This window comes from Larus michahellis, chromosome 2 (genome assembly GCF_964199755.1).
Source record: "Larus michahellis chromosome 2, bLarMic1.1, whole genome shotgun sequence".
In the NCBI taxonomy this organism is placed as follows: Eukaryota; Metazoa; Chordata; class Aves; order Charadriiformes; family Laridae; genus Larus; species Larus michahellis.
The window spans coordinates 19,230,205-19,480,154 of NC_133897.1; the positions used below are offsets into that span (position 1 = coordinate 19,230,205).

General features: G+C 42.1%; 2 protein-coding genes across 2 annotated transcripts; both read right to left on the minus strand.

Annotated features, from left to right (window-relative positions):
• Positions 1-4,704: 4,704 nt before the first annotated feature.
• On the minus strand, positions 4,705-46,389 carry GAD2 (glutamate decarboxylase 2). The gene is made up of 16 exons (XM_074574430.1): positions 45,664-46,389; positions 45,344-45,403; positions 45,046-45,195; positions 43,687-43,920; positions 38,666-38,756; positions 37,713-37,825; positions 33,769-33,884; positions 23,838-23,917; positions 20,309-20,363; positions 18,755-18,871; positions 17,601-17,665; positions 13,622-13,700; positions 11,800-11,949; positions 9,916-10,023; positions 8,089-8,178; positions 4,705-7,389 (listed from the first exon to the last, which is right to left on the minus strand). The coding sequence occupies exons 1-16, from the start codon at positions 45,737-45,739 to the stop codon at positions 7,216-7,218; spliced, it is 1,758 nt and encodes a 585-aa protein (XP_074430531.1). The 5' UTR covers positions 45,740-46,389; the 3' UTR covers positions 4,705-7,215.
• Positions 46,390-47,598: 1,209 nt separating this feature from the next.
• Positions 47,599-168,781, minus strand: MYO3A (myosin IIIA). Its single transcript, XM_074573422.1, has 35 exons — positions 168,680-168,781; positions 158,883-159,065; positions 155,109-155,243; positions 134,496-134,600; positions 132,333-132,432; positions 118,673-118,749; positions 117,252-117,397; positions 115,499-115,564; positions 114,922-115,077; positions 105,520-105,619; positions 103,526-103,642; positions 102,282-102,386; positions 102,114-102,197; positions 101,137-101,339; positions 98,733-98,831; positions 98,515-98,629; positions 95,092-95,218; positions 93,895-94,105; positions 92,308-92,455; positions 84,618-84,771; positions 83,454-83,542; positions 81,608-81,737; positions 79,110-79,189; positions 78,402-78,479; positions 76,157-76,362; positions 73,937-74,048; positions 72,254-72,416; positions 71,510-71,596; positions 68,285-68,408; positions 66,176-67,154; positions 65,214-65,352; positions 55,183-55,292; positions 52,666-52,706; positions 50,826-50,966; positions 47,599-49,013 (listed from the first exon to the last, which is right to left on the minus strand). Exons 2-35 carry the CDS (start codon positions 159,048-159,050, stop codon positions 48,899-48,901), a joined length of 5,010 nt encoding a protein of 1,669 aa, XP_074429523.1. The 5' UTR covers positions 159,051-159,065; positions 168,680-168,781; the 3' UTR covers positions 47,599-48,898.
• Between the last annotated feature and the right edge of the window lie 81,169 nt (positions 168,782-249,950).

Below are 249,950 nucleotides of genomic sequence, written 5' to 3' on the forward strand. Positions count from 1 at the left end.
CTCTGCAGGTACTGTGCAGAGGCAGCGTCCTGGTTTCTTGGAGCTTTCTGGTGGAAAAGTCATGCAGGTGGAAGTCATGCACCTGGAAACTGATGCAAGGAAATGGAGCAGCTCTGAATACCCTGCACCCCAAAGTCAAGTTTGTTGAAAGACGAATCCAAACAGACAATTGCCAGAAACCTTCATATTTTATTTCCACAGTCTCTCCTGATCAGAAGGAAAGATTGGCGAAGGAGAAAAATCATCACGTGTGACAAAGTCCTGAGACAAGCTCTGTGCACCAACTCTCTTCCCTGCTTTCAGGCCTTGAGCTGATAGTGTTACAGCTTTTCTTGCTACGAGGCCTGGGCTTCAGCTGGCTGCCAACGTAAGACAAACAGCAGTGGTTTCTCTGAATGGGGAAGTGAGCTGGATTATCTTTAGCAGAGTAAACTGTTTGTCAGGGACTGTCGTGGAGTCACTTCCCACGGTGGGCATTGCCTCTCAGCACAGGAGCACCTGGGGAGCTCTGCCAGGCAGCCTCAGCGTGTGCGCAGCCCTCAACCACACTGCCTCATCACCCTTTATAGGCTTTCTTTAAAAAGCTGCGGTCTACAGCTAACTATTTTAACACAAGCCATTTCCTTTTAGTTTCTCAGAGCAGCAAAAGCATGTTTACATCAAGTCCCAAGCATCTGTTCTTTCTTCCAGAACCACTTTCATTTCCAGGACAGAGGAGGATGGGTAGGAAAACAGAAGTCCATCATGCAGGCAGTGCAGAAGTCTGAGAAAACGGAAATTTACTGACACAGGATTATATAAAATAATAAAAGTTTCTAGGGTAACGGGGCAAATTATGTATAGCTATTATACTCCCTGTCCTGCATGTTAGTTTAATGCTTGTTGTGCAGAGCACATCTTTTGTCTGCTATATAAAGAAGATCTTGTATGATTGTAGTGCCCAGTGCAGGTCAGACGCCAGTAGTACACTAGACCCTGTTACACGTAATGGAAAACAAAGTGTTTTAGAAAGAAAGGCTGCCTGGTTGTGTGGTTTTCAAGCTGCTTTGGGTTGTGAGCCTCTAAAATCTTTCTGTGGAAGGTGAGGACCCCTTTATAAATTTCATACACTGCAGAGCAGTGCATGAACTTGTTCTGCCTAGTTATTGGTCACAGACCTCTGAGAAATAATCCACAGGGTTTTATGGGTCACAGGCTGAAAGTGAGTAGTCTAGAGGACTGGGATTAAACAACTGGGAGTCACATCATGGAAGTTAGGTACCTCAATGCCTTTGGAAGACTCGGCACCAGGCATCAGCTGGAGTGAGAACGTGCACAGGGGCAGCTGTTGCAGAGTAGTGGGAGAACCGGGGGTGTCCATACTTGCTTGACTTGTGACTTTTCTGTGCCCTAAGAAAATACCCTTTGCTCTGTTCATGCAACGTGAATTTATAGAACAGATTTTTTTCATCTTTGTAATGCAAGAATTTCAGCAGCAACATACATAGGCTTTTATGCCAACACAAAAAAGTACATATTCCTTTTCCTCTGACTCTAATCTCAGACCCAATTTTTTGCTCCAAAGTACAGTGTAAAATCTATACACCTGCATCCTACAGTGCTATGATGAACAGTGCCATGACCTGCAGCTCTTCTGTCTTCTCAGTGAGGAGCAAAGTCAGGTCTGTAATTCTTCCAGCAACAGCACTTGGCTTTCCCTTAATGGCTGAATTACTCCTTTAGTGAGGCTGGTCAGGTAGAAAGCGGATAGTTCAGACATTCTAAGTCTAAGACATTAGTACATTAAAGATAGTATCCTGTGGCTTTCTATGGGGCTCATTTTTCTACCTGGAATGATTTTCTACTTGGCAGTTAGCCTGACTAAGTCAGATAAAAGACATACATTTCCTTGAGCTCTGTCTTGCTTTGTTCCTTCCTTAACCATGCTGAAGTATGAGTTCAATACAACTAACTTGATTTTTAAACTTGCTTTTCGTGGAGTTGTGGGCTGTAGGGTAGGTGAGGGTTTCTCTCTGGGTCCCTTCTGGAGGCCATTTGCAGAAGAGCAAGCAGCATTCGTGAGCAGTCAGAATTGTTGAGACCCAACCACCTCATCAGCCATGTCTTTGGGTGGTCCATCTTGTGCTGTCAGGCCAGCTGGGCTGAGAACTTCTCCTGCATCTCATCTGCTCCTCAGCCACTCCCATGCTCTGACCAACATGGCCCTGGGGACAAGAATTTGCAAAAGCTGCGGGAGAGCCCACCTACTCTGCTGTTTCTGCGTTAACCCACCCAGTAGCTATTTACTATTGAGTATCAAGGCAAATACCATGTCAAGAAATTGCTTTTACATATCATCTTGCTGCTCTTTGTAACTATGGGCTTCAAAATCATGTGCCAGTGTTTGTGCACCCTCTTCCCCAGCCCCCCCCCCCCCCAATAATCAACAACAGAAAAACCCCCACAGGCTTTATGTAATCTGAGATGTGACTTGCTTTGGTGCAGACACAGTTCTTGGTCTGCAGTTCTGCTAGCTCTGGATGGTGCCTATAATAGCTGTTTCAATAGCTGAATTTGTTTCCTAGTTCCTCACAGCACATAGGCGTCACCAGTAAAATATTTTGCTGTATTTTATTGACGTGACACAGTTTTCCGCTCTGTCTGTTTCCCAATGCAGCACCCGTTTAGGCACGAATGGGTATCTTCAGTAGTGAGAAGAGTGTGTCTCTGGATGAAATTATGCACCACAGATTAAAATCCCAGAGGATACCACATACCAGTATGTCAAAGCTTCACAAGGTCCCGGCACCATTAGGTTTGTTCATTCAGACGGTCTGTGTTTCACAGAACCTGGTTTATCTAAGCCTTACTAAACCATATTTTATTAAACCCAGGTTTAAGACATGAACTACAAAACAATTTACCAAGACCACTAAACACAGTCAGTGGACTGTGGCTGTGAGTCAATTGGGATGGCTCCAGGCAGTTTTGAGGCCTCCGAGTCCTGCTGGGTTCTTCCTTGGTGCTCTGCCTCATTTCGCAGCAGACCAGCTCCAGGATGGGGTCACCCACTGACGCTGTGCTTCTCGTGGTGTTAGCTTGGACCAGGACCACCCCACGAGGAAGGAAAGAACAGCCACTGCTTGGATTGAGGACCCCAGCCTCCTTGTGGTGGGGTTTTAATTGTTTTTGTAGACTGCATTTCAAAGGAACTTTAATCTCTTTAGGCAAAAAAAAACGGTCCCATCAAGTTATGAAGGCAGTTAAGATGTTCACATACATACTTAAAAGGTCTTTTTCAACCAAAACAATTTTATGATTCTCTGTTGTGGGAAAGGGGCAAGAGGGAAGAAAGGCATGAAAAGGTGGAGCAGGGGACTGGTGCGGGGAGGCAGAAGCAGCACAGTGGGGCGATGGGGGGAAGGCAGTGTCCCACGGGGGCAACGGCTTCTGGGAGCTTTATGGGACTGTACAGCAGCACTGGAACCCACCAGTCACAGGCGTGAGAGCGCCATGCTGGTGTGCTGCTGCAACGAATTAGGTCATCTTCCTTTCTAGATCCACGATTCTCCCTGTACAGGCTGCTTTTTTTGGGGGGGGGTTGTGCTAAGGAGCAGAGAAACAGCAAACCAGAGCATTTGTTCTCCTAGGAGAATGCCGAAAGAACCAGCCTTTGTAAAAAGTAGGCACTCGTGCTGCCGTGCGAAATCCCTTTTGCTTGGCAATTTTGTTTTGCCTTCCTTGAGCACAGCCAGGACTCTGCGCAAGTCGGCTGGGCAAATCTATTCCAGCCCCCCCATCTCTCAGGGAGATTCCATGCAGCTCTGGGTACAACTGGTTTACAGCAAAGTCCAAGCTTCATGCACTCCCCTGGGGGTAGCACTCAAAAATACTAAACCAGTGCTCCCTCTCCCAATGCCAAACAGAGAGCTTCACTGCGGTAAGGATAATAATTTATCCCCACATCTTCTCCCTCTCTGTATTTCATAGAACCACAGAATTGTCTAGGTTGGAAGGGACCTTCCAGATCACGGAGTCGAACAATCAACCATTTCCTTGCAGAGCTCCTAGCTGGGCTCTGTGCAGGTACCCGGCGTAGGCATTCATCTCAAATTCTGCTGCAGACTTCAAGAAATGATACAAAAAAAAATATCTCATTTCAGGCATAAGCTTTCTGACTGCTGCTGTTTTCACGGCATCACTTTGTTTTCTTTCTCTGCTGCTGGTATCGCACTCAGCAGCACTTCAGAGGGTGGAAGGAAAATAGAGCAGACAGGTGGCAGATTTTGGAGGAATGAGACCCCAGGCCAGGGGAGACACAAGGATTAAAATCTTAATTTTCGTTATCCGTTGTTTTGTTTTTTTACTTCATAGCCCTTTTAAATTGTTGCCATGGCATAGTCTGTGTCGTCCTGGAGAGTGCCTGACAGCTTTCACTGCCGTGCTGGAGGCTGATTAGAGTCTATGGTTAATTTGGGGATAAGTACTGGTGGAATAAAAAGACAAAACAAAACATAAAGTTGTTGAGCCTGTCTGAGGAGAATAAAGCAACTAAATCCGTCTTGTAACGATAAGGTAACGGAATACCAGATGGCAGATTTACACTTGTATGCTGGTGCCGAGTATCGCCTCAAAAAGGGCCTGGTGATGGAATTTTTTTTTAATGCTACAGTAATTAACAGAATGCATTGTGTCATGAAAAAATCCAGCAGGAGACATCGAAAATTAGAATTAAACATTCTCTTTATTGGGGCCTTGCTCTGAAATGGCACAAGTGATACATGCTCACAGTGCCCATCAGTGCTGCTAATGAAAAGACCCAGAGTCACGTTTTACACTTTTATTTGGATTTAGATCAACACCACAGATAAGATACTTTGGTCAAACACAAGAACAGATTGCTATGCCGCTCTTTCCTGGCTGCGATAAGTACAGTAATGTGGAAAAAAAAATGCTGGTTCTCCTGGAACACTGAATGTAGATCTTGGGTTGGCACATACAGCTAATAAATACGTTGTTTGCACTTAGCACTTTAAACAGAATTGCACATGCAAGGTGTAACCAGGCTACTGACCACCACCACCACTGTCCCTGTACTATTTTCACTGCTCAAGCTCTTTGCTTGCCTTCTTCCCAGCGAGAAAAAAGAATACGATTTGCTGCCCTGCTCAGTATTTCAGTGATTAGCCTGCCGATTTTTGACACGTTCAGCAAAGGTCACATTGAAGTCCTTCCTGATAGAACTGGTAGCTCCTCTATAGCTTGACTTGCAACACTATGCATCGCAGGTAGCAATGGAAGTCCACTGATGTGAGGCCAGAGGTCTGCCCAAAAGCCAACGAGGAGAGGTTAATACCAAGCAAAGATATAGCAGAGGGACCGGCATGAACGCAGTTCTTACAATATCAAGAGTCAATACTACTACCGCACAAATAATGACATACCAATAATATATTGTACAAGCTTATACAGCAACACATGTTGATTTGCAACATTGTACAGTTTAAATCTAAAGTGCACAGCCTCAATCTGAGGTGACAGAACAGTACTATCAATATAATAAAGGCAACACAATTACAGACACAATTTATTTCCTCTTACTTCACGTCCTCATGATATTATGTTGGATCAATACTCCGTTTATCTAGTTTAGATGAAATTAAAACCACGTTGCACTTCTTTTTCTTCTCTTCAAGTATTTTAGAGACAGCAAAACAATATTGCTTTACAAACAAAAGTTGACCATTTAGGCGAAGTTAAAACCAAAACTTTAGTAGGGTTATAAGTAGACAGGCCCGAACCACAGAACTCTTACCAACACTTCCAGAGGTTGTGGACAAAGAGGATAAATTTCAGTTTCCATGCCAGACTCACCTCTAATGGTAAGGAATGATGCAGCACGTGAATTCTGCAAGAGCTGTGCCCATGGTTTCTGAAAAGGCTGTGAGGCTCCGCGTGGGCTGTTTTAGGCAGATGTAGCCTTATCTCAATTTTTTCTGCAATTTCAAAAGCCGTTGCAGACAAGGATGGAGTCCAGCACTGGGAGAAACCTTTCACCAAGCAGTTTGTTACTTAGACCCCATCCCTGTCGCTCAGATTACAGTCACACTTAATATAGGCCTTGTCTTGCAGACCTGTACATCTGTAAAAGTACCCTCTTAATGTAGCTGTGAGTTTTCATGCTATTTCTGTAGTAAGAATTTCAGTCAATTTTAATTTTTAATGTCGTTTTGGACTGCTCGTAGAAGAAAGGGTTAGGAGATAAGCATTTATTCAGACATGTGACTTTTTTTGGATAGGCTTTTTTACCACAGAACACAGAAACCATCCAAATACAACCTTATTTCAGTCTTGGTTAGCACTGTATATTGATTGTGCGTCTGCTTAGGTAGGCCAAGTGGGAAACATAATTAGGAATAATAGCATCCTATTGTTGTACTGTAATTGATGTTATTAAGTGGTTTTAAGAGCTGCAGTACTCTTGAGGTTTTTCAGTAATCAACCCTGGAGGTGTACAATCCATATGACATGGAGAAACGAGGTACTGGTACCTCTTAAAAACGTAGTATGTGGGCTTATATTTTAAAATAAGCGGTAATAAATATTTGAGGCACCTCCATCAAAAGAAGAAGAATCCTAGTTAATTTTCAGCTTCTGTCCTTGCAGTTTTATAACCCATATAAAGTAAAAATATATAGTTTACAAAATAGGATTTTTTTATATATATATATTTCCTTTTGTAAAACTATACGTATTTAAATACATTTGAAATGTTGCTATAGGTAAATTAGAAATTCTGTTCTAATACTACGAAAAAGGCAAAATACTTTCACTTTTAAACATACAGCTTGTATACTCTGCTTCTCACCGCCCCCTCCCACATCCCCCAATTTGATTTTGTCATCATTTTGGGCAAATTTGGCATCATTCAGTCTGATTGCTTTTAATTTAAAGTAGTTGCTGTGTTAAAACAGGGGATAAAATTTTAAGTATCTTCTGTTCTTCCTTATTTGTTTCAATGCAGCTTTTTGTGCAGCTAATTATTAAGGAGGTATTCTAAAACTTAGGAAAGGACTTTATAGGAGCCATGTTTCTTGATTTTAAACTGTACTCTACTCCAACGCCACAATATAGAAATAGATTTACTTTTGGAACAAACTACAAGTACATTCGCACAGTTTGTGACAACTTAATTGTCTCCTTAGAGGTCTAGGAACAGACTTTCACACCCGATTATTATAAATCTTGTCCCAGGCGTTCTATTTCATCAATCAGGAAATCAATGTCTTGGTGAGTTGCTGCAGGGTTTGAGATGACCATCCGGAAGAAGTTCACTTTGTCTCCCAGGGGCTGATAGCTCACCATGGTCGTTCCATACTCCATCATCCTGGCTTTTATCACTGGTGCCACCTGCAACGCAACAAAAAGCAGGGGGTGATGATCATGATTATTATCATCATTATTATAATTATTTTAATTATTTTCATTATTACCATCATCCTTATTTTTACAACAAAACACACAGTATGTTTTCTTTTTTAGAAAAGATGAAGAGCTACAAGAAGCAGTTCAAACGAAATCACATCCACTATTGATAAAAAAGTTAACCTCTGTTAAGAAATAAGTGGCTTATTGAAAAGACATTGAGTTTATCCTGTTTCTGTGTCCTGCTCTTAAAATCACTGGGGAATTTCCCACACCCAACTTTCTCAATATTGAATATTGCTGACAGCCACACAGTAGCTGTTTTTTTGTAGCACTCAAAGCACATTGTTATGATCGTTTTCCATCTTCTTATCATATGCCAGAGTGCCATGGTATTATCAAGCTATTGTTGCACTTGCTGGGTTTAGCAATTGCAGTCTACAGTAACTTCAGTAAATTATATATAGAGTTCATTTATGTACTCTAGCGACCAGGCAAACACCAAACTTGGAGACCAGAGTAAGGTGGTGCTAGCCTAACCTGCAGTAAAACGACCGGGGAGGTGTCATTTCACAGAATATGTTGAGGTGACCTTGCTCTGTGCCCTGGGAGACCATTTCAAGGACTGCCTGCCTGCAAGGATTTCACTGGTCACTACGTGACGTCCTGGAGGACGCTGCTTACCTTCATAAGGCGGCTCGTTCTTTCCTCATTGTCTTCCATACTGCGCAAGCTGGGAGGTATATACCAGAAGCAGACGTTTGTGTGCTGAGGCTAAACACAGAATAATAACGGTTTGCACTGAAAGAAATGCTCGTAATAGCTCAGTTGCAATTAAGTTCACGCCTTTCCCCCCCTCTCATACATCATATTGTGACAGCAGTCAATGGTTTTCATTATTCTGGTCCACTGAGAGTCATCATCATTATTAATGCGGAAAAGATAATTTTAGGCACTTTATTCCCAGGGTGTCAGATGCAGAAACACATCATCCAGCTGTGCAAGTGTATTTATCCCCTACTGAGAGGCTCCTAGATTTTGTAGGTGCTGTTCCCTCCAGAGGCTGAAGGGAGTATGTGGCTAAGGCAAGAGTCTACTGCAGATAATTTAGAGGTGAGGAACTCTGTCATTTACTTTTATTACATGACAGAATAATACAAAATCTGGTTCTGTAAACAAGAGTCACAGGTGGTACGTAAGAGAGTCTAAGATTTTCTTACTTTAATGAAATTTATTACTTCTCAGTTTGATTCAGCTAGCTGCCATATTAATATGCATCCACGACAGCATCTGTCTAGTTTAACTCATATGGGAGCACCAAGTAGAAAGGCATAAAGTAAGAAACAGTTGACATTTCGTATATTTTTGCAGCCTCCCAACAGTTGCCTGCCTTGCTACGTTCCTCTTTGCTGGATGCTCAAAGCGTGAGTTATAGCAACTCCTACTGCTGCCGGTTCCTTTACTCATCATCAGACCCAGTGGACCAAATCCAGTGATGATGTGTGAGATGCAGGAAATAAATCACAGAGTGGCATGTGGGTATGAGCCTGTGATCTCAGTTTGAAGGAACATGGTGACGTTTATCCTTGTGCTGCAGAGCACTTAGGCACGCACTAAGTGATTGCTACCAGGGAGCGACGTTCTGAGAGACAAAACCTTCCAAGGCAAGTACAGAGAGCAAAAACCACCACAAGTAGGAGGAAAAAGCTAGAACAGGATTTTTTTTTTTTACTCTATTACAGGCAAAACACCAGTTAACTTTGTACCAGAGGTCTCTACCAGGCCTGCCCCCAGGTAACACAGCCGGAGAGGGTTGCCATGAAGAGATGGCTGAACACGGGACAGTTCAGATGTACAGCCACACAACCCAGGCTGCACTGCCTTGCCCTGGGCACTGTGCTCCAGCTGAGCACCTGGCACCCAGGGGTCCTGTCTCAACCAGACTCCCTCAATGGAATCAAGAGGTATCTGCACCCCGCACGGTGGTGTAGCCTCTGTCACATGAGCCAGCTGGGCTCCTGAGCAACACCAGCCCATGCCCTGCTGTACTGCACCCCAGGGCAGCAGGGACTGCAGGGCAGATGGTCTCCCTTGGTCACCCCAGGTCCCCTGTGACTGCCCACCTGATAAAACCACTTTGCACAACAGTCCTTTCAGAGTTCCACGGGGCACTGTAACTGCCCACTCAAAACAGACCCTCCTATTAAGAAAGCCCAATTTGTTTTTATTACTTAATAGCTGGTTCTAATTGTGTGTGTGCTGGGTTAGCCCAAGATGCCAGTGTTTAGTTCCGGTGGGGTGAAACTGTGCAAACCGAAATCTTAAGCACAGCTGCCTCATCTCCCTTGTCCTTGGATCCCATGAGGAAGAGAGATATTGGCACAACAGGTTTTGTTACAAGGGGCACCGCTTTCTGTCATGTGCTGTTGGTTTGACCTGTTGATAGCATCCCAAAAGGTGACTAACACAAGTGCTGTTTACCAACTAGGAAAAAAAAGTTGTAACGCATACCTTTCCATCAAACACCATTTCATACCCTTCTCTGTTCTTTATTTTATTGTACAGGTATTCTGCAAGTTCCAAGCACTTATCAATCTGTGCTTCAAATCCTGTGGTTCCCTTTAGAGACAGAGGGAGAAAAAAAGTTTTGTGAGTGTCTGTTTTGTGAACCGAAACAGCAAAAGGACCACGCAGCACTTGCCAAAGCACCAGCACAAGTCACCTCTCAGAAGTCTCTGTGTGACAGATCAAGGATCTGGTTCTACGAGATGGAGGACGCTCTGCTCATTTGCCTCTAGCTCTTGCCACTGACTCCCCTATAGCCACCTCTGCAAAACAAGCCCCAGGTGCTAGTTTGGTTCTCAGCAAAATATCGTTAACTCCGATGCAGGGTGCCCTCGTCAGTAGCTTTTCCAGAGCACGATTTCGAACAGCCTGGGCAGGCACAGAGGAGGGTCGCTAGCAGGTTCCAGGCATGGGGAATCTCCTGCTATTTTCAGAACAAGGGATTTTAATCTTCCAGAGGTGATGTGCTGGGGGCTTTTCCAAGAATAATTTTTATTTTTCGGTTAAACACAGAATGGGCAGATACGCTTTTAGAGCCGGGCCTGAAGCCTGTGAAAATGCGCATTTTTGTTTAGATAGTGCCCTGCCTCTGTAGTGTTTTTCTCTCTTCTTTTCTAATTGACATCATATAAACCCAGAAGCTGTGTTTTTAAGAGTTGCAGCAAAACCTGCTTTTTCTTCTCTGGCAGAAGTCATAATCCTCTCTCTGTGACATCATAATTGTTCCTGCAGTCACCAGCTGTGATGCCACAAACAAAAGATCCAGCTTTATGAGGGAGGAAGGGGAATAAACAGCTGGAATAGATAAACTGTTTAAGAAACACACATCCTACTTTGTAATGTTAATATTACAAGTGGAGTGTGGGAAGAGAAAAAGCAGTACAAGGCATATTGAAAAAATGGGGTTTAGAAGAAGAAATGTCTCTGAGGAATGGACGTGTGTCCCTGCTAAATCTGTTCTGGCAGTGCAGAACTGACTTAAAAGCCTATGTCATTATCCCTCTGTGTACAGAGATTTCAAAACAGGGTAGGGCCAGCGCAGCCCCAGGAGAAAGGCTTGGAGTTAGAGAAAGACATGTGGCTCAAACTGCCTGCCACTCTGGAGACGCCAGTTAGCACAGCAGCTATTGCGACCACAGAAACTTCCATCCTCCTTTACAGCCTCCCACATCTCCAGCTACATTTGATGACTGTCTTGGAATTGTTTTCAGAGTTTTAATGAAGCACATGAGGATCTTTTAAGGCTTTCTGGAAATGAAAACAGCGATGTCATCTCCTCTGAAGAAACCTGAGGCAACTTGACAAAATAGACTGGATAAATATATGGAAGAACTTGTTTAGCAACATTCTACAAATACAGATGAATTAATCGTTAGAGTTGGTGTTTTCAGATTTCCCAGAGAACAGATTTTGATGAGTTTTCCTCTGCTCCTTCAAAAGATGACTTTGTATCTACTGCATGCAATGAAATGAGGTATTCTGGTCTTGATTTGCCACATTTAATTTCTGAATGTCATTAAAACATCTTTTTATTTCCAGAAATCTTCGTAACAACATTCTCAGGTATATGATTTACACTGTTAGACTCCTACAGTCACACAAAGAAAATGCTATGCAAAGCCACGGAGTTTAAGTTTCAAAATCATGTGTGCTGCTTTGAAGCTAAATTATTAAAAGTATAAAAACCCAGAAAATAATAATGTTCTTTCTTTCATGTTATATATGGGAAATTCAGGTCAGATATTCTCTAAGATGATGATTACAGAAAAAAACCCCTGTATCTGGTGTGCATTATTTTAATACAAGCAAACATATTGCAGGCAGTCCTACCTTTGCCCTCCACATCAGCCATAGCTTGAAGACATCAACGTGCCGTCCACATTGCAAAGCCTTGTCTCCCGTGTCGTAAGACAGGTCGTAGTGCTTGTCTTGTTGAAAGAGGTAGGAAGCATGCATTTGATTGCAGCTCTGCATCAATCCCTTATAGAAACAAAGACACAAACAAGTGATGTTGGCACAGATGTGACTACTGTTTTGAGGATTGCTTTGGGCGAGAAGTTACAAATGCCCAAATCCAGTGGAATATGTGTCCAAGTGGAAAAGGAAGATCAAAAAAAAGAGACAAAACCAGACTCAGTTGCTCAGTGGAATAAGTTTTTCCTATCCTGTTCAGTGCCCAGGACACCTTGGTACCTGACCCAGCAATGTGTAATCTACTCCCAGAGCCAAGGCATTTTTTTTAAAAAAACCTGGATGTTGTAGTTCCTAGCATCATTACGCCTACGTTCATTTTTGGATCTTGCTTTTTATTCCTTGTTCTGGTTCCTTTTCCTCCTTTCCTTGGAAGGCTTTTTTTTCTGGTTGAGTCAGACCAAGGCAATTTCGTGACTATTCTAAATAGTATCACACCACTTTTCTAATTGCTTTGGTGTCTAAAGTCCTGATTTTCATTGTTTTCTTTCTTTGTAGGCACAGTTTCTGCAAATCCCTCAGCTGCAGATCGGATGCTTAAGTGGTATAGAAAGCTTTGAACAGACAGAAGAGCATATGGCCTTTAAACAGCCAGCTAGAGCTATTTCTGGGTTGCAAGATACCATTTTGAGAGGCAGCTTTGTGGGAGGGCCAGAAGCCAACAAGGTGAAGAAACCTGGCTCATGAAAGCATGAAGTTTCCTTTTTAGCTTTTTAAGTGAAGTGCAGAGAGTCGTGTTCTGGCTCTAGTTAAGTCCTCAACCAAGTTTAAGGTATACCTTAGGGCTGTTGCCTAAAACTGCAATTTCCAGTCCAAGAAGAAACAAAACTTGGCTGTTTATCACAAAGTCTAATCTTTATGTGTAACTCAAAACTGAGATAGTAAAATGAGAGGGAAAAAAATTTGGCTTTCTCTTAATCTGAGCCATCTGTTCTCACTAGGGGTCAAGGATGGTACTGACTTCAACCAGGCAGGATTTGTCTCAGGGAACTGACCCAGAGGGCAAATAAAAGCCAGCTTCTTTCTTCCTAAGTGCAATCACTTTGCATACAATCTGTTGTACAGCTGTTAGCAAAACAGCAACCAGCTTTTTGATAGCTGGTCTAGTAAGTGGTGGTTGTACTGCAGCTGTCCCAGTAACTGATGGTTATATGAAAACTGCAGACTTGAAGGGCAATTCAAATTCTAGTGCTAAACGAAATGTCTACTTTTTATTCCGAGTGAACTTAACCTTCCCTTTTTATATCCATGTGCCCCAAAGTGGATATATGGATCAGAGCTGGGCTGAAATATCATGTAAGTCTAGAAAGTGTAACGAAGCTTAGATTCTGGACCAAATGTGATGCTGCACGTATACCATATCATTCATCCTCAGAGGACTAGAGCTGCCTACAGTAAACTAGTGGGGTTACGCAGTTACGCACCCACAACTTAACTAGAGACACAAAAGACTGTCGAGACAGTGCCATTAATTGGCTCTCTCATTTCTGCTAGACAGCTACTTAAACTCCTTTTGCAGTCACAGCCTGAGCACACGACTAGAGGTCTATTTCTCAGTTTCTTTTCTAATCCTTATCGCATTAGCAAATACTAGCTATGACACAGTTACGAAGAAAACACCCAGGATTTGCAGAAGCAAAATGTCAGAAAGGATCAGAGCAGTGAGGATGCTGGGACATACCTCTTCTCTTACCAGCAGGGCTGAACACTGCAGTGGGACGCCCATCATCTTGTGAGGGTTCCAGGTCACCGAATTGGCCCTGGGACAGCAAACCACACAAAACTCAGACATTGTACTGTGATGGTGAAACCGAGGAGACATTTAGTAATAATAATAATGATAATGAACATGTAGCAATGCACACCTTTTTCTGAGCAAGCAAAGCTGAAAATAATCATGGGTGATTATTTTGGGTGATATTTTGAAAGCAATGCCTTCATAAGGGACCTAATCCGCTCTAGTTGGGTTTTGGATGACAATTCTGGCAACTTACCTCAGGATAATTGCTCTATCCACTGAATTTAATCAGTATTAAACTTTCTGGGGAGTCATCCACACTTCATAAACGTAGGGCAAACTTCCTAAAAGCACCCACCTGAGTGATGAACTTTCTGAAGGCACACAGCTGATTGAAGCTGCAGACAGGAAGCTGGCAAACTAGCATTTTCCCTCCCATTGATTCCAGTTTCAGTACGATTTTGGTAAGCACCTCACATAAGCAGGTTTGAAAATTCCTTTAAATTCTTCTGGGTACCTCTAAGTCTCTGAGTAACTTGGAAAACCTGGCTCAAAGTAATTTTTCTCCTCGCTCTGCTGACGGCAAATTTTCACAGCTCCTGAATTGCAGCTTGGCTATGACAATTCACACAACTGGAGGACTGGGTCCAAAATTACCACAGGAATAAACAAAGAACTGATCCCCCCTTCCACAAAAGAGTCTGATCCTGCCTCCCTTCAGGACACATTCACTGTGAAAATAGCTGTCAGCCCAGATCTTGTGAAGGAACAGGGCGCTGTCACAATGCAGCTTAGAGATGAGACATTTGGGACTGTGGCAAGGGCTGAATGGAAGACTGTCCAGTTCTTTATTATTTTAATTTTGTGTTATGCTTGACTGGCTATTTGTTAATTACTATTATTACATATGATGATTAGCTGATAGATGTATACATTTGCATCCTATTTGGCAGGCTGTCGAGGATTCACAGGATTCCACATGCAGTGATTTGAGGTTTGACGGTATAAATCAGTCAACTGGGGCATGTAAAAAGCACCCAGGACACACTTGCAGGTAACATTTATTTGAACAGGGATGAGAATGCTGGAATCTGGCAGTACTTTCCTTTGTAGGATTTGGAGACAGCGCTACAGGTTTATGCATGTCCTTATCATTTCCTGCCAAATTGCTTCCACTCTTTCAAAGTAAGCAACTCCAAACTTCACATGGACACCGTGCAGCACTTCTGTGCTTTCCTTCTTTGCTATTTAAATGGGACTGCACAAGTGCCTGATGCAAAATCTGTAGGGTACAGTCTTACACAGGCAACATCTGGCCACTTGGCTTGGCTTTTTGAGTATTTGGCAGCTTTTAATCAGCTCAAAGTCAGTCATCTGATTACAACGCCAAAGCTAATGATTCTGAACATGCATTCAGGTCTATGAATCTCCTTTGATACGATACTTTTTAATTTTTATCTATGCTTATGCAGAATCAGGCAGAAATTCTTTAAGAGATTTCTAGGTAATAGCAGTGGTATGGGTCTTCTCAAGCAAAAGGATTATTTACTGACAACAGCCAGATGTTAATTATCTACCTAAAACGTTTAATTTACCCTAAGGTCATTTTATTTCCTCAGCTACATCCCAATTGCACACAGAATGAAGTTAATTATGTAAAAAAAAAATCCACCATTTTTCATTTGTTATCAGTTGTTCTGGGCTTCAGACATCAGTATGTGCTTGAAGAAATTGCTGACTGAGACAAACAGTGAAGGAAAAAAGCTACGTGGATCCACAGATGTTTTCTGAAAGCACCTCACATTTGCCCAAATAACTGAGCACCAAGCACCTATGTGATTTTTTGGCTGTGAATCACAGACAGGTAAAAAAAAAAAGGAGGAGAAGTTTTCCTTTAGAGATTTCAAATGTATGACAGGAGAGATTCAAGACTGGCAGAACCTGGTCCTCAGCCATCATTATAAACACACTGAAGTGCATTCACTGACCAGCAGCAGCTCCAGGAAGGATGCCCAGACCCTTTATGGGAGCCCTCATTCAGCTGCGAACACGCTTTCCTCACATAGCTGACACCCCCTGCCCAAGCCTCTGGGAGAGGGACACCAGACCGAAACTCCTGACAGTGACCAGACCTATCTGCTCCAGACAACAGGGGACATGCTCCCTTCAGGGTGCCTTGGAGCAGCTTGAAATCTGCCATGTGGGGACTGGAAGGCACAGTAAGGATGGTCCCGCAACTCCTCCTGCCTCTGACAGAACTGATTTTGCTGGACTGCCTGTTACCAGAAGGATGGAAGTACTCAGAGCACAGAGTGCTCCATTTAATGCTCTCTCCTTCTATCCTTCTCCCCTATCAACCATGAGTACCAGCTCCAGTTCTCTTCTACCCAGACCTGTGATGACTGCGTTGTACTCGAATATCTACCATAAAACAGGAACATCTGTAAAAGTTGGGTCTAGTAAGTCTGCTCTAAAGGTGCCATGTTTGAGATATGGACAAACTGTAATGAGCTGCTGTGTCCATCTATCAGTGGAACAGCACTGGAAATGAAAAATTTCATTACTTCGTTGCCAAACATATGGAGATGGTGCTTATCAAAGCACTAGATAAAATCCAGTGGAGTTTTGGATCTAAAGCACATTATTTGGAAAATTCTCCGATATCGATTCAACCTGAACTTCTCATTCCAGCTGAATTTGGACAGCAATTTGGGAGGCAAATTCTATTTTTCATAAGCCGTCCTCACAGCCAACTGTGTAGATTTTTCTAACTTCCTAGATATTTGGATGTTATGTCCTTTTAATGCACAACATGTAAGTTTGGAGTGCTGACGGCAGTCTTAACTAAATCGAATTCATAGAACTATTGGCTACTTTCCAAATTTTGCACGTGAGACGTATGAGAAAGGAACTGAATCATCAAGGTATCCTCCTAATCTTCAGGAACAGAATGAGGAAGTTGTTTGCAATTTTAATTGGCAAGGAACAGCAATTTGATTTAGAGATAAAAAAGGTGGACGGGAATAATAACTTACTCTCGAACAGCATGAGCTTCAGAAATATAGACAAATGTGAGAGTGACTCCATCGAGCCCAGTATACTGCCTCTAGCAAGTGGCCTAAACAGGTGCCTGGGAAGAATACAAAACAGGGCAAGCACATACGACCTTCCTCCAAATATTCTCTGAGCCCCCAGTCATTTGGGGCTCACAGAATCCCGAATGGGTTTTATCTGTCTTCCCTTGAGCACAGGTAAATCTTAACATCCCACGGCAAGGAGTTCCACAGCTTAACTGAAAGTTTCTGAATAAGCAGCTGTTTGTAAGTTTAAATTCAGTCTTTCCAGACTCTGGACTGGACTGGCATCACTTATGTTCATCTCTGTGTATGTGCAATGCTCACGAGCTCATGACTACAACTGTGTACACCCAGGCACAGATCCACTGAAAAGTCACTAACGCAGCCTGGAGGGGGATGTGACGGAGCAGTGGTCGGTGACCACCAGGACACCAGTCCAAACTGCAGGCGCATCCTTACTTAGACTTAGACTGCACGCAAGACCTCTGAGATTAATTTCTTAGAGAAATGTAATTGCTAATCCATGTTGGACACTGTATCAGAGCATGCTGCAGAAACCACTCTGGAGCGGTGAATGTATGCTGGAAGGAATGAAAATGCAGACAAGAAATGTCTGCTTTGTACCACAAAACAAAACGCCACGCTACTGCGGCATTGAACAAAGGCACTTAGCAATGCTATTTCAACTGGAAGGACAGTTCACATAATTTCCTCATACTGTATCTTGGGGATAATACGGATTTTTTATTTTTATTTATAATTTTATTTGTAATTTATTTATGGTAATCACAAGTGTGTTAAAGTGCATTTAATAAACGTGTTTAATTAGCATTAATAAATCATACCTTTCAACGCCATTTAACTTCCATTTGTGTTTTCTTGACATCAGGAGCCCACCACCCCATGCTCCCTAGAAGGCAAGACACATTATCTTAGTAAGAGAACTCTGCATTCCTCCGTGATGACATCTGTGCGTTCACATCAGTTTGGGGCCCCTTCTTTTTTCCTGCTGATGTGGCACGTTCCAAAATGACCAGGCAGATGGGGCCTGAGGCATTAGCTGTGCTAACAATTTTCTTCCAGTAGCCTGGAAGCAGCAGTTTATGGCCCGTGATCTGAGTGCCCACCCTTGCCGTCTGCTAACCCCTCCCTCGCCACCTCCTCTGACATTGACACATTGGGCTGCCTGTGCTGCAATTAACGACTTGCAGAGCTGCTCCTGGGAAAGCTGCCTTTTCTCTTCTAGTGACTAAGTGATGGTAACAAACCAGACTGGGATCTCAGCCGCTCTGGTGAGTTTTCATCATATTCCAGACCACTACGGCTTGCCCCCTACTCATTTGCTTTCGCTTACAGAGATCTGGGACAAGCAGGCATTTCATCTGACTGAGTCGTAGTTTAAGGTAAATACAAATTCTTCCTTTGAATTGGACTGATTTTGGCTGACACAGTAATCCAAAAGCAAGATACCCAGACCTACGGAAATTCAATTACTAAGGCTTTTGGGAGAAAGGATTTGCAAAAACGACACAAAAGCTATGCTAGGGCTGAAAGATGATCCTTCAGACAGATTTATTGGCAAGAGCCCAGATAAAGCTAAGTAGCCAATCTGATAAATTTCTCTAGCATTTGCATTAACCTGCTTAGCAATTTGCAGTACTTTATTCCAGACAAACGTAGCCTTTTCCTTATGTATTTGTTTTGCAGCTGCTGTAGAAGCTGAGCCAGTGCTCAGTACGGTTCTTATGTCTTTCTTGTACTAACGGCATTTAGAGATAAAGCTGAAGGCCAAAAAGCACTCAAACTAGGTCATCTGAAGTGTCCCAGTTGCTAAAAGTACTGTGCAGTCACAGCTCCTAAAATGTCCCCCTGATCTGAGCCTTTCAGAGGAGTGGGAAGGCAGTGCTTGGATGTTAGACTTAATTACAGGAAGCAAATACAATGGGTTTTAATGCTGACACACCTTGTAAGCCAGCCCATGGCATAAGATGATACTTACATCCACGTGCATCCAGATTTTGTATTTCTTGCAGATGTCTGCAATAGCTATGAGAGGATCAAACGCCCCGTACACTGTTGTCCCAGCCGTGGCACTCACCAGAAAAGGAACAAATCCCTGCAAGAAAGCAGAGAGGCATTTGGGGAGGTCAGAGTGCTGCAGCCTCCTCAGCCTGCAGCAGCCCCAACTCCTCTTGTGCTGCCTCCACAGTGAGCCCACAAGTGTCTCCTAGAGGACATCCCTGCTACATTACACCGGTTTTCTCGTAGTTCAGATGCTAGTGGTATTACAATTTCTACCTTAAGGTGGCAGCAAACTTCCAAACCAGCATCCTCCATTTATTAGGATGCATGAGACAGGTGAGGGCTCAAAAGAACAATTCTGCTCCACACCACCTGCCTGAAACAAAAAGATCTGCTCTTCATGATGTCGCGTAAAACAACCCTCACCAAAGCACCGCCCTGCAAGAAGTATCTCCGGTGGACTGTCCCCTGGGCTGTAGTACAATTATCCCAGCGAGTGTCTGAGCGTGTGGTGGCCCAGTCCTGTCAGTGGGAGCATCTTTCCTGGGGGGTGTCTCCTGGGGGCAGCGCAGAAGGGAGTCGTGGGGATCACCTCCAGCCCCATCCCTCCTGCAGAGCCGGGAGACAGCCATCTCCACGGGGGCTGGGGACCATCTCTCGGATTTCCTTTGCTAAATGCCGTGCCTCACAGAGGAGCACTCGTTGGCCACCACACGGCTTTTGCATTATGGGGTCTTGGCTCTGCCATAATTTATACCAGTGTTTCATTTTAAATTCATTTGTAGTTCTGTTGATTTCACAAGCAGTTCTCAGAGCAACAAAGGTAAAGAGCGGCTACCTTTTTTGCACAACTGGGGTTTAGACTATCATAAAGGTCTAAACTTCCTTCTGCAATGGTCAGTAGGTTTGAGTGGCACTCTGTTGCCATTTCGCCTTATTTTTTATCTATTGTATTGCTTTTCTTAGAAAAAGTGAGTTTTTAATGAAGATTTGTGTTCATTAGTGAGCTTTGAATGCTGTACGTCTAATGAATATTTACATAAATGTTGCTGAAGGGCTGAGTTCGTTGCATACTTTAAATCTGATGTTTTAATTCTAGCTTCTGCTAGAATTACAAAAGCAGTGCATTTTTAGAGATGCGTGAATTTTCGTTTATCTTCTTTATTCTATGAGGAATATTTTCAATGCATTAAAATATGTACAAATTCCCCAAATGATTACTCTGTTTTTGTCAATATTCAGCTGAGAAACTGCATCACAGTTTGATAACATAAAAAAGGAGGATGTTAAGCAGAACAACATATTTAAAAAAGCCAAATAGCTCATGGAGTTTATAAAGTAGCTCTAAACCTATTTTCGCAGCAACTCTTGCCTCACTAATTGCTGGGCTACATTTCTGAGAAATAAATCAAAAGTTAATGGGCAAGCCTGTGTTGTTTTACCAAGGAAAGCAAACCAACTAGCTGTATCATTGTTCTTGGTTTGTTTTTTTTTTTGTCTGTTTTGGAAGCAGAAAAGCTAGTAAACTTACTTTTTGTTTGGCTTCAAGAATTCTTCTTTCAAGGTCTGATGGGATCATTTTCCCTCTGGAGCAAGAGAGAGTTATATTAGAAATTTGATCTTGAAATCAGCTCTTGCTGTTACTTCTTCTCTTAATAGGAAACCCAAGTAAGGGACAAAGTTACGTTTTTTGCCCAAGGCTTATGCAGCATTGAGGAACACAGAAAGACTCTGACCATTAGTCTGAGTTATTACCCTAATTATTTTGTCAACCAGTTTGCATCAATATGGTGATGGTAACTGAGAGAAGTTATCTCGTGGCCACCCCCGTTAAAGTCTGACGCTGCTCCATGGAGCCTCCTGGTCCTGTTAGATGTTACAGCCCTAGGAATATGCACCAGACTCCCATGGGGAGACTCAGCCCAGGGTCTCAAGAAGCTCAATGGGTGTGAAACCCCATGGTCCCCTTTCAGCAGGCAAAGAAAATGCCAGCTGAGCTGCATGGCCCGGAGCAGCTCTGGTGTAAGCTGTTGTCTCTGTGTTTACATCTGAGGGATGAACTCATTTCAGGGCAACTGTTTCACGGTTTGGTGCATTACATGTTCGCATTTGCTTGAGGCAGGATATGAGAAGAAGTTACCAGCCTGGACTCATTAAATGCACTGTCAGGCCCTTTGTATTGTCTGTATATTTTATTTGCAACACCTTATGGTATGAACGTTCTACCTGAGTTTCAGACTCAGTGGTATAAGGCTTGAAGGCTAATTTATGAAATCCTGCAAATTAATGAGGCACAATTTAAAACAATGCTGATACTGAATATTGAGGTTAAAGTTTTCTTTGCTCTAGCCACAAGCAAGACTATCTAAGAAGAGACAGTACGCATAAGAGCAATACAAATACGACAGTTCCCTATGTTACAGGAATAAAATCTTCACTGGCTTTGAATGTTGTCTGCTTAGATTAATATTATTTTTTAAAGACTTTTTCAGTTCTCAATACAGCTGTACGTATTTTTTCTTTCACTAAGCACTGATTTCCCATTGCTATGAAAAAAGAACAACCTTTACTAAAGCTCAAAATACTAGTTTCAGGGAAACAAATAAAACCATTAGTTTTAGTTTTGATTTTGCATAAAAAACCCCATTTTCATGACATTTAGATGAATTTAAATAAAACAATGTATTATTAATTTCTTATAATAAGATACTGCTAGGTTTTTCAAGTTTTCATTCTTACATAGCTCATAACAAGGCAGTCATTTTTTCAGCAGAAATAGGTTTGTACTCTTGAGTTTTTTGCAAAATCTGCCTGGCATTTTACTTATTCAAAACAGTAAAAGACTAACTGAAAAGAAAAAGCTCTACCAAGTCTAAAAACTAGCCCTGATCTTTCTTGCAGAAGTTCAGGGTCTAAGGAGTATTCAACTCATAGTGAGTTGAGTCTTTTCTTCAACTCAGTGAGTTGTTTTTTCTTCAAAAACTGTTTCTGGGATCATTAGAGGAATAAAGAAAAAAAAAAAACACATGCCAAAGGAGGCAATGAGGTCTTTCTCCAAACATAGTTTATATATTGTGTTTTAATGATTTCTAATTTGTTGAGCTTGTGCATAGAAATGCACACAAAGCTGGGCAGACCCCTTCACTGCCAATGGTTTTTTACCAAGACAAGTGATTATCCAGCCCCTGGTCATGTTGAGTATGTGCAGGAATTCATGGCCAGGAGAGCGCAATGTCCAAGCAATGCCAAGGTTTACTAGGGAGCAAGCAGCAGGTTGGCTTTCAGTATAGTCCAAACTCATGCTGGAGCACTCCACAACAAGCAAACTAGCCAACAGCATTGCTTATTTGCACAGCTTTTTCATGTGTTATCATCTCAGATGACTTAGGACACTTAAAATGCATTGCAAAACAACAAGCTGCTTCTTAGACAAATCTCCCGCAGATAATGTGGCCGGGGGTTACACAAGATATGCTAGGCAGCATCAGAGGCAGGAGGGCTACAGGGGGAGGCAGAAGAGACTCCGCAGCAAAAGGACACTGAGGATGGAATGAGGGTTAGTGTCAAAGTCTTCTCGTATTACCCACATTTGTACACAGTCTTCGCTGCTGCCACACCAGACTGAAGTGTTACGACCCCAAACCTGCAGGTAATACACTACTACTACCAATATGTCTGTGTGGTAGTAAATGAGGCAATGGAAATATATGGTTGTCCAGTCTCAGGCATGACCAAGAATGTGATTTTCTACATGTTTTCCTGGCTTGAAATTCACCACACATTCATGGTCCCATGATACAGCAAACCCAGGCAAACTTGGGGGTGTGGGTCAGGATGGGGAAGAGAGGAGCCACCAACAAGTGTGTTTGGCCATGCTGGAAACATCAAAAAGATCGCATGGTGCCGCCTCACACTCCCATAGGTCTCCATCTTCACAGCGGTTCCTCTCCACCACACCAGCCCACCTCCCGCGCCAACAGCCCACTTTGTCCTGGTGGTGTCTGCTGGGATTTGGTGAGACATGCAGTAATCCTGCTGTTTACTCCAGGGTGGGTAGGGTAAGCATTGTGGTCTTCACAGAAAATCATCACGCTGAATTTGCCCAAGAAGAAAAAGAAGACACGACTTCATTGATCCACATCTGTCTTTAGTGAATAGAAACAATTGGAGGTTTATTTTGATGTGTGTTGGTTGTGTTGATGTTGTCATTAATTCCTCTTCACGGAGTGCTCAGTCTTTTGTTAATAAAGAGATAATAAGTCCATAAGTCAATATGCAGGCACTGTGATTAGCACTGTAAATTGCTTAGTTGGTGCTCTTCTTATAATGTAGGAGCAGAGTATTTTGATAGCAGTAAAACCTTCCCTTTATGCTACAACCATAAATAATTCAATACCTTATAACAATCTGATATTTGTGACTCATAGTAAGAGCATTTTCTGTTGAAAAGATTCTCCATAGAATGAATAAAGACTGTTCTATTAATTTTTGTCCCATAGAAAGCTTTTTTTTCCTGTAAAATTGAAAATCTTCATCAGAACATTTTGATTTTGTTAATATATCTTTGTTTTTCTCAAAATTGGTTTTCGTAGAGAATCAAACCAAGAAGTTATCTACCACTGGTTTTGGAGTGCCTATGGGACCTGTGGGTTAGGTGCCTGCTGTGCTGCCCCTTTCCACGGGCCATCTCCCTCCTTGGCCTGTGCTGCCTACAATGCTGCCAAGACCCTTCTCGGCACGTCCCATTGCAAGAGTGTCCCCATCAAAGGCACTGTGGGAACGTAGTCAACACGAGAAGGATGATGGGGGCACGAAGTAACAGAATTACTTGAAGTGAACTTCAAGACCTTTTATGAGCTCCAAAAACTGACTCGTAAAGAAGCTACTGACAGAGTCAGTTCCTCAAGTGGGATAAATTAGTGTAAGGTTGCTGGAGATGACAGCACTACGATGAATTACACCAACTGTTGACTGCATCCTATATGCGCTCTCTGAGCTGAGCACCTGACGATCCTCTTTATGTACCAATAAAAAGAGCTGCATTTGGCATCTTTACTTACCTTTCATCACATCTAATCAGAATCACACTATCTGTACCAATACCCAAGGCCGCAGCTCCTTTCTTCACAGAAAAGTGACTCTGAAAACGATACATTTATTATTATTTATGATTTTTATGATTATTTCTTATCCAATTTAATATAAAACACCACACTCTTGCAAGCCCTTCAGCAAGTAGTCCCACACAGGCAGTAATTCTATTCATAGACTTTTTGGAAACTGATGACTGTGATTTGAGGCTTCCTATCAGGTCACTACAGTCAGTTAGAGAAACAGCAATCACTCTAATCTGGATCTACTCCTGGAATATTAAATACACAACTGTGGCTGATGATGGACCCAAATTTTCACCTTGATGCATACCTGCGGCTTCTATTGCTTGTACGGATTCAGCTATGAGCTTAATTTACTGAAACAAAAAATTCTCCCCTAGAGAATTCATTTAGTTTGTGGCATCCAGAGTGATGTGCTTTTGCTGTGTAACTTCTGGCCAAATAATATACTGAGAGAAATTAAGATAGGAAGCCTAATTGTGATCTCATGCCAGTGAAAGCTAGTAATAACTCCCATTAATAAATAATACTGCAGTTTAAAATCAGAACTGGGCTATTAGTAAGACTATTAGTTAATCTGTATGTACAGAATAAAATGTGGACGTTATATACTGGAGTGCAAGTCAGCCTAATTTTCTCTAGCTCATAGGACTTAACTCCTGAGCCAGTGTTGGTTTATAATTCAAATACAAATCCTAGTGATTATGATAATGAAATAGTTTTCTATCAAATTATACCACCACGAATCTGATTTTGTATTAACTCAAACCCAGCTGTAACAATATTGTCCAGAGTAATTTTAACTACAGATTATTAAACTTTAAAGAAATGGAAAGTCTATGTATACTACAGTACCATTAGCTTAGGATGTAACACTATAAAAAACATCAAGGAGATTCAAATTTCACAGGGCTTTTTAGGTGTCTATGATGTTAAAGAAGAAAAGAAGACATATAGTCTGCAGAAGACCACAAAGCAGAGAAGTGATCACTATTGCTTTGTCAGAGGAGTGTTTCAACGGTAATGTGAGCAGCAGAGAGCTGTAGGGAAAGAGATGGACATGACAGTTACGCACATCTGCTTCACTTAAAGGCTGTGAAGTCAGTGGGATCTCACTGCATACTGAACGGCTCTGTACGTACAAACACTTTGAGAAATGCAAATCAATTGTAAACCAACTTCATCAAAGAGAGAGGAAGAAGAGCACGACTACAACATGTACGTTCAACTTAACAAGTAAAAAAACAAACCTTGTGTTTTAAAAATTGCTCAGGGGGTAGTTTTCATTGAGTCCCAACTGCTATGGTTAAGGTTGCATGAGAGTTTCCACTCCAAAATCCTTTTTTCATATGCGTCTAACTCACCATTTTGGCTGAAATGCTTCAAGTTTTCATGACGCCCATTGACTTTTTCAAGATTCAGACATTTTGAAGAAGTTCGGATTGCATTTGAGCCATGATTCATTGGTGACACATGGACAATTTGAAAACACTTCAGGTAAATGGCCTTTTTCATACTGCATTGATTTTTTTTTTTAACACAGTGGGTTGGTATAGCTTTCTCCCATGGGGCACGGCTGCAGCATAACAACAAGGTGTATTGAGCAGCCATTGACCGTGTTGCCTAGACTTAAAATCAGCTTTTAAGGCCCTAGTACAGCAAAACATCCTAAGCCCCTGAACAAAGCACGTTCCGAAATGTAAACATATGCATGTCAGACTGACTTTCGCACAGGCTGATGATCAAACGAAATGTATACCCATGTGTTTAGAGGAGCAACAAGGAATTTGTGCCTGTGCTTAAGTATTTTGCTAAATTAGACTGGGTTCATTGCAGCTAGTCTAATCAGGCTTAAGTCATCAAGTAAGCTCCCTCCGCGTTCTGGAGGAAACAGGCACCTCCAAGGAAGGATCCATCCAGCATGAGGGTTGCTGGTTTAGACTGGGTGCTGAATGACATCAGGTGAGGAGATTTCCACCCCCTCCCTGCAGACCAAACCCTGTGATATCTGCTGTCTGTGAGTGGAAAGTGTACAGCACCTGCAGGCATTGCCTCTCTGGAAACTGCTAGATGGTTGATTTTAACACACTGTTATTGTCTAGCTGATTAAAATCACAGGTTAGTGGTATACTCAGATTAGATAGGGATTTTGCCCGGCTGTTTTTCTAGTTGGGGTCACAAGGTGCTAGGAAGTATTTACACTGAACATCATGGGCCTGCTCAGCATCACACTGATATTTTTCATGGCACGTTCCTTATTTCGTGTAACTCAATTTTTGAACAAATACATTTCCATAAGCTTCACCAGCTTAGCCAGTGGACTCTTCCCAAGTACAAATGCACTGTAGATTAAGGCTTGGACTGTGACCCATCCACAAACCTCTAGGCATGGAAGATACTTCAGTCTCCTCCCAGCCTTGGGGTTTCCCTGAGCCCCATGGTGCAGCAATGCGACTTTAGAAGAGGCCATGAGGAGGCTACCACCATCAAGAGGCTTATAAAAATTCCCAAGTTCAGGAAGGTATCTTTGAACGCTGCAAAAATTGAAACAGACCTAGAATATTGCCAGCATAATGACAGTTGAGTGACATGCTATGTGAAGCTAGAATTGAATGTATAGACTTAAAAAAATGCGGGGTTTATTCATGTATTACACAAACCGATGTGCACATACTGGGTAGTGTAATACGTAAATACAGGTAGAGAGGCAGGAGTAAAGAGTCACAGATATATTTCACTGGTTTTGAGTCAATGACATTACATTGAGTAATTTTACTCCTTATTCTATACTAGTTAAAATAGATTTACTATTGCAATTTGTTTGTCTAATAGAAAATAGAACTATTCAAAGTGCCTTAAGAAAAGAAAATACAGCTTGAATGGTTTACCATGAGGAAGCAAATTAAGCCCATGTGCTCAAAGGCATCCACTGGAATATGGCCAAGCTCAGCTGCCTCATCGAGGAGTCTCGTGGCACTGCTAAAATGGCATTGGGGAAGAAAATGAATGTAGTGCTGATAGCTTGGTTGCCTGAAGGCTTTTTACAGACTGAAGTAAATTCGGCGGTCAGGAACCAAAACAGGTTTAGGGATAAATTGGGAAGGAACACTGAATTCTGCACACAGAAGGGCAAATGCAATTACAATTTCTAAACAAACTTTGAATATGAAATTGCTTGATCTGTGTATACAATCACAGATCTCTGACTGCTATTATGTCTTTGGGTCTCAGGGTAACATCAGAGGAATTACTCCAATTGCCTGAGAGGCTCTAAAAGAGACAGAATTAAAGTGAAAACGGAAAAAAATACAGTTTTAAGAGCAAAGAAAACTTCCCTAATGATGATGTATGTTAAACTTTACTTTAATGTTCCTGGGATGGTGCTGAAAATTTGGTTGCCTGTGTAATATAAAGGTAAACATAGAAAAATATAAAGGTCAAAGAGAAGGAATTGTAGAAATAAGCCTGTTTAGACAGAACTCCTGGCAGATTCAGCTGGGCTAATAGGGAAGGACATTAATTGTGGCCCCTTTGGGAATACGGGGGCTACAGACTGTTCGGCCACGCAGGGAAGTGAGCCTGAACACCAGCTTTCACGACACAGCCATGTAGGAGTTGCGCAGATCTCAAGTCTTAGGGTGGGAGAACCCGGGTCAAAAAGGGAGGACAGGGCAGCCTGCCTGATGCCAGTCCTGCAGGAAAAAACCAGGCTAGGAGAAGCTGGCAGGTCCAAAGCTTCACCACTGTCCTGTGCTTGCCAGAGACAGGAGGACACCCCGTTGGGAGCGGGCTGTCACTGCGGCTTTCTCCCTCCCTGCGGTGTTGCATTGCAAAAGGGTGCATGGAAGAGCACAAATACATCCGCAATAGAGATGAACCCCAATTTGTCTCTGAAAAGAAACGTGGTTAAAATGCAGTGGTGAAAGAGAAGGCATAGAGTATTAGTCAATATTAGTGACAAGAGCATATTATTGGTCAGGAAAAAAATTGGCGATTTTGAGCCAGGGGAATCTTCCCTTTCTCTAAAATTTCAAAAGCCGTTAGGAATAAGTTTGTTTGCCTGATAGCCACTTTTTCATAGTTAACTTTGTAAAGTAAAAATATACTGTAAATTTATTACGGGTGCAATAATGAATAGGTCTTTTGGAAAAAAGAAGAATTAGATAATTAAAAATGTTATGATGCTGAAAAATATGGCATTGTTATCTTAAATGAACAGCACTTCAATATGCAGATGCTTCTATTTTTATAGCTTGCTAAATTAATTGCTTATAATCCGGCATGGCTGAAGCTGTCAGGAAGAACCATCCTCCTGCCGTGAGCCCCGAAGGCCAGGGCTGTTTTTTCAGATTGCAGTGGCTCCCTGCTCACATAAATCCAGAGTGGCACAAGCTTTGTGAAGGGAGCTCATCAGGAGCGAGTTCCCAAACGCTGAGTGAGCTGAGCCATCCAGCAGCCGAAACCTCTCCGCGGTCTGCAGGTTTGGTCGCTGGCAGACCTGGACTCCAGCCTCACCCCATCAGCCACACGCCAGCAGAGGAGGTGGACACGCTTTCCCCTCCACCTCTCCTGGGCTTTAAACAATGTGGCATGCCTAGAGGTGTAGGCTGGGCTACTTCTTTCTTAATTTTAATCATCTAAAAATGTGTGGCTGGTCTAGGCTTGCTTTTTGGGCTCCCTCAATAGTAGGGAAGAAAGGGTACCTCCAGAAGGCACCTCATCCTTGAAGCTTTGGCACCCATTTTAGATAAGGACGAGCTGTCTTCTGCAGATCTTGCTCTTTTTATTGGCTATAAAAAGTGTGTAGACAAACTCAGATTAAGTGTTTATGCTTTAGGTGATTAAAGTTAATCGACATGAATCCTATCTTCAACATCTAATTGTAAGCTATAGCTTTTCCATCAACTATCTACAAAAAGAGTATACTGTGTCCCATCACATTTTTAAATACACTGTAATGATATATGTATTTGATATTGTTTCTCTTAGCTGCTGCTATTCAGTTTTTAAAGTCATTACTAAATGTTGTGAGACCAATGAATATATTAATGTTTCTGCACAACAGACTAATATTTCCATCTTTCGCATTTTTGAAAAATATAATTTCACACTGCTTCTCTAAACCAGCAAGACTCACTTGTTTTTTTCCAGTGTGGATAGTTTTACAGCATTATCTGCCGATAAGAAACGTTGCACGAGTTCAGGAGGATCGTCTGGCAGTGTAAAAGTCACAAGATACTGACCAGATGAAGGATTAGACCCAAATGACAAATGTCTCCTTTGGGATAGGCCACCCTAGAGCACTATTCTTCTGGAAAATGTTTTTACTTTGATTTGAATGGCGTTACTTGAATTACGTTGCTCCTCAAGTAAGACCAAATTTTTACCGTTTCCCCCTGGCTTCAAATACCACCCAATGCATTAGGGTAATGCAAAGAAAGAACGTGTGAATCCATTAGTTTGATTTTTAGTTTCCTTAGGTGGAAACAAAACTACTCCCTGCTTACTCTGTACACTCAGAAGTCTAACTTACAGCTTCGTAATTCATGCTACACGATGGAAAACACGATCTCCAGGCTCCTCAAATCTTTCCCTGGAAGCCCCACCAGAGAGGTCACCCCTTGGACTGCATCTTGCAGGTGGCACTCCTGAAAACTGTCTCCTAAATTGCCTAGCCAGAGGGCAACGCTACATACCATGGAAGTGGTGGGACTAGAGATCAGCTTTTCATTCTACACAGAAAACAACCCAAATCTTCCGTAGGCTGTGTGAAATGGAGGGCTATCAAGCTGTCTGCATTGAGACAGAAGTCACTTTTTAATTTCCTTCTGCACGAAGAACCTCCATATTAGGTTTCAGAAACTGTTCAGACAGAAACTTTGCCAAAGACACTCTCCTCCCACAGCTACGGGTGTAGTTTGTCGTATTCCCTGCAAATAATGGGGCTTGTCCACAAGGGGAAATCAGCATGCAAGAAGCTGAGGCACTGATTTATTGCAAACTGCCTCCCATCTAGTTGCTGTGTGGATGCTGCATGCACTATGGCTGAGAGGGTGCTCCCCTACCACTGCAGACAAGCCACCTCTCACAGGTGCTCTTGGTGATCCCCAGAGGATGAGGTCCCTCCGAGTATGTCTGGCTGTCTACAATGCTGACACCTTATACCCGAGCAGCCAACAGACCCTCCCTTCACAGTCAGCGCACGCTGGAGCTGCACTCCCAGTGAAGCCTCGGGCAGCAGCTAGTTCGCCCCAAAAGCAGGGCAAATGGGGGGATGCCGGGGGTAGAGAGAGCCTCTCTGTATCCTTTTGGGTCTCTAACTGGGTGAAGAGGTCCCTTACTGTCAGATCAGACTCAGTCACCTGCCAGTTCTTACTCTGCATTTTCTTTTCCAAAGCTATGACATCTCCTTGGTGAGCACCTGGCAAGACATTCCTCCTTAGGGGGATGCTAGAGGGATGGGAAATGAGGAAAGCTGATGAGGACTACCTGAGCACAGTCTTGCTGGGTTGGAGAACAGAGGAGATGAAGAAATCTCTATGTCTTTCCAATCATGACCAGCTTTTTTTTCCATTTTCTGAACTGTGTATTGAGTCTGTACAGCCCCTAATTAAACATCAAGTCCGTGGAAAAGCTGCAAGTCTCTTACGCTATTTTAGTACTACCAATAAAAAGGACAAAGACTGTTTTGTAACCTGAACCCAACTAGTTCTCCACGGCTAAACTCTTCCTTTCTACACCCCTTTCCTCCTCAGGGCAAGATGACTTTGTCCTTTTTGCCTGCTAGGGGTGATCTCTGCTCCATGCTATTCCCAGTTACTGTTGGATGCTGTTTCAGAGATTGCTGGTTGGCCAGGTCAAAATCACAACAGGGAATGGGTTAAAATTCAACAGGACTTGCCCTGTAGACAAATAGGTCAACTAAAATATTCTGAGAAGGCAGCTCTCCCTTTCGGCCCCTTTCTCCACACTGAAATAGAGATGTGCTCATCTGAACGCTCACAGCAGCCCAAAGCTGATGCACTGGGACATAGGAGGAGGCCTTCATCTTAGATTTTTCATTGTGTTTGAAACAATAGACTAAAATAGCTTTTTACAACTGGCATCCATCACTTTTACCCCTCTGAGTCAAAGTCTCTTGCGTCATGTGCAGTCCAGAACAGCTGCCCTGAAGGACATCACTCTGCTCCTGCACCGGCGCAGATGACAGACCCACTGATGATGCACTGGTGAATACACAGGATTGAATGAAGTCCTGAGTGCAAGTGCATCTCAGTAAAATTATACCTGGACCAAGATCGACTCAAGCAGTTATAGTGTACTTCACCATCACTGGTGAAACAGAAATAAGCAGAAGCAGAGTGAGAGGTAAGTCCTGGTCCTACTGAACAGCTTGGGGAAGATCTGCTTACTGGGAACATGCATGGTTAGAATAGTCCCATACCCTATTTTAAGCACCTAATGTAGGCTGTGTATGCCAGAAGGCTGATCTCTCTGTATGGTCAATGCACAGAAGTAGGTGAACCCCTCTCAAAGGTGATTTAGAACATCTAAATTAAGGAGTATTTAGGTTCCTAATTTGTATGCTCTGAGTTTGTCTCCAGAGGTGCCTCTCTTCACTGGTTGTGCAGAGAGTGAGGCTTCTAATTTAAGAACGTGATGCACTCCTAAATTAGGAAGGGAATTACTTTGGAGCTGCGAATTACTCCTCCCTTCCCTTCTCCCACACTGGCAGCTGAACCCATCACGGCATCAGACTGCGGCCAGATTCTGATTCCAGTAATATTGGCAGCAATTGTGGTGTAACTTCATTCATTTATAGCAATAGAAGCTCTAGACTGGTAGAAATGAAAATAGAGTCAGGTCTGTGATGATGAAATTCTTGTCTGAGAACTGCTGATATTGGAATCTTTGCTTCTGACTGAAAATTCCAAGACAAAAATCTCCAAGTTTCTAAAGACTTGCAATAACTTTAAGCTTTGTTTACCACCTTGCCATACATGCAGAGCATGTGGAAATGATAGTATTCCATTTGTACTTATGCTTGTTCCACAGCCATCATCTTACAAGAGCATCCAACTGTGGCAGAGAGAAACTAGAATCAGGCTGGGGAGTCTAAAAGTAAGTAGAAGATCAGAATGACAGGATAAATAAGACAAATGATGTTCTCATATCTTAGTCTCTGTTGAGGTTCTGCATGACATTTCCTATCTAAAAAAGGACTGTAGTTCTGGACCTCCGCAATTCCTGTAACAGCCTCTACCATTTTGGGGTTAAACCCTAATCCCATATCCTTTGGGCAATTAAGAGTTAAAGGTTCCTGTCTCCATGTAGCGTGGTTTCTCAACTTCCCTAGAAATGTGTCATTACATACTTTATTAAAAACTTCACTGAGGAAGGGACAAAACTGTAATTTCAAGATACTTTTAAAATGTAACGGATTTTAGATGCTGTTCTACGGATTCTCTAGTATATTTGACTTTGGAATGTTTAATTTGCTGAGGGAACTGCTTCTTCCCTGGCATGAAAACACAATTATTAAAGCTCATTTTATTATTTTGAGACTGATAGCACAATTTGGTTCATTGTTTAACATTCCATGACTATGAATACAATGAAATTCTCGAATGATTAATAGGATTTGTTATTTTAAATAATCATGCTGAATCTTATTTGCAAGACTTACTAGGTCTGTAACTTACATACGAATAATGCATCTCTAGCTGTACAACCAATTTTGGAGAGCTGCTACTCATTTGTAGAATATCTTTCGCTTTGACTGCTTTGGGCACAATTATTCTGCAACACGAAGCCCACAGTTGTGCATCGCATCTCATCCTGTTGCCATGAAATGCATCCTCAGAGGCATTTCCTCCCAGACATTTCTGGTCGGTTTTTAGGACGCTTTGCTCTTCACACTTGCACAGAATGGAAACACGTTCTCTGATAAGTCAAAAAAGGCAGCCAGGAGGATGTTGTTACCTAACATGGACAGTATCCTGCTGAGCCTCAGCCACAAAAGAGTCCCTTCTGGCTGAGCCCACACAGCTGGAGAGAAATTTAGAAGCCTGAAGAAGAAAGCTCACATCCCCTCCTGGATACAACCCTTCCTCTTCCCCTTCCTCCTGCACAAGCATTCTCCACTATAAGCTGCAAGGAGTTTTAAGTGTCCATAAAGCCGATACAGACAGAAATATGACTTCTGCATCGTTGTTCAAAGAACAAAAAATCTCTGTGTTTCTCCCATGAGGACCACTGATTTCTCCTGTGCCCACCTCCCCTCACCTCCTGCGCTGCCTGACCCCATCGGGGCCTGTGAGGGGCCCGGGTGTGCTGAAGCTTTTGCTCACAGAAACCCACAGCAAAGCCCCGTTCCCACCATATACCACAGCTGCTCTGCTGTACACACACACACGGCATTTCCATACTACTGTCTTCATGTATGTTATCACCCTCTCATTAAATAACAGCAGGAGGGCTTTCAGCTAGAAACATTTTGATTCCAAGTGATTTTCTGTTCCCCCAGAGTGACCCGCACAAAAGACATGCCTGGCAGAAAGCGCCAAAGCCCGACGATGAGTTCTCATCATTCGATGTGGTCCTTTCCATTCACATCGACATTTATACAGACACAAGTGAGAGAAAAAAAATGGCAGTGGTTTGTAGAGCCTGCTCTCTCTGGGTTTCAGCCACGGACAACTGCACGGCTAATCCCTCTATATATCAAAAAGCCAGTCCCTTCCCATTTTTTTTTTATTCCCAGTGAAGGAGTAACAGAAATGAAGACAGTTGGCTACAAATTCCCGTTCAGCTATTTTCTTCACCATAAATTCATACAAGCAGATGTAAACAGATAGGAAAAAACAGGAACACATACATGTTCTGATGTGAAGGCAACCAGTCTGGGAATAGCTGCCATTCCTTTTTCTTTAACTTCTGGGAACATCTTGAAACGTGCAATCAACATAGCATACATGTTAGATATGGCACCACCTGGAGTCCACAGTAATATACTGTTACTTTTTCTATGCATTGTAATAATATTGCAGAACAAACGACAAGTCTTGCTATAGTTTTTCTAACTCCCATGTTAATGCTTCTGCCTAACGGCACATTCTTCTTCCTGACGCTCCTCACAGCTGGGTTGTGTAATAACAGGATCTACTACACCCAAATAACAATATATGCAAAAAGTACTTCTGAAAAAAATGATGGGGGTTTCCTTTCATCCTCATTTTTGTTACCATTTCTCCTTTAGTCCCCAATCTTATCTTTCCATATGCCATCAACACATAAACCCCATTCTGTTCCACCTCCCAAGCAGATGCCACCACAAGGCAACTTCCTAAGCAGCTTCCAAGGGCAAGCCCTCCCAAACTGGGGTGGTGTTTCATGCCCCTGCTCTGAGGAAACCCACACAGTGAGTCCCAACAGACACTATCTTCTGCATAACTGGAGTGTGGGGAGGGAAGAGAAAGGAAAAGGGGCCATTCTGACAAATATTTTTGTTTTTATTTGTCCTCTGATGGGAGCAAGGGGAAAAGGTTAGCTGTCCCTAACACTAGCCTTAAAATCACTGGCATACACTGGCTTAAAATATCCACTTCGATATGGGTACCAGATGACAGCTGTACAGTATTCTGTTCCCATATTTCAATTGTCAATGCATAAATTAAAACTGAGCATTTTGCTTTTCCCTTTTGAGATTTTTACAAACTGAGCCTCTGTGTCTACAGTCAAACAATGTTTGGTTATACATTAACGCTGCATGAGCACTATGGGAATATAATGCAGAACCTGAGGCAGAGTCTGAGTACTTTTACATTTGTACACACATAAACACACACACACAGACATTTATACATAAAATCCATCAGTTTTATCCTGTATATATACACTATATATATATACAGATTGATTATATATTTATATATATTTATATAAAGCAAAGGTGTATATTGATCATGGGTTTAGGCTTTTAAATGAACAGGTCAGAGTGCAGCTGAGGTAGAGTTCCGCTAGCCCAACTTTCACACATCTAAAAATGGAGTGAAGAGCACAAGACAGGCACTTCCAGAAGATGGTTCAGCTCGCTTAAGGTAGCTGCTTGTGGCAGGTGGGATGACTTGCGCTGCAAACGCATCCTCCCCTCTCCCTTGAATATATGGGAGCTGCTGTAACTAGCCCAGGGTAGGCACCCAATGCTTGGACAGCCAAAGCGAGACAAGATAAAACCCACCCTTTAAGCAGATCAAGGTAGCTCTGCTGAAAGCAGCAACATCACACCATGTTACACCAGCCGGGTATATGCGCTGGCAAATTTAACATTGTTTTGACTTTGTTAAGATTTGTATTTATCCCGCTGGAGATATGTAGACTGTTCCACAGCCCACAGACACTGTGCCGTTCATGTCGAATCAGCGTCCTCGCTCTGCTCTTCCAGCGAGGCTGCCCCTGCTCTGGGCTTTCCCTGACCTCACTGGCCCTCCCGTCAATCCAAGGGAAAACGCCACAGAGGGATTGCATCGCTGGCAAGGGGGTCAGTACAGATCGGGCTTTTTCTTCCCCTTTCAACTATCTTGACAGGTACGAACGTATTTCTACAACTCTTTTCACAAAGGACAAAACAAGAAATGGAGAGACTAAGAGGAAATGTTTGGATACCTGTCCCTAAAAAATGCAGATGTCATATAACAGCTGATGATGATGATTTAGGTGACTGAACTAAGGTGTCCAAGTTGAAGCAATTTGGCCTATCTTGTCCAAAGTCATTGGCTCAGTGTCAAAAGAATTTCTTCAGTACCAGGCTTTCCTATTAGTATTTATTACCTAGCCATTTAGCCTTAAGCTTATTAATAAGCCCTCATTCTGCCTTTAATTTTGCAGCTGTGTTTACACCCATGGTTAATTGCAGGCAACAAAACACACCTACAGAATTTGGAAAACCTAATCAGGCCTTTATGCTTTGCATGTATTGATACTGTATATGTCATTCCAGAGAACGCAGAGAGTGAGAACCTTTTCTTCACAACACTAAAGCCTTCAGGTGAAGCCGTGACGGTTTGAAATGAGAAGACAGCACAGAGACGATTTTGACTATTGCCTAAAAAAGCAGAACCTGCACACCTGGGAATTGCTGCCTTAAGTGAGTGAATTAGAAAGATGCACTTTGCACAAACCAGAAACTGCAGAGAAAGCAAGGATGAGAGGGGGCAGCACGGGCACACACCTGCCAGGGAGCCCGTCCCCACACAGGGTTCCTCTAGATGAAGTGACCTCCGGCATCCAGCTCTTCCTCAGGCATTCATCTTTCCTGACTCACCCTACCTCAGGCACAGTTTGCCAGATTTGGGCAGATCTGGCGCTGGCACTGAGCCCTTCACCCCGGCCTGCCGCCTGCACCCAGCCTCTGCCCACCAGGACTAGCTGAGCTGTGTTGCTATTGCTCTTCTCTCCCCTCTCAGGTCCCTGACCAGCCTGGGGGGGCTATTGTGGCTCAAGCCTGCAAGGTGGGTAACCGAAGACCAGCCAGGCCAGGGACTGAACAGTAACCACCCACTGCCCAGTTTTCAAAAGCTTTGTCTTAAGTCCTGGGCTCGTGATACACATTAAGATGCTGCCCTGTGTGATGGAGGCCACGGTTTTGGTCAGGACCTCTTCAGAACTACAGTAAAAGCTGTCAGAGCTTTTGCTCTCAGTGCTTTTTAAATAAGGACTCAAGAAGAAGTAATGTAAATTCTTCTCGTCTTTTTCTCCACCTCTGTGGAAAGGTCCAGGATAAAACTCCTACACCACTTCCCACGTGTGTATTTGGATGTGAGAAGCTGAAGATGAGCCTTGCCTGATCTTCTGCACAGCATGAACTGCACCTTTCATGCCCTCGGAGAGACGAATATCCCAGGCTGTTATCAGCAAGGCCTGTCCTTTGCTTAATAGTCCAAGCGTTCTTTCCCTCTCCATTAGGTCAATGAACTTTCTTTCCAGAAGGGCTCCTTCCCCACCAGCTCTCAGTCTGTTCTCTTTTGACAAACCAAGGTGCTATGCCCAATGTCAAGTCTTTCAATTTTTTGCTATTTGGTGAGACAGATAGGCCAAAATTTTTAGCAATGAAATTCCAGAGTAAGATAGGAGGTGACAAAGAGTATATATGAAAAGACTAAGTGGAATGATTAAAAAAAAAAAAAAAAAAAGTCTTAACAATGTAGTGTTCATCAAAGTCAATGACTTCTCTACAGTTAATCACGCTCATTTTTTGCCTTACTGGCTTGCCCTGAAGGAAAGGCAAGGTTTCTGAGCCTTCAAGCACTTGGACTAACCAGCCACCCAGGTACCCCACTGAGCTCAACAGGCAGCTCACACACGGAAAGCTGACTGCACACTGGAATGTTGGCAGTATCTCACCGACTCCACTATAATTACTTAAAGGGATGCTACGTCTTTCCCTCTTTGCTCCAATTTCCCCTGCGGTGATGGAGAGCATTGTTGTGTTTCTTCTCCCCATTATTAATACAAAACTCTTTCTATTTCATGTAATCCATAAAAAGTGGGGACAAAAAGGAAATGCAAGGGAAATGTCTCTTCTGATTATGTTTCCCATGTGCCATTACAGCTGCTCGTAATGCAGTGCAATTTGCTCAAACAGACCCTCATAATCACATCCCTGAAATTCATAAACATGCAATACTTTATCTCAAAGAGGCCACTGGTGGTTATTAGCAAGTGTCCTCTCAAACATGCATATTTAATTATGTTTACTTTTTAACTACGGGGATGTCATATAGCATAGTCTGAAAAATAAAGAAAGCTTGAAATATCATGTACCAGGTGAAAATATCCCATCGCCACAGCCCCCTGGCCAGCCAACCATCTCTCTCATTTTCCTTAGTGTGACATATTCCAAAAGTACAAACACTGGAGCAATTTCATAGGTGAACCTGAAATGTAGTAATGTCCATATTTAATGCTTTCATCTACAACACTAACACATCTTTATCCAATATTACATTACATTACAGCTACAATATACTCTATCTTGCACTGGGTAGAGTTCTGTTTTACAATACTTTTGACAAACCTCCTTTTGATTTGATGTCAAATGTCCAGAAGGAGGAATGCTGAGAGCACTTGAGACTCCCATTTCCACCCATTTCAGTGAAACAAATCTTGCCCACCGCTTCCAGGCTCAAGGCTTTGCCCTGTACTCGAGAGCTGCTGGGCAGAGACAGACGTTCGCCTTGCAAAAACCTGTGTTTGTGCCTAGCTGCATACACATTAGCAGTCCGATTCATGATGACAAGACAGAGCACGAAGCCAAGCATGTGCACAAAAATGCTTCTTAGTCCCAAAGTGAAAAAACCCCACACATTAAAGTCTGCACCTCTTTCTTGCAGAAAGCAATGCCTCTAACTGCTCTGAGTATGGACTGTGCATAACCTCTCTACATGAATGCGACTGTTCACTTAGCACACCTTTCATTTCACATATTTGTGCATGCAAAATGCTAAAATATTTTTTTTTCTGTATATTTTTGGGGGGTTGGAAAACCGACATCATATATTAGTATGATGACATTTAATAGAAGACAGCCCACAGGACAATGTTGAAAGTCTTAATGAAAATAGCTATAACGACCATTTTAAAAGCAGACTATTGTTTTTCCAGCAACCTTAACATAAAAGTATTCTTTCTTTCATTTAGCTACAGCAGCTAGTATTTTACAGTATGACTGTAAAATTATATTAAATATTATTATGGAAAAAAAATCTGCTACTTACATATTAGTATTTGCTGCTGATGTCAGCCAGTCTGCTGCCAATCCAACCATGTCCAATCCAGTTGAAAGCTGATTAAAATATCTAGGGTGCCCTGCATAAGATGGAAAATGTTATCAAAAGGCTGATGACTCTGAACGAAACTATTCAGTCCTGAATGGTATATTTACCTCCAGATTTCTATAGAGAAGGAAGTGCTTTCAAGGTATGAAACAAAGCAAACAGCAATAAATACGTTTCTTGGAAAAGGCAGGATTTCTCTTCTTTCTCATTCCAAACACAGTAAAATCAGAGTAATTACACTGAACACAGAATAATGAATTCCAACATTCCCTATTATCCTCTCAATAGGCCTTGAAAATTAGCACGACGCTGCCTCACAAAAATAGCTGTTTGCTCCTGTTAGTGTGTCACATGTTGTCACTGGATGTGTTTTTGCCTGGCTAGGTTTGAAAGGCACGCACGAGACACCATCTGAAGAGCTTGCCAGTACACGTAACGTCAGTGATGAATGGCTAATGATTATAATAGACAGAGCGAAATGAGAAAATGGAACATTTTGGTGACCGCTTTGCACATGACTCAAAGGCTGATGATTGTACGAAGATGGCAGGGAAGGTGGCGGTCCTTGTCATTTCTTCCCTGTCAGAGTGCAATTACAAATAGCCTGGCTGCTCGTGATTGTGATTTTAAACAAATCCCATGAAAACCAGCACTACTGCCCCCGCAGAACAACGCACAAGAACATACTCAGTGGGCTGATAGTCCATTTACCTGGTTCATCTAATTGGCTCCTGATTTTTTCCTAAAATACTGTTACAGATTTCTCTTAAAAATGTGCCTAAAGCCATTAAATCCAGGAACCGTTAAAACTCAGGTTTTACTAGTTGCTCACTGCAAGCCCCTGTTAAGTGGCATAATTACCGGTACAAATTACAGACAGTTCACAATTACTTAAATGCTGTCCGACTCAAAGGAAGGCAGCCTCTGCTTGAAAAACACCTGTCCTGACACACAGACCACGTACTGTTCCTGCTGTCATGGGAAACAAAAGATAGAGCAAGATGATTGAGGAAATGCAGACCCAGCACCAAGAGAAAACTTATCTTTGGTCTCTGGTGACCTCTTATCAGGCGCGGACACATGGCGGGCAGAACAGCACAGGGAATTGCTCCCCGGCCCCCACCTTGCAGCACACAAAGGCAGGGTAATGGGGATGTGTGGACAGACGGGAGCAGGGGAAAAGGGGTTGGGGGGGGCACACATGCAAAATCCCGTGCCCTTAATCTGAGACGAGCCCCATGCCGCTGCCATCCAGCCTCTGTTTTGCACTGAGCCCTCCCCACCAGAGATAGGAACTGGCACTTTCCCCTGGTCCACGCTCCCCAGGACACGTGGCCAAGCCTCCTCAGGTGCCGAGGGATGCTGCTGAGTCCCAGCAGGACGAACAGTGTCCAGCCCCTGCCCTGCACGCTCTCAAACGGGGCAGGCAGACCTGGGGCACGTGTGCACCCTTGCCACCACTGCCAAAGCCACAGCGCTCCCACGCCAGGGGCCCTGCCTGCAGAGGACGGCATCTCCCCTGACAACGGGGTTTTGAGAGAGATTTCGGTATTTATAGCTCGGGTTCAATCCCACAGCCAGGCTCTGAGCGGGTTCCCAAATTCTGCTGGAAGGCAACTGAAAATCAGGAGCTGAAAGCCTTTGGTGAACGTGGAGCACAGGAAGGCTCAAAGAGGCCAGAAAAGCTCCTGCTTTGTAAATAAATCCACACTGAAAAGCTGGGGAATAGCAGAACTCGTATTTGCAGCTGCAGTGTCTCGGCGGCTCTCCGTCAGCGCCGTACCCAGCCCCAGGCGACAGCCCTGTTGTCACTGCTTGTTTCTTCAAGGAAACCCCACCGCACAGCTCCTGCTTTAGGAGCTGCCACAGGAGCAGGGCCGGCTGCAGGCAGGGGTCAGGCAGCCATAACCTGGAGGGAGCCAGGGGCGGGGGAGCCGCTACAGAGACGAGACGACAAGGAGAGCAGGGGCTGCTGCGTCGGCTGATGGCAGAGCCCCCAGCGCCCACACCTGTAACACGGCCCCCGCCAGTCAGTGCCCTTCCCTCCTGCAGCGTGGCTTTAACGTGCCACGGCAGAGAACGCAATGCCCCAATCCTACCCCAACCTCAGCAGCAAGGGTTTGTCTGTCCAGGTGACACCCTAATAGGTGAGCGAGCTCTCTTCCCTCCGCTAGATGATGGCCATGGAAAATTGTGGCTTTGCCTAAAACACAGGCCCAACCAGCTAGGTAAGAAGAGTTTGTGAGAGATGCTCAAAAATCACCCTGCCTGAAACACACATCCTTTGTGGTGGTTGTCACAAAACAAAGAGGTGACTGGAAAAGAGACTGACGGGGGCGGGTGGTGGCGGAGATGTGAAAATAGGAGATTACTGGTTGGTTTAGCAATACACAACATATTTACACATATCCCAGAGTAAATGGGGAGATGATGGGCAAGAACTGGGGCTGAGGCACTGGGACAGCCAGGGCTGGGCTTTCCCTGCCGAGGACGTGCCTTCGCCCCACGCACCCTCCTCTCCGACATGCTCCCGCCTGCGCGGGGTGTCAGGCACGGACGCCAACACGCAGCATCCGCAGCCTCGACAGGGAAGCGACGAGAAGGGCCAGAAGGGCCAGGCAAAGCCAGACAGCACGGATAAAGGCACGGCTGGTGGCCCTGGGCTTGGCCTTGCCCGCAGCCCCATGGCCTGCTGCCGGCATCAGGGCCTGCCAGGGAACAAGGCTGGGCCAGCGCCAGCTCCTTGCACCCTTCCTGGGGTTTCCAAGCCATTTGTAAATGCTCCCATTTCCCCCAGCGAGCATTGCACAGGAACTGAATTTCACATCCATCTCTCCCCGCACTTGCAGACGCTGCCTTTTAGATTCTCTCAGACAAAATTCTCACTGGGGGTGGATGCTGGTAGCTGGTCAGGGGGCAGAAAGCCGCGTGTGGCTCCCCCGGGCACCCCAGCAAGCCGTGGCACGCAGGCAACACCTGGGAGCATCCCACATCCGCCCCTCGGCCAAAAAATCAGCCAGCCGGCTCCTTGAATCCCAACCGGGCATCAGTGCTGGGACGTGGGGATCCAGCTGCGAGGCTAATCTAAGCTATACGATTTATTTTCCAATCAGCCTCCCAGGCCCCTGCAGCCAAACGCAGCCCAGGGTGGCCCCCCCTAGCCCAGGAGGGGTCGTGTCTGAAGGGCTCCCGCAGCCGGAGGGGAGGCAGACCCCCGCCGACAGAAACCTCACCGCACTGCCCATCCTCTGAGGGTAATTCAAGCGTTTTGCTCTGGAGCACAAGCCGAAGGGCTCCGGGTATAAATCCGGTGCGTTTCGTGACACCACCCCCCTCACAATGGGGCGGCCACCCCAGAAGGCGGCAGCCAACCGAGGTAGCTCCGCACCCCCCGGCCAAACACCACCACATCTCACACAACCCCCCAGCACCGGTCCTTGCACCTTGAAAACGCTAATTTCATCAAAACGAATAAAAAAATACCAAGAAGGGAAAGCCTCACATATTTACGGGGAGGAAGAAAAATGGTAACATTGTTTTACAGGGTCTTTTTTTGGATGCACAAAATGAACTAGGTCCATTATGTGAAACAGGCTACGACAATAAAAGCTTAACGAAAATCGCTTCAGAAACCCTATTCTTTGATTTTCCACGTTCACACATCCCGTGTTTCACAGCATTCCGTGAAAATATGTTTCCTACGCCCTACCCAGACACATCACATGGATCACTGGACTGATCGACTTTGTTCCTGTGGACATCATCTATCTAACTATTTACTCCAATATTTTACAGACGTTTTGGCAGCCCCCGGACTCATGCTTCAAAAACATTCAGCTGGACATTTCCACCTCTAAACGAGGATTATACAGATCCCCCACCATCTTTACTGGAATCAGTCTGTTCTGTTCCCAAAAGGTGACAAAACCTGGTTTTTTGTTTTCCGCTCAACCTCTATTCAGCCTTTTGTCTCTTTCCGCAATTGCTACGCGTTTATTTTTAAGCAATTTCTCAGTAATTCAAATTCCCCCGAAGAGCTCCCCGCACCCGCGTTATTTTGCAATCACAGCCGTTAATTGAAGCTACGCTTTTTGCCCGCTCCGCCGCCGTTTATTTAAGGTGGCCCCGGGTGCGGCGCCGGGGGCGTCCGTCCCCACGCCCGGGCAACCCCCGCGCTCCCCCCACCCCGCCACGAAGCCCACCCGGGGGCACGACTAACGGGGGGTGTGTGGGGGTGTGTGTGTGTGTCCCAGACAGGCAGGAGTCAACCCATCCCTGCCCTCCCTCGTGAAAAACAACGACGACAAAAGGCTATTAAAACAATCGGGGATTTGTTTTCATTGCTTGAGCCTAAAGTTGGGAAAAAAACAACCCACCCCTCAACACTCCTGTGCACAGTTCTGCCAAATTCTCCTATTTTTATGTCCCACAGGTAAGGGGAGAGACACGGCAAATGGCCGCTCAAAGCTCCCATTTACAGGATGTTTATTGCGATTTTGGCTGTTACGTGGGTTGGTCCCTCCTGCCCCCCTGCAGGGACGACATCCCCCTCCCTGCCCGGTGCCTCCGAGCTCCGCTCCCGACCCAGCCCCGGCGTGTGCGGAGCGAGGGGCGACCCCCGGGCCATCACTGGTAAAATGGATGAAAAGGATGAAAAGGAAAGGAGGGAAGTGGGGAAGGCGGTGAAAAGGCTGCTCAGCGGCACAGTCGGCAACTCCCGACGCACAGAAGCACTAATTCTAAACGGGAGAGGGTGCGCGACGCTGCGCTGCCAGCTACAGAGACGGGGCTGCTGGGGTATTTTATCATTTAGGAAAACGATTTCTGTCTCGTTTAGAAATTGCTTGGAACTGCCAAAATCCAGTCGCTGCTTCAAGCTTTAACGTTTCAAGATAAAATGAAATGACACCTTTAATCAATGGATGAGACCATATAGGGTAGAAAATGAGCAAGGCTATTACCTGTTTTAATTGCATACTTCAGAGTTGTTCTGCAGTTCAATAAAATTTCTTCCAAAGTCTGTGGCTGGTCTGCCAGTTCCCAGTTATATTCCTGGAGCAGCTCATTTGGGTAATGGAAATCAATAACTTTTGTTGATCTATCAAAACTTTTCACCACATACTGAAGTAAAATGTCCACAACATCTTGTAGGAAAGACATAGTTGTTATTTCTCCGTTGCATGCCGGCAGAAGATCTGGGAACGGAGAAATTGAAAGTTAACTTCGTTTTACGACTGTACACACAGATTTTGGACAAAGGCTTCCCGCATTCACGTTTAGGAATCTTTTCACTGCGTTCAATACAAATAGACTTTGTTTTCATTTACTAAGCAAATTGGTAAGATTGTATTTTAAGGAATGTTCTGAAATAGTTAGGTTTTAATAGCCTATCTAAAATAGCAAATTTCGGCCACAGTATATTTCAGACCAATTTTTAAGACAATGAGAGCAAGCAGGGAAACAAGAAAAAAGGCAAAACGAATCTCAGGAAAAATAAAGACTGGGAAAAAAACGCTACAAGAAGTGCTCTAAAAACTGTCATTTGCCTTGCAACAAAATACCTTCGTGGTGACTCTGCCAATGCGAGTAACTTGTTGATAATTTAATGCCTTTTCCGAGGCGATGCTGCGCGGTCTCTCAGTGCACGCACCGACATCTTTTGTTTAAGTGCGATGGCTCCGGCAGAGCCGAGCTGTAGCGGAACCCCCTAATTTGAGGTAATCCCGGAGCGGTCAGAGGGGCAGCAGCACAAGCCCCCACGGCGGGGGCAGGAGGGCAGAGCCTGCCCCGCTCCCCCGGGCAAACGGCAGCGTTTCCGTGCAGCGCGTTTCCGCGGGGAGCTGGCAGCGCTTTAGTAGCGGAGACGCCACCTCCAAGGTCAGAAAAGATGAAGCGCAAAAATATCTCGAATTAAAATAAATCGGTAAGAGAGCGCTCTTTCTCCCTCCTCCCCTCAAACCTTAGTTACATCGCAGGGACTTCAACAAGAAAGGTCGCTGCTGTCAGGGCTCCTTAGAAAGAGCAACAAATTTTATTCGGTTTTTTTTTTCCCGGGATTTTTTTTTTGGTTGGTTGGTTGGTTGGGGTTTTTTTGGCGGCTTTAAGAAATGCCGGCAGGTGCCGGGTGCGGGGGGGGGTGGGAGCGGGCCGGGGCTGGGGGCGCGGAGCTCCGCGGAGCCGCCGCGCACCGTCGGGACGCCCCCCCCCGCCCCGGCCTCCGCGCACCGCAGGCGGAGGCAATTTCCCGACCGAACCGCTGTGGGGTTTGGGGTTTTTTTGGTTAGTTTTAAAGCTGCAGCGTGGCCCGGGCGCACCGTTACCTGTTGAGTGCAGAAAGGCGTAATTCACCTCCGCTTTTTGGCAGCCGCAGGGTTTTTTGTCGCAGGTGCAGGCCGGCCGCGGCTCCGCTGCCCCCGGGGCTGCCCTGGCGCCGGTTTCCACGGGTTTCTCGGCATCTCCGTAGAGCAGGGCTTGACAGCGACACGGACACACGGCCTCAGCACCGCGGCATCACCCCCGGTCCCGTCCCCCCGCCCGCCCGCCCCGGGGCAGGGCCCGCGGCCGCCCGCCCGCGCTGCGCGGGCGCGGAGCTTTGCCTCCCTCGCGGGCTGCCCTTACCGCAGAGTTTGTTTCCGATCCCTCCCGTGAACTTCTGGGCAACCTGACACCAGGCTCTGGCTGCAAGAAAAAACGGAGCGGGGGGTCCGTGGGGACGGGCGTGGGCCGGGGGCGCCTCGTCGCACACCCGGCACCGCTCCCCAGGAACCTCCCGCCCAGCCCAGCCGCGCCGGGCAGGGCTAGAGCCACCGTCGGTCGCCGCCGCTCCGTCCCGCCGGTCCAGCTGCCACAAAGCGGTCTCCGGCGAGCGGGCAGCGCTGCCGCGGCGGCTCGGCGACTCCGTCGGGCCGGTCCCGCCCGGCTGCTCGGCTCCCCCTTACCTGTGCCGGGGCTCTCGGCGGCCGCCGAGCCCTCCTCGGCCCCGAAGGACCAGAAGCCGGAGCCGGGGCTTGCCATGGCGGAGGCGAACCGGCGGGGCGGGCGAGGAGCGGCGAGCTGCAGCCCAGGCGGCCCGAGCGAGTGTGCGTGAGTGTGAGTGTGCGGGTGTGTAAGTGCGTGCGGCTGCGCCAGGCGGCGGCAGGCGAAGGGGCGGGAGCGCCCCGGGCACGCGTGGGTGGGAGCGTCTCCCGTGGGCGCCCCCGGGGCGAGCTCCGCCGAGCTGCCGCGCTCGCTCCCCGCGGCCGCTGCCCCCGGCCTGGGACGGGGCGGGCGGCGCCGCGGGAGCCGGGGTAGGTGCCCCCGCCGAGGCGGGCGGCGGCGGCTGCCGTGAAGGGACCCCCGCACCCTGCACCGAAGGGGCGGGGGGGGGGGGGGTAGCTGGGGGCAGACCCGAGCCCTAGGTGAAGGCCAGCCAGGTGCCTTGTGCCGCCTCCGCCCCACCGACGGCCCCGCGGTCCCTGCGGCCGCGGCCCGGCAGGGCAGGAGCGCAGTACCGAGACCCCCCGGCGCCGCCGAGCGCTGAGCGGAGGGGAAGGGTGATTTTCCGGGCCGTGGATCGGACGGACGCGGCGGTGCAGCCCGGTGCCCCGAGGGGAGGGCTGGTACACCGGTCCCTGGGGCTACTGGGATGCAAAACACCGAGCTGGGTCTACTGGGAAGCGTCCACAATCCTGTGAGCACCAAAGTGACGAGAAATATCCCCCGCCCCTCACCCCCTGCATCGGGGCACCCCCGCGGCTGCGAGCAGGGGACTCCAGGGCGGCGGCGGCGAGGCCGGGACAGCCCCTGCCGCAGGCGGCGGGCAACGGGGGGAGTCCCGGGGCGGGGAAGGGACAGCCCTCCCGAGCCCGCCCCCCCCGGCCCAGCCCTGCCCGCAGCCACCGGCGGGGGCCCCGTCGGGCCGGGTCACCCGGAGAAGGCGCTGCTGGAGGGGCCCGTGCGGGGCTGGGGCGGGGGCGGCTCCTGCCCCCCCGTCCTGTCCCCGGGCTGGGCGGCGGGGTCCCGGCTGCGCTGCCGCGGAGGGGGCGGGAGGAGCCCTGCACCACGCCGCGGCTGCCGGGGGGCGGCCCCGGCCTCCTGCCCCCGCCTCTCTCCTGGCATCCCCGGGCCGCTCCCGGAGTCTCCCCGCAACCCGCCCCCTCCCCCGGGGATGGGGGTCCCGGCGGAGCCGCCCTCCCGGCTCCAGCCCTGTGGGAGGCGGCAGGCCTCGGAGGCGAGACTGGAAGAGAAGGAAAACGACCGCTCCCTGTCCCTCCCCGACGTCCTTTCTGAAGGCAACCAAAGCTCCCCCTTCCACCCAGCCGGTTCCCCGGGGGAGCACGGAGCACTTCCTTGCCGTGGCTGCCTCTCCTCCAGCACAGGAGGCATTTCCAGCCCTAACCCCAGGAGGGAGGCAGGCGAGGCCATGCCAGACCAGGGTTTGGCCCTGCCGAGAGCCCTGGTCATCCAGGACCCCCCTGCTCCTTGCCGCCAACTCCTGGGAGCTCCGAGGCCGTGTTTGGCCAAGGCCACCTCTCCCCGCTTTCTGCATGCACCCACACGGTTACTAGGGCTGTCCCCCCCACTGAAACGTCTTGATGTTTTAAAACATTGCCCTGGTGGTAAAGTAAAAGACAACCAGCCTAGGCATGGTTCCATGTGTAATTACAGAGCTCTTCCAGTTTCCAGATCACATCGGCTTTAAGGAAACGTAGAGGGTAACTCAGGCTCTCCACGGCGAGAGGCTGGTCGGAGCTCTTCCCCGCCTCGCTCGCTCATGCCCCAGTCTGCAGCGTTTCGTCAGTCCTGGGTGTAATTCAGACACAGCCAACCGTATCACTGCCTTGTGCTTTTTTTTTATTTACTTTATCAGTTTAATAATACATGAGAAAGCAACTTTAAAACAGATTTCAAAATTTAAACAATGTATCGCAAATTTTACATCGCAGCAAATTTTAATTTGGTGCACAGCCTTCTAACTACTTAAAGATCAGGAAGCAATGGTTACCTGTCTCTGGGGAAAGGGCCAAGCGTGGCGGGGGGGAACAGACAAAAAACCAACCCCCGTGGCTCGCTGCTGCTGCCAATCGTGGGATTTAGGAGATCTAAGCAAGGGAGCAGGATCAGGCCTTTATACTGGCATCATGAAATTTGCCTTCTCTTGCTTTGCAGCTGGGAACATGCAATTATGAATCCTGAAAGGAAGTGCAGCAATTATCTGTGTGGCTTCTGTGAAATAAGGTCTTTTGAATAAGGAATCAGGGGAAAATTTGAACACGGTGGCTATTGCTTTTATTTTCACTTAATTTCTAGTGGAACTGATTAAGAGTGATCATTACATTTAGACAGCAATCAACCAGAGAGCATATTTCTATTCCTTTCTTGGCACCCCAGAGATTAAGATTCCTAAAAATCTAATGCAAAGGAGAACAAAGCAAACACGATTTAAAAGTTCATCACTTAGTCACAAAGCTCAGAGGCAGAGGAGTGGTCTGGATATACTTCTCATAAATGGACATCTCCAACATAAAGATTATACACACAATATTGACCTTTAAAACTGGCTACTAGCTTTACAGTAAAGTCAATAATGAAATAAACTGCCATAGTATGCTATCCAATTAATCATTTATGCTTGTTTTCATTAGAGGGACACTTGCCACAAACAGTTCATCCCAAAATTTAAGCATTGTAAACCTAAAATGAGCAGAAATTCCCCTATGGTGTTCTTGTAATTTTTTTTTTTTCCTGTAAAACAATTTATTAGAAACAATAACTAAGGTTTTCTGAAGGTGCATATGGGAATTTGAAAGCTTAACTAGGGAACTATAAACTAAATGATCTATTTTAATTGGATGAGACTGATGAAATGTAAAAAAGAAAGAAATGTGCATTGAGGAGAGTAAACTAGATTTAAGCTGCTTAATGTCTAATAATTTTAAGATGTAGCAGTGGTATCCAAAAGAAAGCCGATTTTTATATTAGGTGTTTTTAAAGTATATGGTATGTGACTGACAGTGTCCCTTTGCAACGGTGTTGGGCTGTAAACCACAGTAATTCATATTCACATGAACACACACGTTGTAAACTTGAAACATTGGAGATTAAAAAAAAAAGAAAAAAGGAAGCACATGGTATAAAATGATAAAAAAGATTATGCTAATAAAAGCCAAATGGCAGCAGGAACAGCAGCAGCAGCTAGAACTGCTGGATAAGGCGCCGGCGCTGTGAGGTCTTCCGCAGCAGTCGTCTGTAGTCATAGGGATTATCTTCCGTTTTACTCTCTTCCAGGGGGCTTTCTGCAACCCTCGACCTAGGGATTAAGCGCAGAAGTGTTTTAGAAATTAAAGTCAAAACATTTACCTTGGCAAACACTCCTAATCAACTGCTTAACCTCCACCCCCGGGAGAAAAAATAAAAGGAGAAAGAAAAAAACCACCAACTGACTTTGCTAGGCCTCTTCCTGTGCTACATAACGCAGGCACCTTGGAACAAACACATTATATACTAAAAGCAGATGAACACAGAACAACATGTTCTTCTATGAACGGGACATAATAAAAGGATATAAAAACATTGAGAACATGGGGATGTTTTGCAGTAGCGTTTGCCTGATGGTTACTGAACCAGATTTTCAGTTGGCGGACATTTGTTTGCTCTGTTTTCAACCTGCCTGTGGAGCCCACTCTAAGCGTCCATCTCTTTTTTTATTTATTTTTTTTTTCAGATGGCAAGATGCATTTTGGAATCCACCTCTGACAGGCTGGAATGGTGACCTGGCACCAGGTGTTAGCACAGAGCAAGATTAAAAATAAAACTCAGTTACTTAAAAAGTGTATTCCTCTGAAATAATTACAAAAATTTGTAGTGTTCTACACCAGCCAAATAAAAAATATTCGATGCTTCACTTCTGTTGACTGAAATTACTGTATTGTCTTTAGATCCACATGACCCCATTCGAGAGATACTGAAGTGCTGAAATGTTTATTAATTGCATTCATCTGGCCTTGGAGGTAACAGTGGAAATTTAAAAGTTACACAGATTTTTTTTTCGCTATGTCTGATTTGGATGCAATCAGAGCAGCACACAGTAAAAGGTAAGAAATTCCTTTTACTAAACTCAGTGGCAAAATTCTCATTCATCTAAACCAGATCTCAGGGTTTAGATTTGGTGTAATTGACCACCCTAGAAATGCAACCTTTTCCAAGGAATGTAAACTATATGATAATTTCCTGATATTATTATATTTAATTCCATGCCTTCACAACACCTTCCTAAAGCTAATTTAGATCCTACCTGAATAAATGTCAAAAATAAAATACGTAAGGGGCAGAAAATGCTCTACGAATATTTTCTCTGTTTCTATGTATACATTTTCAAATTCTGCCATCATCCCAGGCTGAGTGTTTCCCTTACGCCTTTGACCTAGATATTTTACAATTTTTTGTTACACGTCTGAAGACACAAGAAGATAAAAATATATAAACATATATAAATCTGTGTTTGCACTGCAGTGTGTGCGGGGGGGCACTGGCAAGAATGAGAATATGAATTTCCTTAGCCCAGCAGAGGTCACCCTCTATGAAGCCTGCGTGGGAACAGAGGAGGTGGAGCAAACCCTCCCTTTAGGGTTTTTCTCCTGGCTGCCCACCTTGGTGAGGTCCAGCACAGGCTACAAACGCACATGCGGGCACAGGACAGCAGGAAAAGGAGGCGGTCAAGCTGGTGTCTTATCTGCAGAAAGCAGGCAGAAAGTTCGGCGCACATCCACCCTATTTAAAACCTAACTGCTCAGAAATACATTTTTTAGGTTCTGCTTTAGTTTAATTTGATTTTTTTGATCAGAGATTTACAGCAGGATGTCTGTCCATCTCATCTAGCACTTGGGAAGCCAAAAACTAGGAGGGAGGCTGAACACCAATCATGCTAGCATTTGTCCCTGCTGCATAAAGATGGGAAATTTTCAGATACGCATTTTTCAAGTTAATTTGGCAAGATTCCATGAATAAAAAAATACATTTATGTCTAATTTGAAAGTGTATCTTTCTTTTTATGAATCTTTTGGCTATCTCAACAAGGATATGCAACATTTATTTTTTCCTATTATTATTTTGTATGAATTACCGCTCAGTAGCTCTTAAAATTGAAGTCCTGCGCTCAGCTGGGTGTCTCTTCTTTCTTGTGGTAGAACTGCTGTCCTTTGAGGTGGAATCAGGAGATGAAATTTCTTGGTAGTAGATATCTAAATCTAGCACTTTGCTCAGACTGTCGATAAATAAGCACACCAAGTTAACAGTTTAACTTTTCAATATTATATTCAACATGCAAAAATAAGGCAACCGAATATCATTATTAGTTGTGTTTATGTGTTGAGGATCTAAGGAAAAATACATATAAGCACAAGAAATCAGTCTCTGAAATGTGACTGCTGTACCATGCAGATATTGAGACTTTTGAAATGCTAAATACTTTTAGGTGTCCGTAAAACAGACATATATGACTGAAATTGTTTGGGTTTGCAATTATGCTCAATGGAGAGGCATTTTTATGGTATAATTCATCTGACCTATTTTAGAGATCTCTTTGAGGAAGAAAGGAATCATTTTCCTAAAGATGACTATTTTTTTCTCTGAGTACAAGAAGGAAGTCTAAAGCAACTAGTTCAGGTATCGGTGTCAATAATGCAGATGTCTGTTGTTCTGTTAGATGAATGCTATCCAGGGTATCATAGGTACAGAAAAAACCAATCCCAACATCCAGTTTAGAATGGATAGGGAAAAAATAATATCCTAAAAGCAACCTCAAAAAAGAAGTTCAGAATTCAATTCTCACATTGGTAGAAACCAGAAATAACTCATCGATTGCAGTTGCTATGTTCTACTTAACACAGAGTCAGCACATGAAAGACGATGCAGTCATGGAACTAGTAAACTAGATTTAAGATGAGTGAAACCTAACTGAAGCCAAATGAGAGAAAACACTAGATTTGGATCTTTTTTTTTTGCGGGGGGGCTAAATAGGAGACAACAGTAGGTGTGAAATTTTTTTCAGGATCAAAATGACATCCGAAGAAGAGCAGTAACAGACAGGGACATTAAATGAATCCTTGAAGCAGTGGCATAATCAAGTGCAATTTAAACTGTGGTTGAATGAACCTAGATGCTGTGAGCACGTATTACGTGCATATAATGTCACGTAACTTCTTTTAAGTTTTTTAGATTTTTTTATTTTTTTTATTTTAGATACCGAGTTTGTATTCTGCAACTTCGTCTCGCATCTATGACCAGGCTCCCATAGAGCACATGCTATAGTACCAGAGCAACAACACTGGGGAGCAGCAAAAAACCTTAAGTATAGAAACACAAATAAAATAAAGCTATGATGTATGTCAGGAACTGTGAAGCAGGTCTACAGCACACGTAAGAATCTAAGCTATGGAAGGACAGAATGTATCTATTGCTTCCTTTCTTTCTACAGCGATCCATCAAAATAGTTACAATAGACTTCTGGTTGAAATGTCAATGGCTGCTCTTCTTTACCTGTTATTAATAATTATTGTTTTATTTGTTTATGATGTATTTCCAAACAGTCATATATTTTTAGGAGAGAATTTTAGCAGTTTTTGTATTTTTGCTAACAAAAAAGAACTGGTTGCTCATTTGCTTTGACTGGAATTTTAATTATTTTCTGTGTCAGAACTATCTTTGATGTGGACCTTATCTTAACTTATTATTGTGCTTGTGTTGCCATGGTAAAGGGCCATGCTGTACTAAACTGAATGACTGAATTCTATAATGGATTTTTGTCGCTGAAAATTGCATATTTTAACTTTGCATACGATGCCCTTCCTGTGAATCACCAAATTACCATGCTTTTTAAATGCTTTATTCTCCTGGTTGAAGTACAGCTAAGAACTATTTCTAGAGTACTAAAATGACAACAGTGAGATAATGAAAAAATTTACCTTTCTTTTCTTGGTTTCCGTTTTTCGTCTTGTATTGATTTCTAAGAAAATACAAAGTAAAATACTAAAAGGAAAGCTTATACAAAGATACAAGTCATCCATATGTTAGGCAGGAGAGGGTTGTTCATTTTTCCTTAAAAGAAAGTACAGAGAATCTAATTTCTGAGTAAGTGCCACAGAAAAATCTCTCTTCAGAATCTTTGAGACTGAGAATGGGATTAGCACTGTTGCTTCCAAATTTCAGTTGCCACACTGTGAAAAAAAGCTAAAGTAATCTCAATCAGAACAAAAAAGGTGATCTAAACTTTAAAATATCTATAGTTGTTTTAATGAAGTTGACAACACTCTCACTGAGGCAAATTTACTGTGATGCCATGAGAATTTCCATGAATACACAGTGGGAGCAGGCATAATTCTCGTCATGAATGTCAATGCAGTCTTGTCACAGGTTTTAGTAGAACAAAATGGACATTTAAAAAGCAGTATACTAGGTGGCAGAAGCGCCGTTAGGATACAAAACACCCAGAAAAGCAGAGGAGAGAAATTTATAGGGAATGTGAATAATTTCTTATCTCTAATGGATTTCTGTCTCTACAGCCAAAACAATGTTATGTTGCAGCATCTACAGCATCGCACTCCAAAAGCAGTATTTTTAAGTGCAGATGGTCTTAATTTTGGTCTTAATGGTGTTTCTTGCAAACAAGTGAAAACTTATTAGAATTAGTGAATTGTACCACTGCAAAGTCACTGAGAACCAGAAATCCTGATGGACAGACACTTCTTATGCAGGTAAATGTACAAGATGTGATTTCAAAATGCTAGGCTGATCTAAAGAAATAAAACCGAAAATAAACTTTTAGTGCCTTGTATGAGCAACGGGCTATTGTCAGACTTCAGTTACATCTGTGCACCACTTTAGCTCATTTGATATGTAAGGAGATGAGAGAGAATGGCAGATGTCTAATTAATATCTGTAACAGAGAAATGTTGTTTTTTGCAGAAGACAGAGGAAATGTTTCAAAAAATGCACTCATATGGTGTGTCTTTGCTTTCAGGTGGTCTGAGCTTGATAATCATCTGTGAATACCTGCAGGTCACAGAGATTTTTAATAAGGTAGAAGATTCATGATAGCTGGAAAAGCTGACTACCCTCAAGTTAGAGCTCAATGACTTGCCCAAGGTCTAAGAATTTAAGAACTAGCAGGTCTCCTTTCTAAGCTTCAGTGTACGGGTATTTATACCGAACCTTTCCCTTACCAGTGTTAGGAAGATAGGCTTCTCTTTTTCACGGCTCCTTGAAAAAATACAACTAATTAAAGGTAATATTGACTAATAACTTGAAAAAGCTGCTGATAAAAATTTGTTTTAAAATTCCCCGGGATTACTGCAGTTTTTGTTTGCACTGATGCAATGGTTGTTTTCTGATATGGAGCTCGCCATGTAACAAATTAGCTTTCAGAAAATACTATGTTCCTGACTGTATAGTCTCAGCTTTCAAAATCTGCATTTACTTCAGAATTACACTTCACCTCAGAAATCTCCTAATACAGAATTCAGTGTCACGCCTTTCATTTCAGTCCTGTATCTCACCAATCTTGCTTTCGCAAAACGAATCTTATTCTTACATGCCAATTTATTTTTAAGAATATAATTTCTTTTCGGAATATCACCGTTCCAAAGCTGTGTTATTTCAAAGCTTCATAATAAAACATAGCTGTGCCTTTTTTGGTATGCCAGACACAAGTCTCCCTAAAGGCCCTGGTGACACCTTCTGTTGAAAGGAGAAGCAATTGCTACGGTTAGTTTATTAGCTGGGCTCTCACCGGCTGTTAAAATAGGTCACTAAGATACAGGCACCTCGAGCAAATGAGTTTAATTGCTTTTTTGTTGGAACTGCTTTCTGAGCTGCTTTTACATTTTCTCTCTTTCCGCTTACTTTCTTGCCTTTTTTTCTATATTTAAGGGCGCTGAAGTCAAGAGTGAAAAGCAGCCCTTGGTAGCTGAACTTGGACCAAAGGCTATATATAGAGACACTCAAATCCATTAGTCTCCTGAGCTGTTGGTATTTGCCAATTCCTTCATAATCACAATCTGACACATTTGTAAAGGAAGTTACAGTGTGCATACTAATACAGCCTATTTTAATATTTGCTCTCTCTGCAAGATCAAGCACTAATTTAGGCACTCAAAATAGCTCTCCGAATGAACCTGTTTCTCTCCCATGACTTACAAAGAAACTACAGAGACCGGACACTTAATCTGGGTATTGAAAGTGCAAATGCTGCTTCTGCATATAATGTGTGTTTAGGTACAAAACTAAAAATTGGCCTGACCTAGGACCAAACTCTGAACCTTAAAAATTTCAAATCTAGTTTGAAATGTGAATTTTCCCTCCTTTCAGCAGGGCACAGCTTTTATGTTGTATTAGAAAGGAATACAGTGAATCGGGCAATTAGAAAGAAAGTTCAGGTGGGAATTATCTGACAGTCTTAGCCCACAAAAGCTTGCTAAACTCACATGTATTAGAGTGTAGTAGGTGGAGTCTTCTGGGTTATTTAATGTCTTAGGCTTCCGTGGCCTCCTTGGGGGTCTCTGCATCGGGCGAGAGTCTTCTACTTTGGCCGCAACTGTAAAAAAGCAGAAGATAGCAACGCTTATTTCTTCACAGAACAGAAGACTTTTACAAAATCGGGAAGGAATTTCACCAGAGAGAGCAAAAAAATCCATGTAACCCAAAAAAGCAACTGTTTGGAGCATTTCCATAACCAGACTGGAAAGGGGAATGGTTTTCTCCATTTAAGCCCTGACTACCACAAGGACAGATGCCATGTAACGAATGTCAGGCTGGAACCGCCCAGCCGTCTGCCTGGCACAGGCTTCTCCTTCTGAAAAGGGCTGATGCTCCACATTCAGAAAAGGACTCTGGACGGTAATGGCTACTGAAGTCTACCATCTCATAACAGGGACCTGGGTGGTCGGGATGATTTTTTTCAGACTCAAGTCAATCATTAAGGCGCCAAATGAGGGGACTAGCATTAGAACTCTGATTCAGGGGTTGTTCCTTTACATTATCATGGTGTAGTTTTTCGTCTCCTGCTGAGGCTGTTCGTTTCAAGCCATATCCTGTACCACTGGGCAACACAGTGGGACCACGTCCATCACATCCAGTGTAATCTAGCTTGGTGTACTCAACTTCTCGTCTCTATTTCTACAAAAACTTTCTGCAAACATGCAAAAAATGCTTTCATTCTAATGGAAACGAAATCCAGATTTTAACACAAAATGGAGTTGTGCCATTTGGAGGTATGCCAGACTCTGGCAATCTCCAAACTCAGAGTAAGACACTGACTTGTGGGTTACACTGGCTGGCACATGGGGAACTAGAAAAACACCTTGGATATTTGCTTGTTAAAAATCTATATGCAGTTCTGACAGTGCTAAGATATAGGGCTGCTAAGGGTTCACAGGCTTATAGGTTCTGAGACCACAGAACTGACTCTGAGGGGCTGAGGAACCAGAAATGTACAGCATGGTGAGCGTGATCACCTTACATTCAGCTTCAGCTATCGGAAAAGTTAATAGGGGGCTACAGCAATTCCTTCATGGTGGAAGCAGGGGTTGCAGGGCAGCAGAACACCTATGATAGAGATGGGTCACAGGGACACATACAGGGTGATGAATGAAGTCACAGCACAAGGTCTAAGCAAGGTGAACTGTTGGTCCAGGTATATTGCATTATGCAGTGAGGTTTCAGATTGCCCTTGTCCCATCACAGAAGTATTCAGAGGACAGTCCATGAGAAAGAACATCTCCTTACTCATAAATGAATATAGTGTGAGGGTGGCATGAGGATCTAGCTCCCAATGAATTACTGAAGTGTGTTCTGCTGATCTAATCTTCTTTCACATGAAGTGACTTTAGCTCCATAACCCCAATGTGCTAACTACACGTGATTGAGTCTTAGAAGGAAGAATGTATTTTGTTCCCTAATGACCATCAGAAACCCTTTTACATGATAAAAATAAAAACTCTCCCATGTACATCAGGCATCTTTTTAATTAAGGAGGTGGCACAATCATTTTAAATGAGAAACGATCAGTAATACATCAGTGTTGACTCCTGCAAAATTAGCTGTGTAAGTTTTCTGTTATGTGTGATAAATAAAGGCTTGTAAAGGTCATGGATATACAGAGGAGGCAGGATGAATAATGTTAATTTGAATTGTAGTTGGATAATGATTACATTTATTGTTTTAGTTTCTTATCTGAAATGCAGTCTGCTTCTCATGTAATGAATGAACAAGTATCTTTTAACATTTTGCACTTAAGAGAACAAGGGTGTTCTTCTAAGTCAGGGTACAGATAATTCATGTTAAACAATGAAATTTAGATGCAATAAATTCATTTCAGTAACCTGTATTAAATATAAATTACATTCTTTGATTTGAATAGGTATAGCAGGTCTGACTGTGATTTTATGTGGGCTGTTGTTACCCTGCTGCATTTCAAATGGGCCACCTGGAGTTATCTGAGTTTCCATTTGCGACAGTGTAGAGGCATATCTTCCCTATTTTATTTTTAAACACAACAGGAGCCTAAACTGGAAAAAATGCCTTAAAAAAAAGCCCTTGAAATTCAGTGTAGTTCAATAGAAACACCAAACCCCTTGTGTATAGGACGTTTTTGAAAATTCTGTCAAAGATCATGACTGCATGAGAAGTTTGAAAAAGAAAATGAAGCCAAATTGGGGGTTTTAGGAAAATCCCAAGGAAGAGGCTCTCAGAATACCTAAGAAGGTTTTATTGTCCCCTAAGAATTCATCGCTATGGATGCAGTTACGTTATTTAATTCATCACTGTCAAACACATAAAGTATTATCATATTCCAGATTACAGTAATTCCAACTGAAATTACATGTATACTTCTTGTGTATGTGCTCTGCAAAGAAGACTCTTACATTCAAAAAACATCATTTTGACAATGAGAAGGGTTTCGGTAAAAAATAGCTTTTCATCTCAGCACATGCGTTGTACATATGTATGAGTTATGCAAAAGAACTGAGGGGACAGAAATACCATGTTGGGGCAGACAGCCTGCTAAGCTTGGACCTCCATCGTTCCTTTTTAAAATTGCATTGAGGGCTGAAAATGCAGTTCTATCTCCAAATTACACAGTAAGTAAAAATAGTTTGATGGGTTTAGCTTTCTTTGTTTCACCAGAAAGTGAACCTGTGATTTCCTTCTGCGCTTAGATTTGTGTGTTTGTTGCTACTGAAATACAGCTGATGTGGTAGTTGCTTGTATTGGGTAACACACTGCACAAACTAAAATTTGCTTTCTCATTAGTTGCTGATAATTCCAGAAATCATTTACTTAGTAGAGTTACAGGTGGAAGGCAAATTAGATACCCAAGCCTGATAAATGGTGAGTTTGATGCGCTTGTTTTCCAGATGGCCTATACCTTTCTGCAGTAGGCAATGAAGCAGAAAGGAGGAGTAAAATCATTCACTTATTAATAGGCCAATTACGTTGCTTCTGGAGTCCATTACAAAGAAAAGGTTTTTATTGAAGCTCAGGCTCTCCATAGTAAAATATTTTATAGCCTATTTTTCCTTAAGACTTCAAGTATCTCTAGAAAGATCTGGCCGTGTGCTTCATATGTAAAAAGAGAACTGATGCTTTCTATCTAACAAACATTTTAATACATATGTCACAACGCTGATACAAAACCCATTCACAACAGTAGCCGTCAAAGCACTTTCCAAATACCAGGTTGGCACTATCATCCCTATCCTAATAGCAGGGTAAATGAGATGCTCTAAGCAAGACACACTGAGTCTCGCTTAAGGTTATGTCCCACTTAGCCATGCAGGCAGCCAAGGAGCTGGACCGAAGGACTGAGCCGAGACTCCCGGCTCTGCTGCCAGCCCATGCCCTATGGTTATACCCACCTGCACAGCTGCTGCTGGTGCTGTGACACATTCCCGTGCCTTAGAAGCAATATGTAGAAGAAATTGGAAACAAAACCATTTGATGCCCCACAGACATTCCTTTTTAAAGCTTTTACTAACAGGAAGACGAGTTGAACAAGTTGAAAGGGAGAAGGATTTTCCTCCAACTGCTTAAGCGCATGCAGTCAGTATGCAATTAGTCAAAAGAAGGAGGTTTTGCTCTCATGACATGGATGCCTTGCTTTTGAACCTTAACAGCAAATGTCAGCCACGCTGTAACCCATAACCAGGAAGTTCTATCTCTCTGCTGCCCAAACCTGAAGCAGACTGTCAGAACATACATTTGATCAAGTGATGATGGGAAGTTTAATAAAAGTTAAGGTCATTCTCCGTGAGAATGAATTACAGAGTTAAGGGTCAGCAACGGTGTGTGAAGAGTGTGGCTGCCAGGTAACATTAAAGAAGGTTTAGTAAATCTATGGAAAAGTCCTTATTCCTATCAGTATCTCAGCTAGCTCGTTTAACACTACCTCAAGGGTTCCCCCGTAAGTTTCATACGCAGTCTTTGACTCTGTGGTGCTCAGTTACAGGTATTACTACTTTCAGTTCACGGAAAGTTTCAAATACACCGAAAAAATAAGAAAAGGGACAATGAAATTTAGGCCCAGCTCATTTGATGTAGGTGTATCCTGAACACCGCCACAAACTACAGAAATTGCGGAGAGCTGCATGTGCTTGAAACATTCAAGTATGAGCAACAAAAGCTTGAATAAAGATGAGTCAGTATCAACAGCCCTTTATGTTGAACTGTGTCCACACATTCTGACATACAATGATAAGCTTGGAAGACAACATGGATGCTAATGTAAATTAATGCATGACTTACAACAGATCTTATACTGAAGACTGGAGAAATAGTGTGGTTACAGCTGTGATAAGAATCTAATTGATGAAAGGTCTCTATTTATTAGGCCACCTGGAGAAACGGATAAACCCATCTTTGGGTCATTTAAGTGAAATGTTACATGTTTGATTCAGTGCTGTTCCACAACTACAGGGACAGGAAGCATAAAGCCAGGCTCAGAATAAAGCAGGAAGAAAAACAAGAGTAAGAGCAGTAATTGTATGGGGTTTGTAGAGGGGCTTGGAAGTAATCAGGAAAATGCAAATATAGTAGCTGGAATTCCAGGACTTGTTAATGAGAAGTGAAGAGCTATTACTGCTTACAACATTTATGTGCATGTCTTTTTACTGTCCTAACTGTACACAGTATGAGGATGTAATTACTCAAGTTTGGGATCACACAGAAAAGCACTGCTCTTCAAAATTCTGGTTCGTAATTTTTAGGCATTGTTTATTCATGGGATGTTTACCACAGCCAGATTTGGAAATTACAGTTGATGGGTGCAAATGTTTAGCAATCTGGAGAAAACAGAGGGATTATTCTGGCAGAGACCTAGAACTAGGAACTGCAAGAGACTGAGAACTTTCCGATTGCATCCAGCAGGAGTGGAGAGTGTTTGATTTCTCGCACCCAAGTCCTGCTCGCCCCACTGAGAGAAGCAGTTTCATTCTCTGGCTGACACTAATACTCCCACTTTGGAGCGTCTGATGGCCTGGGATTATTCCTGTTTAGGAGAGGATGTTTAAGGAAAATGGCTGCACTCCATTTCCATGACCTCCCAAATCTTATGCTCTGCAAGGATCTGACCAGATCTTCTATGACCTGGCTACATGGCGTCCAAAGGGCCACTCCAGTACCTGAGAACGACCGAACAGCAGAAGCCCTTGACTACCCTGCTTTTCTCCAGTCCCACACCTCGGTGGTCCCTGGCTGGCCACTCACTCGCAAAGAGGAAAGACCAGCCAGTGAATACTGCTCCGCACACCCAGCGCTACACGGGCTCCCTCTTCCTTGCAAGAGCTGCCCACAAAACCCATGCAAATAGTGCTGCGGCAGCCTACAGCAGGAGGAATCCTGGGTGAAAACCCTGCCCGCCTCACTGCTTTGTGCAGCTGAAGAGGTCCTCAGCTGCACTGGAGTTCCTTGTACCATGTGAGTTTCCTTCTAAATATAGAAAATTCTCTTCCCGAGATTTTGTACTTGAACTGTCATTTAATACTTACAAGGATGGGCGCCGTTATTCATCTGGAGAAAACAGAAAAAATTTGCTCCCATAATGACCAAGTTCCCCTCACTTCAGGCTTTGCCCTCAAAAGACTTGACGGAGGCTATTTGTGCATCTATTTTGACACCACTGTAACCCAAGGCTCACTAGCAGTCCAAAGGTGCAGTCCTGGGATGCAGCCATTATGTTTAGTTGAAAGCATTTAAGCAAGCAAATATAACCTACTCAGAAATTCAAGCCACAGGGAATATTGTTTATTCCAGGAACCTTGTGCAGCTTGCTTTACGCATTTTTATGAATACAAATAAACTCGCTTAAGAACAACTTAACCTTGTGGATTTAAGATTCGTTTAACCTTTTTGCTTGTATGTTCTTTAAACTGCAGGCTTTGTATTTTTATTAAAATAAACAGTTTTGAAAATCTGAACGTCTGTCACAGTATGCCGCCCAGCTGCCCCACAGTTTCTCCCCTTCTGTGGGTTGCAACGTAATAAAATATTTCATCAGAGGAGCAGGTAAATTCTCAAACTGAACAACGGCCACCTGCCCACAGATGAGGGCAGACAAGTACTCCTATCTGGCATACAGCAATAAAATATAATTCACGTGTTACAGCTGTAAAACGACATATAAAACTAGTGAAGCTGAGGAGTAAGTGCAAATAAATGTAAATGACCAAAGTAATTAAAAATAGGTAAATACTACATGATTTAAAGAATAGCTAAAGCTCAACAATCCTTGCCTTCATATGGCTAGGAGAGCAAAGGTAGCCCTAGAGGGAAACCTGCAGTAAAAGCACATCCTTCTGTACATGTGTGTGTATAAATTGTACTGTAACACATAATGTAGGCAAGAAGACAGGAAGGCTCCTCCCCTGTTTAACAGAGAGTGAATCACTCACCACGTCTACCTGCTTCACTTTAGTGCGATAATCTGCAGTACATTACCTCATGTCTTTGTTTTGTGTGGTTATCTTACTTTATGGCATGCAGGAAGAAAGTACGATACCCAGAACGCTGATAACTCTCGTGTTGCAAGCAGTACAACCTAAGTGAACTGAATACAGGCATATTTTCATTTAAATATTCTCTACATGTAGTTAGATCATGTTTGCTGTAATAGCTTAAGACAATGCAGCTTTGTGATTGAGCTCTGTAATGCTTAGGCTCCAACCAGCCCACAGCCAAGCTGGGGAATTACTGCAGCGTATTTTCTTACTTCAGTACCCTGTGCATTGGTCATAGCTGGAAAGGAAACAGTTGTCCTGTTGTGTGCATTATGTTCAAAGGTAGAAAAAAAAAGTTCACATTCCACACCAAGAAAGGTCTTTCAGCAGACTGGTTAGCAGTTATGAATATGGCTGGGGATGCGAGAATATGTAAGTCCCTGCTGCCACCGCTCCATACCCTAGGTGAGCAGCTGAGCCTGGTGTCCACTGTCAGACCCACTGTGTTGCAGAGAGTAAAACTTCCCGTCATTGCCCGAAAGGCTGGCAGAACACAGCGCTTGGGTAAAACCCAGCTGGCCTTCCTTCGTGCTTTTTTAAATGTCTGGCAAAAGTCACCTTCGTTACATTTATCACAAGTAGCCACACAAGTTGTACAAGGTACTTGGGTCAACAACCGAACACAGCAAACACAAACTGTGGCTGCCCAGCTCAGACCAGCTGGGCAAGAAGGGCCAAGGCGCCAGACCCAGCTTAGTGTAATACTGCCTCTTGTATCAAGGGAAAATTGGCTACAGAAAGATTAGGAACAAGAGTTCTGTCCAGAACGGTAGGAGGACTGTTTTTGGGGTGGTTTGATTTACTGGAGCAGAGCATTCAGTGACTACTGGACAGCAATAAATAGGCTGGACAGACTAGTTTGGTTTGAGATAAAAGGGGTGAACTCATGCTTTGCAGTGTTTAAGGGCTGGTGGGACAACTTTAGCTGGCCTGCGCTTTAGTGGCACATTTCTCTCTAGTGAGTTCAGTTACTGCTTCTTAGTCAAATAGCACACGCTATTTCATTTTAAACGCATTCAGCTTTGAAAAGAGCAACTCCTTCGGAGCTCTGTACTCACCTTGTCTACATGCCAACTTGCAGCAATTCAATCAAAACCAAAAGCATGTGTCCACCGTATTTATTTTGAAAAAAATATTTTGCTAAAATTCTGCATGAGCTATCTGAAATGAGCATGCCTTGACTACAAAGTGTGTTTTAATCTACATGAATATGGGCATTCAGGACTTTTTTTTTTTGATGCTTCTTACTGTTTTAAAGTTACAATTGCTATTGCTGACATTTTTTGTAAAATGCAATTCGTTAAAATAGCAAACACTCAATTTTTGCACCCATAAGATAAAGAGAAAAAAAGGAGGGACTTGCAATTAATCAGAATTTTCTTACAGATTTTGCCTGACGCACAAAAGAACTAAGTGCTGTCATGTCACACATACAGACATTTGTCAGGAGAAAACATAAAGAAAATAAATGCTCCTTTTGTTAAGACCACCCAACATTAGCTTGTAAAAAAATCTTATTTCCTTTTATTTATTAAAATGAGGCCAAAGAACTGGTCTCTTGTGCAACTCAACAACCGTTTCAGCGTTGTCTTAAAAAGCGTTTTGACTTGGTTCAAAGAAATGTATGACATTTTTCATGTCAGTGTTCAAAAGGATACAACGCAGCACTTTCACACACTCTACCATTAGAAAACCACTGTATTATGACACCACAGAGGTTTAAAGCAGCAGGACATTTTCGGAGATAAAGGGAAGTGAGGTGGCTGACAGGTCACTACTTTAAGCAGGGTTGCATGCACAGGACAAACCCTGGCATCCTTTTGCCTCCTGTAGAGCTACTTAAATTTATAGCAATGTGAAGGGTAGACTTTGCTCCATTTTGCACATGGCATGAACATACTGATACACTTTCACCTGGTTCACTTGTGAACTTTAACTTGAGACCTTTAACTGATAAAACAGGCATCCGTGTATTCCCTTTCCCTCTATCTACGTCTCTTCTCTAGCTTCTGTAGGAAAATGTGTAAGAACCAAGCTCTTTTCCAAAGTATGCATTTTTTAATTCCTCAGGTTTATCTTGTCAAAAATTAGCAATATTTCATAGAGAATTCAGTGCAAACCCGTTAATGACAATCCCAAACGTTGCTCTGTCTTTAATAAAAGATCATGGCACTTAGTTTTCCATTTCACATTTATTTTCTCTTGCAGATTTTGGTCTTGCAAATGGGCTGAACTGCATAGATTATCTACCAGCAGCCAGTTTACACTTAGGGGTTTAGCTTTCGTAAACACTAAGCCCTCATTTTAGCAGCTTGCTCATTTGAGAGGACTGCAAAGCGGGGGTGAAGTAATTTTAGGTTCTCTTCAATGTAGCCATGGGAACAGAAAGAAGTTTCAGCATACATGACAACTGAACTCACCATGTTACAGTGAAAATAGTACAATTAGCTCTGGGCAGCGAGGGACAGTCCTGGATCTGGTCCCAGCTGTGCAGAGGCGAGCAGAGATCTTCCCCAGAGGCAGTACAGTGGCACGGGCTGGCACAAGCCACCCTGCAGAAATGGAGACCCACCCCGTCATCTGCCATGTGTGCCCCTCATCGTCCTCCACATCTGCGGCCAAAGACACAGGCTGAGGAAATCCCCTGTTATGTCTATTCCATCTGAAGAGGACTGAGCAGCTCAGTCAGCTCCTAGTGGACCTCTCTACGGGGCACAGGTCTTAATGATCTGCATGCTTTGAATCCCACGTCTTCCACCTTAATTCTCCCAGTGCTCCCCACTGCCACCTAACCTGCATTTTGGGAACCCCCCCATGCCCATGTTAACTGGAATATAAATAACATTGGAGTGTATTTTCAGAGGTAATGTCCTCTTAAGTGAGTTAAATGGATGCCAATTATTAATAAAACTTTACTCGTAATTTTAAGGACATGCCCACCAACATGGGTAGGAGTTACAAGTTTTGATAGTCTCAGTTGCATTTGTGGATAGCAAAAACTTTACTCATCATATATACAGCAAACTTTGGTAAATCGTTTGACATAGTACCTACAAAATATTTTGTTTTTAAAACATAGTCCCATATCTTACCAATAGCACACACAGTTGAGCAACATATGAGTAAAAAAGAGCCAATGTGGAATTTTACCAAATAAATGTATTCCTAGAGATGCTATGTCTAGGTCTCATAATGATTCATTCACCAATCTTAAGTAGTGCTGCAACAAAATACCAAGAAAATGATAAATATGTAAATCTCAACCAGGCTTTAATATTTTTCTGGAAACTATGTTCCATACATGTATCAACAGGGGGCTTAGTACAAAAATACATAGCCTGAGTCATATGACAAGCCAGAGCTAACTCATCTACTAGTACCAGTTTCAAAACATGACTAGGAGTCGCTTCTTGACAGTCCTGTTTACAAATGAAAATTCTGCTAACAGTAAGGTTCAACATTACCTGACTGACAAACGTGAGAAGAAAGTCGGCCATTAGCTTGCTTGTCTTTGGACAGCATCACAGGTCTCAGCTGATGTGATAATATCATTTCATTCAATTTTTGCTGCAATGCTAGGTAGTCTTCAGATAATTTTGATATCTGAAAAATATAACACAGGATTTTACATTATTATATGAGTACATATACATGTTCCAGGGTAATCAAAGGTAAAATAGTGGACTAGAGAATGAATTTAAAAGGTATTGCTCCACCTACTGCAGTGTAGAACCGTACCACATTTATGTCCCCAATCCCCTTAAAAAAGAAAAAAAGAGTAATAAAAAGAGAAGAAAAAGAAGAAGAAAAAGAAGAAGAAAAAAAAGAATACCAAAAGAAGAAACAACAGAAGAAGAAAAAAAAGGGGGAAAAAAGAAGAAAAAAGAAGGAAAAAAGAAGAAAAAAGAAGTAAAAAGAAACAAAAAGCAAAGAAACAAGGAAAAGAAGACATGTAGGAAACTCCACGCTGCAGCCCAGTCCTGCAGCTACTTCATACTGGCTCACACGTGAGTAGACGGTGCCTTGCTGATGCAAATTAGCTTCTACAGCTGTAGGCATACTTCTCTGCACATGTGTGAGTCCCTGACATTGACACAGCAACTTTTAGTTTCATTTAGAGAGACATTTTACAAGTTTACTGAATTAAGGACCTTGCCTAGTAGATGTACATTTCCACAAAGGCAGAGCTTCTGCATTTAATCTAAACCAGGTTAAAACTAACATAATTTTTAGCTAACTTTGTCCTTCCCTATTTTCTGAAAAGGGTATTTTCCCTTGCAGCCCAAAATATGCATTTTTATAGAACAGTCATTACAAAATCTCAGTCTCAGTTTAAAGAGAGCCTCTGAAGCTGGCAAAAAAACTTTGCTATTCTGTCATTGCTCAGAGTATTATGCTCAACATACGTAGCTCATAAGCTTCTTACCTGCCGCGAAAAGGCTGCCAAATCACAAGCCTCTTTCTCTGAGTCTCCCTTCAGTGTCTTAGAGTCTTCAGCCTCTGTACCGGTGCTTTCCCTATCTTTTGTTGTTTGGGGATCATTATTTTGAACACGTACTGCTTCTGTTGTCTCCTTTATAGTTTTCTCTTGACTTTTGGAAGGTAGTTTCCCTTCTTTTCTGAGCTGTCCCCTCCTTCTGTAACCCCGGTAACTGCTCTGAATAACCACGGCTGCCTTCTCTTTGTCTTCTGAACATTGTTTTTCTGCCTCAACTTGCTTCCTTGAACCTCTTAGTGACTCCTTTCTTCCAATTCCTTTACATCCTGTAGGCATCACTGCTTCATGTTTCAGGTGGTTTCTTTCCGCATCCCTGTCAGTCCTGGGCTGGACCACAGCAGATTCTTTATTTTGCCCATCTGCACTGAGTGTGTCTTGGTTACCTTGCTCCTGTTGGGGAGCAGGTTCAGCTGTGATTTTGACAGAAGGTTTCCTGGACAGCTCTTCCAAAGAGGCCTGTTCTTCACCTTCACCAACATGTTCTACTGCAGGGTTCTGCTTCACAGAAGCTCCCTCTCCTTCAGTGGATGTTTTCTGTTGCTCCTGGACATTCCCTGTGTGACTGTACCCAGACCACTCGCTGTCAGTAACTGCATCAGCTTCATCTTGAGTCTCCTCGTTTGCTGCTTCTTCCAGTGAATCATTTTGAGCTGGCTGCAGTTGTGCTTCAAGGAATTCCACAGCAGATAATTCTTCCTCTGCTATTTTTTTGTGCTGTTCCTTTATATTTTTACGGACTCTGTAGCCTCTGTAATGGCTCTGAACAACAACAGCTGCTTCTTCTTCTGTTTTGGGAAGGGCACTCTTCACTTCAGATGGACTTTCACCATTATCTTGAAGTCCTTCATCCTTTTCCTTTTCGCTAATGGACGCTGCATTTTCAGTTTGTTTCTTTCTAAGTGATTCCCTGAATGGAACAGAGGTTTGGGCAAAAATTATAGCTGAAGGAGATGAAGGATAATGACAGCTTTACAACTACCTTTGGCAGTGTTTGTGTACTAAATGGCAATTTGATATATTGCAACATGGGGAAGATGTAGTTCATATAGCTAGAATTAAATTCAACAAACCAATCCCTGTCTTTCTGATGATTATTATTTTTTTAAAGTGAAAAGGGACGTCCCTGTTAAATTCTTCACGGAAAATTGCCAGGGGGACAATCTAGGCTGCATGAGGGCTGATAAAACAGTAAAGAATTAATTTAAACGTTAACAAAAACATAAGGCAGAAACTTTTTAGCACCTCAAGTATGTATAAATACACACAATCCTAAATGTATTCATGAAAAAAAACTGCCTCAAGCTACACTAGGAATGCAAAAAGAATTATCCTGGCCATAGGTCCAGGTCAAATTTAAAAGACCGAGTCCCTAAACCGTCTTTGTTACCATCAATAAAACTTCAGTTCCAGGTGAAATCTGCCAACCTGTACCTTCTCTCTGAAAGACTCTGGACTCCTTCACAGCTTTTTTCCACCTCTCTGGGCTAGTCTCCACTACTTAAATGCTGTCTCTGAAAAAATGATGGTGATAAGCAAAGTGCTACTAGCTCCATTTCAGAGATTGGGACTAAACCACATTGCAGAGAGATTTCGGATGTGACTCGCCTCACCTAACTTTCATCTGTTTGATCTGAGCAAGACATCCGGGTTCCTGCTGTCATCACCTATGCTTATCTCTAACAGTGACTTAAGATGAGAAGAACAGTTCCTTGCAGAGAGATGCCTATTTCTCGCTCTTGTCTCAGCTTTTTATGATGAGCTATGAAAAGAGACTAACCTACAGATTACGTTAACATTACAGGTAAGCACAATATTGTTGATCTTTCCCCGAAATATGCCTTTATTCCCTGGCATTATAAATATGAGAAAATTGACTACTGCCATTAAAAACGTTCACATAAAAATACATTACTTCTGCATACATATCTAGAATAATCCTAATTTGCTCCACTTTTAGCTTACATCACTGTTCTTTCGCAGAATAGTTACTGAAAAGGAACACATTTGAGTGACATAAGAGAGAGAAAATAACAGTACCTCCTCCTTTTGAAGATCTTCCTCTCCTTATATCCCCTGTAGTGAGACTGAATTGTTATTGCTGCTTTGTTTCTTGCCTCATTTAGTTCTTTTCTCTTCTTCCTGAGTAAGTATCCTCTGGCAACTGATACAAATTGTAATATAAAACAACCTTAGGCAACAAGCACTGTATGTCCCACACGTTTCAGAGAGTCAAATGCTAACAGCATTAAACAAAAAACAGTAAGGAAATACGGATTGGGGTGGTTGTTATGATTACATTTCATCTTAAATTATTCTCCCCCACAAAACTTTTTTGAGATTTCAGAAAGCTGTACCCATTCTACATGAGGATACAAACAAGCTCTTTCTTTGTACTTTATTGGATTAAAGAAAATACAGGAAGATGCAGAATGAAGCAGAAGCATAGTGCTATAGAAGTGCCTCTAGAACACAGTGCTCTCAGCTTCATGTACCTGCTTTGCCTGATTCAGGCAATTGATTTGACTCAAGTCTTTCATTTTCCTGGGAAACGCCTGATTATCAGGCTATTGAGATTACCAGGCTCTCTTCTGGCACAGACTTGGAATTAGCTGAACATTCACTAGATCAGAGACAAACTGAAAATTTTATAGCTCAGCAGTTACAGAAGACTTAGCTCATGCTTCTTTTGCAAAGACTCATTATTCAGAATGAAAAAGCTCAGCATGAAAGATGTGCTAAGCTCCAACGCAACCAGGTGCACTGTGGCAAGGGTACTCGCTACTCGTGCTTTGTGGGAGGCACAAGTTCAAGTTTCTGGTCTGGACCGGCATGAATAAGGACTCAAACATGGGTCTTCCCTAAGACATGTCGGCATTGACTAGTCACTAGAGGCTTGATGCAGTTGCCAGCACATAGGTATATAGTGCCATCTGAAGTGCTCCAGGATAGCCAAGACATCTGCATGGAGCTGGCAAAAAGAACAAGACTGACGGGACTTTCTGTAGAGAGAAAGTTGGGTATACCACATGAAATAAAGCTGGAGGCCAGGCAAGATAACCTAGGGCATCTCAAATGACACTAGATACCAACATGGGGGCAAATGAGCTGAACTTTTGGTGGTTTTGAATAAAAGGAATCAAACTCTAGGCTTTGCTGACTATAAGAGGACTTTAGACACCTATGTCACTTTTAGACATCTACACTGAAATGTCTTAATCAGAAATGGAATTGCATTCAGAATGTTGCTTCAAAAATTCCTGAACTGGCAAATAGTTTCCTAATGGGAACTGGCATAGTCTCCACAGTGCTGTGATTTGGACAAGTCTGCAGTTCCAGGGATTCAGCACAAATCCGCTAATCCTTGGCAAAATAAAAAGAACATAGTGTTTTCTCAAAAGATTTTTGTTGAACTCTAATTCCAAATGCAGTAACAAGACTATGTGGATAAAGGATTCAGGTGATTTAAGTACCCTGAGGAGACAGCAGATATGGGAGCTCTTACTCCAACTCTGCTGAGAGTGTTTTGCATCACAGGGAAAGGTGACGCTCGCTGAGGATTGGGAAGGGAGCATAAGCAGCCTGTTCTAACACATTCACATAACTTGGTGCTAGGTTTTATTTGCTTTAGCATTCCCTACCCATAATTTAGACAAACTTGGGTGCCACTAGATGCAGTGGTTCAGTGTAAGAAGCACTGTATAAAAGGGACATAAACTCCATCTTGATAACTGGATATATGGCAAAGGAACCCAAATACTGGAAGTGGCACAATTGGGTTTTATACTGCAGTCTGACAGGGCCTTAGAAAAGGGCAAACTGGAATAACTCTAGAGTTTCTTGGACCTTTGAGACAATCCTCATTCCATTTTCATAGAAAAGCAACTCAACAGGAGTTATTTTGAAATAAATCAAGTTACATTGTCAATGGACATGACAATATAAGCTAAGTCCGGTCCTTTTAGACTTATTCTGGTTCACCTTTGAAGTTTCCTGAGAACTTTATTATGAAAGCTTTGTTTTCAAACTAGAAGTGGAGTTTTGTATTTCTTTAGAAAGAAATGGGGGGGGAAAAACCCAAGAGAGCTAGGTAGAAGTGGACTTCCTTTTTGTTCTGGCTTCTCATGCAGTGAAAAGAGTTGAAATGAAACTGGACACAGGACAGAGAAGGCGGACAAGAAGAAACACTGGGGAGATCAACAAACAGAGTGAAGAAGCAAATTCATACTTTTGCATTTTCTAAATGTCCTAATACAATTGACAACTTTCAGATGTGTCATTATTTTTGTCACATCACTGGACTTTATACTGCTTTTAGATTGTTTTCTACACCGATTAAGTTCTACCAACTGTGGTGAAGTGCTCTTCAGTACACACTATCATTGGCTCAGTGCAATTAACATATGCATCTGACAATGATTAAAACCAGCACTGGTGTCAGTATATACTCATGAAGGCATATCTGAGGTAATTTAAATCTAGATAGCCTGGGTACTGGCACCACTAGCTTATATTTGGGGTTGCCAAATATAATATTTTGTAATTACTGAAAGTGCTGTGCAGATTTGTGCCAGCTGTTTTCAGACCTGCGCCTCTCTACTTGTACTGCTGCTGATTTCAGAGCTGCCTAGACTGCATCTGGCTCAGGCAAATCTCTGCAGGGATGGGGGAGATGGAAATATAGGGAGGAAAAAGGGATGTCACATAGCGTACATCTGGGCCCAAGGCGATTATTGCTACAGAAGAGAATGAATACTTTGGTACGTTGGACTGAGCGATGGCAAAAAAGAATCCAAGACATGAGTGAAATTATAGGTTGTAGTCTTCTTAAACATAACTATTACTGATGCATAACAAAAGCTATTCCTAATAGAACAGCATGCACGCACACATTATATACAGACAGAATCATATGGGGCTTCTACAATGCCAGCTGTAATACTAAGACACATCAGACTAGGAGTGAAAAAGCTTGCTGTACCATTTAACCAGCCCAATCCACAGCTGTGGGAAGTGCCGCTAAGCCACTTTGAGGTACAGGTAATGGAATACCTTGACCCAATTCAACCACTGTATATAGATAATAGATAAATTATAATATATGTATTATATATAATAGTCATATTATATATAACAGATAAATTATACCTCAGAATGTGTAAATGTGCATAGCCAATAAGTGTAGCTAGGTAATAGCAAAGAAACTGGATCAACATATTGTGTACGGATAGCACATAAAAAGCCAGGAAAGCAAAGAATTCTTACTTGCTTGAAGTCTAGTAATATTTTCTTCCACTTTTTTATTATGTTTTGCATTTGCGTATTCTTTACGAGCAACAAAACCCCTGTAAGCTGAAAAGAGATGTCAAAAATTAAATAATCCATTAGGTACACAAAAGCCTTTAAGAATAAAAAAAAGTCTGGAAGGAATTACAGAACTCTATTAAAATATTCATAAATATTTTGGAGGCTTTATCTTTCAAAAAAATGGCAAACAAGCACAAGAAGTAAATGTAGATAAAACCTACATTTTATGGTTAGTAAAGTTATTATGAATGAAATGAATAGAAAACACAAGAGAATCAGAATGTAAAACAAGATGATGTTTGAAATGTATAAAAAATTTCAATTGATGTCTCCATCAACAAAGTAATTGGTCTTATTATCTAGGACGGTTAATACATTTTATTTTCATTATTATATTATACAACCTTGTCAGAGCATGTCAGAGTATTATTAATAACAGTATCATCTGTGCAATCACACCCTTCCATTGTTAAAATTGCCTTTTAAATGTAACATTGATAAATGTAACTTCAGTAAAGGGACTGTCATAACCTGGTTAAAATAAATTTTTCTTCATAAGAACAGGTATGACCAAGTGTAAGATATTTTGTCAAATGCAACAGCAGGAAAACAGCAAAATCCACATCCAGCGTGCATATCCATCTATCAACTGTACACATGCACTAGCTTTAAGCAAAATGTTAAATGTTTTAAAGTTATTACCTGATTGTATTTTAATAGCACTTTTTTCCCTTTGTTCCTTTATCTTTTTGTATCTCCTTGAACCCAGCCACCCTCTCACACAAGCTTGAATCAAAATAATCATGTCAACTGTCTCCTTCCGCATTAAATTTAGCTGCTCCACGTGATAGTATTTGAGGAATACCTTACAAAGAGTAGGAAGACAAGCAAAAGTTTAAATTACCCTCCCAGGCCCTGTATTTACTCAATCCATTTAACATCAACAACAGTTACAAGTTGGTTTCAAATGATGAACAGATTCTTTAGCTGTAGTACCTAAAGGATCATTCTTGTTAAAGATGGAACTTTGATTTTCTGGGGTATTAGTTTACCTTACTCTCCCTTTCAACATCTGTTGCCAGTCCCTGCTTGTTCATGCTTTCATGGGAAGATGTTTTAAAGTCCCAGTGCAAAACGTCAGTCTGTAACTATAAATCTGTTTTCAAAACTATGAGGCTGACAGTTTTGCTAACCTCACAAATCTGATGCATGTTACACAAATGTGATCTAAATCTGGAACCTTCAACCTCTCTGCTTTCCAATTTTAAATCTAAGGCATTGTTTATTTACTAAATTGCTTTTATCAAACATGAAGCTCATATAACCCCTGAAAAACTAGTCCAGCACAAGGGATACGAACCCATTCCTGGTGTATTTTAGGACAGGATAAAATGTGTAGAAAGAACTTGTGCAATTAAGACAATAATTATGCTTATTTTGCAGAATTCCCCTGATTTTGATCACTCGTTGGTACAGATACAGGTTAACCCTAATTAAAGTAAACATAAGCTATAGATCTCACATCTCAAGATATGCTTCCTTTGGCTGCATGTTGCCCATCAGCCTCACTAAGACAGCAGAGGGAAATAAAGACTGAGGAGGAGGTAACTCCATGGCTTCTGTCTCCCATCTATCCAGGAAGTTGTCTCAGAAGAACAGTTGTTTCTTCTACACTGAGGTGATTTCAAATAGTTTAGGATCCATCTCTCTATATAATCATATCCTTCCTGGGCACTTTCGTTACATTAGTAAATAGAGAGACTTGGTGCAGTAGTTGTCTGACGCTTCTTTTCTCTGTCAGACCTCCTGAGGTCTGTCAGTTGGGGGGGGGGGATGGGTGGGTGTCCCTCTCTGGCACACTGGGAAGACCAGTAAGCTAGAACCAAACCAAAAGTACGGGAACAGACATGTGTTTCTCATACTAAAGTCTTCGCCCCACTTCATATATATTGGATTATCCTGCTATCTCTTCCCTCAGTGCTCAGCAAAGTCTGCCTCAGAGGCCTCTGGCCAGAAAGCCAATACCTTTTCCTTTCCCTTTGTGAGTCTGATTTGCTCCAGGGAAGAGGTATAACTTCTTTTCCTTAAAAAAGCTTGGACTAAGCTCACTGGAATCCTTACTACCACATTTTTTGAAAGAAAATGCAAGCAGTGTTATTGTCACATACTGCTTTGCACTGTGGCCTCAATAAAGCTGATCAGAATTTTAACACTTTACAGGGTCAGGATTTCAGCCAGATATCAGGAACAGTACCCAGCAAAGGGTGTTTTTTTAAACCAACAGACACCAAGAGCTACCGTAACCAAATGGGTGAGAAAAAAATGGCTTGATAAGTTAACAACGACATACTGCAATAATGCAGATAGAGTATATTAAAAAATTACTTTAGTTTTTCCAAGAACCCAGTTGTCAAGGCGGGCTTTCTCCAAGATGGCAGCACAGGTTTCCGGGCTGACTGGAGGATCATCATTTGTTTTGTAACAGATGAGATAATACCTAAAGACAAATATATGATTCTTTATTTTGTTAATAGTGAGCAATAAATGCAAATACATTTAAACCATTGATATATATATAATAAAAGCAGATGCATGAAAGAAAACATAGCACTGAAAAAAACCAAAACAGCATATGAAAGAAATTGCTGTGATTTATATGCAGTACTGAGAAACTCAATCAAAAGTGGATGAGTGACATATTGCACACCCTGGAGCGTTGTTTAATTCTATATCAACACCAGAAGGCTTTTTAAAAGTGTGCAACCCAAATAAGAGTTGTGCACCAGTTCTTTGCTGCTCTGGCTCTCTGCATTCTGTGAAAGTGATTTCAGTGGCAAAATAAAAATATTGTTAAAGCTTTTCTGCATAAATTAGCTTATTTCATAACTAGAAATGTCATAAAAATTTCCTATCTTATCTCATGTGCTAGACCATCTACCTTTGAGATAGTTAACATGATGTGAGATGCATCCTAGCCCTTGTTACCTCCTTGGATTCAGCTTTGCAGATTCTTTTGTAACATATACATACTGTTATGACATATTACATGTAAGCAATTAATCTGGCAAACTCATTAGAACTAATTCTGACGGGGAAAAGAGGTCAGGATGCTCATGCATAAAAATTACCCGTAACATACTAGCTCCGCTGCTGTGTAGGAAAATCCTTGTGTGTTCCAGGACCTTCCAAAATGCTCCGTAACAAAATGAACCATACCTATCTTGTTGGGCTTTTTTTAATTCAGGAAAATTACATGAATTATGTGTGCTTCCTGACAGTACATTCTCCTTTTTTCTTGTTATTCATCCTTTATACACGAAGCTTGGGTTGTACCAGCTTTAAATAACAGTAACAATTTCCTTATGGAATAATAAAAAAAGAGACAATGTTGATTCCTGCATTATCACCAATTCCTACAGCTCCTTTATTTTTCTTTTTACTACACAATGAATTGGTTTATTTTTATTCTAACAAAATAATTTTGCCATTATCCTAGGTCTACCTTTAACTCTAAACTATTTAAAAAAAAAAGACAAGGAGATAGATACGTAATAAAAATCCCGTTTTGTTTGAGGGCCCCATCCTCAGTGCCAGAGATCTGCACAGCCTCGCTGCAATCAGGGGCCTGCTCTCTGGAGACCTACCCTGTCATGTTCACTGCTTTCCTCTCTTTTATCTGGGTAGTAAAATTTTTTATAAAAAGCAATGACCAAAAGCCACAGCACATCTTGGTGCAGTGCTAACTATCTTTTCCGATGCTGCACTATCCCAAAACAGTAATAATCCCAGGAGTATTCTTTCCAGAAACAGCGCTATAAAACATCACTTTGTCCTTCCTCTCTCTCCTCGTGCACCTACAGCACTCTGCTGCTTGTTCTCTGTTTCTAGTGCATTATTACTTTTAAGTGCTTCTGTCTGAATGCGTGTTGCTTGCTTCTTCCCAGTTTTGATCTCCGCTCCATATATCTCAGTTGTGATTGAGGCAAATACTCAGGGTCTTTATTTGTAAGAGAGAAGTAGAGATTAAGTGCTCAGGATTAATTTTTTGGGGCAGAGGAAGAAGAGATAGTTAAAGGAATTATAAAACCATAGTGAGTTCATTACTCTTCTTCTTAACAAATGAGTAATACTTAGAAATTATATTTTAAACAAAATTATGAACTTCTCAGCCCTAGATTAGCAATAGCAAAGTATCCACCCTCCACAAGCAGATGCTGCACAGTGCTGAATGTCAGGAGCTAGAGAAACTGTGGTGCTCCTTGGATGCTATTGTTCCAAATTCTCAGCTTTAATTTGAAGGATTACATTTCTAAATTGCAAGTCTTTGAAGAAAACTTGCAGATTATAAGCAAGACAATTTTTAGCCAAATACGCAGGAAGCCTGAAACAATCATCCTGAGAGGCACCCTCTTCCCCTACCAATCCAAAATGGGTCACTCATTTTGAGCCTGAACTACTCCTTGTCATCCAGTCTGTAATCTTCTTTGTTACAGGAAATGTCTTTATATTTTTTCTTTAAAGACCGTACTAAAGACACTGTGGATGCTTAGCAAACACTGGACAGCAATGATAGGAGAGAAGAAGGCTTCTTCACATCAATGTTACCGTTTTATGAAGTTAGCGAACAGTATACGGTGTGAATAACCCTGTCTTCGAATTCTTGCTGTCTCCAGAATTCCTGTGTAACGCAGCTGAACCAACACTTTTTCTTTATCAAACTTGTTTGCCTGCCGGTCGTTGTTTGGCTTGATGCACCTGACAAAATGAGGCTGGCCGACGACCATTTTGGATAACAAATCCATCAGAGAATACTGCAAGAAAGTAACAAGATATCTGCCACTAGGATTTTTATAAAACTTGTATATAGGACCATGTCTAGCTGAAATGTTATTTCATATGATCAGAATCATGTCCAAACCCATTAACATTTCAGTAAGCTTGTACCTTAATCGAGTAAATGACCCAACAACCATTCTAGCTTTGATAAGATCTCTAAGTTACTAGCATGTACTGCTTGACAGAAACAGTGACTCCAAATGGATGTACCAAATTCCACCCAGAACATTCTCACAAATTGCCATGAAGTCTAACATATGATGGACACTCTCCTTACACTTATTTGCTTCTCTTAAAGCCTTATTACGTATTTACAGCCCAGTTTTTCTTTTCTCACCTATTTGAAGATCCGTTTTCACCCAGACAGTAAAGATCCATCTACGGATGGGAAATGGAAGAGCAGCAAGCCAGTAAACATTGCCATCGCTCATTAGACTGGAGGAAACTAAGGCTACCTTAGAAGAGGGGCTGCTTAAACTGTTCTGATCTAGCATGTCCTGTTCGTTGTATAGGCTGATGGTGATACTATAGCTGCCTTGCCAAGAGGAAACCTTCGAGGAGGGCAAAATTAGAAATAAACAAAATCACAACTCCAAAGCTGTACTTTTCCCACCTCACCAAGCTACCAGGCTAGCAGAGGGGATGCAGTTTGCAGCTCCCCATGCCAACTGAGGTGATTCTGGCTGTAAACAACCTTGACTGGTGTTTTGTAAAATTGCTTCATGGGAGGATCTTATTAAAACACAAATGAAGGGGCTTATTCCTCAAGATTCAACCTGACTCAACAAAACGAAGCAGCCAGGAGGTAATGCAGTTCAGCAGTAGGTTGGATACATGAAACTAGTGTAGGATGTCAAAAGCCATATGTTTTCTATTAAAATGTGCAATTCCATTCTGGACAGACGCTGCACCATGCAGCAAAGTGCTTAATTAGATTCATCACTAGTCTGCCAATTGAACACAAACAAGTAGGACACGCTAATGGCTAATTTTTTTTTCCACTCAGTCTGAGGTGGCAGATGCTTTTCTCAATCACCCATAGGTTTCTGCGTATGAGTAAACCAGTAGGGCTGAAGCTGAATCTTCATTTAAGAGCGTTAGCTAGCACGATCTAAGCGAGGATTTCCACTGCAGAAAATAATAACAGAAAAGTGTAAATATAATTAACTCATTTGCAGCCTCTGATGCTAGATGTGTTCGTAATGCACTGAATCACAGACATTAGTTTGCATGAGATTCAATAATTTTTTCCATCTAGAACTTTAAAACACTATGCAGCTTTGGACCACCATGATACCTTAATCTGAAATTATCCTTCGCAGCCGACGGCAATTGTATCTACTAAACAGAGATCTTGCTCTTTACTGCTCTCTGTCATAGATGTAAATGAACTCTTATGGGCCACAAACATCACCTCATCCATCTTTATGTTTTTGCTGGGAGAGATGACTAAGTAAGAGTTGGAAATCAGAGCTGGGCCCAAGCGAACCACTTGTGCACTACTTTGGAGGAAAGAATGGTCTTCACAGCTATTTTCTGTTGCAGCACCAGCAGCACAGGCAGTGCTTGGGAAGATCAAGCGCACTGCTGAAGGAGCCACAAGGATGGACTCAGGACAGCCTCTGAGGCAGTGACCATTAAAGTCTTTCTCTGGAGCTCCTGCTTCAAATTGACTTTGCCCTCTTGCTTCATAAACTCTTAAAGAAAGGCTATACCACTAATGTCCAATCTCCCTTTATCTCCCTTGGTGGGAAAACAAGCAAGTGAAGGATTAATATCAATCATCATACATTATCATGACAGAAACATGGCTGTGTGATCAAGTACGATTAAAGATGAAACATCACAATCTCCACTAGATATTTGTTCTGCACAGACTGCTGCACCATATATGCAGTTCACAAACTCCAAATGGATCACTGTTGACTCTAAGTCAACAGGTGCATATGAAAAGGTGAAAGAATAAACATTAATTCTACTCTAGAAAAAAATATTAAAAGATCTGTTATCTTACTCTAAAATAAGAAGCAACTGTCTGTGTTTTCATGCTGGTTGTCTCTCTTGGATGATGTCCAGTATCTCCTGCTTCATTCTATAAGATGAAGAACGAAAATGACACTTTTTATCTCTGTTGAGCCTGTCATGCCCTTTCCAATGCCACAACAAAGCACCCCTCAGAGAACATTGTTAATTTAAAAAAAAATATTCTAAACAGAAAAAGTTACAGCATGATGACTAGCACAAATCAGTTACACCAGTACGTTACATTACTTTGCTACACAATACACAAACATTCACAAACAGAGGACACAATTTGATAACGGAGCATCTAAATAACTGCCACAAATAACCTGACAATGTCTGAGGTCCTGTCTATTATTTCATTATCACTGTTATTTTGGTAGTTCTCTAAGGAACTTGACTATACTCCACAGCAATATTTTAATTTTTCTTTTTGCTATGATACAGCTAGGAAATAATATTTTTTTCCCCTGAAATTGTTACAAAACTATAGCCAGAAAGAAGGGAAATGTTAGGTTTTTACCTCACGGAAGGAATATGAATTGCACAACACAAAGATATCCAGCTAAACAGAAAAGAAAATAGGAGAGGGAGAAAAACCAAGGAAGGGGTTACTTGCTTACTTTTAGTACCAATAACAGTATTGCCTTTCTAGTTTAAATTAGGGTTCAATGCAGAATCACAAAATCAGTGTTCTTACCTTTGTATGACTGATTGATTTCTGGGGTGTCCACATTTGGTAACTGATTGTAGTTTTGCTTTTAGTGTGTGCCAGGTTACCTGCGGGAAGATAAAAGAAAGCAACCTACCAAAATGCTTACATCTCATCTAAACTAAAAACTGTGCTGAACCACCTTATTCATGCCCCCAGGGTAACCATATGATTATAAAGGTCGTTGACTTTTTCGGAGTATGTCCTCATTTCCCCTTTCACCCTTGGGATGGAACAAGCTCTGAAGAAGTTGCACGAAGATGGAACATGGGCTGAATTTTCCTCCTTCAGCACTTATGTCACCTACTAGAGCAAAAAAATAAACAAACAGACTGCTGCAGAAGATAAGAAAGATACATCTTAGAGCCTCCATGTGTTTTTACCCTAAGGATGTTACTGTACTATTCTAGTTCTAAGGCTATATATATATTAGTTAAAAAGAAAAGCGCTAGCACCCTTCTCTGGCCCTGAGGGCAAGTGACATGGCATGACTCAAGTCTATACAGCTAAACTCTATACTTCACTACTCTTTTAACCTCCTGGTAAAAATAAAGTTGTATCTTTCCGCAGAGCCTGCTGGAAACCATTGCTGGCCTGTGCTTTCTTGAAGTGTGCCTGGGTATTTTTGGGAGACTGCGAGCTGGCATGGTCCAAAACCGCCCCAGGGAGGCATGATAACAATTAATCAGAATGGGCAATCCTGTGGGAGTGTTTCAGCTACAGCTCACTGGCCCTGTTTGGTTTATTAGCATAGACTCAGTCTTAAGCATCTAACCCTGGAATTCTTTATTATGATGACTTGAAGGACTAGGTGCATTGGAGTGGTTTACACAGACAGTGGTCTTCTAAAGGAATAATGAAAATTCTGCTGAGTTTTCCGTCTTGTCACTCTATGTTGATAGACCTCAACCATTGCTGCACGCTGCCACTGCTTCTGCTAATAACATAACGCCTCTGGAATCTCACTCTCCACGGGGAGAGCCTGTAATCTCTCTGTGCTTGGCTACTATCAGTAAGAGGTGGATAAACAGCGGCAACTATACAGCATGACAAGCTAATGCGTCATGTATTATGTGATGATATCAAGTGCTAAACCTTTCTCGGGCTTAGCTGAATATCACAGGGTGGGAAGGACAGAGGATTCTTCACACCTAACTTTAGCTATCTGAAAGTGAGGTATCTATAGGATCACTGCTGTATTCAGTGGAGAGAGGCAACTTCAGAGCAGATTTATCCCATCCTAAGAGAAACACCTGAGACAGGCAAGATGGGTTGGACTCAGGGTAAACCTCTATATTTCCACTGATTCTAGATGAATAACTTAGATCAGAAATCTAACTTTTAGTTGGCTATAGCTGGATGGTTTGGGTCAGTTTCAAAAGGCTACACACAGTGTTTCATAATATTTAACAAGAAGATTAAAACAACCTTTAGAGTTATCTTGCAAAACATTACATAACACTTGGGATCAGTTCTTGGGACCATTTGGGCCATGACTTTGGCTCTACAAAAACTATAGCTTAGTATCTTAGCAGATATTAACAAGTCAAAATGTTCAGGCAAGGACATTGAGCTCAGTGTTTTCCCAGAAACTGACTTAAAAGAGACCTTCAAAACCAAATTTTGCATTCCACCAGCAAAGCTCCCTTTGTGAAGAATAGGAGCCTTGCCAAAACCTCAGTTTCTGTAAGCTACGATAACATTTTAGAGTAATTTCCATTAGGCTCTTCCAATTTAACTTTTCTGTTCTACTACAAGTATGTCTCCCACGTAGTTGTAGAATAAAGCAATGTTGTAACGTACTTACTGTGTGGCATCACTGCCATCACACAGGGAGTCATAAAACACAATAGCAAACTGGTTGTAAGAAGACTTACCCATCATCCTAAAATGGCAGGTAGGACACTATGCAAGGATCTGCTTCAACTAAGGTGCAACTTAGGAGTAATTTCTGTAGAGCCAGTCATATTCCTCCACCCCAACTTAAGAACTCCCCAAGGAAGGGCTCACTACCAGTTCCCATCAGTTCCCTACTGTAAAGGACTAAAAGACGGTGAAATAGAGGAGTGTCCCCTGACTCTTTGCAGCAGATGTTAGGAGCCCCAACCTTGGTTCTCTACTACTTTAGAGAAAAAATGCACTGAGACAAAACAGGCAATTATATATGCCCTGTCCAAAAAAGGCCAGTGACTTACCTGATCCTTTCTGTTCAGTCCTCAACTCAAGGGATGTACTCCACGCCCTGTCTTGCTCCCCTACCCTGAAGAGAGGACCCTGAAAGAAGCCTCTACCACTTGCTTGGCACTTGACCAGACCAATCCCTCCCCTGCAGCTTGAGATGGCTGGGGCTCCATTCTGTATAGATTCTAGGGTTGGAAAGTTAAGCCACAAAGTGTATAATGTCATCAACAAATGGTCATATGAAACCTAGCAGTGGTCATCACGAAGGCTAGAGAAGAGTAAGAAGGTTACCACAATAGCAATACCTGTTTTTGTAAGAGGATGGGTTACCAACTGTCGCGTCAGATTGTTTTCAGATGATCGCAGTAGCAGCACAATATCAGCTGGCAAAGTATCTCTATTTTTGGCTAGGAATCCACTTGCATTATACAGAACCTGTTTAAAAAGTGCATTTATGCATACTCTGGGATTTTGAAAAGTAATTATATATTTAAGCAGTCTGGCATGTAGCTTTTAGTATATGAAGACACACAAATAGTTTTTCAGCCGTCAGGCTCGCTCTTGCTTACAGTCTTTCTTTTCATCACTGAAAGTTCTAACTTTTCAATACTGAGAACCATTATGATGCAGATCACTAAAAGCAAATCCATCATTCCAAAGTAGCTTGAGACGTTTATTTCCTCTAATGCAGATGTGTTAATATTAGTTTTAGCCAGTGTGGATTTATCACTAGGACAAGTGTATTGTAGTCCTCCTTTACATCAGTACATGTGTAAATGCACAATTAACAACTCACTTGATTTCAACCATAGCACACAGGATTACCCTTATGATTGTACAATCTTTTTGTCCCAGGACTTACCACTCTTCCTAGAGATCTCTGTATTAATTGTAGAGAAGTTAGCAAAATCACAAACTGCATACTGGCAATTGAAATCTCTCTAAAAATTCCAGGAATGGTGTACCTAACTCAAAATGTACCTCCAGGGCTCTATCTCAATGATGCTGTAAAAGACCCACAAGAAAACCTGGCCTGTAAAGAAGGGTAGAAGATACTAGCATTTTTAATTCATAAAAAATCCTCACAAAACAACTCAGTAACAGTCTTAAATTACAAAAAAAGGCTTGTAAAGGAGAAGGAACCAGTTCCACAGTAAACATGACTAGGAATAATGAACTTGCATCATAGCAACAAAGATGTAAGTTAGACAGTAGGAGAAACTTCCTAATGAAAAAGCTTGTTGAATACTGGAAAGGGCTGATGGGGCACTGGTGGAATCCCCATCTTCAGTGGCTGGTACCAGGACTGGTACAGGGAGAGCTGGCTCTCTGTTCCTCAGCAGTGAGATATGCTATGTTTGTGAAGTGTAGGTCAGCTGGAGATGAGGTTCAGAGTTACTGCAGGCCTTTTGTATCTGGCTGTCTTACACAAGGGGCAAGTTATCTTTCATCAGCTGATGGGCAGTACACTCCCTCATTACAGGCCAGCTGCTCCAGCACTGCACAGACCTAACATAGCTCCCGAAATGAGACAGCAATGCCCACTCCATACCCAAGAGCCCAAAAGGAGGTGGGAGCTCCAGTTTTCACAAGGCAAGGTTCAGGTGACCAGTGGCATCTTGCCGCAGTGTGTCAGCTACTGCTCCTGAGTTTGAAAGGCAAGTGCAGCAAGTCACCTTGTACAGGAGGGCAAGATGCTGCGCATCAAATGAAGCAGAAAGCAGGGCCTGCACTGTCTATCTGACTGATGACAAAGTACAGAACTAGGAAGTAGGGCTGAGGGGGCGTAGGAGGTAGTAGTCAGAATGGAGCTGGATCCTGATTTGAAGCAGTGGGAACAAGCATGGCACGGGGCTTTAAGGAACTAAGGGGAAGAGCACTGAGTTGCATTACATAATGGTTATTTTTTGTTTCTTCTATAATACAATCAGTTCATTTACCTGGTGACATTTAAGAAAAATACACTCCTGGTATTGCTTTTTTGATGAGGGAAAATAACTTCTCAATTTACTTTTGAAGTGTAAGGCACTGCCAACATTTCCATGTCAGGCCTGAATAGATGAAGGTTGAGAACCAACTCAGCTGACCTCTTCTATTTCCTTCTAGCCCTACCATTCCACAATCCCCAACTAATAACATTATGTCTCTTACCTTTCCTGCATAATGATAAATCCCAAAGGTTAGATCTACTCTTTTGGGTCTCCAAAAATATTTTGACTTCAAATTATCTTCAAATTTTTCTGAAAGGAAACACATAGCTTATCTTACTGGAGTTACTGTAAAATAATTGTCTGTAAAATAATTCTGAAGCTGGATCCCTTTAAGGATGCTGCCTGAGTTCTCAGAAAACAGAGGCATAAAACACTCTGATATTTTTAAGGACGAAGACACCATAATGGTCTTTCAACAAAAGGCACTGGATAGAGAATATGGGAGCTCTTGGTTCAGTTACTTACTTTGTACCAATTTTTTTCTGTGTGACCTAAGAAAATTGCTTGCCTTTCTAAGCTTTTGATCTTTGTATTTGAAACAATGTAGTAATCCTTCCTAAGGATTCCTTGGGGCATTGTGAGGAAACATTTACCAATTGATTAAGGGCCTCTGTACTGTAGACTATAAAGTATGAGGATAGAAAGACAACAACCTCATATAATTGTTTTAGCATGGCATCGTTACTGGATGTTATTAGGTTTTGTGATTGGATGTTGGTTAAAACTCTCATCTGACGCTTTGCACATTCAAAAATGAGTAAAACAAGGATTTATCTGCACAGAAACCCCACTGAAATAACCAAATTGACCGTAAGTGCAACTACTCAGAAGCACTGAAATATTCAGGATCTGAATTGCAACATATTTAGGTGGTTTAATTCTAATTTCTGAACACAAAAAAACAGGAAGCATAATTTGCTGAAAGGCACTGAGGCAGGTTTGCAGCCGTTACCCTTAAAAAGTACCAAAATTCTTGTTCTGATATGGCTCATGAAAAATATCAGAGCTGAAAATGACTCAACTTTGGAAACAGTGTTCTTGGCATATGAATCTAGAGTTTTAACTCAGTTCGATCTTTATCTTTCAAGCCCTGCAGCTAAAATTCCTCAAGGCGGGAGAATTCAGAACCTGGATCGTCAGCTTAGGTTCATTTGTACTCTTGATGTTGGTCTATCAGCTTCAAAGACACATCCATCCCTGAATGCATGCCTCCTTCAAACATACTGTGACACTGAAATGCGGGCTCACTAAGAACATTACTAGCATATAGCCTAAACTGGACAAGCCAAACATAAATCCTGCAAAAAATAAACCATTTACTGACCTACAAGTGTCTGATCCGTTGCTTGTGGGAATCGACTTTCCTCATCCAGCAGGGACAATAAACCCATTGGTTTCTGCAGGAACATATCTAAGAGGGGCCTGTTGTCCTCGTATTCTATAACTCTTGCATCAACACCTTCATAGAGGTATTCATTCTGTAACAAGCAACAGAAGGCATGTTTTGACTATGTATACAGAACCACATCAGAAAATAATTCACAAACTGTCAATTGTAGCAAATTAAAATGGCACTGAAAAAGTATGCCCCAGGGCTAAAGACATCAAGGTTTTGCAGGAACAAATGTCATCTGGGATGTATCACACTGTTAGGCTGTAGATTTTAATTTGCCTTTGGATATGTAAGTGCTTGCTATGGCACATTTGGTAAAGTAAGATACTTTTCAGGAATATGCAAGAATGAAAGAAATAGAGTTGAAGAAGTGTTTGCAGAAGTATAGTGTTTGCAGATGGAGACCTCAGTGTCTATTTACTTCCCTGCTCTGCAGTGTAAAAAATATTTCTTAATCATTTAGAGCTACATTTACTTTCCCAATTTGTTGCTCAGATCTATGTGATGTACAGTGGCCAAGATTTACAAAAGTGACTACAGATTACAGAGGCTTCACTTGTTTGATTCCCCCTCCAGAAACACCTGGAAAAGTTCTTACGTGGAGAATAACGGTGCACATACTTTCTGATAATTAAAGAATGGTGTACATACTTTCTAAGAATTAAACAAATTACTCAGTTTGGCCTCTACAACATTTTCACTCCTTTTAAGGAACTAGGGAAAGATACTCAGCAAGATTAAAACACTGGTGTATTGGTTTTTTTTTTCTCCTGGAGACTGCAAATACCTTTGGATTCCTAACAGACTGAGAAAAACATGGTAACAAATGCTGTGTCCGCAGCATGTTGCGATGGTTTTATCTTGAAAATAATTTAAAATATAGCTGAAGAATACAAGAATGACTTTCTTCAATCCTTCAGCAAGGCAGAGGAGAGCCATAGATCTACCAAGAGAATGATGCTCTAGGGACTGCCACCCCTCCGTTATTTTTGCCTGCACTATGTAACGCAATGGGAGTTATCCACTGCGCATTGCTCCCGTATACAGCAGGGCTGCTTTCAGTCCTGTGCAGGCTGTACTACGATCTACTTTAAAAATCATCCCTCTTCCAAAGGATAGGACTTTATAAAAGCGTTGTATTAATATATGGTGTTAACATCACAGTTGTGCTATCCTGAATTCATTGTGAGAAGTGTGTCATAAAAATGAATAATGGCTAATATTAATGTGTTCAAAGACCTCTAACCCTGAAAGACCTCTCCTTATGTGTCATTCACTTGAGTCTGAATGATAGTCATGGTTGAGTGAAGAAGACGATACACTGAGTGTTTCAAAAAGGAGTTAACTGCCATATACAACAGAAAAGCACATATTATTAGACTTCATACCTCTTTGTCTCTAAGGCAGAGAGAAACAACAAAATTAATAGAATCAGTAACACTGTCCTGGAAATAGAGGCACAAATAAATAAATCTGCTGATCCATTTGGAAGAGAACACAGAACATATACCTAAACCCTTCCAGTATCCAGATTGATCTAATTTCCCAGGACACTCTTCACTCTAAGGATAGGTTATGGCTCAGTTGATATGCCTGTACAACAGTGTAAGCAGTAAGAATCTCTCCTACAGCCCCATGAAGGCTCCTCATCTCAGACACACAACATTAACTTCATTCACATCTCCCCTGGAGCAGTGGACAGGTGGAGTTTTGCTTTTTATTTTAATCAATGACCTGAGTAGCAGGACAAGACAGGAGAGTAATAAATGTATCGCTAATATAGGCAAGAAGTTAATTATATACCTGTAGGAGCTAGAGGCAGGAAGGGAATGAGTCCGTGTTATCTCCCAAAGATAACGCAGGAGTAGGAGCAGCTTAACCAAGGGCTATGGCTGTACCGACACACAGATGTTATGTTCATGAAGCCAGCTGTTACTGTTTAGGATTATCAAGAGTACACTTATCAAGGAGGAAAAGGGAAGAGATTGCTCAGGATGAATCTATCAGAGAAGAGCGTTTCTGTGACACTCAGACACCCTCAAACAAGCTCTCACAGACAACCTATCTAATGATTAACTTTTTCCAACTTCAAATGCTTGTGACAGAGGCTGATTTAGAGAGCTGATAAAAGAGTTCTCCTCAAAACTGAAAGGAGGTCTGTAGTAGCTGTACTACTGTAACAGCAACACCTGCTTCCCTCCCTGCCCGGCCAGTGCGCAGGGCCAGCAGTGAATGTGACCATTTTGTCTTTGTGTCTGCACCTCAACAACTGAATGAGTGCCAGCACTGGGGGTTTCGGTGATGCTGCTGTCTGCCCAGCAGGATATGGAAGGAGTTCACTCCATCACTTCCCATGGGCTCCTGGAGGATGGCTGATAACCAAGTCTTCCAGGCATCAGTGTCACAGATTTCTCAGAAATAAGATACCATATTACATTTTCTTATGCAATGCTGGTCTTAAACCATATTATTAGGATACAAGCAGCAAGGATAAAAGCCTTAACGATGCACATCATAAAACTGCAATGAAATAGATCTTATTAGAATTAATAAATTGAATCAGCTATAGGATTCTGTAATCCCCCACGATGTTTTATGACAAGAAAGCTCCTAAAAATAGCAGCTGCTCATTGAAATTCTAAAGCATAATGCACTAGAAAGTATTCCTATGGATGAGATGTCAAAAGGAATGACTGAGTTACATGGATGCTTGGGCTCCTATCTCATCTCGGTATTGCATGGTATTTTTTCAATGGTCAAAACTAGATAATATTAGCTTGTGCAACCTGGTTTCACTTAATAACAAAAGAATTATTTAATGCATTAGGAAATGGTTTTCATGTTTAATAAAAAAAGGTAATGGCATTTTGCTGAGAAATGGTATGATGACGCTTTGGTTTAAATGGGAACACAGGTGACATTCAGAATGAACCTTTTCCAGCTTAAAGCGGAAGATTAAACTGTCATATGAATGTAAAATAAACATTGCATATATTTAATGCAAAAAGCAGCATCCTTGCAACTGGCAGTAAATTTGCCACTTTCCAAAATATTTTAGGTATTTGACATTACACATTTTGCTTTTTATGGAAGAATCACAAATGAGGAAGAAATGGGAAGGTTGTCTTGCTGTCCAACGTTACCTGCAGAGATTGAATTTACATCAGTACCTTATATGTAAGAGAAACAACTTGAAGGACAGGACTGATGGTGCAAAAGTTGTGCTTTGCTTAATATTAACCTAACAAAAGCTTGTGCCAGCATTCATTCGGCTTAACTATAGACCCATAAAAGAAGTGACTAAGTTGAGAGTCCACATTTCCACCCAGTGGAGACAGAAATGTATCTATTTGTCTCCACTGACTATTGGGAATCTAAACTAGCTCTAGCTATACTCCCCACTTCATCCTTTCTGCTAAATTAGGGAAAGAAGATGACATTCCGGCCTAAAAGCCTTTATTCTTAAATACAAATATTAAGTCAACAATAAAGAATAAATTCCCTTAATTTTGACTTGAGTTCTCCACTTTGGCACCCAGCACTCTGCTCTAACAGACACCCTGTGTCTCGGGTGGCAATAGTACCACTCTTCCTTCCTACTATTCCTGTCACTTCTGAGGCCATATTTTTATAGGCCACACTTCCAAGGAAAACAAAACTGAACACTTTTCAGATTCAGATACAGAAAAGAAATCAATGACATAGCTAAAAACATGTCACCTGCAACACTGAAAGTACAATTTAGCATAATGAGTTCATTTGCTATTTGGCTTCATTGCCAATCAACTGATTTAGGCCTTGACTTCCCACTAGATATGTCAAATTTCATCTAATTGCACATGCTATGGAATTGAACTGGGCAAAACAGGGAATCATAGAATGTGTTGGGTTGGAAGGGACCTTCCAAGGTCATCTAGTCCAACCCCCCTGCAGTAAGCAGGGACATCTTTAACTAGATCAGGTTGCTCAGAGCCTCATCAAGCCTGGCCTTGAATGTCTCCAGGGATGGGGCCTCCACCACCTCTCTGGGCAACCAGTTCCAGTGCCTCACCACCCTCAGTGTAAAGAACATCTTCCTAATGTCCAATCTAAACCTACTCCGCTCTAGTTTAAAACCATTACCCCTATGAAGAAATAATGTATCTGTGAGTTTTACTTCTCTTGGGGGAATTATGAAATTAATTAAATTCCCCAGTCTTCTTTGGTTAGATCTACCGGGTGCAATGCAGCGTCGTGTCAGAGATTTCTGAGATCGCACAGAGCAACCTGACGTCTCTGTCTGGTGCTGCACAGGGCTGAGGAGAGATACCAGCCTGAGTCCCCAGCTACAGGATTGCTCCATCAGCGTGAGAGTCAGCGTGGGCTAATGAAAAGTCAACGCAAAGGTCTCAGCAACTGTTGGCATGAGCCTTCTAAACATAACTCCTGTCTTTTAGTATTAAAGACACAAATCCTTACATGTGTGTGGTCAGGCAGACTCACCAGCGAGGGGCAGGGGTCATCCCATTGTTTGGCTTTTACAGAAGTGATACTTTGTATCATTAACAAGAACAATGATCTGCTGACCTTTTAATTTCAGTCACGTGATTTTGAAAATATTTCCTTTTTTTCCATGTGTAGGAAATGTAGGAATTATATTTTATATTTTCCTGCAAATAGCTCTCTCTTATGTGTCTGCAAGGAGGGCCTGTATTTACAATTAAAGTACCTTACTGGTGCTAACACAAGACAGTCCTTACAGTGAACAGAAAAGTTTCTGAAGCCACCTGCTTTCTCGAAGGCTGTTCTTGTGAGGTAAAACTGGAACAACCACATTATAGATACGTGAAAACTGATGTCTAATAATGATTATGAATCATACTGCAAATCATCCTATGCCATCGGGTTGTAATGCAGAATAATACATTTGTCATTTTCTGGTTCTGAAATGGGGGGGATTTACACCCACACGTGCACAAACTTCATCTATATAGCTTGTTCTGCACTGCTGTTGTAATATCTTCGGAGACTACTACAAGATAATATAATGAAGCTTCATATAATCTGATGTAGTGGTGTCACGTAAATTAAAGTAGACATCTTACTTCGTCAATATTGCAGGCAGGATGTGAACACTCAATAACAGGAATATTATCACCGGTATAAATGAAATATTAATGGAAAAGTGCATATAAGCACCAGAAGAAAGAGTCTTAGAATAATGGTCTGTGATTTGAATGAAGAACATTTGGTCACAGCAATAAAATTGAGGAAAGTGTTCCTTACATCAAGACCAGGCGGCCTTCACTCGCATAAAAACACAGCACAGACAGATAGTGAGTGGAACACCCTCTAAATCTGACAACAGGAGGATGACTGCAAGGTTACAGCACATCACTTATGCCTTTCCTTTTCCCACCAAGGAAACATCCTGTAGGCATAATGATGTATACATTCCAAACAAGCAAAAACAGATACTGACCTTGCCTAAGATTACAGAGGTTGAAATAAGTAAGGTTCCGAGGCAAAGAACCGCGCTGTAACAACTGCTGATTCCTAACGGTTGTAAGAGATCTGTTCAAAAAATAGTTCAGCAAGAAGAACCCAAGCGATATGATGACAACTTGCTACTTCGTGTTCCTTATTCTCTGTGTTGCTCACAAATGATCCTGGCCAGACCACTTGAACACACACATCTTGATGCTTTCTACATGCGTGTGAGTTAATGAAATCTATGAGAGAATGAGCAGGAGTGGATAAAATCAACATACTTGGAGATTCACCTTCCCCTTCCATAACGTCTGTAATTGTCATACTAATTTCCTACAAGGAGAACTGAGTAAACCGTATGTTGTCAAAATCAGAGGTTCATTTTTTTCCCTCATCTCCTCAGTAGCAAAATAACCACCCTGATCTCTCTGCAGCGGGGCGCGTGCAGGAGAACAAGTTGTTCCTGCTAGATGGTGACACCACAAACCTCGGCGTTAATATAGGTCTGGCCAAAATGTTCTGGATTAGTATTAGGATTAGGAAACAAGCAAAGGCAGATTACACTGAACAGGACTCAAGTCTAATTAAAAAAGAGAAGGAATATTAAGACAATATTTGGGTGTACAGGGACAGAGTTAGGAATGCCAAGGAAGGTCCATCAGCAGCAAAAAGGCAACTAGGGAAAATGTGGGCCTGCTGCTAAACAGACATGGACAACATGGAAAAGGCTGGGATACTTGATGCCTTCTTTGCCTTGGACTTGGCTGATAATCCCAGGTCCCTGAGATGACAGGGAAAGCCTGGAGCAAGGAAGACTTACCCTTGGTGGGGGAAGATCAAGTTAGGGAACATTTGAGCAAAGTGGCCGAATGCAAGTCCGTGGGACCTGGTCAGTGACTGGATTTGACATGAATAAATAACGGTGCTGCAGTCTGTGCTATTTCCATTTTCCAGTTGTTAGAAAGAGCAGTAGCCAAGTGCTCTTTTTTGTGTGTGAATTTATGCACTTTGGAAAGAAGACGCCTAAGTAATTACAGTAGTTCAGGCTAATTTCTCTCTCTCTTTTAGATGGTATTAAAGACAAGGAAATATTGGTGGCTGAAAATCTCATAAATCTATAAATCTATAAGAACAACTACAAGGTCTAAGACTGCAAGACAGCATTTCCTGGAATAACTGGAAACAGGATAAAACATTGACCCATATAAAAATAAGTCCCTTTTACACATGGATATATACACCTGTAGACTGACACGTACACACCTGCATACATAGACACATTCCAAACTTGTATATGTCTCATCCTTAAAACAAGCAGTGATTAAAACTGACAAAATACTCTTTTTCTACTAATAATTAAAATTACTATGCAGAAGGATTTTCATTTATGTACCATAAACCCCAATAATTTAAATAAAACAGAGAAATTATTATTTCACCTAAAATTTGAATGACTATTCTGCTCATGCAGAATTCTGGAATATTTCTATTTTCAGCAACACTAGTATTTTTTTTTCCCAAATAACAATATTAAATAATGATTTAAAGATGGTTAATTTAATTCTCAGGGAATTATTTACAAAGTTGAGATGATCTTTTTTGAGGTTTTTCACTCTCCACTTCAATTTCATAAACTTTTACAATTACAATTTTATTACTTTTCTCTGTTTTACATCAAATTTTTTAGATTAAATCCATCATTAATTAGCTTAGTTGATCTGGTTCCTGAATAAGAACAAAATAATTGCAAGATTTTCTGGTTTTAATAATGGAATTTCAGTGTTCATTAAGCTTCTTAGTAAACTATTATGAACACTGCACTTTAAAAATTACACTACCACTCATTTATTTTATTGTAGAATCATACATTACATCACTCAAGTTACTCCTCAAGAAAAACAACACTGCATTTGCATCAAACTGATTATCACTGTGTTATGTTGCTTAGATACTGTAAATTTCAAGTTTAATGCATTTTATGTAGGCATTTTACTAGCAAATAGCAAGCACTGCTTACAAATACATACTCAGAAAACATTTGTTATAATTTGCAATTTGCAACCTATTATGGAGAAGGAACAGTGTAGTTTCTCGACACAAGGTTTTATATGTTCAGCAATATTAAACCTTTATCAAAATATTCAACACATACCTGTTCCCAGGCAAAGACATGTTGATTGAAGTAGAACTGAATTTGTTCATTGGCAATGTTGATACAGAGTTGTTCAAAAGAGTTTTTTTTGAAATTCTCAAAGCCAAAGATATCAAGAATTCCAATGTTCAAACCATCATCGTTTCCACTGCAAAGATTAAATAAACTTTCTATTGTTGCATCTTTATTTTACAGTGACTAGCTTCATTATTATTTCACAAAAGGAAATAATGGGCCAAATCTTTACGCCACTTAAACAGAATAATGTTTGCTAAACCAGCTATCTCTTAAATTTTTGTTTGAAATAGAATAAATGCACATAAATTCAAAGATGACTGTATTTGCAGACCAGATACACTGAATCACATAATGACCGAGTCAATTGATAAGTGTATAGAGGACTTAAATTTATATTTTTAAACTAGTATTTGCTAGTTAATATTCTATTGTAAAAAACTGACTGCACTACAGGAACAACATGGAGTTCTTTTTGTTTCTCTTGTCATAAAACAGGCTTTACTCACCAGCATCTTGAAATCAAAGATTGCTGTCATTAAATATGATTCCTTCACATTATTTACTCACAACAATTACAAATGCTTCTTTTAACGTGAAAATCAAAAGAATGTATAGCTAGACCTTTTATGCATCAAAATAACTATTTTAAGTATTGGAGCGTGGTATGAATTTAAATTACCAATTAAGTTCCAGAGAAGTAGTACTAGTGAAAACTTCAGTTTGAAATTTTAGCTTAGGCATTCTGAGAGATATGTGGTCATTTCTGCAGCTGGAAAAAAGCTCTAATATTTGTATTTATCTGCAGAAACAAAAAATTAAGAGGATATAATTTTATATCAAACTGAAGTTGACATTAGCATTTTTTCCTAGTTAAATTAAAAAGACTAAACCACATTCTACCTATAAAAACCCTTTGAGGAGGTATCTGTAACCACTTGTTTTTTTCCCCCATAAAAAGTGTAGGAAATCAGATCTGAATAACCAGCCTCAAGATACTCATGAACAGAACTTGAACCCCTTTGAGAAGCCCATCTCAAAAACGGAAGCGTTTCATTGTGGAGGAATCAAAGGTATTTATTGATTTTGACCTGCATTTGGTGACTGTCTTATCTGTCTGGAAATTACATTTTTAGTGAATAAACTGCTGAAATTTGTCTGCCCCATTCCTTCCCAAAGCTAATTACAAGAAAAATAGGAAATACAAATTATTTTACTACCACAAAAACAAAGCAGACTTCTGGTTTTGGGTTGTTTTTTTTTGTATAGTGAACATTTCAGGTCAAATTTTCTCCCTCCTCACCAGAACAATAAGTATACAATTTCCAAAGGGCTCTGTAACAAGCAGTGCAGCATGCACTTTATCCTATCACTTACTTATTAAAAGTTCTGTTTATTGCTGCCCTGCTGTAACCAAATATTTGAAAATTCACTATGAATAGGATAAAACAGTCTTTTTTAACATGGTGGTGTCATAAACAAAAAGATAGCAGAGAAAAGTAGATAAGAACACTAGTAGATGGTGTTATTCCCACAGAAAATCTCTCTTTATTCTGGAAAAGCGTCTTTTACCTTAAATGTTTGTCAGGTTTGAGTAAAGTGTTGATGCGATTGACTATCCAGCTAAAAAGGCGCCCGTACAGTGCTTTTGCCATGGCATCTCTGACGTCAGTGGCTTTCTCCACAGTGTTGGGACGAATAATTGTTTCTCCTCGAGTCACTACACAGTGAGAGGTGAGGGCCTCTTGCAGTTCATCTGCCTGAATACACAGCAAGGACGCACCTAGGAAGGAAGGTCACAGGCACAGCTCAGAGGCAGTCTTTGGAAGGAAAAATAGGCATTTTTGCAATCAAGGCTGCAAGAGCAACGTATTATGAATAAGGGCCAAATAAAAGTCTTGAGCTATGACTAATGAGGGTGTTCACACCAAACAGCTGTCAGTATCTAATTTAGTCACCAGCCTTCCTAGCTTCCACTGCAGTCAATGAGTAAGTGATTCAAAGCAGAGGCATTTAGGTTCTAAATGGCTTTATCAAGAAGGCTATTTCTCCAAACCGTCTGTGGAGAAATGCTAGGGAACCTAAGTGTCAATGTCAGGAGTCTGTAAGTTGAGAGGTGTGAATATCCTTCTTGGTTATAATCCATCCATATAAGTCACTGCTGTCCTCCTTTTGCTCCAAAAAAGGCGGCTTCTTTCCCAGTATATTTCTATCTATGGCAGGAAAACGTGTAAGAAGATAGCACGAAGACTCCATTATCTCCCCAGCTGTAATTACTGAGAGACCATCAGCTTCCTTGAGAATCTTTGCCCCTTTCCCTCCTCTGCCTCCCTGCAGCCTATAATGTAAGGTATCCCTTGCAAAGAATTAGTGAGCCATATTTCAACAGGCACATATGGGGAACAAGTAATGAGTATCTGAGAGAGAAACTGTGCAAAAAACTATTCAAAGTGGTAATGATGTTCTCCATCAAATGTTCAAATAACCTTGGAAAAATTCCAAAGATTTTCTTTTCAGGCATCTGCAGTATTAGTCATGTTTCCTGAATGCCAGTGAACTGGTTAGTCAAATAAGGTGCATGACATAGACAATTTTTTCTTGTTCTATTTGAATTCAGGTGCGCTTGGAATTAATCTATCTCCAGCATTTAATTTTTCTTGCAAAATTTCCATGTGAATACAGTTTTCACTGATAACTCTCTTGCAATAAAAGGAATTTGCTATCAAAACACTAAATGAAAACAATCTTAAATCAAGAAAAAACACTCACAATTCTCAAGGGCTACTGGATTGGAAATGTTGCTCTTGTCAATCATATGTTCAGACACCACTGCAGAAAATTCAATGTTACCCACATTTAAAATGGCAGCCAGGACACTGTACACGCTTCCAAGTTCCTGCAAAGTATATTAAAAAAGATACAACACTTAATAGCCAGACAGATTTGTCACTTTGGTTTGTGTGATGGGCATGGACGGGTATTGTTTTCTAAGCCGGGAACAATCACTGCCTCTCTCTTGTCTGCCACACGCCCACGACTTTTAGGAATACTTTTCTCAGCATAGTCTTTCAAGTGTAAGACACCCAAAGAGTGCAAGACAAACTAGAGCCTAATCTCTCTTCTATACTTGTCTACAGGACAGGACTGACATGGAGTAGGGGAAGCACAAAACAGTGGTGAGCGTAATCCTCTTACACAGGAGGAATTCAGAGGTTATTTATATCCATGCTTCACTGCGTCTGCAGGCATAACCCTGTCTAAAAATGTAATAACTAGATCAACAAAAATATAAAAACATCTGCATCTGCGTTACAAAGGTCTGCAACAGCTCCCACCAACGTCATCATAAAAACTTTCACCAGGAGAAGAATGAGACGTCATATCTCTGATTTGGCAAAGCACTTTACCCTTCAAAATGTCACATAGGAACTGTGTATTCACCAAAGCACTTTGGTATGGACTTTATTTAAATATATTTAAATTTCAAAGTATTTAGTAGGTTCTGAAGGGGATTCTGTCTTGAAAAAGGGCTAATATTAGTCTTGACAGTGAAGGGATATATACAGTTAATGATTTTAAGTACTTATATATGACAAATAAAATCCTATTTGCAATTAATGAAATAACGCTTTCATTGCAGGTTTGACTTGGATTTAAACAGCAAATTTTCATCTGAACTGTGAAGGTTTATCAGTATACTTGATCGTCCCTCAGGATTTCCTACTCAGAAGTGCTGAGGTGCTCCTGTAAAACAAACTAGTTTTTAATCTGGAATCTGTGATACGATGTATTCTGAGGCAGGCAGCAACAGTATATTTTATAAATAGCAGTTTTAGAAGTTTTATAGTAGTTTTATAAGAAGCAGTTTTGTAATGATACACTTCTCATAATTGCGCAGCATTTTATCCCTACTATTCAATAGTTTGCTGGTATCATGTCAGGCACCATTTACTCAGATAAAGTTCTTAATTGCTCTAGAATACTTGATCTTGTTTCCAACACTTTCAGAAGTTAATCTAGCAGTTAATAAATTAATTATTCCAGTGACAGCAAGACAAACTAGATAAGCTTAATCTAAAAAATTATGCTCAGAATAACCAGTGCGCAGTTTACCTAGGTTTTAAGCAATCATTTTCATGTTAAGCTTAGGGATGCAGATGAAATGCAAAGAAATGGATAGCTTAACTTCTGCCATTATGCTGTACAGAATGTATAGCTGCTGACATTTTGGTGCCCTTTTCCAGTGTATTTAAAATCTGGCTTGATCTGTCTCATACAGCACGATTATTGTTCACCTCGGGCAGTTCTTTCCTATTAATTTTGCCATGGAGCCTGAAATAAAGCAGTGTGATTTTCAAACAGGGAGTATGGACAGTAGTTACTATTAAAGCCTGCCAGTCAGTTCAAGACATATTTCAAAGAAATAAAGCCTTGTTTAGGTCTCAGTTTTAATTGGAGTGGACAAGATATTCTGTCCAAGGTTTTCTGCCAATAAAACATGGAACATGCTTATACAGAACCTCCTCTGTGCATTGCGATAAATGTCAAAGCTTAAGGCTGCATTACTAAAAACCGAACTTAGAAAAGGAACTCATTGTCCTACAGTATCTTTTTCTCACTGAAAATAAATTGTCTCTACACATGTACCCTATATCAGAACCTCAGTGGGGGAAGAAGACTCCTTTGGTCCTTCACTCTTGCAAACAGCCGCAGAGAGGCTCATTCACCCCGTGGAGAATGTATGACAGGCTAACGTGGATGGGCCTCACGTGGAACCACAGTAAGATTGCCTGTGGTACTCAACCTGCTTTTGAAACTGTGGGAGTTCTACAGGTAGATAATTCTTCACAGATTCAGCTCACAGTGGCTTGCTGAGTTAATCAAGTGAAGATGCACGCTAGAAGTGCACAATGCAGCCAGTGACCTAGTTCTAACTGGATCTTCAATATGGTCTTCTCTTTTGAATGATCAGGATTACTGTTTCCATCCATCAAAGTGAACAAAAGAACTGGGAACAAAACCAGACTTGCTTCTTTTCGTGATATAAATTAGGACTTATCAAGGTCTCCGGTGCTGTGACAAAACTGCTATCAGTGCTGAACTGTGCATATCCTTCCACGCTGCTTCTGGAAAGCTGAAAGTAGAGGTGTGAAAGGATGTGATGGTGCAGGTGTGATATTACTAAGTGCAGCTGTGAATAAGCATGTAGAGGCGAAAGAGACCGTGAACTCCGCTGCTACTACGACTTAATGCAAAATGAATATGAAGAAACAGAATATGCGAATAAATTTTTCCTGCTGGCTATTCAAATATTTACATTGAGGGAAGCCAAAATATTTAACTGAAGTGAGTAATTTTCTGTGAAAAGCTACTTACAACATGCGGTTTCGTCAAAGAAATTAAAACATACACCCATTCTGCAGCACTAGTGCTGTATTTCACAGATACGGTATGGATCATCTACTATCGTTTGTGATAAAGTCAGTGGTAAACTACATCTGTGATGCACCACTTCTTCTAAGAAGAGAGAACTAGGGTGCAGGATGGGGTTTCCTTCCCTTGCATCCTACTTTATAAATCCAGAGGCCTGTTTTTATTTTAATTATATGAAAGACAGCCTGAGGAGCGGGGTTTAATGGCCAGCAGAGCAATGATATGAGATCATAAAGAAAGAATGGGTTCAGTTAATGTTTAGTGATGAGATTCACTCCAAAGGGATGTAAAAACTTCATTCGACTTTGCCCCTGGAATTGTGCAAATGTATTGAGTTCATCAAAACTCAGATCAACTCAATGAATTTTTAGAACTCTCACTCTGGACTTCATCTTAAAGCAGAGATGAGGCTCATATTCACAGGCCTAAAATTATGGGCTAATAAATAGTTACAACATCATATTCTATGCATTTAATTTGCATAAGTCTTTTTTTCCCAATTACTCAGCTGTGCTTGTGTTCACTGATTTCAAAGTCTTGTTGACTAATACCATTTTATTACTTTATCAATGCCTTGAAACATTAAAAATTTAAACGTGGTAATATAACAGTAAGTTGACCATGCAATATCTTAAAACATAAACACACTACTGCTGAAGGAAGAAAATAACAAGGGAGATTATCTGAATGCTTTAGTAAGTTTTTCCTGATTAAGGTAGCCATTAAAGATCACCAAAAAAAAGGGTTATCAGCACTCACCTCCAGTGTAAAACCTATGACTTTGAAGCACTGTTCAATTAATTCAAACTGAGACTTATAAAAGCTATTGTTCATGAAATCTTGCACTATTCTGAAATGATCATTTTGCAGATATCTGAAAGAGTTGATGGATACAGAGTTAGAATGTAAATGAGGCTGAGAATTCAACTACACTGCATTTTTTAGTAATCAATTTATGTAAAAATAAACTGCATTACCTGGGAGGTCTATATTCTGGCAGTTTATAATGTGCCAGTTTTTTCTTTTCCGCCAGACCAGCATAAATATAATAAAAAATATGGAAATTTTTCTCTCCTCTGAAACAACAGAAACAACAAACTGGTTTACTAATGTAACTACATTACATTTACTGATGACATACTTGCTATTATTAAATGTTGTTTTAATAACAGGCAAGGTTCATGCAAACTGAGAGAGGACTCTGAAAGAAGCTTTATCACACAAGTTCCTGTGAAGTGAACACCCTTTCTGTGCTGCTGTGTGTTTGTCCTGAAGCTGCCAGGGCGGCTGCTCGATGCTACAAGCAGCTAAACGCTGCTCTGCCTTTGATGCAGTCGGTAGATGCTGGGTGAGATCTTGCGCGTTGCTCACCCACCCGCAGTAAATGGGCTGCTTAACTCCAGTTATTTTAAAAAATCTTCTGACCGTGGGAGAGCTATACACTCTTGATTCACTGAATCCAGTGTGTTTGCTGTGTCCTTTAGCCCTGAACCTAAAAAGCACATAAGCAGACATTCAGCAAAGAACCTGATGACTTGGCATGCTTTGCTGAGAAGTTAGGTGCACAAACCCAGGACACAAAGTTTAGTTGCACATCCGAGCTTCCTGTGCACCTTATAAGGAACAACTGAATGCTTAGGTGGAAATTTGCAACCACCACTGAACCTTGAGATGGCCAAATCAGTCACCATGAAATGGCAAAAAGGAATTGTGTTCAAATCCCTGATTTCTGCATGAGCTGAGGCGTGTGTCTCAGAAGCACCTTCTGTGAAATGGGGTGAGAGCTCAGTGCACTCCTCTCTGCGTGGGGGTGCCAAGATCAGAGTCCAGTGCCAACTTAGTTCGCACATTTTACTGTGGACAGTCAGCAGTGGAAAACAAGACCAATTTACAGGGTAGGAGCAGATCCTTTATCTTCCCCCTCAGTGTCTTAACCATTAGGTTGCATAGCCGTGCCTTGCACGCCCTCTGAAACCTCACTGCGTCCTGATGGTTTCTTGCAAAGGTAGGGGGACCTGCGGGTTCAAAATCTCTTGGTTTGAAGTGGGTCTGGAACTTAGGTCTGCCATTTTCTGGGTAACCAGTCATAGGATTTCTGCAAAACGTCAGTCTTAGCTCTCCATGTGAGTTTGGGAGTCATGTTCTCCCAGAAGAGCAGAAGAGGCTGCCCTTGCAATGCGGGTGCTATGTCACTATGGCACGGCCATATTGACCAGCCACACAGAGACCTCAGTGAAGAGAAGAACACGCCTGACACAAACAGTTTCAGGCGTGTTCTGGAAGTTCATGCCTCAAAATTTAACCTCCTAGAGTGGCTCTTATGCTAAACACTTTGGTGGCATTTTCTTGTGAATTCAGACATCTAAACATCTACCTAAACAGCACTGGAGGCACGGAAAGGCTTTGCTGACTTCTTGTGTCATTATGTGGCTAAATATAAATACAAACTGACAGCCACAGAACAAACCCATGAAAAGTTATGAAAAAATGTGCTATTTTAAGGAAAAATCTGATTTTATTCTGAAAAAGCAGTTTCTGTGTTTATGTTCAATGGGGGAAAAAAACACCATGTCATAAAATTGCCTCTAACTTTAAATTGGTTATTGAAATATTCCAAGTGATACTTAGATGTTCTTCATACCACAAACTGACAACAGACAACAAGGTCATGCAGAACTACAAAAAGAGTAAAAATGAATAAGAGATAAGCAGGGGGAAAAATTTAAATTAGTGACAACATCCCTTGTCTCAAACTCTGGTTTTGATATTGTTATTATGGCAGAAATAGAGTTGCCAAAATATTTGTTATCTGGATGTGCTATATATTAGGCTGGAAAATATATATCAATAATTTAAATAAATTGGAAATGCCATTTAATTTTTTGTCATTTTATATTATGAGATACACATGACAGAGATGGATCTGTTCTGCATTTCGTCCATAACCCTTCATAAACAAATCCTACTAGATGCTCCAAAATGGAAAATGAGCACTTTGTAAACAAACAAAAAAAGTGCTACAATACCAGAGGAAACGTAGAGGGATCAACTACAAGTGATATACTTAACATGATACTGCAAAATTCCGCAAAGACATTTATAACTGAACTATTAGAAAGTTTTAAATTCTTCACGCATTCTGATACACTTTATATATCACATGTGCATTTTTATGACATTTGTTTAAATAACCCAGGAGGCAATGAAAAAAAGATCAGTAGTTTTTGGCTACCTTACAAATTTATAAGCTATTCATATACGATTTATAAGAAAAAATCCCAGTACTTTATTCATCTTCATGTTTTGATCCAACATAATTTTCTGCATTGTAGGCCTACTCTGTAACCCACAAATTAGGTCATGTATAATTTTTATACTTACACTGCCTGGTGGACAACTCTGGATTTTTCAAGGAGATACTCTGAAATCTGAGCTCCTACTACAGTGCCACCACAAGTGAATTTCATTTCCAAATATTTCCCAAATCTGCTTGAGTTATCATTGATGATAGTGCCTGCATTCCCAAATGCTTCTACGAGATTATTCACCTGGAGGATCTTCTCCTGTAAAGTCCTGTTATTAGCCTGGATATGAAAAAATATATTGCTTAAAATTATCAGTAATCCTTGAAATGCATTCATTCTTAAGCATTTTTTTCCTCTTCTAGTTGGTATTGTGAAGCGTGACACCAACGGGGCAGCCATTCCCATGTGAATCATATGGGAAAGAAGGCACGTATATATCATGAAACCTATCAGAATATAGCAATCTGCAGAACTGATGGCTGGCTGGAAGAGATAACACACATAATGATAACAACAACACCAGAACTAATCAATTTCTGTGGTCCACCACTCTGAGCTGGCCGGCCTGCTTTTAGGATCCTTGTTAGCATCTGCTTACTGCTGCGCAGCACCACACCAATAGATCAGTTTGCTTGCATCTCACCTGGGACATGCAAAAATGGCATTTTATTTAGACAAATACAGTGGTCACTTCCCAGAACGACCTTGCTGCACTGACAGCAATCTGGTTGTGGAAGGAGGTGAAAAGTTAGAAGAGGATTTTATTTAGTACAGTTTGGGTGATTTGAAGACAATTAAACAAAGGACAGACTGAGTCACAGCCCTCACTGCAGCGGGCACTTCCTTGCAGAATCCCCAAAATATTTTCAAGTGACCCCAGTTCAGGAGGGAGGAAGGGGTAGACAGATCAGCATCACATTCCAATCTGACCTTGCAAAAATTCTTTGGAAAATGTATTACAGTCTCAGCCCCCTACCAATGCCCTGTCCGCAGGTTCAGTCGACTGGGCCTAAAATAGCGAAGCCTGAGAGAGGCATCCCCTTGGAAACATACCTTGCCCAGGACAGTGAGCTGCTGAACCAGAAGATGGGCACTTTGTGTCTTGCCAGCTCCACTTTCTCCAGAAATAACGATGCACTGCAGAGAACAAGAGCGTGAATCCAAGCTCATGACATATCTCTCAGCCTAGCAAAGGATATAATTAAGACATCTCATCTTTACCTGATCAGAGTTGTATGTCACCATGGACTGATAACCTATGTCAGCAACTGCAAAAATATGAGGAGGGTTGGCAGTCCTTTTCGCTCCAATATACAGTTTGGAATGCTAAGCATAAGAAAAATGAAAACATTATCAGTGTCCCTTAACAATTTTTTTTAATCAGAGTTTAGTTTTATTTTCAGATTAGTGTACAGCATGCTGAGGTTACCAGCAGTGATGTTTTCTGAGTGAGCTGTTAGTGCACTCACTATACCATGAATCTGTATATACTTAGTGCTATAAGAATTGCTAAAAAAAATGAAGCCCAATTTTGTATGGTGTCAGCCCTGATTATGCTATAAAACTCAAATTATTAGAAGAAAATTTAATGTTGCCAGACATCAAGGAACAACTTATAATTTCATTTTATTTGTACTTCACATCCTCTTAGTATTTCTGCATGATATTGATATCAAAACTTAAGATCTTTTCTGTACCTGTAGTATCTGATAATTAATAATGCCAAATTATTGTATGACCAGACTTTCATATCTGTCCCCTTTTTTAGAATGGGGAGGCGAATTCACATATGTTAAAATTTTACAGGGTTGCTTTGTGAATTGTTTGATCAATTTAATAGCTATGGCTTCCTCAGCTCTCTTGGGAGGAAATACCCCCAGCTTCTACCTCCATCCATTCACAGAAGTTCTCCATGGGAAGTGGAGGAGAAGAAATGCCCCCTCCCATAAAGAGGGGTAAGACTCACCTGAATAAATGCACTTATCTGTACAGATGCTACTTCTGAACTAGCTGCTATGAGCAGCTAGCGCCTTTACACTTCATGGGGTTCTAGTCAACAAATATCATAAAATTTAGCACAATTTATCTCATCCTAGAATGAATGTTGAAAGTCACTAGAAGAATAACAACCTCAAAAATCTTATTTCTATCCACTGATTAAAATGGATGACTTGCTCAGATATAGCTGTTTGCACTTTAGACATGATATAGACATGATCTACACTATAGACATAAAGGTATCAGGAATTAAAATTTTAGAGTCTTTAATTTCCATGTTGAAATTCAGCACATGATAAGGATGTGTGTTAACATGGACTTGAAGGGATAACTGCATTGGTAATTCTGTTTTTCAGAGTGAACTGAAGTAAATCCCAAGAATGGTCTTACTTTATACTTAACACAAATATTCATATTTTAACGGAAATCAGAGCTAGTTTAAAAGAACCAAACCTAGATTTTCATACCTGTGAAGAATAAATATCTATGTTCCGAAATGGATTGACAGCGATGAGAATGTCCCCAACGTACGTGTAGATCTGATCCTTGGCATAACCCTTCTGCAACTGCTCTGTTACTGTGTTCTGATGAAGAAAGAATAGGAACATGGAATCACATGGTGAAAAAAAAGAATATTAGGACAATGCATAAAATATTTATATAGTACAATGACTGAGGATAGAGAGAGAAGGTATTAATAGTCAGGAATGCAGCGGATCACGATTGAAAGTGGGTAACACTTTCAAACATACTGGCATTCCTAATTTCTTGCATCCAAACTCACAATATATACTTATAAATCCCCACGTGGCTGTAGAAAAATGAGTTAATAAGTCCTGCTTTAATTCAATTAATCAAAGGTTTCCATGAGACAGTCCTGTCTTCATTTCTAACTCTACAGCTTCATGTAACTCATCAAGCAAGAGCCATACGCTTGAATTCATAACTGCCATTACAGCTGCCCTAACATTACTCTCAGTTATGATAAAACACAGATGTTCAACTGTTTGGATCCTATTAATGTAAACAATCAGGCACCTTTCTATATTAACAACCAGTCTCTCCTGTGATTGTTCTTTGCTGCTGCAGAGCCAGTTCTCCCTGAACCAAGAAAAAAGAAGGGCTCATTAATGGCACACCCAATTTCCTGACATAATTTCCCTCAGCTTCTTCTGCATACAGAGCTGGGTACATAAAGTGCCTGGTTAGTTTTCCAACCAAAACAGGACATAGAGCTGGATGAAGAAATTCAACCCAGCCTTGAGACTATTATGAGGTATATGTGAAGATATTTAGGCTCTATTCCCACTGGAATAGAATGACCGGCAGTAAAGGACTACAGAAGGAATTGCTTTCCCTCCACATCCATCTGTTCCCAGTGTTGCGCACTGTGTTCTGGTGAATGCACTTAAAACCTGAATTCTCAACAGCTGAGGAGGTTACATTTCCTTTACAGGAAAACATTTGGAGAAAACTTTGGTTTTCCATTACCTTGATATACTCTTCCCTTTCTGGTTTTGACTAGCAGTCTTGCTAGCATATGGCTATTCCCAATATGAAAAAATTAGCTCAATTAGTATTAACTAAACATTAAACTACTATAACCAAGCTCTTGGATGAATGGAAGATGTTGTGTGAGCTGTTTGCATTATGTAGTTTACCAGCTCAAGAGCCACATTTAATATTCTGGACTGATGAAGATACAATATACCAGACAAGTTTTACAGTTCAGAGAATGTGAATTATAGTCTATGCACAGCCCGGTGGAGGAAGAATGACAGTAGTTTACAACCACTGATGGCCTCTAAGACCTGCAGATAATGTGCTTTGGCCTGATTCTTCTTTTTGGTTTTGAAGCTTGAAGCATAAACACAAGGCTTTCCCCCTCCCTTCCCCCATCCCTTCTGCATGTTCCCAGGCTCCTTGACTTATTTTCGAACTTTGACAAACCAGTGAGATTTGTATCAGCAATTTTGCCAAAAGTTCACCAGAAGGCACTGACAGGCCAGAGCCTCAGCTGACATAAATTGATCTGAATGCATCTCCACACCAAAGTCGGTCAGTGAGAACCCATCCTAGGAGAGTACGGCAAGCTATTTTAAGACAACTCTAGATGTCCAAGCAATAGGGAAGAAGGTGCTTGTTCTTGGACCTGGACCAATTTCAGGTTAAGTCATCATTACAGATATTTAGCTGTAATAAAATCCAGTGATATAAAACCTGTTAAGCAAATGGTGCTACAACCTGCTGTAACTGCAGAGGGTGTTTAGCTTTGAGTTGGAACCATTCCCGACACAGCAAATCTCATCTAAAATATTTGGGATAAACTGGTAAAATGCCATTGCACACTTACACAATTGAAGTGTGACAAGACAGTTGAACTTGAAAATCAACAGCACTCCATTGTGTTTCAATACTTGATTAACCCTCTTCAGAAAAATGTGAAAAAGGAGATTCTTACCTCATCCAGTACCTCCAAGGTTGCTAAATCATCTACTTCTTCCTGGTTTGAAACTAGTGACTTACTGTAGTTCCCTTTCTTTGTATGAATACGTTCAAATCTAGAAAAGAAAAAGAGATGCAATTTCCTGATGTAAGAAAACACAGAGCAGATCTTGCATCTGTAATCATCTTGAAGACAATTCAGTGAAAACATTCCAGCTTTCCACTCTTCTGAATTCAAACACACGAAAGTTTGAATAACAGGTCAGGATATAACCTCTTAGTGCAGCCCACCTGTGCTTGACAATTAAAAATCTATGGTTTGATCCCGCAACTAATACCATGAAGAACTTTTTCACTCTACAGATCCCTGCTTGATCACACCCTTACATCAGCTGCAAGACTGGAGCTATGCAGTAAGGAAAAAAAACCAACCCATATTTATAAAGCATATAACAGTCAAACTCGGGCACCTACCTGCAAAAAGAAAAATTACCCGGATAAAAAATATGGATAAGACAAAACCTGGGGTGTATGATGAAATAGTATGGCAAGGATGACGCAGACAAAGCATTCGGGATGGAAACATTTCTAGCTTAGTAATGACAATGCTCTAGAGCCTGGCAGAGATGGCCACACTGTAGAGCAAAGTGCTACAGAACCACTGGGGTTTGTGAAATACATCCTGATCAAGAAGAATTTTCTTGGATTCTACCGGGAAAAAATCGTACAAAATAAGGAAACTAAATTTAAAATCTTTCTCTTAGCAGGGTTAAACTTCAATTAAGTTCGCCTTACATAGAAATTTATTTTCTGTATTAAACAAACCAAAGAAAACTTTATGCAATCTTGCAGAAATTAGCACAAAAATTCCCAGAGACTTGGATCATTCTCTATCCAAGAGTAAAGGCTTTGCTAAACAAAGCAAAAGCAGCAGAAAATGCAAGGTTTACAAATTCACATTAGTTATACTTGCTTTATGAGATGGGGGAAAATCAGGGAAAGGGCAACTGGATAAGTAACAGCAGAGTTCACAAACTAAATCAAGCTCAGATGTGCAACACGTCAAAGCACAGAAAGATTACCAAGTAACTCTGATCTGATATGACCTCGCTCCCCTTGATACTACAGGTAGGAAGGCGCCTCTCAAACATACGGAACATGGACCCTGGAAATGGAGACAGCAGAAAAACTGTGTTGTGTGAAATACGCTCACTCTTTATCTTGATTCCAGACAAGACCAGGGAAATCCTTTATTTAATTTTGACATTTGGATATATGGCATGAGTAAAAGCAGACAGCTGTTTTCTACCCAGGCCAGAACTTTAATATACACTAAACGGAGGGCAGGAAAAAGAGGGCAGTTGCACCAAGATGGAAAGTTAGAATGAATGGACATCACATTGATGAGGCAAGCTAAGAGACTTCTGAACTCCCACAGCAAGACTTACTGCAGGGTTTAATGGGCTGTACCCATTCCACAAACATTACCTACTTCATGGGTGCTACTTCAGGTCGCGCAGGCTGCACACTGATGTGGGATGCAGGTGCAGAAAGTCAAGCATTAGTTTCTGATTGCCAGGACTGAAAAGGGGCTGGAAGAAATGGGCAAATGATGCCCTCCCAAACTGGGAATGCAATCAAGATCTGAATGATGGAAGTGCAGGCATGAGTGCACTTCATCTAGCACTTCTTGCAATTTATCTTGTCTCTAATGATGGTTCCCTGAGGGTGACAGAATGGCCTGACCTCACCCAGGTGCCAGTAATGGAGCAGTTTCTTCCTCCCTCAGGCAAGGTGCCAGCTACCACTGGAGTCTTTCCATTGTCCACAGTGCAAAGGCAGGAGTTTCATACCCACCACAGCTGCCTAATTCGGCAGCCTTAATATCAAGACACAAACATGTAAGATTTTGTTGCAAGAGCTAGCATAGTTTCATGGCCTCTGTGCCAATATCGCACCCCAATACCCAGTGTGGAGGGTAAGTGACCAGGAAGCACAATGAACAGTATGGATCAACAGGATCTGCATTGCCCTGATGGAAGAGAGGGACCAAGTCTTGCCAGTTTACACCCAGCTATTTTGCAGACTACTCTCAAACTATTGTTAGGACCCTGGAGCTGCATGGGAAACTAACCCGCTTCCAATGTTTTCTTCCTTTCAGTATTTACTACAGGCCAAAACAGACTGTTGTAGATAGAGTTAAAAGGATGATGGTGAGGCTGAACTACACAAAGGTGAAAAGCAATGGGAATACTACAGTGCAGTAACAGAGCCTTCTTACTTCCACAACTGGACTGTAATGTGGTATATGTTTAAATATGTTGAAGCAGAAGACACACAGGAACACAAGCAGGCAGCATCAAAAGGGATGGGTCTGGTGTAAAGCAACCGCACCTCTCCTGGCTCTGATGTCGTCTTCTCTTTCCTTTGGAACCCATTTGTACCGCAAGAGCTATCCTGATAGCACCGTCCTTGCAATAACACCGTGAGATAATTTTTGGTTGTATGTACCCACAGGTTGTATTAAAAAGGATGTGGTAATATTAAGATTTAAATTAAGTCTTCAGCCTTGCATAGTCTGCTGCTGCTGGATTTGCATCTACCAGCTAAAGGATACCACTGCATTCAAAGCCAGAGGTGCAGGCAAAATCCTACCCCCCTCAATAGAAATCTGTCCCCTCTATAACTCACGCTCCTATTTATACTTCTTTTTAACAGTTTCAGGTGAAAATTTTATTTGGATAGTTGAAACAATTTCTCCATTGTTCCCACACGAAGGTCATTGTGTGTCCAGAGGATGCAGCTAACATCAGCATGACTTTGAGAAAGACCTATCAACATGCACATGAGGGAAAGATGCGGGAACCGCAGGACTATATCAAGCTCTGCAGTTCTATTTTTTCCATTGCCAAAGGAAGACCCAAAACAAGACATCTGTCAAGTTATGCTTTCCATTTTTGATGGAATTGTTTTGCATTGAATACATTATTTTTTTTTACTGCGTATCAGTGAGAGAGTGGTATTTCCCAAGATTTGTTTCAATTACCATTTTTCATTTAATGTAAGAAGTCAGCAAGTGCCTTGCAGGAAGGGAAGGGAATGCTTCGGTCATGAAGATTTGTTTTTTTTTTTTTTTTTTAAGGAAATGATCTCTATTTATGCCAGGGAAGTTTAATTACATAAAATTGATTCTCCTGTAATCCTCTTCAGCTGACATTATGAGAACACTAGTGCTTGTTAAACCAGATTATATTCTCCATTCTCAAGAGTACAGCAGAGCGGCAGATTTGCAGAACACAATATTTTTTCTGCTTTGCTGTCAAAAGGCACAGGGCCCTCAAGGGCAGTTATACTGCTTCACTTGCTAAAACTCCAACCACTTAAAAAAACCACGTCGGTGCTGTTGACATCAATGCTGAAATTTTGTTATTGTCATGCACACAGACATTGTGAACTGAAATAACCATGTTTCTCTGTTCTGTTCAGAAATTATTTGTTGGAGGCATTAAATCTTACAGCCATGCTCGACAAGCAATTCCAGCAGCTAAAGGCCAGAAACATCAACGCAGCATGGACAAGAAAATGAGTCAAGGCAGCATTGTTTCTGTGCATCCTCCTTCACACCCCACCCCATCCCCCCCGCTTATCTTTCAAGATTCAGTTAAATCAAAATGAGGCAACTGCAGCTTTTTCTACTTCAAATTGTCAGAATGTATTTAAAAGATTTCTGATAGTTCCAAAAATACCATGAAAAGGGAAGTGTGACTCACTATGCCCTGTTGAACTCTCTGCCTAAACTGGTTGGAGAATCATCTACAGACTAAGAAGTGACAGGAAAAGGGCTGGCCTTAGTCTGGGTGTAAAGAAGAAACTAAAAATAATCAAGTTTTCTGTCAGGTGAAGGGGGTAACAGCTGTACACCTCCCAGCAGTTACAAACAGCATTAAAAGTGACAAACGGAAAAGAAGCAACACAGAGAAACCTGTACAGAGTCTGTCATTGCTGGTGATTCTATTTCTCTGGGGGCTGCACAGAGCAATAATAATTCACACTTGAAATCAAAATTTTGTCTTTGACAGATGTATCTGGTAAAATATGCTTAAGTAAAACTATAGTCTTATGTCTATACAAAACCTGTACCTGAATTTAGACAAGTGTATTGATAGACTCCAGCTGTGTCTGCACAATGCTTTGCAGACAAACCTGTGCTCCCTCTACGCACCGGCTGCAGCCTCGGAGCTGTGCTCAAGTTTATGCCGTGCTGCTGCGAGCACAGGGCTGCCCCGCAGAGCCACGGGGCTTTTGGTTCAGAAGCGGTCCATGTCCAGCCAGCTGGGTCATGTCTCGGTCTGCACCATCTGTTTGTTAAAGTCTGTGCTGGTTTACCGTGCCCTGCAAAAATGCAAATTATTGGTCCTTCAGGCTCGAGAAATAGCTGCATCCCAGACAAATTTCAGGGAAAAACAGGTCTTCTTAAATGAGCAAGTAAGATATCTCTAAAAGGACTCTGGAATTAGTTCTTCATTGCCCTCATGAGTCAGGCCCATGCTCTACAGACAGAACCATACTGAGAAGACAAGGTGGAAGCTCCAAATGTGAGCAATACCTGGTTAGGTATCCCACCTTCAGGGATACCTTCAGAAAGGAGCCGCTGAGCAAGTGAACTGATGTGACAGTAAAGCAGCAGTTGCAGAGCATTAATCTCAGAGAGTCCTGAATGCAAGAGGAACTTCTTTCTCCTGTTTTGCTTCGTGAGGTAACCTATTCTCCATTCAGGCATTGCTGCTGCCCATTTTGTACGGAAGAAGACTGGAACCGCATTCTAGCTCTGCTGTAGAGACGTGTATTAGCTGCAAGCATTTGGGACTGGAGATCTGCTTATTCTAAGGCCTGTGTTGCCAGAAATTCTTTATTGTTTCCATAACCTGAGAGTAGTTTGTAGCATAGCCATCCTACATAGGAGTGTCCTCAATGCAAGAATACGTGTTCCTTGTTGGTACAACAAAGCCCACGCTGAGTTACAGGAGAGGAGAAGTAGCCTGAAGTGCTCAAGGATTAGTCTGGAACCCCAAAGCCCCAGGTTTAAGCCCCTACTCTGACACAGATTTCATCTGGAGACCTTGGTCAAGGCAGCACTGGACTCTGTGTGAGCTATCTTACTCTGCTCCTCATACTGCCTTTGTCAAGGCTAGTATTGCTAGGCTAGGCTTGCTCCCTAGCCTTTGTCAAGCTAGGATGGTGATCTCCTACTCTCCACTACGGCCTGCACTGCAGAGTTGAGCTTGAAGGACTGCTATCAGCTGCTTTCAACTGGCAGGATGAGTCAGAGGCAGAAAGAGAGAACACCCAGCAAATAAAAGACGTAATTCTGGGCAATCAGGGAACGTAATGGAAGAAAACTATATGGTACTCCCTGCTTGTGATGCTGATAAATAAATTGACACCCACCTTTGTGCGTGTTGTACATGAACTTCTATGAACCTACCTCCTTGAAGTATCCAAATAGTTAAATAGAGCAACTCTTTAGCACTCTGTCACTGGATTTCAGTGTTATCCCTACATGGCCAATACAGAAGGACAAACTCTTAGTATAATTCAGCTCACCCAAAAGCTCTTGCTCTCAAGCACTTTGCAGTAGAATGGGTTTCTTTCCCATATTTATTTAGAGGGCATATAAAGATGAGGCTCTTAACTTGGGGACCAGAGTCAGTTGCTGAAATCTAGGTGCAGTGAATATCCCTCACACAGGCAGCTCATTCTGGAATGAGTCATAATTCCCAGGAAATACACGTTGTACTAATCATTGCATATTTCTGCAGAGATTACTGTAAAAGCAGTCAAGATTAAGACAGCCAAACAGCTCAAGATAGAAGTCGTACAAGCCTGACTGTCAGGTGTAGATGCGACAGTTCTGAAGGCCATTTCAAAGACAGCTATTTCTGTTGCAAAGTAAAACTCTTTACAATGCAAGCTTTTTTCCTTGGTCTAGCAAGAAGGGTATTTTTAGAACAGTTTTTGGGTATATGCTGCACCACTCATTTCTAATAATTATTTTCATCACTAATTATAAATTTTAACAGCTATAATGTGACATACAACAATCTAAGTATGTGACTGAGGGATTGGCTAAAAACAGCTATTAACTCAGCTATTAACTTCCAGACATTTTACTATTTTTTTTTAAATACAAAATATTTATTAATAAAGTATAATTTGAAGAGGAGAGGAAACACATACTGAGAAAATAACTGGATTCCTTACTTTCAGCTTTAAGTCAGCTTTACCAAATTTCTTGAGTTTATATGTCATGCCCATTTATACAGCACGACACAGGTAGGAGGATTTCTTCCCTCGGTAGAAGGAAGGGTTCTTTAATCCTTTAAACTACCTGCCTCCCAGTGACAGCAAGCGGGAGAACTGTGCCTTCAAATTATGGACGAAGAGAGTGTGAGCTGGAGATCGGGAGGGAGCTTTACAAGGAAAGTTGCCAGCAATTGGTGAAAGTTCAGGAATTTCACAGTAGGGCCCTAACATGCCAGTGTAAAAACAGTCCCAGAGCAGGATAATCAAGAAAAGAAAGCCAGGAGATTTTAAGATGAGACTCTTTCAGGTGACTTGTCACTACACAGCCTATGTCTTAACTCTGAATCAGATTTACATGGTACTTTTGTACAGGCTTGTGTTGACACCATTTGCTCTGTGCAGATTGAAGGTCAGAAGATACATACGATTAGTATTTAAAGACTTGAAAAAAAGTATGACTACTGAATTCAAAGATCTGTGTATCATTCAACAGAAGAAAAAAACCAAATGCCATTCTGTAGTAACGTCCTTTACAGGCCTGGTATTCTAATTTCTTCTAAAGCAAAATGATGTATATACTTTACTACAATTTCAACTACTAAAAAATTATCTCTGCTTTTCTTGCTTGTACGGAAATAGCGCTAGATATTAAGATGGGTATTCTTACTGTTTCTAGAAGGTGGCTAATCCTCTTATGCATTCACTACTGTGAAAGACAATCTTCCAGCAAATGTAGTCAATAAATATGTTCAAGCTGAAGTGATTATACGTACAGTGACTTTAAAATGTGATTTTTACTTGCAGTCTTTCATACTACCTTAACTGATCTCAGGTATGAAAAGACTTGGTTAAATCAATGCAAATGAGTTTAAACTAGATTCAGCCTACTTTTAGTATTCTAAACTGCTAAACTGAAATATGGACACTACACATCAAGATACTGGTTTAACCATACCATTTAAACTACACCCTTAATTAAATAAGTTATTTTTTTGGCACGGATTCAGATAAAAAATTATTATTTTCACAGAGAAAATTCCATCCTCCTTTGGGAACATTTATATAGAAATTACAGTTGATCAACTGTAAAAGCATAGGTAACTTCATCACATAGTAATATATTCCCTTAAACTCTGGTTCATGTGAAGAGTGATCAGTTAATAAAACACAGTCTAAACAGGATGGAGTACGTGCCAATAGATCGTCCTGTTCCTGTGCCATTTGACTGCTCATGCATGCAAATTGGGCCACTTTCTTTATGTTTGTATTGTATAGGAAAAGAAAGTTTATGTGATTTGGTTTATGCAGCATTTACATGAAAAAATGAAAGGATTTCGAAAAAAAAAAGAATAGGACTTGACCGAAAACAAACATATGAGTTTCATAAAATGGGTAAAAAAGCTCATGATACTTAACTGACTTAGAAGCTTGATTTTCAAAAATTATTCAGGATTTGAAAGGACCAGTGTCACAAGTGTTAACAGGATTTAAATTCATATAATTCAGTGTTCTGGACTTATTTTACCTAAATAAACCTAACTATACCTAACTAAATAAATAGTTTTTGAAGTCTGGAGTATGTCGCTGTTTTAGTGCTCAGCACTGATATCCCATAATCTTATTTCAGTTCCAGAATCTTTCCAGATTAAGCAAATGTCAACTCTGCACCATATAGAACATACAAATCCAGTCTCAGGCTTAAATTTGAGCCAACTGCATAGGTTTTTACTGAAATGCCAGAAAAGAGAAAGTACTACTAGTCCCATATCCACTTACACAAAGCCCAAGAAAACTTGAAAATCACAAATTATTTAGAAATATATTTTTTATTATCATCTTGAAAGGATAGAGTAAACAGAAAATTCTCCAAGATCAGAACTGAAGATGGCTGTATATATTGCTACTATAAATATGTGTGAAAGGATACGTGGTAGATTTTAGTAAGCTTTTTCTATAGAGATGATAATGCCAACATTTATTTTAAATTTTATGTTCCATTTAAAAAAAAATAATAAATTACCATCCTTTACCTTGAAGCACAGGAGAAGTTGCACCAGTAATACATCAATACTAATCTTGTACTACGTTTCAAATCTGACACATTACCTCAGTGTACTGGGTGGTCTTTTTTTTAAATTGCAAAATTGAGCCAAGACATTTTCAGTTGCTTTAAATAAAAGCCAACAGGTGCTAAGTGATTTATGCAGAACTGGTATTACTAAATACTAGCAGAAGAAAGAAAGTATCTATTCAATAATATGTAAGATTTGAAGTTTTCAAAACAAGATCTGGTACTATGACCACTTCTTTCAGTCAGTAGCATGCCACTCTTGCAGGAACCTGACTAGTCACTTTTAGCATACTTGCTTAAACTAAACATTCGCTGATAATGCAAATGTAAGAAAATGCCAAACATTAATTTCACCTAACCCTAGCTTTCACAGAATCACAGAATGGTAGGGGTTGGAAGGGATCTCTGGAGACCATCCAGTCCAACCCCCCTGCCAGAGCAGGGTCACCTAGAGCAGGTTGCACAGGAACGCGTCCAGGCGGGTTTTGAATGTCTCCAGAGTTGGAGACTCCACCACCTCTCTGGGCAGCCTGTTCCAGTGCTCTGCCACCCTCAAAGTAAAGAAGTTCCTCCTCATGTTTAGGTGGAACTTCCTATGCTCAAGTTTGTGCCCATTACCTCTTGTCCTGTCCCCGGGCACCACTGAAAAGAGCCTGGGCCCATCCTCCTGACACCCACCCTTTAAGTATTTATAAGTGTTGGTAAGATTCCCCCCTCAGTCGTCTTTTTTCCAGACTGAAGAGACCCAAATCCTTCAGCCTTTCTTCCTAAGAGAGGTGTTCCAGTCCCCTAATCACCTTCGTAGCCCTTTGCTGTGCCCTCTGAAAGCTGGGATCCTAATCTGCATCTTGAGACACAGAAGAAAGGGGAAAAGAGAAAGCCCCTCTCTTTTCATTGGTTCTATAGGGAATGCCAAAGATTAAGCTCTCTACTTTTTGGCCAGCTAAAGTTATGAGAGGTGAATCTTTCTCTGAGCACTAGCCATTCTGAAACAGTGAAAGTATTACAATTGTCCCAACTGGTCTACTTTTTAGCTACTTTTACCTTGCCTTTTCAGTGACTCCCATTTGTTGATGAACATCAATAAATTCCATGAGTTGCCTCTGTAGCGCGTTTTCTTTTCCTTCAATTTGCTTAATAAAATCATGCTGCAATAGACTAGATACTGTTGGACGCTTCTCATAATCTTTAGTCAAGCACCTGTGCTGGCAGAAAAAGCACGTGATCATTGAGGGATTGCTGTTAAGTTTTGAAATGCTTGTCTGTAGTTCATTCATACCTCCATAATAAATACATCCATCTTAATCACAACAGCTCTGTACTGAAAATTGTTAAGATTTCACAGAACTGAGGAGTCCAAGAAGTTAAATTACTGCATTTTAAAACAAAATATTCTTTAAATTAAGAAAAACAGAAACATCAAGTGTGTTAAAATGTTGTTATTTTGTGTTTTAAATCTGGAGCCTCGCTTGGAGCCAAACTGGATTTACAAATGTCATTTGTAGGTTTTTAAGGAAAAGCATTAGTAGCAACAGATTTCCACAGAGAATACAAATATATTTTACATATGACATTTACACATATTCCATATGCAGCTACAGTGGTCTCAGTTGTTACTCACTTGTTAATGAAGTCATTGAATTCAGGTGACCACAGTTCAGGCTGCTGTAGGGTTGGAGGAGGATTCCTGCAAAGGTCAGCGTGATGATAAGTTAATAAGCTACTACTTGACAAAAACAATGTGTGAAGGCAGGCTGAGTAATGAGTTTTAGAAGGCCAATGAAAAAAGGTATTGATTTCCATTGGTAAAAGGAGCATGGGTAGATGATACAATGCCTCACTGGTTCTCCTGCTTTACATAACTAATAAGGAGAAATAGCGTGCAGATGATCTACCAAGCGTAGCTAAGAATCATTATAATTTTTAAAATCAAATCAATAAACTGAAAGGAAACTAACAACCCATTAATCACTATTCACTTGTAATGGCAAGTTTCTCTTTTTAAGGCTGAAATAATATACTTTCTTAAGAGAATTTTTAAAAAGAATTTCTATTTTAAGTTTTCTCAGGAGGACTGAATTAATCACCTTGCTGAACAAAGTGTCAGGTGGAACTAGCTCTTTATTAACTATTTCTCATTTGTCAGAAGATAATCAGAAGTCAAGTGAAGGACTAAATACAGATCTCTTGTAAATAAATACTACTACTTTCTTTTCTGTTGTTAGGGCTGTTTATTTTAGGTGTTAATTTGGTTCAAATTATTTTAACAGTTGTCTTCCACTCAAACAGAGGTGCCATTTTCACTGAGTCCAGTCATGAAGACAAAAGGAATGACCTACAGACAAGGTGACTTTTCTGTTAATTTTCAATCGTCATAACTGCTTTTCTTTAATTGCTGCTTGATGTTTACTCTATCATTTTCAGGTTTTACTTAATAGAATGAAAGGGTACTGATCTTATATTTGCTCCACGGCAGAAAGGTGCCCAGTATTTGTAAGGGTATAAGCCAGATGTTTTTTGAAGGCCTAGCTGAAATGATTGACCGCAGCAGTTTGTAACTGCTTTTCCCATAGCAATAAAGGTAAGAAGGGCGTTCATGCTCTGCTTCAGTGCCAAGTCAGCCAAGATTTCTTAAAAGTGAAGGTAATTTAAACTAATTTGGGTGACTTGACTGAAAAGGATGTGAAGCACTCATGTATACTATGTGGTCTCAACTGTTGTGGTACTGCTCCAGCTGTTAGAGTGAAATCCACAAACTGCTGTATGATCATCCCCTACATACTTTGAGATCGATGTTCTTTGAAACACTGTAAGAGGCACTTTTGGTACTTTTATCTCCAGCTTCAAAGAAAACACAAAAGAAGTTGCTATTTGCACTGCCTGAGGACAGCAACGCTGGAACTGCCAGGAGCAGCACAAGCTAATGAAAAGTGGCAGCCTAAATGTATGTGAGTGGTAGAACAATACTTTGCTTCAAAGGACATGAGATAACTCCTGAGGTCACGTATGGGGCCTGTTCTTCACAGTGCCATACTCAGACTCTGTATTTCTATCATAAGTCATTCTTTGTAACAGAATACACGGGACTCAGCTAAGTCCTATGCTCATGTATATTGGGCAGCAGTCCACTCAGGAGGTGGCCTTATGGCTTTGTCTCAAACGTAGCCACAGCCAGCTCTGAACTTCTCATTGTGCGCACGTGGTTGAAGCAGAGCCTGCAGAAAATACAGCTGGACAAAGTATTTCTAACCTCCTCCTAGTATAAATAATATAAAGAAACTCTACATACCTTTACAGTCAAAGTTTGAAGAAAGTAACAGTAAAGGAAAAAGTTCAGTCTAACCCAGCAAGAAATAAACACATCAAGATATTACCTTGGTATTTTGAAGAGTGCCCTCATAGGGTGCAAATCAGCAAGAGGTGGATCTCCATCTCCCAACTCTATTGCAGTAATACCCAGTGACCACGCATCACATCTGGCATCATAGGAGCTATCTAGCTGCTGCTCACAGGCAATCACCTGTTGGAGTAAAAGACTGGGATGGTCACTGGATGTTCAAATGTCTGAATTTAAGAGTACACCCAGAGCTGGGAGAATCTCTTACAGGATGGAGATACTGGGTGAAATAAACAGACTTGCACACATTTAGCGAGCTAAAGCACCCTGTTGCTGGAAAGAAGCAATGCTTAAACTAGAGAAAGCAGGTGTCTCTGAACACCAGGTTCTCTGACCAGATGTTCCCTGATCTGACAAAAGGGTGCAAATCCTTGGCTATTCAGCTGCATCCCATGGCTGAGGGAAGTCGCAGGAAACTCAGCAACCCTAAATCTCTTTTCTATGGATTATTCCTTCAAAATCACTCATGGAACTATACTGCTCTCTCCATGAAGTGAAACAGGCAGGAAAGCCGAAGTTAAATTCACTATCACCACCTACTGGGTCGTTACTCGGCCAAATCATCCAATTTCAAGATAAAGCCAATTTCTTGACAACATGTTTGCCACTGGATCACAGCAAATGTATTTCATTTCGTACACATTTCAGTTCATCCGGATGAACCTAGAATTTTTCCTACCATTAGCTACAGGTCTAAACCAATGTGTATACTGCTAGCTCCATGGCTAGACCAATGTGTATAAACAGAGTATGTTTATAAAAATACACATGCATAAACAAGGCAGTTTCATGTGCTACAAACAGATGTATATGCCTGTGTTTGTGTGCGCACAAATAGTGTAAGTACACAGGCTTATTTATATCAAAATATTTTTCCTGTCTCAGCTTAAAATGCATCTTTATATGCTTCAATTTCAGGCTGGAAAAATCTCCAAACATACATACTGCATCATTTATTCATAATAACCTCTTCCATTTCTTGCTGTCAGCTATGGCTATCTAGTATTAAAAACCTACCAGGTGTAGAAATCCAAAAATAAAAGTTACAATGTATCACAGTACCACCCTTGGCTCCTTCCATCCATGGGGAGATGATCTACCTATAGTTTCAGGGCTTGGAAGGCTGGAAAGGATCAATGGTAGTACTCTCTCCTCTGTAACTTTTCAGTAAGCAATTCAATGTCTTGCTCTCTGGCTCTAACCTTGCAATTTTGAAAATAAACCCCATTTTAACTTAATGTAAACATGTAAGAAAAAAGGTTTAAAACACTTTTTTAAAGGACATTGCTATTTCATTTGGTGAAAAGTCCAGTGGTCAGGAAGAAAGACAAAGAGCAGAAATGCAGAATGCGGCAACTTGAATACCACCAACAAAATGTTTTGAAACATGAATCTAACCTCTGGAGCCATCCAGAACGGGGTGCCCACGGAGGTATTCCGACGGAGACGAGTGCTGGTCAGCTGAGCAGACACACCTGGAAGAACGAAGGGAAGCTATAATCACAGCAACTGCTATTTCCACCCAAGACAGTCCTTCTGAATGGTGTCATCCCTGTCTTGTCATGCTACGACTTCCTCCGCAGGTGAAGCTCAAATACATCTTTCCAGTTCTCTGGAAAGAGAGGACCAGTCCTCGAAGGTACTCAGCACTTCAGCTGAGGTTCTCCGCATCCTTTGTTTCCCGTGTCTTCAGCAGGACCAGGATTTAGTCCCAAATGAGCATTTCTTTAGTAATCTGACTCCACATATTTTGACTGGCTAATTACGGTTTTTCTATACCCTGTATTACCTGAAGAGCGGTAAAGCACTTCAGTGGGGGGAAAATAAAGTACTGTACTTTCCACGGTTTCTTTTTTTCTTTTAACGCTCAGTACTGACACTAGACCTCTGTTTCATTATTTATATATTTCAGGTTGAACTCTATCAAAGATACTTATCCTCATCTCTTCACTGCTCTACCATAAAAAAGAAACAACAAAAGAGTGAAACCACAAAAATTCTTACAAAACCAGAAGGCTCTCCATGCTCAAAGCATATTCTCAAAGCAACATCAAATGCCTGCAAATCAGCTTTGTAACATGAGCTGTAGTTTAAGGAATTAACTATTTCAGGCCAAGAGCTGGAAAGTGAACTCTAAAGCCTAAGGATTCCTTATGGTTTTAAATTAAAGCACATTGAAATATTAGGAACTTGAGTGGGCTGCAGCACACTTCTGACCAGCCTGACACCAATTTCCTGCCTTACAATACAAGGGGGTATGGCTGCAAATATCTCTAGTGTGTGCAAAGGGGAGAGTACAACACATGGAGAAGAACAGCCCCTCAGCTAGCAAGTCCTGAACTATTATGGGTTTGTGAGTCATAGCCAACTGTGAGGTCCACCAGAGGCATATTCTGAAGTGCTGATATCATGGATGGGAAGAAAGGTGCTGTGTTTCTACTCTCGTTCCAAGCTCAGTCTGATTGATGCTGAAGGTCATTTATTTTGCCTTCATACATATGTCTGCTTTCTCTTTAAAAATGTAAAAAGCCTCAGTTTCACTCTGAAATACATGAAGCTCCAGTGAGCACCACTGGCCGGTTTCAACTCTGTACTGTCTGGTTCGAACACACGTGACCTCATCTTCCCGAAAACCCTGCAGATGGTTCATAACAGAGGCAATGCACATTAACTGCCCAGTGGAAATACTAACTAAACCTCTGTCTGGATAAAATTTGATTCGTTTCTGTTTTTTTCAGTGGAGGTCAAGAAACCATAGAAGGCTCAATGTGTTTGGTTTTTTTTTTTAACTCTAAAGCTATGTATTCAGCTCTAATTCACAAAATATTTGCATTTGTCCATCACAGAAATGTATATAATTGCTGAAAATAAGGCAGCAAGAAAGATCCCGCCTGTTCCTTTGAGACAAACACAACCAATGCTCTTGTGGCTGCCTTCCTCTAGTCTACCCCAGGCTTGAGAAAGTTGAACCTCTTCCTCTCTCCGTGCCTGCAGAAAGTCCAGTGCACGCTGTTTGCACCGCAGAAAGCAGGACAACGAGAGTCTTAGCACAAAGTCCATCAATCCTGCTTCGGCTCAGCTAAGCAGGGGCTTTGTTTTTGCTCCCTCAAGGAGTTGTCTGAGGTCCAGCTTCCGGCTCATGGAGTCTGTGGCTGTTCCGAGCCCTCAGCAAAACGTGTCATTCAGAAAGCAAGGAGTAAGCACACATCACCACAGGTCTGTCACCGTTGCAGTGATGCAAACGGACATCATTACGTGATCCTCAGTTTTGGAGGGGGAGGAGGCTACTCTCCCCTCTCCCTTTCTACGTGCTGTGGGAGTCCCCTGTGCTAAGCTTTTTTTTGCAGTCTTGGACGAGGAAACGGGATTCAGATCTGCAGGCAAAGAAAGGCACTAACTAAATTTTTGTGACTCCCAATGTCAGATTTTATAAATAATCATAACTTTCTGTAGAGATAAGGAACAAAATATAAAAAGAACGTTAATGTGCACAATCTTCTCTGTCTATGCACTGTTGATTTTTGTCTTTTTGAACTGTAATTATTAAATAAACTGAAGGATTTTTTCCTCTTTCCTCTTTTTTTACTTCAGTAAAAAGCTGATTTAATTTGAATTGTTCACTACTACTTTCTTTAGGCTCTTGGGTTTTTTTATGTGCTTTTTCTTTGTTTGTTTTCTTATCCTTTTGCTCTTAGCAGTAAAGTGGCATTTCAGATTACGGAGCATAGGTCTTATGACAAATGATATTTCCTTGGGCTTTTTCTGTGTATAGAGGAAAGATGATGTAATTCCACACTTAGTAACATTTCTTCCAGCATTTCAGTGACCAGTCAAGCATATAGTGGGCCAGCTTTTTTTAACGTATACATTTTCTAACAAAAACATCTTGCTCCTCCCCCTTCACTACTGATTTGTTGCACGATGAGTCAAATATTCTCCTAAGAAAATCTAAAAATATGTCATAAAATGGTGGTTTATTATATACAAATTGTAAATCCTATGAAAGTGAAGAGCTTAATAAATGCATTAATAGCATCAATGCACAACATACCCAAAAGAAATATCGTGCATATAGCTGAAAGGCTTTTTTTTTTTCTTTTTTTTCAGGCATTAGTTGACTAATAAAAACTGGAAATTAGTAGACTTACACCATGCATATTCTTCAAGCTTTTCATTGCAAAACCAGAGATATTGGAATACCATTGAAAGTAAAGCCACCTACTTATGACCTTAACAGTCAATAAAAGAAAAACAGTTGAGAAATGAGCTCCCCATTATTAGGAAAGATTTGTCTCATAGTAGCGCTCAATCTGAGCAGACACTGTTCTGATCTAAATTGGGAGGCTGTACAACATCGTTTTATGATTATGTCCTGTGACAGAAGTATGCACGTTTTACTGGTTGACGCTAATGGGGGGATGGCAAGCCCTACCAAATTCTACTAAATTCACATTCAGCAGCAGGGAGACTCCATTCCCAACACGCTAGCCACCATATTCATACATAAAACCACAGACCCTACCCAAAGGGCTCACACTCAAGCTATCCCACTGCCTCTGGCTACCTCTTCCATAACCCTTCTTCATTTGTGCCTCCAGTGTCCACTTCTATACCAAAGCATCCTCTTTGTGACCTTCTTTGGATCAAGAACCTGTAATTTGATCATTCCTCAAGCTAGTCTCCGGACCAAAAAACTGCTCACACTGTCAATATCACAGATCTAAACAGACTGAAATGCTCTGAATTATTTCCCAACATTTTTTTTATCTCCTAAAGAGACAGACGTAAAACAGCAGCAGTATCTTACGCTGCATTCCCTTAAGCCCACTGGCACATATGTTTTGGCATTCTTGTTCCACGCTGTTTGGTGCAAAAAGTGGCTTCTCCTTCCTTGTCTCTCTGTCCAATAGTTTGAGGGCAGTCCCTCATAAATCACTCAACTCTACCGTTTTACTAGATCTGGAGGCAACAAGTCCTAATGGTTTAAGGTTTTCTTTTAGCACTCTAAGCTTAGCTTTGAGAAGCTGCCATCGTTCTTGACAAGATGCAAACAGGGAAGTAGCTACTTCCCATGCAACAATGAGGGGGTCATAACTCAACTCCTCTGTAACTGCTGTTACCTTTGACACTGTCTCGCTTCTTTTTTTCCTTCTTTCAGGTTGTATTTGTGTAATGATACATATCTAGACAGGATATTTTCAGACAGATCAGCTGAAATGCATTTAAAAATGCTAAAAAAATAATACACATAATTCCGTCATAACCCATAATGACAAAAGACAACAGGGAAAGAAATTCTGATAGTTCAAATGGCAAATGTCACAACACGCCAGGTGCGTAACCACATGCAACTGTATTGCAAGTATGTGGCATCTCCACCGAGACTGTAAGGGGAGATCAGAGAGCTTCTCCCAGGTTTAATTACATAACATGGATAGAAAGCATAAAGATATTTAATAGAAAATGTTACTAACAGGCCATAAGGACACAAGTGGTTGGTTTGATGACTATACAAGAAACATTTCAGAACCTTTTTGAAACAATGTCAATACTCAGAATTCCTTATAGACTATCAACTCACATCAAAAGCAAACTTCTAAATGAAAAGTGCACAGAGGCAATACTGTTTCCTTGGGCGAGCTGTTGACAGAAAAGCATGTTTGAGAACTTCTGCTCACTGATAAGCACTCAAATTAAACCTAGAACTAAAATTGGGTTCTGACCAATACGATGGAAATAAAGAAATAGGAAGCAAAGTTGAAATGAGGAGCCAAAAACTAGAATTTTCAGCAGCATTTTATGTTGAAAGGTTACGTTAGGTTATGATGAAGCATAACTTCCTTTTTATAAACCCATGCTGCCTATTTCAAATCACTTTTTTGTCCTTCACATGTTTGGAAATGATTTCCAGGATTACATGCTCCACCACCTTCCCAGGGATCAAAGTGGGGCTGAACAGCTTGAAGTTCTCCAAGTCCTTCTTCTTGCCCTTCTTGAAGATAGGAGTGACAATAGCTTTCTTCCAGTCATCAGGAACCTCTCCAGTCTCCAAAACCTTTCAGAGATTATCAACAGTGGCCTTTGCTATGACATCGGCCAGCTCCCTCAGCACTCTTGGGTGGATCCCACCAGGTCCCATGGACTTGTGTGTGTCCAATTCGTTTAAATGCTCCCTAACCTGATCCTCCTCTACCGAGGGTAAGTTTTCCTTGCTCCAGACTTTCCCACTGGTCTCAGGGGTCTGGAATTCCTGAAGGCCAGTCTTACAAGTGAAGACCATGGCAAAGACGACATTGAATGCTACAGCCTTACCCATGTCCTTTATCACCACATACCCTGTCTTTATGTAATTTTAATGCACATAGTGTTTTAATCTAGACTTTCCCAAACACTCAGGAAAACACATTTGCACTGTAGATGCAAATCTTTAACTGAAATAGGGCATAGCCAAAAGATAACCAAACGGCCCTTTACAAGTGTAGAAAGATCAAAAGCTTAGTATCCAAAAGACCATGTATATGAACTGCCTGGGAGATGAAAAATCCATGGTGTTTACTGCAAAACCAGGAGGCATGGAGTAAAAGGGGGATAAAAAAGCTAATATGTACTAAAAAATATAGTGATACAAACGGAAATTAAGTCCAGTGGCTTTCACTGTAAACTCAACACAAGAATTAAAGACAAAGAAAAGGCATTTATAGGCATATAAGGAATAAAATTAAAATCCTACATCAGATACAGAATCATTACAAGGTACATACTGATAATAAAATAGCAAACAGTGACCAAAAAAAAGCAGAACGTTCACTACATCCATGAGATATATAATCTTTTTTAAACAAAATATTTTAATACAGCTTCTTTCTTCAAGAAATGCAGGAACCTTCGTGTTATAGGAGATTATGCAGGATAGCGTGGCAGCATACTCTGCCTTCCCTTAGTCTACGTTTCAGACTGCACCCTTTCTCCATGGCCCCCAGTAGAGCAGGCGTCCACGGGCTGCCCTCCACAAGCTCCCGACAGTTCACTGTGGCACGAGGCCAACGATTCTAATCAAATCTCATGCTTCAGGGCTTCAGCTGGTTTCCTGAAAGGGATGCACAGGAACATTTGTCTTCCTGATGCACAATTGGCCAGATGTATTTAGATAGGAGAGCTAGTCTTCTCTGGAGCCTCAGGGATTTGTGCAGCTATACACAATCTGGTGAAGTATGCTGGTGAGGAAAGTCCTTCTCCTTAGATGTTGCCTTCAATGCTTCCATTTCAAACTGACTGCCAGTTTTGAGACTGAAAAAGGACTTTTTTCCCTGTATGGCTGGGAAAACCCTGGAGGTTTTCCTGTTAGGATTATCTGGGTTACTGGCAACATCTATGCTGATGGGACAGAGTATTTAAAAGACCTAAGGACTGGAATACTTCAGTACAAACGAATCACTGGGTTCAACTTTCAGGTAAAAATGTATAGGGTTTAGTCTACGCAGGTAAGACCAGAATGTTTCTAATAACCTTAAGAGATGACTATTTTGTGACCCATGAGAAAACCATGAGGTTTTTTTGCTGGCCAGAATGGGCTATTTTCTCGCTTCTTGTGTCTCTGGCATATGACACAAGCTTTCTGTGTCAAGCTTCTTTAATGTTTAAGCCATCAGTGACATCTTTATGTGAATTAGTAGAAGAAAATATTTGAAAGACCAAGTGAACGGCTTATCCTGGATACAGCATTTGGCCACATGATTTCTTTTTGTTGTTAGTGAACAGCACAAAGGTTTTCATTCACACATGGCCCATAAAATAAGTTTTTAAGGACTAAGCCTTCAACAAAGAATTAAACATTCAACAATGAAAATGTTCCACAGCTCAAGTCAATACAATCCATCTTATCCTTGCTAACCCTGGTTTGAAAAATTTGGAATTATTACTTTGATTGGATTCAAAGCAGTTTGACAAGCTGCTCACGAAGAAAGCTTTCTTCAAAGTCTTTTACTTTTATTGGCTTCTGCCACAGTCCCCTAGTAAATGCTTTTTAGAAGCAACATGTGAATGTCATGCTATATGGTATGCAGAAATGACAACACAATAATAGTCTGGTTTTGATCTGAATCAGTGAAGCAGACAGCTTTATTATGGATGCATGCTAGAATGACTAACGCAAATACAAGTCTTGCTATGATTCATTGCTCAAAGTAAGCTAAGGGCAGAAAGAAAATTATTTTATTTTTGAATACTTTCAAATTAAATTATTTTAATTAATTGTTTCATTTTTGCAGAATGATTCAGACAGCATTTATAGCTAATGCAGGGCAAGAGGAAAGAGGTGCAATAGATATTCTGACTACTCCAGAATAAGTAATCTACAAAAGTTTGGAAAACTACTCAAGGTCATGCTGAGCTCCTCTTCAATGTCAGCAGGATATACGAGGCTGAGAACCATGATATATATTAAAAGGGACAGAGATTAAAGTGTCCTTCCCCAAAATGCCCCCCCAGTACTCGAACTTGGATCACTCACAACTGGCTTCTCAGCCTACTCACTGAGCACAAGGTGGCTCTAGACTCCCAATCCATTGCAGCCCGACCTGGACTGCGTGCATTTGCAGCACAGTCCTGTGAGCCTTCTCTGCCTCTGCAATGCCATCTGCCACACAAGGCTTGCTAGACTCATCTGTGATCGGTCAACGGACTGCATCTACCAAGCCTGTTCGTTGTAGGGGGAGGCCACAGCACTGCGTCACAGCAAGGGAATGCAAGAGAGTTGGTGAGGTGTCACGATGAAAGGATGAAGCTCAGTGCTGTGGTTCCCCCCAACCTCTGACCCAAGATTTCAGATGCTTTCCCCACAAGAGCAGCAGAAAGCTCCCTCATGCATCAGAAAAACAGGAGAGATGAGCAATTAAGCACATGGAACTATTAAGATGGAGTTTTACCATGGACTATTAATTACTTTGAGATTGTCTCTATTATTTTGGACATGCTGTATACTGTAACTGATTTTATGGCTCTTGCTGTGTCATTATAGCAGCTGCTGGCTCATCTACACTTCAAAAACTCAACCCGTATAGTATAGTCACAGAATTGTAAACATTTTGGCCTGTATTTCTGTAACACAATAGGCACGAATATCATACAATAAAACACGAAAAAAACACCTATGCATTCTAACTTACATTGATCAATTGTTACTGATCACTAGTAGTGGTAAAGCATTACTAACATTCCATAATTTGTAAGGAAGAAGTAGCGCACCACTACTCAGTCACAACAGAGAACGCTGGCAGAATTACTGCAAGCTCTTTCTAGTGAAAAATTCCCCAAAAATTTACTTTATGAACCCAACTGAATTATGAAATGAACTTAATGCTTTCATTTAGTATTACCTAAATTATGTATACATTTTAAAGTAAAAATAGGGTCAATATAAAAATACACTACCAAAAAGAGTGTCTTACAATTGACCTGTTTCACCAAGTTGCAATTTGCAATAATAAGAAGGCCATCCAGAAATGCCAGCATTCAGATCTCCTTGGCTCTTAACTTTGGATGACTTCAAATAGCTTTAAAAGAAGAACGATCATTCTCTTCACAACAAAATAATAACCCTATTACATTCCAAACACAAAAGCTGACCTCTGTCTACCTGCAGTTTCCAAACTACATGGCAGAAATAGTTCAAGTATTAAGCAAAGTAATGTCAGCTTTCAGTATGTCTAAATAAAGCAACACAGTATTCCCTCCCCCAATCTTTTTTTTCCCCAATGAGTCATACTCAGGTTAAATCTCTTGTTGACTCAGGCTACTATACATCTACTACAAAACTGTGCTAGATACATGCAAAGTATGTTATCTAAAATTGCATTTGGAATGTCAAGACAATATTCACATGCAACTTTTAAAACCAATACTTCCGACATTTGAAACAAAAAAAAAGGCAGAAAAATGCAAACTAAGCATGTTTTTAAGTACAAAAATTACCTTATCTTCACTATATACTCCATTAATGTTATAATACATGTTTTAAGTATGCGATCTCTTTATCCACAGTACTGAGGAACCCTTGAAGTCATTATTCTATTAAGTGCATGCAGAACAGCTTGTAATTTTCCACCATCTGCCTGCAGCAGTGAGATTGCATTACCTTCTTTCCATATCTTCCACTGGAACCTGTTTTACCCATAAAAAAACCTTAGATCTTTCCTATGTATTGCTTATCCAAAGGCTCTAATGATGGAGAGTTTTAGATGCCATTAATGAAATACCTAAGAAGAAACTGAAAATAGACAGTGCCAATCCTTTTCAATATCCCCTTTCCCACAGTGACAGTACTAGGGAAACTGGGGGGAATCATAGGATCTCTTGTAGTTAGAAATAGGCTTGAATTCCAAAGATTTAATGAGTCCTCCAACATCTTATTTTCATTATGGGAACTTGAGTATTTCTAATATCCATCTAAATGTCTGACTTTTTTTTTTCCCCAATGACCTTTCATGGTAATAACATCAACAGCCTTACTATATGTGGTATGAAAGTATGTTTTCATTTGATGCATAGAAGGATGTGGCCTTCATCAAGGAACAGCGCTGCTGGAAAACTATGCTTTTGCCTAAGTGGTGGAGTGCAATTTATACTTACATTTTTTCTGGACATTTCCAAGGCAACAGCTGCTTATCCTGAGATATTTCTAGGCTGTGACAGCAGGCTTCAGCAGTCCCACAGAAGTATGAGCTACCTGTGCTCTTGTTCAAGACTATCAACCTACAAGGTCAACCCTCAAAAACACAGCTGAAGAGGAATTTTCCATCAGCATTACACTCTCCTCTTTTTAGCTAAAAAGAATCATTTGCCACGTGACTGCAGATGTTTCAAAACTTTTAGTGGAAAAATGGTTCTTTCCTCCATGACTCTCCACACGTCAGCAACCTGTCTAGTTTGCTGATAGGGAGTTGTGTCCTCTAGGATCCTCTTCTTTCAGTAACACATAAGCGTGAAAATCTCTGGCTTTCAAGCTGCCAGCCTCGCTGCAATGGTAGGGGATTTCAGAAACATGTCAGATCTTTCAAAATGAAATGTCACTTGGTCTTTTTCAGACCAAAGCTAGAATAATAACAATAATAATACAGATAAGTTCCTTTTCTCATGTTTTGGAACAACAAATTATTTGACATCTCAGAATTTCCAAACAGGAATTATGTCTTAGACTAACATTATTTAATAGTGAAAGGCCCCATGCAGCATCCTGATTTCAGGAAAAGTAATTGAATTGAGAGGGACTATTCAAAGAAGCAAGTATTTGTCAGCATAAGCAGATGGTTACACATTGTAAGATGCAGATGAATATATGAATTTTTATTACAGATGAGGTGTGCTATGTGTGCAAGTGACTTCAGGCCAGTTTTTTAACTGATGAAACAAGGTCAGACACTGAAAGATATTTAGGCAGTAAAGGCTGCAGATAAATTTGTCACAAGACTTTCACAAGGTATTTAGCATTAAATTAATATGGATTTACATGCTAGAAGTTTTTTTAAATTTTATTAGGTGCTTTTCTTCACCTTCAGTGCTTAAAATTTCTTTTGAAATCTGTCTCTCTAACACCAATCCACTGCATACAACCAGGAATCTGAGAAAACAGATGTAAAAGATTTCCTTCCTAGAACACTAATCAGCAACTGTGAATATAATTAAGATTATTTATAAAAAGGGAATTTGGTTCACACCTTGCTTGCCTCTAATTCTTTTTATACAATGTATTATATAGCTGTCACCCTTTAAAGTGCTGCAGGGAATTCAATGTAACTTTAAGGGAACTTTAACATAAATGTATGTTTTTCTACCAAATCTCCATCCTATACTGAAAATATAGCAGCCACACCAGAATATAGTGCAGCTATTTATTATTTGTATTGATGCGGTAGAGGATGCTCCTTGCTTGGAGCATAATTGCTGCGATTCTCAGGTGTAACACCCTTCCCCAAAGGTCTTCTACCAGAACAGCTTAACAGCTAATTTCCACAAATGTTCAGGTAGCAAAACTGCCTTCAGTCAACCTTCTTCTCTTACAAGGAAAATATGGATTTTTAACATATCTAGAAGTTTAATGAATTCAGGGACTGAATCTGTGATCATGGGATGTGCGTAGACTAGGTCCCCTTGGCTGCTCCGCATTATCTGTAGTAAAAAAGAATGATTTTATTTATCTCTGCTGATCTAAATTATCATACCGGATGGATGTGAAGAAAGAGGATGCTTCCCCCGTAACAGTATTTAAAAATTCTTGTGGCTTGGACAGTTTAAACTAAAACTGCTATCTGGCAGTTCCTTGATAAGGAATTGAGCTCCAGTAGCATTGTTGTGGAGGTGTTATAAACTTATTTACTTGATTTGATCATTAATCTATCAACTGGGATTGGGTATTTCTTACACAGGAGAATATTACTCAGATGATTAAGCAATTATTACAGCAGAATTTTGCAGGAAAGCAAAAATTTCACTCTTCAAAGGAATCTGGGTGAGGTACTACCATGGTATTCTTTCACAGTCTCTCTCATCTCTTTAACTATCAATACCTCTGTGAAAGGCGAACAGCTCAGACTGTTAACCTGGATTTTGGGAAAGCTTTTCCGTGCGCTTTCCGTGTCACCTCAAGCAACTCAATCTCTCAAAATTTCAGGTCCCCAGCTGTTAACTGGGAATTATAGTAATTTACTTCCTCATAAGAGTGAAGGTCATCCATTACAGACTGCGCAGTGTTCAGAAACTATGGTCACAGCATACCTAAATGCCTATGACACAACCACCATAAGGCAATGTGTATAAACTGTGTCACAAAACAAAGCTTCTGGAAAGTCAGCACTGCTGTGCAAGAAAGGACCGCTGTCTCTGCTCCCCTCTCCACAATGGAAAAGCTGTGTGCACGCTAGAAAGGGCCGTGTGATTATTTGAGTTGGTTTTGTTTGTTTATTTGGCCCCATGTAATATTTGGTTCAACCTAAAACAAAAATTTTGCTTCCACTGAGTATTTACTGGGAGAAAAGGAGATTGTGCCTGCGTGTCTATCTCATTCTGTAGCCAGCAGATTCACAGGCTTACATAGTAAAAGGATGAGTTTCAGTCCCTGATCCAATAAATGTTTACGTACAACAGTCTGTAGCAGTGTCAACATGGGAGATTTTGATCAACTCACATTCCTGGCTAAAAAATACTCTTGGAATCTGATCAATGTGGGTTTAAATCCTCTTAAGTAGAAGACACAAATCTCCCAAATCCTAGCCAAATAGCCTTAAATATCAGCCTGAAAGATGAATGGTATGTCTTCCATGATGATTTTATGAAGACTGCATACATTTTTCCCATTTGAAACTACTCATTATTGGCTTTAGATTGGTTTGCAGGGGGGAGAAGCAAGAGAGAATTTCTATCTTTTCTTAAGTTAAGGTGAGGTTCTTATATTCCTTTGAGAGGAAGGACTGCAGATATTATTAAGCCCCTCTTCAACCCCCATAAACGCGTGTACATGTATGTTTGTTTCTTGTGCACGTTCTCATCTGTGCTTTGGCATCACAATTTTTCCCACAAGATTTTAAGATTATTTTTCAATTACGGCCTTAGCAGTAGACTGCAGTAACTGGGGAATAAAGAATTCAGGTCCTCATCCCTACAGCTTGTATGTTTTGACATCTGCATAAGCGAATTAATTTTCAGAAGCATCGATCCTCCACAGCTCTAATTGCCTTCAGCACCTTAAAAAAATTAGTATTAACAACATATTAAAAACCTGTGGGGAAAAATATTGATTTTGCCTCACATTAAACTTCCAGACTAGCAGAAAACACAGGTAAGTGTATGGCAGATAATTTAGGAAGTCTGAAGACTTTTCAACTGAAGATTTTATCTGAGGAATAAATAATTAATATAAACACATGAATTTTCAGAAGAATTAGTAACCCTAAGAGTTGTGGGGTCTTTGCGTGTGAAGTAATGAGAGTTGCATAAATACGATCTACTGGCAGGAAGACACAACACTAATGGGATTTAAAATTTCATGATTAGTTAAAACAATTGTTATGTATTAATTGAATAAATCTCATTAACAAAATATGAGGGTAAAGAAAAAATTAAGATTTTCCATCTGTGGAATGGAACCTTGATGTTTACTGCTGATATGCTATGAGTAGTGACTGATACATTGAATTTAAACATTAGAAGACAGTGCGCTACCAGAGGATAACTGTTCATAATAGCAACTATTGCAAATTTTTATACCTGCCTTAAATAAAACAACTGTCAATACACTTTTAAGGAAAATCACTATGGTACAGCTGATAAATAACAGGTTGCACCCACTTACCAATGTCTCCTCTTTTGCCTTCTGGTGGTAAAACCAGATGCCAGCATTCAAGAATCACTTTATGCCTAACAGACCCTTTCCATTTATTGCCAAGTCTTAGGTTAAGACTTGCCAAAAGTAATCTGTTAGTATTCCCAGACTTTGGAAAGTGGGGATTACCTACATAATATCTCCCTCTCTACTGCCTTCAGGTAGTATGTCTTGTTTCGTTTCAAGTCAAACTACTGAGTATACGTGACCGAGGTGGAGCTCTCCCATTCTTCACAATATCTAGTAAGTGCTAAGTCCTTTCACATACAACATGAAGCTTTTGCCTATCAGCCCTTAATTTCACTGAGCCAGCACGTGGTCCTGGAGGAACTAAACACCAACCTGATTTTATACCCTGTTAACTTGGTTTGCCACTTCTCTTACTGTGTTGCCCTAAAGCATTTGGCACTTACACCGTATTATAACTTCTACTCATTAGCCATGCTATCTTAACAGCACTAGCAAAATGGCTGGAAAACCTAAAGTTGTAAAAACACTGAGCCTGTGAATACTTCATTTCTATCAAGTTAAAAAGTAACTTTGGTTATCCAAGTGATTTTTAATGAAAAACTCAAAATCTTAATAAAAGGTTAATATAATTCATCTTTTCTGATTTGTTTCCTCTATTTTATTTTCCATGCTTCAGACGTACAACACTGCTTGTATATATAAGTAAACACAACATACCAAAATCCACAAGCTTGACTCCTCCTTCAGTGGTCAAAAGGATATTATTTCCCTTAATATCACGGTGGATAGTTTTGTTTTCATGCAAATGCTGAAGTCCCTGGAATGTGAGATATAAACATGGACGTTTTACTAACAGCTTTATTCTCTGTATTACATTTGCAGAAACAAAAAGGTAGCAGAAAAGTATGAAAAAACTTAAAATAGATTTTTTTTTTTAATCCAAAACCACAGAATTGTCATTCTTACCACAAAAACACTTGGCACATCAGAAAGAATAGATATTTTTATTGACATTTAGGGAGGTGCAAGCATAGCTGGTGTTAATTAAAGTATTGTCACATGCTTTCCCAGGACAAGACTTCAGTATATTGGTGCTGAAATGGGTCGAGGGAGGTGATTCTGTCCCTCCACTCCACTCTTGTGAGACCCAACCTGGAGTACTGCTTCCAGCTTCGGAGTCCTCAGCACAAGAAGACATGGACCCGTTGGAGCAGGTCCAGAGGAGGGCCTCAAAGATGATCCGAGGGCTGGAGCACATCTCCTATGAGGACAGGCTGAGACAGTTGGCGTTGTTCAGCCTGGAGAAGAGAAGGCTCCAGGGAGACCTTACTGCAGCCTTTCAGTATCTGAAGGGGGCCTACAGGAAAGCTGGAGAGGGACTTTTTATAAGGGCATGTAGTGATAGGACAAGGGGTAATGGCTTCAAACTGGAAGAGGGAAGATTTAGATTAGACATCAGGAAGAAATTTTTCACTATGAGGGCGGCACTGGAACAGGTTGCCCAGAGAAGCTGTGGATGCCCCATCCCTGGAAGTGTTCAAGGCCAGACTGGATGGGGCTTTGAGTAGCCTGGTCTAGTGGGAGGTGTCCCTGCCCATGGCAGGGGGGTTGGAACTGGATGACCTTTAAGGTCCCTTCCAACCCAAACCATTCTGTGATTCTATGATTTTCATACATCCTGCCTATATGGTAGGAGCACTCACTGCTAATCAGATGGCCTCCCTCTGTGTTTCCCCAAAACCAATCTCGGTTTTATTTTCCTGCTTCCTAATGGAGGGTTTCTTTGACAGATAATTTGTAGAAATATTTTTCCTGCATTTCTTCATACTTTTCCCAATAGTCAAGACTGATTCCAGTTTAGTCTGTTATTGTCAAAGAAGACTTTCGGTCATCTAACTTCAACGCCTGAATGAGCAGCCTGGGATTCCCATAAAGCAAATAAAACCTCCATAGAGAAGTCCAGAGCACTTTGGTCTTCCTCATCATGGATCAGACTGCCCTAAGTTAATCAGGGACAGGGGAAGGTATATACTCAGGAAGGACTTTCTTTGTCTCTTGTTTTTTTTATGGAAGGTGATGATTCTGTTGTGCTGTTGCAATTCTTCTGGCTCACATAAAAGCATGAAAAGGCTACTTGATGGTTTCTATGTTTCTCAAGTCTATAGTGAGGTCGGAAAAAGAAAAGAATAAGGGATTGGTAAATCTAGGAGTGGCATGATGTATTGAGGATCCTGTGATTACCCATCTAATGCTACTGAAAATCTTGTAGAGAACTTTTTTTATGTTTAATTGCCCCACTTTATATCAAAGAGAAATTTAAAGATAAAAGCAGAAAAAAAGCACTATAACACAGCATTATATATTACATCTTTAGACTACAAACTCAAAGAAAACTGCAAAGGCCTAAATTCCACTGCAGAAAGACAAATTCTAGTTAAAAGAAAATGAAAAGTAAAAACACTTGATCCTGATTAGCAAGAAAGATATTTCTTGTAGCAGTGTTTCAATTCACTAGATCTGTTGATCATTTTGCTATAAAAATATTTTGTATCCAGACATAAGAAGTTGAACACTATTTTGGGTGTATTTCTGCTATGTCTCAAAAGAAAAGTGATTTTGATGCAGAACTGTATTTACTAAGGAAAGGAATCGATGGTCAGAAATCTATTTTCATTCTCTTAATAATGAAACAAACAGATGAAAAGTTCTTTACCTTGCTTATTCAAAAAGAACCGTTTGAGTTACATGTTACCTTGATTTCATTAAACACTACTATAATGTAAGATGGTGAGCCATGTTAGTGGGGACATGATCTTCATTCATTCAAAGAAAAAATGAGAACTGAATATTGACTGTGCTTTCACTGTGAGCTTATCTTACCATCAGAGCTTCGCGTAAAATGTAAGCAATTATAAGTTCATTCATCCTTTCGCCTCTCTTCAGAAATCCTTTCACAAGATCAGTCACAGATCCACCATTGCACAGCTGCAAAACATCAGGGGAATATAAGGAATTAAGAAGTGTTGGAGTAGCCACCCAGTTTTACTTTTCAGTAGTTTTCATATTTGTAGCCAAATGAGCTCCTATTAAACCGGCAAACCACAAATTTGTCCTTATGTCTACCATTTATACAAACAACACACATAGCACTTTTGCCAATTTTTTTCACTACTTTCTGCATTTAATTCCTCTTGCCCAAACACAAGTACAGCAGTCTATCTCTTTGTTTTCCTATATACATGATTGCTTTTCACTGAAACAGAAGTAGCTTATAGTGCGGTAAATTTGCTGTGAAGGCATGTTCTGTGGGGCACACTAATTGCTTCTTATATTCATCATGTGCAACTCACCAGCAACACAAATTATTTCAGCATCAATTCTCGGGTACAAAAGCTACATACAACATAAAATGGATTTAAGGCATCAGAAGACAGGCAGCAGAGGAATTCCCACTACAAGAAAATTTTCCAAGGGGAAAGCTGCCCTCTGCCAAGCAGCACTTAATTCCTAGTGTAGAAGGATGTTATAAACAAGGGATGAGCATCATGGATGATGAAAGCAACACGGAAAGAAAGGTCTCATCTCCCACCGAAACAAGGTGGGCCACAGGTGTAAGACTAATTATAGCCCTTGTAGCATCAGCCCTGTCAGCTTCTTGCTCGAGATGCAGAGCCATGATCCACTCTGGACAATCCTTTCTCCTGCCTAAAGCCCAGTTAGGGTCCTGCAAACCCCTGTCCTGTCCTGTTTAGACCTGCAATATTGCATATGTTCATTTTTATCACGTACAATTTTTCCACAGGAAGAAGGAACAACGTAACGCTAGTGACTAACTGTAGCAGTTACAGACCCACAAAGATGAAATCGGTACTTGAGCCCTTGAACTACCCATAATGCACCAAACAATACTCATTGATTGAAGAGCCATTGCCTCTGTAAAGGAGTAGCTGCTTCCAATAAAACAGTGAAACAAATTCTAAGTTTTATACTGTATCATCCAGTAGCTTTTCATATGAAAATAAATACCCACATAAGACATTTTACCAATATAGCACAAAAGAGTAATTCTTTTTGACTACAGATTTTGAAGTCTATTCAAATCGAGGGCATAATTTATCAACAAAACCTTTCAACTGCAGAACTCCACACATCAGGTACTATTGTATATGATATTTTTAATCTGTTCTTCTATTCCTATACATTTTTTCTGTGCTGCAATTACAAAGAGACTTGCACCTAACAGTAGAAAACATTTTATAGCCCTTTTTGCCCAAACCTAACGATAATTTTCTGACTACCTTTGGAACCCCTGGGTTGCTTTGAACGTGCACCACAAGAACGCCTACACAAATACTATTCGATACATAAATCTTGTTTCAAGATGTGCCCCCCATCAGGTCAATGAAGGCTCTGGTCTGATAGATGCTGAGCTCTACAGCAACAATCTTGGAACTCACTTAATCTCACCCTTACTTCAGTGGGACAATATGCATGCTTAGAGAGGGAAGAACTCATATGCTTAAATGATGAGATTAAGCGCTTTGCTGGATCAGGTCAGATTCCCAGGCAGGATTTAATTTACTGTCTTTAGCCACATTGGTCTGCCTTCTCCATTGACTTTTTCGAGTTACTTTTTTTTTTTTTTTTTTTAAACAATGACATTATCTTTCCAGAGTCTCTATAGTTTTAACTTTGTCACATCACTGACATGTTTAATCAAACCAAATGGATGATGACAATTCTGGTTAATTTAATGTACTCTCATTTCAGGGCACTGAAAGTCTCTGACAAGTGACAAACCAATTGTGAAATAAATTACACATATGATATTTTCAAACTAATTTTCTTCATTATCTAGTATTAAAATTTTGCTTCTTATAGATGGATATTCTTTTTTTTGTTACAACACTGGATATCTGTTAGTCTTTCTGTTCAAAGTAAAGAAAACTAACTCAGAAAGGAATATATTCTTTTTGTAGATGGGACAAGGAAGAAACTATACCTTAGAAATCACCTTCTTCAATGTTTAGGCAGTAAAGCCAAGACTGAATTTATCTGCCTGGGTCAGCAATGTTAATTTTCACTTTATTAAACGTGTTGCTTTAAAAATTTTTTCTACCCCCCCATTAGATATAAATCCCTATTACGAGATAAATAGCTGCATTGTCAGATAAACCTTATCCAAAATATCAGGTGAAGTAAGATCCTAAAACTGTGATTATTTTAGACCAAACCAAAACTTAAACTGGGTATATAAAAGGTCAGCTGAGCAGGTCTTGAAGAAAAAAAACAGAAGTCACCCACACCACCATGGAAATCCTCCGCTGACGCCCAAGGCAGGGCTGCTGCTTAGGCAGAGGTCAGCTGAGGATCTCAGACACAGGTTCTTGCACACATAGGGCAACTTTTCTTTTGCTACTTCTGTCTCAAAGAGTTGTACTTACATCAGACAATTTGTATTTTCCTGAGACCACCAGCATAGGAGGAAGAGGGGAAAAAAGTGTAAGTATTAGAATGCTAGCAGCTATAAGGAGAAAAAAGGATTATTGGAATACAACTACAATTAGAAAAGGAGATTATGGCAGACACCATATGTGTGTGCTCTGAGCTGCGTGGGGTGGGGGTGGGGGTACGATGACGACAACGATGACACAAGTTAGTATTAATGTTGTTCTATTTTTCTACAGGTCAAACAAGTCCTCGTGGGTAAAACGTTGCATCCAGTCTCATTTCCTATTTCTACTCTCTATTTTTTGCAAGTGAAGCTGCCACATGTCCCTGTAACCATGCACATAACAAAAGTTCAAATGGTGATTCTTTCTCCTGATTCAGGCTATCAAATTGCAGGCGTGTTCCATGCAAATTTATTATCATAAACACATCAAAAAGTCCCTCTCATAACCAATCAGACTATTCTCTTCCCTCTCACAAGAAGCTACAGAAAACTACAATACTCCTGCCCAATACAGTGCTGGACCATGCTTGCTTGGGAATCTGAGTAGACAGGGAGATAAATTATTCCTGGGGATGTTAACCAGGACCTAGTCCATGACATAAAAACTTAAAGGGGGAAAAAACCCTAAACCATAAAAAAAAAATAAATAAAATATCACATTTCCTTAACTCATGCAGTCCTTCAGTAAGAGATTATGGGATAAACATCATTTAGCAGTACTGCTACACTGGAAGTTTCCTGGGGTGTTGTTAAATATTGCAGTTTATAATTATCATCTCTGCTGTTTCTCAGTAGCATGCTGTTCAAAGTAAAACCTGTGTAGCCTCTTACCAAAGTTACTGTGTTTGAGTTAGGCTAACTGTAATGCTTAGATGACAAGAAATCATGAAGACAACAGAGATAATTTTTTTAAAAGATCTCTCTAGTTTCCAGGGAAGCATCTAGAGAAGAGAGGTGCTGGTAGCTATTATTTCGTTACAAGCATTGTGAAATCACATAGCCAAATAGTTAATTAGTCTGTGTCATGACTCCACATCATTCAATAAAAGCTCCTCAGAATACCCTGATGAAGAGCACTAGAAGCAGAAAACAAGAAACGCATGGAGAACTGGGGACACAGACATACAGCAGAAGCTACGTGTCTACCTGCGCTGTGCCACAGGGCTGCTTCCTACCCTCATGGTCAAAGTAACTCACCAAATGCAAATGTCTCCCAACCTGTCATGAAACATGGGCTCTTCTAAGAGGAGAGAGTAATAATTCTAATTCTCCCATGCTCCCAAAACCACATATACGCATGCATTCTCTCTTGCACACACAGGCACGTTTCTTGTGGTTCCTATCAGTTCTACAATACCTATTTTAAGCAAGCAGTAATCCCAGGAGGAAAACTGGGTATGGGAGCTGTGGTGGTGGCATCTGTTAGCTCAGGTGTGGCAGCACAATAGTAGAAGATGTAAACTGAATGGACTTTCTCAGTTTGGTTCTCAGATACCACATACTCCAGCATGTGAAATGCACGCAAAAACAAAGCTGTTCAGTCTGGTTTTAGGAAGCCTCCAAAAGCTTCGTCTTCCCAAGGAAGGATAGAAATCCTCTTTTAAGCTTTGAATAAACTTAATTTAAAGAGAGATGCTCTTATAAATGTCCAGCCTATGAGACTTAGTAAGGGAAGATATTAATGATCCTCCCACAAGGATGTTATTTAGAAATGCCACCTTGATAACTTTGTACTTGAGCAATTTTCATCAATTTAATGTTAGTCACCACTTCTATTGTTCCCTTGTGATTTACAGGTATTTTCTTTACTGGCAGTATTTTCAGTGCCTGCACTGATAGAATGCAAATATTACCTGCAAATACAAGCAACTAAAAGGGGGGTAAACTGAACACTTCGGGCTACCTAAAAGGGCATGGAGAAGACAGACGCTTCCCAGAGGCACACAGCGAAGGATGAGAGGCAACAATCCTCAGCTGCAAGATAGCTGATTTCTACTGGACATAAAGGAAAACTTTTCCCACCGAAAGTATTTAAGCACTGGAACAGATTACCCAGCACAAGTCTGTGTTATCTCCATCCTTGGAGATATTCAAAACTTGAACGGAAAAGACCTTGTGCAAACCTGTAACACTGAAGTTAATCATCTTTGAGCAGGGGGCTGGACCAAATAACCTCCAAAGGTCCCTTCCAAGCTGTAATTTTGTATGATTCATAATAATTGGATTTTAAAATATTTAGTCCCTAGTTTGGATATTTAGACAGCAGAAACAGGGGGAAAGGACTAACAAGATCTTGCATACTCAGACCACAGGAAACAATTTGATAGAAGGCTTGATCTGTGTGAAAACCTGCCTGAAAGGGCTGTAGCTCTGATGACCATACACAGCTGTATCAGAAGAGGTGCTTATGACTCTTCTCCAGTGGTAGTGAAGGGCTCCTCCCTTATGATTGGCAAAGACTCATATTGGGATGACATACGGTCCTCCACCCACCCATCTGCCACGACCCTGTGCTACTGTAATTGAGCTATTAGCATGCAAAGCTATCTTTAGCAATAGATTTATAAAATAGCATGATCCTAACACATGAAATGTCAGTTAAAATTGCCATCACATCACAGTCACGCAGGTGTTCTTTGCAGATCTTATTCACTCTTCATCTGACCCAGCTGATACATTTCTCTCTGTTCAGCTCCTCTCAATTCTGATGCCCACTGAATAAGGATTCAGTACCACCTTTGCTTTTAAGAAAACTATCAGCTGCACCTTTGTTAGGGGTATTACAGCCTTTAATCATCCAGTTGCTCCTGATTTATGCATCTGTACTAAGTTGTCAGGTAACATTTGCTTGCATTCTACAGTTGTCAAGGTGCTTTCATCTTATTTCAGTAGCTTGGATGCAAATAGCGGGGCAACTACAATTACTACCTTCCCTATCTTTACAGGCTGCAGAGACATAATGACTGAATAGCACATCACAGATGCACAACTTCAGGCATGTACGAATGATAGTTATGAAAAAGTTACCATTGTCCAATCTTGCTTTAATGTTATCACACATAGGAATGCTAAAAGCATCTCAGGCACTAATCTTTAGTTTTTTCTGTTCTTAGAATAGATAATAATCTGACCTGTTCTACTGAGCATGCAGTACAGCAGCGCTGCCAGCCTCTGAGCTGACTGTACCTTCCTTTTAGTACTCACTGCTGTAAGAACAAAAGATTCTGATTTGTTGCTGCTTTGTTGTCACAACACTACAGAAACATAGGAGTAAAAGGGACTTCAAGAAATAATTTAGGCCACTGTGTTGGCACTGTGTAGAGATCTGGTACTTTCAGGCGGTCCTTGACAGGTATTTGTCTAACCTACTCCTAAAAATTTCCCACTGAGGGAGACTCCAATCTTTCTAGGTAGTCTGTTCTTGTGTTTCACTAGCCTGATCGAGCACTTTTCCTACTATCCAACCATTTCCAATTATTCTTTGCTTCCAATAAATCTGTTTTATTGTTGCCCTTCCCTCCAGTAGTCTTTGAAAATAAGTGATCATTATTCTCCATTTAACATCATCTCTGTCAGACTACTGTCACGATATGTCATTTTTCTCTTTTCTAGGCTGTACAAAGTTAGTCACTGTAACCTTTTGAAGTCATCTATGTTTTCTAAGTTTAGACTGCCTGCAATTTGCCACTGCTGTTTGGGACACAATTTTGGGCCAAACTGCATACAGAATTTCTTTGGAAGTCTTGCCTTAGCTGGGAAAAACTGAACAGAACAGAATAATCGTCACTTTGCAGAGAATCCCTTTCTGAAGTCCCATTACCTAATCAGGTACGTCCCATTTCTTCTTCCTACAGACAGCAGTATTTTGCAAGTGTCTACTGTTTTTTTTTTTCCTCTGATTCAAAAAAATCCCTCCTGCAAGCACAGCTGTGAATCTGATGCCATCCTCCAACGTGCCTGTAATCAAACTAGGTGTCCACTCCAGACTTTTTATGTGGACTTTGTCTTACCGCCACAGTTACTTATGAACAGAAACAGGACAAAAGCTGATGCCCGCTTGAGGTTCTCCTATTCCCAAAGTGAACTATGATCACTATTCTTTGAGCGCGGTTTTACGAAAATGAGGTCATCTGCTTTATTATGTGACATTTCTGTATTTCCACATTTTTCTCACAAGAATGTCACATGGAACCATCCCAAATCCGTACAAAAGACACAGTCACATCTATTGCTTTCCCCTTACTACACCGGTTATCCTGTTAAAGATGAGATTGTTCTGGCTCAACCTAAGTTGACCACTTCTATCACATTACTGGGTTCTGGGTATTTCTAAACTGGTTTCTATTAATCTGTTCTAGAATCATTGTGGGTACCAAAATTAAACGGACTGGTCTGTATTTCCCTAGGTCATTATTTTTCCTCACTTTGTAAAGACATACATTAAACATTCTTTTATCCCATTTCTCTTTCTTCTTAGTAATGTAATCTTGTCTTTACTACTCCACATTAGCCTTTCTGAGCTTATCCTTAAATGCCTGTACCTTAGCTGTGCATTTTTGTTTCTCCTATTTGAAGGCATTCTGAAACACTAAAAGAAGCAAACCCTGATGCACTCTTACTCAGCTCTTACTGTGCTTTTATCTTTTCTCTGCATGAGCTAATTTGCTATTGTGTGTTTAATGTCTTTCAATAATTGCCAACTATCCTGCTTTCCTTCATTTTCACACTCTTTCTCCTAAACACAGCTAACTACCAGTTCCCCAAGCTGGGTGAAGCATACTCTCCTAAAGCTCATTATCCTTACCCTGCTGCTCCACCACCCTTCCTTTCCTCAGGAAAGTGAACGCAATTCTTTTGGGGCCTTTTTTCACTCAAATTTCCTTTCATCTTCGACTTTTCAAAACAAACCTTGTCTACTAGAACAGAATCAACCTGATACAGCCATTTCCAGAGTCACTGTCTTTTTGCCTTCTGTCTCCAAGACAGAACTTGATGCACTGTCCGTCTCACAATCCTGGCTGTCACGCAGGGTCAGCTGTGACCAGATTAACTCCTATTCTCTGCCTACAGTGTGACGTCTTCACAACTATTGCCACCAAAGAGCACACTCCACTGACAGTACCTAATGCCAACTACAAATACTCGAAGGTCCTTGTGAAGATTTACAGAGAACTAAATCAGTTTCTTCAACGGGCCAAGTGGTTCAATATACACAGCTCCTGTCTGTGCAGCGTAGTTTTAATTTCACCTCAAATGGAAGAAAGATGTGCACCGTGGCTCCTATTTTTCCTAACAACAGTACAAGATAACCCATAACCAAAAGAAACCATAGCAGTGCTCTATGCTTTTAGGTAAAGATGATTGCTTTCAATTTGGTGTTAATGAAATGTATCACTGAAAGAGACATCTTTCCTGATTTATTTAGCTTCAGTGATCACAAACCATGTGGTATTTGTAATTTTGATCTCTTACATCATCTAGCACCTCCAGGGCTGTGTTAGTCACAGCCTCACGGGTGTTTGTTTGCTGCTTCTGATTTCTTCACTTTCAGTTTGGCTTTTAACTTCTTATTTTCTTTGTCACACGCATGCACTGACAAGACAGACAGCCTGGGGAAAAGTTTGCCTGTTCCATCTTATGCAATGCTGGCCTTCGCAGCCTCTTATCTTTCACAGTCAGGACATAAATATCTCTACTTCACACTGTGGCCAAAATGGAAAAGGCCACATCTATGCCAATATTGTTTTTTTCTAAATTTCTTCTTTCAAACTCAGCATAACTGAATGAAGCCACCAGGCCTTACATATACAAGAAGAAAAGAAGTAAACCCCTGAAAGGAAGACTTTTTTCTGTTCTAAAACATTTGTAATATTATTTGGTCTCTATCAGAATGGAAAAAAAGCAAGTAGATGACAGTGCTGTACAAAAGGTTTACTGGGCACAGCCCAGCTGAATTCCCTTGCTAGCTCTTCCTGATGCAAACTTCATATTACACCATCCCATAATTCACATTCTTTATGTTATAATACATTTACATGCCCCTGAAGTTGCTAATGAAGAAATTAATGTATCACCTGTCCATGTCTCCCAAAAAGAGTATAAAGCTGAAGTGGTATCAAGCTATAATTTGGAATAGTGTTGTGTAAAGCAACTGAGATCTAAATCACTGGATAATGTATTTACAACAGAAATTCTTTAAGAGCTTCAACTATAGCTTCACAGCCTGGCAACAGCATAACATGGCTGTAATTTTTTAAAAATCAAACAAATGGAAGGATCATTTTGCAAAATCAGTGCTAACCTAACTACAAAACTGAAAGGCACTGGTCAGTAAACTCAGGCTTTCTGAGTAAATGCAAGAGGAAGCTTACCAAGACAGAAGATTTTGATACAGAAAACTTCGTGCAATTCATCATTTTATTATACTCAAGGAGCAGGGGTAAAAATAACACTTAGAGTGCACAACCATTCACTTGGCTAGAGAGAAAAAGCAGGGCCTAAGTCTGGGATCAATATTGTCAACAGAAGTATTTCTACTGACTGCTGCAAACTTAGCCGAAGCTCTGGAAAACACATAGAATCTCTTAAGTTAATAGGGCAGCCTGTGGTAAGAGGGAGCACTTCACAGCTTTTATTGCCTGCTCAGAACGACAGTGCTTTTGTTCACTCTTCACCAATTAGGAAACGTTTCAAAGCACCTTCCTCTTTTGCAGTATCATTTCTAGACAATTCAGGGTTCAGACAGTAGTTCCAAGTACTACCATGTCCACACTACACATAATTCATTTTATGTCTGTGTTCTTACACAAAGACAATAATTTAGTATAATTCACTGTAATTTAAATGACTGCAACAGAAATCTTCCCTACTGAGTTTGAAAGCATGGCTGGGGAAGCACAGATCCAAACAATGGGGCTTGTCTAAAGGCTCCCTTTACAAAAGGAGTGAAGCTGAAACAGACTCAGCCAAAAGCCAATCCCTCTCCTTGCAGGACAGCTCGGCTTTACCACTCTAGGAGTTGCCTGCCTCTCTGCTGACTACAAAAGGAGCCATGGTGACCCCATGACTGTCATGGGACCCTAGTGCAGCATGAACATCCCAAAGGACGTTCCAAGATATTCTTAAAGAGAATTTTGTAAGAACCAAAAGGATGCTAAACTCAAGACTTCTTTTTTTTTCATCTTTAAATAAACTACTGGCATGATTAACTCAGAGAGACTAGGTCAGACAGAACTGAAATTAAAGTGCACTGTAAACCAATCTCTCCCTGCTCACTCCATCTGTGCAAGGTAGTTTCTTACTTCTAGGGTTTGGTTTCAGCCAAGTCAGCAGCCTTCTGAACTGCAACAAACGCTGACATCCTTCCTGGAGGCCAGGAAACTTCTTTTTGTCACCAGTGACACCTGGCTGGCTGCTTTCTGCATGTCCCAGCTCCTTGTTCCTTGCTGTAGCACTGCTCTCCCATAGTCTGCAGCCTCCAGACCGCTGCCCAACAAAGAACAGAGACGAGACCTCCCTCCCTACAGCCAAGTCCATCTCCTCCAGTCCCTCCCTTTATAAAGGGACCCAACAGGCAAACTGAGAACAACCACAATAAAACTATATTGTCTAGCACACTTGAATTTAAGTATTTAACCCTCAGGTGTCTGAAGCAAAAAGAGACAAGCCTTAGCCCAAGCATTCTTACAACAATTGATGCCACCCCCCACTAAAACTGAAGGTTTGGTAATCTGGGATTTAACCAAAAGCTATGCAAATGTGGGGTTTGGTGGCTTTTTTTTTTTTTTAAATAACCTCACATCTTTAGTAAAGATGTGATCAAAAATAAAATGTACAGAAAGCAAAGTGATGTTAAACATTAGAATGTGAGAGGCATAAGTTGGATGGGCCAGGCTGGATGGGGCTTTGAGCAACCTGGTCTAGCGGGAGGTGTCCCTGCCCATGGCAGGAGGGTTGGAACTAGGTGATCTTTAAGGTGCCTTCCAACCCAAACCATTCTATGATTGATTCTTGGAGAGTATTCACATGCTATTTAATTACATAGTGGAATGGTAAAACTCAAGGGTTTTTTTTTATAGGCTTTCGCTTTACTCCATGGTGGCAAAAATTGCTAGAGGTTACTCAGAATCATCTTGTTGTATGTGCAGTGTTCTCCAGCAAGGTGGGCCATAACATACGCTCATCGGCTGTTTAAAAGATGTGGACTCTGCAAACCACAATGTAATATGAAATACTCATTACACAGAGAAATTACAAGTATTTACTAAAACTTCGAAGAATCAAATGATAGTTGTAGCCACACATCTTTGATCTTGAGAAAGCAGGATACAATTCAAGAGTGAAAAATCGCTATAATTGGGAAGCAAAGAGGGACACATTAGAAATGGAGAAATCAAGGGGGATTCAGACATGTAATGGATCAAAATATTCAGTGTTAGTCTGAGTGGGGCAATTATAACCAAAGACATTACTGAAAAATGACCCATGTTAAGAAATACGAAAAAGCAATTTTCAATTGTTTAATTTTTCTTCTACATACGTCATTTGGAAATATCTGATAATATTTAGATAAATGACAACTGCCACCCACCCACCCCCCATAAAACCCCAATGGACTAGTTATTTTCCATTATGCTTATTTCCTGGAAGATTATTGTTTTATAGTAATTCTCCCATATCAAAAAATGTGCATATCTGCTTTCTTACTGTAACTCTTATTATATATTCCATTATACAGAGCAACTTCCATCCAAAGCTTTTTTTAAACTCCACAAACTTGTCTTTATTTCCCTTAGATGGAAACATATCTGCAGATAGTAACTGCTGTATTTAACAAAAGCACACTGTAAACATGCCAAAGGAAAATCCTAAATAAATAAATCATATTATTCATTCACCACAACATCCTCTATTTCATGTAAAAGAGAAGTAACCGATACAGCGATGTCTCTGGTTTATCTCAGGTAGGCTCATCTCTTTGAAAACCAAAATGAGACCATTGGGTCCTGCTTCTAGGTGTTCACACAGATTCCTGTGGGACTCACTCCAGCCAGCGCCTGTTACTCAGAGAAGCCTTCCAGAAAAAGGCATGTCACTGAATTTGGATTTTCCCTCTCTTGCCAAACCTACCACAGCAATCAGTTTCCATACTTCTACCCATTCCTTACAACTGTACTGTTTTTTTAAAGAGAAAATCTTAATTCAAAAGGAGTTCAACAATTTAAGTCCCAACAGCTTCAATGACATGAGATTGCCTGCTAAAATTTAGATAAGATAGATCTAAGTCACTCCCACCGTGCAACATCCCAAAGGTGACCTCAGGATCAGCATCTCCTCAGGCTCTGCGCCTTCCTGCAGGCTGTGGGCTCTGAGGCTGCAGATTTTTTCAGCCAAACGTCTTTCCACATCAAGAACAAGCATTAGCTGCTTCACAACACTGACAGCAGCTCCTCTCTCCCTCTTCCACGCGCTGAGAGGTGCCACGAAGAGTGACAACACCATTAGCTGAGAAAGGAAAGAGATCAAGCTAATGGAGAGAAAAATGCTTTACTGCCGGCCATCAGGACTCTTAGATGGCGCTGGAAAGCTCAGCAAGAGACAAGGACAGAACTACTGGCCGTGCACTGAGCTTTTCTTTTCCGTGCCCAGCCTGTTTTGTCACAAAAAGCATTCTGAAGCGATAGTCTATGCCTGGATGCACAAAAGGAGCGGTATCTTGCGAAGTGTCCTGTGTTACCTATGTGGGGGTGACAGAACATTCTCACTGCAAGAACCATACCGTCCCCTGGCCCATACATGTTACAGGACTGGGACATGCGACTGAGGTAAAGGCACTGCAGCCCTTGGCAAGAAAGATTATCTAGATAAGCAGATTTTTTTAAAATATTGATCTACCTACCTAGCACACAGAACTTAGCAGTCTCCTACAGAGCTCATAAAAATCAAAATTAATGAGAAAAGTAAATATATTGTCACCTACTGCAAAATTTGAAACAAGTGTAAAAAAGTCTCTCTCGGTTGGTTGGGGAGGGGTTGGGGGAGGCAGTTCATTTTGAGGTTTTTTTTTTTTTTTTAGTTTCTGGTCTCTTTTCATGTTTTACATCACCCAGTCTCCCACCTCTCAAACAGCTGAAGCCTCACACATGTTAAGCCACACAACAGCAGCAGAAATATTTGGATGATAGATCTCTGCCTTTGTGTGTGTGTGTGGAGGCAGAAAAGGGATCTGAATTTCATAATACATTGTTATGGTTGTCCTGATTCTAGAAGGCTTCTGGCTATTTTTGCCTCAATTTTTTAAAAATACCAATACCTAGATCTTACCTTGGACAGTGGTTGCTCCTCTTTTGTAGCAAACCACTCTGCAACCTAGAATTATACTGTTAGTATCTCAACTCCCCAGCTGAAAAAAATCTCCCTTCCCCAATGCAACTGAACCTGCTGAGACTGATATTTCTTTAGATGCATAACTGTACTTCATAGATAGGACATTATATAACAGAAAGAGGATTTCTTCTTTTTAAAAAAAATAAAAGAGAGATGCACTTCAGTGAACTACACCATATATTAGAATTACATGCGATGTCGAAAAAGCAACATGATCAGAAACTCTTCCATGTATAGTAGGTCAGTGAAGGATCCAAAACTATTAGTCACACAAGATTTGGGCATTAATTACACTCATTTTTCTCTGACACATACGTAAATTGTGCTGTCACTGTTCATTTATGAATCTGTGAGGAAAATTTACACATATTTCATGAATTTTAGGGCGCTCTCTGCAACCATAGTTAGCATTTGCAAACATCTGGAAGCATCTGATTTGCTAAACTTCTCTCTCCAAACACCAGACACAGCAGTGCAACAGCACAGCAGGCTCACTCCAGGCCAGGTGCATCAGTGCAAGTGTGTTGTTCAGCAGTCTTCATTTCACCCAGGAGTCACGGCAACACCTTCTGCTCTTGACCTTGGTGAATTCTTATCCCTAACCAGCCACCTCCAACCATGCCACTCTTCCCTTGAGCCCTCATGCTGGCTGCCCCTTCTCAATCACATCAGGTATGAGCTAGTTGCTTCTACTGCCAGGACCCATAACAGTCCTAATACCTTTCCTTAGACAGCAAGGGATCTACTCCTATCCTTGATGAACTCACAGTGCTGGCATCCATCACTGGCTACCTGTAGGCATAACGTGTTTTCCTTTCTGCTTTGAAGGAGCAGCCAACACAAACAGAAAACCACACCACTATCCCCCTTCAAATCCTCCTTAATAACTCTCCTGTGCTGCAATGCTGACAAATGCTTGCAGCTGCTTGAGATCACAGCTGACTTCTGTTATCCCCTTGGTTCTCCGTTTCCAAATCCATTTGTTCTATTTGGCTTAAAGCTTTGATGTAAGCTCCCTGCTACAAAGGCTCACTTTTAGGATTGGAAAGGGGTGAGTAATTGATACTCCACACGTTGTGCTGGGCTCTCCATCTCTGGGCAAATTCAAGTCTGGTAATTCTTCTAAAGGAGCTGCACAAAACCAGAAAGGACTTATATCGGGGAATCTCAGCATGTCACCTACATATACTGAGTCACATACATAACTCACCAGACAACTGCAACTACCCTTATAATTAGTAATTGAGTAGGAACTACACTTGTTTACTACCCTGTGCTTATCACACAGCAACAGCCTCTGACAGATAGCTTCTCTCACTATTCTTACACTGTTACAAGTATTTTGGCTAGATGTGCCAGCTTTCCCAGGCCAGGCAAGCCACTAGAACTAATCTAGTAGCAATGGACTGCCATCACATTGGTGCAGCAGGTTGGCAGTTTGGTACACTGGCACGTTATTCCTTTTTTCCATATGGCGCTAAGTGTCCTCACTCAGAATAAATGGAATCCCCACTATGGGTTTGTACTTTGTCTATGCTTGTGAGGAGAGGACCAGGTGAACTGAAGCACAACAATTTCCTGTGTTCTAGTTTAATTCAAACTCCTGAGAGCTTCTATTTACTGGGTTTAGTGATTTTGTACTTTCTGGGAAAAAAAGCAACACAAACAGAAGCATCCCAAGGATTTAAAAAGATAATTTAGATATTTGTACATTTAAAATTTTTCCTCTTGATGTTAACTTTAAGAGATCAAAATTAAGCAACAAATTTGAATCATTTCAGGCAAATTTTAAATTAGCAAATATAGCTGCTAACTGGATCACAATAATCCTTCATGATAATCTTTCTGTAATTCTTGTGAGTTACCAGTGTCCGGTTAGCAGTTTCGACTAACATCAAGAAACATCCAGATGATTGAACTCAAAGTATAACACTTTGCCTGCAACAATGCAGAATAACACAAGTTACCAATTTATTTCAAGCATTTATTTTCCCACATTATAAGGTTGAGGAAAAGGCTAGCATGCCACTTCTTTAGAGAAGCAGCTTCCGAGCACAAGCTATTCTACACTTTCACAGGATTTCTCTGATGAAGACAACCTAGAACAAGAAAACGTTCTACACAAGAACAAAGATGAATCAGGTTCATTTCAGTCTGGGCTGTGCATAACCAGCACCTGTACAGATTGTACTAGCTACTCAAATATCGTTTGCGAAGGTACTTTTTAAGTACCTGGTCAGAAAACAGAGCATTGACAATTGTAACATATTCCTCCTTTTCAAATTAACAGGATTCTAAATTTCTTACCACACATTGAAAAATATTTTGATTTGGAAATGTTTTCATCATGTTGAAAACATTATATTCTAGCATATGGAATATACTACGCATAGTAATAAGTATAGAATAATGACACACACAAAAATAATTGCATGCTCTAAGAGGAGACTGTATAGCATGACAGTATCGTCATCAGATTTACTGTATCCACAAATGGATACTAACTAGAATATCTGAGACATCCTTAATACAACAATCATGGTTGCTGGACAGCATGAGGGAAACAGACTGCAAAAATTGGACAGCTTCTTCCTAAATAGCATCTTCTACTGCCACCACAGGAGACAGAATGCTGGGCTACATGGACCATTGGTCTATCTCAGCAGGGCATTGCAAATGTTCTTGAGATGTTCACATACACACTAGGAGAACCAAAACTAAAAAGAATGCTTTGACAGTCTTCTTAGAATTCAGTACAAAAGGATTTATTCCCCTCACTTCCTAGTGATTCCCTCTACCTCTCCAGAAATGGAGATGTAGACCTGTCCAAAAATGGAGAGGTTTCTATAAAATGCTTTGATTTTAAAAACCTGTACTTTTAGGTGGGAAGTCACTCCATCCAAACTTTTTTCCCCTACCAAGCTATGTTTTAACTCATGCAACTAAAATCTTTTTTTTTTTTTTTACTATAAAAATAATGGATGCTCCCTCTATTTCCTAAGCATAAAAATAAATTGAGAATGATAAAATATACTAGCTTACTTATCTGACTCACAAAGCCAAATCCACCTCAAATATGGCATGCATAACTGTGTCTTTTGAAAATAGACTAAGATACTTCTTAAAGTTCTACCTGATCTATGTAGGAAATGAACCATAGAAATATGGTGCATTATGATTCTTGGCTTCTGGCTTACACTAGCACGTAAAAGCTGTGTAAGACCTACCAGATACCTTGCTGTGGTATTTTCAGCCTTCACTCAGTCTTGATTAGGTTGCTCTTTGCACCAGATCTCAGGTAAGGGCCCTGCCACTTGCTCTCTCCACCTGCCCTTGACCTACGTGCTCACCTGTAGGGCCTGATATGATTTACCTCTCTGCTCCATCTTCCATCAGCTGATTTCCAACTATTTCAGATCTATTCCCTTCTGAACTAACATCCAGGGCAGAAAAAAAATGGGCTATAGCATGCTGCTCTGCCTTAGCCGTGTCATCATGCTGATGCCTGCTGACATGAAACTGCTAAGCTGACTCATTCCAAGTATAATACTCAAGTGGTTTCTTTTCAACACAGACTCAATAGGCCAATTTCTTCTGCCTGCGTCTCTGGACATATGTGACAAGGCTTAATATACCTGGCAAGAATCCTCCCTCTAGCAATATTCTTTATTAAAAATGTGATTAGAACAGCATCCACAGAGGAGCAGATGTTCAGCCTATCTGAGTGCAGCCTACAGAGAGAAGGGCCTTTCTGAACTCAGGATCAAGGGTACTGTTACTCTGTACAGATGTATTCCTGTTTCACATTCATTCCTGTAGGTGGTTTCCCTAAAAAACACTGAACTGCGAAAGTTCGGTTACTTTATTACCAAAAAATGATAATTATGCTATAAGTTCTCATATGATTAGTTTTCCTCTAGTTTTAAATTATTTGTTAAAATCTGTATTCTATGCTAGCCTCAGATTTAGGTCCTATGTGTTAACATGAACACAACATAGCAACTTTACACTTCTACAAATACTGTACCAGAGTGTCACACACAGAAGTGTGTTATGCAAAAAGTTCGTTTATTTTTCCAAGTAATCATTATTCATGTTTTTTAACTGATTAGATCTACACTGGATAGTTAAATCAAAGTATGAGATTATCCACACATCTCTTGGTACTTTATTATATCAAAAAGTATTTGTTTATTTTAACAGAAAAAAATTAATGAACAATAGCTCCTACTTTCTCAGAAGCATATTTCCAGCTCATAACACTGCAACTTCAAAATGCTTTACAAGATCAATTTGGTAATTTGCACATTAGCACAGAGACATACTACAAAGAAAACGAAATCCAAACGTTCACTAGAAAATGAGGAATTTCACTTCAAATTGGAAAAAAGATTTTCTGTGAAGGCACATGCTATTAAGCAATTATTAAGTGAAGAAATTTGGAAGAAAAGTCATGTTTACCAAGATTATTCTATAACATATCATTTCCATCATTTTGAAGCAACTGTTTTTGGCATCTATTGACATAGAAACTGTCAGATGATCCACACCAATAGGTCAGCTCCAAGTTCCATTTAATTGTAGGTAAATATTTGCAATAGTCATCTGGTTTAATGATTTCAGTCACAGGACGATACCTTCAACCTGGATTATGACCATCCAGTGCCTCACTGTTGACATATGCTTTAGAGTGAGAGCAAATGTTAAGCGTCAATTTTAGTTAAAAATGGAATGTCCAACTATATTGTTGAAGAATTTGAGAGTACAGGTTCAACAGGTACCAAATCATGCAAGAATAGATTTGTTTTGGAAAACAGCGATGGAAGGTGGGGTGGAATATTTCACACCAGGACTGCAATAATCTCATCATAAACCCATCTAAAGTCTTTTCCTTTATTCAGAATGGGTGTAATTTACAAGGTCTGACAATTTTATTGTCTGACAATTCAAGTATTTGGGACTAAAATCTCTCAGGAACCCTTTACAATATTTGCAGGATAGTCCTTTTAGCTACTTGGTCAGTTTTGGCTTCAAAACTGTATCTCAGACACTTACCTTAGCCTAGTTCAAACCTGATTAGCCCCTCTTCCCCAACACCCAAATATGATCAAGTGCAATACAAAACAGCTACCAAAAACTATGGTATATGTCAAACATCATCACACTATATATACTAAAAAAAGTGTAAGAATTGAACAGTAAAGTTCATATAACTAATGCTGAATTAGGAGAAAAGAAACCTGGCAAGAATCTTTCTTTCCAGACTGGCTTGCTGTTGATATGTTGGACACGTCTTAAAGAGCTGATAATTTGCTTTGTCTAGGAAAAAAATGATTTAATAATATCTACAAATATGGATTCAGACACTCCACAGAGTAACTCTGTTGGTAAACTACAGTGGTGGCTCTAAGCCCATTACTAAATGCTGAGTTTTGCCACTTACCACAACCCATTCCTAGCAGAATTTGAGAAACTTTCCCTCCAAAATCTCCTTCCCACAGATCTCATCAGAAAACACAAAAGCAGAGCAGAGCAACAAGTTCTGCTTTTAACACCCCACTGCCCTGTAAACTCTTCCTGGCAGCTGGAGCTTTGCAGGAATCCAGAATACCACAGCGCACAATAATCTGATTTGATTCTCTGCTTTTCCTCCTTGACATCATTTTGCATTCAGATACTATGGAAGCTGCTTGAGATTATGCAAACTGCAGTGGTGTGCACTCTTCGTCCTTCCAGTCTTTGGGAACGTATCTACAGGCTAGGTGCTGATTGCTAAAGGGTTCATCTTAATTTCAGAGGATTACAAAGAATTTGCATGGTTTAGTTGATAGCTTTTTTGAGAGAAGGAGACAAGAAAGATCTCATCCTTCGTATCACACTCTGCGAACCTTAATTTCAAGACTGGATTCCCCTCTTCAGGGCATGCAATAGTTATAAAGTGATAATGCTCTTTTAAGATAAAATAAATAAATTTAAAAAAAAAACAAACTCAAAGCAATGGAAACAGAGGTCTCTGTAAGCTAAAGTGAAAGACTAATCACCACCTTTATGAATTTAGACACAAATATATTGTTAAAAAAAGCCAACAAAACAGATCGGAGATAATGAAAATGTCTTAATTCGTATAAACTGTAGGACACCTAAATAGCTACTATGAAAAAGAAACTGCAGTGGCCCTGTAAAACTGCATACAAGCTGAAAGGAAGGTGACAGTTCGAGGAATCTGTTCCATGACAGTTTTCATTCACAGGTACCTTTAGTAAAAGGAAAGCTTCACCAAAGTTACCATTGGAATTTATGTTTCTACTTATGCATATCTACGCATACAAACAACAACTGAAATCCACTGCATTCATGGTGCAGTGACAGAAAGCATCCAAGACTATTCCACATGCTCCATACTAGCATTTGCACATATACAGCTTGGCACACAAAGAGTAAATATAAAACTTGTACTACAGATGTAGGTTTGTGTTTCTCACATTAAGAAAATAAATCCCTGTGAAATATAGAAATTAGAATATAAAAACTTGACTGTTTCCTCAAAGTCTGTTCCATCCTGGCTGTTTGGCGTCCATCCTGTACAGGTCAGAAGTTTCACAGATGGAGTTTCAAATGCCCAGCAGACACAACAGAAACTAGATTTTTCAAAGATACTCACTGCACAAAGAGCTGACGTCTTTTGATGTCAGTCTAACTTAATCATTTGTTATGATTTCCAATGCAAACTATTCTTAAAAACATCTTCCCAATGTAAGTCAGAAGAATTTGGAAAAACTTTTAGAACTTAAACATTTTTTAGAGCTTGTTTCCAGGATTAGATGCCATTGTACCATTGAGATATTTGGCAGAAGATTTGTATTCACTCATCTGACAAGTCATAAAATACAACCAATTCTTCAATCTCAATCTTATCAAACACTGATCAAACATCAGCAAGAGCCTTGACTGTTATGAAAGGCACACCATTCCTGTCAGAGACATTCTTCTTCACCTTCCTCTGGGGAAAGGAGGTTTTTGCAGAATAGGTTATAGTGAATCTATGAAAACAGTAACAACCAAGCTCTTTGCTCCTAGATTAGTCAAAACTAAAGACTGAAACACACAAATTACAGGCTTTATTTTGCTCTGACTCCATTTGAGGAAATCCTGCTGCTTTCATCAGTAGTTGGGCAGTAGCCTGTTTTTATTGGTTTATTTATCTATTTGTGCATTTACTTGCACAAAAAAAAAGCAAGTTAATTAATTAATTGAATTTCATTTAGGAAAAAAGTCATCACAGTGGTTTCCTTTAACTGCTATGTCATATCTTAGTCATATTTCAAGAAATGCTACTGGAAGAAGATTCGTATAACAAGCCTTTCACCAAAGAAAAAAATTTTAGGTAGCAAATCCTATGAAGTCCTAATAGAATTTATATCCATGTTCTGAAAGAACAGCACTACCAGTATAATATCAAAATACGAATACTGAACTCAGAGCAGACCATTAATTCTGAATACTGAAGAGACTAAACAGCAGCATTTATCACTTCATATGCAATTACTCTAAAGAAAGACATCAAAGAAATTACTTGCATCTCATTCATTAAGTTTATAGTCAACATAGGATTGCCAACTGGAAGAAAACTCTTATTTTTCTGAATTATTTACCTCAAGAACTAGCCAAAGCTGGTCTCCATTTTTCACATCTTTCTTATAGTACATGCCGTAGAATTTGACTACATTGGGATGATCAGAGAGAGCTTTCAAAATGTTGTACTCTGCTTCAATTTCTTCATCAATATCCTAGTGTCACAAATGAGAAATACACAGCAGTTAATAAGTAAATAATGATAGCCATTTTAAAAACCCAACACATAGCATTTTCTGTCTATTCAAAGGTAGTTTGAAATAATGCAAAGAGAAAAAAAAAACATAACACAAATGTACCATTTGCAGGGCTACAAAGCTTGGTTCTGTTCACTCATTTTTCCCCCCACTGTTTAGATCTCAAAAAAATGTTAACACGCTTGTTTCCAGATTTAAAACATTTTTAATGGATTTGCTATTTACATGCACCCAAAAAGAAATAGAAGTGAAAAATCAATTCTAGAGGAAGGCTACCTATGAACTCCACTACCCATATGAATGGATTTCATATCAATGAAAAGCACTCACTCAGTGCCAAGAACCTGGCAGAGAAAAGGGATGCTTTGTATTCCCAATGAATAACACTCCTCATTTTGTTCACCACCACAGGCATCTGCCCCTAAGAGGACTTTGCTCGCTTGCTTCTTATACAGGTCTGTCCAACGCTAAATCCAACTCAAGTTCCTCATATTAGCCTTGTCTCTTGAGATCAGCTTGACTGGTCTCAAAGAACTGTGCCCATCACCAGTATCTTCAGGAACTGGGCCATTAAACATTCATATTGAGAACACAAGGATAAGTCTTCCCACAATGTTTTAGACATTTTTTTATCATAGTAGCTAAAAAACAGCAGAAGTTTTCCTCTTTCAAAAAAAGGAGTAACTCACTTCAAGTTAATTTTCCCATAAGCACAACACAGGATACAGCCAATAAAAAAAAAAAAAAAAAAAAAAGAGAGATGCAAAGAAGGAAGAAAAAATGAAGGCACTGAAGATGGCAGAGAAGGAAAGGGAGGGTGGAAGATAAGAAGGGATGAAGACAGAAAATGCATCTGGCAAAAACCCAGAAGGACATATCATAAAGCAAAAAAAAAAAAAAAAAAAAAACAAACAAAAAACAAAACTAACCCCAAACCATGAAAAAACCCAAAGTGTTGAAAGCCGAAAAACTACACACAAAAAATATAATAGCCCTGGGTGCCCTGGGCAAACTGGAAGAGAATTAGCCCACTGTCCTACTGTGATTTAATAAAGGTTTCCATTTCCTGAGGGTTACTCAGATTTTATGAGATTTTTACTATTCGAGGAGAAATGAAAAGAGAGAGAATGAAATGAATAGAATATTAATTCTGTGCATAGTAAGAAGAAAAAAAAATCTTCCTCTGTACGTTATGAAGGAAGAAAACTAGAAATATTTGGTTGAATTTATAGTTACCTGCATAAGAGTACCTCTTTTAGAAAAGGTAGAGGGAATATTTTCATGTGAACTTAGACATAGGATAATTTGGCTAAGAGCCCTAAAGTACAATGGTATTTACTTATAGCCCTGAGGACAAGACAAAGAGAATTCTCGGTTCCATCTTCATATATTCTCATTTAAACACCTTCACTTTCCTGTTTCAGTTTCAAAAAGCTGAGCTGTTATTCAACACAAAGAATCTGAGAGCTCTGAAGGATTAAACATGAAATGCTTATTTCAGTCTCACATCACTTATGATAATGTAATTTACCAGTTTAATTCGGACATATCAGTTAAACCAAGTGATACAAAACCACATTTCTTCTGCTTGTTTTTTTTCAGTCCACATCTCAAGAGGCACAATTCTGAAACCATCTTCAAAGAAAAAAAAATGGAAAATTTAAAGAAGAAAATAGAGAAGTATCTTTTTCTTCATTGCAATGGCTCCCTCTGCAGCCATTAATAATACTTTCAGTTTAAACAAAAAGAACTAGCTTATTGCATTCACCCTATTTCTAGCATAGGATTGCCATTTTAACAGTAACACGGAGGTACAGCAGCTACTCCAGTCATCCTGTAAACAGGAGGGGGAAAGGAAGAATAGTATTCTTAAAACAAAAAGGAGAATAAATTCTGTTAAAAGCCCCAGGTCTGGGAATGTGATGTTGACTGCATTACCAACTTTCATTTTTTCATTAAAATAAAGAATCTGTTTTCATCGGTTATACCTTTTCCCTTCTTCAATTCCTTATGTTGCATTTTTATACATCATATTTCTTCTGTATTCTACTTGCTTATCTCCTACTGAATCTATTTCTCTTTCCTCTAGCATCAGCTTTACTACCTCTTCTTTCTTCTTGTCATCATCTTTTATGCTTTTCCTACAACCTCCAAAATGTACACAACATTGAAAGTTTCCCCAATGCCTTCAGTAATCCCTGCCATAGCCAGCTGCCACTTAAGAACCATTCCTGAGGACTTGTGAAATAGATGAAAGCAGAAGCACTTCCTGCCGTACAGGTATTTAGACAAACACCAACTGCAAGAAAATCTTCCCTATTCATTGTAAGCACAAGAACCTCATTTACAGAAAGCAACAAGAGTCAAAAATAGAGTTTCCAATGCATTTGAATTCATCAAGATCCTTATCTATTGGCTGCAAATCATATTTACTTTGGGAGAGGTATGTGCTATTGAATTGAGACAAGCCTACTTTTGTTGCTTTTAAAGCACACAGAAATAAAAAGCGGATCAACAAGAAACAGAGCAAAGATAATGCAAGACGCTATGTTTTCACAAACACATTTCATGGACTTACAGGCCACGGTATCATAATTTGACAGCGTGTGATATGCTGGGGTAGACAGAGCCCTGTGTGGCTGTGCAGCTCCAGACCTGCAGCGTTGCACAGGGCATGGTGAGCTCTTCCCTTCCAGCCCAGAGGTCATGCAATGGAAGCACACGCCTCATAACCCCACACTGGGAGTGCAGAAGATGAGCTCAAAGGGGCTACTTGAAATAGGAACATCTCCTTGTCCATGTTTTGCAGGTTACTGTTCTCAAGAAAAATCCCAAGCCACATGCAGCACCACTGAAGTCAACGGGGTATGCCTTTACAAACCAGAGTAATGCTCTTCCTTACTCTTTGAGCATTAATCTGCCACCCAACAAATGTTAATTGAGAAAAAAAACATACTCTACAACATAATATTTCCACCTCCCAGTCACCTGGTGCTTTGTGTGTAGGAGCTACTGCCTTTGTATTTTCCCTTTGAAAAGATGGATCCCTCTGTGATAGCTACATATTTTGGCACGTTCTGAAAATGCAGAACCAACAATAAGAATAAAAATATGCTATGTTATTTTTAAAGTATCACTTATAGCACATAACTCAGCCAAAAGCATGTACTCAAAATCGATGCTTGAAGATACATCTAAAGGATTTACAGGTACATAATTTTTCTTACTGGCTAGTATGTAAAAAAAAAAAAAAAGGGGAAGGGAACAACAGTAAAAATAGAAAAAGCAAGGACTCCTGGTACTGAAAAGGAAAATAGTCAGCTCTGTTTCTGAAAGTAGGAGATAAACAATGGGGAACCAAAGGCAAAAGTAACAAAGTTTAGGTGTACTTCTGACTTGTACTTTATGCAACCACTTCCAAGATCACTTACGATATGAAAAATGCATTGCTAGCTAGCCTGATACTTAACAGGTTGAAGCAGTCTATTTCATTATCACTTCTATCTGCAAATGATCTACCAAGATTAACAGAAAAAAAGACTACATAAATTGACTTACAATTAAATAAGCACAAACCAAGTAATTTAAGTAGCTTACGTGAACAGGATCCAAAATTTTGACTGCTGCTTTGCTGCCATTTTTCTTATTTAATACCTTGAAAACTTTTCCATACGTTCCTTTGCCAATAGTCTCAATTATTTCCCAGGTATCTGAAGGATCAGGAAAGCTGTCAAATATTATTGTTTTCCCAGTCAACGGAAGCATCTCAAATGATGGCTCCTAGGAAAAAGAGATTTCAATGTTCACTCAACAAATGGTTAATAGCAATTGGCTTCCTACAAATGCAAAGAGAAATACACAATCCAGTCTCAAACACTAGAAATGTTTTTCCACGTAGTGTGCGTGCACTGAAAGCATAATGAACAAGAAATGCTGCACTTAATACAGGTACGTGCAGTCAACACGCTATCAAATGAAGGGAAATTCAAGTAATAATTTGAACTAATTTCAGGCTTGAGTGAAGTCAGCAGAAGCCTTCCCATGCACTTCAATGAAACTATAATGTCACTCCAGGATTTTTTGAAGGGCAGAGGAATGGGAATCAAGTTCATAAAATCCAAAAGAATTTGGCTCCATTACCAAGAATCGGGCAAGAAAGGGAAAAAACGCCACAAAGCAAAACACATTAAAAAGTAGCATTAGGTTCATTCCAACTTTTACAGCAAATGGTCAGTTTTATAATCCTACTCTTACCATTAGAATTTTTATATAGATCTCATAAGGCCAAGGAGAACAAAGTGGCAGATCTTTTCACAATATTATGGTCTTCGACAGCTAAGCATTCACAGCCATAGAAAACATGTTTACTGATGTACATTCATTAACAGCTGTTTTACATACTGTAAAGGAAACACCTTTTACAATGACAGAATTGTATCCATCACTGACCAGGTTACACCTATGCCCTCGTCAGTGATGGATACAATTCACTTCGACATGTCTTCATAGTGACTAACCTCCCAGCAGCTACAGTGGGAAAAACAAAGCCCACACCACACCACCACCACACAGCTCCCCCAAACAACAACAAAACAGAAATCCCGTTGCTAAGAACAGACAGAAACTCATGAGAAACGTCTCAAAAACTACATTTGCATATTCTTAATTGTAGAGCCAAGACTGAAAAAGCGAAGGGGCAGGGAAGAGCACAGACTCAAGCTCTTGCTAAGGAGGCAAGCAAGAAGTGAGCCAGCTACTGAGTGCTTAAGTCCTCCCTGAGCACAATATGCAATAAACGAGCCAGGTTGGGAGAGTAATTTTAAATTTTTTTATATAATACTTTATAAAGAGACTACAATGTAATTATTCTTGGATTTTTTTTTTATGTCAACAGCACAAATCTACACACATAAAGCATTTTACGTGATATTACCTCAGTGACAGAAATTGCACCATGACACCATACTACTTTTTTTTGATAAGAGAATGGCTTCAATTGCAGTTTCATCCATGGCTTCCAACATAGTAGCCATACTTTCTTTACTCATCTGCTTATTCATATAGCCATGTATATCCCACTACACATGCAGCACGTATATCCACTATACATACAGTATGTATACCAACTAGAAGAAACTGAAACAGACTGCTATACAAACATACTTTGTACCAGCTCTTTCAATTATCTGATATGCATACTGGCATGTCATGTGTATTCAGACTAATTTTCTACTGGATAATCCAAGCTCGCCTGGGGAACACAGGGCTCAGGATTCTTCCCATCATTCTGCTCTTGGCTGATTAGCTCACTAATGACCAAGAAGACAGGGTTTTCTTCTCTCTCTCTCCTCCCCCACCCATTTTATTTTTTAATATATATGTGACTATTACCAACTTCTATACCCGCTCATGCAGCAAAGCGGTGAAATATACTCTTAACACCAGGAAAATTGCAGCAGTCTGTTGCATACTGATGACTGCAACCAGTACTGGCCCAGCACCTTGATTTCAAGGGATGTGGGAACAAAACGACCCAATTTTACCTGCTACAATAAAATCTCCCTTAACACAAATCCAGGTCAAAGTAAAGACAGAGGATCAAGAGACATTTGCAAGTTTGCCAAGCAATCAAGCTTTGTGGAGCAGCTGACACGCTGGAGGGAAGGGATGCCATCCAGAGGGACCTGGACAGGCTGGAGAGGTGGGCCCAGGGAAACCTCATGAAGTTCAACAAGGCCAAGTGCAAGGTCCTGCCTCAGGGTCAGGACAATCCCAGGCACAGATACAGGCTGGGCAGAGAATGGCTTGAGAGCAGCACTGAGGAGAAGGACTTGGGGGTGTTGGTTGATGAGAAGCTCAACATGAGCCAGCAATGCATGCTTCCAGCCCAGAAAGCCAACTGCATGCTGGGTTGCATCAAAGAAGTACAGCCAGAAGGTCAAGAGAGGTGATTCTGCCCCTCTACTCTGCTCTGGTGAGACCCCAACTGGAGTACCCAGCTTTAGAGTCCTCAGCACAAGAAGGACATGGACCTGCTGGAATGGGTCCAGAGGAGGGCCATGAAGATGATCCGAGGGCTGGAGCACCTCTCCTGTGAAGACAGGCTGAGAGAGCTGGGGATGTTCAGCCTGGAGAAGAGAAGGCTCCAGGGAGACCTTATTGCGGCCTTTCAGTATCTGAAGGGGGCCTACAGGAAAGCTGGAGAGGGACTTTTTACAAGGGCATGTAGTGATACAGCTTCAAACTGGAAGAGGGAAGATTTAGATTAGATATCAGGAAGAAATTTTTCACTATGAGGGTGGCGAGGCACTGGAAGAGGTTTCCCAGAGAAGTTGTGGATGCCCCACTACTGGAAGTGTTCAAGACCAGGCTGGATGGGGCCACCCCATCTACTGGGAGGTGTCCCTGTCCATGGCAGGGGGTTGGAACTAGATGAACTTTAAGGTCCCTTCCAACCTAAAACATTCTATGATTCGAATACGCAAATCCTCAAATTTCTGATCCAGATTCAAAAATTGCTTTTTCTTTTTGTCCAAACCTCACCCTGGGATTCACATAGACACAACTCAGTCACAACATTGGCTGCAGCCTCTTCCTAATGCATTACCTTTCCACTTCATGCCTAGTATTTATTTATCCACGCCTTGGGAGCTTCACCACTTCCAGGTACAGCCACCTTTTCCCCAGAAAATGAACACAAACAATTAACAATTTTTTTGGAACTTTCTTTTTCTTGCGCCTATTAAATAGTGCTCAAATACAATCATTCTGTTTGGGTTTTTTTGTAATGACTTTATACATATATATAAATGCTTTGTAATTAGCTCATAATTAGGACTATACAAAATAATAACCAATTTGGGGATGATAAAAAGGATTAGGATTCATAATCCCAAATCCATGCTTTGAAGGATTTGACAATAATGGAATTTCAAATTTTCTCTATCTGAGCTTTAGTTTTTAGAATTGAGGTTAAGTATTTGTTTAAAGTTTTACTGGATACTCATTCCATAATTGGCAATTTTTTTTGAGGAAAAAAAAAAAAGTAGAGTGCTATCAATGGGCACCTTCATAAGAACTGAGATGTCCAAATCATATTGGAGCCTGTCCACATACAAATAATTTTCAACAGAATATGTAGTTTCCCACCAAAACCTAGGGGCTGCTATGTCCCACGTTACACAAATACACACTAAGAGCCTCTGACCCAGGTGGCTCACAGTGGGAGATATGCTGAAGTTGAAGACTCCTCTTCAAAGATGAGTACTGAAGATGCAAGAATGCAAAGACCAGCTTCACACTTTTAGCCCGTGCCAGGGCCAGGTTCCCCAAGCAGGGAACTCTGATACCTTGTATCCCAAAATATGCCCTCAAGCAAAGGTCCGCCCCTCCACGCAGAGTTTTTACAGCAAGTGGAACATTCTAAGAAAAACCATGTACATCAAAACCCACAGCTTCAGGCAGCTTCCTGGGCTTTATTAACTTCTTACACATTAACAGACTCGCAGCATCAATTGCTTACTTGTCTGTAGAGACTAGTACAAGAAGAACTGTTAAAGGGCTAAGGAAACATGATCCTGCAGATGCTATTTGGCTACCGGTAAAGAGTGCTGGGGATACTGTCATATGCCTGCATCTTCCTCCGCAAATCACACCAGTTGCACATCATCTCATCTTAAAAAAAGTCACCACATACTTAACAATAATGCATCCAAAAACTGTCATACTTAGTTCAATAATTTAAGAGTGCTATTCCAGAAAGAAATATTCACCCTAATCCTCTGTCTTTGGATTTACAACCTCAAAATCATGACTTGAGTAAGTTTTATTGAACACTGTATTTCCTCACTTCCACCATGTTTAAGATCGAGCCCCTGCAGATAAATTGTTTAGGTTCCACTTCTATTATTAAAAAGATATTAAATAGAATGATTTCAAGTGTTCTGTTCTGGGTGATGAATAATGTTTTATTACATCTCAGTGAAGCTAAGAAAGCTGATAATGATTTAACCTCATATTTCAGCAATAAATTGGACTGTCTCTGGAATATGTCTGAATGCCTAAACAACTGGGTAATTTATCATACTATTAAAAAATTACTTTAAAAAACACAACTTGATCCAAACTTCTCAGCTAGGAATGTACCCTTGAACCTCTATAAAAACTCTTTAAAATACTCCTGGTGTGCTCAGCATGACAGTTCCTTCAACTCTTGCTCAGATTTTGGCTAACAGGGCTCCTGCCAAGGCCTGATGTGTGCTGGGAGCAGCACCATTAGGTCAATTCTAGTGTACCAAGTAGGCAGGACAGGTGGCCAGAAAGAGCTAAATGGCCATTATACACCATTATCACCTGCTAATCGCTGTCTCCTGCGGCCAGTATCTTTTGTCTGGCAGTTTTCTCAGCATCTGCTAATTTAGGGAAATGGTATAGACCAAACCTCCAAATTGGAAGGTATAAAACCTCAGCTTACCCAAAAAACCTTTCAAGTGATAGACTGGTCTGGGCAAAAGGGGTTTGATGGTATTTGTTTGTTGTATCTCTTAATGAGCTCATGAAATAAAGTTTAAACCACAGACTATGTTGTCCTGTAAATTTGAGAGACCTAAATGGACCCTGACACTTACAGTGATTAAATTCAGGGTATCTGGTCTGGGAAAAATAGTTTTGGTGTTCCAAGACAACAAGCCAATGCGGTTGGGTTTTTTAGTTTGTTTGTACGTTTCTTTTTCTTTCCTCTAAGAAAGGGATCTGGCTGTCACAGTTATAAGAACAAATTGGATGAGATTTCTTATGAGCCAGCCTTATGTGATTTTTTTTTTTTTTTTTTGCTTCCTGGGCCACATCAAACATACACAATCTGCGCAGCAGACATCAGGTCACGTACTAGAGCTATACAGAGATGCTCTGTTCAGCATCAATACTGTCACATTCACTGTGTGTGTCATTTTCAGTATCCAGCTAGTTTGGAGAGGGAAGGGGCAGCCTCATGAAGAACATATTATATCTCCTGTGGACTATTTGAGTGCTGCAAAGGCAATTCAATGAAGCACACTTATCACATCCAAAACTTAAGACACATACCAATTACACTGCCGAGGTCTTTATGGTCAAGGCCACAGAGCATTACAGACAATCGAGTCAAGTGGGAATAAGCAAGCCGTTTTGCTTCTGCAGGCTGGGTTGCAAGCACAATGGAGCCTGAATTTCATATAGAACATTAAATGTTAATCCAATATTTTTTATTACTGTTTTATACCACCTAAGTTTGCAACTTCTTTCTAAACCTTCCCCCTGCTGCATAGTTTCTGAATGGACCTCCATCTCGCTTGGATGAAAGCGTATCCATTCCCTCCATAAGGAGCTGAGAAAACAAGAGAGGCAGCTTGCCTCATGTCATTCATCTTTCTCCATAAAGGAAGCCTACATGATTAGCAAAGCAGATACCTATTCATACATGACTAAAATTAATCCAGCCTTTAGGTTCCCTTCAGCATCTTGTGTCCTAGCTACCACAGTGTTTGGTCTTGAAAATTAGAACCAGAACCTCATTGATTCAGTTCAAAACACACCTACTTTGATCTTCTTTGATATCTTTTGTTTTATTTGTCCACCTTGCTTCCCTCTTCCCATTGCAAACACTACTTGGGTTTAACTAGCCAGCTCCTGCACATGTCCTACCCTGTAATTTGCCAGACATCTTCACATGTGTCATGGGAGGTAGATGTAACACCAGTTTATGTTACCTATTGTGTCTGTCACCTCTGTGGAGGTCACACTTGCACTCCTTCAGATTCTGAAACTTAAAACTCTTGCCTAGTGGATGCCAGAAAAATAATCGCCCTTAAAAAAAAAAAAAAGGAAAGGAAAGAAAGAAGGAAAAGAAGTTACAGGCAATGTTCATGTAGAGATTGCTGAGACTTGTTATATCAAAGGGGAAAAAAAACAACCCTTCTCACCTCACTTTTTTACCACTTGCTTTATGCAATATCTAGTTTATAAGCTTTTTGGTCTGGTACCGAATCACTAGGCACAGTGGGGCCTTGAAATACTTCATGCAGTAGCACAGTAAAATCCCACAACACGTTTCCTCTTATTTCATGAGTTTATGCCACACTGACAAGTACTTAATAAGAAAGCTAAAGGTTGCTGCGTGGAATTCTTAAGACAATCCAAGAGCATGAGGCTACAATATGCCAATCATCATACTGACACCTAGCACTTTCTAGGTAAATGTCCAAATAATTTCATTGTTCAACCACAAACATGGATTGCAGCACAGATCCTGAGCTAGTATAAATGTAGCTATAATGAGCCAGTTATGCAGCATACTATCTCATCCATCATTCAAATAATAAGTTTTGCTCTGGAAATTCCAATACTCCCCCCACTTAATTCTGGGGGATATTTGGCCTTGATTTTGATGAATATCTGAATGGGAACTATAGTCAAATCTAAGATCAGGGTGAGCAGATTATCTAGGTTGTCAATTAGTGAAAAACAAGTGTTTAGAACACAACTGTTTCTTTTTACTTCATTTGTTCAAAGCTGAATACACTTAACATTATAATTTCACTAAAAAATAACAACAAAAATGTTATTTTGCATGATTACATAATTTTTATACTATCCATGTGTCTATCTGAATTATCTTCTTTGACTGTACATCAGTTTGCTTACTACTTTCCAGTCTATACATTCCCCAGTATTTTCCTAAAACTGAACAACTGTATTTCCCATCTGCAAGAAACTTTCCAGGGGAAAAAACCTCACCTCTTTAGCCTTGGCTATGGTAGATGAAGTATAAGAAAAAAATCAAATACCTTCTCTAAGAGTCAGTCCACTTCTTTCACTGTTGTGTGCTTACAAGAGTAAGAAATGGACAAAAGCTGGGATTCACCTAACTTGATATGTGTACAATACACCTATTGGAACATCAACTAGATACTATAATCCCATTTTAGTCAGTCAAAGCAATCAAAAAATCAATTTACTCAACCTGGTTAGCACCTACCTTAGCATAAGAAGACTTGCTCTCCAGACTCTATTGATTAGACTGGCTAAGTTTCCATTGACTACAACAGGAACCCTTCATCCGGCTTCAGATGTCGACACATTAGGCAAAATGAATCCTATCTACTTAACTGCTGGAAACAGAGTTATAGCTTGAGAACTGATAAAATGAGTATCAGCGCTATGCTACAGTCAGGGAAACTGCAAGCCAGCCACATCTCATCACATGAAAGTTGGCAGGTAACTTGGACATTGTCTGAAAACGCACAGAAAAGGCAAGAATCATGCAATGACATTGCCAAGCAAACTTTAAATCCAACAACCGAACCCTAAATTAATGTAAATGCAGAAATAAATGGTTACTTTAAAGCATTTAGAGACAAGGTGTGGTGATAAATTTAGCTTAATATCAGAACAATGTATTTCCTGGGCACAATTCAAAGTATATGCATTAATCTTAGGGCTGCTCAAGGAAAAAACTGACCCATTTTTGAGGGCACTTTTTAGTGTTCACTCTCTGAAGGGCTTGGTAACTGCTGCTTCTGCTTCTAAAAACACTTTTTGTCTTTGCTAACTGTTATCCAGTGACAACTTTCCCAACAAAGCAAGACAGCTTTCAGCGAAACTTGATGCCTCTGGACTCCTTGACCCTTGTAAAACTTCTACATGCAGTAGAGAAACAGTACTGTGTGGTATCGGTACCCGATCTCCTATTGATAAATGCATATTGGGTGTCCACACTGACATTTCATCTGCTGATTATTATTCAGCTGATCTTGACATTTTGACTTGCTGCAGACTGAACTGGCCATCCCTGCTCATGGTAGGCTCCAGCTCTTCACTCTCTGAATGTTCTCAGAGCAGGCTGCTGGAAGACACCTACACATCAGTGCTACATTGCACCTTGGTTTTCTTCCATTCCCCACCATGCCCCACAACAGTAAGAGTCCTACTGCATGCTGAGGTTTACAGTTTTCAGGAAACTCCATGGGAGGAGGGTTTTTTTTATGCAACAGGTTAAAGAATCAGCAAGGGCTGTAAGCATTCAATCTTATCTCATGCATAGGGGCTGCCCACTGGATGACAATCCTTCAGAGCTCAAACATGACATCAGTACAGGACCCCAATTTTTTGAAGCCTACCTTTAGTCACAGGAAGAGAGTATGAAAGGAACACGGAAACAAAATGCTAAATTTAATTATTTTAGTCAATTCTAAAAGCTCTAATGCTTTGAAAACAAAGGAAAGCTAAAGATTTTTATGGCAATTGTCACCCAACAGAAAATATTTATGCAGGGGGCATTACAATCATGAAAACAAGATTAATAATGGAAGGAGGAATGGTGTCATTATCAAATTGTATTTGGAACTTGTGCCACCAGAAGTAATGAACTGACATTAGCAATCCATGAACTGAATCATACCCAGCTCATTTTGTGGCTCCCAGAAGAGAGGCACTACAAGTGATGAGAATAATTTTTCAATGACTACACACTAGATCAATATACTAGCAAAGAACTTCGCTTTCAAAGCTAAAGCATCACTTAATTTTCCTATTTTAACACAGTAAAACTTTATAAGGCCATAAAAATCAATATGGTGCGATCTCACTCACTCCCTATTTCTCAGGGCTTCTAACAGCAGCAAAGTGGCTACTCAAAATTAATTTAGCAGCTGTATCAATGAGCTTTGGCAGGGCTTGAAATTAAGGTGATACAGGAATTTGATAGCAGGATAAGGAAGGCGTTGCTGACAACAAGCAAAGTTGCAAGCAGTTAACATTAGCAGGCGAGAAGTTAGAGGGTGTGAGTGTATATTGGGGTGTCGTGGGCACGGTGAGGGTTCACACGTGTCGTGCAGAGGCCGTGCTGCGGGGCTGCCCGTCCCTCGGGTGGGCAGCGCTGGCCCCGGGCACCCTGACTGGATTCACCACAAGTGCCACAAGGCCCAGGCATCCCTCCTGAACACCCTACCCACTTGCCTTACCCAGAAACTCACAGGAAAAAAAGAAAACAGAAACAAGCAGGATTCGCCCAGGGGCCCGAAGGAGAGAGCCCGGGAACGGTGCCAGTGCACCCTCCAGACGCCCCCCCCCGGACGTAGGTCGCCGCCCAGCTCCCAGGCCGCGCACCGCGGCCCCGCAGCTGCCTGGAGCGCCCGTCCCGACACGGTTCCGTCCCAGCCCGTCCTACCCGCCGCGCCACCCTGCGGGGGCCGGGCCGCCATGCCGGGGGTGGCCAAGCCGCCCCGAAGCCCCTTGTCAGGGCGGGACCGGCGGGCGGCGCGGCTCCCTGGGCAGCGGCGTTACACAGTTCCCCAGTCAGCCACTGGCCCCGCAACCGCCCCGGCTGCCCCGCCCGCCGCTCCCGGGCCGAGGGTTACCCGCAGCGAAACCTCCGGTCCCCACAGAGCCAGCCCCGCCGAGGGGGCTGGGGCCGCGCCAGCTTCGGCGGCCCTGCCGCGGATTCGCCCTCCTCCTTCGGACGTCCCCGGCCCGGTCCGACCGCGGTCCCCCCTCGGTGTTAGCGGCGGATGAGCGGTTTGCCCCGCTTAATCCCCGGCAAGCGCCTGCAAAGCCGGGAGGGCTCGGCCCGCCCCGGGCAGGGGGCGGCGGGGGGCGCCGGGGCGGCCCGGCCTCCCCGCCCGGTGGGGACCAGGCGGCCGCTGAGCGTCCCGCCGGGCCGGGTGGGCCACAACCAACCTGGGATGGCGGCACGGCCGCGTACGGAGCCGGGCCGCAGCCTCCCGGGCCTAGTAAACCCGACGGGGGAAATCACACCCGTATCGGCCATGGAGCATCTAGGGAGGCTGCAAACTTAGTACAGGAGAGCCATGAGCCCAGCCCTCGGGCTGCTGGTGGCCACGCTGCCCTTCATCAACCTAATGGACTTAACCTGGCCTGCTAAAAATAATTGAGATCTGGTGCGTGCACAGGGCTCACGTTATTACCCGTTGTGGAGAGGTGACTACGCTATGGCAGCGCAACAGAAGTACACTTGTGATAACAGGGTGAAGTTGCAAGACGTACTACTCAAAAAGTTGGGAAGTGGACGAATTTTAGCAGTAGAGGTCCTGTGTGATATACAAGCTAGCCTTTTGTTATGCTTCTTAGGTTTTCTTTGGAGGACCCCCGCCACATCCACTGCAAAGAAGCAGCCAGGCTTAATCAGCACCAAGGAACGTGTGCCTCCATCAGAGACTTCTGCTGTCATGTTGAGTTTGTCTCCTTCCATTTTGCTAATAACATTTGGACTTGGTTTTTGTTTTTAGAACGGTCTGGCAGTAGGGGAGTTGTTTCAGAGCTGTCTATGTTCTATGTCTTTCATGAATACAGAATTGAGACCAAGTAGTTCATGGATGGCCTTTCCATGTGAATATATTTGTGATGGGAAAAGCTGCTTATCCCATCCCAGACATCAAAGGTATCGCATGGACAATAAGCCTTAGAAAATTCCTCACTGTGGGAAAATAATCAATAGAAACTTCTATATTTTTAAGCCCCTAAGCTAAACAGCCATGAGCCAAATATATTTAAGGCCAAGAGGCCTCTGTATTTCCCTTCATCAAAGCACTATTTCTTGACTGTATAATACTTGCTAACATTTTCAGACTGTGCGCAGCACTATGCACATAGGAACTTATGAGGAAAAGTTTAAGGTGCTATGTAGTCTTTATTAGCTCCTTTCATTGCTGGATGCTCTGTCCTTTCATAACCTTTCCTCCTCCACTGGTTGAGACTCTATAAAAACACAAATGTGAGCTTCCTAGTTTTATAATCCCATTTTACTAATTGGGGTTGGAAGCACTAGCAGAATAGGGCTTCCACTGTAAAAACATCCGTATTTTTTAGGCTTGAATTGCTACATGAGAGGCATTTGTGAAAGCTTCCCCCTCCCCGAGCAAAGCTCTCATTGATTTTAGTCGTGCTTACGAGTACCTAGCACCCGCTGCCTTCAGGCTGTGTGTCTGGCTGGATGGCAGGTCATATGCAGAAGCATGGCAGTCTAATCCTCCCATCATGCAGAAGCTTGACCAGAGTGCACCACCAAAAAAGGCTAAAAGCCTCTCAGAGGAAAGCTAGGTACAAAAAGGGGACAGTGCAGACTCACACCTCTCCTCCCAGACAGAGCTGGCGTGCATCCGAGGCCTAGAGCAAGCAGCTGAGAAGTGCTTAGACACAGCCTTAGGAGCCAGAAAAGAGAATAATTGCAGCAATTGGTTCATATGTCCCCTTCCACTTCTAGCAGTGCTGTCTGAAAACAAAACTACTGCCATCCACCTTGTCTGCTTCTCAATATCTGTGTGCCAAAGTCACTGTCCCATACCTCTGAAGGCCTGAATTCCCTGTGAGCTCTCCATCTTCTGTCAAAGGGGCCTCAAAGGCGAAAATCCGATGTGATGGAGTGAGTTAACGGAGCCCATTTGGAGTGAAGAGTTGTACATACTTTGGTCTTATGCATTAATTAATTATTCAGGTGAACTGGTCTGTGAAACTCCCCAAAACTAGTATCTGTTTCATTTAGATGATCATGAATGACTTGTGAGTAATGACAGCCCATTGCTGCAGAAAGGGCCCTAGTTTAAACCAGTAAAAGTCACAACCAACTTCTGAGGCAAATAAAGGTAGGCACTGTTCAAACAAACGAGGAGTTTCAGCCCTTAGTGAATGGCAATCTATGTGTCAAAAAGACACTGATTGTGCTGGAGAAGTTAAGCATGAGGTTATCAAGTGACATGCAGCGTCATGCAGCCTAGCCACACTTCTCCTTTCCCTTTATTTCACTCCTTCGTGTTCTTCTTTCTCCATCTCAACATGCCTTGGCTTTTACCCTTCTTTTTCCCAAAAATTTGTGGCTTTGCTTTTCTCTAGGAAGCCTTCCAGAAGACGTTTCAAAGTTCCTGAGAGAATGTGGGTATATGCTCCCTCTCCCCCCAAATAAATTTGAAATAATTAAGGTCAAGTATTATGTATTCACAATATCAAGATATATATAAAAAGGTAAATTAAGTGTGCTCATCTCCAGCTGTACCTGGTATGAGGTTAAGTTGTGCTTAATGCCACGAGACAGCATCTATACTACACTATCTTTTTAACAGATTGCAATTGGATTGGTTTCAGACTCTCTCCTTGCCTTTCAACATAGTTTTTAACTTCATTAGAAATATTGTGCATGTAAGTCTGAAAAGTATTTTTAAATTTTTAAATTACTGTGTGTGAAATGTGAAAGCAGTGTGAGCAGACAGCCTTTCATAGCATCTTCAAAATTAGATCATACTAGACAATTGCTTATAGAATAAGTCTTATTTTTCATTGTAATATAGCGGACCAGAAGCATACCTAAGTAGAATTGGACCTCTTTTACTTCAGAACTGATAAACTCGAACTTTTGCGTTCCCAGAATCTTCTAATGGCAAAGATGCTCTTGTGATTAAGGCACCAAATTAAGACTATAATTTATGTAATAAAAGTATTTCCTGAATTGTGAAAGTCCTTACTACATCCAAATAAAGTCAGGATCCTGCTGTTCTGGACACTGTGGACCCCCTACAAAAGGAGGTCCTCCTGCTTTTGGGCAGAGCTGAGCCATGCAGGGCTTTGTGGGACCTGAGGCACATGTTCCCTCTTTTCATCTATTGTCTTTTCTTTATAAGTGAGCTTTTAATACTATTCTACCCATGAGGAGGTCTTTTGATGGCTAATTATGTACATATGCAAATAACAAGTGACGCACAAAAAGATCAGCAGATACATAAAAGATAACTTAAAAAAACAAGCAAGCACGTTTAACTAGCAGAAGAGAGACCACCACTGTAAGAATTAAAGAACTTACCTCTCTGGGGAACTGCTTTTTGACCTCTCTGGCTGCTTAACTGAGCACAGCCTGGAGCAAATATGAGGAACTCCTCCCCTTTTGGTGTTTATTACAGAGAAACAATACTTCCTGCGACACCTGAGTAAATATCCTCTAGGAAAACCACCACATAGTTTGCTACAGCTAGCTTATTATTCCTTTGATGATAAATGCCATCCACCATAATGAATTACCAAGCATGCCCAAAAGCATGAGTTATTTATTGAATGCATAGATTTCTCTGAGGTAGCCCTGAGCTTTGCCAGGTATTTTCATTAGTTGATCAAAAGAGCTCCGTAACCCCTTTTGAAGGTCTTAGATGCGTGCGTGATCCCTGTAATCACATTTAAGGGGCTGGTTAGATCAGGAGATTGTTAATAGGATACGAAACCTTGCACATCCAACCCAGATCAGTGCAGATGAAAAGTTGTGACTATTTAACAGCTCTTTTGTGTCCTGTCACCTAACCCAGTTCCTAAAGGAGAAATATTTGTACCACTTTAAATTTACAGAATGTGGTTTTCTGGCTTTTTTAACTACACGTGTAATACAGAACATTTGACAAACAGGAAAATAATTAAAAAGCTCAGTGGTAATTAATGAGTCCAATTAAAACTGCAATCAAAAGAATTTTGAAAATTCCCACTCCAAAACTATCTCCACAGTCTCAACAAGCCCATAAGCACAGGTGAGGGTTATAGTAATCAAAAAGCACGAATTGCGGGAAAGTAGGAGTGATTTAGAAAACTGACAGTTCTTCACTAAAATTTCCCTGTATCAGCCCCTGTCATTAGGCCCAGGAGCTGCACATCGAGCACAGAATATTGCACTTGAATGGTGATAGCCTAACTGGCACTTATTGATTCATATCCAGTAGGGGAAAAAAATAACAAGCAAACATATGCAAGGCATTTTCTTTAAATTTCACAGCTCTTCCAACTTCACAAGGTTTGAGGTAACAAAGCTTTAGGGGTTTGCAGGCATTGTTTTCGATCAAAGAAAGTCCTAAGTCAGACCCAATTTGAACTCATGTCTCAAACTGAATTTAAAAAAATGCTCGTAAATTTTGGTTTGGGGTTGTTTTTTTTTTGTTTAATAAAATATCAGGAAAAGAAGTACTGGAAAATTGGGAATTTAAAATTTTCCATAGTTATTCTAAAGATCACAGGAGAGAAGATCAGGGTCCAAGTGATAACTACAGAGAACATTTATGCTACAAAATGGCTTCTAATGTCAGTTGCCTAGAGAATAAACTTATCCCTTCCTTGGAACGCACTGATCACCAAAATAACCTTAAAGGATTTTGCTTACGTGCAGTGACGTGAACTAGTAAGAAGAAGGAGGGACATCTGAGGATTGCTGCTTTCTGGATACCTGAGTGAAACGTGAAGTGTTAACCTTGAAAACATGCAGGTAAAGATTTGGGGTTGTAGTACTGCCATTTCCAAGCGTGCAAACAACAGATCCCTCAGGGTCATGAAGCTAGCTTGAAAATTGAGGGATTAAAATCCTAAACTAAGCAATAAACACCAGTCATCTGGTAATATGTGTCATGTGGGTCATGTTGCTTCCCCTATTAACTGCTTAGAGATTTCAGGTTTGGCACTTTTTTTTTTCAGTTGTACGGAGGGTCTCAGCACTCAAACATACATGTCATATGGATTATATCCTGGAGCAGCAGGATCTATGTAATACACAATCCAAGTGAACAAAAGTATATAATATGTAAACTATGTATTTCTTTACAGCTGTATTTCTCCATAGTCCCTGAAGGTTTAGGCAATCATCAGCCTGGCATTGAGAAAAATACCAGTTAAGCAAAAATCACCATTAATATGAATAAACACAAATGTACTTTATTATATAAATAAGACTGTGAACTAATGAAGTGTAAGTCAGCATCAAGGTATTGATAATTCAAGCAGTTAAATCAGTGTTTGGTACATAACGTCTGGTTATCATCTGTTACATACTTACAGGAGAGTTGAAGAGGTCTTTAAGAAGTAAACCCCTCTCCCCAGCAGAATCTTTCTATAAGATTATTTACACTTAAGACCTAAAACCCAGAAACTCTTCAGTGAAGAGGCTCCTACGTAATATATACCTGCACAGCATCTAACATCCAATCTCTGAGTTCATTGCATACCAGGTGCTGCCATTTAACCATGTTTATTAACGGGGCAAATAGAGGTCTTTTCATATCAAGCGATAAAAGAAGACTCAGTGTTGAACAATTGTGACTTCTTTTCTGCCTCTAAAGAGATCACAGTACGCAAACAGAAGTGTCAGCCAGGAATGACAGACAGCATTTTGTATGAGCGAAAAGGAGACAGAATCAGTCTTGATCGGTAGCAGGAGCACATACATTTCCTTACAGAAAGTGGCCCCTGGGATCCACCTGACCAGTAGGTCCCTAAATCACTTGTTTACTTCTACCTGATGATTTTTTCAATCTGCCTTGGCTAGTGCAAAAGATTCTGCATGTTCACAGTTCTCACAAACACCCATGACAATTCTTCAAAGTTAAATTTCAGGCACTAAAGACATTCTGGCTTATGTAAGACCAGCTTCTCTCAAGACTGAATCGGTTCCAGTAGCCTTGGCAAGAGTCACAGGACACCAGCTCCTTAATCTGTGGATTAACTGGACATTGTGGTCTCCATGTGGAAAATTAAGCTTCTAATCCTTGTAATATGTAAAAAAATATGTAAAATGTAATCTAAATACTCAGGAACAAGATGGGAAAAAAGATAACCTAAGGAATTTATTGAGTTTTATTTTGCTGTGCCTTCTTTTTAATACCATATTTTTTAAAGGTAATACAATGATTTAGAAGGAACATGAGTTATGAAGTTTGCAAATTTGAGGATGGAAGTGCTCAAATTACTATTCTTGGGCAATTTCAAGTTTGGAATATCACATAATATGCAGAATACTTCCAGTGGATACACAGAATGTCTCAAGCATGCTTTGATCTGCTCATTTTTTCCTATTTTACACAGTTTCAGACGTAGCAGGAGTTTGCTGTCGGTCTAGATCTTCCTCCTCTTGGAGCTAGAGGTAGCAAGCACATTGCCAGACTTCACACACTTCACAAATCCACACTTCACTAATCCCAAACAGTTGCAAAAAGTTACAAATAAATTAACCCTAGAAAATTCCTTTTTTTTTCAGGCACAATAAAAAAGAGACAGGTTGGTTGTATCACACTAGCCCCAAATGAAGAATGACAACATAATCTAAGAATAACCTTAAAAGTTTGAAGTTTTTCTCCATTATTCTGACAGTGCTATTATGAATTCCTCAACCTCCTAATCCAGAGACACACCACAAATGAGTCTTATAAACAGTTTCCTATTCGCGAGCCTGTCATTAATCTCTGAGGATGTTCCAAAGATAGCCCTCAGAGGATTTGGATTTGTCGTCGTCTTCTTCCTTTTAATCCAGTTAGGGAGTATAGCAAACAGTGACACAAACAGGATTACATTTTGAAGGGGCCCATGCCCGGTTGTGCAAGCGGCACACAGACATGCTCATCTCCGGTTTCCTGCTCTGCGGTTTGCTCTCTTCCCGACTGCTCCTCCTCCTCCTTTCGGGCTGATTGTAAACACTTCTGAAAAAAATGTTTTCTTTTGGAAAAATTATAGATTTAGAAAAAAAAAAAAGACAGAAGAAGGAAGGAAGCTGTGTGCCATCCTGATTTTCTCTGTCTTTATTACTGTAGTTGTGTCCCAGTGCTTTACCAGTTACCCATACGTAGCATTTCCAACACTTCATTTTCCTGAATGACGGGACAGCCTTGTCATCTCGGCTGCTAGCAGGAACAGTGACAATTCTTCTCTGCTGCTGCAGAGTACTTCCAGCATTTCTGTGGTGATGATTTTTTTAGAGCCAAATCGTCATTAGGACTTCCCAGGTAACAAGCACTTTTTGAAATAAAACCACTGATTTTTAAACACCAAGGGTAGTTTAAACACTACAGTAAAGTATGAAAGGCACCAGTAAATTATCTGTCTCAGAATACCTTCAAATCAAGGCAAAGAATTTAAAACAATAAGAGGCTGTTAAAACGTTAAGAATTCTGTGTTCCTGGAAGTATTAACTGCATATTGATTATGGCAGCTGGTGTGCTAAATGGCCCCAATTGCCCTATCCATGACCATCTCCCTATGTTATTTGTAACTTCTCCAATTTCTCCCATTACCTGCAAAATTTATCAGAAAATATTTTTTCTTTCAAGCTATTGTAAGGAAAAAATTCTTTAGGACCAAGACAATTGATACAGACTTCCATTAGAAAAATACCTGGTTTGGGATGGTTTTTCATTTCACGTTAGAATTTGAGACCTACAAGTAGCCAGTTTCTAATCTGTCCAATGGACTGATTTTGTAGATTCTTAGAACGAATGTAAGTTATCTGGAATGACCGGCTTTGGTATTTCATATAAGCTGCTATGGTTAGCAAGGGTCCTCATTTAAGAAGATGTCTGATAGTATATTCTGTCAAAAACACTCATAAGGCAAATGAAATAAAGTTAATAACTCCCCCCCATGTGTTTTTGACTAGAGTCCCAGTTCTCAAATGCATCTTATCTGTGCTATGTTATGGTTGTCATTGTAAAAAATCAAAATAAATGTCAAAGAATGCATTTTGTAAGTTTATATATAATTTCTACATTAGGTAGTACTGTTTCTGTTGTTCATATAAATTATGCCTTAGTTGGTATCTGACATGGTTCAGTGTGATCTGTAAGTCACAACAACATGGCAATTGTCCAGAGTAAAGAAAATTATTGAATAAGCTCTGAAGGTTCCAATAAAAAAGATTTAAATTAAATCAAAAAACCAGCATTCAAAACCACAAAGCCAACAGTCAAAAAAGCTTGTTTACTCCATTCCATTATCTAGAGAGCAAAGAGGACTGTACTCTGTGTGTTTGTTAAATAATATACCTTTGCAAAGCTGAGGTAAACTTATCTGGCTGTTCTTTAAAACATTTAAGTTGCAATTAGTGTAATGGTCCAGCAGTTACTGTGTCTAGCTGCTCTTCAGTGCCAGAATGAGATCTTTAGTTTGCCTCTTAAAATTGTTTTTTAAAAACCTGCAGAGGAGCCATAATGGATCTAACCATGTGGAAGTTTCCAGTCCTGGAGATGAAAATGCTCTTTATGAAGGTGCTCTAACGTACAGGTTGAGTGGCATAAACTTTACTTCTCAAATGCAGCAGCCTTTGCAGCTGCCAATGTTCAACTGTCTTTGGGGAATGGATCATGCAAAGTGAAATTTAATTTCAATCCACCCTAAATTATGAGCATCGTGGAGGTGACAGCTTTTCCCATACAGAGTCCTGTGTGAACTGGACTTTGAACTAGTTTTCACATGACGATGTCTCAAGGGATAAGAGAAAGGGGATGGAAATGTGTTGCTGGAAGTAGAGGTAGGGCTGTTTCACCCACTGCTACAACGAAAGGCACCAAGAACAGCTTTTCCCAAGATGTGATCTGGCCTCATTCTTGGGCAGTCTTAAGCACAGCCTGTCCTAATGACTGTTCTTGACTTCACAACCATGGAAGAAGACAGATTTAGATTGGAAATCAGGAAGAAATTCATTACTGTAAGGCACAGAAACAGGTTGCCCAGGGAAGCTGTGGATGCCCCATCCCTGGAAGTGTTCAAGGCCAGGCTGGATGGGGCTTTGAGCAGCCTGGTCTAGTGGGAGGTGTCCCTGCCCATGGCAGGGGGTTGGAACTAGATATCTTTAAGTTCCCTTCTAAGCTGAACCATTCTATGATTCTGTAATGTTCTCTTCATCTAAGCTGTATGTACTATACATAATCATTTATAATAACTAATGCTATTTCCACCTCCCCTACCCGTCCTTACACAATTATGAACGCACAAACACACTATTTGGAAAGGCCACACAGATTTTCAGCTGTCTAGCCAGTCCCTAATTAAGAATTGGGATGAGGCATTTTATATGGGGTTGGCTTATCCCACCTTTGCCTGTTACAGTGCTTTCTGTACCTTTCTTTGATGGAGCTGGAATTGCTCACTGCTGGAGATCCGAGGCTGGACTGGGTAGCACACAAGTTTGGTTCCCAGCTATGGAAATCCGGTGTTCCCACTGCAGCCATGTGGCCTCAGGATTAGGGTGTTTTCCTACCCTGTTGTTGCCTGCCACGCTCTCCTGCAGCAAACATCCTCAGCACAAGCCAAGGCTGTCTCCTTTTTCCCTTTTTGCTAAAACACCCTAGTTAATCACTGCTTTCGCACACAACTGAGGCAACGATGCAATTTTTGATTGTTTTGCTAAGCCATGCGGAGGCCAGGGCTGCTGCTGCTATCCTGCACGCGCTGCCGGCCTCAATCAGCCTGTCTAGTGCGGAAGAGGTTGTTTTTTCCTGGAGATGGGTTTGTGTCCTGAGGTTCCAGCTTTGATTGTGGCAACTGCCTTACTTAGCAGGCACAACAGGACACAGAGGGAGACAGAAATCACAACAGCGGGGGGAGGCCAGTGCTCCCCGCAGAAGCACGGCAAAGAGCAGGGCCACCCACCGCCTCCCCTGTCTGCAGCTGACAATTGAGCTCAGATTTCTACCTTCAGTTCTGCCTGAATCCAAGGAAAGGAGCTGTGTGTAGCAAGCAGAAAATTGCCTACAAACTTTCCACAGATATAAACAATTTTTTTTTTTTTTTAGAAAAAGGACTGCAGCTTGGAAGAGATGCTAAACCTTATCCCTGTATCTCGCCCTGTAGTGCAAACCTCCTGACTGCTCGCTTTGAAGTGCTCAAAGGATAGCGAGCCTGATTCTCCGCTGCCAGTACCTGTCTGACTCGAGAAGGAACTCCCAAATTTGGTATGTGAAAGCTACCTCATCTGGCTTAGTGTTCAGAACGCTACTGCACAGAAGTAACAAACAGCTAATGACTATATTTGTGTGAGGGAGTTCAATATGGCACTATTTTCTAGTCAGGGAGCAGATGCGAGTTTCTGATTATCAGATGCACCTATTAAGATTTACATTCCTAACTCCGATCTTATTCAAGGTAACAGTAAAACTTGTGTTGGTTTGGAATGGGCTAGGGACTGACCCTTGACAAGCAATATTTTTGAATGAAATTCAGTTATTTCCCTTACTGCCTTTTTAGATGCATGACAACAGTAAGGAGCAATGCTTTGCATTTTCTGGCACTTTTTATTCCTAGGATTTCTGGAGATGCTACAGTCTACACACACATCATCAGCCCATTGCCAAACGTGTTGCAGTGGGCAGTAGGGATCTCCATGCTCTCAGACAGCAGGCAAGATTTCCATTTGGAAATCTGATACAGAAGACCCGCTGCACAGAAAGCAACAGGGCACCTTAGATGGCTGTCTCAGAAGGAGCAAGGCGCGGGATATGATGTGTTTTGCACCTGTTATGCAACAGAGAACAATTTGCCAATTAATTCAGGTAGTGTTAGAGAGAAGAGATAACATGTCTTGGATTTCCTGCTCTTAATTTATTGAACAGCTAGGCCCTTGGGACTAACAAAAAGTATTCCATCAACCTGCAGGAGGTCTACAGTTTCTGATATAATAGAAAAATACCATCTTTCAGAATGGCAAAGTATCTTTAACTGATGCAGGCCTTGCATAAAGAACATCTCGGATGGACTATTTAAATAAATGTTCTACCTTACCTTTAAACTGTACTCCCTGATGGTCAAAATGATAAACAAGAAGGTACATGGGGTGAGTAGTTACTAATTTCTTACCCCTCTGTTTCTTTACAGTGACCAGCCACAAGAAAACAAGGTAGGAAATAACCTTCCCATCCCTTTCTCCTGGCACGTAGGTGACGAGACTTTAATTTCCTAGGCAATTCTTACATGGGACTGTGTCCTAAGACGTAGGTGACAACCTGAAGTGACTCAGTTCTTAAACCCTCTAGGGCTCCATTACTTTGTGTGTTTACTTAGGAAATAACTGTGGAAATAACTCGTAAAAGACTAACTCAGTTTCTTTCTCTCCGCAGCTCCATTAATACAAATTGGAAGAACAGGTAATACAATAGAAAGTCTTTTGGCTTGACAGCAAATTCCCAGAATCTTCTCACTTTCAAACTAATAAATAAATCAAATGTTCCTTATTCATGAAGATGGCAGTACCGTCTTACAATGCTTGCTCTGATGCCAGGTGCAGTTTAACTAAGAAAAAGGGTCTTTTTTTTTTTCACTTAGAGGCCGAGGGCTTATTGAGGTACCAGCTGCTCTAAAAGTGATAGCATTTTTCTGCAAAAGGGCATTTAAAAATGAATCAATGCTGAGTTAATATTCATCAAAGAATTGGTTTTTTAACTAGTTCTAGTTTATACCACGTTTATTGGGCCTGTCAGTTGGAAGGCCTGTACCTAAGCTCGGATGATTACGCATCTCCTGATTTGTAGTCTTCTTCTGAAGGTATGCTAAGATGGATTTATCAAGGAACCAGTGGAGTTATGATCAGTTAGAACAATAAACCACTCTCCTGCCTCTTAGTAGATACATAATCTCTTTTCCTCTCTTTTCAAAATAGGCAGCTCTGTCTTCACTAATTTAGGGACACATCCTCAGCCTGTGAAGATTGTTTCATAACGTGCTGAGGTTCAATCTCAGTTTTATCACGAGATTCATGACTGAAATATTCAACTCAAACTGCAGACACGTTGTCTATTTTCTAGTTGAAGTAGTCGTGCTTTCTTCCACAGAGAGGAAGCTGTATCCTCTGAGGTGAGAGATGTGTAATTCGTCCTACAGAAAACTGAGAGCTAAAGAAAACCTGTTTAGTTTGCTAAGTGGATGATGTGGCAGCCTCTAAAAACCTTCAGTGTAGAAGGTTTTTAGCACCTGGTAGTGAAGCCCCCCAACATAGAAAGAAGTGCTTACAGTCAAAGATGCAGTGACATATTAGAATTATGTCTGACCTCCAGCCTTCAAACAGCTTCTGGGAAGTAATGTGATTCATGTGGCTTCGAGGCAAACCTCGCCAGCAGTCACTTTCTTAAGATTCTGGCTGGAGCTGCTTAAAAAATTCATTCCAACTTCTGTCAGTCTTCTCCGAGTCTCCTTCACGTTTGTCACCCTGGGTCAGTCTCAGGTGTGTTGCAATCAAAGTCAGTTGATTTGGATTTCCTCGCCAGCACCTCACTGACTGCTAGCAGGATCAGGACCTGCGCTTTTGTTCTCTCGATATCTCAAAATACCTTTTCATCTCATGTATCATATGTTCTGCAGTTTCTAAATCCAACTAGGTAAATTGGGATGATCAATGACTGTGATTACAGTTCATAAATTTGCCTCTACACCTTACCTTGGGCAGCTTCTTATTCAAGAAGAAAAACACGTTAGGTAGCAGAAACCTTTGTCTAGTTATATATAACACTGAGATGGGTTTTTTATTTTGCTGTCTTTTTATGTTCTGTGAAATCTTTTTTGAAGGGGAAAGTTTCACTAAAGTGGTAATGGAACATTTTTATTTACTATTTTCACCCTGTTTACTATTTACTATTCTCTGTGTTTACTATTTTCCCATATCTCTAGGTTTGGGGGTTTTTTGCTTTAGAACCAGTATAACAAAGACAGAAATGTGGAAGACAAAATTCAAGGCTCATTATTTTAGTGAACGCTCCTCAATGCCAAGACAACTGCGCTCTCAGCCCTTCAAGAGGGTGACTTGCAAAGAATGCAACACAGTCCGTAACACCATGTTTATTCATTTCACACAGGTCTGTAGACAGCGTACCCCTGCCTCCGGAGCAGAATTAGGCCTGCATTGCTATCGAGGGACCTGGCTCAGAGCCGTCAAGGGATTTTTGCAAGTAGTTCCTATTACTGCTAATGGGAATGTGACAAATTAATCTCTCATGTACAGAAGAGAGAACAAATCCATTCAGGTTCAGAATAAAAACACTGTCAATGTTTGAGGAACTACAGAAAGCTGAACCATGTAACAACCACCACCAATAGAATAATACTTTTGGCTTGTTAGGACCATGCAGTCTAAAATCAGTACAGGTACAAAGATAATGCAGTGTGTCCCTCCATCTTCCAGCTCCACTGGGATTTTTCTTTGTAGTATCATATTGATAAATTGCAACAGCATTATTCCAGCTTCTAAGAAAACCTAGGAATAAGTAACGTAAATATTTAGCCTGAAATCCACATTTTAAGGGCAGAACTGAAAAGAAGACAATATAAAACCAAACCAAAACAAAACAAAAATGAAGGGGAAAAAAAAAGCATTGATTACATTTGCTTTGGTAAAACAAGTACATTTTATATTCACTTGTTTACTCTTTATTTAAAGTGTAAGCAGATATTCCTATCATAAACACATGCATGCTTATTTGTAATACACAACAAGTTGCTCTTCAGCTATTTTCTGTTTTAATAGTGTGTTTTCATAGCTTCTTCCTAGTATTATTTGTCCACAGTTTCACTCCTTCCATCCCAATAACGCAAAAGTGCTTCAATGTTACCATGAAATCCTGCAAATTTACTGTTATCTGGGAACAAGTCCTACCAGTATGTCTTTCAAATTCCCTGCTCCATTGCTTTAAAAATGCTAACACTAAAAAGGACATCATAGGGACAACTGTGAGAAAGATTTAAATCTCTTCCCTGGTTAGTACAGGACACATAGGTATCTAAACCAGGAAGGAGACTGTAAAAGCTTATGTTGGGAGACATCTGAACATGCTACAAGGATAGAAGAGATTTTGCGTCATGGATGTTTAGATGTTTCCTATCTGACCTTGAGAGACAAAAGATTTATTGTCCTGTTCTACCACTTGGATATTCGTGAGGAAATGACGGTATGTTGAGAATGTGTCTGGTGCATGATGTGAGCCAACACAAACCTCTCTGAGATGTAGCATGTGTAGTGGTGCTGGACAGCTTCAGAAGGCCACCCTCTCCTGGGCATATCTGCCCAATTAAGAGATGCAGGATCTCCTGTCCAGAGTCTCCCTGTCAATGCCTTGCTGTTTATGGGAGGAACATAGGGTTGAACAGGCTCCCAGAGGGGCCAGACTGTCTGAGGGCACAAGGACCTCAGGTTTTCCCTACCAGTGCAGTGGGAGCACGTATAAGACATCCCAGCAGCAGCCCTACTAACTAGACAGCAGGACTCAGGAATGCCCTTCAAGAGCCCTGTCTGGATCACTCTGCCAGGGCAGCCTTCCTGAAGCCATAGGAGGCCTCCCAGTGGACACACAGCCTTGCCTGATTGACATACTGATTGACAGCACTTCTCATTTAAAATGGGGAGTTAACCAACTCAGCTAATTTTGCTGCATACGTTTAAATGTCAAAAATAGTGCTGATGCAGCAGCATTTGATAAATATCTAAATAACTGCCTACTGCTTTAGTCTAATTCAAAGCCAATCAAAAAGGCACTACAAAAGACACCAGCCAAGAAAAAGCCTCCTGTGGTGCACTGAAATAAAAGCCAGCCCTGTGGAAATGAGTGGGTGTCTTGGTGGTCTGCTTTGATGCTGGCGTGGTGTTGAGTCATGAAACAACTCTGAAGATTTCTGTCCTGCTGTCTGAACTGAGAACAACGCCAAGGGAAGCCAGGCTCAGAGTGGCTCCTCAGGGTTTGAGGACCTGCCTCATGCAGCCTCTGGATGCCTTGGAGGTCTTTCAAAATGCTGAGGATCCCAAGGATCCCAGACAGCAAAATCAAGGCATTTCTCGAGGAAATGGGAGCAGAGACAGCGCAGAAAGGAAGAGCTGGCCAACCACACTTGAAGAAGCTCTTCAGGCACTCAAAACAAGCCAGCAGTCATCTGTTTCTTGTCACTGCTACAGCTGCACAAGATTTATTTCTGTTTAAACATTTTAACATACAAACCCCAAAAAGTCCAGGCTGGTCCCATTGAAGGAACTAGAAACACTTGTGAACTTTTCCCAAAAAATAGTTTCAAAACTACAGTTCATCTGTCAGCTTACCTACATCCAGTTCTTTTACTATAGTTTTGAAACCTGTAAATTATATTTTTCTTGTGATTTATACTGAACATTTTTGTTTGACTCCAGTTTGATTCCCCCAATTTGTCTTCTGGCCGGCAATTCGAGCAGCATCCATCATGCAGTTCTTTTTGCTAGACCTTAACGTTTCTCCTTCTGGCAAGGTAAAACCTCAGGACTCTGGGAGTTTTGTGGTTTACCGTAACCCTGCTGTGCTCTCCCATGCTAGAGCCAAGAGCAGGGCAGCTTCTGTGGCTAAATTCATAGACTACTTTCCTGTCTTGAAAGATCCAAAATGGGATTCCTAGATTTTAGCTACGTAAAGCTATCCGTGAGCTGCCTCCTGTCTTGCTGGAGCTAAACTGGTACCCCACAGTGAGTTTTTTCACTATAGAAAAAGACTGGTCATGCAGATGGATTCAATACCCTGTCTGCAGGTTGGCTGCCTTAGTCAGGTTTGCCTTACTAACTTTCCTTATAAAAGCTGAAGTTCATCACATGTGTATGGAAAATACAGGGAATTGTAGCTAGCCAGAGGCTGCAGCTACGTGCTTCATCTGTCACTCAGGCTTAAAGTTCAGTAATTTATTTTCTTCCCCTTTAATCTATGTCTTGTGGAAAGTCTAGATTTTAAGCACAACGGAGGTAAGAAACTTCACTTTCTCACTTCTGCCTCGGAGCTGCACTCTGTCAGCATGAGCTGCTGGGATCATTTCTTTCAAACCGCAGAAATGGAAAGAGGACTTCAAAATCTTCTCAGATAGATCTATTTCATTGCGTTAGCCTTGGGCCTAAGCTTACATGTGAGACCAACTTCCCAATTTATCCTGCTGCCCCAGTTTTATCCCTATGTCTTAAGTGTGAAGTGAGCAAGATAAGTCAAGAAACAGCAAAGGATGGCAGGATGCATTTGGCTGAAGCTCAGCCCCTGCCATGACAGGCACCATGGCCATAACCATCTTCAATGTCCTGTGGAGAACTCTAGGCAGCAGTGGACTAAAAGGAAGCAACAACTTAAATCCACTTAAAAATACCAAAATGAGATGAATGAAAATGGTGATATTCTAGGTGAAAAAAGTTGTATTTGGGCATCCCAAAAGCAGTGCAGGATTGCAGCCAGGGACCTGGCCCAGAAGAGGAGTATGGAACATTCATGGTGTGTGTGTCACCAGGTAAGAAATATAGCTGCTGGAGATGGAGATATCCATGAATGAAATGCAGAAGAAATACAGAAGGGAAAGTGTATAAGAATTGTCCAAGCATACCTACATTTCTGTTTGAATTACCAGAAACTTCTCCGGAGATCAGACTAGCTAAGCACGTAGTCACACACCACAGACCAGCAGTGCCGTGATGGATCTCGAACCACAGCGTGCTTGCTCAGCATAGCTTTCCAGATCAATGAACACCACATAACAGCTATGGTTCCTCGTTACTACAATTTCCTTTGCTACATCAGCTGAAAACATACATCTAAGCCTGCCTATGTGCAGGACTGCAGAAGGTCAAGACCAAAGGGGTAAAGTATATTGGACAGCCAAGGCAGACCTACACATATGAGAGGTCCATATATGGAGCAATGTCAGAAACACATGTGGCAATTTTAAAATGAACTCATTGGCCATAAAGTCAGAGGAAAGGGCCAGACTTCCACGTGCTTTTTGGGTGAGAGACAATAGGCCTGGAGTAGTTAAAAAAAGCCACGATATGTCAGGAAACTAAGACAGCAAGGACTGCTACAATACTGCCTAACAGACATCCCATTGCAAATGGGAAAGAAAATTGGTCTGTGGGGGGAAGATGGAGAACTTCACCAAAGCTACAAACAGGAGAGAGAGCTCAGCCTGAGGAGAAACAGAAAACAGCTGCTTGATCCTATCCGCAAATGCTTGTATCCTAACAGGAGTAGTGCAGGCTCACCCAGCCCGTCTACGACTGGGAAACAGCCACCGGAGTAACAGTCTCTGTGTGGCAGAACGAGCTCTTTGGTCATTCTGTTTTGTGAACAAAAGCAATTTAAAATTGAACTTGAGACCCAGTTAGTACCTAATATGCTCAGTGCCCCCCACTTTAAAGTACTTCGTATGCACAGTGTCCCCCCTTTACTCTGTGCTGTTGGATTTGTGGACGATTGAATAACGGATTTTCAGACAATTGATGTTTTCCCAAATTTTTAAAATTTTGATGACCGGTGTTAATGAGTCACAAGTCAATGAGTGGCCAGGCTACTAATGGACTTTCAATAAAAACACAGAACAGTCACTCATCTATCAAGGATAAAACCATCTACCTATGGTCTCCATTCCCACGTTCCTCCAGCTAACTAGCTGGAAAACAAAACTTGGGGGTTTACCAGCACTTGTGTGTATATTGTGCCATCTCTGCGGGCAGGATTCCAAATATTATTTATTTTAACAACCCAAACATAACAATACAGGGTTTTTTAAACAAAACTTTGCATTTAAATGCACAAGTGTGTACATATACTGCAGATGGCTTGGAGGTGGTTTATAACTCTGGATGGCATGAACCAAAGCAGTACCTTCTGTTCAGGAAAAATCATACATAGTGGACCATAAGAAGAAATATTCCAGAGCAACAGAGTACCACAGAGTGCTTTGAGCAAGCCAAGGCTCTCTAGGATACCAAAGGACAGAAAAGCCAAGTATCATCTATTCAACAATGAACTAATACGTTGTCAAAGGTCTGACCACTGCTAACATGTCATTGTATCCAAGAGGAACCACAATAGCTTTTATCTCACTCCCAACTTGATGAATCATCTTTTCTGCCTACATTAAATATCCACTGAACTAATTTAAACCTTCTCTAAATGTCTCTCTTCCTTAAAAGAGGGGTTTTCTATATTAGTTCTGGCTGCGTTTTTATGAACCTAGATAAATGTGAGTTATTAACACACTCTTAAAGCACTTATTCGCGTTTCCAGGCTTGAAGAATCAAGTTAAGTACATCAGTAAGGAGTCTGCATACAGCACCCACAGCACCTCTATGACTGGATCATAATTCCTCCACTCTGGGATTAAATTCCAATGGACCTTGTCCTCCAAGTCTTGCAGAAAGTAATTCATGAAGAGAGGCTATATGAAAAGGTATCATAATTTGGCATAAGGATGAAAGATCACATTTAAGGAACCAATATGTCTCTTTATTCCTGTAACACTTAGCTTGTAATTACTTTCTGAAGTGTTAGGATGCAAAAGGAAGAAGTCCAGGGGGTCTGTTAGCTCTGCCCTTTCTCTAAGTGCCCAGATAAACCGTTGCTTCAGTCTACCTAGCCCCATCCTGGAATCAAAAATCTACATCTCTAAGCAATTTTGTAAGCTCATCAAAACTTCTTTTTAACTACTGCTTATAAATAAAATAATAATTCTCCTATGAGTAAGAGATACAGTTTTCCGAATTACATCTGCATATGCAAATATAGATGTTTTCTGATTTGTACGCAGGTTGTCCTTCAAAACCAGAACAGTCACTGGGTTGGTTTGGACATTGCTTGGCTACCTGGAGTTTTGTAGTTCATATCTGGGCAGTGTACATATTTGTTCAGTGATTCATTTTCCCCTATTAAGACTCAACTTGAAATTCCAATCAATAATAAAATAAAGCAGAACTGCAAATGCTCTGATCTGCTCTATCGGATTGCCCACTGCACAAGCATTTGAGAAGAGTATCCCAAGTGATTTAACTGTGAAGCTCTAGGCAGTAAACTGCTCCAGTAGAATGCTCTGCATTAGGGACAGGTTACAGCTAACACCTGGCAAGTGATGCGAAACAGGCAGGGAAACTGTAATCATCATGTGCTGGCATGTGTCTTCTATTTCAAGAAAGTACTGCTAGCCACCTGCAACGTTTTTTTAAGTGAAGTACTAAATGAGCCCACAGTTCGATAGACCTATGTGAAATACTTTAACAGCCTAAGCATTCCAGATGAGGCAAGGGTAATAGCAATTTACAATGCACTTACATGCAAGAGAAATCTCTTTAGCCACATCTGAAATAGAGTTCGCTAGTATAATTCCTAGCAGCCGATTAGTAATGCACCCCACATCTTACAGTTCACACCAAGATACTCAGGGGATTATCACGGCCAGCTGAAATTGTAGGGGGCATTTCACTACAATAGGGTATAATTATACAAAGAGAAAATGGGAAGTTGAGCCTAATGATCCTTTCTTATGCCAAGTGTATGTGTGGTTGCAAATCACAGATAGGCAAAGCCGGAATTTTCCTGGTGCATGGAGAGTGCCCAGATACCTCTCATTGTTTTATAAAACTAAAAAGACAATAATACAATGTCTCTAAACCATTCTGAGATGCCACATCAGACAGACAGGAAAGGAAAAACTCTACCTGCTGCCTCTCTGCAGGACACAGATGTCCTTCACTCAGTCACTAACTCAGCCTGGCTATATTTATGTTAACTGAGACACTCACAGCCTAAGCAGGCAGGTCTGGAGATCCAGCATGCACAGCACAGCTGATGCCACAGTTCATAAATAATGACATATTTGTATAAAGTCTCTGAAGGCACCTTTTTCTTATTTACACTTCAGTAAAAAGTGGCTATGATCATTTAGGTCTTAGGGTCACCAGGGGCATATAATTTTCTCTGTATATTTACCACTTTCTTCTGTAGTTGTGTTATTCTCTGGAACTGTGAGGTACTTACTGATCACACTAAGTATATAGCATTGTTTCTAGACACTCATTTCATAGAATCATAGCATTGCCCAGGTTGGAATAGACCTTTCAGATCATCGAGTCCAACCGTCAACCTAACTCTGACAAAAACCATCACTAAACCATATCCCTAAGTGCTATGTCTGCCCGTCTTTTAATACCTCCAGGGATGGTGCCTCAACCACTTCCCTGGGCAGCCTGTCAGGTCACTTTCCATTTCCTGCAGGGTACGTCCCACATTGAGAGGAAGGAAGGACTTCATGTATCCAGGACAGGGGTTATCAGCCTGAGCATCTGAACCTTTAAACTGAAAGCATCAGACAGCACTTGGCTTCGTTCTCCAATCTGGAGGAAACTCTTTTAACTCCAAACATGTGGGCAGTAGTAGACAGAGAGGCTCGCTCTCCCTCAAACACCCCTACAGCGGCTTCCTGCAGGGCAGCAAATGCTACACAAACCTTTTTGTGTCTGAATGCTACTTTTCTCAATATTTGACTTCCTCACAGGGCTTTTGCATATGCAGCCTTTATGCCCCCATGCCCTGCCTTTCAGACACCTCCATGCCCTTGGCTGGCTTGTGTGGCTCTAAGGGATGGCACAGTCTTCTCTCTCCTCTAGAGGGTTTCCTTGGACCAGGAGGAGAACCATCAGGAAGAGGCTGAGGAGCAGCCTTCCACCCTGCTGCCCTCTCGCACCCTTTCACAGGAACATACTAACACATGATAACTGATAAGCATTTTAAAGGTCCCCCATTTGAGCCAGAGTTTCTAGATAGGGGTCCACCCTGGTATAAGGCGCACTGAAAGAGCTGCAGTGGCAGGTGACTACTAGAAAACATTATCCGCTGAATCAGTGGTATTTCCAGACCCATGAGACATGGGTATGGTTTCAACCTGCAGCTTCTAAATGAAGAGAATAAAACTTCTCAGGGGGCATGGCAGGCTGCAAAGTGGCTGAGCGCCCTCCACATCAAACCCTCCCTCTGCTCTTTTCCCAGCGACTGGGAGAGAGAAGAGCCAAGAGATAAAGAGCCTTTCCTACAGAGAAAGGCAGTCCTGCTTTAGAAATCACTGGTGCCATTAGGAATTGCTTTTCAGACAGGGATGATCGCGACAGCGAGGGAGGTAATGGCCAGCAGTGAGTAGGGAGCAGTGATTTTGGTGGCTGGTTGGTGCCTGCCCTGGCTGCAGCGCAGCGTTGGGAGCCCAGCTCGCCCCGGCCCAGCAGGGGGCAATCCCAGCAAAGAGCTCAGGGAAATCAGTGCTGGTGCTGGGGTGCAATTCCCCTGCAAAAAGGAAAGGCTGAAAAAGTAACAGAGCCACAGCCACCCAGCTGCTTGCACCTCCCAGTAACCCCTTGCGCCTGCACCAGCTCTCTGGGCGAGTGTGGGGTGGGAGCTGGGAGCAAGGAACGTGGGGGAATGGCCCTCTTTCTACCCATTTTGTGTCAGCTTGTGACCTTAGGAGCTCTGCTCCATTTCCAGAGGTTCCTTTCAAAGGTTTGTAGGGGTTATGAGGGTCAATGGGATCAAGCCCCGCTGGAAAGAAGAGTCCTGAAAAGCAACCAGATTCTGCAGACATGGGGATATGGAAAGACTCATCTTGGGAGGACCGTAAGTTAAACCTTGTAAATGTCTCTCTTGTTTGCATGCCTCACTTGTACGGCTTCAAATCTTTTCTAGGCCTGCCTGGAAGGATCTTTGCAAGTGAAAGAAAATCAGAGCAGCTTAGTAGTCAGACAATTTCTGTGTCCTTATTTCCTCTACTAAATGAAGTGACTCACTTCTAAGCTGCCAAGTACGCTGAGTGTACATTTCCCGTGCACTCTGGTATCAGCAAACATTTTTACCATAAAGCATATTAGCTAGTCATAAGCTCTTTTTGTCTGTAATTTAATGGAATGTGTAGAAACCCCTGCTCATCTATATAGGTATTTGTTTGTTATTGTAGGCAGTTGGTTAGCACTGAAAGGCAGAGATAGCACAGAAATCATGCAATACCAAATCTCATTGTATTACTTTTCGATATAGAAGGGAAATTGTTCTTAGCAGTATAAATATACATGAAAAATCACTGAAAAAAAACATACCTATTTGAGGTAATCTTGCAAGAAGGCATTTGACGCTCCCTCCATCAGCAGCACTGCCCAGCAGATGACTTAAAATAGTTGCACTACAGTAGGCAAACCTGGCGGAGACAGAGTCATGGATGAATGCTGTAAGGTCTGCAGTTTCTTGGCCAGCCAAAGGTGATTAACAGCAACACAGACTTGTGTACCGCTCCTTAAAAGCTGCTACAGAAAGGCAGGCTGGACAGGGCAGAGATGACTCCAGGAAGCACCATTAAGTGGAGATCTATAGCATTAGGACAGGGCGCTCTTCTAGTGACATCCCTTGTTCTGTGTGAGAGGGAAACGATTGCTTGTGATGTCTTGTGATTGTCACACAGGCCATCACTTATCCCACAGCACCAATGGGTTCAGGATGGAATATTCAATGTTCTTTGAGGTATGTCTTCTGATATTTTATCCTTGACCTACTGTGACAAGGTAGGATCCACAAGAGCCCTCAAGGAAGGAATGCAGTTGCTGAACTCATCTCTCCACCCCATCTTAGGAGAAAATCTACTAAAATACAAGTCTTCAAGTAATGATTCACCCTAACTCTCCTGCAAATATGTATGTATATATATAAAAAAATATAAATATATATATATAAATGTATGTATTCAATACTATTTCCCAAAGCATCCCTACGTCATACCTACATTCATCAATCCACAGTCAATACAAATATTAATGAGATTTAAGAATTGCTTAAAACTGAGTTCCTGATTAAGTACTTTGCTGGCTCATTCAGCAATACTCCTTCATTTCTCAGTCAGCTTAACGTGAGGTAGAAAATCATATCAGATCATCAAGCCCATCTCATAAACCTTACAGAGAAGGAAATAATCACTAGAGAACCTATTAGATTTCAGTTGGCTATTGAATTAATTATCAGAACAAGAAAGAGGAACATCAAATTTCTACTAGAAGCAACAGAAATCAGTAATACCACTAATACACTAATCATGTACAGGAAGGTGGTTTTATAAATTTTTATTCCAAGAAGTAACTATTTGAAGACTTCTTCACAACATTTTGTTAAACCAATGAAACAAATATTTTTGCTTCATGTCACAACGTGTCATTACTTGGCTTTCTCTTAGTTAGGAAGAGAGACACAAAGAAAAGTCTAGCGTTGCCAATGATACAATGAAGTGACTGCATCGTTTTGAAATATGAATGTAATAGAAACCTGATGTTTTGAATCATTTGTAGTTATGCACCATGTATGCCATTTTGCTGTGTACAGTGACTTCTGCTGAGAGCTTTGGACTGTATCAGGAAAATATTTTGCACATATATAATCATGGAAATTCCAGCACGTCCATATTTTTCTTGTAGTAGGGGCTCCAGAACTGGATGCAGTACTCCAGGTGGGGTCTCACCAGAGTGGAGTAGAGGGGGAGAATCACCTCCCTCGACCTGCTGGCCACGCTTCTGCTGATGCAGCCCAGGATACAATTGGCTTTCTGGGCTGCTAGTGCACACTGACGGCTCATGTTGAGCCTCTCATCCACCAGCACCCCCAAGTCCTTTTCTTCAGGGCTGCTCTCAAGCCAGTCACTGCCCAGCCTGTATCAGTGCTTGGGATTGCCCCGACCCAGACGGAGGACCCTGCACTTGGCCATGTTGAACTTCACGAGGTTGGCATGGTCCCACCTCTCCAGCCTGTCAAGGTCCCTCTGGATGGCATCCCTTCCCTCCAGCGTATCAGCCGCCCCACATAGCTTGGTGTCGTCGGCAAACTTGCTGAGGCTGCACTCTATGCCACTGTCCATGTCGCTGACGAAGTGCGGAAATGTGCTATCTGATCCAGATAAAGGTTAGAAATAATAATATTTTAAAAAAAAGAAATTGGGGGCGCAACTTTGGGCAGAGTAGGTGGTTCAATGCTCTGAATCAGGTGGTGATGTTGCTTTTGTTATGAACACGTCTTTTCATTGGAATGAAACACAGGGTTTTTCATACCGCCTCTAAGCCTGGGAACACTTACTGCAGTACCCTGAACCAAGCACAGAAACGTTTAGGCTGAAACCACAGTTTTATACAGTCAAATACTTAAAGTCTCTTCTAGAAGCTGTTTGACTCCCCATTTTTCACATGGGACCTACCCACGGGCAGTGAATTGGGCTCAGTGTTTTGCAGCTGCGTTCTACCTTTGAACTCGGTAATTCTCTCATCTCTTAATCTCCTTTTCTGTAGGAACTGGCAGCCTGCCTGGCTTTAAGCAGAAGCAATGCCAATGATTTTGTATCTTTGGCTGCTTTTTTTTTGAGTTTTGGTTTTATTTTTTAATTTTTGGAATTTTTAGGGCACTGTTCAATCTTGAATTTCAGATCTCTCTCTGATATTCAGCTGCAATGACAGAAACAGAGAAGAAAACAAGTTACAATCAGTCCAGTCTGTCTCACAATATGGGAAGCAGTTATTCCTCAGAGTCCTATTAATCGCAAGATTTCCTTGATTGGCATTTGGTGAAAAACAACAGTGACAGCTGTATATCACAGCTGATCTATGGTGTCATACAAATGAACAGGTATTTCCAAGTACCACAGCTGATCCCTGGGGACACTGTATAGAAGATTCAAGGTATCTGTCCTCTGTTTAGACATTGCTCTCTGCTTTCTCCTGCGTAGACATGGCAGACACAGCAGTCTTCCTGCTTGCATCAGTTTACTTCCAGGTCAGATATGTTCAACCCATGTTTGGGCTTTCTGTCCTTCAGGCTATTGCTCCATATTACTATACAAGTTTTTGCTGGCAGGTTTAAGAAGGTGTGATTTGGGACATAAGAGAAAGTCTAGAACATCTGAGAGTTAAATCATCATTGAGATCTTACTTCCTGAAGCCACAGGTGTTTGAACACTAAAACCATGGGCTTTATTATGGGAGTTCATTTCTTTTCCCTTAGCCATCTGGGCTCAGAATACTTTCCCTGGAGTATAAAGAAAAAGAGGAAGAAATCTTTTATCATTCTTCCACTGTGGCCCCTGAAGGGCTTTGGCACATTGCTCCTGGGTCAAATCCATCTCTGCTTCCTGAGACAAATCCTGATGCTGATGAGGTTCCTGACTCCATCCATCCAGTAAGGTACCTGCTCCTCTTCCAAGCAGTGCAGGGCAGGATTTTGAAAGTTATAAAGAACATCGACGTCACTCCTGCAGCATCACATGAAGCGCATTCTTACCAGAAATACTGTGTATGAAAATAGCACCGGCCGTATGATGACAACAATGCTTTTGACCTTCAGGTTTACTTTCCTATTCTTTAATATTCCTATTCCTTTAAAGTGATAAAGACCGAACAAAATATTTCACTATTTTATTTGTTCTGGCTTTTTTTAAACAGGATCAGACACATCTCAGCCTCACAGAGACTGGAACATCAGCCTCGTCAGAAATTCTTTTACCGTTAATTCTTCATTATACAAAATACAAATCAATGTCTTGGGGCTTGGGGGAGTACAGTGGAGAGATACTGAAGTTGCTCATCAAGAATTACGTTGAATCCAGAAAGTTTTAGATTGTGTATCACTACCCACTAAAGCTTTGTCCATCTGCAAACCTGGAGATTTCGCTGTGATTGATGAAGGTGTTGAACAAAACTCATCCCAGGACTGGTCCACACTGCTGACTTCTCCCCATCCTGAAAAGCAATTGTTAAATACTTCCACTTGCTTCTTGCTCCTTACTCAGCTTTCAACCTGTAAAAAGACCTTTGCTCTAATCCTAGGGAAATTCCATTTCCTTAATAATTTTTGGGAAGAAAGCCGGGCAATACAAACTGTCAAGGCACTGGGACTGATAGATGGAAGCCAGTGCCCTGGTGCGGCTGGTTCCTCGTGCAAGTTTGTGTCCCCTGGTGATGCAGATCTTGCCAAATGGCAGGTAACACCAGCACAGCACACCAGGCACAGTAAAAGCTGATATTATGGTGAAGATAGATACAAAATATGTCTGAATGAGCAAAACTGGTAATAGACAAGTCACACAACAGACCATCACCGAGAAGAAGAAAATTTTAGCTGTCATCCAGAGAAGGAAGAAAATGGACAGAGAAAACTGTAGGGTTGGAAGGTGCGGCATGGCAAGCCAGTTAGAAAAGTAGTTGCCATCAATTACCCATGACCGAGGTACGGGTACCACAGAGTCAACTGTAAGGTTTGAGAGCCTAGTCAGCCTCCCTGCCATTGTCTGAGGAAGCCATAAACACCAATAGGTCAGCGGGATATAAATGCAGTGAGCATTTGTGCACTCGGTAATAAAAAAAGACAGTTATTTAGAACTTTTTTCCACTGAAATTTTCCAAACTTGATGCTGTGTCAGCTCTAATGGAATGCTGCTTTACCTTCAAATTGAGACATATTCTATAACAAAGCAAACAATCCCCCATAATCCCAAATGCTAGATTTTTGATTTTTTTGGCTACACAAATTACGGCCAACATGAAGCAAGGCATCAGTGAGAGACAGCGTGAGTACCCCATCTCTGAAAGGGGCAAACAGAGATCCAGTCAAATACAGTGATCTTTGGGAAAGAAACAGATGTAGAACAATGCTGACATTGATGAGTCTTTATCACCAACATCTGCATGCATCATAAAATATGAAAAATGGTGAAAAAAGAAGCCAAAGGCAAAAGTCTATGAGAATCATTAATCAATGATAAGGAATGGAAGGATATAAGACAAACCAAAAAACACAGAATAATGCCTTTGCCACTTTATCACATAAGACTTGTATATCACTTAATAGAAAGAAGGAAAAAAAAAGAAAAAACAAAGAAAAGGATGATAGCACAGTTGACTCCCTCTGTCATACACTGTGAGGAGTGAACAAGGACTGTTCCTGCAGCAGGAAAATGGGGCTGTTACAGCTGTCTGGGTGGGGAACAGTGGAAGGGTCTCAGCATGTGCAGGATTCATCAGTGGTGTAATACTCACAACAGACGGTGATATCGAAATCCATAATAGTAACTATGGTTCTATATTTTCCATAGTGTAACTATTGCCAGCCTAGAGATCAAACTCAAATGATGTGTGGCACAAAAGATTAGTGTTTCAAGAAAATATGAGTTGAGGCTTTGCAAAGTTGTGCAAGGGAATTAAACTGAACGAAAGGTGTGTGTCAGAAAGCCCCACAACTGTGAAGAAGTTTCCAACAAATTGATATTTTTGACTTAGATGGCAGATTGCTAATAGAATGATGTGTTTTAAAGGCAGAAAGGGACCATTATCTTCCTTTGATTATGACTTCCTGCATAATATAGCTGCAAACTTTAATCCAAGAGAATTTTTTTTTTAGAAAAACATGCAGTCTTAAGACTTCAAATAATGGAGACACCATTACCTTTCTAATGCATTAATTTGAATCATTAACTGCCACACACCATGAAGGATACATACCTTATAAAGTTGATATTGTCCAGTTTTAATTTCTCACTATAAGATTGAATTGCCTGTGTTTAATATGACATTTTGACTAAATATCACTTCCTGAAAAAAACAAACTTTGTGTTGTGAGAAATCTTCTTCCCCTCCAGATGCTTACAGATGGCAGTCAAGTCACGGTCAGTGGTCTATAAAAGATACCAAAAATCAGTTCTAATATATTACTGTTCTACATTGTTGTATCTGATAACTTAATTGACAGTGTTCAATTCCCAGAGATAAAATAGCTTTTCTCTCTTATAAAAGTTCTTTTTTTGCCTCCTGTATAGAATTTCCCTATAGAAAAAAAAGGTAAAGCTAGATTATTAGTCCATCATCTTGTCAGCAGACATTGAAAATTGCCTTTTGTCAAGAAGCGGTGGGTGAAATTTTGCTCAGTTTGTAACAGTGCACTAGCAAAGCCTTCCTACTTAGGATGTATGTTATGAGAACACTTTCTATGCAGAGAGGGTGAAAGGGGATATGTCTTATAAAATGAAGTAAACGAGTATGTTCTCTAATATTATTCTTTTTTGCTTTTCCTATAAACATCCCCTTCTCCCCAGCTTGTTGCATCCATTAGAGATACAGGCAAAGAAGCCAGCAAGCATCTTTGCTCACTGATTACCTTGTTCTTAAATAATCTTTGAAATAGATTGTCTGCCTTAAGCTGTCTCTGTCTCCTTAGAAGCATCAACCACAGAAACGTATTTAATTATATTATATAGGAGGATTCTGTACCAACCTCCCCTGCCTGCCTGTCTCACATGGGGCACAAGCGTGCCCCTACCGTGCCTCTCAAATATACCTGCCCTGCCATCACACCCTCCCACTGGTACCTGAGTGCTGAAACATCCCGTCCTTCACAGACAGCATCCCACTTTCCCGCTTCTCCTTCCCACTTTCTCGCCCATCTCCAGTTGCCCTGCACCAACAGCACCCCTGGCCCTGCCACATCTCAGCACAGGGCCGCTCCTGGGCCACTCGCTACTGAAAGCTCTCTTGAGAGTACTGATTCTGCAACCAAAGAGGAATTCGGTTGATTAACAATAGGTACAAATATAACTAAGTTAAAATAATATCTTCTCCCTATTAATTTTGTCTTATTTATGTTTGGAAAATACCTAGAACAATTAGAAAAGAAAACCTGCCAGTGATATACCCTTAGCTGGCAAGGCTACCCCGCTGCGTATCCACAGGGATAAAAGGCAATTCCATAGAGGGGGAGTTCAGACAAATCCTACCCTTCGAACAGGAATTACCTTAAAGGTCTAAAGACTAAACGGATTTCTTTGGAAGACGGCCTTGGATAGAATCTCAAAATACCTATGGGAGACCTTTCAAAAAGTGTATGAGAAACTAAATGTCTGCGTTTGGATTACAAGTTACGAATGTGGTTTATTCCTGGGGGTAATTTAATTGCTTTAATACTAGGGGACACCCAGTCATACAAATTCCATAAGGCAGCTGTTTACAGGAGGAAGGAGTAAATGTGATCATGCAGCTGAACTTCTCCATGTGCTGCTGGAGGCCCAGAAATTAGAAAAGAGAACAGCAAACCCTACGTGACACACAAGCCCCTTTCGGTAAAGGAAAGCCCTTGTTTATGTAAATACACATTTCTAGCAATTTAGAAGCAGCTGCTAACCACAAGTGTTTTAATTGCCACTGCACTATTTCAATTACTAATCTCTGCTTTGTTCCCACCTCTCTATGGACGTGCTGTAAATTATTATAATTTGTTATGATGGACAGCATTAGAATGGCAGCTATTAGCACTTCTATAGTTGAGACACCCTCGTAATGTCTATTCGCAACCCTTGTAGGTGATGGCAATGATGGAGGGGAGGGACACCATCATGTATCTGCTGTGAGTGGAAATTCAGGCAACTGAGTTCTGAATAATTACTCCTTTTTTGTGTGAGTGTCTGTCTTTTTCCCCTTTTCTCTGTTTCTCTTCCAGACATAAATATTGAAATATATAAGTAAACTCAGTCATGCTAATATCCCTATGATAAGGTTCTACAATATTTTACTATATTCAAAACTATTAAAATAATCTAGCATTTTACCAACAGCAAGTTCCTTATATGCTTAATGCAGATTTTTGGTTCTTTGTTTCAAATATTGAAAGAGAGTAAGTTAGCATTTTAAAAGGTAGCAGGAGGCTTATTATACAGTGGGTGGCAACACAGAATGGGCTAAGGAGAGAGACAGCTTCTCTGTAACCTTGCTGACCCCTGCAAGCTGTAAAAATCAATAAGAGGATCAAACCAATTAAGGGATACCAAGAAGTTTACAGAGGCTGAAAATGGAACTAAGGGACTCAGTCATTGATTTATTGTCGTGGAGTGATCCCAAATAATAGATTTATAATTCCATTGTTTGCCATGTGATTCCTTTTCTTCTTTAACGCAATCAAATATGAGGCCCTCTTCTGATGCAGGTGCATCAGGTAATTATCCTTGTGAAAGGGGCTTTTGTCTTCCTTGCTCTTTAAAATACTTGAAGATTCACTGAGACAAAACCCCAAATGATTGAAAATGGTTTATGGCTCAGTAGGTGAGAGTATCATTCTCACTCTATTCCTGTGTGGATGGCAGGAAATGTAAATGTTAAAAAAAAATAAAAATCTATAAGAACTGTGCTTCCTGCTATCACTCCTTCCCTAGTGATAAATACCTTAGAGAGCAGTCTCCTGAGAGATGTCCTGGTGTTGAATCCATGCAGAGGAGAGCACCAAACCTTGCTCACTACCACCACCACATCATGTCTGTTCTCCTGATGGCCCAGCAAGGTGTCACTCCTCTTCCCTCTGCTGCTCTGTGCTGCTTCCCCTTCACAAGGTTCCTTTTTTCTCACATGAACCCAAACAAGAGGGTTTCACTCCCAAACCAAAGGGAACATTTTGCAGCAAAGCAGGTGCCAGGTTTTCAGGACTCTCTAGTTACAACAGTACAAGGCGAAACACGTAGTGAAGGTGTGCTGGTCCAGGGCACAGGCTGTCTGATGGTCAGTTCAATAGCACTGGTACAGGGTGGTCCCCTTCCCTGCATGTTTGAACTGGCTTCTATTTGCAGAAATTTGATCTCTTGAATTTTGTTGTTAAATAGATGCACGCTTGAGTGAAAAGGTCCTTCCCTTGGTTTCACAGCTAGCTCTGCAGGAGCGATAGCTGCTTTCAGTCAAGATATCACAGCCATTACACAAGGCAGCTGCCTCAGTTTGCTTTGACATATCTCCAGATTTTGGTGAAATTTTCCAGCATTATCTCATTTTTCAGCTCCTCTGGCATCCCTCTTTGGTAATGTACTGGCTGCTCTGTCTTGTTTCTTGGAAAATGGGAAGCTCCAGCCCAGTGCCTGTACCCTCCCTAGATGCAAGTTGCTCATGTCCTCCTTGGACCTCTGAACTCAGAGCTGCTGTGGGATATGGCTGAGCAATTCAGGAACACGTAGGGAATTGAATTGCTCCATCCTTTGCAAAAGGACTACCAAAGAGGTGAGACACAAATGTGTGATCCGTGTCTCACTGCCCTCATTGCTCCGTTATGTGACCAGTAGTCTCTGTACCTGGAGTCCTACACCAAAATGCAATTTTGCTTCTGAACCTTTTCTGTGCTCCATTCCTGCTGCTGGCCTGCTGGTGTCCTTTTTCTCCCTAAACAAGACCTATTTGTGGTATGCAATTTCTCTGTCTTGTTAACACAAGCACAGGGGGTGTGTAGAATAAAATACAGCATAGCTGACAATGACAGTACAGCAAACTTAATTATTTAATGCCCCTCTGAGGGAGAGGGGCTAGTGAAGGTGTTGGAGAAGCAGCTGAACTGGGATGAAGGTATGTCTGCGTTTAGGAATGAGGAAAGAGGAACAGTGAAAGGTCATTAATGCAATTTCCCTGCTGCTGGTGGTACGTGGAAGAGGGCAGCAAGTGCTTTTGGGAAAATGTTTCAAAACTCTTTTGAAAGTCAATGCTTCTCTGCCAGTCTTCACCCCTTCCTTCCTCTGTGCCAGCAGTTGCCAGGCTGGGTCCTGGGGCAGTGCAGGCGGCGGGGCCATGGCTGGCTCCCAGCTCCCAGCGACCCAGGCAATTATTTACCTTGTCTTTGGGCCTCCTGAAAGTTACTCCTAAGGACACAGACAGTTCACAAGATCAAACTGGAACTTGTGTGCACAGAGAAATCCCTTGTCTTAATACATTTTTTTCTAAAAATCTGTCTGAGCAGCTTGCAGAGACCCTGGAATCTTGCCAAAATACAGGAAAATTCTGCCTTGAATGTCTGGAAAACATTTTCAGTGACTGGCTCTGCTTGATGGAAAGTTCTGAAGATTATTTAGTTAATCTTTGCAAACACTTTAGTGCAAACACTAAAGAAAAAAAGTGTCAATGATATGTTACTAGTAGCAGTAGTTGTAGTCCTACCTTGTTCTCTTTAGTAGAGAAACAGGTACTTTAGTTAAATCTGAGGAAGAGAAAGGAAGTAAGCACCGAGGTATGGATTGCTATTGATTGCACTTCACCACTTTGCATTTACAGTCAGCCAAGATTCATATTCTCATCTGTTCGATGATTTAACTAGGTGACTCCCCCAAAGCCAGACAGCATCACAATAAAATTCCGGTGCATTTCCCTGGCAAACTTCTCCTTAAATAGCTTCTTTACCATTTACTAAAATACAACCATTCATAAAGAGTCAATTCATCGATCCCAGTGACACTGTGCAGCTTCAGCCTTGCTAGCGGCTAAGTGGTACTAATGTTACACTGAATTTGGGAAGCAGCTTATTTGCATGGAAGAGCCTCATTGTTCAGCCATATTCTGTGGGCTGTGGAAATCAAACAGCAGCCACTGGACATGGAGACCTTTGAGCTTTGTATTTTGTGAAGCTTTCGCTCTGAATGTGCTGGGGCAATACAAGAGCTAAAATAGATGCCATATACCAGGTGGTTTCACAGAGCTGTTGGCCAGCAATTGGCATCATCCTGTTCATAAAAACACTAATATATTTGTCTTTTCTAATGCACAAATGAACTAAAGAAAGTAAAATATCCGACATTCTCCCAAACACGCAACAAGGATTAAAACCACCTCTTGAAAATAAATGTGTTACCAAAATAGGGTTATGTCTTGTTAAAACAGTTCAGAGTTACAACTTAATTCAGTGATATTATACAAAATCAATAGGCATAGCATATTCCTGGTGATGAACTGTTTACAGTTTCCTGCTAGATACTAATAATGGTATGCATTTTCTTCTAATTAAAATGACAATAGCTATTACTTTAAAACTATCTTAACATGACTGATGCAGTTTCATATTGGCTAATAATATTCCTCCATTTGTTCCTCACCCATTTATATGCTACCACTTAGTGTTAGTGAAGCGTGACACTGCCAGATGTGCCCGGAGAACTGAAATGAGGGGACACAGGCAGTGAAAGCCTTGCGAGCCCTTCAGCTAACTGACATCATCGTGTGTCCAGCAGGATGGAGGGGGAACAGCAGAACAGTAGTTTGTGTCTTGGCCAGACTTCCACTGCAAAGCCACAGTCACAGCATCCTGCTGAACTGAAGGGCCTTTGTCAGGAGACGTTCCCTCTGGTTTAGTGTGAACTTTTAAAGATTCAAGTTCTTTATTGACAGGAGGATTTTAATCTTTACTGTATTTACATGTTTTATTAGAATCCAAGTAATTGTCCTGGGTGAGATTATTAAATTTTACCTTATCTGGATACAAGTTTTTTGAAAGAGAGAGCATAAGGAAGACAATCTCCTCCCTCCACTTCCCCACCCCTGCTTGTCCAAAGGCCGCCTTATCAGAGAAAATGCCAAATAAGACACACTTCTTTAAAAGCAGTATGACACACAATTGCCTAACTTCTTGTGTTTTCATTTTTTTTTACTTCTTAAATACACATCTGGCATCTGGTTTATATTAGAAATATGCACGGGCACTGCTGCTGAAGTCCAGAGGGGTTTATTCATGTTAGGTAGCAGCTCTTCACGCGGGCAATCCCCGGCTCCAAGGGTGAGAGATGGGTCTGCGTCTACACCCGTGTCTCAGAGCATGGTGGTAGCACCTGGAAAAGCACTTTCTCAACTACACGCATTGCTTTGCTCTGGGCATCTAGCCAGATGATGCCACAAGGATGCCCCACTGGCCAACCAGCTGAGAAAACATCTAGTCACCAACAGAGATAATGTGCCGACTTTGCTCTTGCTGTGTTGCTCAGGGAAAGGATCTTACTCCTTGGACTACTTCCTTCCTCCCCCAAAACTTCATGTGTTGCATGTGGCAGGGATGGCGAAGGCCAGGGGTGCAGCGGTGGCCCATGTGTGAATTGTATAGACACGGCTGGGGACCGTGGAGAGGAGCTGGATGGGGCAGCAGTGGGAGATGGATGGGGCACCTTCACCAAGATGGCCCTGCAGCAATCCAGTGCTAGCTGGCTGCTACAGGGATGCAAAGGTGGGCAGCTGAAGCTCAGCAAACTGAACAGATTTGAAATCATGCCTTTTTTAAATAGGGGGAGTAATAAGCCATGAGAACAAATCATTACAGACAGAGTGTCCTTGCTGCCACCGCTTGAAAATGGAAACAAATCTTGGGTTTCTTTTTGAAGTACTTACCCTGCTTCTTCCAGCTATTGTTATGACTGGGTAGTACAGATATTAAAGCCGGGGGGGATCTTTCTCCTTTGCAGTAGCCACAGTCATACAGCAGTGAGCCCAGCAGCCTCTTTCTGCCCTTACAATAGACTGATCTGTCAGTCCCGCCACACCCATCAGTCACCAGCCACGTCTCAAGCAGACCTGTCAGCTGCTCATCTAACATCATTTTCCTGACAAGAGGAACGAGTGGATAACCACTGTCTGTGTTGGCAGAAAGAGCGTCACGGCAGCGGCAGAGCTGATGAGCAAAGCAGTTGGTGCTGAGGGCCAGATGTCCACGCTGCCTGCAGCTGGAGGCTTCTTTGGGCCACCTCCAAACAGCCAGGGCTGGCCAAAGCACCCGAGGTGTGTCTGCAGAGCCCAGCTTCTGCTTGGATTCACCCAAAAGGGGGACACTTTGCAGGCTCTCAGATTACCCCGCATGATAGGTGGCGATGATTTGATTAAGGAGCGTTCTCCTGATCAGAACCATGGTGGTGATGTGGACACACACCTGCTAACGTGGCACAGAAATGCCCCAGTCAAGAAGAAGCCCTACCTATGACAATAATCAGCTCTGGGTCCTCAAGAAGCAGAAAAAAATCACATCTTATGATTCCCGCTGCCAGTAGTGTAACACTTTAATATGGACTTGGGCTTAATCAGCCTTGACATGATAGCAGGATCTGGCTACCTGAATGAGGGACATGTGTCTTTTTGGATCTCTAGGACATGTGGTTTAAATCTGTTATATAAAAAGAAAAATATTTACATCAGCAAAAGTAGAAATGCTGAAACATATGGAACATTATGTCTAACAACCTGAGAGAAAATGTTGCCTAATAGCAGCTCTTGTCTTCTCTTTAGCAAAGCTAATCTTAGTCTTCATTTGTTTTCCAAATGACATTATTATTCATTAAATAGAATATGAAGCCAAGGAACAGAAATTGCTCAGTTCCTGGCAAACTTTCTTCTCATCTTGCTCAATAATCATGATTATAATGATTTTATTCATAAGTCACATTAAGTTTTTCCCTATGGTAAAATTAAATGCAATGGGAAGTGAATGATCTGTTCCCTAAATGCAAAGCTAAAAGCAATACATCTTACTCCTACATCAAACAACCATATTTATGCTCCAGATAGTCAATGACTGAATCAGAAATAACTGTTCTGATGAACCCTGGCATTCAACTTTTCCTTTTCTTTTTGTTTAATAGCAGAACAAAATGTCAGCCTAATAAATTAAAGCATCGAGATCTCTATCTAAGGAGACCCCAGCATGTCAGAAAGATTTATACTAAACTGCTGGATGCACAGTAATCAATGTCATCTAAGAGATCAGGATCTAAGAGTCAAACACGACACTGAACAGATGGATTTGTGCCCTGTTTTATTCTTAAACATGTGCCATCAACTCTTTACTTTTCCACCAGGCTGAAGGGGACCAGCTTTAGGACTGAAAAGATTATTGTTATGAACATTTTGCTGAATTGGGGTATCCTATAGAAGCAGAGGATGGACATAATTTGCTCAGATTTTGTTTTAGTAGAAGGTAAGTTCTTACAATGTGAGGGAATGCTCCGAAAACCAGACACACAAGAAAGGTACCTGAGGTCTGAGGTTAGCAAGCAAAATGTGAAAAAAAAAAATGCACTTTCTTAGTTCACTATTGCCTAGTGAAGGTATGTCGGGCTGCACCAGGACACCTTCTGAGGGAAGCAGGATAACTGAACTAAAGCCAAATAATCTTTTCCCTTTGGAAGTGAACAAACTGATTTTTGGAGGAGTAGGGCAAACGGCAACACGCTCACTTGGGGCTTGGCACAAGTCTGAACCCAACAAAGGACACAGAGAACAAGAAGTAAGAAAGGCTGCAATGACTCAGATCAAAATCTTGCAGCCTTGGGAGGTGAGTGACTGATGTGCTGAGCGATGAGTGACTGATGTGTTTGTAAAACGCACTGCAATTGTTTTATATTTGCTTGACATTTGTGGAGGGTCAGTCTTCTGGGTTTATACCTGTCACCTACGGCAAACTGAGGAGATTTGAGGACAGAAAACTTAATAATAAATCTGCTAAGGCTGTATAAGTATAAAAGGTTCTGTAATAGCAGTGGCAGCATTTACCTGAGGTATCTGCATTATTTTGGAAAAATGTTCACATACAATTTATGGTTGTGATGCTCAGCAACTCATCAAACCTAAAACATATTTGATTATGCTTGAACAATATATATTGCTTTAATCAAGGCTATGGCATGTCCATGACACAACTCTTGAAGAACAAATGTCCTCACCAGTATTTTGAAGACAAAATTAGTCAAATGCATGGGATTGTTAAGCATAAAGAAGACGTGTAGTCCTATTCGGGTTACCATAACGCAATAATAAAAGGAGTCTATTGGAGAGCAAAGCAATACAACCAGGCATGCTAAATTGTGACTGTCTCACCCAGCGTATTTTCTGGGGTATGCTGAATTTTCCTGAAGTTTTGCCAGTGAGGTCCTTTTTAGGGTTACCCTTTGTTAGCTTGGGAAAATTGATGGTAATTCCCTAGGGTAGTGTGAGACAGGGAGACTTATGAAGACAGCACGGGAGCACACCAGCGTGTCACCCTACTCTCCTGTTAGTGAACACGGTGGCCAAAAGCAGCTCTGACGAGGCAGATGTTGGCCAGCCTGATTTGAAACGCATGGGCCGAGGAAGCCACGCTTAGCCCCTAGGGGCTGAAATGCCTTAGGTAGGCAATAGGAAATTAGAGACAAAAACCATCAAAACCATGCTGCGCCCCGAGCAATACTGCAAAAATAATCACTTGGCTTGCTCAGGACTCTGCCGCCTGGGAATAAACCTAAGCAAATAATGACATCTGTTTCTTTATTCATTTATCTGTCTTGTTTCCAGTGGACTAGGCGTCAGGAATCCATGTATGTCTAGTTTATGCTGAATTATTTCATTTTTATTGGTGGTGGCCGAAGGAAAATGTGATCAATGTTGAAGCCACATTCCCCAAAATAAAGGAGTTAATCACCTAGTTCAACATAGAGCACCAGGGAAGCAGCAAGTTTAAAAGAAATAAAAAGTTTTTAATAACTTACTTTCATGTATATGTGTGCAAATGTGCCTGTAGTATGGGTAAGAACCTGTATTTATTTATACCTGGTATGTCTGTGGAGTACCAGATACTTCCTTGAAGGAAATAATATGCCCTCTTTTTGTGCCATGAATTTACCTCTTGAACTACACATGAAAGAACATTAAGATTTACAAAGCTATTATAACTGACAGATTAAATTTCATGGGGATATGTATTTTAATTGATAACCATAAAGGAAGTGCAGTAAAGGTTATCTTGCAACTATATTTGGAAATCGCTTTCATAACATCACTTAATTCCTCTAGAAGTTATCTTTAATCAAAGTAACTCTTTGCTGATATTATTACATATATTTTATCTGAAAGTGACCCTATTTTGTCTTGCGCTGACCTCATCTTATGTGTGATCCAGCAAGAATGGGAACTCATTTACTTCCCACAGATCCTTTTACTTCATATCTCTTGTGTAGATTTTCCATCCCCAAATAGACAAACCCAAGCCTAGAACCACTTGCTATGATATACTGGAATCTCTGCTCAGAAAATGGCTGGCACGTAATGGTGTCCTCAAGCAGCTGACTACAGAATGTTAGAAAATTGTGACAAAAGCTGATTTTTTTCCTTGTGTTTTTGGAAAATTAAGATTTTGCGGGGTGTGTGTGGGGGTGTTGACAGAAAGTCAAAATAATATTGTAGTGTCACTTACTGCATATAACATGTAATCATTTTCATCATTAGAAATAGAAGAAAATAAAGACTCTAGTTTTTGTCTTGCAACACTGGGTCAGCAGCACAGTTTGCTTCCCCTTGCACTATCGGGTATCCATGACCTGAATGATGGTATTGTGAGAAACAGTAATTCAAATATCTCCCAGGGCTGCATAAGAGCATCACCATTTCAGGGAAACATGACATCTTGGAAGGCAATTTGACCGGCAGCTTCGGTGTTTCAGTCTGTGTTTTCGCTCCTCCCTTATTAAAACATAGCGGCTGTTCAGCTGTGCGGGGCTGCGGGGGCGGCAGGAGCCTACGAAGGCTGTAGAGGTGGCTGTTGGGTGGCTATAGGGGTGGCTGTTGGGATGGCTGTTGGGGTGGCTGTTGGGTGGCTGGTGGCTGTTGGGGTGGCTGTGTGAGCACCGGGGAAGTCAGGGGGAGCCCATTCCCAACTCCAGGATGGACAGAGAATCCTGTGGTTTGCTTTTGCTGGGGCTGTTGTTATCACACAGCTCCTGCGCTGACGCGCAGCGCTGAAGAAGAGCAGTGAGCAATAAAGATGGAGGGCCAGCACGCTCTCGTGATGCTGCTGAAGAGGGGGCAGAGAGACAGACATCTGGGGGTGTCAGAGGCATGCTGGGCACCAAGACTGTGGAAGAGGTCTCCAAATCAGGAGTAAGACACGCAGTCTGTGGCCCCGGGTTCCACAGGACATAAGTGACAGTTTCCCAGTGGCTGGTGGGGTTCAGCCTGGTGGGTCTCAGCAGGAGCCAGGAGAGCACCACTGATACCCTCTCAGCAAGGCCCTGCCAACCTTCACTTTGGCAACTCACAGCTCTTGAATGTTTTTTCCATCCCACCAACATTCCATCAAACTGATTTATTTGTGTAGGGTATCAGCAGACACACTGCGTTGTTGGACCTTTTTCTACCCTGTTCGAAGGAGGACAGGAAGATTTGTACCATTTTCCTCATAGGTTTATTTTTTTCCTTTTTTCAACATGACAGTTACTGTATTCATTAAATAACAACAAATTGTTAACAAAGAACAAGTGCGCATTAGGGAGCGTATCTGTGTTGTGCATGAAAGGACAAGAGTTAGAATTACTTTCAGAAGTGAGATGCTCAGGTTGTTTTACCTTCAGTGCTCCTGTACAGCATGTACCTGCGCTCCCAGGGCTGGTTTTGAACCATCAGACTGTACTAGAGACATCTAGTACCAAATACACGTGGAAAAATCATGAAGGGTGAGTAGGAAAAGTTATGCAGCACATATGGACAAACCGAACAGCAACAACTTACAGAGACCAGATGATTTCCAGCCAGCATCAATAGATCTAGACATCAGGATACATGATGTCATGTATTTAGATATCCAAAAGTTATTTGACAAGGTCCCTTATCAAGGGGCTTGTCAAGTAGTTCAGCTGTCAGGGAGGAAGAGAGATGGTCCCGGCCTGAATAAATTAATTGTTTAAGAGGTAGGAAAAAGGGGATGAGAATGAATGGTCAGTTTTAAAAGTAGAGGTGTTTACCAGCGGAGCCTGCGTGGTGCAGCATAGTCATAGACAATCTGGAAAAGGCGTAAGCAGGGAGGCAAGATGGCAGGCTGGTGACACAAAGTTATTCAGGGAGAAAAAGACAAGGGCTGATTGTTAAGAGTGGCATAAGAACCTGCAAGTGCTAAGGGACTGGGCAAAAAAATAGGAAATGAGGTTGAAGGTAGACAAATGTAAAGCACAATGGAAAAAGTGTGAAAGGACTTGAGCAAAAACTTGGGCTATTAGCGTCCCATTAAAAAACTCAGCTCAAAGTTCAATGGCAGTCAAAGAAATGCACCAAAGATGAAGAATTATGGGAAAGGAACAGAAAACAAATCAGAGAACGTGGCTGTGCCTCTGTATAAATGCATGATGCGTTTGCATCTTGACTTATTTATCTCAGAGTCCAGCCCACAGGGACATAAAGGAACTGGAAGAAGTTCAGAGAAAGGGAGTAGGATGGTTGTCCTTATAGTGAAGCTTCCATTTAAGCACTGACTAAGTACGCTAGGATACTTTTCCTTGGAGTAGCAATAAATGAAAAGGGTACTCTATAAAAGCATGAGTGACCTGGACAGGGCGAATGTAACAGCGAGGAAAGAGTAGATGGACTTCAGATGAAAAAAATCATAGGCTCAAAGCAGAGCTGTTTTTCCCATGATGTACAGTAAAACTGTGTTAGTCCTTGCTGCAGAATTGTGGCTTCTCAGTGTTGTTTCCATAGGACAAAGGAGACAAATTCCAGGAAGAAACATACACTGACAGCTATTAAATATAAAGTTATTTCTGTCTCAAGAAGTGCCTGAGGTGGAAACTTCCAGAGTCTGGAATGGTAGAGCCAGGATGCCTCGTTCCAGGCTTGCCCCTGTGGTTTTACTGCTCTCTAGCTGCTGGGCACTGCTGAGGGCAAAGCTCTGGGCTGCCTGTGGTTGTGGTCTGCCCGCTATTACCACTCTTGTGAGAAAAAGTATCGAACAGCAAATACACTTTTCCGCATTTTACAATAATTATTTAAATACAACTATAAGAGAAGAATTGAAAAAGAGGCAAACTGACAAATGTCTTACAGTGCAGTAGGGGGTCCAGTGGTAGTTGCTGTCCTGCTAGGGTCTGTCTGTGAGATAGATACATTTCTATACACTTCTGTATGTTTTGTCCATCTGGGGTAGGCTTGAACATTTTCACCAATGATCAGACTGAAAAAACGGTGACTTTCTGTGGAGTAAACCTGCACCCTTCAGCCTGGCAAAGGAGTTGAAACTGGTATTTTATAACTGACACAGCTCCATGATTCCACTCTGCCAGTACAGAACTGATCGGAGGCCAGAGGACCACCCTGCTCATATTAATTTACCAGCTAGGATAAATACAAAAAAATTGCTCATATAAGATTAGCAAATTAAATCATTGTTGGCCTTTATGCTACTGTTTGCAGAAAGTACGTTGGGGCTTCGTTATTCTTCTGTTATTTCTTCGTATTGATTCAGATTAATCAGAAAGCTCCCGAAACCTTTACAGAGTGTTAGAGAGATTATGACACTTCATCAGCATCTTTACTCCAAGTTTTTTGGCTGCATAACAAGTATATATCCTTTTCCTTTCTCCTCCGGGAACTGCACTTTCAGTGAATTAAACACATGGAGAGTGAAAAGTTCAGAAAAGTAGAGATGTATTAGGGGAAAAAAGAAAACAAATGAGTACCTGCTACGTGACTTCAGAAGCAGATAACCTCCCTTTGGTCCCTGGTTAAAGACCAGGCAGCCTTTCTGAAAATACGTCTGACTTGAAAGAGGAACCTGCACACTGAGAAAAAGCTGTTGTAAAGAAAGAAAGAAAGAAGGTGTTGTAACATGCCTTTGGGGGGAAAAATTGTGTGTTTTAGATATGAAGAGACAAGTATTCTCCTGAGGCTGTATTTTTATTCATTCTTTGGCACCACATACCATGAGATATATTTAGCATAGATCTTATCTCACAATCATTGTGGGTTCAAAACCCTTTTGGAAACACATCCAACTAAATTCTGAAGAGCTTTTCCATAAAAATGTATCTTCCTTTCCCTGTTGTTTTCTTTGTATATGTCTTCTCTAAGGGTTTGTGTTTGACTAAAGCTTTCTCCTTCAAAAATCAGGCATTGAGAAAACAGCACTGCCAAGAAATCCTAATCAAGATTTAGAAGAGCCTGTTGCTATGGAAATAGCCGTGGCATTGCCTGTTCAATACGACTTCTGCTGTGTTAAAAAGCAGGCTGAAAAAACCCCAGAAAACTCTGGCCTGAGCAAAATACATCAACAGAGTAAACCAATCAAGTGAATTATATCAACAATACATTAATGGTGAAAATTTAGCCTTTATTAATTACGCTTTCATTGGCTCTTTTTGCCTGCAGGCAGAGGGACTGCCCCCCCCGCCCCAGCCCCAGGCAGGGGGATTGCAGCAGAGAGGAAGTACTTGCACCCAAGCACCCAAAATGAGTTCACTATTTTGCCGAGCGTATGTTTAGTTGGGGTGGTCGTATCTGCTCTCACTCAGCAGTGCTGACGCCTAGGGTGAAGAAACTACAGCTTCGCAAAAATGAGGTTGTTTTTGGAGGGCGAAGGCAGCCTGCTCTAGGGGAGTGTGTGCGTGCGGGCTGCAGTCAGGGCGGATGATTATTCTCACGAACTGGTGGGGGCCCACAAAATCTCAGCCCCACAGAAAGCCTGTGGCGGTTTATTCTACGTCAATCTGGATGCACTGTCCAGGTATCATTTCTATCCCGTCAAAGTCCAAGACACAGTAACCTGCATCTCCAGCCTCATCATCTGACAAGCCCCCTGCACAAATTTTGTCCTTTCAGCTCCCCCACATCCCATCCATTCACTTAATTTTGGGCTTCTAATATTCTATTGCCTCTTAAATTGAGGCAAAAGCATCATGCTATACTGCAAAAATTGACCACAAATTCTGGAGTAACAGGGTCTAATCCTAAACCTACCACAGCATCAATTCTGGAGATTATAATAGCCCTCCTTCTGTTTAGTTTCATCCCTGGTTAAAAGATTACTGACATTGAAGATATAAATTTTCATTTGTGCCTGGAAAGTTATCAGCCTTGGAGGTGGATCAGGGTGATTTACACCTTTCTTTTGTGCTGGCTCAGGATGTTTTCCTTTCCAGGTAGATCTCAGCACTTTGGCAATGCTCAAGAATGTGGAGTCAATTGCAAGTTTATTAGATGCACATCCATTTTAGGGCTGTTCATGGGCATATGGAGCTTGTGGGTACGACGGTAACTGAGTTCTTTGCAGAAGTGGCTTTACAGCACTTCCACATGCCATGCAGGATTGCCCTCTGCACGTATAGCTCGACTGTATGTACAACATGCAAACGTTGCATTCCTGGGTACCTGGCACCTGAATATCTGTTTTTAGGACTGCTGCAAAACCTTCCTGCAAAACTACATTTTTGGAGAAGGACGTAGTCTTTAATGTACAACATGGAAAAGCCCATATTATATGGGATGTATAAACCTAGTGTTGGCAGATGGATCTTGAAAGTCTTTGGCCTTTGTGCTATGAATCCACGCCTTAACACCAAGCTGATCCAATGCAGCTCCCAGTAAGCCGCCTCATGCCAGTGATGGCTACAGAGAAACTACTTTTAAAAACTAGAACAAAATTGTCTAATTATCTCAACTGAAATTCTGCACCTTTTTATTTAACCTGATATGGCCTCCAGAGGAAAAAAAGAAACAGAAAGAGTTAAGTTCAATGTTGGTAGAAGGACATGCTCTAAAAGCCTGATTATCCAGATGGAACAGATAAATCTGTTACTCTTTCTCTAAATATCAACACTGCATAATTAGCAGCTGCTAAAATAATGGAAGCCAATTGAAGAAAAACATGGTATGCTCTACATTCATTTATTAAATACCTTATGTTTCCAAACAGAGCTTTCCATATTTGCTGCAAAACTCTGTAGCTTCATGCTCTACACAACCGAGCAAAGATGACAGCATTGAAATGAGCTATTACTATTTCCATCAGGAAGATATGGGGAACTAGTCTGTGTCTTTGAGGCGAAAATATATATTCATCAAATGCAAAAGCTTTAAAAAGCAGCACTATCTAAGATATCAGCATCCCATCTCCCTTGGAGACAGCTAAACCCCACATTTATCTAAATTATCTTGGTAATATGACAGAGTGATTGCTCACTAATGGTCAGTAACAGTTTTCTTTGTCATTTTCCTAGTCATTACCTCCTCAGAATGAACTCCAGAATAAACTGCTGATGCATCGTGACTAGAATATAAAGCGTAGCGTTACAAGAGAGACCATTTCTATTAAACTCACGAACCCGTACATTGGACTTCTGACATTTTCATTTACGAAAAATAATACCCCTCTATTACAAACCCTGATGAGCTTAGAGATATTTTATGCCTAAAACAGAAGCAAAGTAATATTTATTTTGCACAGCTGTCTTCTATTTTCTTCCTTTTCTCCCCACAGCTACTCATACACAGGAGCCACATTTTCTGCAAAGCGAAGAGCACTGTTCAAAGAAGTCTGGTTTTGTAGATACTGTATTTCATGGCCCATTCAGCTGCATTTTTAAATTTGGATGTTTAAGTCTATTTGCCCTTTTTCAGGAGCTGGAGAGAATCACTGATTACACAGTCTGCCTGAATCTCATTTTCCCTGCTGAGTCTGAGAAAAGCCCTCACAGAAGGCTTGTGCGTGTGGCAGCTGCTTATTGACTCCTTCTTCTCCTCTGGAAGAGTGGAAATTTTCAGAGCGGAGATCCATTGTCTTTATTTCAAATTAAATGGAGCTGATCTGTTGAGCTGCAAAGATGTAGGAAACAAAAAACTCGAGCAGAAGTGGTAAAGGAGCCAAAGTCCTGCCATATGAAGCTGCATCATTTTGAAATACTGCATCAGCCTAGAAAAACACTATTAGGGTGACCATAAAGGAGGATTTTATCTTCCCCAGTGTCACACCTCCCACTAGACCAGGCTGCTCAAAGCCCCATCCAGCCTGGCCTTGAACACTTCCAGGGATGGGGCATCCACAACTTCCCTGAGCAACCGGTTTCAGTGCCTCACCATCCTCGCAATAAAGAATTTCTTCTTAATATCCAGTCTAAATCTCACCTCTTTCAGTTTCAAACCGTTACCTCTCATCCTATTGTTACAGTCCCTGATAAAGAGTCCCTCCCTTTATATTCCTGTCATTCCTGCTGGGTTTTCTTCTCATCCCCATCCTCATGGAGTGACATTGCTTTGAAGAAAAGACTTCTCTCTGTCTCCTTCTCCTGAGCAGTGAACTATACACGGAGAGCTACTCATGGTCAGTCCACAGGGTATCACGAATTTGGTGGTGTAAACCAACAAACTAAGCTGGATAAGGCACAAAAGCCATAATCTCCTAGGTGTGAGACTTTGGAAGAATTAATATCAGGGAGAAAAATAAGTAGCAGGTCCCCAATGCAGTCAATGCACTGATCCTTCAGGGAGTCCTAAAGGCTGAAGTGTTGGGGAAATGCTGAGCTTCTACACTGCATCATCTGACCTTCTTTTCTACAGGAGGGGATCCTGCCCCTTCGCTGTGCAAATGGGCATTGACAACACGGGCAGCCATAGAGTGGCAGAGGTGCTTCATCCTGTGAGCTGTGAAATGCTCTTCCAACCTTGCAAAAACCACATGCACAAATAAGCTATACATACAAAAAGCTATCAGTACTTTTTCTTTTTTTAACCTCTATTGTAATTAGGAGGGAGGAGAGGATCACAGCACGCTCTGACTCCAAAGAAAGAGGAGCCCACCTGGAAAGGCTGATATTTCTAAATCATTAGGGCACAAGGACTCAAAGAGTTAGATCAAACTTCTCTTTCTCTTAAAAGAGGCCACCAAGGCACATAAATTCCCTTGTTTTACAGAAAATGCCATGTATCTTTGCTAGCTTAGCTTGACCATGGATTTTGGGTCAGGACCATAGAGGAGTTCAGGTCAGTTTGACCGTGGAGTTCAGGTCAGTTTGACCGTGGAGTTCAGGGCAGGACCATGGAGTTCATGGACTTGGAGATCAGGTCAGGTCCACGGAGTTCACGTACACAGGGTTCAGGTCAGGTCCTCAGTTTAGCTAATGCAGACATGCACAACTAACAAAAGAAAAGCAAGGCGTAGGTTATGTAAAACAGTGCAGAGCCTCGTGAGGTGCCTTTCACAGCTGATCCCCAAGAATAGTCAGTGGTTATTTAAATGCATTCAAGTTCTTCCAAAAAGTGCCATCTGGCAGCATCAGGAACTCGCCTACCCCTGGAGCACTGGAGCAGAGAGCCCGGGGAGGAGCAGCCCCGAGCTGGGCTTCCGCACTGAGTCACGTCCCAGGGCTGCGCAACAGCCCCCTCGCCAAGGTTTTGGCTTGCTTGTGGCAGTGGATGATACGAAAAGTTTGTCACCAGCAGCTTTCAGGCACAACTTTCCAAGCAATACAGATGTATTCTTTCTTTTTTAAAGGGAGAGAAAAAGACACGGAGCTGAAGTTAGACTTTTTGAGTCCAGGCTGCCTCATTCGTATTGCCTTCCCTGAAAGACAGTGTTGAATATTTGTATATTTCTGTGTATATGCAAACAGTAGATCTCCTTGGCAGGCAGCGTATTTACCTGAGAGGACAATGAAGGGCTGGCACAGAAAGGAAACATTTTTCCCTGCCAAAGTGTCGGTGCATCACGGCTTGTCGTGTCTATTCAAATTCTGTTTTCTTATTTTCAAAAAGCCATCTACCACCTGAATGTGATCACTCTCCTTGAGGGCTAAGAAACAAAACAGTGCATCTGTTCCACACGCTGAATGGGCCGTGAGGCTCGGGCTGGGAACTCATCCTGAACCACGTGATTCCTGCCCCCGCGGGGTGAGGGAGTTATGCCTTCAGCGTATACAGTAAGAATTCCCACCACATCCATGGATTTGCATGGACTTACTTGTTATATAATATTCTGAAACTAGATGAATTTCTACATTTTCTCGATGCAGGGTAAGAAACACAACAAGAACCTGAGAGTGTGAGAGGCTGGACAAAAGCTCAGGTTAGCTCACTATCGTATCTCCAGTGCCCAGCATTGCGTGGGTATCTCCATTTGGCATTTTGTGGCAGCAACTGAGTTCCACAGTTTAATTATGCATTCTGTGTCAAATTGCTTCATTTTTTGAGACTTGCTGGAAATGTCATTTAATGCCCTTCAGTTGCTGCATGTGAGAAACAGTCACTAATTTTTCACCTTCTCTGAACTTCTGCTCTTCTCTATCTTTTTTCTCCCGAGTTTTTTTTTTAAGCTGATCTTATATGGAATGTATTCCCATAGACAAGATTTGAATGTTAAATGACTGATTTGCAAATCGAGTAACTTAATGAAATGTTTTTAAATAAAGCTAATATGCCTAAGAAGAATAACTATTTGAAGACAGAGATCAGATAGTACTGAGATGGATAAGATTATTTTTACTGTTTACAGTTTGCACTCAAAGATTTGAAAATATATATAGTACAATAAAGAAGCAGTAAAAATACGAGCAGGAACCACCTAAGTATGTGTGAGAGAGGTGAAAGGAGGCAGGAGGAAGGGGAGAAGGAGTTTAAGCTACTGTGGAAAATTCCCTCCCCAAAATCATTTGAATGCAATGAGAAATTAATCTATTCTATATATTTCTCACTATAATGAGTTATTTTTGCCTCAGGCTGCCAATCAATTCAGCTGACAAAGACCCCAAACCTTCAAATGTCTTGCATCACGCTCTTGCACAAACTAAAAATTTGCACTTAAATGTAACAGAGGGTTAGAAGGAGATACTGTAAAACATTGCTAAATTTATTGACTAGAAAAGTGGCAACGACCAATTTATAAGAAAATAATTGAATTCTTCAAGGTGATTTAGTCTCTCTTCCTTTTACCACTGTGTCTCAGGCTACATAATAGCTCTTTTCAAAATGCGCAGTAGATCTGCAGACAGACGTTTTGACCCTTAAGGAGATTTTAATCCATGTTTGCGCAATCCTGAACCCAAGCTTCCCGGTGGCCTTGCCTGAGGGGAAAAACGAGGTAGAGGAAATAGCAATACTACAAAGAAACACCACTATCCCAGCTTGGCAAAAGGAGAAGTCTAGTAAGAAACCAGCCACATGCCTGAGGTATGTCCTGCTGGTATGAGACCAGGGTGCCAAAGGGGATTTTCACTCCTGAGCCGAAGGCTGGGGGTACCTCAGGACATCCCCTCTGGGAGGGAGAGCACAGAGTAATCACTGCTGATTGCATGTGGGATGCTTCCCTTACCAGACTGGCCTCTGAAGTGGACAAAATTTTCAGCATTACCCATATGGTTGTATTTGCAGGGAAACTGAATTTTAGGGAAAGAAGTTTTGGCATTTTGAAAATGAAGGGGAGGCCTTTTTGACCTTAAATGACATGCACTATTCTCTAATCCTCTCAGAAGCGCCCTTGTCACGCCACACGAACAATTTAGAGGAACTCCAGGCCACTCTAAAATCAGGGGGCATATGATTAGCATTAAACCCAAAAGCATTTTAATCCTGCTGCAAGATTAAAAGGGTGCTGAAAAACAGAGCGGTGCTCCTGTTCCCCTCTGAATGACATATTTCATTCGAGAACAACAGGAAGCTCTAGAGAAAAAATGCCTGCACTTTTGGGTGGACGAGAGCGTGGCTGGAGGGCTTTTCAACTTTTATGCATCCAGCTATTGACTTCAGGGAAGTTGCTTCAAATCTGCATCGGTGTCGCTGAGAGCAGACCCTGCTCAGACCTCGGACCTTGCTCAGATCGTGGATGGCTTATCTGTAGCTCCCTAATAGAAAGGCTTACAAATAAGTGGCTCAGCTTGGTAAAAGCCACTTTATAAGCTGCCTGCTACAATACAAAGCTTCCCTCTTTGATTAAAAGGTACTAGATTTATAGGAAGAGTGCAGTTGGAAGCTTTCCTGTCACTTAAGGAGAGCACACTGTTTTAGGAGAGCAGAGAAGCCAATAAAAATGTATAGGTTGAGTCAAAAGTGCTTTGATGGAGCTGAAATATACGATTTTGTGTATTTGTAAACAATGAACTACATCCTGGACCTAGAGACACAAATTAAGCACTTTTAAAAATCTCTCCATACTTACAATCTGTGAACGGGGGGCTGAAGTTATCCTACTTAATTATGACAACTGGCTGACCATCATCAGCCTGAGCTACCTCTTGGAGCAAGGGGATCAAAAGTGCTCTGAAGGTGACTATTTCTTTAGGCAGGACTGAGGGATCCTGAGTGATGAGGCTTCTAGTTTTTGCAATCCAGAAAAATACCTAAAGTTCATAAATCCAGGCCATAGGCTGAAAATACTAGGAGGTATTACTGCCATCCTGCTGTTCACAGCACCATAGAGTGGTTAGAGTTGGAAGGGACCTTAAAGATCATCTTGCTCCAACCCCTCTACCATGGGCAGGGACACTCCCACTGGATCAGGTTGCTCAAACTTCATCGAGTTTCTTCATTATTTTGTCTGTTTAAACAAGGCTGAACAGGGATTTTCCCTTGCTATCTATCTATTTGTGCAGTACCTATAATACACATAACGATAAGAAACAAAATCCAGAGTGCTGTACTGAGATGGAGTACCTATGTTTATTCTCCCATCCATTTTACATAGTTCATGGCAAGTTCCTATTTCAGCTAATAGAAATTATAGTATATTGATGGAATATGATAATTCAATGTCTTGCAAAAGAAGAGACGGGAAAATCAAAGGGAAACTTGCAGATTCAGCATCCTTATTACAATATAATAATAGCAGAGCATATATTTTCTTTTTTTTTAAGACATTTCATTAACATGTTACTTGCTTTGGATTCTTGGATTTTAGAAAAAAAATTTAAACAGCACTTGATGGAAAATGTGCTGCAAGAGGAGCCCTGGTGCTATGGCAACAGAGCTGCGTGCCTGTGTGAGCCACACGGATGCAAGCCGTGAAACACCAGCTTTGCTCCCATCGAGCTCAATGGGAAGACCCTCCGTGATTTCAAGTGTCATGAAATCACTCCCTTTTGTTTCTACGTCAATGCAGGATAGTCTTTCTCCAGATAATTTCCCTTCCAGGTAAAATTTTTAAGGGAGCAGGCATACAAATGGTGTATGTTAAATTGACTTCTTGAAAAGACCTCTTTTATTCAGGGTTGAGGACCCAGATAGGTGCTTCTGCTTCAGCTGCATCTTAGATTTACTCATAGCTCTATTACCCTACTCTGCAAATAGTCCATTAAATGTCAGGCATTAAGTATGTATGCCAAAGATATGAATAAGACATACACACCTTGCTCTGTATTTACCAAGCGGCCAGTGGCCTCCAGAGTCTGCGTTTTCGGGGCTGGGTTTCAGGCACCATGAGAGGTACATACAGGCAGATGGCAATTCCTTCATATTTAGCTTCAATAATCACCAGTCGTTTGTGAAAATGTAAGCCGCTGACTGTGCGCACAGAAGTGCCGTTGGGATCAGGGTCCGGTGGTGACTCACAGCAGATATCTTCTGAACAGCCCCCAACTCCTTAAGGAGATTGCCTGACTTGAACTATAAGTCTCTGCAATTATTTCTCCATCTGCACTTACTTTCAGACCCTGAGACAGTTTTACAGAAAACAAACAAACAAACAAACTGAAGTTGCCAATTTTAAATTGATTGCAAATGCAGCAGTACGACTAATTATGCCTAATGTCATAACTCGATAAATGGGTCACGGCAGAGAAGGGGAAGCATATCTGGCAGCTCAGTGTTTTTTGGGTAAGCGTGAGGTAGACTTAGCCTTTACTTTAGGAGCTTAATTTGGGCGCTGTGTCCCCAGAGTTTCAGGGGAGGGATTGCCAACTCTTCCTAAATTCCGTATACCCACGGAGAAAGGTGCTGCAGGTAGAGACCCAGCCCACCCCACCCCACGTGGGAAGCTCGCTCCCTGCACTGACTGGCTGGGGAGGTCTGAGTGACCGTAGGGGTCCTCCAGGCCATTGTGGTGGGGGATCACCCCTTCCACCATCATGAATAGCCGGAGGGGTATGGTAGGTGCCATCACCCCCGTGGGTTTGGTCTGCCTGGACCTCTTGTGAGGGCTGTGCACTCGTTAGGGTACTTCTCCAGGGCTGCAGGACTTGCTCAGCTTGGGAGGGATCAAACTCTGTCTCCCACATTTTAGGAGAGTTTTGAACATACCAGAACAAGGGATGCACTGATGAAATTACTTTTCTTTTGAGTGTGATCCCCGGCGTGGGAATCCATGGGCCATGCAGCCTGATGAAGCCCGCAGAGAAGGATGCCTGACTGAGGACATCCACTGCCTGAGGCAGATGACAGGGGCCCCGTCCCCAGCCTGGCTCGCTTTTCATTCGTTCATGGTCCCACACAGTCTGGGAGGCTGGGATCAGAAGCCCAGCAGCAGTGAGCAGGGGATGAAGTGTAACTGCCATTGCTTTAACACCTCTAGTTAAAGAGAAGCTTACAGCCTCATGATTTTTAAATTGCTCCAGAGCAAGCCTTCTTCCATCTTTTGCCAGACAAGATAATGATTGAGGTGCTCGTTTTTGCCCTTTAAAAGAAGCTGCCAAATGGAGACTGTGCCCTTACAATACTACGGGCCTTACAAAAATGAATACATAAATATCGAACAGATGTAGCAGCACTTCAGTAAAGATCTCCAAGTGCATGAAAACCAGTCCCAGCATAATATTGGACACAGTAAAAAACTGGATTAATCTTCTCAGAGAAGTTCTTTGAAGGAAATTAATCTCTTTTTGTTTACAGATTGATCCTTGGAAAGTTTTGACTAGGCCTGCGTGCAACAATAGTACTCGGTATCATGGCAGCATTTTCCTCAGAAGTGAAACATAGTTTGAGAGCAAGTACTCACACATTCAATACGCAACACAGCAAGTATCAATGCAGAGATGCAAGACTATAATAGGATGTTGCTCGTGCAACTTACTTCAAGCGTTTCTGCATGTTATTGGAGAATGAAATTTGGGCTCCGTGACTCTGGTGGGACTTTTCATTTGCTAAAAGTTAAGCAAGTGCAAGGAGCGTAGCAGGAAGTAGGCCCAAGTCAAGATAAGCATTTTATAGGGCATCTTGAAGATATTTGTAATGACTTTCAACCCTGCCACGTAGCGAGGTGCTACCCTCACTGCCGTCAGTACCCCTCCTGCGCCCCCGGCGCTCCCTCCCGCAGAGCCCAGGCAGCCATCCCTGTCCTGCCTCTCTGCCTGGAGCAGGCGTCGTGGGGAGGAGCACTGAGCTCCTTCAAAAAGTCACTTAGAGGAGGAGCGGCTGAGAGCAAGTTCCCATCACTCTTAATGCATGTCTGATGTACTGATCTAAAAATAAACCCGTGCAGCCGGTGAGATGTGACAGTCCATTACAGCCTCCACCTTGCCTTCGCTCGCTGCGTCCTCGCAAGTTATGGAGCAGCACAGCTTCGGAGGATCACCCGGGCTGATCAGAGTAAGCTTGCCTATGCCCTGGCAATTAAAACAAGTAGCCATTGAAAAATAAAGGCCGGTCTTTGTGTGTGTGTGTGTGATGGTTCAATGCAAATAGTTGTCTAGACAGCAGCCTAAGACAAATCAATACCTGTAATAAGGCTCATCATGCTCCAATAACTGCTGCAATCTGCATAGAAAGACCCATGGTGGACAAAGAGGAAACGTGGGCTCCTGAGGGAGATGGCACTTAAGAGTAAATTCTCATTAAGTGAAAATTATTTGCTGCTGAAAGATTAAGCCAGTTGGCAGCTGGACAAAAGATGGATGTACAGCAGGGAAAGAGCACATGATGTTTCCTAATAGATGCAGCGAGTTTGTGTTGTCATTGTTCAATGTAAGCAGCGGAAAATACTGCGTTTTTGCTCCTTTCCTGTCAAGCATAGCTACTTTTTAATTCCTTTTTAAGAGTTTTCCTGCTATTCCTGCAGAAGAAATGAAAGACTGATCTATTGGAAAATAACTGGAAAGATGATTTTTCTATCTTTAATTAAATGTTGTAAAGTAGCACATTTCTGAGAGAAAAATGTGCTCATATTATAGCGTGGGTTTTTTTCCCCCAAATGTGTGGTTGGGCTATTGGAGATAAGAGCATTGATGATTTTCTATATAGATCTGATGGAATAGCTTTTTCATTTACATTTCAAGGAAGGAACTGGATATGTGAATCATGCAAGAAGAGAGAATAAGACAGAAGAAAAAGAAAGATGAGCATCACACAGCTACAAATACCTCCTGGATTTACCCTGAAAGAAGAGTGTTCACAGTTCACTGTAGCTTCATGCCCAATAAATGCTAATTAAAATGCAACGAATTTTGACCATTTTATTGCAGGAACAAGAGCGTGCATCCTGTGTTCAGGGGCTGAGGGGGAGGGTTTCAAATGCTTTAATTACCGAGTGTTGGCTTCACACTGATAGTTAATGTCTCTTTGTATGTGCCCCAGGCAAACAACTCTTCCTTGACAAACCCGGGGAGCGGTGCACCCGTGCAGATGGAGCCCGACTCCCATCGATGTCCGTGGGTCCTCGGGAAGCTGGACCTGACGTCCCCTGGGTCCTTGCAGAACCGCTCACCTCTGGCACTGCGCTCCCGCATCCAGCGGGACTCCGCGCCGTGACTGCTGGCGGTGCCGGCGCAGAGGAAAGATTTGCGTTCCCTCTGCTTGCTCTTGCCACAACTAAATAAACTGAAAGCCAGGGTGGGGAGGGTGTCTGTCCGACGCTCTGCCTCCCGCCACCTGATCTCCCAGCCCTTCAGTCCCTCACTGCTTTCCGGGCAGCAGCAGGCGAGAGCCAGCGAGCCCCAGCCGGCAAGGGAACAGCCTGGCCGAGACGGAGTGAGTACCGTGATTTAAATGGAGAAAGCCGGACAGTTGTCAATGGAAAGGAAATGAGTTGGGATCTAAATCTAACTAAAAGAAGCTACCCAGATTACCGACACTGTAAATTGGATTAAAATTAAGTCCTACAAGAAAATCAATGGAAAGTGATAAGGAAGTAAGTCAAAATGACAGCAGAGTGAGACAGACGCTCTCCGAGAGCTTATTCAAGAGAACCGATTGGAAGTTGAAAAGAACATTTAACTGAGCCAATCCAAACCTAAGTGGTACGAAAATAAAGGGAAATTGGAAGAGATTAGAGAGAAAGCCCAAGAAAAATATTTTTAAGGAGGTTATAAATCAGGATGCAAAACAGAAAAATGGGGAAAAAAATAAAAGAAAAGAAAGAGACAATTTTAATTATGTCTTAGAGCAAGTAAAATTAAGTGCCTGGGAATAATTTTTTATACCATGCATTTGTTTACAGAGAAGTAGACTTTGACTGAGATGCAGATGTTGTTTTTCAGAAAACAGGCTGTTATTTTTTTTGCCCTGTATGTGCAGTTAAAAAGCCTCTGTAGTGCATGGGTTCTCACTCCATGCTCTGAAAAAAAGCCCTTTTTTTTTTTTCCCTCTCTCTTCTCTTTTACAGGTCCCTCCATTACAGAAGTGCTGCCCCAGCCTGTGGGCAGCTGGAGCTGCCTGTGTCCCGCCGGTGTCCCCCGAGGGGCCAGGAGGGAGCCTGCCCCAGGGCAGCGGGAGTCTGTCCGGGGGAAGGCTTTACCGTTCCTCGGCTACACCCACGGTACCACTGGATGTCACTGTTGTTTCATGAAAGACAAAAACCTTACTGACAGTTTTTTGACAGATAATGTTTAGTAAACAAACATGTATGTATTTATATTCCCTTTCCCGCAAGTGTTCTGCCCAAGGATCGAAATTACAGAACGACTGCGCAACTGGCTCTCACATTTTTGATGACTATTTACAGTGATTGTGTTTATGGGTCCTTTTGTGGCACTCTAAGAGGCAAGGATTGCTTTCTCCTGAGAGAGATGTAGAGGGTGGCAGAGCTGCCATAATGCATTTAAATTGTATTTTCGATAATTTTTTTTTACTTCCATTTGCATTATTTCCTGGGAAATATTTTAACTCACCTGGGCTGCGCTGATGGCACTGTGTCGGGGTGGAACAGTGAGCAGCATCGCTGCCGGCTGCCCGCAGCCCTGGAAAGCCAGGCATTGCTGAGGGGCAGCGCTGCCCATAAATCGGGATTATTCTGGAGGTGTCTGCTTCTCTCCACCGTTACAGAGGAGTGTGCAGAGACTCTGCCCCTAAATCAGGCACCTCCTGGACTAAGAGGCAGTGAAAAACTCAGACCCCATTTCTTACAAAGGGAAAAGCCTTTTTTTCCCCTGTCGGTTGCCTGAGGTGGTATTCAGCTGGCCAAATGAAGACATATAACTTTCTTTAAAGTCAGTGGAGAGGAACGGGCAATTCCAGGAAAGTGATTCATCCCATCTGAAAGAACACTTCTAGCAGATAGGTCGGGTGGGTAAAGGCTTGCAGGCACCTGTTTCTGCCGACTGACACTGCAGGAGCCTTCAGTGACCAGCTGAAGGGTAGACCAGTCAGACAAGAAGAATCCCACCCATTTTACCTGGTATAGGGGCCTGTACGGCAGGGTTTTTTGAAACAGTATGTAGATCTTTCCTACATAAACTTCACTCCACTGTTAACGATCTTTGAGCCAGCTTTCTACATATTTCCCTAACACTAAACATGCCAAAAAGGGCACGTGATGCCAAGTGACCCACCCCAAACTGCCCACCAGAAACAGCCTGGCCTGTGCTATCCCCCTGGGACTGAGGGTCGTTCAGAAGTGTCCTTGTTAGCCCCCTGTTGAAAACACACTAGGAGCTGATCTGGCAATTTGGCAGTGTGAACAGTGGCATTCCCATGCCCAGCACAGCTCCCAGTGCCATTTCATTATCAGTGACGCAGCCTAGGTGTAAAAAAATATTTCCTCTTGGTGGCAGGTACATGAAACCCAGTTTAAGCATGTTCCCCTGCTCCCAGAGGCTTATCTGGTATATAGAGGACAACGAAACTGTTGTTACCTACAGCAGGACACAAAGCAGTCCTCTATTTGCATGAAAATAAAGTGGCTCTTAGGTGTTCTCCACGTCACAGCCATATGAATTTCAAGCAATGCTGTTATAGACTTCTATGAGACTTCAGTGACCTCACCCAGCATAAATGGTCCATGAGATGAGGCAGTGGCTATGGACTTCTGTACAGAAGCAGAGTATCAGAGTCCAGTTCCTCTTAAGAGGTCAGGCAAGTCTGAACAGCGTAAATAAGGAGAATAAGAAAATTCTGATAGTTGCCTGAATCACTTCATGGGAGAGAACTAAAAGAAGAGGCAAAGTTTGAGAATTAAAGCCAAATTATTCCCGCAAGGAGTTAACAAATTTGGAGCTAAAGGACATGAATGCAGGCTGGCCTAAGAGATTTGCCATTTTAATTAAAAATGGTGCTAAAACCACTAGGTAGAATAATGCGTGTTGTGCAAATTGAATAGGAGAACTCCTCAGTCCCTGCTGTTTTTAGCAGTGCTATTTTCATTCTTTGTCCGTAAATAAAGGATTGTGGAATGACTGCCGTCATTTAATCAGGCACAACAAAATGCGTGAATCACGCAAAATTAGTTTCAGGGAATCAAAATGATAAGACATTTCCAAAAATGAGGCTTCCTGGAGTAACTGCTTGGAGTGGGGCTCCACCACGGTGCAACAGGTAATTCCCCCATTTCCCCACAGCGCAGACCTCTGCCATCACCTGCGTCTTTGGGCTGCTGGTACCTGCAGAGACACAGGAAGGAAACTTGTCCTCCCGGTGCGTGCACAGACACCCTAGTTGCATCTTCTGGGTCTTACTTGGATTGCCATCAGTAGGCTTCTATCTGCCAGATGGGGTTCTAGACCCCATCTGGTCTAGGGCACTCCTTGTAGGTGTGCAGTGCCCTGGGGCTCCAGCCTGTGTTCCCCATAGCTGTGGGTTGGCCGGGCGGCTGAGTGTGCCCCACTTGCCCCATGGGCACGTTGCCCATCGGTGGCTGCTGTCGAGAGACAGCTGTGCTGCCTGCCCAGCCGCAGCCCACATGCCTGCCAGGCAGAGCTGCATATAAATCCCGTGTACAAAATTAAGGAACATGCAGAGCGCTCAGAGATGCTGCGAGGTGTGGGGCAGGGTGAGATTACAGCCTGCTGCCTCCTCCAGTGCCACGGTGGTTGCATGAGACACCACGGGTGCAGGGACGTGAGTAGCATCCCCCCACCCTCACTTCTCCCCCAGGACTGGGGCTCCTCAGGGCAGAAGGCAAGGATAAAAATGTCATATTTTCCATATGATCTTTGTATGCATTTTCCCCTAATTTGTTGCCATTATTCCTATCATCCAAAGCGTGACTAGTGATTTACAGAAGACGGAGCAAACCTGTTCTTGCCAGGGAGAGCAAGATTTTTTTGCTTCCTGAGCTGTTTCATGGTGCACATCCCTGTGGTGGCCGTGGAGGTCTGATCTGCTTCGCGCTCATGGCTCAGGCACTTGGAGGTTGTCACGGGCAGGGAGCTGCGAAACATTATTCCTTCATGCTCTGCAGCACAGGGAGGCTTGGAGACAGACACAGCCCACCCCGGTGCAAGGACTCACGCTGACATGGGAGCTCCTCCTCGAGACTATGGTCACCCTGAAAGTCATGTGCCAGGGAGCCCCAGCCCTGCTGGGAGGGATTCAGGGGGGAGCGACACCCCGCACAGGAGCGGGAAGCCAAGAGCATGGCTGTGCTGGATCCTTTCAGAAAGCTTTTTGCATTTGCTATTATCTCCACGAGTTAAATGTATGCAAATTGAACACGGCTGGTAGCCACTAAATAGGTATTTCTTGCCAAAAATATCTGCTCTCTGGGGTCCCCACCTCTCTTGCGTTTGCAAACTGCATCAGATGCTGCGTAAGTCATTCTCCAAAATGTGCTGACAGCGATACCAATATCGGGCAAGAAGTTCCCAGCCCTCCCCACTTTTCCCCTTTAATCTTTTTTTGTCATGATTTTCAGCTTTTGCTTTTACATTTCTAAGCAATTAATTTTTTGGCTCCCACATAGGATCAACAGGTGTGGAATGACTGGCGTGGCCCTGATAGGCTCCATCTGGTTGCTGCTGATAAGGTAATCCTGCAGGCTGAGGGGCAGTATCTCCAATAAGCTTAAGAGGCAGCAGCCTAATCTATTTGCAAGAGAGAACAAGCCCTGCAGCCAACATTGTTATTCCATGGGAACAATTGGGCACAGACAGCACTTCCATAGGCCCGGTGGGGAGGCTTTCACCCAGCTATTTTTCCCCTGGGGGTGATGATTCACCCAGTGCAGTTGTACCCCTCTCAAAAGACAGAAAAGCTTTGCTTTGTGAGAAGCTTGCGCCCCCAAACCCATGATTTCTGAATCAACCCAAATATCTCTTTGCTTCTGCACCTCCATAAACTCTTAGGTCCTTATTTAATCTTCCACAGCGCAATGGGAAAATATGACTGTTGGCTTTGTATTGATAATAATTTTTTTTTTTTTTCCTGTAACTTCCATAAAACGATTGCAACTGTTGGATTCTGAATGTGGGGTGTGATGAGGGCAATGGAGGTGTGCTTGGGGTGCCCTCTGCAGTTGAAGGGCTCTGTCATCTCCTCCGTGCAGGTTTGGGTCTGTGGTCGCAGCCAGGAGAGCTGTGCAGGCGCGCTGAGCACCTCCTTGCCTCCCCTTGGTGTGTTGTCCCGGCTCGTGGCGTGAACCACGGAATGCCAAGCCGAGAGCATCACAAACCCACGCCTGCGCCTTTCACGGTGCCCGTTTTGTGGAATTTCAGCTGACAGCTTTGGGTCTTATTTTATTGATGATTTCTGTTCTTAGCTTTCACTGTGTGTTTACCCTGTTCAAATACATCCTGTAGGTTCCCCCCATCAAAACACACAAACGTGTGCTGTGGCTTCAGCAGGTGAGCTGCCCCATCCAGGGCACCCAGGTGGTCCTGCTGTAGCTCCTTGGGGAGCCATGGAAATTAACAGCTCGTACCCTCTCCCTTGGGCTGGGGAAAGCACAGAGGATGTTTTTAAGCTGGTCTCCACCTAGGAAAACAAGTGGGCAGTGCTCTGGCAGACACGTTTTCCCACAGGCAGGACGGGGTTATCCCACTGCCATCACTCAAGGGCAGTGGCGTGACGGAGGCACCTGCCCGCAGAGCCGCCGTCCCATGCTGGACTTTACGCTCTGGTAACGAGCGAAATCAGCGTCACTGGCAAACACGGCTCTGCTTGCTGCGATGGGAGTTGCCGCATCATTGCATCACACTTTCTACCTTTGCCTCTGTCGGCCACCGTCATTTCTGCTACGTGTGCGCACACGGAATACGCTTGTCTGTGCCCAAGAAGGCAGCAGCCCTTCCAAGCGGGGAGGGGGGAGCATACGGGCTCTCTTGCGGCAATAATTGAGCTTTTCCTCTGTTATACCTTGAGCGGCTGGTGGTGCCGGAGAGGACACCATCTGCTGGTGAGCTGAGCAAAGGAGCTCTCAGCAGCGAGGGAGGATTTCTGCCATCATATCCCCTCCCGCAGGAAGGAGGTCATTTGCAGGGGTGTCTCAGCCACTTCTGGCACCCAGGCCTCCCGCGGGGCACTGGGAGCCCCTCGATCTCCCAGCCAGCTCTGCAGGATCCCTGTGCCTCCACATGCTGCACTGGAGAGGGGCCAAACCCAAATGCACCCCAGAACGTGGTGGGGGGACCGCCACCGTCTCGTGCAATGAGGGCACCGTGCCTTGGTGTCAAGAAGGTGCCTTGTTGCAAGATCCTGAAGTGAAGAATTGGGGAAGGCACCACAGGAGGAGCGTGGGGAGGTGACCCAGGAGAGGTGGCCCTTGCAGTGTTGTAGCAGCAATGATGGGCTACAGCTGGTGCTCATCCCTCGGCTGTGGGGGGAATGGGGCCAGGAGCTTCAGTTTTAATCGAATACACTTTTCCTGCCCCCATAGTTTATGGCATTCACGGATTTACCAGATGAAAAATTAAGATTATCAGATTAAATATACATAGTTGATTTTCCACTCAGGAGAGAGCTTCATCTCTGGTGCCTCCCTTCTAACACCCCCAAGGACATCTGAGCACTGGGACAAGACCTCCAGCTCCCACTTAAGAAATAGGTAGTGCCTCTGCCAGCACTTTTAAAACTTAAAACTTGGAGACGAATAGTGGCTCTTCCCCCTCCCAGCTCTCCCGGCCCCAGGCAGCCCCAGGGAGAGGGGCTCCAGCTGCACCTGCCTCAGTACCCCATTTTCTGGGCCCCCCAGCCCCTCTGCTGCCACTGAGACTGTGCTCACACTGGACACTCAGCTGGGGTGCTCCTGTTTGCACCAGAGATGGCAAGTGAGGAAGGAGTGAGGGAGCATCAGTGATTACATGGAACAGTTTGCGCAAGGCTCATGTATGTGCCTTTTGGGACAAGCACAGGGCACAGAGGTGATGGGAGAGGTCCGCATGCTGTCATCCCATCTCAGACAGAATGTATAAGGCCAAAATTCTGATTACTTTTGCACCTGGGTAGCTTCACTAGTGTTAATTAAGTGGTAGAAATGGAGGATCTGTGTAAGCAAGATTCAAATCAGATACTGGTATTTAGCTCTGCTTCAGGTCCTCTCTATAGGGTTGCTTCTGTCAAAGTGAAGACTGAAACAAAGAGGGAAAAACCTAAATAGTGATTAATGAAGAACAGTCCATATTTAATCACAGCTTTCAATTCAGACTTTATAATTTAAACTTCAGTAATTGTCTTCACGATTTTGGCATCTGCTCGTCCCAGCCTACACACTATCTTTGGACTAACAGCACGGCTTATCTTTGCAATTAGGCATTCAGTGTAGCAACAAATCTTCAATTTGGTGTGAGTCACTCAGCTGCTAAATCAAACAATGTGTCACTAAACAAACCAGTTTCCTCCTGACCTCATATGATGATAATAATGTCTTGTGAAACCATCTTGAGACTTCTTTGGTATAATTCTCTGATACTTTCTGACACACTCGTTTTCATAAATATAATTGGGTCCTGCATTAGAAAAGGGATACAGCAGTACACAAACAATTGATAGTAGTTATTATCATGGAAATGCAGGCAACCCACCTCAAATCCAGTTGCTAAAAAAGTGAAAAAAAAAATTCTAAAAGTAAGAGCTGTAAGTACAGGGTGAGCCAAAGTTGCAACTGCATCAGCTCCGATGGGCGGGTGGGGATCTGGAGTCTGGCTATGGGGATGGGAACGCTGGGGTAGGTGCTCCTGGAGCAGACAGGAGCCCTGCGCCTCCATACGCCAGCCACACGGCCGCTGCTCCGCATCACAAGTGTCTGTATGTGCAGTTGTTACTAGAAGTAATCTGTAATCTTCAGCTTAATGTAGTCAAGGGGATATTTGGTGCCAAAAGGTTACAGTACCTAGAAACTCCATCTCTGCGCCCAACCGAAGAGCAGTGCTGGGGTGGAAGATGTGCAGCCCCGGGCAGGCTGTCCTCAAAACATGAAATCTCCGTAGGGAGGGGTGAGCTACCTGTCCTCAGCAAATGCCTACCTTGGGCAGGAGCGAACTGCCTCTGAGGAGTCCTGTCTTGATCCACTGACTTTCACTTAGGTGATTATTTCAGATGAAATGTTTGCATTTTAATTTTCCTAAGTTGGACAAGAGAAATCTCAGGGATAGTCTGAGAACGGCATGGACACAGCAGAAATACTGAGGATGACTGGATGGATACAGACAACATCTTGAAGTACACAAGAGTCTAGAATATTTCCTGCCTTCCGCCTTTGTAGGCTTCTAAATACAGGCTACAGTATTACTGTAACCGTAGCAGTGCAGGCAGACTCTTTACTGACACTGACTCGATTCTGTTCAATTGGTTTTAGTTCCTGAAAAGATTAACACTGTGCCCATTGGAAACTAAACTTTCTCAAAAGGATGCAATCATTCACATTTCCATCTACACAAAGAGAGGCCCGTCCGGAATGATTTGGTGAGACATGAATAATCTTTTATCCAAGAGGCAGGGCCAGAGCAGGGAGGGAAGGTGGAGGGACCTGGGTGGCTGGGAAGGGGGACCAGGGCTTGGGACGTTCTGCCTGCCATGGCTGCCCACGCTGCTGATGCACAGAGCTAGGCCTGCCAGGGATTCGAAGGAAAATGCAGCCAGTTCCCTCACCTGCATAGCAAACCCCGTCAAATCCAGCTCCCAGGTTTTCTCACAGGAGCTAACAAACCAACGACAATGTAAGCTTTGAAAGACATACAAACAAGTGGATCATGGTGCATCCGTGAGCCACTGGCATTTGCTATCTCTGCTTCAGCTCGCCTGTAGCCCCAGCAGAGAAATCCTTCCTGCACCCACGCTGTTGTCAGCAGGGTTAAAGATCTCAAGCTTCTACATATTTTCTGACTTAATCTTTCTGAGGTGTAAATGTGGATAGATGTGCAAGGTTATCTTTTTGTTTGAAGAGCAGCCCTTTGTGAGTGCATCCATCTGAGATACTTATCATGCCTCTCTTTCTTTTTTGATCAGCCCAGCAATTTCTGCACCTGAGACCCAGATCTCAGAGCCAAAATCCATAATTAAACATTAAAAATCTTCAAGGAGACTGGTAAAATGACTCCAATATCCCAGTGGAGAAAGTGAGATCAGAATTTATTCCCCTTTCTGCTGAAAACTGGCAGGACTGTTGAGCTGAAGTGCGCATCAAGACAAATGTCTGCTTTAACCTCCATGCCCTCCTGAAGGCTCCTCTCTGGCATGTGAGTTGCTGTGGTGCGTCCGAGCGCTCGGGGGCATCTTTGGCCAAGCACCAGTGGGAAGCTCCTGGCGCTAATAGGGTTGACGTGGTCCTTTTTGGGGAAGTGCAAAGGAAATCGATTAATGGAGTCTGACTTTGCTATGATGGATACAATTGGAAAGGGACAGAATAAACTCGGAAACTGTTCCACTGTTTATTCAGAAGTGTTTGGTTACAGCCAAGGAAAAGAGACAAGCTAAATCTAAAAAGATATCTCTGGAAGTGCTCTGTTGAAAAAAAACACCAAACTTTTCACATAGTTTCTGTCTGAGTTAATGAAAAGGAGCAGTGGTGTCAACCATAGATTATATTGTTCATTCACTTCTTCCAGGCAGCTGTATCCGCCTTGACATGGGCAATAGTGACAGTGGATTTACTCACCTCCCACAGCTTTCTTCTTCCCTCTAGCCTCCCCCCAAGCCTACTTCTTGCCAGCCCACATGCTGCCGGGTGCTGGATGGCACCACAGCAGCTGCCTTCACCTCTGCTGGGTGCCTATAGCAGAAAATGCATGCTGCCAAACCGGAGTGTGTTGCATGTGTAAAGGCAGAGTCATCTGAGTTAACACCTCAGCTTTGCTCTGCTGTGGCGGAGTTTCACACTCTCCTGTTCCCAGTTCACTGTGAACGCTGAGGTCCCAGGCTCCTTCTGGTTTCAGGTCACTTCCTTTGAAGTTCTGTCTTTGCTGTCATTTTCTTTTCTGGCATGTATTTTGATGCTCAGTTAAAGTTGAGTGTTCAGGTAGGGATGCCTGTCCCCCTGTGCGTGGGACACACACACATTTCCCTGTGTCAATACCCTGACAGTGAATGTCTGCAGCAATCGCTGGTCTAGCCTTTCATTCCTTGTTTCATAATATGTAGGAGAATCATAGAATGGTTCAGCTTAGAAGGGACTTTAAAGATCATGTAGTTCCAGTGCTCCTCTCATGTGCAGGGACACCTCCCACTAGACCAGGCTGCTCAAAGCCCCATCCAGCCTGGCCTTGCACACCTCCAGGGATGGGGCATCCACGACTTCTCTGTGCAACCTGTTCCAGTGCCTCACCACCCTCACAGTAAAGAATTTCTTTCTAATATCTAATCTAAATCTCCCCTCTTTCAGCTTAAAACCCTTACCCCTTGTCCTATCACTCCACTGCCTGATAAAGAGTCCCTCCTCAACTTTCCTGTAGTGTTGGCCAAAATCTGTGCTCTGTAGTTGCCTCCAGAGCAATAAAGTGAAACCTCTCTCTGCTGACGCAAACATATCCTGGGCAGGCCCTGCCTGAATACATGATTTCCATCATGGCTCCCACACAGCAGGGAAGCCGCATCATCTGAAATGGTAGGTGGCATGGTGCGACGGGTTAGCCCCAGCCAGCAGCTCAGCCCCACACAGCCGCTTGCTCACACAACCTCAGCAGGATGGGGAGAGAATTGGAAGGGTAAAGGTGAGAAATCTCATGGGCTGAGATAAAGACAGTTTAATGGGCAAAGTAAAATTTGTGCATGCAAGCAAAGAGAAGTAAGGAATTAATTTACTACTTCCCATCGGCAGGCAGGTTTTCAGCCATTTTCAGGAAAGGAGGGCTCCGTCTCGTGTAACAGTTACTTGGGAAGACAAAAGTCATCGCTCCAAATGTCCTCCCTTCCTTCTTTTTCCCCCCCAACTTTCATTGCTAACCATGATGTTATTCAGCATGGGTCAGTTGGGGTCAGCTGTCCCAGCTGTGTCCCCTCTCAGCCTCTCGGCCACCCTCAGCCTGCTTGCTGGGGTGGAGTGTGAGAAAAGAGGTGGTATTGATGCTTTGCAAGCACTGCTTAGCAACAGCTAAAACATGGGTGTGTTATCAACACTGTTTTGGTCACAAATCCAAAACATAGCACCGTATGGTCTGCTATGAAGAAAATTAACTCTGTCCCAGCCCAAACCAGTACACAGAGAGAGGACATTTGTGATACCTGCAGTGCCCATTTATGGATGACCATTCACACTTCTATTACACCACCAAGCACAAATTATAAAAGTGGTCCTTTGTATCCTAAAGTTGTACTCCTGTGGCTTTCTGTAACAGACAAGCAATGAGATTGCTCCATCGATTGCTCCCTCTTCTAAAACAGGCATTCAGTTGATGACAATATTATTAGATATTCTGCTTGCCCTGAAAATTTAGTATGGGCATTGAGAATTTAACTAGACCATGTCTTCCTACATTGACTGTTCTGAAGGGTCACGAGTGGACAAGTATATAGGTCTGGATTTCGTATCCAAAAAAGACAGTCTGGCTATCCCAGCATTGCTTCCTCAGAAGTGTAGTCAACTTTACTGATAGAATAAAACAAACCAGCCAGGAGACATTTAGCCTGGTCTGGTAGTAAGTATAAACTGCCCTGAAAGCTGACACTCATCCCAGGTAGGCAGATGAGTTATAAGGTCAGTCATACTTGAAGTTGTCTGCCATCAGGTGCAATTCATAAAGCCTTTTGGAAACAACACTCATACTTCATGCCTCTTCTCAGAGCCAGATAGCTATTTGTGCCATCGCAGCCATATCTACGTTGTTTGTAACTGGTGGCAGGTGATGGCTGGTGCCCCGGGGTGAGGAGCAGCGAGTGGGCAGTAGCTCAGCAAACGCGCTCTTTGTCCGGCTGGGTTCGTAATGGGAGCTCTCTGCTGGCGAGTGAGCGGCACCGCTCTGCCGTGAGCGTGCCAGCACTGCACCGAGAGCTTCCCAGGGTGCCAGATGGAGGCTTGAACTGGTGTCAATCAAGTGTTTTCAGTTGAAGTACTGTGAAATTGAGCCCAGGCCATTTCACTGTCGGTTGGTTACTGACAGAAGAGCTAAACAAAAGTCAGGGAAACAGAAGAGAACATAATGTTAATTACCCAGCTTTCGAAGGCTCCTAACAAAATATAATATTCTACAAAAGCCATGAGGCAGGGTGGTGACTGTGTGGGAAAGCACTACTGTAGGTGGCAAAGTTCGTTAAGAGGCTGAAAATAATTTACCTTTGCTTAAGCAGCATTTTCTATGCTTAGTGTTTAAATCACTCTGTTTAACCATTTCTCTTCAGAAAAAGATTTTTTTTTGCTAAATGCATAAGCTACCTAGCGTAGCACGTATATGTGCACAGGACAAAGATAACTGCACTTGGAGCCGAGATGCAACTTCTTGCAAGTACAAAGCCTACGTTCAACTAATGCAGTGACAGAAGTCCTCGCTGACAGCACTTGCAGCATGACCCCGGGAATTAGTAGGAATGCCCAGGAGTGCCTTGGTGCTCAGGGGTGCTGGTCACGCACAACCCGGGTAAAGGCACTATAGTCCCTGTTTATGGTAGCCAAGCCCTGCAAGGTTTCCAGAAGAGGGAGAATGGTAGACATCAACCAGGATGGGATTCAGCTTAGGTCTGAGACATCTAAATGTGTATGCCAGTGAGCTCTGGGCTCCACCAGCTTCAGATGCATCCGTCTGAGTGGGAGCACAAGCACCTGAACCAGTCCCACAACCATAGCCCCAAACAGCCCACACAGTTGTGGGCAGTACGGCCTGTGGAGCCAGAGAGTGGTGCAGCCCACTCTGCCAGAGAAACCAGCTCGATGACAGCCCCAGTCATACCCTATGCTTCACCAACATTACTGACTCCATCCACTATAATGCAGCTTACGTACTTAGCTCACACATATACGTGTATGTAGGTATCTAGGTTTGCATCTGCATTAATCTCATGCTGAATCCCACCCACCCAAAGGCCCATGTAGTCAAAGCCAAGCAAGCCACTGACTCCCAGCTTAACTATAGGGCTGCATGGGAATTTAGGAGACAATAACTGGAACAGCTTAACTTAACACCGTGCTAGAGGACGGGGAAGTTCTTAGAGCTGTAAGGCTCCTTTGTTTTCCTTCAAACTAAGAATAAATAAAAGCAGTTTCTTTCTGCATTGAGGACATTTAGGGGACTATGCCACATGCTTTCTCCAATGCATAAAATAAGCCAGGTCATGATTGCTTCTTCTGTCACTGGGATATCATGATAGTGCAGTGTATTAGTGCTGCACTGTGTAACCTACTTCCAGATGGTGCATGACCATCAGAAGACAACGGGATGAGCCCTTCTCCTTGGCTGACCTCAGCAATGCTCCTGCACTCACAACTGCAATTTGTTTCCTCATTGAAGGGCTACAGCAAAAAAGGAAATAAGACAGGCTGCCAGCTCGAGGAGATGCCAGCGTGGCCAGAACACAGTTGCCAAGCAATTGTAAGTGATCCCAGCTGCAAAATATACTGAAAATCTCCTATGGCACCAAATGCTAAACAAACAACAAGTCTGGATTCCGAAGGGCTGCAGAGGGCTAATGGGACAGAAAGGGAGTCCTCAGGTCTGATGTATTTTGGCTTCAAAAGGGGATTGTGCTAGCTGTTAAATCTTCATTTTAAAGTAGCCCTCAGGGACTGTAAATTCCATCTCATACCTTAAATATTTTCTTTGCTACCAATAAGATGGAGCCAGCCTTGTTAGCTTTTCCTTTTGACAGCTCTGTGCCCTTTCCTGCAATGTTTAAAACACAAATACAGTCTGCTCTGCTGTGCCTTGTATAAAAATAATGATAAAAACCTTCCTCCACCTTAAATGTTTGCTCCTAAAAATGGTATCTCTCTGTACGAGTGTAACGTAGGTGACTAAATATTCTAGGACATGTGGCATGGTGACAGTGTAAGTCAGATGCTGTAATCGCCAATTTGCTTATCCTCGTGGGTATTCAATATAAGCTGAAGTGTGCCAGCTGTGAGCATGGGTGTCTTGCAGCTCTACAATATGGATTTATGATGCATTTGTGTTTCCTTCCTGTATTATACCACCCAGGTGTATAAGTGCTGCCCTTGCTGGCTGCCTTCTGAGTATTCTGATGCCATTTACCCATTTACTCTTTGGCTGAAGATAAACCACAGCAAACATGGCAGAGTTCCGTCAGCTAGTGTGTGTGTGTGTGTATTCCTGAGCAGGTGAAACTGGGGATAAAATTACAAAGCTCACAAACATCTTGTTCTTGCACAAGGCAGCATCCGCTGATATTTAAGCAGCATCTACCTGTCCACTAAATCCAGGACATCTTGCTTCAGGTTTTATGTATGTAAAAGAAGGAAAGCAGAGCCATCAGCAGATGTAACCGCTTATGAAGTTGCCAGTTCCCCTTCCCTTCCAGGCGGGGAAGAGATGCGAACTGTGAGGTTTGAAAGAACAGACAGACGGGCAGTTCCTCTGCCTCAGACCTAGATGGCTTGATATAAGCATTGTGCTTCTTCTGGCACCTGTTTTAAGCTGTCAATTATTGGTGTAGTTGAGCATACTCTCAGGTTTATCAGCTTCATTTGAATAGCCATAATGAACATCTTCATAATGAACAGACCTTTATGATGATTAAAAACTGCAAAGGAAGGACAGTTATCACTGGTATCACAAATGTTTAGAGCAGACGAGTTAGATACAGACTAATACTCGCAGAGGGGTCTGTATGCCAGCCGGTGCATAAAACCCACACTTGGCATGAAAGTCATAGTGCTGAAGCATTTCAGTCGCTTCTGCAGCATGAATGTAATATTTTGAAGGTCAAGTTTTGGAAAATAAGGCGTTATCCTCCAAATGATGAGAATGCATTTCAAATATTGCTGTTGAGGATTTTTGAAATTATTTTTGGCTAAGATTTTAAAAATAAAGCAGAAACCAAAATGATGAGGATGCCCCTTATTTCCAGTAACTGAAATTTTAGAAGAACACAAAATATTAAAAGAAGCTTGAAGAACTTGCGAGAGTTGACAGTGTGCAGGTAGCACACCGCATAGACAGCCACATGAAGTACTAACCTTGTCAGGCTGAGCAAAATGCAGTTTTGACAAGATAAGAAGTAAAAATAAATTGTGTAAAGGTCTTGAAAAATCTTTTCTTTTAGGCTGCCATATCAGTCTTGTGTCCTGGAGATGTAAAAATGAGGTAATCTATGAGCTCACAGCACACTGTGACATCAGTTTCCAGTTCCTGCCGCCAGCTCCAGCATCCCACACATCTCTCCCTGTCAGCTTTTCACTGCCCTCAGACACTTCACTCTTGACAACATTTCTCATAACTGTCAATTTTTTACATAGTTGCCATGGAAATCTGTGCTGAAATACCAGTTTCTCTTGGAAGAGGTCGGGGGTTGAGTTTGTCCCCCTGCTCTGCAGTGGCCTGGTAGCCCCCAGAGGGACCTCCCAGGGTGACGCACTGCCAAAGCCAAGTACTTTGTGGAGGCAAAGCTGCTCAGATAACACGGCATCTCCCTCCAGGAAGCTTCCTTATGGTCAGCGGTGTAAAGAAAAGCCCTGTTGGTGTCATTCCACCTGGCACATCATTTGTCCATCAGTTGAGCGGATTCACAATGTCAAAAGTGCTTTTTCTCTGTGTTTTGAGGCAGGCGACAGGGAAGAGGAGCTCCAACCCCAGGCTTTTGCATCTGTGAGTGGTAATAGCAGCATATCCTCTCTGTCGTATGCCTGGGTGAGGGGGATGTGCTGATATCTTACACTTTAATTAAAGTCAAAGTCCCAGAAGACTTAAACTGCAAGGTCTGACCCACTTTTCTTCTAAGAACACTGAAGGGATACTTTGAAGATTTACTTGCACTGGGCCTGCCATTTGCTTACAGCCGTAGCTCTGTGAGGAAATCTGCTTGCCGTTAAATTTTTCCTATTTACAATAAGTAAATCATAAGCGAATGCCATAAGTGGAACAAACACAGGCAGATTTCCCTGCAGAGATATAGCAGTTCATGAGCAGAGAGGCCACCCGTGCAATCTCTGGTATGAATGAAACCCAAACTTCCTGAGGCTGACTCTCCCATCAGGGGTGGTTCCTGGAGGCATTTGGGCAAATGAGGTGATGGAGAAAACATGTGCTGGGATGAGACTCTGGTGGCAGGGTGTGCACCACCCAGCTACCCACCTGCTCGCAATCCCCTGCCCCACACCAGGTGTGGTGGCCTGGATGAGTAAATAGTGAAGCTGGGAGCATTCCCCCCACCCCAAACCTACCACTCACAACACCTGAACTAATTTTGGCTGGAGGAGGTTGCATGAAATGTCTTAATTTTCTCCTAATACTATTCAACACCCCTTGACATGAGTTTGGAGAGAACTGTGTCTTCCAACCGTCTCTTTGAATCGTCTGGGAGAGGCATGATCTATTTATTACCACTTTCTTAGGATTACATGTAATGGTATGAATGTTTCTATAGCTGTGTCACCTGTCTTTATTGTGAGCCTTGTGACATGCAGCATGCTTCTTCCAGCTCTTGGAGCCAGAGGATATATGAACATTTCAGCTTTCACCTTTAAAAAAAACTACTACAATTGGAAGACAGACATGAAAACATGATGCAAGAGCAGTCTGTAGGTACAAAATAGAAAATACCCATCATGCTCCCATTGTAAAGGGAATAAATGGGTTCATTTTCGTTTTTGTCTGTTAATGAGATGGTTTGGCAACTTGGCAGCATTTCCAGGCTTGGAACGGCTGGGAGGGGACTCTGTTCCAGGAAAGCCTGGGCTGCTGGAGTGATGCTGGTGAACTCAGTGGTACAAATGAAGGTGAAGGTTTGCAAAATCAAACTTTTAAAATGCATATAATCAAAACAAATGAGATTTGTCATCCCTTCAGGGTCTCTCTAAGTGGTTACCTTTTCTGTGGTGAATGTCATCTATCCTGAAATCTGTTTTCTTTCTATGAGAAACAACTGGTTTTTTAACTCTTGCCTGTTCCCTGCTGGCATCTGATCACACTGCTTCTTTTACAGATCAGCAGCTCTGCTGTAGGTAATAGCATTCACTGCACCTCATGGAGTTTCTGAGCCAGACAAAGACAGTAATTAAAGGGAATACAGAGCATGAAGCCCATTTCTCTTGGCACTGCTATCAAAATTGAGTGACTTTATTTTATTTCACCTTAGTTGCATTGATTGAAATGTGAAATTGTGTTAGTAAGTGGCTCTCTCCTGCCTATTTATTAGGGTTCATTTGTTCATTCAGGCAGGCGATGGCCCATATCTAATGCTGAATTCTCTGTTGCTTCATACAAGCTCTTCCTTGGACAAAAGAAGGATTTTTACCCTTAGAAATCATTTTGAGAACTGAAGTAAGGCAGTGCAGTACAAGGAAAAATCCAATTAAGCTAATTAAATACTATGATTAGATTAATATGTTCACCTGAATGCAGGAGGCCACCATGACTATGACATCTTGACTCCTGCACAGCTTCTGGACCCCGTTTTTCAAATTGCCATGTTCATCTCGTGCTGCACACAAGGTGCAAAATTCATCTGACACCAGATGACACGTGGACATGAGAACCTGCCCACGTGCGTTAGGTTCACTACAGGAGGGGAGCGAGCTATGCCAAGGGACAAAGAGCTGTATCAGAGGTAGGAACGGGAAAGAAGGTGAGTGACTTTCTACCTGGACCCCTTCAGGTAAGGAGGGAGTATGCCACTAAAGACATTGCAATAGAGTACCTGCTAGATAAGCCTCTACGAGGTCCAGGAAGCCCTGAAGACACAGAGCCAGGTGGCAGGCAGCAGTGTCAGCTCAATGTTGCTGCCTGAAAGGAGGACAACCACCGACCATGTTATGTCAGCAGCTACCAGCAAAACCCAGAGCTGCTTTCATGTCCCACAGCTGGACCTTTGAAGTAAGAGACCTCTCATGTGTTTCCAGCTTTCAGAGAAAGAGCTGTGATGGAGCTCTGGTGGTTTCCAGTGCTGAGGAGACAGAGCGCTAAAGGTCTAAGCACCTGAAAGGACACTACGATTTTCAGTGTGTTACGGACTTCAGGACGTGTGGCTGCAATGATGCAGTGCTGCCAGCGTAAGCAGCTGCCTGCATCCACCAAGACTCCGAATCCAGCTTCTAAGAAACTTCAGCTGTTTGGGGCTGGGCTCCCAAAATCAGGGGAGATGCCTCGCACTGTTCAAATGGGGTACACCTTCTCCTCCACAACTTTCTCTACTAACCCACTCATAAGGAAAATATCCTCCCCGTGCAAAAAGAAGAAACCAGGGAGTGCAATTGCTGCTGAATTTTAATTTCTTAGAAGCAGCTCCAGAGAGGGAAGGGGGGAGGCAGGAGGATGCTGCCCACTGGTCCCCCTCAACTGCTGGGAAACCCGCAGCTGTGTGCCACCTTGGGGTGGTGATCTCAGAGCCATGGCGTGTTCGGGGGCCTGGACAGCCACTCTGTCATTTAAACTGCTTTGTTCACAGCAGCAGGAGACAAATTTAATCTTCCCCTGGGGAGAAAGAAGTGGCAGATGTGCTACCACAGCTCATTGCCATCACCTTATGAGGGTGACGTCTACCGGTGATGACGGAAGAGCAAATGAGGCAAGTTCATGTGTTATTATGGCAAAACTGTGTCAGATTTGGCCAGGCTTCACCTTCTAAAGTAGAATTTGTTGCTATTTGACTTCTCTCTTTTCTTGACCACTGAACTGGGAAGAGGCAGAAGATGGGTACGTAATTGTGGGGGTCATAATTTTCCCCAGAACCAGATCAGAGACAATTCAAATGTCAAATGTAAACTAAAGGGGGAATAGGGAGAGGCAGCAGCTGCCAAAGAGGAACCAGCCTCGGTGTCCATACTCCTTCCCCCTGGAAACTCCCCAGGATGCTCTCCCACAGCCGGAGGAGAGAGGAAACCTGCACTGGGCACCCCATCCAGCATTTGCTGTCTGGAATATGCTTCAGAGCACGACTTGTTTTACTTACCTCTTGCCCCACGGACTGATGGAGACTGGCTTTAAGGAAATATCTCCCATGTTGCTGGGCAGCCAGACACATTTCCAGCACTTGCCCTGTCGTGTAACTGCTTGTACCTGTGTCTGTTATGACCTGGGGTTTTTAGTGGTCACTTAAAACTGCTTTCTTCCAAGTATTCTTGTTTAGTGTCAGAATACGCGTGAAAGATGAAGACCAGAAATCAGTTTGGGGGTTATTCTCTCTGTGATTTCTCACTGAACTCAGCTGAACATCTCTTTGCGAAATCTTTATTTAAACTTTTTTAAAGATTCTGTGATCTGCCTTGGCAACATCTTATATGAATGCTGGGAACAAGATAGAAACAATTAAGATCAACAGCCACGCTGCAGTTTCCATTTCTGTGCTGTATGCGTATGACATTTGCTCTCTCCAGCCCTCCTGCCACGACTCATTCACCTCTGGAGGTCTCTTCCAGCCTACGTGAGGCTCTGATTTTATGGCTGCTCAAGCACAGGCTTTTACCCAGGCTCTGCAGCTTTAACTGAGTTACACATAATGAGGGCATTTGTTAAACAGCATGTCCTTTTGAGGTGTGTTGATGCTTTTAGATTTCTTTTCATAGAGTTTCCTTGAATAAAATATTCCCACAGCCTTTATTCTAGTCACATAAAAGATTTATGCCTGTCTTGTTCTGAGATGAGTGAAGAGAGGCATTCTGTACAGGAAAAGGGGAGGCAACGCTTAATATGTTTCCTCTTATGTATATTGAAAATAAATCTAAAAAATAGTTTAGATTAAATTTATCACTATGTTACTTTCTAAATCATATACGCATGGAAAATTTAGAGACCTTCTCTGCCCCTCTTATTGTCTTCCCTCCTTTCTTCCTGGAAACTAAATTATCTTGAGTATTTCCATTGCTCTTTCCCCAATATAAGGACATAAATAACATAACTATCTATATTCTTTATAAGGCTTACATCAACTCTGGAGGGGAATTTTCCACAGGGATGCGCTTCCACTGGAGGAAGCAGGCTCCAGCAAATGCCTCTTTCCTAAAAGAAAAGCTCATACGTCTGTAGGTAAATAAGAAATTAGTCATGAGTAATTTGTTGACCTCAGCCACCGTGGTACCTGGTGGGAGTGACATGGGTGCGGGTGCCCCATGGCAGCCACTGCCCTGGCAGGAGCCAGGCCCATAGCACCAGAACTACCATCCCAGCAGGCAATGGGATAACACCACATGCGCTGGGGTCATTTCAACAAATAAAGACATTTTAATTCAGAAGTTTGGTTTCAGTAGCAAACGATGACGTGCAAGTTATTCAACACATGTTCAAAAAATTTTGTTCAAAAACTTGTTCTTGTGGGAAAACTGTTCCAAATTTTTCTTCCTTCTGAAGAGTATTATAGGTGAGATCTCCAATGCATTTTCCAAACATCAGTCCTTCCATGAATATTATTTACCTCAGTGAAGAAAGACAGCAACCTCAATTAAAAGCTGGAGCCCCCCAGGCCCCTGTGACATCTCGGAGCAGAAAAGGGAACCTGCTGGCTCTGGCTGGCCCAGGCATCTCCCAAAGGTACAAATTTCCCTTGGAGGAAGGGACTCTGCAGAAAATATGCTCCAGCCCCTCTTCACATACCTGTGCCCTCCTGCGTCCTCCTCTGAGCTGTGGGAGAGAGAACGGGGGCAGCCCCACGTCTCCATCCCACTGTCACGCAGCAATGGAAATGTTCCCAGAGTAAATATCAGCCTTTGCATAGCCATGAATTTCTAAAACTCTCTGTACTGTGTGGGCTTCACTGGTTAATAAACCAGTTTTCCAAAAAGAGAACACAGTTTTTTAAGCCTGTTCTCAAAAGAAATATAAAGTAATGCACAATTAATTGCAATCCATAATAATTTAGATACTTAGGGATAATCAAACAAAACGAACTGCAAATGCTATTCGATACACAGACACGGAAGTAAATCAAGCAAACTGGAGCTGTTCATAAATAGAGAGTTGAAAAAATTAAAAATTAGGACACTATCACAGAACAACTATCTCTTTGCTAGTATTTGGTTGGGAATAAACTTTTTTTATTCACAGTAGAGGGCAGTTCTCACTGTGCTGGTGTTAAATAGTAGTCTTCCCTCAGCGATCTCACTGAGAAAGGAGAATTGATCTGCTGAGAACATTTTGCTTTGCAACGAAGCAGATTTGGAGTACGACTTTGAGGGCAGACTGAAGGGAAGTGAATATTCCCCATGGCTTGTCTGTGGAAACCCAACTTCAGAGTTGACGGGATGTGTTTGTCCTAAGCCCACATGTCTCCCTCAGAACGTGACGCAGCCTCATGCCCTTTGCTATAAGACAAAACCTCGAAGTCCAAACCAATATCTTTCTTCAGTCGTCTGAAACCTCAGTGACCCCTCCAGCTCCTTCCACCTCCCCGGGGGGACAGTAATCCACACCACCAGGGCCGTGGGCTTCCCTGTCACCTCCCACGCCATCCCCGTGCACCGTGCTTTTCAGTTCCTCCTTTTGCATGGCTCAGCAGCCCCATGGCTCTGCCAGGGCCACCTCTGCCACCCAAACCCACCCATGTGCATATTATATAGCATTTAAAAAAAGATATATCATTTTGCTAATTTTCTATGAAGTGCAGTTTTTAAAACTATTATGGAAAGAGGATGTAATAGTTATGAGAGAGACGGGAGCTGCTGAGGAAGACACGGCACCAAATCCACGGGCTGAATTTCAAATACATGGAAAACGTGTGTGGCTCTGAGGGCTTTGGCCGCTGGAAGGGCCTAGGACTGCTCCTCTGCTCACTTGTGTTGCCGTCCCCCCAGTGGGGGAATAAAAAAGAAATTTTAAAAAATACTTCATTGTGTTTTAAGTCCTTTGTGCACAAATTTTGCAGGGTGACTTCCAGCCCTTGTAGGGGTAGCCGTGCCAAGTAACTGCTTGCCTTCTAGAAACTGTCATTTAAAATATTTCTAGAGTATCTCTCTTTGGTCATCAGTTTTTCAGTCTGTTTACTTTTCAAAAAATAGCTGTTAGATACTCTGATCATAGTAAACACTTTTTTTATGCTTTTATAGCGTGGGGAAAGAAGGTGGCTCCAAATAATAACTCTACAGTACTTACACTGTGGCTTGTGGCATTGCCTGCATTTTAGTCACTACTCTCCCGCTGTTAATTCCTTAATATTTAGTTTTTCTCTTTGGTTGCTATCAAGAGAAGGGCTGAGTTTTTTCTAGGACTCTGGGACCTTTTTCTCACTATTTAGGGGCCATTTTACATTTTCAACTTGTATTTTGTCTCCTGCTCATCTTCCATCCCTGCTGCAAGGGCAGCACATGGCTACCTGCACCATCTGAGAGGATTACATGGGCCCCTGCGAGGTCTGGCACCTTACTGCTATTGGGACTGTCGGTATGCAATTGTCTTTGGCATCACAAGTTTGCCTGTTTGTTGAAAACTAAATCCTCCATTTTTCAGTGCCACATTTGCCCTCACAAACTCGTAGGCTAAATGCCCTCTGGGCGTAAGATGATAAGGCGGTACCGAAGTCATGAGGAGCTGATGTGTTCCAGGTGTGACATCCCTGCTGTTTCTGCTCTAGTTTTCATTCCTTTATCCTGTGCATTTTGCCAAAGGCCAGCTTTTGCTTTTATGCTGAGACCCTCCCCCAGGCCTGTATGCAATGCTCAAATAGATGCTTTTCCGTTTTTCTCTGCATCTGCCCTTGTTTGGAAGATGATTTTTATGGGGGTGGGAAATGTGGTGCTCGTTAGCCTGTACCTTAGTCAGATGCTGTTAAATTGTACCTTCCTCCCACTGTCTACCACCAGTGTGACTTTATGTCTGTTTGCAGATATGTTATCATGGACCTGAAACTTTTTGCTAGCATTCTTTGCTTGCAGGGACTCAAAAAGCACCGGGACACGAGCTGCAGATGCTGCTGTAGATGCTGTTCTGTATGATGAGCTCCCTTGAGCCTCACGTCCCTCGCACCCAGGCAGGGCCAGGGGAGTTCACGGGGTTGCTCGCAGGAGCAAAAGAAGCAGCAGGCAGCACCTGCAGCAAAGCGTGCTGAAGTTAGTAAGAGGCTTTTAAGCCCCCACCTTCATTTTTTTTGCCCTGTCCTTTAACCTTTGCTCTTCAGTGCTCACAAACCCAGGAGGAGGCAGCAGGGATTTGCTGTTCCCCTCCCACACCCACTCGGAGGAGGCTGCCACACAGGTGTGATGAAGTGCCCATCCACACAGTGCTCTGCACTGGGGCTGAGCCCTTGGTGTCTGTGCCTGCCCACTGCAGCCTGGGCTAAGGGGTGGGCCCTGCTGCAAGATGGTTCCATTGCATGCTTGTCTTTTAAAACTGGGGTGTAAACACCTTGCTGGAAGCACAGGCAGCTTCTCTTATTCTGATGCTACCTGGAAAGGAGAAGCCGGGCAGTATGGCAAAGAGGAGAGGTATAAATACTGCATAACATCCTTATATATTCACTCACTTACCTCTCTTTTCTATTATTTTGTAACCATCATATAAATAAAGGCATTTTCCCTTCCACAGCCATCCACATCTTTTACTTTATGCTGCAATGGGCTTAGAAACCACTTGGGGGAACTTTTTCCATTGCAGTTAATTACAGATAAAGAAATGTTGTCACAAATACCTACTGATCTGACTCAGCTGCTTTTATGAGCACTGAATATCATAGAAATCCAGCTGATTTCACTGAGAAATGTCAAATGCTTAGGACACTTGAAAATAAAGCACTCTAAAGAGCTGTATAGTTTGGGAAAGTTTGAATTTGAGTGAGTTCCCAATTAAGCATCAAACTGGCACTGAAAGACTTTTTTTAAGTCTCAAACTGTATCCTGGCCTACAAAAATGGGGAAATGTTATTTTGTTGTTAAATAGGATTTTGTAGCGCTGCCAGAGAACTATTGTGAACAGTTAAGATAGATGCCACGTTAGAAATGGTTCAACACAAACCAGCGTAAATCTCGTAGGGCTTTTTCTCCTTAAAAAAAATAAAATGCTTCATTTAAAATATTGTTTGGGGGCTCACAAGCAGAAGCGGTGAGTGGAAGCTGGACTGGGCACCAAGAGCCTTCATTAATAGCAAAAAGCGGCGAAGCAGCGTTCCCGGGTGCCAGCCAGGAGTGGCAGAGAGGCAGCAGCATCACCAGGTGGAGCTCTGCCCCTCTCTTCGCCTGGAAAATCCTCCCTCGAAATGTAAGGCCATACATTTTCCATGTGTAAGGCCGTACATGTTACAAAACACAGTTTTTAAGGGACGTCCGTTGAATTTAATTCTGAACCCTAAATATCAGCGTGCTGCTGTGCGGTGCTGTGGTGCCGGCACGTGGTGCGGGAGGGAGAGTTTGCAGGGAGGCTCTTTGGGGAAGGGGGACTGGGGGATGCTCATGGGTGGGAGGCATGGGGACACCTGCGATGGGTGCTCAGTGTCTACATGTGGGTCTCCCTTTCCCTGAAGGAGGTGTAGATTTTGTTAGACACTTTGATCATCTGCAGGGGACGTTTTCAGCAGGCTGATACAGCGGTCCCGTCCTAGCACGGGCACACGGCAGCCCCAGCGTGGGAGGGCCACCAGCACTGGTGGTTTCCTGGGGGCTGGGAGACATGGCACCACATCCAGACAGCTCCGAGAGAGGGGACGAGGCCTCGGGGAAGGGCCCTGTGCCCCTCTCACTTACAGCCCTGTGACTCTGCCAACTGCTCCTGGTTTCACCACTGAACCCCTTTCCAGCCCGGCTGCCGGGCACCCAGCACTGCCCCGGCCCCTTTTTCCCATTAATCAGTTTTCCCCCCCGGATGCTCTGCTCACTCCCACCCACCCTGCCGGTGTGTGTGGCCTTCTCCAGCCAGGCTGCCCAGAGCACTTCAGATACCAGGATTACAGCATTTCCCATGCTGTGATTTTTCACAAAACACCAACACAGTAATACAATAGGCTTCTAAGAATGGCAGAAATGAAAAATTACCCAGTACAGGGCCTAGTCACAACCCTTAATGCCTCAAACTAACTCCAGGAGCAGCTTCACTTAAAACAAATGGACTATTAAGGCCTTAATTTATGCCTTTGAACAAACACCTAATTCCCTTTACCTGTGGCAAATCATGGAGACATCCACGTATGCTCCAGTGAAATCGACAGAACTAAGGCCCACGGCTGAGGCTCATCACGCGGCTGGTTGCAGTCCAGGACTGGGGCCAGTGAACACTGCCCTGTCCCCCTCCCCCTCCTCCTTCTCCTCCTCTACCTCCTCTTCCTCCTCACACAGCAGGGCCAAGGGGAAACGCTCTGAGCAGAAGCGTTTTTCTTTGTGACAGTGTTGAATTCTGTGGCAGAGGCCCCAGTGTCAGTCCCTGGGGCCTGTGCCCAAAGTGCAAGTGACTGCAACAAACCAATGGACTGGTGTGAGAAAGAAAAAAAGGGGAGAGGAGAGGAGAGGGAGAGGAGAGGGAGAGGAGAGGAGAGGAGAGGAGAGGAGAGGAGAGGAGAGGAGAGGAGAGGGAGAGGAGAGGAGAGGAGAGGAGAGGAGAGGAGAGGAGAGGGAGAGGAGAGGAGAGGAGAGGAGAGGAGAGGAGAGGAGAGGAGAGGAGAGGAGAGGGAGAGGAGAGGAGAGGAGAGGAGAGGAGAGGAGAGGAGAGGAGAGGGAGAGGAGAGGAGAGGAGAGGAGAGGAGAGGAGAGGAGAGGAGAGGAGAGGAGAGGGAGAGGAGAGGAGAGGAGAGGAGAGGAGAGGAGAGGAGAGGAGAGGAGAGGAGAGGAGAGGAGAGGGAGAGGAGAGGAGAGGGAGAGGAGAGGAGAGGGAGAGGAGAGGAGAGGAGAGGAGAGAGAGGAGAGGGAGAGGAGAGGAGAGGAGAGAGAGGAGAGGAGAGAGAGGAGAGAGAGAGGAGAGGAGAGGAGAGGAGAGGAGAGGAGAGGAGAGGAGAGGAGAGGAGAGGAGAGGAGAGAGAGGAGAGGGAGAGGAGAGGAGAGGAGAGGAGAGGAGAGGAGAGGAGAGGAGAGGAGAGGAGAGGAGAGGAGAGGAGAGGAGAGAGAGGAGAGGGAGAGGAGAGGAGAGGAGAGGAGAGGAGAGGAGAGGAGAGGAGAGGAGAGGGAGAGGAGAGGAGAGGAGAGGAGAGAGAGGAGAGGGAGAGGAGAGGAGAGGAGAGGGAGAGGAGAGGAGAGGAGAGGAGAGGAGAGGAGAGGAGAGGAGAGGAGAGGAGAGGAGAGGAGAGGAGAGGAGAGGAGAGGAGAGGGAGAGGAGAGGAGAGGAGAGAGAGGAGAGGAGAGGAGAGGAGAGGAGAGGAGAGGAGAGGAGAGGAGAGGGAGAGGAGAGGAGAGGAGAGGAGAGAGAGGAGAGGAGAGGAGAGGAGAGGAGAGGAGAGGAGAGGAGAGGAGAGGAGAGGAGAGGAGAGGAGAGGAGAGGAGAGGAGAGGAGAGGAGAGGAGAGGGAGAGGAGAGGAGAGGAGAGGAGAGGAGAGGAGAGGAGAGGAGAGGAGAGGAGAGGGAGAGGAGAGGAGAGGAGAGAGAGGAGAGGAGAGAGAGGAGAGGGAGAGGAGAGGAGAGGAGAGAGAGGAGAGGGAGAGGAGAGGAGAGGAGAGAGAGGAGAGGAGAGAGAGGAGAGGGAGAGGAGAGGAGAGGAGAGAGAGGAGAGGAGAGGAGAGGAGAGGAGAGGAGAGGAGAGGAGAGGAGAGGAGAGGAGAGGAGAGGAGAGGAGAGGAGAGGAGAGGAGAGGAGAGGAGAGGAGAGGAGAGGAGAGGAGAGGCCTCCTGCTCTTCCAGGGTCCTGAGAATGTCCTCAAAGAACAGGAAGATGCTTCAGAGGAAGCCAGAGGGACCAACAAAGCTGAGGTCTGCTGCTCCCCCAAGGAGACAACAGGGAAGAAAATACATGTGAGGAGCAATAGTCCCAGACGATTTTGTTAGAAATATCTGTCATAAGGTAACTCTCTAGCATTGAAAACAGGAGAGTAAATGCAACACATACATGAAAAGATAATTCCAGTATTTAGATTTCATTTTTCTTCCTAGTTAAACACCAGGAAGTCCTGATATTAACCTGCAGAAATCATTGCCCCCCTGGGAACTGTGTACCCACAGTGTAGCTGAGACCTTCATGGTCTTGTGTAATTGAACCTGAGGCACCTCATGGTGGCCGAGTGCTGCAGAATAATCTGGGGGTGTCACATCAGCTTTTTAAAGGTAGGAAAGCATCCCTCTGGACTGCGATGAGAGTCTCCAAACCACAGCCACCGAGAAGAGACTCGCCAGCCCCCAGGTCACCCACTGACAACCACAGGTGGGGCAAAAGCTCCACAAAGTGAGCAGGAAGGAGGCTGGGCCTCAGCATCTCTCTCTAAGAGACGGGAAGGTTAGAGAGCTCGGAGGAGGGGTACCTGTTGCTTTGCTGCTATTTTAGCACTCTGCATCCAGAAGCCAAGCTGACCAAAAGCAATCAGAACAGGGATTTGATGGCCTAAACTGATACTTCTGTGGAAAGTGGATTTCATCTATGGCTCCCATCTGCCTAGCTGTGAGAGATGCCTGCCTCTGAGAGAGGGACAAGCACACAATCACCACTGAATATTTGGCCCTCCAGCCTGCTGCTTTCCTTGCTGAAGCCATGGCAGCACTCTTCCTCGGCACAGCCCACAGCACTGGGCAGCACTCCCCAGGATGGAGGAGCACCCCAAGACATGTCCTGAGCCCCCATTTTAGCCACCTCCCAAATCATGACCAGTGCTGATGGCCCTTTCTTCTGGCCTCTTTTTTTTTTTGCTTTCACATCACTGACTCTTTCGGTTTCTCAGCTATACCCTTTCACATGGCAGTTTAGGCAACAAATTTATGCCTAACTTAAAGTTTTATCCATTTTTTAGCTGCCGTGTATTACCATGGGACCCGTGCTTTTGAGAATTGTGGGACAGATACAATGCCACGGAGAGGTGGCTTTCTCAGAATCCACAGGATGCGTCTTCACAGGCCTGATGGCAGATGTG

Coding starts and splice junctions, on each gene's coding strand:
- GAD2 (XM_074574430.1), bottom strand. CDS start 45,739: ATGGCAAGCCCCGGCTCCGGCTTCTGGTCCTTCGGGGCCGAGGAGGGC. Junction 23,918..33,768: donor TTGCCTTCACATCAGAACAT/GTATGTGTTCCT, acceptor TATCGTTTTCAG/AGTCACTTTTCTGTGAAGAA. Junction 11,950..13,621: donor CCCTGCTGGTAAGAGAAGAG/GTATGTCCCAGC, acceptor TGTTTCTATAAG/GGATTGATGCAGAGCTGCAA.
- MYO3A (XM_074573422.1), bottom strand. CDS start 159,050: ATGCTTCCGTTGACTGGGAAAACAATAATATTTGACAGCTTTCCTGAT. Junction 103,643..105,519: donor CCTTGGAGGTACTGGATGAG/GTAAGAATCTCC, acceptor TTTCTTCATCAG/AACACAGTAACAGAGCAGTT. Junction 81,738..83,453: donor TTTATCATTATGCAGGAAAG/GTAAGAGACATA, acceptor CTTTTTAAACAG/GTTCTGTATAATGCAAGTGG.